Source organism: Gallinula chloropus, assembly GCF_964237585.1.
Source record: "Gallinula chloropus genome assembly, chromosome: 1".
Classification (NCBI taxonomy): Eukaryota; Metazoa; Chordata; class Aves; order Gruiformes; family Rallidae; genus Gallinula; species Gallinula chloropus.
Window position 1 is genome coordinate 42,811,792 of NC_140085.1, and position 243,793 is coordinate 43,055,584.

The 243,793-nt window shown below is 39.7% G+C and overlaps 1 protein-coding gene across 1 annotated transcript; it reads left to right on the forward strand.

The window, feature by feature from the left end:
• Positions 1 to 106,154: 106,154 nt before the first annotated feature.
• PTPRZ1 (protein tyrosine phosphatase receptor type Z1) lies at positions 106,155 to 243,500 on the forward strand (the record flags this gene model as incomplete). Its single annotated transcript, XM_084279246.1, has 29 exons — positions 106,155 to 106,212; positions 147,542 to 147,607; positions 181,429 to 181,608; positions 183,291 to 183,442; positions 184,833 to 184,928; positions 185,182 to 185,248; positions 188,997 to 189,154; positions 189,680 to 189,830; positions 195,939 to 196,123; positions 196,843 to 196,969; positions 203,578 to 203,621; positions 205,832 to 209,414; positions 213,060 to 213,204; positions 220,423 to 220,514; positions 223,810 to 223,895; positions 226,299 to 226,395; positions 227,837 to 227,919; positions 228,685 to 228,819; positions 230,121 to 230,255; positions 231,285 to 231,448; positions 233,778 to 233,913; positions 235,061 to 235,207; positions 236,638 to 236,731; positions 237,043 to 237,116; positions 238,498 to 238,626; positions 239,593 to 239,739; positions 240,011 to 240,153; positions 241,043 to 241,178; positions 243,360 to 243,500. 29 exons carry the CDS (start codon positions 106,155 to 106,157, stop codon positions 243,498 to 243,500), a joined length of 6,951 nt encoding a protein of 2,316 aa, XP_084135372.1.
• Positions 243,501 to 243,793: the final 293 nt, after the last annotated feature.

Below are 243,793 nucleotides of genomic sequence, written 5' to 3' on the forward strand. Positions count from 1 at the left end.
TGCAGGAGTGCTGTGACCACTACAATATTTGCAAGGCATGGAGAGTATTGCAGTAGGCACAAAGGAGGCACCTAACTGTGTTGAGAGGGACAACAGAGACATCATGCCACAACTGCCGACTCTGACAGATATTGAAGAGGCAGAACTTCAAACAACCCTTTGGGTTTTCCTATGATATCCATCTACTTGGCATCAGATAAACCTTGATTTCTATGCCACTAGTTTTCCATTCATTGCATACTATGTTCAGTCAGGACTATTAAACACTGCCCAAAGAACCAGATACCTAACTGTTAGCATGGCAAAATCAGAGTCCTTCTTTGAAGCTGGTCTGTAGCTCTGTGACTGGAGCAATTAGACAGTGCATTAGACAATGCATAGAGTGAGGTCTTTTCAAACTGAATATTTGCCAGCTACTAATAGCATATTACAATTCGTATTTAATTAAAAACTTTGAGGTGTTGGAAGAAAGCAGCCTGATTTTTTTTAATTCCATATCATACTCTTGAAGGGTAAGTTTAAGGAATGCTCAATGCAAAATTAGCTTTAATGCATAACATTTACAGCATTTTGAATAATGCTGCATTATTAAAAGTTAATCAGTCTGAAAAATAGAGTTTTGTACTCTTGCCGCTGGCAAACTTTTTGTATTTTATTATTCTGCTGTGATGAGCATAGACCCTCAGGTTATCATTTTGTTTCAACCTAGTCTTACATTTCACTTTGCAGACAGGATCAAGTTTTAGCAGGCACTGAAGGGAATGTGGTTAAAATCCCTTTCATTATTTTTTTTAATACAGTATAAATATGAATGAACTTCCAGTTTTGCCATTTTTTTCCAACGGTAGGCAACACAGCAAAGCTAGGAAAAGTAGTCATCCCCTCTGCAGATACGAGGGCTTTGGACCCAGAATTACATCTTGAAACTTTTCATTTAGGCTGATGTTCTAAGAGCACTTCAGGACAGCACAGGTCAAACAGGATACCAAATATAATCACTTGTTTTAGAGCACCCATCACCTCGTGTGGCTGTGGAGTGAGTGCACAGGATCAGGGAATTAATCTGATTAGAATTAAAGTAGACACAAACAATCCAAACAATAAAACAAAACCCCACTTTTCTATTTTGTGTGTGTGTGCATGTGTGTTCATGTCCACAAGAAAAGAGTCTGTGCAAAACCCTGGCTAGTTTTAATCCAGGTCATTTGCTTGACCACATAGCATGATAGGATGGGTTTCAGTTCAGATTTCTCAGTGTCAGTTCCAGTCTCAAGTTTCAAGGTGAATCCCTTACAAGGTGCCTGAACCTCCACTGCAGTCAAGACAAACCCAGGCAAGAATTCAGTGGGTGCCAGCTAATATGTCAGGTGCCCTAGGGTATCCATGCAGGCTGTGTGTCTGTTGCAAGGGAGACCTGTGTCCTTCCAGAATGGTAGCTGGAAGGCAAGTGGGTTAGTCTAGAAATGTGCATGATACTATATATTTACTGCTAGCTAACTGAATATGAATGTAGACATTTAAAAAATGTACCTGTCTTAATCTCAAACTGAATCTGAAGCCTAAACTGCCTTAAACTACAGCAGAAGCCCACTCACAAACACATCAGTAAGCACCGGGGAGAGGGGCAGTGCAAGCTGTAGTTATTGCTCAAAGGCAACAAGACTGAAAACCTTCTTTCTTACAGAAATACTTAGTTCAGAGAGCTGAAAGGGTTAAAGGAACTAGTGCAGAGAATTAGAAGAGGCCAAAAAAAAAAGTTATAGAGGAAGAAGCTCCTACTGATTGCTGATGGGCACTAAACCAGAGTGTTATTTAGACAACAGCACTCTTTTACCCTTTCAAATCCTTCAGACTCTCAAGTTAGCTTAGCTTTAGCAACAAACTCAAAAGACTTAGCTTTACACTAAATGCATAGACAGAGACCTCTGCAGCCAGGCTGACATTCAGTATCTTCAGGGAGACTTCACTGAATAGAAATCTCCCTGTGTACCAGAACATATCCTTTTTTAGAATCCTCATGTTGTTTGAAAAAGCAACAGCAATAGCCTTTTACTTTTAGAACAGAAGAGGCCATGAGTCCCTCTTCAGTCCCACAAAACCCTCTGGAGAAAAAGGTCCACCCTAAGATGCATCTTCTGCTCTTGACCTGTAATCTGTGTCTCAACGCACATTATGCAACTCTGGAACATTTTCTGCAATTGGTTTGAGTTGTTTTCTCCACAGGCTGGAGCCCCTGGCCCAAAGTGGTTCTGGACTCTGCCTATGATGTGAGCAGCCCTGGATGCTCAGGTCTCACAGGGACTATGCTGTCTGACAGTGGTAGTGAGGGCTGAGGGCTGGGATGGTGAGAAAGTTGGGATGAAGTCCCCCCTCCACCTCTAAAGAACTAAAATGACATGATTTCACATATTTGTGACTAAAACTGTATTTCAAGAATGCAATCTGCTGCTGGTTGTATGAGACTGCAACCATATATGTGCATAACCTGAACTGACCTAGGATGAGAAGTCTAATTTCCCTGCAAATTTATGAGTTTCACCTCAGTTCATTTTTCTTCTGATTTTATCTGAATTCCTCACCTACTCTTCCATAAAACTTGTGGGTGATAACTTTGATTTGCATACTTCACTTTAATGAAAACAAGCGTTCACACATTCCCCTGCTTAGGTGAGATTTCTATGAACATCTTCCTTCTGTGAAGAAATGGGGAAAGACTATTAATTCCCTATTGCCATCTGGATCTTAGAGGTTACTGTCTTTCCTTCATACCATTCCCCTGAATAGAGACTAAAAAAAACAAGCTGAAAAATTGAAAACGAAAATTCAGGAAGCACAAACTCTTCAATCAATATTAAGTTTGCTGATTATTTTTTTCCAAAAAACATCAATGAAGAAGTTTTACGTATATGAACACTGAAATCTCCAGATAGCAACATGTGGCAGACAAGAAACTGTGGAGCTTGTGCAGAGAGGCTGACTCAAGAACCAGGAGCAGCCAGCCAGTCTCAGAAGTCAAAAGCTTCCTTGGAAGAGCTGTTGCAACTCAGAAAGTCACTGACTCTGCTAAAACCAAACCTGTAAGCAAGGACTTGCCTGCATGGCTAGGAGGAGAATTGGATATAACTTCTAATTTTTTTCTCCTGCTCTTCTTGACCTATTCATTTTCTATTTTCTCTGTATAGTAAATTGGATCACCTTGTGTAATACTGCCTTTTGTAGTTAAAGTCCCTTTGGTCTTCTCTGGCACACTCACTGTACAAGAAAGGAATGAGCCAGGGAAGTCGAAAGCTCATTCTTTTAAAGACTCCATAAACTTTTCAGGTTAAAGTTCAAAATGGAAATTCTAACCTGGTGGAGGAAACTGTTGGTGAAATAACAGGAGCAAGGACTGCTAGGCAATGGTGCAATATCTTTGCTCATATAGCAGGCATCTCACCAGGCATAGCAACAAGACTGCAAATCAAGGAGCACATTTGAAATAATAAGATATTTTTAGAACCACAGAAGTATAAAACCCATGAAAATCAGAACCTGTACCACATAAAATACGAAATTATATCTTCTCTAGAAAACATCCATGATTCTGTCCAAGAAGATAGACCCTCTGCAGGTGCATTGGCTTTAACTTCTGAGAATTGCCTTCAGCTGTTTACAAGTGGGCAGGCATATGAAGGTGTAATGAGGAGGTATAATGAGACCTTCTGAGAGAGACCTCTCAAGGACTTAAAATAAAAAAATCCATAAAATAAGCTTCCTCTTTAGTTCTTAGTCAGGCTGAACCCGTTAGGGATGATAGATACTTTTTCTAAAAACTCTGTAACAGTTAAGTGACAGCCAATCTTTTTTAAGGAAGAAGACACTTTGTTATCTATAAATATATACCAAAGGTACAGTTTTTTTCATGTAACAGAAACATTTTAATGTTACAGGTACAGCTACAATATATTGTACAGAAGTGTTCCCAAGAAAATTCAGACAAGGATGCTCGAACCTGCTTAATCAAACTGAGCAAAGATGTTTAACATAAGTATTTTCATTGTAGTTGACCTTCAAGCATTGCATGCACAGAAAGTCTCCAAAGTTAGAATCACAGAATCCTAGAATATACTGAATTGGAAGGGATCCGTTATTAAAGGTGTTGAAAACTTCATTAGAAAGGTAAAATACAAAGGTAAGAGACATGCATATTGAAGAAATTCTTCAGGTACAGTTTTAATTTCAGTCATTGCTAAATTGTGACTCAGCCTCATTTGTGGTCAGCTGAATGTCACCTGTCAGAATGATCACAAAGATAAGCTTAGCATACCTGTTTGCTAAACTCACCTGAATAACAGCTGCCTTCAGAAACAGAGAAGCTAATTGAAATGAAAGGCTGCTAAGAGTAAGCATAGCCACAGTCTTGTGCCTCGCAGCGTAACTGGTCAAAGTTCTCTCATGTACCTACAGAGACTAAATAGGTGCCTTACAAGAGTTTCATAAATAAATGCAAAACAAAAATCTTGTTTGAACCATGTCTGAAATACTCAATATACCCTTGTTTTTATTTTTATGGGAAAAAAAATCCCCCAAAATCTTTACAAGCAATGTCAAGCATTATATGTCTTTGGTGGAAGAAAAATGTGTTCATAACTTCATTAGAAGTCGGACAGTATTTCTTCCAGATTCTTATTTTACTAGTGAAGGCTCCTAGATGCCTACACCCATGCTTTCATCCACATAATGTTACATTGTCCATAAAACTAAACCCCAGTGATCAGGTAGAGAAGGTGATCATCTGCAAACATTTTCCGATTGTGTTTTACAGTATCAACAGAACCTGGAAAGTCTGAACTTCCTATGATGAAAAAAAAAAAAGCTCCAGTTTATTTAAAGAGAAAAACTTGAAAGGATGAGCCTTAATCCCATGAAGAGTTTGCAAGCCAGGTCCTTGATACTTTGTCAAGAGATTACAGAATTAAAACATGTTTTTAAGTCAATGCTCAATTTATTACCTTGGAGCCCTTTATTTTCACGTCTGGCAGTGGGCTTAGTCCATTATTTCGAATGTCAGTTTGGCAGCGCTGGTTGCCCAGCAATTAAATTAAACTTGGCTTCAAAAGCACAATCTTCGTACTTAAAATAAATCACATACTTAATGCCTATGTGAACCAAGAATAAGATTTAAGGAAAACAGTAATGAACACTTGGGTACTGCTTATCAGCCAGATAATTGTTAAAGGCCCTGATTCTTCAGATATTTTCAACATGAAGTACTTTACCTAGTTTGATTAGTCATGTTGAATACAACAGGATGTGTTGTGTGCACTGGTGTTTGAAAGGCATGCTGTTAAACTGGCAGGAGCTACTCTATACCTATTCTTGGGTAAAGAGGCTGAAAATCACTAGTCCCTCTTTGAATCCTTGGCAGTTTTTAATTTTTTTCTCTTTACAGGTAGCATTTTGGAAGTCAGCTCAGTTCTCTGATAACTCAATTGTTTTGGTTAGTTGTCTCTGCTAAACTGAAAACAGCAATTTTCTTTAATCTGCAGCTTTAAAAATATATTTCCCATAATTAGGTGCTGTATGGTATTCCTCCCTGCACTATCTGCTCTGTAATTTGCAATGGATTTCTAGCTGCTTTAGAGTGATCTGCAGTTCCAGCCCATGAATATATTTTGGATGGACCTCCATGAATGTCTGATTTGCTAGAAAGGCCATAGGTTTTGACAAGAAAATATATCTGGCCTCAATCAGTTTCATAGCTTTTTATCTTATTATTTTAATTTTATTCCTTATAGATAACTAATACCTGCAGCAGCTGCACATCTTCCTTTAGGGACTCATTTTGCAAACCAGATATATATATGTACCTCAAAGAGACAGAGATTTTCTAATTTATAAAAACTGTAGTTTGCATGACATTAAAACAAGCTGGTTCAACTCCCAGTTAGGAATAAAAGGAAGACTCCTGAGAGTCTACTTTCCACCACCATTTTACTTACCTCTGAAGGAGCCTAACTTCATTGTAGGCCTCTTTTTAGCATGAGAGCTCCTAGACATTCTAATTCCTGTTCCCTGAAGGGAATGCTTACTTTCTCCTGCCTGGTAGTTCATTCAGATTAGCAGTGTTTAAATCCTGACAGCAGCCTGGAAATGTAGCTGCGCTCAAAACTAACAGCTAACCTCTCCTGACTTACTGATACCCTTTTCCTTAGTCTTTTCCTTACTGATAGTCTTTTCCCTGTATGTCTTTTAAAGGATGTTTGAGGGGATTATAGAAAAAAGGCTTCTGCAGGTGCAGGTCCCTCTTCATTTGAGAAATATAGCAACAACCACAAGACCGTGAGCAACAGAAAGCTATCTCCTCGACTAGAGGCAAGAGAAGACTGTCCTGCACTCCCCAGGAAGAGTCCAAACTTTGTAGGGGGGTGTTTCTGGGTGGAAACAAAACCAAGGTTGAAAGTAAGGCTGTTTTATGTAGGCAAATGCCATAATCATGAGGCCGGAGTCAGCATTTTGCTCAACTGCTATGCTCTGGCTTTTGCCCCAGCAGCATGGGGCTCGGTTTTGACAGAGGGACATAAGTCACACTAGTCTTCAAACAAATGAAGGTTCTTGATTCAAGTGTTCTGGAGACCTTAATCATTTCCAGACTGGGGGGAGCACAGACCCATCACCTAAGTCATCCTCCTTTCTGAGCAGTTCTGTTGATCATTAGGCTATAAAATTAAAGGTAAATATCAGTACTATCACACAGGTCCATTAAAGTTACCAGACTCAGAAGAGCCGGAGTAGACTGCAGCATGACTGACAGATAGCTAAAATCAGCAATCAAATCACAACTTGAAGCTGCCTAAATTCTCTACAGAGGGAATCACTTAAATTAAGCATAGAGGGCTCAACCAGCATGGATTTTACGTAACATTTTTAATGGCGTGGATTCAGAACCTGGGGGAAACAAGTTCCCATCTGGCCACAGAACAACAGAATTGGCTAAGAATGACCTGAAATGCCTGTTTTGCAATATGCATCATGATTAAACTATCCTGTGATTGCAAGAATCACCAGGTGAATTATCCCGGTGAAATGACAGTCACATTTTGGTAGGGAGACAGGTTTTTTCCATCATTTTATGTGTGAGACGTTCCTGAAAAAGCACAGTGAAGAATCCTTTCTAGATACTTACTGCTCTTCAGGCATCCCTTATATTTTCATTTTCCACATTCTCTCATCATCCTTTCTGTTAAGACGGAGAAGATGAAAGTCCCACAACCATTGTGGTTTCCCTAAGTTGTGTGGCTAGTTGCAGTTGAGGAACAGTCCACAGTTTGCCATGCAGATGGCCAGTATCGCTCCGTTGTTAATCTCACAGATATATAGCTGAATAGAATGTGAAAAGCTCAGGCAACTGTTCGGCCAACACGGACTATAAATGGATTTCATTAGTACTGCACTAATAACTCAATGCATTAGCAGAAAGAAAAGCATATAGTAAACACAGGATGGAAGATGTTATCGGGGCATTTGTTTTCACTCTGGGGTGATAGAGCACAGGAATTGATTCTTCAGTTACTGAAGCTGGTGTACAAGAGTAATACAGCAAATAACCAATAAATCCAGGCCATTTTTTCCCCCTAATTGATTATGAAATTATATTAATTTATTTTTAATTCTTCTGCACAGCTACGTAAGTTCCATTTACTCTGTTTAAATTCGGTAAACAAAATGGATCCTGATCCATGAGTTATTTGTCAAATTCCATTGTTATATTGAAGTTAGTGTCCTAAAATATTGGATTATTGATGAATGTCAAGATGAATAAAACAATTTCCTACCCTGTACATTTCTTTTAAAGGGCAAACAGCAGGAAGGAAAGAAGAAAATAAATTATTTTATAAGGATTTATCAAACAGCCACAGGGCTGGCTGTTGCATGCTCTCACTCTTGAGTAGCCACTTTATGTTAACAGAAAAATTATGGAAAAATGCACAGAGAAACCGACTCATTGGTAGATTCCTTTTGTGCCTTTTTTTTTTTCTGTTTAAAGCTTTTTGCTTGTGCACAGCTTACAAAGAAAAGCAATGCAGCTCCAGCTGGTTTGTCACTGGGATGATGCTAATTAGGTGAAAGGGAAAGATGTCCTTCACAGAGTGATGAGAGATGCAAGATGTTTATTTGGGCTCTAGGGCAGAGGCAAGAATTTGAAGAAAGGTCCATTACAGAAACTCCTGGACTGAAAATGGTCAGAGGTTAAGGGTGATGGGAGAAGTGTATTGCAAACTCCTGTTCTGTTCTTGCTGTTCAAAGCCACCACTGGAAACAGAATACTGGCTTAGAAGAGCGATTGGGCTTTTCCCAGTGGATTGAGGTTTTAAACAAAAGGTATTTCTGCCTCATAATTATACAGACTAGAAAAATATCTGGGTATCACTAAAAAGCATTTGAAGTCAGTTCATTAGATAAATAAGTCAGTTAAACAAATTTTACCTCTGAAAAACTTACTAGCTAATTCATCCTCATCTCTGACTTCACCATCTCTTTCTAATAGATGCCTACAGGTCTGTAAGTCAGACCCCTCCTGGCATATTTTCTCTTTGGAAAGTTTCATATATTCCTTTTACTTTCTTCACAGGGATTTTAGAAGCTCAGTTAACATCTTACAGTGTGAAACAGTTAATGCAGTGTACAGTTACGTGAGCATTAATGACTGAAACTGCAGCATTCATTTAATGTATAATATTTACTATGGTGTGTGAACAGTCTGAATTTTAATACTGTGCAAATGAATATGAATTGTCAGCAGTGAGATTGGGCTGTTACATCACACCCAGGGAACTCTTATTTAGCATGTATATAATATTTTCATCCTCAAAGAGCTTCATGAGCAACCACTCATTCATCTGTGAAAGATGCCTCAAAGCCAAGCAGGTAAATACTACTGTATCTGTTTCTAAACATGAAAGGCAGAAAGTCAGAAAGGGTAGGGAAGTTAAGTGACTCACCCAAAGGCAATCAATAAAAGAAAGAATCAGAGATATAATTATAAGTCAAGCACACCTAATTATATCTAGACTACATTTAGAGGAGGAGCCTGAGGCCATGTAAGTCTAAACACTTGTGTCAGCATCACAAACATGAGGTTGTGGTGACCTTTGGAAAAAGCTAGGGAAAGAAATTTTGGATCATATTATGCCTTAGTGTCAAATACCTGATCCAAACACCTCTGTAATTCCTTTCAGAAATGTTTCCATCATGCCTTGCAGTATGATCAACATACACAGAATTATTCTGAGCATCTCTGCCCTATGATTGAGTGGGATTTGTTGACAAAACAAAAACTCCTACTGTCTGTAGCGTGGATTAATGAGATCAGTTGAAGAGCAGCCTAGGCTGGACCGGATAGTTTACTATCCTGAAAGCATCAGGTAGGTGTGGATATCACCTCTAGCTCTGATAATTTGACCATAAGCTTCCATTTTCCCATCCCCACCCCTTTTATCCCTGTCACTTCCATCATGTGGAATCTCTCTCAAAAGTTCAGACTTTCTTTGAAGTTTACTCTTCCTTGTCTGCCCCACAGAAAAAAATTCCTTCGTTCATGGCCATATGAAATGTAGATTTGACTGTTGCCTATTGACTGTTCTCTCATGATGAGGGAATTAATCTCACTCTCTTAACACTGTTGTCATTTCTTATCATTGCCATATCTACTCATTATTAGCTTCATCACACAAAGACTTTGTACTTTATTAGCTACATCACACAAAGACATTCTACATAGCTCTTTGAGCATAGCAACACAGTTATACCCCGTCTCTCACAAACTTTATTTACCAGTTTTCCCAACCATTTTCTATTCCTTTTGCCTCCAGTCACATCTGTGCAGTTCATATTGCCCCTCTCTCCCTTCTACTTTGTTTCTTCTACAAAGCAGACAAAAATTACCTTGCTTTCTCCTCCCTGTCTCAACACTTTCACACAAGACCTCTGCAGTCCAGCAAAACTCCCATCTCAGCACTCTTTCCCTGCTTGCCAAAAGCCGAAGACACTAATGATATTAGCATAATTGAGCAACTCAGATAACTGCAATCAGATGAAGGTTTGGGGTTTTGAAAAAATTTTACCCTGTTCTCTTTTACCATTACCTCAGTCAGTCCTTTTTCACGCACACACAATCAATTCATTGGTGATTTATACCCTTGGGTTTTATATCTATCAAACAACATAAATTAGACTGTAGATGCTATAGGGCAGAGTGCTTGCCTTACCCCTATTCATTTTTCTAGGACAGTGATTGACTACACAAGTTAAGAGTTGCACAGTTCTTTATAACTCTGTTCCTTCCAATTTAGCATTCAAAGGTGGTAAAGCCTCAAGCATTCAGTGAACTGAGTGAAGTGAAGATCTTCCTGCCTTAGTGGACAAACATCCATCTAGCTTTCTTATTCACATAAACCCATAAGATTACAGAAGCTATTTATTCTGTTTTTCTGTCCTTGTGCTCAGCACATGGCCAGAATGTCTGGTGAGCACATGGCTAAGAGCACACAAATATACAGTCAAATTCTTTAATCACTAGGAAGCCCATTTTAATTTATTCATACCTGGGACTTTGTGGGGAAAAAAATGGTAAGGAAGAAGCTAGCTTAAAGGATTGAATTCCATAGCCTTCAGAAGCATTCCTGGGTTTTGTTTGGTCTTCCATTATTGTATTTCTTTTTCTTCCTTAGTTAATGAAGAATAGAGCAGCCTGGAAAGCTGAGCTTATCTCTGCTTTCAATGAAGAAACCTTGTCAGTAGAACTTGTCAATGAGTGAAAAAAGTGAGCCCACAGAGACCCACTGGTGGGATCCTTTTCTGAGATGCATCTTTTCTGTTTGCAGATATTTCCAACAGTTAAAGTAATTCACTACTGAGAGCCAGACTGAATGATTGTAAAACACTTTGCAGCCCTGCAGAAATACACAGGAGACAGTATCTCCAGTACTGTAAATGAACATATCGCTCTCAACTTCAAAGGAACTAAGATGTTTCACACCAGGTGAAGACCCAATCCCATAGGAATTTCCTGTTGTGTCAGTGTTCAGTTGCTGTCGCATGTCTGGCTTCGGCTGATCTGGATCAAAAAGGTTCCCGGTCCCAGCTGCTTCTCACTGTCTTCTCTGAAGGTTATCCCCCCATGCTCCCCACGCTCCCCCTCTGATATGTGTATATAATTGTTCCCTAACCCAGTTCAATCAAAATGAAACAGGTTAGGAAAAAAAACCCTACTATTTAAAGTGTGTGAGCTAACCTGGATCATTTTGACTTAACTGGGTCAGGGAGTGATTACATGTGCAGTTATACCAGCTGAGTGAAAGGGAAGGGGGACAATCTATTTGCTTGGCTTAGTAACAGTCAAAACAAGCCACAGGACTGCAGCTTTATATGAACATTATTCACAGACTGGCTTTAGATGGTAGAAATTAGCATGTTTAAAAGATGTCTTGCTGTGCACAGCCACCTTCTCTTTGATGGGGTTTTTGCATACTCGAAATGCCCCAGCAAATCCCCCTGAAATCATAATGGAGGGGTGAAGTGGGCATTTTAGATATCCCAACACACCAATGCCTTAGAAAGTTCTGCCACACACACTAAGTACCAGCAAAACCCTGCAAACAAAATGGTTTAAGCAGTGCTGGGTGAGATGCGGAGCAAAAGCTAACATGCATGTCTTTTGAAATCAACCCAATGGTTTTACTCTGGCAGATTGAGGCAGCCTCCTTTTACCTACTCTGAAGAGGAGAAAGGATTTGCTATCACCATCAGCATGCAAATGTTACTGCATCCTGTCTCACAGATTTAACCATTCTTCAAGTGAGGCCAGTTAATATAGACATTTGGGTTTAACAGAAAGCACAGTCTTTGTCAACAGCTCATTTTATATAACGAGCTTGTACTCCACCTGACCTTTTGCTAAGCAGAAAGGAAAGCTGTGGCAGGCCTCATGTGGCCTTGGATGTGTACCTTTTGGAAACCCAGAAAGCTAGGCCTTTCCAGAGCTGGGGCTGATATTATTACTCTGAAGCTTATTTCCTTCTTAAAAGAAAATAACCAAAAAACCGAACAAAAACATTTAATGGTTGTGTTTGTTTGGTCTGTAAGGTAGAAACATTCTTCACTACAACTCCTCTTCCTCAGTTCTCTGTTATCCAGGTACCGACAAGAGTACAGGAAATATCCCAAATAAACGGGCATTCTGGGAACCATCTGGGTAACGACAAAATGGGAGCTCAGAGAAGAAATAGTCCTGCTTTTCCTAATTCATTCTGGTGTCTGCTTCCCATCAGACTCAGGGCAGGAAACCCTCTTGTCTTGCAGACAACACCACCTTGATTCAGCATTATCACGGACTTTGAAAATGTCCCTGTGTGCCCTGTTCGGTGGCTTCCTGGCCACACAATGTTAGTTTTCCTCCTTTGTAAAACATCCTAAAGAATCCCATGGTCTCAGGTGAATGAGGAGGTTGAACTAGAGGCAACTCTAAGCATTTAGTACAGATGCCCAGAAAATATGAATAAAAATTAAGGACAGCTGCCCGAGAGTGCTATTCAAAAATCCTGCTTGAGAGCTCTGGCTCAGGATCCTTCTTAAAATCAGCACCTCTTCAGAGGCTAGGGTTAAGCCCAGCTGATGGCAGCTTACACAGGTACGCTTGGCCGGGAGCTGTGGCGTGTGCGGAGCAGACACACTGTGTGCTGTACGGGCTCTGCAGTGGGTTGTTAATCTTTCCTGCAGGAAAAGGGTGGACAGCTGGAGGCAGTAACCTCTTTTGCCATTGTAGTTAAATCCATCAGAGGCTGTGAATCAGAGCCCTTATTATTTTCCACATGAGTGTTCCCCATTTATGCTCTGGTGAAACGACGCATTCAACAGAAAACGAAATGAAGTGCTGAAAGCATTAAACTCTTTAATAACAGGAGACACTGCAAGATTTTTGTCATTAATCTGCCATAATTAGGAGTCTCTGTTAATGTCTTTCAAAATACAGAATGCTGAGATGTTATTACAGGAAATCTTATCGCGGAATGATACGGTGGGATGCAGAATCTCATCTACACCCTTTCTTGCACTCCTGCTTTTGTCATGAATTAGTATAGGAAAAATAAAAACAGAAACCTAAACCAATATGATTTAAAATTGAAGTTTAACTCCCAGAATTGTGGTGTGACAAAAAAATCCAAATGTAAGTGTCATGAGTGGGGAAGATTGCCTTTTCAAGCAAACAAAAAGATTGCCTGGTTTTGACTCCAAATTGAAATGAAGTCATATTTTTAAGTTAATGACAAAAAAACCTTTAGAGTTTCAACTTGTACTTGAGAAAAATAGGAGAAAAATAATAAGAAATTGTGACATATTTACATGAAAAGAGGAAATGTTTTTCAAGTTGTCTAATTTTAGGCCACATAATCTGTGTAGACTTGGCTGTCTTCATCATTGTGTACATTTTTTGTTAAATGTATAGAGGCTGAAGCAACACCACATATACATGCGTGTGATTTATATATATATATGTTGTATATTTTATGTATATTTACATAAGCATATGTATTTATACAGGCAAGAACAGCAATATAATAAAGGAGCAGTAACTTTCACATATATATTTATATAATGCATACAAGAATGACAGCAAAAGAAAAAATCTCTCTTTGCAGAGCAGAGCCTGATATATTTAGCAGGCATTGTAAAGACAATCCTGATTTTCAGAGATTAAAAAAATAAACAAATATTTTTTAAAAATCCAGTCTGAAAGAGAATGCCAGCTTCTCTCCCTAATACTTCTCATGAATTCCAGAAAAGAAATCCACCACTGAGATTTTCAACTTCCACGTAAGCTAGGGAAGTGAAAAGCCCAGAAAGCTGATTTTCCTTTCTTTTCCCTAACTGCCCTATGTCATGCTGCTGGTTCCTTTTGGAGCCAGGACGTTCAGACTCCCTGCCATACCCATAACTTGGCTGAAACGGAAGGAATGGAGAGACAAGGGAGGGTAGGGAGGATACTGAAGCTTCCCTGCTTCTCACCAAGTCTGCCTGCCAGTTTCTAAGTGGAAGACTCCTTTCAGACTTCTTTTACCACTGAATAAAAGCAAAATTGATGAGAACCTGCCAGGCTGAGAACTGGGATTTTAGTTTCACACAATTGAAATATTGCTGACTACACAAAAGGATAAAAAGTCTGTGTCAAACCCATGTACAACCTGGTTTTTGGATGTGATAAGAAATGGGATTAGTATATAGTGTGAGGAGGGGAAACAAAGTGAACACAATCTCATGACTATTCTAAACTATGCACTTCTTGATGGTTCCCTTCAAGATGATTTTTTAATAACAAATTTGATTTTCTTCTTGCCAACAGAGTGGAAGTAGCATTAGGCATATGTTATCTTCTATTTTATTGCAAGATCTGTTTCATTCTGCAAGAAAACAAGACCACTCACAACTAATTATCATGTAAAATCGTATTCAAGCACAGAATGTGGCAGTCACAGTGAAACTCCGGGAGATTGTTATTTATAATTTTTATTTATGGAAGCCTTTGGTATTCTTGGCACTGTACAAAACAGAAAAAGCCAGAAACAGTCTCTTCCCTACAGAGACTACAATCTATGGCTTTATGTTGTGCAATTTAAGAGCAGCCTGAGTCTAGAGCCGTGGAGAACTGCATCGTTTCCTGGGAGTGGGAGCGTGCCAGCTGCTGCCCTCCTTGTACAGATAAAGCTTGCACATCTGGCGTGTTAAGCCAGCTTTGCTCTTTCCTTTAGGTCAGTGATCCCCAGGGATCCAGTAAAAATGCAGGATACAGCAGACCTTTGAGAGACAAGCAAAGCCACCTTGTGGCATGGGCTGTGCAGGCAGCTGGCTAGAGCAACAAAGTTGTAGGCTTGCAAAACGGCCAAGCTTTTGTCTACTGGGCAGTCTAAATTTGCTGCTGCTGGTATTGTTGCTGAAGAAAGGGTCAAAGTAGGTGAAGAAATAGTTGCTGCAATGTTGGAGAAACTCCAGTGTAGCAGGGGTGGCCTGTCCCTGGCCTCCCACCTGCTGAACTGTTATAAAAACAAAACTTTTTAAAAAGGAGACTAGTCTGTGTGTTTGTACAATTTATGCAGTTTTATGTAGACAGTCCCATGCTAGGGCTGGATAAATTAATATATTTAAATAGAGCAGTGCACTGTCTTGCAGAGATATTAGCTTGGCTCCCAGAAGCATAAATTAACAGTTTGGGGCAAGTTTGGATGATGCATCATTCTGACATGGCTATAACCCTTGCAGTTTTTGAGCCAGTTCATTTGCAAATGGTTTGGATATACTACATGCTGCTACACTCCCTGATGTGCATTTATCCTTTGTGATCTCCCTTCCCTCACGGCCTCAGTAGCTGAAGTAATGACCCACCCCAGGCAGGTCCTAAATTTGCTAGAGCAGTTCAGACACTGAATGTACTGAGTAAGCAGATGGTGTACCCAACTCAGAGTGGTTTAGATGCCATTTTATGATTAAAAATTGTGTAGTGAGGATAATGCTTGCAATAGGCTACTCATGGTAGGCATTTATAAAACTGTATCCCAGGGGAAGAGGTAATGCATGTGCGTGGTCATTAGGTGGGAGTTCAGCCATGGGTGTCCTTGGAAGGCAAGAATGTGGCACTTAGAAGTGGCATCAGACAGTGGAAGTGGGGGCAGTGAGAAAGGATTTGCACACAGATTGAGGAGTCTGCTGAGACTTTAAAACAGGTTTGAATGTGAATAGAAAAGGTCACCTAAATTAGCATAGGAATTAGGATCTTTCAAGGAGGGAGATAGGAGAAGGAGGAGGAGAGACCTGCCCCTAGCAGGGATGCTGCTATAACTTGTTCACTATATTCTGCAAGAGTCATTAAGTGAAAGACCATCCAGATTTGTTTGCTGGGGAAGGAAACAGCAGGAAATAAGCCAATTAATTTGGTAAATAATACTTAATTTGGTAAATAATAAAATTTTATATATTTTTAAATAAAATTCTAGTAATAATTTCAGGAAGGGATAAGAACTAACTTGTTCTGCATATTTATCAAATTGGAGATAGAGTGGAGCAATGACAAAAACCCAAGGTTCTTCTCACTCTTCCCACCCTTGTCATCACAGTCCATGTTCTCAGTCACACAACAGGGAAGCGCAGCAGCCCCATGCATGTGCTCACTGCTTCCTCTTCCTCTCAAGTGTCAGGAAGAACCAGACTTATTCATGACTCCTTCTCCTATGGTACAAGGGAAAATGTGAACAAAGAGGCACAAGTCACCAGTTAATCACTTTGAAAGGAAGATATCATCTGTTATTGTGCTTTAACTGTTGTGTATTGGCTGCATGTTCAGCCAGTTATTTCTTCCCTATAGCAACAGCGTGCATGGGAGAACACCTACTTTCGTCATACTCTTCAATTCTGCAGATGCAGCTATATAATCAAAGGTACAAAGATGTTCACCAGTTATCTAGTTCTTGTCTTCCACAGAAGCCTGAATTTATCCTTGTTAAAATAAAATGCCACTATTCTTTCAGGACCTGTCTAAGGGGGAAATTGGATAAGCAGTAAGGATTCACACTACAAGTATATATAAGCACGTATATATATTTTTTGTCGTTGTTTTTCTCTTGCAATATCTTCATGAATTTTTCCTTCCTTTATAGGAATTTTCAATGCAGACAGTTCCTAGATTCTCCAAATATGAACAACTCAGGGTATCTGAGATGAGGCCTCCAGGAGCTTGGCATTTTCTGAAAGTTGGAGCTCATGTGGTTGTCCTTAAAATTGACAGCCTGTCATAGACTCATAGAATGGTTTTAGTTGGAAATGCTCTTACTCTTTCTTTTCTTTGCTTTCAGAAGGTTTTGGCTGGATGAACCCTCATGCAAGTGTCCTCCAGGATCCTCTCCACACTGACCACACCTAAAACCCAGACAGTGTTCAAACACATGCATAGCTAGTATCACTGAAGAAGCCTGGGGCTACCCTATAAAGAATATGCCATTGGTCAAGCACTCATCTGTAGCTGTTCTACATTTCTCTTGCCTTGAGAGTGTTCAAACGTGCAAGAGCCTACCTCCCCCCAAAATAGGTATCAGACTATTATCACCTTCACTCCTATTTTAGTTGAAACTGGAGTCACAATAAGGAAAAAATTATAAATTTCAGGATGACAGAGGAAGGGGAGTCAGATTCTGTACCAGTTTACTTTGCATAATGAAATTCAATAAATCAAAGAAATAAACAAGATTTTAACAGAATTTTGATGTTGAAAATTCATTAATATATGTAAAAATCATGCCACCATTAATTATGCAACTGTCTCAGAGATGTTTTTTTAGAGCAGCAGAGATGTTGGTTACTTTTATGCATTTTTTTTTCCTCTTTTGTAGTATACGTACTACAGAAATTCACTACTGAATTTATCACTAAATCATGTGCTGATGAATGAGCACAAAACTATTAATGGCACATAATTTGCAGAGCACATGTCCACTAGAGTATCTAGCAAACCATGCAAATCTTACAGTATACCCTATGTGCTTTGATTTCCTCTGTTAGATGATTGAAAAAATGTTCATTAAGAGATTTCTTTAATGAGCTGTTTTCAAGCATAAAATAGGCCACTCCTTTTATAATTTAAGTGTGGGCTTTGGAATATAAATATCTTTCGATTCCCTATAGGAACTGACTTCAAATAGGGATTTTTGTCTTAACATAGATTTCAGGATCTTTGAAGGGTCTTTGAAGTTTGTAATTGGGTCCAAGCTGAAATGTGATGTCATTTACTCAAATACTGGAGTTTATTCTGCTTATGGCTCATGGAAAAGGTACACTTCATTTTTTGAGAAATATGCCAGAAATTCTTTGGATACATACCTAGTCAGAAAGTTGGGACAATATTCATATTGTGGAATCATTAGAGCACCTCCTGAGTCTCTGGTCAGTTAATCTTGGATCCTTTTGATACAATTACATCAGCCTTACTCCCTTTCCATTAACTTATTAAAAATAGGGCCTTTTTTGCTTTTATTTTGCTTTTTAAAAATGTTTTCATTTCAATACACTGAGAATGCTTAAGCAGAGCAATAGGCAGTTTTAAAGATTACACATGAAGAGCAGATATTATGAAAAACAAATGTTTTTTTCTCGTGTACGCAGGTGGAAACAGCCTTCTAAAATACCAAACTCTATTGCTGTTATGCTTTTCTGAAGCCTTTTCAAAGTAGGAGCCTTTGCAACATGCCCTGAGAGTGAAACAGATCTGAACTTGTGGCCTCCTTGGGGAGGTAAGCCTATCTGAGGACATCGTTTGTCAGAAGTGACATTTCCAAGCTGGATGAGCTCACTCTGATTTGCTGTCCCTTTCAGGGTTGAACAGAGTGACAGACTCGGAGCATTCTGCTTCATTGAAGTTAAATAGTTAGTTATGTGATGAAGTGATGTGACTGAAGCTCTTTACCTTTGCTATTTCCTCTTTAGTCGTGAAGGATTTATAGCTGATGTTAAATTGAAAACTCACTTTAGCTTCAAGCTCCACCACAACTGTCCAGCTAGATTCTGAGCTGAATTGCTGCACTCATCACCACTTTGGCTTTCTCAAGCAGGGACAAAGAGAGTTAACATGTTAGAAAATAAAAAGTAAAAAAACCAACCCACAGAGACAGGGAATATACCTTGGCACAGAGGTTTGGTAGATGTGATACTGGGTGATGGTGCATTAAAAGCAAAAATGTCCATCCTTGTTTTAACCCACTGTCTTCCAATGGCTCCAAGCATAAATGCAGAGTGAGAGTCCCATCAGAAAGAGACTGTAACTTTGGAATGAGTGGATGGTAGATCCATTGTCCACTGCTGCTACCTGAGCCATCTAACACAGCTAAAAAGAACCTGGGTTTAGAGGGACAAACTCTGGAGGGACAAGCATGTAAGGGATCTGCTCTTACAGGAATGCTCTAACTATTAGGTTATAATTACTTTTCATCATGCTTCATCTTCTTTTGTCTCTCTGATCACTGGCCTCCTGGTACACATTCACATCCTCCTGAGGTAGGGGACATAGGAGTTCAAACCTCTTTTCAACTCAAAGTCAGTGAGATTTCGTCCTTCCTAGCCAAGTACCCAGGATGACAGGCATACGGTAAAGGAGAAAACTGCTGCCACCAAATTCAAGTTAGTCAGGATCTTAGATAGATAGCCACCCAAATGGTGCATGAGAAAGAAAATAACACACATTTTTTAATATATGCAAGGTATCGAGATGATTGAAGTCTAATATCAAGTTTGGCAGTATTCTTTCTGCTTTTTCTCAGCCAAGAGACTCTGAGGATGCTCTGGAGACCGAGGATGAGAGTATTGTCACATCATAATTTAATCACTTCTTCCTTTTCCTTTCCTGGAAAGTCATCTCAGATAGTGTCTTCTGTGCTGAATGGTACACACTCAAAATCCCATTAGTTTTACTGTCAAAACCAAATTCATTAAACTTCCCAACCGAATTTAGGCAATTGTTCTTCAATGTCATCAGTGCAGTCAGAACACTTTTAGAAATAATTTTCAGTGATGAAAAATTCCAGGGTTGGAAGTGAGCAGCAATTTTTGCTCCTGTAAGTCACAGTTGTGTTTTCATTGTCTCAATTTTTTGTAAAGGTTCAAAGACAGAGTTTTGAATTCCTGTGAACTGGCAGTCTATTCTCTGAGATGCATGGACAAGTCAGGTAATTAGTCTAATCCTGACAGCCATAAATCATCCGTACCTTCAAACCTGAAACCACTAAGAAAGCTTGTTTCTCAGACCAGAATTAGAAGAGACAAAAAAGCCATTTTCAACATGATAACCAGCTCATTTCCTTCTGAAGACATTTTTGATGACTGCTCTTGTTCTCACATGGCTAAAAACAAGCATGAGTTCTCTGCCCATACCATCATAAAACTGACAGTTTTTCAACCTCACTAATCCACAACCATTTCCAAGATAACCAGCAATTTTTAAGGTGTAGTTTGCTACAATAAATACAAGACTGATTGAACTTCTGCTTGTTTTCTAATTCTTGGCACGCAGCTGGGGCTTTCTAGTTGCTGCTCGCGAATCCTGTGTGGGTTACCAGCATCCACCACTCACTGTGAGAAATTGACTGTGCATTCAACATGCCTTTAGCCACAGTTCATTCTGGCACAGCTTTATGTTTTGAGAATACTCCATGAATAAGCCACTCAGATCCAAACCTCCCTATGTAAGAGGCTGGAAAATGCTTGTGAAATGAGTAATCGAACAGACCTGAACATTTTGTGAGCTTTCCCAATGCTTCAAAACCCATGCTGCAAATAATTTTCTCCAAATACCTGTCTATAAAGAAACAAGGGCATTTGGTAGCGTTATCACTTATTTAAAGTGCTAGATGGAGTGAATAAATGCTGCAGTGTGACTGCCCAAACATGCCACAAAAGACACAGTAACCTCCCTTTTCTCCCTATGCTCCTCTCTGCAGAAAATCCGTGCGTGAGGGCCCTTCTTAGTTGCTATACCTATGATCAAGAGAGATGTGAACTCAAGTCACTATTAATCAGCCCATGTCAGTTCATATGCTCAATGGAAAGAAGCACATGCAATGACAAGGTTAGAAGGACTTCAGTCTCTAGTTGTGCAGATTTTATGCATACACCATCGAACCAACAGCTTGCGGCTAACACATGAAGAGCAGTGAAACAAAATTCTCCCAGTTCACTCTGCTTTTGATACCATACTGAATTACTAAGTCGGCTTGCCTCCACAGCATCTGAACATGGCTTACATCCTGTTTCTTCATGAAACACGAGCACCACGTGTGAGGCTTTTGGCTCTGTATAATCTCACTCTGGGCAATGCTTCAGTGTCTGTGGCACTACTACACATTTGATCATTCTCCTCACCACACATAGACAGTTTGCAAGACAAGCGGTATGAGGTTGCACCTCCTAATGAGTTGGCAGGGTTTATTGCTTACTACAGAAAATGTACTTACTTGTGTCTAAAAGCTCTCCAAGTTCTTCTGCTCAAGCCTACCACTTGTCTGACCAGACCTTCAATGTGTTTCTACATGTTCTCCTTCCAAAATGACAACTGAGGATTGCAGGCACATTCACAAATGTAAGCCATCCCTTACACATCTAAGTAAGGGGAAAGAAAAGGTTTCCGAACGTTGAAAGCCAGTAGTGAACTAGGATATGTAAACTTCTCCTTAGTCTGATGTAAGCACGAAGATTTGTTAAAGGTGGTCTGTTTGACAAAGACCTGCCTGTGACAAATTCATCAAGAATAGGGATTGGCAGAGAGTCTGAATGGGGCAGTGAGGAGTTTTGAGGTAAGAGATATTCTCACCCAGACATAGGATTAGCATGAGGGTTTGCATCAGCATCAGGCAGTCCTAGGAGGCAGCTTTGGAGCCCTTGGGAAAATACACAAAGTTTCATTTGGGCATCAGGCAGCTTCAACTTCTGCAGGCACTTTGTCTCTGATCACCTATGGGGCAGCTACCACAGTGATGGGCAACATGCAAAAGGGCTGTAGAGAGGCTCCAGCAGCAGTCAGCCCCACACTCAACACACGGAAACTGGGTAGGATTCATTACATTCACCCTGCTGTTAGATAATAAAGCCTTCTGTTGGCCTCATAGTGTAAAGGTAGCGTACATACTGCAGCTATGTGTTGTGTGGATGCTCTGTAAACTGAAATGACCTGGAAAATGCATTTTGCTTCTCAGATATGTTCTGGCATGCTCCAAAGCACACACAGTCTCTTGCAAACTGAGAGGCTTTCTGGCATACCACATCAAACAAGCTTATCAAAGAAATACCTGTGGTTGATATGGCTCTGGGAAAAATAACCACAGCACAGACAATTACAGTAATGACCATCCTCTGCATTCCCATGTATTTTACCATGTTGGAACTCACAGTGTTTTAAGAACTCTAAGTCATAACCCTCCAGAACACTATAGAGATGTATTATTCTCCATTTTGATAGATGAAGAAGACGAAGCTCACACTGCCCAGATGACTCACCAGTGTAGCTAGGAGTATAAAACACCCCTGGAGTAGCTGAGAGTTATAAAGCAAGCCTAACAAAGAGCTTCATATGAGATATATAACACATATCTCTTGCCAGTCATTTTCACCTGAAGAGCTTTTCTCCTTTTGCCGTTTTTATTGTTAACATTCATCCTGTCTAAATCCACACAAATTGTACTAATTGTTCAGTCCAGTCATTTGCCATTTTTGTCAGGCATGATACTTTCTACCTGAAGAATCTCAAGCTCACAACTAAATCTCATTGTAGGTGGTCTTGCAAAGGGCATCCACAAACTTTCTTAAGTGATAGCTCAAAAATTCTTCCTATCCTCTATTGCACAGAAATCAAGAACACCGATGAAACCATTCTTAGGTAGCTTTCTGGTTCTTCCAGAACCTTTATAGGATTCTCCCTGAGTAGTCTACCAGTCCAACTGTTTTCAAAAAAATGTTATGCAATAAATCTATTTCGTTTGCAGCTTCTTGAACACCTTTGTGGCAAAGGAGAATATAAAAAATTTAGTTTGATTCATTAAATTGATTAAATTTTCCCATGGCAGTTCAGCTCTGAAAAACTGTTCTTTAAAGGCTAGCACAATATGTTAAACGTCCAAAGGGTTCAATGCTGTTGCCTTTGGATACCACATAACATGGTAGCAAAATACGAGCAAGATATAGAACCAGAAATGCTGCACAGAAATTCACTAATTAGATCATTGCTTATTCAAGGAAAGAGATCTTTCATCTCCAGGAACTCAGGCAATTAGGTGAGGTCCCTCACAGTACACCACAGGGGCAGTCGGCTGATACTAATGAGTTTTGTGCTGTAGTTGAGTAAACAACCAGTCATCACACACTCATTAAGCCTCTTCCATTTCCATGTTTTCTTCCCAGATGCTGGGCTCCATGGTCTGCTAATGTCATTACTTTGTGCCTTCACATATCACTTCTGCTTGTTCCTTCTTCTCTGTGCCCACACTATTTTGTCTGCAGTGTGGGACTGGTGCCGACCCTGTCCATTCAGCCCTCATCTCATCAACATCATTCTCTCCATGTCCTGGCACAGCTTCCACTGAATGCACAAAACTACTTATAGATGTGCCTCTTGAGTTCATTTTTACCAGTGATGAAACTTCTCATCATAGACAATAACTCTTTCATTTCTGGTCAGTTATCATGCAAGTCAGGATAGAAATTGTTACAGCTGGATGAGTTTTAGGCTATTTTATAGTGATCATTTACTACAAAGTAGCAAGTTTTTAAATTAAACTGACAGCACTTAGACTTCAAGCTGTCCAAATACTTCAACATAGCTAATTTTCATTATACCTCTTGAGCCTGTTGATTACTTTCCAGTGTGGATTAAGACTTTGTTGGGTTTTTTCAAAAATGAAAGTATCTGTACATAAGAAATAACTTGTATGAATGTAAATCAGCTTAGCCATTTGAATTCATAGAGACGGTAAAGACTGGCTCTAAAAGCAGCTGTACAAAGTCATTTGTGGACTCTGAGTCAGACTTTGCTCTCCAGTGTATAACCACTGCAACTTTTATAGTAGAGCACATGATAACAGACACATGCTGTGAGAAGCTATGAGAGGCCAGAACCCGAACAGCAGAGCTGGTCAGAGAAATGCCATTCTGCTGAAATCTAAGACCTCATCAAATTGGATCTGTATCACTCGTCTTTTATTTCTAAAGAAAACTAGATTAAATAATACACTGGTTTATGTACTTTAATTTCTTATTTGGAATATTTCAACATACCTTCTTTTACATAAACAGAAATAAAAATACCTGCAGTGAAACCAAACATGGCATTCAGTTGCTTCCACAGAGGCACCTTTTGCCATTTGAGATATACTGGCTAACAGCTGCTGCTCCAGAAAGGAGAAGGTCTCCCATAGATCTTGTGCAAATTTAATATAACACAGGCAGATAGATATAGGTACAGAAATACACATTAGGTATTTCCCTGGATGCACTTCAGCATTCAAAATTGACATCTTTAGATTCTTTTTACAATTAAATATCAGTTTTCTCCTTTTATGGTCTTTGAACTTATCCCGTAACATCTTCCATAAAATGTATTTGCTCCACATTTTGTATATACTGTTCACTGTGACACTTCTTGAGCTACAGTGCATAATAGTCTATTCTTTCTAATCAGGAACAAATTGTTTTGATAAACATATCAAGAATGTCTACCCATGTAGACTTTATTTGGGACTGCTTATCCTAAAAAAAAAAAAAAAATCCAAGTTAAGAAACTTAGTCCAGGAGGAGACTGTTTTGGAAGTAGGCAATGACAGGAAAATTCAGATCTCATTCTGAATAAGATCTGTGCTTAGAATTACACTAAATTCAGTAGTCCTGAATATATATACTTTTATATATATATATGTATATATATTTATATGTATATCCCATCTTAATCTGTGATAATTTTCAGATGCATGCAAAGTGTTGGTTATTTGCACTTAGTTATTTGAAACAAGCTTTTTCTTGTTGTATGCCTTTCTTTCACAACCTTTTCTTTCTTGAAGTAACCTAACCCTTTTCAAACAAAAGCCTGCCAGACCACAGACTTTTTTGTCACTGAGAGAAGCCTGGGGTATCACTGAACAGGCACAAAGAACAGAACAATGCCCAAGAAGTAAAGTATGCTTTATATAAGCATATTTAAGCAGCAGAACCTGTCTCATCTCTCAGCTTGAAAATATTTCACAGTAAGTGCAGAAAAACTTGAAAGGGTGGGGAAAGAAAATGCTGCCTGTTTTAATGCCCTCTGAAATGGTAATTCACTACAAAATTAGCATTAAGGTGAAGAGAAACACTAACAAAGTAAACCTAAAACATTGTGATTTACTAAAGTTTTTTAAAAGAGGAGATTTTGGTTTGTATGTGGTTTTTTATGAAACACAAGGCTCATGAGAGAGAGCAAAATGCAGAAATTTGAGGGCAAATTCAACTCTTGGATTAATTTTCTGTTTCACCAGAAGCTTTTTAAATAACAGGAGAAATCACTCAGGGACTACACCTATAAAGGGAGCTTTTAAAATGACCCTCAGACTTCTATAACCTGTACATGTGTGCTGGATGTAGGCATAGGTCTCTTCCTGGCTGCAGATGCATAGAGGAGATTCCTGTCCTTTCGCTCTCAAGAGACAGATTCATGAGGATCAGTTAATATGTGTCTGCACCTGACTGACAAGTGAAACCCAATATAAAGAGCTGAACCAGCTGAACTCCTAGCAGGCAGATAGCTGAATGTAGGGTCTTTCTCCATCAAAAAAACTACACTTAGGATGTGTTACTGTGTGTAGACAAAAGGGACACATGACAGAAGAATCTGACTAGTTCACCTCCCTCATCTCATTTATACAAGAAGCCTGTCTCTATAGCAGAAAGAATTAGACTTAGTGTTACACTTGTGAAGTATGAGTTGTCTAGGCAGCTTTTAATGCAAGGGTTCACATTGCAGTGCCAGAGAGAGAGTCAAGCCCAGTCTTGATTGTGTGGCTAGCATTTTTCCCAGAGACTGAGACCGCCAATTAATTTTGCCCAGATAACCAAAAAGCTGCTGTGGCAAGGAATTTCCCCCCACCCCTGCTGAGCTGGACTGCCACAAAAAGCATTGATCTGGAAGTGAAATAGCCACATAGCTTTATCCACCCTTGGATAAATGATCTCTTTTTAACACATCTTTTCCTAAAGAGTGACCAGGAGTCGGTATACAAGTTTTGAAAATTATTGAAAGATTGTACTCCATTCTCATTTACACCAGTGTGAATAACACCCTTGAGAATCTGATCCAAAAACGGATGGTGAATATCTTCTCTGACATGAACACAACTTGTTCTTCTGTTACGTAACTTGAACAGATTTTTAGTTTTTCCTTTGTAGTTATTTCTTTTTTTTTTTCCCCTGTAACTTTTACATTAAAACAGATGGGAGTTCTGGTCAGTATAGATACCCAAGAGAGAAAGATGAATTTAATGTAGTGGATTTAATTTAGCTAGTACATAAATGAATGGCTGTCCTTCTGTCTTCGTCTTTCAGTTATTTTTCTTCTTGTCTGTGGTTTAGAAGTCAAACCCTTCTTTCATTAGTAGACAAGGTCACTGTGTTCTGTAATTTTCATGTTACATTTATGAGGCACATCCTTTTTATTCTATCCAGTCACCCTTAACCCAAGCACCAAAAATTAAAAATACAGCACTGCTTCATACATATGTGGAATATAATGGGGAGCAATCCTATTAGACATTGAGAATACTAGATAGTGTTACAAAGGCAATAAACTTAGCCATCAATTACAATAAATGTATTCTAGAAGGACATTTAGATTCTTTAGCTGATATAAAGGAAAATACAGATATTTATCCAATTACAGCTGAGACACCTTTGCAATCACATATAGACATTCTAACAGTGTATTGAATGGCAGGCTCTAACGCACTATAGAATAAAATAAAACCCCACTCTGCTTATCATAGAAAAAGACTTACAAACAAAAAAGATGTAGATTTTACAGTGACTATTCCATCTATGAACATTGTTTAAAATGATGTTATTTCTCTAGTTTTAGTTACATTTCCAAAGTGATTTCCAGGCTAACCTTGCTCCTGATTGTTTATAATGTTCTGAAAGGTTCCACTTTTGGACTGAACCTCTCTGTGTTTTGTTTCAAATAGAAAATAATAAGTTTACCTTCCTTATGATCTGTCTTCTTTATAATACTTATAATCTCTTTTCTGACCTCAGCTGAAGTGAGCGTAAGTATTGTGACCTAAAATTACATTCAACAGCAAATCTTTGTGCAGCAAAACCATAAATATGTGCACTGACCTTTAAAGATTATGCACAGTGAATTCTAAACACACCTGTGATGTTCTGGAAGCCACAAATGAAGAGCAGCTTTTATGAATAATTGTGTGCAGTGATGAATGTACTACTTCTGCAAAGGCAAAACCTCAACCTCCAAATACCGCTACAATTTTCAAGCTGAAAAATAATGTTTTTATATGTATACAGAAAGGAATACACTCTATATTTCAGTGTTGATACTTTACCTCCCTTTCTTGTGTCTGAGGATGCATCTTACTGGTAAATGAAAAGGAGCAGGTGACATTCTTCGGCCCTGAGGGCAAGTTGCACCACACAGATCATATCTGTAGAGCTAAATTACATTTCTGTCACCCACCCCTGAAAGAAAATGGCCTTCTGTATATTCCTTAATGGAAACAGCTCCTGGCTTGCCCTACCCCATACGCTGGGAGCGTTTGCTTCTTAAAACAAACCCATGCAATATAAGGGTGTGAGCAACATGGAGCGCTCAGTCCTGTGCCTTGGCCTTGTTTAGTACAGTATTATGGCCAGCTCACGTGATTTCTGGTACTTGATCAAATGGCATTTGCAATTGTAGTTTGACCTTTATCTTCTGATGTGTCTTTATCCAGATATATGTGCTTTCACAGTGATCTAGTGCTTTTGTAGAGAGTGGAGATCTCCAGGGGTAGGCATGATTCCTCTTCACTGGGGTCTTAAATACAAGATACAAACATGGTATAATAGTTCACTGCAGTTCCACCGTCATACTTGATTTAGCCTGTGTATTGTCTAAGGGCTAAGGGTCTGAATCTGCTTTTATCCCCCACTGTATGATATAACAAATTTATACCTCCCCCCAGAAGTATGGTATAACAAAAGTATGGTATTATAGGACATTGAAATAATTTTCCTTCCTTTTTTCGTCTCTTTGTGAACTGTCTGATCCAATTATGAATTATGTTAGAGTTAACTAATTATCAGTATGTGATAAGCAATGCAGTGGCATTTAAATATGATGCTGAAGTGCCATGAAGCAAATGTCTCTAGACTGTTAACATGATATAGTTATCTTCTCATGCAATGTGATTTTTATAACACATAATGAAAGTATAACAATTGCTGCCAGTAAAACTACTGGCCAGGCCTACACAGAGATAGGTAGGGTGAAGGGGAAAAACAAAACCTTTGTCTTCCCCATAGTCTCTAAATGTAAGCCTGATTCTGAATTTTTTACATCAACATCTGTGAAGTCACACAACAAATTTTCCCATTTGTATACTTAACTGATTAACATTCTGAATAAGTGATATTGACATGGTGTTCGTGTCATTAGACCGGAATTTAATTTAATTCTGCCTTGAATACTTGGGAGCCCTCAAGTATCAGAAGTCTATCAACATATTTTCACAGTCCTGTGTAGTATGCTGACATCACACAGAATTACAAACATGGGAATGATACCTCTGTTATAATGTATCACTGTTCAATGTAAGCCACGTGTCCTCTTAAGTTTTCTTGGTATGAAGAGAATTCAGCATTTTATGGTTCCTTATCCAAAACTCCCACTCAGGGTTTTTTCCAGAGCACATCATGACAACTGAAAGTAAGCAGATACAAGACTTTACAGGGTTTCCAAAACATAATTATATTCTGTTTATCATAAACACACACAGACCTAATGAAAAAATAATAACATGCCTGTCAGAATTTCCCCGCCTCCATTACCTTCACTTAAATATTCATTGGATATGCTTCAGCTTTCTTTGAGAAACCCAGGATCCCCCACGCTGAATGTGAAAGCTCTCATCACACTCAGGGTTTCTCTCTCTCACACAAGCAAGCAATTTTACTTCTCCTTTGGCTTGTCTCACCTGCTACGGCCAACTACGTGATACTGGAGCTTAGTGATGTGTTGTAAACTTTGGACATAGAAAATCTGTTAATGGAAAATCCACCTGAAATACATCTGGCTGCAATATCGGGGGTTTATAAAAGCATGTTATGAATGACTTCAGTGGGAGCTGCAAAACCTGTAATAGAGAAAGAAATGAGATTCAGGTGGTTCAGCCTGCTAGGGGCTGATTTTGAATAGAACTGTAGACATAAGCTCATGTTGTACAAACTCATGTCTCTTCTCTATTGCCCAGTGTTCTTCTGTCATTGTTCTCCTCTTGCTCCTCACTTTTCAGCCATTGTAGTTTTTAAGGGCAACCATTTTGCCCTTGGAGAAATCCAGCAACCTCAGATGTTGTTTTGCCTTAGAACTATAGGAGAAAGTTGTTTTTCCTTTTGAATTCATCCATTTCAGGCCAATGACTCTACTTTGACCTGTATCACTTGACCTTTTGGATTCTGTTCTAGGACACATGCAAAAAAGAACCCCATATTCAAACCAAGATTGCAATCTGCACATGGCACACAGGGAAGTCCCCAAATGCACATCAGAGTCTGAATTTAGACATATTCCACAGATTATTAGACGTAGATTAGCAATTAAGGCATATGTGTATAGTTTTTATATCCCTATTTCAGCACTTCTGAAGCCACTGAAAATCCAGAACAATGAGAGAGAGACTTCTAGAGATAGCCAAGCTTGAACATGTACAAAGTAGCTTAAGCTAGTTTATGTTCAAATGCCTCTATGAACATGACTGTAGTGGTGCAGGAAGGGACAAATCAGGGGGTTTGGGTTTTTTTTTCCTTTTATTATTGACCAAAATAATGCCTGAGAAAGAATACTGTAGTCTTATTCCTCTTCTTTTATAACAATGGAGAGACTGAAAGAGGACCTCTCATTCTGTTTTAGCTGACAGAAGGCTTAATGCTAGATGGAAGCTACCTGGAATCAACACAGCAAGTAATGGTCTAGGGTTCTTAACTGGCGGAGATACCTACTTGAAGTAACACTACTACTACTAAAAAAATCTACTACACAAAAAAAAAGATCAACTGGATCTTAGAAAATATCTACTGTCAAAGAGATTTGAAGCAGGTATGTAGACATGGCTGTGTGTTTCTGACTCTTTCAGATTCATTTTCCAAATCTCGAGATTTTTTTCTTCATTTCAGTTTACCACAGTTTAAAAATTAATTGCTACCAGAAGATGAATTCTGATGGTGACCTTTGTCACCATTTTGTATTAAACTGCTTGCTGAATCATAATTACTTCATATATTAGACAGCAAGTTCTTTGCAGGTGATATTGCATTACCTAGGTTGAATTACTTAGGGAGTAATCTGGGAGCAATATGAAAAAATCAGAAAAACAGGAAACTTTCATAGAAACATAAAATCATAGGGGTTGGAAGGGACTTCAGGAGATCATTGGGTCCAACCCCCATGTATTTCAGCTCATAGGTCAAAACCAGTGAGTTTCATTTTCAGAAAGATAGGTTCTAACTTCTTATTCTTGGCTTCTATTGATCTTTAAAAAACCCACAAAACCTCAGAAATCTAGTAATTGATTTTTAAATTCTTTTCATGTTCTTATTTAATCTTCCACATCATTATATTCTACTTCAAAACCATCCAAGAACAGAAGAAATGACCATACTAAGATAATACCAACTTTTTGGCATGAAGGACTTAGAGCACCATCTGTGGTCATTTTATGCTAGAAGGACAAGTTGAAAACTGTCATTTAACATTTTATTATTATTTTTTATTAGTAAACATGCCTACACTGTATGATGCGAGACAGTCCAGCTACCAGAAACACAACACAAAAATAGGTCAGTGGTGGATTACTGTGATGCTGTGGAGAGCACGAGTTTGCAAATGTTGGTCTTTAAGGGTCCTTTGACGAGCCAACATACGAGCGATTGTACTGAGCCAAACTGGACATACAGACTTCCTCAGTTCAACGTTTCATAGTAAACATACACAAGAAACATCAGCAATTGATCAGAGTGACTAAAGTCCATGTGAATGGGATGTGATAACAGCTATTGTCTTTCACTCATTTTGGCTAAAGTCAGCTACAAGAACCGAACAAAGATGCACAGACACTACCATGCAATATTCTATGATATTATTAATTAAAATTGGCGGCTTGAAACTGCTTCGTCTAACTGTTCTTGCATTTATTTCCTGTGGATACGTTTTCAAACAGGAATGATCAGTTAATATCTTTCTAATGAAGAATTAGAGAATAAAAGTACATTTTGCTCCTTGTGAAGAAAGCTGAGAAGAGGGCTGATTCTAACAGAGGCTTACCATCTAGACTTTTGTAGATAGCAGTGACATATTTTCCAGCAATAATACTGTGGAATGTGTGTACCAGCACACATTGTAAGCTTTCTGGCAGGACTGTCTTCAAGAACAAGAAAACTCAAGGCTACAAGGGGCCCCAAGACCAGTCATGCGGCTCTGGTAAACAAGAAGAGGAAGATAAGGGCTGTAGTTCACAGCAAAACACAAAGATGAGTGGAGGAAGTAAAAGACCACCAAGGTCCTTGAAGACCACCTGTAGTACACATGTGGGGAAGGATGGAAACCTATGACAATGAATTATTGGAAAAATAATTAATATGTTAATCATTTCTCAGAAAAAATCATGAGTATGTGTGCATAACCTGCATACAAGCTGTGCAACTAACTTGTTTGGTGAGCACATTAGGAGGAGTGATCCCCTGTGTGCCCAGTGCTGCAATAAAGAATACCTGCTTAATAGTCACCAAGGCTATTGAGTTGTGATTTAGGATTTTCATGGCAATGTTTCCAAGTTTTACTCATCCAAGTTGGTGAAGAAAGGAACAACATGTGATCAGCATGTTCTAGCACAGCTCATGTTTTGCATATTCCTGCCAGCAGATTCTGCATGTAAAAATTATTTATGATATATATCTGGTGAATATATTTGAATTGCAAAAATGGTTTATTTTCTAATTGAAAAAAAAAAAACCCTGTAAATAATTTTCAGGTGACTTGACTATGAGAAAAGGATAAAATAACCAAATTATTAACTGAGGTTAGCTATTTAGCTTTACTGGAGATATTTTTGTAATTGTAAATAGGGTTACAGTTCACTCTTCGTAAATATCACAGATTATCATTGGAAAAATTCAGTTGTTTCAGATAGATGATGGCATTGATTGCTTTCCTATTAAAGTCTGCATATGCAAACAAATACTAAAGTCTTGTTGAGTTTTTTTAGTTGCTTATCGATTTAATATGGGAATTATAATTTTTAAAGACGTTCCTGTTTGTATTAAAAGGTAAATAATTACTTATCAAATCCTTTTCTAAAAGACAATTGGCTTGTATCTCTAAGCCAGTCAGGCTGTGCTCTTAAACAGCACACCCATAATCTGCCCAAACAACTTCCTTATTTTGGTTTTAGAGAGGGATCAACAGGTTTGCCTGGGTTGGGCTGGTTTTGTTTCAGCGTGTCTTGTATAAAGAATTGGCTTCTACCTTATCTAATGTGCTTGACTGAATTTTTTTTTCTCCAACATGCAAATCTTGCAATACCACACAATAAACATATTATTTTCCAGCTGATCAAAATCAGTATTGCGTATCATAAATTTTATAGCATGACATGCTACAAATGTGGTATTTTATCAATTATTTGAAACTCATTACTGGCCACTATGGGAGAAAATATTTTTGTCTTTTAAAACCTCACCTCCCGTACTTCCAAGGAATGTATAGCTAATTATTCCAACCAGTGGCAATTTATCTCTTCCTTTGTAGAAATGCCCCTCAAATCTTTCCAGCATCTGATCATAGTGACTGTCTTGTGGATTAACCTCTTCTCACTCAGTAGCATACCCTTGCAGTAATATTCCAGCAGTCTCTGATACTAAATATAGATAATATTAAAAAAAACGTTTACGTAGAGCCAGTTGCCTTCCAGATTTTTCAGTGAAAGGAAAAACAGTCACTAACTCAGGTAAACCCACACACAGAAATGTAGATTCCTTTTCAGTATACAGAAAAATTTCCAGTAATATACTTAACTTTACAGCTGTACACTTAGGAACTTTTCCACAGTCAGGAAAGGAATGACACCGGTCTAACATCCCTGGCCCAAGGATTCAATATGCCTCTTACTCAATATGTCTCTTTTCAGGTGTAAATCCCTGAGGCTGTAAGGTAATGTCTATCACACAGAAGGCCTGCTAATTTTTCACAATGTCTTTAAGCATTCACGTAGGAGATAATTGGCCTGAACAGTTGGAAAACATCCAAGAAGAAATTAAGGGTGACATTCATCTCTCCTAACTTCAGGTACTTAAATTTTACAATATTTGTTTCTTTTTTCTAGCCTATGATGTTTACATGTGTGCTATACACACAGGTAATCTGAATTGCTCTATAGGGACCACTGAATGAGCCTAAACAGGACTCCAGCTGTTGAGTATTTGGGCAACTGAAGTCTTAGAACGGTTTGTAGTCAATACAGAAATATTTATCAGTCTTAATGGTGGATATTTCTCTGAAATCCTCTTTAAAAAAAGTGACAAATTGCTCCCGAAGATAAAGTTTTGTCTCCATTAACTAGAAACACAGTCTGCATTAACCTTTGTTAGCTCTAATTGTCCAGACCTCAGAGGTCAAATAATTTGATCAGAGTTCAGTGCTGGGGTACACAATGGTATATGCTTTTAGCTTTGTGGATGTGGCACGTGAGAAACTTTCTGGACTGGCAGCTAGGAGCTAGGCAGCAGATCTTTGGACAGCTCAGACCACATTGGATCCCCATGTGGAAACAATACAATCAAGATCCAGACCTTGACACATGTATGCCTATATGTGAGACGAATTTCATCCTATCTGTGATTGCTGTTTAAGTCCATCACTTAGTTCTGCATTATTTCATGCCACCAAACTCCTATGCTGTGTCAAGCTGTAAGCTGACTGACTGATCAGTTGTTGGGAATCTCTAGGGCCTTAGTGAATCTTGTAACTGCCTGGACACAGTATGTTTTAATAATGTAAGCTTTTTGCACCCTTCTCAGAAAACAAGGTCTTCGAAGATGGTGCTTTACTGGTCACCAACCACTGGTGAAAATGCCATTATAACCACTAAAGCCATTAAAACTTATATTACATATAGTTTGTATCACCTACATTTCAAGACTGCTACCACAAAGAAAAGGTTTAGACATTGACCTTCTTTTCCTCCTTCTTTTTTTTTTTTTTTTTTTTGGTTTTCATCTCAATTTTTATACACCTCAAATTGGATTACAAGGAGGAACTGAGAAATAAAAGTTGTTGTGTACTTTATGTGCCACAGCCAACTTTTGTTGCGGTCACAGATTTGTGTCATGCTAGAACAGGAAGACTGGAAGGTGTGTCTGCAAGTGTATTTGTTCTTGTTTGCTTCCAATTGTAATGCACAAGAAAAAGAGTTGCTGCATTGCCACAGAGAAAATGCTCAGCTGAAGAGTGCACTGGTCCTCCTGCTTTTTCAGGAATAAACCTGAAATGGTTCGCACCTCTTCTGCATAAAATCCTCACAATTGCCACTCTACTTCACTTGGTTCTTGTTATCTTGTCCCATCTTTTATTTGCACACTTCCTCAACTCGCAGCCCAAGTTTTGAACTGTGAAAGAGAACAAACAAATATATAAACACATTAGCAGAACCAGAAATTATTATCAAGTTAAATAAGGAAAAAACAGTATTTTCTCCATGTCAGTGTCTGTGCAATTACAGAACAAGAAGAGGTAATATTTAGATTGGAAAAGTGCTTTATTAGCTTTCAAGTAGATTCACTTCATGTGATTTGGTAGAATTACTTTTCCTTTTTCCTTTTCAACCTGGGTAAGAGCAACGATTTAAATACTATAAAGCAAGTATGCTACAGAAAGTTGGTTAGAGGAATTCTGTGATTACAGAAGTTCGCCCAATTTTTTTCCCCAATTAATTTTCAAAGCTTTTCAACAACCGTTCCTGGCTTGTAAATTCTTGTTCTCCCATTATTTACTCTATCCTGCATGTATAACCTGCAATATATGCAAACACTCCAACATACTCAGCCTACTTCCCATCTCGGCTGAATCCGTCTCATGCCAGTGATTTTAGTGGAGTCATCCTTGTTTCAGGACAGCGATGAATAGAAATCAAGCCTTTGTGTACAGAATATTTGAACAAAAATACATGATTGAGAAAAGAGGGCAATGTATTACCGGCTGATTGCTTTCTAGTACCTTTGCTTTCCTGCTGATTGCGAGGACAGTGAAGCTGATGTGCAGTTATACTTGCTACAGGGGTGGAAAGCTCTGAGGCGAGTAGACGTGGAGCTCTGATAGAAGACCTGGCCCAGCTATCTCCTCCTGCAAACCTCATTCAGGGTCCTCAAGCACAAATATTAAAACCAAAATGTTTCTGTTTTGGTGCTTTATCATAGGTTTGAAAACATTAGCCTAATTCTCTTACACATATCGACAGAAGATTTTCCTGATTACTATGTCCTTTTCAAATTACAAATCCTCCCCTCCCCCCATCCCCCCACTCTGTTTTTATTTCTGGTTTTGTTCTTAATATAAAGTAACATTAAAATATTTATTCTGTGAAAAAGCATATTCAGGGTGTATACTATTTTTTATAGTCACAGTTCTTTACTAGGAATAAAATTTGTCAAAAATAATAAAAATATTGAACTTTTTGGTATCTTCACGCACTAAGCACTTTGGAGAGGCAAGGACCTCAATTTTCAAACAAAAGACAGATTTTTCAGAATGTTGTTTATTTGCATTTCTGTTTACTGGCATCTCACAGGAATCCTATGTTCAATTTCAAGCCATGAAACACACATCCTTGCAAATTGCTTTAGAAAATCATAGTCCCTTTAAAGTAGTTTAATCTGTATGGAACACCTGAAGTAGGAAATCCAAATGACTTTCTAAATGGTCTGTTTCCAAACATCAATTTTGTACCAGTAACTAAAACCCCATATATTTTTAACACCAAAACAATAAGGGTGGGGTTTTTTTTCCAATTTATTACTTATGATAGTCTGGCCTCCATGAGAACTCACATTGTTCACATGGTTCCCTTCACTTTGCACTTGAAAAAGTGCAGCAAATTCTGATTGTTTTCCAAATGATGTTGATGCTGTTGGCACTTTGGAAACACAAGGAAATGCAATTGTGGTCTTAAGGCTAGGTTTAGCCACAGAATATAGTTCAAACATGTCTAAAAGTATGAAAGTAAGATGATATTCGTAGGTTTAATATAATTATGACTGAGGGAATGGCTTGGCTACATATTGGCAGCAATGAAGAAGGTGATGTTTCTACTTCTCTAAGAAAGGATGGAAAAAGTTACCTAGTACGAGGTGGAAAAAAAATAACACCTAGTGGTTTCAAACAAATGAGTTTAAGATGCCAAATTTGGTGAAGGAAGTTTTTTCACAACAGGACAGTTTCTCAAACCAGCCAAATCAAATTCTAATCTGGTGGGTGGGTGAGGTAGAAGTTTTACCTGGTCACCAACCAAGTTGATCAGTGAGCCATCAGGCTCATTTAATTCAATTGTGGTGCATATCCACGACAGAACTTAATAATTCTTCTAGCACAGTGAGGGAAATACCACCAGCAGTTGCAGAGAGCCAGAGGCTACGTGGCTCTTGGAGTAGCAGGGAGAAGTTAAATAGACTGGGAGCTGGCTGCAGAGAGGGTAGCTTGAATTTTGGGATGAAAGGCTCAGAGCTGGCAGGAGAAACAATGTTTCTGGCAAAGGGGGCTATAATTGCCATGAAAGAGCCTTGTGGGTGGCCCATTAAAAGGGGGGGTTACAGCTGGGTCTGAAGGAGGCTGGCACAAGAGGGTTCCTGGCTGTTGAATTTGCCAGCCTGAGTATGCTTGTAGCAAGGCAATGACCTACAGGGAGTTGGCCGGACACTCCATCTCTACACCCAGCAGGCATTGGGATATCCTTAGGGCTGAATGAAGTATGGTGATTTTACATTGTTTGGTAACCATTTATATACACAAACATGAAAAGAAAATTCCTCAGAAACAAAGGCTGAGAAAGGGTACCTTCTTTAGAATAGGATCAAGTAAGCATGGAGCAGTCCTGAGAATGGCTTATTAAACACATCTGTAATTTTCTAGGTTCTCAGATTGCACAACCTCCTTAGAATATCTTTTATAATTCTTTACTCACTTTAAAATGATAAAGTATTTCCAAATAAAACCAAAATTTTTAGCAAATTAAGCCATTTACCTGTTGCTCTACCCTCCATGGAATTGGAGTACAAAAAAGAATTGCTAACAAAAAAACCCAAACCAAACCTGTAAAGTAAAAAGAACTGTTACAGGATTGGAAGGCTTTCCACGCCTGTTTTCACTTTTTTAGTTAGTTTATATGGACACTAAATTTAACCATATATTTCCAGGTTTTTTTTCTGGGGTTCTATTTTCATAGAATCATAGAATGGTCTGGGTTGGAAGGGACCACAAGGATCACAGAGCTCCAACCTCCCTGCCACAGGCAGGGCCACCAACCTCCAGCCTGGATCTATACAAGTTTGCCCAGGGCCCCATCCAACGTGGCCTTGAACACCTCCAGGGACAGGGCATCCACCGCCTCTCTGGGCAGCCTGTTCCAGCACCTCACCACTCTCTCTGGAAAGAACTTCCTCCTAATATCTAATCTAAACCTCCCCTCCTTTAACTTTAGTCTATTCTCCCTTGTCCTGCCATTATCTATCCTTTTAAAAAGTTGATTCCCCTCCTGTTTCTCTGCTCCCTTCAAGTACTGGAAGCTGCAATGAGGTCCCCCTGCAGCCTTCTCTTCTCCAGGCTGAACAAGCCCAGTTCCCTCAGCCTCTCTTTGTAGGCAAAGGTCCTCCAGCCCTCTAATCATCTTCGTGGACCTACTCTGAACCCTCTTCAGCATTTCCAGATCTTTCTTGTATTAGAGGCCCCAGATCTGGACACAGGACTCCAGATGGGGCCTCATGAGGACAGAGTAGAGAGGGACAATCACCTCCCTGTCCCTGCTGGCCACCCCTCTTCTGATGGGGCCCAGGATACCATTGGCGTTCCGAGCTGCAAGAGCACACTGCAGGATCATGTTAAGTTTCTCATCCACCAGAACTCCCTGGTCCTTCTCAGCAGGGCTACTCTCATGTCTGTATCTATGTCTGGGATTTCTCCAGCCCAAGTGCAAGACCTTACACTTTGCTGTGTTGAACCTCATTAGATTCACCTGAGCCCACCTTTCAAGCCCGTCAAGATCCCTCTGGATGGCTTCCTTTCCTTCTATTGTGTCAACCATGTCACTCAGCTTGGTGTTTTGGCTGGCTTTCTCTAGATTTTCTTTGACTGCATCTCACTTAAAATATGATGGCTCAACTAAATACAGTACTCCAGCCAAGTTCTCACTAGGGCGAAACACAACAGAACAGTGACCTTCCAGACAACACAGAATGACATATGCCTTTTTGCAATGGCATGACACAGTTCATCCAGTCTGCAAAGCTTTCTAACTTCTATGTCCTTTCTGTGTTATTGCTGCCAATCAGTTAATGCTCTCTTCTGTGTTAAATCCCCACATGCAGTATATTGAATTTCAGCTTTATTGAAATTCACTTTTTTTTATATCAAATGATCCTTCAGACTGTCAAGATCATCTTCAGTGAACCCTGCCTGCCACCTCCACTCACTCAGTTTTTAATGAAAGTTCTCTCATCCAAACTACTAAAAATGTTGAAGATTTTTGAGCACAGGACAGAGCCTGAGAGAACCTGACGTAATAAGAAATGTCTGAGAAAAACCTCTGAAGCAGATGTGTGCTTTTGGCTTTGAACCTGCCCAAACCACCACCAATTCATTGAGACACTGCCATGTGGAAAGATCTCAATGGCCAAAAGTCAAGATACATCCTCCTGCTGCCTCTCTCCATACATGACACAATTTTCACTGGAGAAGTAAAGAATTGCATGTTCAATTCTTGGCAAATCAATAATCTTTCTCCTCATTACACAATTATCCTTTAGATAACTATACCCTGCTTTTAATAATTTGCTTTGATTCTTTCTGGCCATCAAAATGGCATACTTTTATAATTCCATTCTACCATTTTTGAAAGTGGAAATATCTCTTGACTTCCATGATTTTTTGAAGAAAATTACTACAGGGTTGAGGGTTGCTATAATACAATCCATCAGAAAACTCCCAAATTTGAGAATAACTAAAATACTCACCATTTTGAGCCTGGGTTCATTCTTGCTTTTTTCATTCTTATTATTTTAAGCATATGGGAGAACTCCATTTTTTGTGATACTTGAAATAAAAAACACTTTGAATGTTTAGTTTCTTTTGACCCATTACTTTCTCCTCTTTCTTGGTAAGTACTGGGCTTATTCTCGCCCTTTCCCCTTCCCTTCCCTTCCCTTCCCTTCCCTTCCCTTCCCTTCCCTTCCCTTCCCTTCCCTTCCCTTCCCTTCCCTTCCCTTCCCTTCCCTTCCCTTCCCTTCCCTTCCCTTCCCTTCCCTTCCCTTCCCTTCCCTTCCCTTCCCTTCCCTTCCCTTCCCTTCCCTTCCCTTCCCTTCCCTTTTTCTCATTAGTCACCATTCTAAAACATCGGATTGTATGCTCTCAATGAGTTGATGTTTTTGATAATAATTTTAACAGTAATAATGTGTCTCCAGTAGCTCTGCTACCTGGCTCAACTGTATCATTACAGCTTGCTCCTACTTTTATCCTTCTACAGAGCCTTGCAATAGATAAGCTTCTAGTTTCTTGGAAGCCATCACATCAAGCATATTCACTTTTTATATATTATTTAGCTATATATGTTGAGTTTTCAGACTTTACTATTTAATCTATTGCTTAGGTACTTATATAGAGGGAGTCTAAGGAACAGGAGATTCTTGTGTCATAAGGTGGTCTCATAGACTGTGGTGATTAATTTTCATAACACCATAAGCACACTAAAAAAGTAAATAGAAAAATGTGTACTGCTTTGCAGCTTGCTTCTTAAATGAGAACTGCAACTACATTGAATGTCTCAGCTCACACTTGAGAATTACTTTCACTGTAAGCTAAAGGAACTTCCTGCACAGTGAAGCAGTCCTCTTTCTCTTCTGTTGAGATTCCCATTCCCATGAGGAAGGAGAGCTGAGTGTCTTTTGTATTTCCCTGTGCCCTGTGCTGAACAGAAAGCCTAAGGTCTTGCCTGGCATAAAGGAACTGAAATAAGTAGACACTGTATGCAACGGTGGCTTCTGGGAATGGTTTCAGGACTTTGTATTTCCTAGTTATTTTGTGCTTTTTTTGTCAAAGGGTAAACATTTCAAGCTAAATTATTCAGAAGGGATTTAGGAGGTGTTTTCTTTAAGTTCTGCTGAATACAAATGTGTGGAAAGAAAGAAAAATCAAGCATTCTGTTTCGGTTTTGTGGTTTTGTTCACTGGTTACACTGAGATCTTTGAGGAGGAGGATTGTATAGATGTGTGGGGCAATCCAGTTCCCCCTCTTCCTGAGTAGGGTTCTCATAGGAAGCCACTCCAAACCGCCACTTGAAGAGGGATATCTCAAGCCTACTAAGAGAGAGAGAAGAAAAATCCTGACACAATGAAGAGCCATGAAAAAATCTGAGGTGACTCTGCTACCACAACCAGTATGCTAGCAACATTTATTCAGCAAATAGAAGACACCAAGTACTTTCCAGAAGATGGTGTTATGGAAAGGGGTGTATTATTTTAGGAGTGCAACCCCAGCACAAAGCCTTAGAGTGCAAAGTACATTCATCTTCCTGAAAAAATATCATCTTTACAAGTGGGTGGAAGGACGTAGCTCCTGAAGGTATAAGGGAGGATCCATATGCTTCTGGATTATTACACTGATAATACAATGTATGAATGCATATAATTTTAAAAATACCCCACGCACCATATCAGTAATTATTAGAACAGTGACATGCCTCATCACACATTCTGCATGAAGCCAGAAAAAAACATTTGACCCCAATACCATCAAGCCTCCCCCAAGGGCTGTTGAACATGCCGTCTTCCAGATTAGTGCTTCCTGCAGCACACAGGAGCAGATGGCCAGCCAGTGCCCTGGGATATGACCGACTGTAAAGCTGGGCCTTGACTATGTTTCATCATTGTAAAGACTCGACATTCTAAACATACGTGTTTTGACAGACTTGTGAGGCTGTTTGTGTGGGGGGCAAGAGGGGAGCAGAAGTTGCTTCCCAACATGTCAGAAAGGAGACAAAATTAAAAGATACCGTGGTCTCTAGAGGTACTGATGACTTAAGGCTTAGTTATGTCAAGGAATCTGTTGAGCCTGCATGTCTTGGTAAGGTTGCATGACACCAAATGCTTCTTAGAGTTGTCTTTCTTCAGTGTGCCCACAGTGTAATTTGGGCAGTGGAAGAAATAGTAACTCCCAGAAAGCTGTTCTTCCCGTGGCATGCTCTCCCCAAAACGGTGGACTACCACCTTTTGAGATTGTATCTTTTGGTAATCTGGCATTTCTCTATGCTGAGCATTATTTCTCTCATCTGTTATTACATGCTTAGCCTAATTCCATGTGATACAGAAACCTGTGTTTACTTTTAAACATGTGAACCACTAGGCTGACTACAGTACGATTACTCTTTAGTAACTGACACCAGGACAGCAATTCTATTCCAAAGCAACACATTGTTCCAGATATTTTTATAATAACACTCTTTCATAATTCACAAAGTCATAAGTAGCAAGGTACAGGCATGCACAAGAACTTGTGTACATACTGGCTTTCAGTACAAGAGGTCAGAGTTCACATCCCTGTCCTCTACCTCAGCATGACTTGTGATGTTTTAGGGTAGAGTTTTCAAGGTAGGACAGTTATTATAAAGGTGTCCCTGCTTATTGTGGGGGGTTGGACTAGATGACCTTTAAAGGTCCCTTCCAACCTAATGCATTCTATGTTTCTGTGATTATTTCTGGGCAGGTTTCAGGTATGCAACTGGGACAGACTTGTTTGGAACCTTCTTGACATCAGCTCTATTCAAATCAATTTCAGTACTGCAAGGGAACACTGCTCTTCCAGTGCTTAAAATTAAGTATGTGCTTAAGAACCTCACTTGTCTGGAGTTTGTGAACAAGAGTTCCCAAAATTAAAAATAAATGTGAATGAACTACTTATGACAGGGCTCAGATACAAAATGTAGCATTGAAAGATAAGGTTGAGCTGGCTGTATAAGAACGCAAATACAATTCATACTCTTTATGATGTATTCCTTGTGGATTTTTATCATACACTTGAAATGGAAGAATTTCAGGGATGTCCCCAAGGAAGCAATGAATTCTGAATTTGCATAGAAAGGGATGGAAGTAAGGAGAGAGGAAGGCCCTGCTGCTAGCCTGCCTTTTGATTCTTGAAATTCCTCTCCAGAAGTCAATGGGGAGAGACATGAGACATGAAAGCTTTGTTGGAGGAGAGTTAGAATTTCATTTTGCTGTTTTGTTTTTCTCTTTACCACTTAGTTACCAACCCGGATATTAAGAATTTAAGATTTCCCTTTGTTCAGATAAGCATGTGCTGATTTTCCCCATCATCATTTCAGTGCTAAAGTTGCGACCAAGGGAAGCTGACAAATTCAGCTCACGTTCTGTTTCTGGAGGTAAAGTAGGCAAGTGTCAGTCTAACGCTCCCCCCATGAGGTGCACCCTGACATGGGGATGAATGCTCTCAGCCAGGCTGGAAGGGTCAGCCGGGGCCTGGGAGTGCCAAGTGCTGTATTGAGAAAGTTGTTCCTGGCAGGCACAGAGAACACCGCTTCTTCCAGGAGCAGGTAACAAAGAGAGACCCCTCACAGCAGACCCCCGGGGAACCTTTGAAACCCGTCTATGGCTTCAAGGGAAAATGCAGAGTAGGCTGAGACCAAATTAACAAATAGGAAATGTTGTACCATACTGATTTGCAAGATTACACTGGGAAAAAAAATATTTGCAAACCCTTTCTGCAAAGTTGTTACTACTGCAAAATATTCAGAAGAAGGTGTTTTCATCAGAATTAAGTCTTTAGTCTAATAATTTCCAGGGAATTAGTTCTCTAGTCAACCCTTTGACCTGAGATCCCTGTAAAATACTTTCTACCTACGTATGCTGTAAAATACGTTCTACCTATTCTGAAAGGTATCTAGTGGCTCACTCACTCCAGCAGGCATTGCAACCATGCTGCTGTTTTTATCACTTCAGTCTGTAAGGCTTCTCTCTGTGCTGTCAGACTCATGCCTTGGGAAAGTCACTGGGGAAACTACTTGAAAGTCTGCTTATAACCCAGACCCAGGCTTTGGAGTAGGTCATCAATGCTGAGGAACACGCTACCAGGGTGTAATGTTTTGATGGATATTCTCCATAAAAAAAGCAGAATGCAGATCATAAAAATACATCATACAAATGCTACAGTAAGGTGCCGGTCACCTGGCACTCGTGCCTAGACTGAGCTTACTTCCTCCAGACACATCCAAGCTAGACGGTAGACCCACCTGTACTCAGTTCATCAAATTATGGTTGGATTTCTCATGAGACTGTTCTATCTCTGTCCCCTTTCCCGCACAACCCTCTCCCAGTTATGAATAATTCAGCAGGGCTTTGTGTATTTTTCTAAGATACAAAGTGTCCCATATAATTTTCTTGTCTAAAGAAGCGCGGGATGGTGTGTTTGTGAAATGCCATGTCTTCTCTCTTCCACATGGAGAAAAATTAAAAGCTCAAAGCCAACCTACAAGGCTGTTTGTGTAATAATACATAGTAGGTAACAGTCATAGCTGAGAAATAAAAGCAAAAATACAAGTAATGCTAAATGCAGAGAGCCACTTGTCTGAAACATTTAGAACAATGAATTAGTGCTGATGTTTCTCTACGATCTGGAAGCAACTCTTGGAATAAATTATGAACAGGAAAACCTGGGAAGAAGTATTTACTGCCACCTAAAATCTGATCTTCTTCCCAGATATAAAATGTAAACAAGATGGGGGGGACAGTTGTTATTCTTTTTGCTGCAAAATAGGTGACAATTACACTGGCATTATTTTATAGCTATTGTTGGATTCTTTTTTAGGCTGATAAAAAAAAGAACAGATGCAGAACAGAAGGATATATTGGAAGAAACTAATATAAGAGGGCAGAGCTCCTCATGTTCCCAGGTCATTTAAAATGTTTATAATCCACTCCAATGGGAAACAAAATGTACAGGAGAAGAGCGTGTGAACTCAAGGGGACTGTCTGAGTATTCAGCCCCTTGTTAAGGCAGTATTAGAATAGAAACAGGAACACTATGTTTTCTAAATACAGTGATGTGAAATATTTCTGCTTGGGATGATCTCGGACTGGGTATCACCAGTGCTATCAAAAGAAGAATCCTCTGAAGAGCTTATCTGATATTTTGTGTTTGTACTTGTGTGCTCTTCGCTTTTCAACCCTTTTGCCTGGTTTAGGGGAAGCATCTAAAACAGAAAGTGGCATGTAAAAAAGCACACACCATGCAGCAAAATAAACACTCACCATTCTAAATCATGGGGACAAAGGTGGAAACCAGGCTGCAGAAAACTGCAGAGTGCATTGAAATTACTTTTAAGTAAAGCTTTTCAGAGATAATAAGGACTGTCAAAACAGGCAAACCAACTTTATTTGGAAGAGACGGAGAGCAATTACGCAGAAAGAGACCCATGCTCTTCTGGAGAAGAGATTCAAATGCAGAACATTAGACTGAAGAAATAGTAATTCCAAGTTGAAATGGGGAGCATAACAAATGAAAAGGTTTAGTTTAAAATAAAAGTGCCCAAGGTACAGGTCTTCTAAAAAAGTCCTAATTAAAAAAAAAAAAATCTGCCCAAGAATATTAGTACTGGGTAACAGCTCCAGTACCCTGAGTGTCCCAATAATGTAATTCATAAGATATTAAACTGGCTTTTTTAGTCCAAGAGTGGTCCTGGTTAAATCACGAATTTCTGAGTTGAGCATGTGTTACTGAAACATCAGCACCTAATTTTTACTCACAAAGTATACACTCACAGAGAGGTTATCGTACACAGAGCAAGCACACACCTACTGAAAGTAGGCAGCCGTGCATGCAAAATTACCTCCTGTCTCTGCAGTGCAAAGCAGCTACTTAGATCCCTTCTGTGTTTAATAAAGGGGCTCAAAGGAGAGACAGCTTGGATACTGTGTATTGCTAATAATTGGAAAAGGTGCACTGGAGCCTGCATAACTAACTATAACAGAAAGGGGTATAGCAATGCCTGTGAGCAACTACAGGGAAAAAGAAAAAAAAAAAAAAAAGAACACTGGGCTGTGAAAAATAGTTCATACTCCTCTTCTTTAAAGCTTTTTCTTACAATCCTAATTAGACCTGTGCAAATAATTGATTTTTCAGTTTGGTGGCTGAACCTAAAAAATACTTTCTAATCCATTTCAGGTCAACCCTGAATCGATTTATTTTCTTTTTGGCAACACAAAAAGCAGCAGCAACAATATTTGGTTTTGAAGCACTTTATACATTTGTGAAAATTATTTGTAGCTGGCTTGTTGGGGTTGTCTGGTTTGGTTCTGTTTTTCCTTCTAAATGAAATAGTAATTGACTTCTGCAAGGAATAATCATTAAAATAAATAAAATAATTGGAATTGGGTCCCAAAGTCCATAAATTATTTTGGTAGATCAAGAACCTTTCCTCTCATGCGAGGTTTTTCCTCATTCTCTTTTGAATGCATGCACAATCACCATTGTGAAAAGCCTTTACTTCTTTTCCCCTAATTTCATGTTATTAGACTTAATTCTGCCCTCATGTCAATGGATCTATGTAGCTTTCATAACAACAGGTTTGTGAACCAGCAAAGCACTTGTGTATGTCCTTAATGATAAGGAACCTGAGAAGACATTTGTGTTTCTTTCTTGAAAACTAGGTTAATTAAAAAAATAATAAAATTCTTGAATTTTTGAGCATTATTTCAGCACCTTACTCCTGCATTTCTGTTTTCCTCCTCATCAGTGTCTGCAATAAATATTGTAATTCTTCCAGATTTTCCACATTCTTGTCTGTCCTTTTGGGGGTCCCCACAACACATGCTGAGGGATAGCTGATGGAGCTCCCAATCCTTTGAGTCCTTCTGATCTTCAAGGTCTATATCAACACTGCTTTTCTCTTGGGTTGATCCTTGGCTGTGTACAGCTCTCCCCAGACTGATGATTTTGTGGATGAAATCCACACATGTGGGTTAGACAAGACCTGAGGAAGGCCTAGGTCTAGGTCTCAGCCCTTGAAACTGGGTGAACCAGGGTCCTTGAGTTTCCCCACAGGGCAAACGTGTAACAGTTGAAGAGTTGTGGGCCATTCCCATACCACCATCAGCCCTTTGCAAAAAAACCCACAAACAAGCAAACAAACAGGAGATGCACATTAAGACAGTAATTGCTTATATCAGCAAAAGAGGAAATTTGACTTTGTCACTTGGGCAAAATCAATAAACTGAAGAACGGGGGAAAAAAGTAAAGAAAAAGATCTTCAAATTTCTTTAGCAATCTTGGCTGTCAATTGTATCAACAGTTCCCAGGACTTTTTAAGAGGCATAGTAATTGCCATACTACTTCAAAAAGTTGCCCAAACAACTTTATATTCTTTCGGTTTCTTTACACTTTTCTTTCCCTAAAGACAAGAGTAAAAACATTTCCGCCTATTTAGGGTGTGCTAGAGGAAGCTCAATTCAGGACATTAAAATCACAGCCAGATACAGAGCCCTTTGTTAAAACCTGCTTTTGGAGAATCCTGACCCCTGCTGCTGCCTCTTTTCTGAGAGCTGTGCCACTGCTCTTGGCAAACTGGGCCTCCTCTCCTCTTCAGAAGATCCTCATCGGATTCAGACTAGGAAGTTCTTGTTCCCTGGTATGGAATGAGGCAGTCTTTGCCATCTTCTCTGCCAGCTCTGTGGGTAGCTCCTATTTTTTCCTTCTGTCTGTTCAGGTCCAGCTCAGGTTCCTGGTCCCAGCACCAGTTGATATTCAAATGACAATATATGCCTTCCCATTCTCAACCCCAGCTGAAATACAGCTTTTGCCAATTTCTTCCAACTATTCACTAATTTCCCCTGCAGAAATTTGAAATTGGGGGGTCTCACGGATGCACAAATATTGAAATCCCAGGAGAAGTGTCACTTAGTCAAGAGAAGGCTTTGTCATGTGTGTACACATCTGTCGAGGGAGCTGAACAAACAATGCTGCAGTGTCCCTGCATATCCAAATGTTCCTGAGTTTTAAGGTGATGTGATATCTCAGGAACTAACTTGGTCACAGAAAAGAGACTAATTCAGCTGAGTAACACTGGCATATCACAAAGCTACAGATTTCCTTCAGTCCTGTCACATCACTGGACTTAAACTGGAAGAAGTCTGGGTTTCTGCTCCATGACAAAAATCTCTGTAGCATCGCAACTTTGCTTCCCACAGTAGGAGAGACTGCATCTCTTTGCAGATGACATCTATTACATATCTGGTGTTGGCCTCCAAGCCTTCTACCAAAATAGATTTTTCAAAGAACCCTTTTACAGCACGTTTAAGCAGCCTGATACAGCTAACCCGGACTGACCGCTGTCTATACAAGCTGTTGCAGTGCACCGATATGTGGGAAACTCAGAAGCAAATAAATAGCAAACAGCAGGTAGAGAGAGCCTGACTGGTGAAATCAGAGCAGTACTTAGGAGGTAGACAATCCTGAAAATTAGTCACTATTCCCAACATCGCTGGCACATTTTGTCCAATAAATGTTAAGTGCGTGCAGTACAGGCAGTAGTAGCATGAGGCACAGAATCAAGAGCACAGGACCTGTCCTTCCTCTCCTTACAGAGACTCCATGTCCTAGGACCACACAGTCACATCACCTCTCAACTGGTTTCTTTTTCACCCGGACTCCTCTAAGTGGTGTCTACACATACATGTCTACCTGTGAGCTAATGTCTGAGCTCCCACTGTAGTCAACTCCATTTGTTAGCCTGCAGAGAGGCACCTACTGCCATTTGAGACATCCTTGGGTCTCTGAGATGCCTGCACAGGGCTAGCAGATATGAATCAGGACTCATGGTAGTTCAGGCCGAGCACTCCACGATATCCAAAATAAACACCCAACTATGTTTAGACAACTGAATCCTATCCTAGAGATCTAGATGATACAGATAATGGAGAATAGAAAGCACCTCAACTGCCTAAATACAGGTAATCTTAAAATCACTCTAGTCTCTATGAGTTGTTGAATGAATCTACACAGACTCTTGAGAGCTTCAACACCTAGTTAAGGTTTGTGAGCGGACATCTACCTTTAAGTGTCTTAATCCGAGAGCTGTGACTTGACCCTGTGATTCTATGGCCTTTTCCACAACAGATTTACTCTGGCAGGTAGGACAGGCCAAGCACTTAACCTCTATGATTGAAACTACACTAGCAATTGAATTTAGACCCATACAGGCTTAGACCTGAACTACTAGCTAATCTAGGCAAGTCAGAATCTAACCATTATTTCCGGATGCTTTAAAATCTAAAATTGTTTATTAGATTTATAGTAAGTATGATCAGATGATTTTAGAAAAAGAAAGAGCTGTCTGTGAGACTTCTGACTGAGCAAAAGGCTGGATGCCAAAATTTAACTGAAGTTTCCTACAGAGGTAAAAAGATGGGTATTTGTATGAAAGCCGCTTATTCAAAACTATCACATTATAACCTTCTGCCGTTACCGTCTCGTGGCTATTTGGTAGTGCCCATGTATAATGATCCCAGTCTAGTTGCTGCACAAGGAGGTTCTATCATTGCAAAGGGTCCATTCATCTCCCCTGCACATCGTCTTTGAACTGTCACTGATGTTCTAGCTCGCCCTTGTAAGTAAGGCCTGAGCCACATTCACTGGACGTTGCATAAGGGCAAGAAATTGTATTCTTCTCAAGGTGCTTAATATATTCCTTCAACTGTTCGATTGTCAGTCTTATAGCCTTTGTTGGGAAATCAATGCACATAAAATGAATACATAAATGGATGGCAGCAGCATTAAAAGAGGCAGTGTCAAGAGACCCTGGGAGAAATAGTAGATTATTGCTGTCAAAAATACCTGTGAGTTCTAAAAAGACAGTTGAAATAGGCACCAGAGGGGCAGGGGAAATCAGATCTTTTCTACCAGTTCTGACTACAACTGTGGTGAGAAAATTTTCTCCGACACATAGCAATTCTGGTGCAAATTCAGTTATACATACCTAAGCAGTTGTATCTTGAACTCTTAATATGATGGAAAGCATTTTTTTCCCAGTAGAAATGCAAGACAGAAACAAAGATTTTGAGCATTAAAATCTGCAGCTTGTTGCACACGGACTGATACTGTTGTAGTAGAAAATTATATTTAACTTCCAGGATTCTTTCCTAAAATAGAAAGGCTGTATTCTACAAGTGAAATCTTCATAAGCTAAGTGGTTCATCTTGCTATCTGTACACTCGGTTATCTGTAAATTCAACTCCCAGTGGCTCCTCAAAGGGCTTAGATCTGTGGAAATAAAAGTGGAACTGAAACCAACACACAAAATCTGTGGTAGGGAAAAGAGGGATGAGATTAAAAGAGCAGATGAAGCCATACAAATCATCAATGAAACACAGTATCTTATGCACAGATTACCCGGACAGCCATATGGGATTTGGGGAGTTCACTGCAAGGCAGGCTCAGCCTTGGGATGTCCCCCAGAGAGGGGAAGTAATTGAAGATGATGGAGGCCTGCTGAAATCAGAGGCAGCACCTACATTTAAGCTTCCAGTCCAGGTTTACAGAATTTCACAGAATTGTAGGGGTTGGAAGGGACCTCCAGAGATCATCGAGTCCAACCCCCCTGCCAAAGCAGGTTCCCTAGGACAGGTCAGTTTAGAGACTGACAGGCACTGGTGATGGCACAGGCTAATTGCTTTCAGGTCCGTGTTTCCTGCAAAAGCCCCCCTGGGAAAGGAAAAGGCCGTCTTCACTAGAACAGACAGAAGGTGTGAGCTCCAGGGAAACAAGGTAAAGGTGACAATGGAAATTAAAAACTTTAATGAAGAAATATCTATGAGCCAGGCAAACTGGAAAGGAAAAAGGACTTGGGAGAAGAACTGGACAATGAGTTATAAATAACAGACAACTGCATAAGACTCAAAGACAAGCATCAGTCTCAGAGGCTAAAGATGTTTTGAGAGCAGGAGCACTCCTGTAAATCATGGGTCGGTGCTGGATGTGACAGGAAAGAAGAGCGATTCTTGTTCTGAAACCTTGTTCTCGCCTCTTTGCCTAAATCCCCTTCACAACCTAACAGTGGGAGAGAGTTGTTAAGTGTACAAAACAGCTGCTGCTGTGCTTTCTACGGTCTCACAGAGTCCTTTGATCACCCAAAAATGTAAGTAGGGGCCCAGGTTCATTGCTAAGCAACAGACTGCTTCAACACACACCTAAATTCAAGTGTGTGACAGAGTTCTCTGTTCTTGTCAGTAGGACATAGGCTTGTAACTCAGTTTAAATCCATGTGAGTATTTTTCTGAAGAGTGATGGTGTATGGAGGTGGCAGTGTGAACCCTCTGCCCAGCACCACCAGCGTCAGAGGAGAGGTCACATGATGCTGCAGAGACATCAGACTTTAGCTGCTCTCTCAGCCTCAGCCATTGCCGGTTTCCTCCTGTTCATTCATTTTCCACAGCAGCTCTTCAGTTTTCCCTCAGGAATTGGGGAGAGATGGAGCGTGACTGAAATGTGAGAACATAACACCTGAAGGGATCACTGGATCATCTAATTCCATTACCACCATCATGGGACAGCACACACTAGTCTTTCAGCATCAGGAGGGCTCCACGGAACACCCTCTCCCACACCAGGCTCCTGGTTTATAGGACAGAATGTAACATCTCCCTCTTGCCTGATATGGGACAGATTAACTTCTTTGCTGCAATTGAGCTCAAGTCGGCAGTTGGTGGGCTGGTTTAGGATGATGAAGTTTCCTCAAGAAACACTTGGGAACTTCTGGGGGCATTTTGTTCTTCAATTACAGCCCATAAAAAACAAGGGTGGGGGGAGGAAGGACTTGACTGAGAATGCTGTTCCCTGGCTGATCAACCCAAGGAGAGGCTGTCAGAGAGAACAGTGTTAAAATGTTTCTTCTGAGAATAAAAAGAGCAGATCAGATAAAACATACCTGGAGCCTTCTTGCAGTCTTATCACAGAAGACTAAAAGCAGTGTGAAAACCACAGTCTGACAGGTTGAGGTTTCGTTTAAGGGCAAGTATGTGATACTTTCGTTTTCATCCTCCTCTAAACGTTGCCTCGGCTAGCAGTTTTGTTCCAGTATCTCTCTTGTTCACTAAAACAATTCTTTTCTGCATTTAGATTCCTTCTTCAGGTCCTCTTCTTCTACAAGAAGGGTGAGTGACCCAATATTGATACATAAGTACATATTTATATACATGTGCACACACACATATATATAAACAATATATACAATATATACACAATTATATGCGTTTATACAGCTACTGGCTTTTGAACCAGACACCCGAGCAAAGCAAACATAGGATCTTTGTCCTGTAGGACTTATTCCTTTCCCAATATTGTCCCTGATATTTGTTATATTCAATTCTCACAGCACTGTGAAAATGAGTTTATAAGCATTTGGGACCTGAAAAGTGCATTTCTGTTCCATTTCTCATATCGATAGCTTTAGTTGCTGCTTAAAATCTGCAAAGGAAGCAGTTGCTGTAACAGCCACTGAAATTGCATTAGAAACTTTGGGAAAAACTGACCCGTGATATAAAGGGATCACACACGTTCACAGTTCTTCTATTTATTTTTACTAAAATCTAAATAAATGTATGAAGACTCTTAAGAGGCAACAAGATTACAGCGCTGACACCCAGCTTGGTTCTGAGCAAACATCTTCATGGCTGGGAATGGCGCCTGGGTTTTGCCAGCTTTTCTTTAAGAGACAGGAAGAACAGCAAGACATGCAATCTCTTCCACAGGTGGGATTCCTTGCACCTCACTTCAAATGCCTACAATGTAAATGCCTGTATTGGAGGTAGCTGCCCCCAACTAATTTTACCTGGGGGTAAAACACCTTTCCATTGCCAGATCCAGGGGCCAGCCTGACTCATCAGATGCAAGCAGTGTATAATTACATAGGCTAATTGTGGTTGCTATTTTCTCCAGTTGTAACTTTGTTGTTTTAAAGTTTGGAGATCTGCTGGGTTTGCTTGAACCACACCTGCTCAGAGAGCAATTCTAAAATTTTGCCTCATGCTTTTTTTTCCCTTGACATAATGATTATAATTATCACCCCACTTCAGTTAGCAGTGTTTTTGATGTGGCTTCTTAGGGCTCAAAGTTGAATCTACAGAGAATGATATTCCTTAAAAAAATGCTGAATTTGACTTATGTAAAATATTTCATGCAAATTTGAATGTCATTCTGGAACCACTCTCTTCTTGCAATTAGAAGAAATATCCAAGCAATCTGCCTCAAAAAATTAATAACAACAACAACAACAAAAAGACAAAAAAGACAGTAGCTGTAATTTAAGATACCACAATGTAACAGAAACAGTTAATTCTGCCCTCTACTTTCAACACAATTCCTATATGATTTAATAATCTCTTCAGGAGCTCTGAAATATATTTTGTCTTGATTAAAGGCAAAAGTTTAATCTTATCTGAACCAAACATTCTGTATATATGAAGTTGAAGCATCTCAAGAAGATTGATCCAAATTTTTCATTTTTCTAGAATTTTGAAATATTTGTCTTCTTATCCCATTTAATTTCTCAGAGTTCCTTGAGAAATGGAAATTCAAATGAAATGTGGTGAAGTTTAATGGGGGAAAGTAATATTCAAGGACTCTGAAGGTTACGAAAACTCAGCTACAACCAATTCATTTGGATTAATTTTGAAGGATTATTCTTTCTAAAAAATGGATCATTTTAAAAATTTGTGTCATTATGGTGGCCCATTAAAAAAATCCATATGTTACAAACCAAATAGACTCCTTGAATAATTATTACTGGGAATATGTAAAAAGTTCTGTGCTTTTTTGCAGAGAAATGAATGAACAGATAGTGCTGCATTTAGGTCATCTCTCTGAGTCTCTCAATATGACTTAGAAAGCTAATAAATTTCAGCCCCAGAAAGATCAACCCACTATTGGTATTTTCAGTAATTTTAGAAAATGGTAATGAAAAATCAATTAAATGGAAGTACTCAAAACAAAGTACTTAGATGTTATCTCAGTCTCCAATTATAAAGACCAAAGAGCAAATCCTTCCAGCAATCATTAGCATCACAGGAGATCCTTTTGCTAAACTCATTTAAAACCTTGATGTGCACCTAAATCCCTTCTCATGAAAAACATCTTCTTTCTCTCTAAAATTTCCCAGAAGTATAAATGTTGAGGCATTGGTGTGCAAATGGAGCAATTAAAATGAAGATTAAAAGAAATTTAAAGAATATATTTCCTCCATAACTGCTCTTATAGCTGCTCTGAAGTTCCTCTGAGTCTCATTGGACTTCCCCAGTGGATTTTTAGTCTCATTCTAGTATCAATATCAGTCAGCACCTCTCCCTGCAGAGTAACACATCTATTCTCAGGGTAAAGAAGGGCAGCCACATACAAAACCTCTTCTGAATCAAGCCAGAAATCCTGTGGACTACTTATGCATTTCATCTTCCTTCTTGTAGTCTCACAGCCAGAGGGGAGATGTAGCAGGTAAGGAGGCACTCACTGTGCAGAGAACTATATCACAAAGAGTATAAACTACAGTTAAGCCACGCAGTTCTCAATGACAGTCATGTGTACATAAGCAGAACTCACATTTACTGTTAAAAAAATTATGGTTTTGGGTTGGGTTTTTTTTTTTTCCAAAAGTCAATTTAGGAGTTTTCTTTTTTTATCAGAGAATAACATAATAAACAATTGCTAATTGTTTTTAAGATTGATCACAAGCAGTTTATAACTACAGACAATTTTACCAAAACAAAATCTCCATGAGGAAAGCCAGCTATATTTGAGTGAGAGAGTGGACTTATTTATTTGAAAATGAAATGGCTTAAATCTTTGAGGGGTTACCTGAGCTCTCACATTCCTAGATTCCATGTTACATGCAAAGAATCCAGATTTGACCCATCTTGATTTTAAAACCTCTTTACAGCTCTTGAAATTTGGACAACTCTGCTGCTGAAACAGTTTAATCAATATGATCTCAACGGTTTTCTTGTATACAAGTTGCAGCTAATGGAAATAGAAAAGAGCCGGCGCAGTTAGCATTTTATTGCCAAAACAGTTTCCCAGCTTGATTAGCCAATAGTTAAAGCTGGCAAAATACCTTCTACTACCTTTGAAGGCCAAAACCCTGCATTCCACCCTCTAGGAAAGAATCTAATCACAGCAATACATTTGATTTCTTCTATTTGGGTCTGGATGCTGAGGCAGAGCAAAACCTTTACCTGACATAAGGTGCAGTAGCTCATCTCTAATGGGCATAAATTTTGAGAAGACCTGAGGTTCAGTACCTCCAGTTGTCTCCCTTTCACTTCAAAGTCACACTGACACTAGGGGTTCTAAATGTTTGGCTTATATTCAGCAGACTTATTTCATTACTTTCAGCTGCTTCTACATTAACAAGTGCATAGTCACTGTTCTTTTAGGCAATTAAACTGATGGTGCCTAGGGAGTGCAGCAGAAAACGAGAATTCTCCAGCTGTGAACCAGTATAAGAGAAATACGGGGAGGAATACAGCACAAAGCCAGGCCATTCTCAGAAGGGAGTTAAGAACCAAGGAAAAGAATAGGTAGAACACACTACAAAATAATCTACATAAACCTGCCAAAGAAGCAAAGATGAGATCCTGCCCGCTATTGACAACACTGTGCAATCCATGGCTAGAATACTGAAAGCCTTCCTGCCTAGAAAGAAAGTCAATATGGAGTGAAGTCGCCTTATCCCTTTGTCACCTCTAGACAACTTACATAAAGCCCATAGCTGTTTTATACTGATTGACAGCAAATCGTAGGCCATCCCAAAGTTAGATGTGAAAAGACTTACAAAGTTATAGAATCCATTTGCTTATTTTTACAGGATTGTTTCCCAATCTATCACTGTTCATCAAAAGGATTACTTATGTCACTTTGGACTCAAAAGCAGTCTGTGGTTTTTGAACATTTAGAGAACATGTTTTCTGTACAAAAGCAGCAAAATAAGGTTGATTACCTTACTTTCTAAATGTATGGTACTTTACAGGCCTTTAAAGCCATTTATTCCAAATCACTGGGTGGAAAATTGACCTATACACTATTTTAGTTCCAAAACTGGACTGAATGACATTTCACGTTCTTAGGTAAATTTTGAATTCAGGTTACACAATCAATGAATGAAGTGACACATAGCTTTGTGATCACCACTACTTGCAGGGTTCTACAGAGCAGCATCTTACTTGGCAAACAAATGAGCTTATGTTTGCTTTGAACTTTTTGCTTCCAACAACTCTGACTCAGTTATGACTCTGTGGTGCCAGGTATACCGATCACATAGTTTGATTTGGGGAAAAAACCCAGATCAGTCATCAGCAGTCTGCTAAGCAGTGAATGCACTCGTATCAATGGTGTCACTATTACAACTGCTCTTCACGTGCTGGTCTCTGATATGCTTTACAGAACTACTGAATAAATTGATCTGCTAAAAACAACTTATTTATTCTAACCTTCATATCTTAATTTCCATACTCTTCACCTGACAGTAAAATAGCCATTAGAACAACAAATAGTCTGTGGTGTAGCATAATAGAAACTACCATGCATCTTTATATGCTGAGGCTAATTACATCTACAATGAGCAACCAACCACCGCAAGGTCCGGTCACATCATAACCCACAAGGTATAGAGCCACTGGAATCCCTCTGCAGAATTACATTTGCAATAATTTAAACCAGGTTTATTTTTAATATTTTATACTAACACAGGCATGAGCCAGGATCCCAGGATCCATGGGCTGCCTTCAAATCACCGAAGAGTTGTTTAAAAGGGTTCTCTTCAATGGAACACATCTTTCATCCTTTCCTAAGCAATTCTTAGGACTTCTCCATTGTCTCCAGAGATTATTACCTCCTCCCTGTACTCCACTGCTGCACCTCCTCTTAAAGCTCCTGGCATTCCCACTGTACTTTTCCAAGACACACCAACACCTCCAGATGCACTGCTTTCTGTCCAGCATTTTACATTCCCACTGGCATGTCAAGTCCTCTGCTCTAAAGGATTTAATAATCCTTTGGCTTAAGGAATTTCATTGTTTCTAACCAAACTGAGAAGTTCTATTGCCACAAGGTTTACAGCCAGCTGAGTGCTGAATTCTATGAATTATTAAAGACTTTGTCAGTATTTTATTCAAGACTGCCTTGAGTCTTACCCTGCTGCTAGAACCATACTGATGTGCCCATGCAACTGTGCTTCTGCTGATGTTATAAAGCGTGTTGAATTTATGACTCATTTCCATTTTAAAGTTATACATATACACAAAGATCAGGAGGCTTGTCAGCGCTTAACCTTTTCCAATCCAGTTTATTTGGTATTTGATGTCAAACACGAAAGTCTTATCTGATCACAAATGCTGAATGCTACTGACCATGACTCATTTTTGAAGTCCAATCACAGTAGGAAGCTTGAGTCAGAAAACGCTTGCTCTTGTATTGAAGTTCTTAATGTGTAACAGGCATTGATTTTTAAGTGATACAAGGTATGAGATAATAAACAACATATTCTACTCATGTGTATATCAGATTCTGTGTAGCATCCTAACATAACAACCAGATTGCAGAGGTGTATGTCAAATTGAAATAAAGAAAATCTGATACTTCATTATCGATTTTTGCTGTCAATTACAATTGAAGAATTCCAAATGTCAGGACTTCCCAATGAGCACATTTGCTTCTGGAAAGTTCAACACATTGTGTTTTTCATTTGTGGGTGTTTGCTTGTTTGTTTGTTTACATGTTTATTCTAGCATAGGTTTTACAGAAAGACTTGCATCCTAAAAATACCTGCTCCGCTTTATTGACGTAAGTGGAGCCTTGGACAGTTAGCTAAGACATAGACACAGCAGCTTAGGTGTTTACAGTTAGATGGGATGAATCCAAAATTTTCTAATTCAGAAGGCATGACACCTAAGGAGAGATGTAAGACAGCATGCCTTGTTGCCCAACACAAAGCATTATCAAGTGATCCTTTCCCCAAATCAAGAACTTCTCCTAGCATATAACTGATATTCCACCTGTTGAATGAGGCAAGGGAGAAAAAAAATGTACATCTAAAGCAATATATCTATTAAAAATATGATGTATAATAGCATGGATCATATAGAATCCATTATTTTAGAGCCAAGAGAGACAGTAGGTGATTGACACCACTATAGCCAATATACTACTACTACCTATTAGTTTTGTTCCAACTAATCCAAATTTTAAAAATATATACCTTCTACCTAATTATCTATTTTAACTTCCAGGCACTGCCTTTGCCTGGTAGATTAAAGACCATGATTGCATCTACTCATCTCTCCTTGTTGTGTCCATGAATCTTTATGTGTATATTTATATAAATATCTAGGATTTAACTTGTGCCTTGATGTTCTTTTTGGCCAGCTAAATAAATTAGGGATAAGTCCCTCACTATAACATACGAACAATTCACAAATTGTGTTACCTTTTGAGAAGTGGTAGCAATTGCAATCTGCTTTAGAGTAGTGTCTTCACTGTGAGAAAATAAAAATAGAAGTATCATATCCTATTCATTCCAATAAAAGTTTTGGTATCTGCGTCTGGAGTCATTGATAGTAATTAAAACTTTAGAAAACAGTTCTTAATAGGATCAAAAAGGTCTTTTTTGTTTTAATCCTCCAAATGCACTTCAAAGCCTCCCACTCCCTCCATAGTGCTGTCAAGCTGCTGTATAAATACATGCTCTGTTGTCTGACAGTGAGGAAAAAGGGATTTTTGGCAAAACAACAGTTCAGCAGCAATATGACCAGTGCAAAACACAGTACTGTGGTTAGGGAAAAGATAAAGTTTTACTGTGAAGACATCATCAAACTCAATTGAGCCAAAAGCAGCTGAAAAATAACCAAGCTAGTTTTAAAAAATCAGGTGCCCGAAGGTACCATTTGGTTCATGGTCTGTAAACATGAAATCTTACTCCATAACCAAGGCAGCCCAGAAAAGCCTTCCACAGCACCACTCAGAAGCAGAATTGGATCCCACAGCACCACTCAAAGGCAGAATTGGATCATGTTTCTGCTTAAAATAGTTGGAGAAAGTAAGTTCTGTCTAATGACAATGAACTTGCTGCTTTTCTGGTCTACTGAGATCCTTTAATAGCCTCTTTCTGAACCTAGCTACCTCCCCTGGAAGGCTGGACTTTCAGCCAAGTGCAGATCCAAGAGGAAGAATTTTTGTTGGTTCTTCTACTTGGGAAGGAAGTGTTGGCTCTATGCTGTTTGATCTTTAGATGTGGTCTGTTCATGACTTCAAACATACTTAAATTACTTAAATCCATAAGATTTATGCATATCCCAAGCAAGAAGAAAGATAGATGCTATTATTTTCTAAAAGAACTCCAAATAGGAGCAAGCCTGAGCTCAGGCAAACTGAGCACCTGCTCAGGCAAACTGAACTGCATGGTGCTTGAAGGGCAATAAATAATTCTGTGCTCTATGTACTTCTCCAAAGAGCACAGAATATTTGGTGTAAAATAAACAATGCTGTACTGTGTCACACACCAAATACAAATGGATTATTTCGTCAACAGGAATTGTTTGTGTAAATTAAGATTTCGTTTGAAGACATTACCTTCATTCCTTTTGCTCTTCAAGCATCACCATGATAAATCAATCCCTATTGCTTTAGGAATAACAGATTGTTAAAGACTAAAATGCCAGATTAGAATACTAATCCCACTTTCATCTTGGAGGCGCCTCTCCCTTTAGTGGTAAACCAGACCTTGGTTTTCTATGTTCTTACAGTAGATTGATGGAAGTTTTCATATAGCCAACAATTTCAAAGTTTGCAGTTTCAGCTGGACTGAAACCTGAATTCCAGATTTCAAATGTCCTAAATTTCTTGCCTGTTTTTTCTGCCTATCTATTCCCATGGAATTGAACATAACCGGCAAGAAGTTCCAAGACATGAAACCTTCCTCCTTTCTGAAGAATTCTGGCTCTATTCCCAGATGCTGTATTGCAAAGAAGGACAGGGATTATTATCAGGAGGTCTTCACAACGTGTAGCTCCCATAGCAAAATGCATCCTTCAGCAATGCAGAAATCAGTGCAATATAAAAACCTGGGACAGATTAATTCCTGTAAAGCTGGAAGGCACTATTATAGTTGCTTAAGGTATAGTCTTCAAAAGTGACTAAATTACTTAAGCTGTTGAAGTGCCATTTAAAAAAATGATACAAGCACTTAGAAACATAAATCCTGTTCAAGCCACAGCCTCATGATTACTGTGGCATAATAAGTTACTTGATGCCAGCTGAGCAGCAATAACTGCTGCGCTTATCCTGCTAAGCTCTGCGAATGAGGCTGAGGTGGCTCTTCCCTTGGAAGTACAGTCAAGTTCTTGCTTCCTGCATAGCATGCAGCCTGTTATGAAAGCCTAGCTGACATGTGGCAGGTGATTAAGTTGTAGTGGCTCCACCATCAGCAAATTATATCAGTGGTATCTTGGAACTTACAAATATGTAAATTCAGACCATGAGAGGATTTTGACTCACATGCTAGACAGAATTTCACCCAGACGTTCCTCCAACAAGCCCACAGTGGCTTGCTGAACAGATAGCTGAATGCATTTGCTAGCTGAATACACACAGAAGGCAATTCCTTATTCTGAGAAACAGCTACAGACTGTCAGTACTCTGAATTATTCTGAATTCTCTTACGTACATTCTCCAAAAAGAATGTTTTACTGTGACCCTGTTTATACTTTCTGTTCCTTTATCTCTTCTACCTATGTCAGGTCACCCAAGTTTTTTTAGTAGGTGTGTGCCTCCTGTGTACGTGTGCATGTCTGTGCATGCACACACATGTGCATTTGTTAGAGCTACCAGTCATGAACAGCGCTCTAAGAAAAGGCACACTAACAGGTTAATCATCCATATAAAACCACGTGTAGGCGGTTAAATAATTCATTTGAAATATAGCTCACTTCTCACCCACTCACAAAGGTGTTACTGAAGGCATGAATTTTCTTTCAAATTTGGGAACAAAATAAGGCTTATTTTTTGGCTTTTACAAGAAATGCTAAAAGCAATGTGAGAAATCATCTTCCCAAATACACACAGAGTTCTCACAAGCATTTATGCAACATCTGCTACTGTGGGCTGAGGCTAGTAAACAGTAGTGTTAATACAAGCTAATAATACATTATTACTAATAACACAAATTAATAATAATTTTGTAATGCTTAGGCCATCTACAAGTGCGTAGCCTAAGGCAAAGCCTGGATTTCATCTGGAGCAGCAGAAAGAAGACAATCACCTGTTTACAGCAGTGAATGTCATCCTCTGTAGTATTTCAGTTTCTCTCCTGCAATATGATGTATTCGCTTGTTCTAAAGTATTGCTCTCTACCTAAAAATGGATGCTGGGATCAAAAAGGTGTGTACAGAATAATCGCCAGTTTGACTGCAGGATCACACTAGTTAGGTCAGAATACGAAGGATCTAAGGGATGTTTTTCATGAACGTGGGGAGTTTTCCTGTGGCACTACCTGCAACTGGATACCCTGCTTTAATGAAAAATACACAGCATTCTCCATTTACAGAATTTAATTGTTTCCAAACTGCTGGTGTTGGATAACAAAAGCTTATGAATCTTTTATATTCCTATGTATTAAAGTTCTCAGTCAAATAGGCTTGTGTTGGTTTTACTCATCAGGTAAATATACCTCACATACCCTCCGAAACATGACTAACATCCTGTTTTCTTCTACTGTGTTTTGTCCTTTTCAGGTAATTTCAGTTTAAACAACCTGCTACATGACATTCAGAAATTACAGGGAATTACGTTTTCATGTAAAAGAAATCCTATATGGTATATTCTGGGAAATTATACTTTTGCAAAGAAAATTTCTAAATGCAGTGTTTTGAGATTTTAGAGTCACGTTGATAAATTCAGGATAATGCTTCTGACACGGGCAAGATATGCTTGCCCTTCAAATTTAGGGAAGTGATAATTTAAATATATAGTGCAGCAACTCTGAGATTTTGTCCTTCAGTGAGGTGTTGGCTTCCTGACAGACACTGCACACCAGAAACAAGCTCAAGGTGGGTTTTGTGCAGGAGTGGACATAGTGTAGTTTCCCACTATATCTTTCTAGGTGGTATCATGCTCACGTGATCATAAAGTGTACACTGTGCACAGTGGGAATACTGTCCTGTGGGTAAGCAGTTTCTAGCTGACTTTTGCTTCACTGAGACAGTTGCTTCTCCCCTAATGTATGCCAGGGCACAAGGAACCCCTCTGAACTGAGCTCTTCAAGCAAATGCAGGACAGTCCCTTCACTGGTATAAGTCCATCTGCACTAGTGATCCACTTGAAACCCAAGTGGGTTGAAAGGGGATCTTTCCACTGTGTTTTAGATCAGGTTGTGCATCCTGCCTTGGACAGCCCAACAGACAAATAGGTAAGAGCAGGGTGCGCCCTAGATTATACCATAGTACTCTACTGAATTATATGAATAATGTGCCAGTTATTTTCTTGGTACATAAAAGCCCTTCTAAGCCCATTCAAGTTCCCTTCTCAAAACATCTCCCTCTTCTATCAGGAGAAATTCTGAGATATTCTCATTTTCCTCATGCTGTGAAATTACAGTACATGGTCTTTATGGGCAGCGTATGATGCAACTGGCAAATGTTAAATAGCTGGCCACCCACTGTGGAATAATAGTGGATGGTTGCAAAAGCACAGTAAAAGTCCATCAAATAAAGGGCCAGAATTCCTTACACAACAGTTAAAACCCCAGGGATAAAGCAGTCGAGCATCACTTCCTGCTTAATATAGATGACATTAGTATCCAATGAAAACAGACCTCCGCTCATAGGGGAACGCAGACCAGATCCTGAGGTCTAGATGTGAAGGCACCCCCATTAGCTGCACTTGTTATCTGTCCACAAAACAATGCATAAATCTGTAGTGCCGCCTGTTTAGAAAAATAAAAGCACTATATAAACCAGTTTATAATTTTTTACAGTTCCTCATTGCAGCTGGCGATTGCTAAAATAGATGATCTCATAGTCTGCTGTGTGCCTGCCAGATAGCTTGCATGCAGATAGATGCCTTTGTGCCACAGACCATAGAAACCTGCATAAAATTGGCCTTCTTTCCTTAATAGAGCTGCATGAACAAAGATGAGTTTGTTGCTGACCAAGAACTGAAAGCTTTGTTTTCAGACTCTCTGAATGTATTGCACTTTGCCAAAGGAGAAGGTTCTTCATAAAAAGAGAAAGAAAGAATGAGAGAGGGAAGGAAAGAGATAGAGAGAAAGTGTGTGTGTGAGAGAGAAAGTAAGGAGAAAGAAAGAGAAAAAAGCGGAAACCAGACAAAGTGTGTACACTTCTGTTGCTGGGTATTTGTGACTAAAGTGGGCTGAAACCTTTCTTTTTTCTTTTTGCTTTTTCTTTTTCTTTTTTTTTTTTTTTGAATACTAGTCACATTTCTTGAGCTGAATAAAAATGAAAGAAAAAGGAACTTTAATTAATGGGATGCCTTTTGATTTGTAGAGCAAAACTGCCAGAGCAGATGTACCAGCAAAGAGGATTAGATTGTCCCTTCTCTGACGCACTGAAAATTTCTTTTTCCCCTTGTAGTAACCCCCATTGAGGAGAGGCTGTCTTTAGTGTCTAAGATTCAGCACTGCTAAAGAAACTGTTGTATTTGGGTACAATGGGCAGCTCTCACAAGACTAGACAGAATATGTGAGGAGAGAGCTAATATTCCTTTAAATCCAAGGTTGATTCCACTTTAGTATTTAGAAAAGTCTAAATAAAAGAGAATTTCTAAGTCTGGGTTCTTTCAAATCTCATCAAATATGTATTAAAGTGAATCCTGAAACAGCCGTGACTAACGTTCTTCCTTTGTAAAAGCTGAAATAAGTTAGATAAAGAGTCTTGATTGCAATTTTTGGTTTATTTATGTTAGTCCATCAGTTCACCTATTTCTGGGATCTTTGTCTGTGGCTGCAGTTCTCCTTTCAGTAGAGTAGAATGATGAAGAGCATGCTTAACTGATTAATTTTATACACACAGATTAAGCTCCATTAACAAATTCCTTAAGTATTCCATTTTAAATATTAAAAATTATGTTTTCAAAATTCTATTTTAAAGAAAAACTGATCTCTCTTCACTTCTACCTAATTGACTTCCCTCACACTAGCTGAGAGATATGTATAAAAAAGTATTTTTTTCCTAGTGCCTTGCTGAAGTTCACTGTGAGTTTGTTCTGTACTGAGAAGCAAAAAAAAACCAAACCCCAGATTGTATTGCAAACATGTAAGTGGCTGCCCAGTGCACTTGATAAAGTGGTGAGTACACAGCAGCCTAATTTATCCAAAGAAAAACTGAATGGTTGAAGGAATTAAAAAACAAAACAAAACAAAACAATTAAAAAACAAAAATCCAAAATGAAACAAAGCAAAAAAAACCCAAACAACCCCCCCCAAAACAATGTAACAAAAATATCAAACAAAAAACCAACCCCACCCCCCAAAAAACCCTACCAAACATCCTCCCCACAAAAAAACTCCACACACCCACCAAAAATTTATATGTTGTTTGGTATATTCTGTTTCACCTATAAACAACACACAGTTTCAAAAGTAAATCCCTGCACACAGAAGGGGGGCAATGAAGCATTTAGGTGCTTTCTTTAGTCATTTGTCTTGAAGGAATGGGAAAAAAGTAAAATGTTCAGGCCATGGTGCTTATTTCTCATCCTTTTGGATGACTCCTGAAATGGAGAAGGCACACAGGGCTTCAGTTTACATTTTATTTCCTTTTCAAGGGATAGTAACTGTGGACTACATTTATTCCCACCTCAGCCAAAGGCTAACCTTGATGTCAGCTTTCATGAGGACGTGTGCAAAATCATGAGCTTATTTCTTACAGGTTGATTAAGTGACAATGTCATTCTCTGCCTGATATTTTCCTGTTGCTGGACTGCAAATCTCTCTTTTCTTTTTTTGTTTTTTTTTTTTATGGACAAATTTTTCCCCCTTTTTTACCCAGAAAAACAGCTCTTATATTGTAAACTCATTTAAAACAGTTAAACCTCAGCAAAGTTCAGAAGTTCTGATATAACCAAGTCACAATAAAGATAAGAAAGCACATTTTCACTCCAACGCTGGAAGAGAAATTTAACATGGGTAGTAGAAAAGAAACATTTTTAGTAATGCAATTTCAAAAGTCTTGTGAATGACATCTTCTTAAAGATGATCAGGAAACATCCTACTGCAGGGAAAACCTTACCTTATTGTACCTATGTAAAATTCCGTTTGTTGTGTGGGTTTTTTTTCTGGCAGTGCTCACAAGGAATGTCTCTCCCAGCCTTCTTTTTTAACTCTCAGCAACAGCAGATATTTTTGTATTTAGACTCCTAAGCACCTACTTCAAATAAAAATACCAAATATTCACCATGCTTTTTATATCCTATTAAAGCAGTGTGAAGTATAATGAAGATAGAAAAAAAATGTAATTGGCATCACAAGAATATTCTTTTAGCTCTAACATTTTTGTAAATCAACTAACTGGCTTGCTTGCTTTATCAGTCCCTTCACTCTGGAGCAAAGCTCTCTGGGAGAGCAACAGTGAGAAACTCCTTGTATTTCGGTTTTAAGGAAAGTAGCAGGAATAGCTTTCATCATCAGGATAACTAGATCAGTCATCATTAGAAGGCATAGCTTGGGTAAGTCTTGGGACAATGCATCTGTCAAGACAGAGATGAGGAAGAAGGAGGATTGTAAACTAAAAAGGATCTAGGTCAGAGAGATACAAAGCAGCAGTTAGAGCCAGAAGTGTGTAACAGTGCTATTCCTCATTTCACAGGTTATGTGATGGCCTCTACACTTTCCTTTTGAAATAATTACAAATGTAATAAATTGTAATGTGACCATTGTGCATTGCTAGCCCCTTATTTTCTTTTAGAGTCAGCATTGATGAAGGGCAGGGTTCCCCAAGGTGTTGTTCTTAGAAGGCCTCATAGACCACTCAGACTGGAGACTACATAGCAAGTGACAGAAATCCTACATCACCACCCCCAACAACTTTACATCCATTAACAAACCACTAGAGAAAATCAAATATGAGTACAAGTGTAATCCTTGTGTTCATCTGAAAGCCAGCTAGTGGGTGGTTTGGTGAGGTGAAGCTGCTGTGACCTCTGAGGACCCTAGACCCTATGTGTTTAGCCACAACCTTCGGTTTCCAAACAGCTAGAAGAGACCCCAGCCTCAGTGATCACTTAGTCCCCTGGGGAATGAGCAGAGTCTTCTCTGGTTAGGATTTGATATCGAGATGTTCAACTCCTAACGAAAAATTTAGAATTTGTTTCTTCTTCTTGCAAACCAGATTATACATTATAGTTGGCATAGCATTCCTGTTGTTACTATAGTGTCAGAAGTTTTATATTGGCATCAAAAGTATGTACATCTTTTCCTTACAGGGACCTACCCACAAACAGCAGGCATGTCATTTCGAAGGTACCGGAGCTTTTATTTAGCCAACTGTAAATCCTGTGGAGCACAAATCAACATTCAATAGAGGGAAATGGCAAGTCAAGTCATCAACAGCAACTTTATGATGGTATTAAGGTGTTTCTACAATCTCTCCAACGTCAAGTTTATGGATGTTTTTCCAGGATGGATGCAGTGGTGGGACCAGCACAAAATTAGGTAAGTTACCTCAGGGAAAGGGTTTACCAATATCAGCTGCTTCCCATGTGTACCCAACCAGTCTGCAGTCCTTTCTTACACACTTACCTCACATAGCAACAATGGGTAAAAATGATCATGTGGCTCATTTATCAGGCATCAGTGATGCACTGCTCTCCCCTTCCCAACAGCAGTTGGCCTGGTTATCTACTTTCAGCTGCTGACCCTACCCTCAGCTTTGAAACTTAGCCAAAAAAAAATAGAAGTGAAATGAGCTTAAAATCATTACCTTTTGACAAAACATGAGTACTCTTAAGAAATTTTATGTTGTCTGGACAACAGATCCCTAAACTGCCCATTCTAAAACTGATTAGATCATTACACCATGGACATTTTCCAGATCTTTTACTACCTTGCAGCAAAACTTCAAGGTTAGCAGAGGCAGGGATTGCAGCTCACACAGTGCACAGAACTGAAGAGTAAGTATGTAAATGCATTTTAAGAAGTTATTAACATTTTAATTAGTAACACAACTGTGGCTGTGAAGCACGGGTGTAGTAATACTCCTGTGATAATGATGAGAAGCAGAAGAGTCGGGCAGGGAGTGAATTCTCTTTATCCATAGATTTCCTAGATGTCACTAGGATTTTCTTCAAGTTTATTTCTCTTTTATTTTCAGTGTGAGTTTTCATGTAAAATTTTACTGTGGATGCTTCCTTTTTTCTTTTAATGTGGTATTTATCATTCGTGGGCATAATGATTATCTATAAAATTGTGATTTTGTTTGTCTAATTGTAAGTATAACATTTATTAGGAAGGAAAACATAGCTTTTTGATATCCCACTATTGAAAGTGCTACAAAACATGTCTTCCTTTATACTGGTTTTGTTATATCTTCAGTGACAGAACTAAACCTAGTATTTTGGGCTTGTGCATGGAAATTGAATTAGCAACAGAATGTAATGTGAATAAGTTTATCACAGTCGCATTTCCATAACACTATTACAACCACTTTACTTGCACTTGCTGTGTAATTAAATTCATGATTCAGCTTGTTTTGTTAAATTACACTCATGTCTACATATGCAAAGACCTGATTCTTTTTCTTTTTTCTGGAGCAGAGTTAAGATGGAGCCAATTAAATCAATGCCTGCTTATGAAGCACTACACTAATTCTTTGTTCACTGTACTTACTTTTTTTTTTCTTCTTTCTTCTTTTCAATCTAACATGCTTGGTTTTAAGTAAATACACTGCTCTTTGTGATACCTTAGCTTCACTGCAGTGTTTTTTTCCCCCTCATATTTAAGGCACTACATTATTTCCTATGCTTAAATATTCAGATAAGATAATGCATTATCTACTGATAGAGTAATTCAGACTCTTTATATTCCAATGCATGTTTCCCCAATTAATGCTGCTCACATGTTGCAGTCTATCTACCTAGATACTACAAGATTTACTCCCCTCCAAAACCCCCCCAACAACTTATCTTACTTGTTTTTTCTGTATTCAACCTCATCATAGTCTTTATTGCAAATATGCGCCTTTCTCAAAATATAGAATCTTCTAATTGATTCAGAATTTACCCACCCTGCAATTCATATCATAGCTGCTAAAACAGGCTTTTCCCATCATTTATCCTACTGTGTTTCTTTTGCTCCTCCTAACAAACCAACTTGAGAACTAAGAATAGGATACTTTGTGCATTGGTATTTGATTTAGACACTGCCCATGATAACTCATATATCGTGCCAGAAATCAGAAAATAGTTGATCACTAGACCAGTGTCAGGGGTGGTTTTGCCTCCTTACTCTGTGTGACATGAGAATGATTAGCAAAGTAAGACTTACCAATGACTACCCCACTCCAGCTGCACAGCCTCCACATGACTATTGGTTAATGAAGACACATGAAACAGACATGGGAGTGTGCATCCATCGGAGAAACTTCACAGTGGCTCCAGCTATTATTGCCAAATAAACTTGTAAAGCACAGAGGTGGGTTATTAGGCAAGTGTTACCCCAAGAGCAGCAGGGTATCCAAGGCAGGACTATAAAGACAGCTTTTGAGGGCTGTAGTCCTTGATTGCTCCAGCACAGTGGGACAAACAAGAACTGCTATATAAAGAAGGAGAGAAGGTATGTGCAGAAACTCCCACATGAAGGCAGAAGTAACAAGTGAGAGAATGAAGGGAAAGAAAAACAAAGCAGGTGAGAGAAAGGTCAGAGATCCACCTGTGTTGCTGTGTGATGGCAGCTCACACAGAGAAACACCATGAAGCTCTTTTCCATTCAAAATTCCTTTCAAATACTGCAACATGAGGAATGGTACAACATTTGAATACAGAATATGTTCCCAACCGCTTTTTAATACTGACTATGAATCCACCCCTAGGTATGCAATTTAGATGTAGACATGCCATTCCACTTTGGGTGCCTGACACCAGTGGGTCAGATCCAAAGAGGAATGCCTGAAAGTGAAAGGATGCTGTCCCTTTACACAGAGGAGAGCGCTGGCTTTCCTTGCCTTCTTGCTTCGGGGGTTTGGACCCGATGATCTCTCGAGGTCCCTTTCAACCCCTATGATTCTATGATTCTGCAAACTGAACTGCCCTTTGGAGGAGCTGGGTGTCCAGGACACCACAGGGGGCTGTCCACCCTTCAATACGGCCTGGAAGAAATCAAATCCCCATCAGGTGAAGAAGGTCTGGATTCAGGGTTTCCTACTCCTCAGGCTGAGCACCAGCTGGCAGTGTATGACGTAAAGAGGACACAAATACATTGCATTTCAGGGTGGGAAATAATTACCTGTCTCCTCCGCATAAGTATACACGAGTGTTGAGAAGTCGTCTTCAAGCCTTCCTTCAGTGACATGCCTTGGAAGATCAGTGCCTAAGGGGTTAGGTGGGTAGCTAGTTTGGAAAGATGTTGTCCTATTTCATCATCTGTCTTTCACATAAAAAAAAAAAAGCTTTATTTATATTTTTCACAAGATCCAATTCTGCCAGCTTAACTGTTATGGAATAAGCTCCTTGATCTGTGAGCAATTCCATCAAAATCAACCAGCTCTCCTCATATGCTGAGGTTCAATTCAATATAACTCTGAGGAACAGTCATGGCTTTCAAGAAAATATGATTCACTGTGTTACCCCACACCCCCCCTCCAATAAACCCACTTACCATAGACTTTCTGTCATTGAATCTTCCTCTTTCCAAGGTTCACTTATTCTTTAAAATGTGCCTTGAAAGAACTCTGTCATTTTCAAAATTTGTAGCAACCATCAGGGCACTTTATATCCCTGAATGAAAGGTCAGGACAGATTCTAAATTAGTATCACTTGGCACAAATCCATGAGCTTCCATGGAACTGAGTCTATTGACATCAAATGCCTTCCTGGCCTTTTGAGAACAAGATTTTATTGTTGTTATTATTATTATCATTTTAAAGGCTACCAAGGCAGCAACATTTATGCAATTCTTTTCCCGAAACTTGAGTTTGTGAAAAGAAAGCAAAACAAAAAAAAAATCCCAATTTTCTCTTTATTCATTTTCTAATTAAATCCACAAGGAGAAAATTGCCACTCTAAAAATAATTGGGTATATATTCTTGTTCTTGCAAGCATGAAAAATTTTTCAGCAAACATGATTGCATGAAATGTCCCTTATAATAGGCTCAGTGGCTTTCACAACTAATTGTGACATTATATCATAGGAAAAAGTCCATCATCCTCCTCCACTACTGAACCAAAGAAATAGTCATATTAATATTTGCACAAAATTTATCCTCAAGCTAACCCCCTGCCTCTTGCTCAGAGCCTGAATCTGCCGCTTTCAGAGCAGATTCCCGACAGCAATGTTATTTCTAGAACTATTTTACAGGATCAGGAGTACATACGCTGTCCCTTGGCTCTCATGTAGAGACTTCAGGGATTACCCCCACCCCACAGCACCACGGTGTGCAGTAAAATGTGGTTTACCCTGGCCAGGTGACCCCGGATGAGGTGCAAAGAAGCCCACACAGCTATGGCAGGGTTCCTCCTGCCATCAAGCGTCTCACTCTTGGGATGAGTTCCCATTGCTGCTCCTGCACACAAGAAGCACATTTTAGCACAGGTCTGCAATAGCAGGTGCTCAGTTTTAGACAGCCTAACAGTTTCCAGGCAACGCAGTGACCATTGTTTTTCAGAGGTATCGGTTTGTTAACTGTAATTTTATATACTATCTCTGCTTTACTGAGACACACCTAGTAAATTATACAGGGGAGCATTTCACTGAAGGAGACACAAGAACCCTGAGAAACTCCAGCTGTTACTCAGCAATATTTATTATTCATATGCCAACCTGGTTTCCTGTGTGAGGCACTTCACATTGCAACAAAGCAGCAAGCAAAGACGCTATCAGCTGACATCTCACAACTCCAGCAATAAAAGTTTAACTGTTAACTATGGTCTTCAAGCAGGTTGCTCTTGGCTTAATAGGGGGTTTTCTGCCTAGCAAGGAGCTTACAGTAGGTGACCAATCGTGCCAAAGAAATATAGTAATTAGTGTAATAATGGCCATCATTTTTCTGATGAGTAGCATTAAAGCTACACAGTATTTTCTTTCTTCTAGAAAAGAACATAAGGATATGACAGATCAAGAACAGTGTTGCTTGCCACAGACTTTGGTAAACCAGACATTTCAGGTTGGCAGGAAAACACACGTCCACATGCCTGACTCAGATGTGCTGTTAATTGAAGGTCTTTGTAAAAGAAATGGGAGGTCATTACAGTTCATAGCTATTCATGCACATGCAACAAACCTGGAGAGGGATATAAAATAAAAAGTAGGAGATTGATGGGAAAAAGCTAGTTAAATTGCCCTTCCTTTCATTCTCTGACTGACTTCTGCTCTGGATGCTGTGGTACTAGAGAAAAGCTCCATAGCCCAGACAGAGACAGATAAACCAACCTGTCTACACACAGCACTCTGACATCCATTGGCTTTGCACAGGAGCAAGTGCACTGACAGACTGTGAAAGATGAGCCTCAATGACCTGCAGCACAGGTGTTTGATTCCATAGGACAGCATGTCAAATGAACATTACCAGCCCAGCTGAACAAATAATCTCTGATGTTTTTCTAGGATAAGATTTGTTGAAAATTGTACTTTCTGGAGATGGCACATTTGGGGACATTCAGTTGTCCACCAATCAGAGTTTTGCAGATGAGGTAGGGATGGCTATAAGGAGGAAAATTTCTCATGTACTGCAAAGAATGAGTGATCATAAAAACAAAAGTATTGACATCACTTTAATTAAGCCTTCAGGTCTGTGGAACAAAACACTGGATTCATGATTAACAGCCAAAACATAGCGTTCTCTTCAAAGAACAAAGTGATATACTATTTAATAACACCATGGATACTAGGAGAGTGGGTAGAGCTGTGGTGAGTAAGGGAGAATTCTGGTGCCATATGGCGTAAGAGCCCACACAGAAAGAGCAGCTGCAAATCCAAAGCAGCATCGGCTGCTGGAAGGGACTGAGGGACAGGGAACCCCTTAAAATTGTCCCGGAATAGAAAAATGTGATGGCATGAGGAGTCCCCATGCAGATATAATTCTTCCTAGAGTTCTGAACATGGCTTAATCACTACTGCTAGGCACTGCAATGGAGCTGTGCAGGATCATAGGGGTATTTTCCCCATTATGACTCTTTTAACCCTCAAGAACATCCCAATTCATTGTGCAATCACAGAATCACAGAACATTAGGAGCTGGAAGGGATCTCAAAATATCACCTAATCCAAAACCCCTGCCAGAGCAGGATCACCTAGACTAAATGCATCCAGGAGAGTTTTGAATGTCTCCAGAGAAGGAGACTCCACAACCTCTCTGGGCAGTCTTTTCCAGTGTTCTGTCACCCTCACAGTGAAAAAGTTTCTCCTTATATTCACATGGAACTTCCTATGATTCAGCTTCCCCCCTTTGCCCCTTGTCCTATCACTGGCCATCACTGAGTCTCTGTCCTGATCAACTCCATCCTTCCCAAGATGACTCCTGTACTCTTATGATGGGAAAATAACCTTGAAGAACCCATTCTCTACCTAATCTGGAACTCCCCCATGTAAAACTCTGCAATAAGGTGTTTTAGATGTGGCACACAACCAACAGCAGAATGAAGGAGCCATGAGTCATTTTTCAGCCTCCACTCTTCAGGCTCTCCTGGCTGCACCTACCTGTGGTTAGGGTGAAGGAGATACATGCAGAACAGTGTGAAAGAATAATCTTTTACCAGAGGATTGCTCCACCCTAATAAATGTTGCAATAGCTTCTGTTATGAGGATACAAGAACCTAGAACATTTCTAACACCATAAAAGGAAAAACCAGAAGGAAACTCTGTGCAATTAAAATACTACCCCTTACAAAAGATGTCTAGGAATATTCTAACTGTGATTTCCTGTTTGGATGTGGATGTACCTTTAGAAAAGCAGCCAACCTTAAAGAAAATTCCCAGCAATGGTGAATCCATCAAAACCCTGAATAAGTTGTTCCTCTGCTTAATTAGCCTCACCATAATATGCTAATCAATGGTAAATAATTGCTTTTTAATGGCAACCACTCTGTGCGGCCTTTAATTATCCACAAGTTTCCTGTAAATCATCACCATCTCCAACCAAGCAGTAACATACCCACTAATAGCTCAGAAGCTTCATAAATATCTTTGATGATCTGACTGTCTCATCCAAGAAGCCCAGTCAGGTACTCGGAGCAGATTAGCATATTTGGAGAAGATCAGACTATAAATGGGGGAAAAGGTACTTTTCACCCATATGTACCAGGCAGAGTTTGGCTTTTACATAGCTGTTTTTCTCTTTTGCTTAACACATGCATTTCAATTGTGATGAAAAAAAACCCAAAAAAGGGTATGTCCTCATTTCATTTTGTGTGGAGTACATATGGGAAAAGGCTTCCATGTGGCAGCAGTGATCTTAACAGATGCTCCCCTTTGGGCAAACATGGGTTTATAATGGAAAAAGTGCTGAGTGAGATGCCAGGTATCTTATCTTGATGTAGCAAATTAATTTTTGCAATGAAAGTTTCATTTATCTCTAGTGTTCCTTATTTATGATGTTAGCTGTTAACCATTACCCTGCATCACAAGCAATGTTTAGCTTAAGATATTCACATCAGATATAAAAACAAGAATTGGAACTTAAATCAGTTAATGAGTGCAGTTTGTTAAATTGCCAACCTAAGCCACGAAAAGGGAGATTATAATTGCAGTTTATTCTTCATCTGTCACTCATTTCTCTTAAGGGAAATGATTGTTGCTTTTTACATGGAGTCATCAGTCAGACTCATGGGTGCCTGATGAACTGCAGTAAAATGAACATAGGAAACATAAAGAGTCAAGTCATTCATTACTTTCACTTGTATACCACTTGTAGACAAGGTGCCAGCTGCAGGAAAATCTCTCTCTGCCCCACACTTGAGTTGCAATAGGCCTATTATTCAGTGCCAGGCTATGGTTTCCTAACTTTTCCGGCATCAGCTTAATAGTAGCGTCAGCTGGGCATCATGCCATGTACATCAGCTATGCCTCATTTACCCTCCTGCTCCCAATTAGCTCGATCATGATGATAAAACCACGAGAAAGACCTTTGGATAGAAGGCACATATTTATTTGGCCAACAGTCTAGTAAAAGGAAGGAAGGATGGGGAGCTCATAAAGGGGAGGAAGGATGGATTGTGATCTTGGCTGTTCTGCAAATGCTCTGCGTGACTGCCACTTCTCTCAGCCTCCTCTTCTCCTTCCCCCCCCAACCGGGATAATTCTTTGCTTTGCTCATGGGAGTCTTGTGAGCCACTCAGATGCCACAGTGACAAGACATAGAAATGACTATAAATAAAGGAGTCCAAGAACTTTAAATAGCAGGATTAAATGCTGGTGTTCACAGATCTACAGTTGCTTGCTGATGTCTGTTCATCAAAATTATTTGTTGATTTTTATGTCATCATATTTTGTTTGCTGTAGCTGTCAGGTTGTGAAGCAGTCATCTCAGCTGTAGTGCAAAAAGCTGAATACGGTTATTTTGGGCAGAGAGAAACCTTCTGCTTTAAGACCTTTGTGCAAGAGTTACAAGATGTTGCAATACAGCTGTGAGAGAGAAAACTTATTTATCCAGCAAGTAGTGTTCGTGCTAGCACACAGGAGCATTACTCTTTACAGACACCCCTAGATTTGAGATACAAGCAGGGCCTACTATATGCCGGACAAGAAAGGACAATTTGCAACCCACTGCTATTGACTTTGTGACATTATCTGGCAGTGTAAGGACAGATCACTTAAATGCAAAGATCCCGTATCTCCCTGCAAACCATGCTAGAAGAAATGTTTCCAGTTCCAAGGCAGACAAATTATGGAAGAGATGCTAAATACCTCTCCAACAGCTAAAAAAGAAAATCTTCACTTGGAAAAACTCCAGAGTTTAAGATTCATTTTGGCCCATTTTCTGCAACCTGGGGCCCATGCTCTAAAAAATCATTTACACCTACATGATTCATGGTCTTCTGAAGAAAGATGTTCTTTCTGAAGATAATGAAATCAAATTAATATTGTCTGAATTCCTCCACAAAATCTATACCCAGCCTGGTGTTCAAGGGTGTTCAAGGCTGGAACAGCCAGTCTGGAAGTGCCAGCACCCAACACAGGGCATATGACAGCCTCAGAACATGGTGACACAGCAAGTGCCAAGGCAAAGGCAAGAGCCAAAGTAAAGGCCTCATCCAGACCAGTTTTGGATCCCAACTGATCAGATTTAGCTCCTGTCCCTTCCCACAATCATTAAAATGGTCAAGTTGGGTTCTGAAATGAGTCTTGTTTCCTCATCTGGGCCCAAGGAATTTGTCATAGTTTGTCATTTTGGCTGTGACTCTCCATTCATCAAAATGACTGACAGTGGAAGCAAAAGAGAAGCAAGAAATCAACATGTGATGCCATTTTTATGCCATCTGGTAGTAAGTATGGGGATGCATATGGGTAAAACACTGTTTAGAAGGCTTCCTAAAATGTTTACCTACAAAGATCTGTTAGTTCACTACTGTAATCTTTCCTAGCAAGGATAATTCTCAGAATGATTATATCCTTTAAACTCATGGTAGTATTTATACCTAAATTATTAAATGTAATGTCCATGTTCCACCTAAGCAGGCTTTCTGTGGGAGGCACTGACTGTAAATTGCTATCAATACCAGCATATTTGTATATAACTTTCATTCTCTGGATCCAAAGACTTTGAATTTGTTTTGCATAGCAAGAAGTTATCCTACAATATGACTTCACTAAAAAGTCATATTGTAGTCTTATTCTTTGAAGTCTTATTCTTTAGAGACCAAATGCAAATCAATATCAGGTCTGTAGAAATTAATTCCATCTGCATTGCAATAAACATTTCTGACTATTTACTTTCATGTTCCTTTGCAAATTGAAAGACAAACACAGTTGTTTCTTTATAACAATCATAATTCAAATCATGTTCAAAATTAACCTCAAGTTTCTGTAAGAGCCTTAGATTCTTATCCCTAAGACTGATTTATGTCTTTGGAGTGTGCTTAAAAACACCTACCCAACCTCATTCTAGAATTCATGTGATCCCATCCCTCTATAAAATAACTCCAGAAAGTATATAGAATGGTTTGGGTTGGAAGGGACCTCAAACATCATCTAATTCCAACCCCTCTGTCATGGGCAGTGACTCTACTACACCAGCTTGATCAAAGCCCCATCCAACCTGGCCTTGAACACTTCCAGGGAGAGGACATCCACAACATTGCTGGCCAACCTCTTCCAGTGCCTCATCACCCTCACAGAGAAGATTTGTTTTTCCTAATATCTAATCTAAATCTTCCTTCCTTCATCTTAAGGCCATTACCCCTTGTCCTATCACTACCTGCCATCTCCAGCTTTCCTGTAAGTCCCCTTCAGGTACTGGAAGACCATAGTAAGGTCTCCCCAGAGCCTTCTCTTCTCCAGGCTGAACAACCCCAAGTTTCTCAGCCTGTCTTCACAGGCCCTCTGATCATCTTTGTGGCCCTCCTCTAGTCTTGCCTAGTAGATCATCTTTCTTTTGGCCCTCAGAGCCAGACACAGTACTCCAGGAATTAGAGAGGCACAATCACCTCACTCAAACTGCTGGTCACGCTTCTTTTGATACAACCCAGCATATGGGTGGTTTTCTGGGCTGCAAGTACACATTGACAGGTCATGTTGAGCTTCTCATCCACCAAGACCCCCGAGTACTTCTCCTTGGGGCTGCTTTCAATCCATTCTCCAATCAAGCCTGTAGTTGTGCTTAGGGTTGTCCCAAACCACGTGCAGGACCTTGTACTTGGCCTTGTTGAACTTCATCGGGTTCATGTGGGTCTATCTCTCAAGCCTGTTAAGGTCTCTCTGGATGATATCCATTCCCTCCAGACCATTGACCACACCACACAGCTTGGTGTGGTGTGTCATCAGCAAACTTGCTGAGGGTGCACTCAATCTCACTGTCAATGTCACTGACAAAGATGTTAAACAGTGCCAGTCCCAATAACAAGCCCTGAGGAGCATCACTTGTCACTAGTCTCCACTTGGACACTGAGCCACTGACTGCAACTCTTTGAGTGCAACCATCCAGCCAATATCTTATCCACTGATTGGTACATCCGTTGAATCTATGTCTCTCCAATTGAGAGACAAGCATGTTGTGTATGACAGTGAGATATGCTTTGTACGTGTCCAAGTGGATGTCAGTTGCTCTTCCCATATCCACCAACACTGTAGCCCTATTTTAGAAGGCTATCTAATTTGTCTGGCATGATCTGATCTTAATTAAGCCATACTGGCTGTCACCAATCATTTCCTTATTTTCCATGTGCCTGAGCATAGTTTCCAGGAGGATCAGCTCCATGATCTTGCCAGGCACAGAAGTTAGACTGACCTGCCTGTAGTTGTCTGGGTCTTCCTTTTTTCCAGTTTTAAAAATGGGATTTATGTTTCCCTTTTTCCAGTCAGTGGGAAGTTCGCCAGACTACCATGACTTCTCAGATATAATGGAGATCAGCTTAGCCACTTCATCCACCAGTTCCCTTAGGACCTGGAGATGTATCTCATCAGGTCCATGGATTTGTATACCTTCATGTTCCATAGATGGTCTCAAACCTGGCCTTCTCTTACAGGGAGTGGTTCTTTGTTTCACCTCTCCCTGCCTTTGTCTTCTGTGATTTTGGTAGTATGGCTAGAGCACTTGATGATGTAGACAGAGGCAAAAAAATCATTGAGTACTTCAGTACTTTCTCCATATTCCAGGTAACCAGGTCTCCCATTTCCTGCTGGAGAGGGACCACGTTTTCCATAGTCTTTCTTTTATCACTGACATACCTATAGAAACTTTTCTTGCACTTGATGTGCTCAGCCAGATGTAATTCTATCAGGGCTTTAGCTTTCCTAACCTGATCCCTGGTTGCTCGAGCAATTTCTCTACATTCCTCCCAGACTACCTATCCTTGTTTCTGCCCTCTGTAGACTTCCTTTTTGCATTTGAGATTCCTCAGGAGCTCCCTGTTCATCCATGCAGGGCTCCTGGCATTTTTGCCTGACTTCCTCTTTGTTGGGGCGCATTGCTCCTGAGCTTGGAGGAGGTGATCCTTGAATGCTAGGCAGCTATCTTGGGCCCCTCTTCCCTCCTGGGCTTTGTCCCATGGTACTCTACCAAGCAGGCCCCTGAACAGGCCAAAGCCTGCTCTCCTAAAATCTAGGGTAGTGAGCTTGCTGTGCGCCCTCCTAGCTGCCTTGAGGATCTTAAATGTCACCATTTCATGGACACTGCAGCCAAGACTGTCCTGGAGCTTCACATTCCCCACCAGCCCCTTCCAGCATGGCACCTCTCTTCATTGGTTCCTCAGTATATACATCACACTATATACTGTAATGACTTGAACATGTTCCTAACTTTGACAAAATTAATAACATTCACTCTCACGTTCGTGAAATTGGGCACTGTGTTTCTACATGATCTGAGTATGTAATAGACGTAACTATATAACCTCCAGCAAACTATTAAAGTGGAATTTATCTTGTTAAAGAAATAAAAGACTGTTCTCCTTACTAGCATTGCAAGTCTTTGGGTACTGTGTGCAAGATTGCATGCCAGTAGAAAAGGCACATCTCAATTTCACCAGCATTTGGAATGCTCTCTATTTTTCCCTCTGTAGACTTTCTACCAGGGTATTGCAGCCCCAAGCACTCTGTCATAATTCCTCATATAATTAACAAGGAGATCATTTAAGTTGAGCAAGTCTCTGAATACAACCATTGCTCTCTAGTACGGGAACATCCACAAAATGGGATGGTTGTGCAATGGCATTTGTACGCAATATCAAATAATCTGGAACACCATATGAAGAATATACCAGAAGTCACAGACAGGATGTCTCCTTTGCAGCCAAAAGAAAATGCTGGTTTCCAACTGAAATACGAAGTGGAAGAAATGCTTGCTTTCTTAAAAAAAAGTACTTTGGTGCCAAACATTTTGGAGACATTGTTGAAGAACAGTCCTTCCTCACATAGAGGTTATCCCTGTGATGCTGCCAAGGTCAGTGCCTGAGTGGATGATTTGCCAAGTAAGTGCCAGTTGTGTAATATATGCTGTAGCAGGCATGGAAGCAGATTTTACTTTCACACCCGCCTTCTGAATTGTCATTCTTTGCCTCTTTTGTGCCAATGTTGCTTCTCTTTCCCATTCTGTGCCCTCTCTTTTCACTGGAATGCCCTCATCCCTCTCATATAAGCTGAATGTCCCATTGTTTGGTAGAAAGCAAGACTTGCTGAATATGGAGTTTATGGAAGTCACACAGGAAAGACAGACTGTATAACTTACTACATACCTTATTCACATGGTGATCCTACCAATAATTTTTTTTCAAAAAAACCCTCCTATTTTGACATATCTATTATCTACCTTACATAACGGACATGAAAACAGCTCTTCGTTCCTCAAGAACCTTTTCTCATCAACCTGTTCTGCATTTGTGATTGTCAAATTTTTCTTCAACTCTTTCTCTCCCAAATCTTGGTCATCTTCAGATGTCTCCCTTTTACAGTTGCAAATTTCCATTAATTAGATAAATACTTTGAAACTTTGCAATCCTTCCCTTAAATGTTTTGAGTCACTAGCAACTCCACACAGAACTTAAGCAGTTTTTGAATGCTGGTATGTGCATGTATCCTCTCACATAGGCAAACTAGGTTTATCAAAGGTTTTTTTAGATGCAAGAATTAGTAGGCAGGTACGTTTGTGCAATCAAATGGTAGAAATTTTTGCAGAATATTAGAAAGTTTCTGAAAGTTACATGCATCTTTCTCTGGCTGATTTGGACAGTGAGATTCTTGAGGTCTGTGTGTTTTACTGCAAGCCTGCTGTAAAAGCCTCCTTCTTTGCTATGGGAGCAGGGCAGGATAAAGAGGCTGAGCAGGACCATATTTGTAGAGTCTCACACCTACCCCTCAGTGGCCAGAGTAGATCAGACTTACACCCTTTGAGGTTACAAAGGATTCCTTCCAAGAGCCAAGAATGAGCTGAGGAACCGCAGTTACTCAGAGGGTTTGGATATACATACAGGTTACCTCAGCTGCACAGGTCTTCACTTGCCAGACAAGCAGCTGTGTTAGTCAGGATACATGCTCTGATCCTGGGGCAAACACTAGGACTTTCAATTTAGCTTGCACCTCTTTCACTGTGGCCTAATCTAACTCAATCTTCTTTTTCCTGTTATCCCAGGGTTAAATATAGTATCATGATGGGGTGTGGGAGCTCTGAGTCATAATACCTTTACTGAATATCTCTAAGATGGATCACTTAAACTGCTCCCTGGCTCAGGAAAGAGCCCAATTGTTAAATTGAGTTGTGTATTAAAGTATTTTGTGTGTCTTTCTTTTAGCCAGAAGAGACAGAAGGACCTCACCGTACAGGGCTCATCAAGGCTCCAGGGATCCGTGAGACCCAGTCAAAACATATTCAAGGGTGGCTGCTGCCACTGCAGAGTGATCATTCAACAGTCTTATACCTGATATGCGGGAGTCGCCAGAGTCTTTGGCATGCAATGATTTTGCTATGGGAAATTGTACTTAGGAGAATTTTTCTTTGGAGGCAAGTATTAGTTACCCATCTATTAATGCCTGTCATCACTATGAAACAAACAATAAAGACTCCCCACTGGAAAGAAGAGGTTTTTTCAGATATGTGAATAGTAAGAGGATGACCAGGGATAATGTAGGTCCCTTGCTGAACAAGGCGGGTGTCCTGGTAACAGGTGATGCTGAGAAGGTGGAAATACTGAATGCCTTCTTTGCCTCGTTCTTCACTCCAAAGGCCCCTCAGGACCCACAGATCCTGGATGAAAGTAGGAGTGTTTGGGGAATGAAGAGCTTCCCTCTAGTTGAGGTAGGGGTGGTCCAGGAGCAGCTCAAAGGGATTAATGCACATAAATCCATGGGCCCAGATGGGATGCATCCACGTGTGCCGAGGGAGCTGGCAGAAGTGATTGCAGAGCCGCTCTCTATCATCTTCGACAGGTCTTAGAGAACAGGAGAAGTGCCTGAGGACTGGAGGATAGCCAATGTCACTCCAGTCTTTAAAAAGGGCAAGAAGGAGGATCCTAGCAACTATAGGCCAGTCAGCCTCACTTCTATCCCTGGAAAGGTGATGGAGCAGCTTGTTCTAGATGCAGTCACCAAGCAATTGGAAGAGAAGAAGGTCATGAGGAGTAGTCAGCGTGGATTCACCAAGGGAAGATCATGCTCGACCAATCTCATAGCCTTCTATGATCTCATCACCAGCTGGGTGGATGGAGGGAGAGCAGTGGATGTCATCTACCTTGACTTCAGCAAGGCTTTCGATACTGTCTCCCATGACATCCTGATAACAAAGCTGAGGGAGCATGGGATAGATGAGTGGACAGTGAGGTGGGTTGGGAATTGGCTGTCGGACTGAGCTCAGAGGGTCGTGATCAGTGGAGCAGAATCTGAATGGAGGCCTGTGACTAGTGGTGTTCCTCAGGGCTCAGTGGTGGGTCCAGTCCTGTTTAATATCTTCATAGACAACCTTGGTGAGGGAATAGCATCCACCCTCAGCAAGTACGCTAATGATACAAAGCTGGGAGGAGTGGCTGACATGCAGGAACACTGCGCTGCCATTCAGAGAGACCTGGACAGGCTGGAGAGCTGGGCAGGGAGAAAACAGATGGGATTCAACAAAAGCAACTGTAAAGTCTTGCACCTGTGGAGGAATAACCATCTGTACCAGTACAGGCTGGGGGATGACCTGCTGGAGAAGAGCTCTGTGGAGAAGGACCTGGGGTCCTGGGTGATGACAGGCTGGCCATGAGCCAGCAGTGTGCCTTGGTGGCTAAGAGAGCCAATGGGATCCTGGGATGCATCAGGAAGAGTGTGGCCAGCAGGTCTAAGGAGATGATCCTCCCCCTCTACTCTGCCCTGGTCAGGCCCCACCTGGAGAATTGTGTCCACTTCTGGGCTTCCCGGTATAAGACAGGGATCTCCTGGTGAGAGTCCAGAGAAGGGCTACGAAGATGATTAAGGGCCTGGAGCATCTCCCCTATGAGGAAAGGCTGAGTGAGCTGGGACTGTTCAGTCCTGAGAAAAGAAGACTAAGGGGGGACCTAATTAGTGTTTATAAATATCTTAAGTATGGGATGCAGGGGGAAATGGCCAGCCCCTTTTCAGTGCTCTGTGGAGACAGGACAAGGGGCAATGGCTGCAAGTTGGAGCATAGGAAGTTCCGCACCAACATGTGGAAGAACTTTTTCACAGTGAGGGTGACAGAGCCCTGGGACAGGCTGCCCAGGGAGGTGGTGGAGTCTCCTTCTCAGGAGATATTCAAGACCAGTCTGGACGCCTATCTGTGCAATATGAGCTAGGGAGCTGCTTTGGCAGGGGGATTGGACCCGATGATCTCTCAAGGTCCCTTCCAGCCCCTATGATTCTGTGACTCTGTGATTCTGTGAATAAGGAAAAAAAAAAAATTACTCTTTGAGATGTCTGAACAATATTCTTTGCTATTTCTGCGGAGAGCTATGGCTTCATCTAAGCATATGTCAAAGTAAGCTATTAAGAAAGAGTAGTTAGCACTCAGTTTAGACTCCCTGTCAGGTTTCTCCATTTCTAGGCTCATGAACACACGGAAACAGAGGGACACTGAGTACAGCATTTGTACAGGGAGGAATGGGGAATGAATGGAAACTAATTGATTTCTTTGGAAATGTTATCATTAAATAGGTCACCTTCTTTAACAGGGAAGGAAAAGTCTGCGGATGCTAGTCTTCAATGCACTTTGAATCACACTTTCCTTGTAGCACACTGACATCTGCGCTTTTCTATAACTCAATTCAGAAGAATTGCAGGTGTAGCCGTCTACTATTCTTTTCAGGAATCTAAATATAGAGAAATCTTGCACAAGCTTCCCAATATTTCTCTGAATAATTTGATTACACAGCATGTCTTTCAGCAGTTTTACTAAATGTGGAGAAAAAAACCCCACCCAACTTACAGACTACATCCCATATTCTTACTATGGCAAAAGATTTTATTCTGATTTAAAATTATCTTTTGCTAAGCTGACTTTGTAAGTTACTTTCTCAGTAGGAGATTTTATTTCTTCAGCTCTTCCCACAGTAAAGCAGTTCCTCTTTTTTAATAACCACTGTTTATTAACTTCCTTCCTATCAGAGATTCTAACAGGATGCTCAAATTATCTTATCCTTCCAGAGGCTGTTTTAATCAGACTTCACTTTATCTCATTATTTCCAGAGTTATCTCAGTAAATTTAACAGCTATGTCTAACTTGTTAGAATGTACTATGACAGCATTGGTGGTTCTTTACGAATAAGCTTAAGAACCCAACAGGATAAGTTCCCTTTGTTGCATTTTCTTAAATTTAATGCAGTAATAAAACTTAAACATTTAAGTGTTTGTAAAAGAGGTTTTTCACTGCCAAAGAGTCCATCATCTTTCCTTCAACTGTTCTAAGCAAAACTTCATTGGAATCAGTGTTCAGTTCTTCCTCTTCTTTCTTTCTTTCTTTCTTTCTTTCTTTCTTTCTTTCTTTCTTTCTTTCTTTCTTTCTTTCTTTCTTTCTTTCTTTCTTTCTTTCTTTCTTTCTTTCTTTCTTTCTTTCTTTCTTTCTTTCTTTCTTCTCTTTCTTTCTTTCTTTCTTTCTTTCTTTCTTTCTTTCTTTCTTTCTTTCTTTCTTTCTTTCTTTCTTTCTTTCTTTCTTTCTTTCTTTCTTTCTTTCTTTCTTTCTTTCTTTCTTTCTTTCTTTCTCCTCTTCCTCTTCCTCTTCCTCTTCCTCTTCCTCTTCCTCTTCCTCTTCCTCTTCCTCTTCCTCTTGTCTTTTCTCTCCCTTTTCCTTTCCCATTCCCTTTGTGTCTTCCTCTTTCTCTTCAGCATCAACTTCAGTTTCTCTTTCTCAACTCAGGTTAGATTCAATTTATGTCTAGGACACATGAAGGTGGAAGTCCTACTCTCAGAGAGTAGGATCTCACAGATATTTAGGCAGCCAAAAAGAGACTGAACTTGATAGAAATTATGCAATGTGCTAAAATGACACAAAAGAAGCTAACTCTCCTCAATTTTCCATATGTTTACTGTTGGACCCCTACAAGCTACAGCCCATCTTATTACATGACAATGCTGAATGGAAACTGTTCTTGCAGCTGGATTATGAGACTCTAAAAGCAGAAGAGAATTAAGATAGGATAAATTTAGCTATTCTTTAGTTAATATGTGCGATTAAATTTTTAAGAGATTGAAGTTTAAATTAATTGGGACATAAGTGTATGGACAGTATTTTGCCTTAATTAGGAACTGCTTATAAAGAAAACCACTGATGTGTTTTCAGTTCACTGATAACTTGACTTTTTCTGGTTAACCATTAAAGCAATCTTTTTCTGTTAAGGGCTAACTTTTTAAAAAAGCTTCATATTTCCCTGTCAGTGCACATCATTAGATTCTCTATCCTCTTTTTTTGAGTTAAACATGATATCCTTTCAGTAAGTTACATTCCTCAGGAACTTGTGTTTAACCATATTAACAGTTACTTCACAAACTAAAGCTATGATTTTTCTTCTAGTAAAATTAATTTGTAAAACTGTGTCAGGCTGACAGCTCACTTTAGGGAGATATGGCAACATGTCCTGCTATGTGCTTCCTGCTCTGATATAAAGGTATAGCTAGAACATTGAAGGCATCAGTTCTTTTTCCTGGGCTAATCAGCAACTCCTATTTTAGGCACCCATCATTAGATATATCCTTTGGTGGGTTTGAAGCATACTATAATTTAGTTATGAAGACTATTTCATTATACAGTGTGTCAAAATATGGTCTATTGTGACTTACAGGGTATGCAGGGGAAAGAGCAGAGGTTGCAGAAGGAAGACTTTACAAAAAATATGAAGAAATCAATCTATCTGATAAAATGCTTGTTGTGGTTGCAGCCACATTGTAAGTATCTTTCTTCAGGAAGAAAAAAATAAAAAATAATTTATTTTTGTATGCCTGGAGTCTGCTCATGTTATTATCTGAAATGCAATACTTGAAACATAGGCGAGTGCAAATGTGAGGTGAGAAATTCCTAATACAATTCATTAGTGTATCTAAGCAACCAAGCAGAGGACTGGATGTGCTGTCTCATGGCCTTCTGAAACTTTACAGTACCTGCCACTCACCAGTGTGGACCAGTCTGACAACATATATAAAAATGGAAACTTCAATAAATCTGACCTCAGGACAAGCAATACGATTAAGCTGTGTTTTAGCATCATAGACCCATCACATAAAGTATTCAAAAGAGCTGCTACAGGCTGAGAAGAATAACCTTTCCATCCCTGCTTCATTCACCATGATGTGCCTCTCACTGCTTTCTTCTCTTCCTCAGCCCTACTTTCCCCTCCTCCTTTCCTTTTCAACTCCTAATTCTTTCACTGCTTCCCATTCAGGCCTTGCCCTCTGCATTCAGTTTCTGCTTCTCATTCCCCTTTGCCCGCTCCCCACCCTGCCTGCTCCTTTTTGGGTTCAGTTCTTCTTACTTCAGGCTTTTATTTCTCTGAGGGATTTGAATAATCACTCCTTCTTTTTTGATCTCATTGTCATCTCAATAGGTCTTGCTGCCTTCCACCCTCTTCTCAAAAGGTAGGTTTCCAAAGAACGTATTCCCTCCAGAAAGGAGGAAAGGGACCTCTGAAACTCACTGACCCTTTCTAAATTGGATGTCCCATTGTGTATCAAAGAATTAGGAATTTTTTTCCATTGTATGAGAATGTCAACTTTGTTAGTGAATAATTTTTTTTAATGAGAACATTAAATTCCTCCTTAGCCCTAAAAAAATGTAACTTTGACCGTTACTCCATCATGATTAATTTCTGTCTCTGCTTGGTTGATGGTCAGTTTTAACAAGGCTGATTTAATCATACACTAAATTTTCTGTCAAACATCAGGAGGGGGAGTAGCCCTTGTTAAAGGCCAAATAAATGCTTTTATAACATACCGATTGGGAATCTAAAACACAGCCGACACGTAGTTTATACTCTTGACCACATGTTTTTAAATGTCCCTCAAATCTTACAAAAGCAACTGAATGCTCCTGAATGCAGCCACACACAGCTGAGCATCCAACCACACTACTCGCACAGAGAAGTCTCTCGCATCTGTTCTTATTTCTTGCCATAGGTCAGATCAAAGAACCAGATGCAAACACAAGGTATCTCAGAAAGATATTTTATAGTGGTCTTTTGGAGCCGTAACTATGGAAAATAAATTAGGAAATTAGTAAAAAAATAAAATAAAAGTAGTTTTGCAACTATTATCTAGGGTGGGTCTTTATTTCCATTATATATGGACAGTGAAACAAAAGAAAATTCTTAGTGATATGCAGTCAAAGCCAGAAAACAAGATCTTGAGCCAAACTTCTTCAAAGGTCAAGGATACAGGCATAAAGATTATTCAGCTAGGCTTTTTGCTGCAGTGGCAGACCACTCTAAGTTTGATTAAAGCCCTGTAACTAGCCTAGCAAATGCTAAAACATTCCCTTTTCTCCCTGAAGTACTCGATAACCAGGGTACTAAATAAGCATTCCAAAATAAAATGAATGCAGAACCATATGGTTAGTTCTGACTACCATCTTGCAGGAAAAAAATTGCTCGTGCTTCTGTTCTGAACTACAGATGGTTCTGATGGACAGCATCATGCAAAATCACTTTTTTATTGCAGAGGAAAATATGAAGATAATTCTGAAAAATCTATTTATGGAACATTGTGCTTCTATTAGACACACGGATAGGTAACCTGAGAATACCTTTAAAGACCTGTCATTTCTATTCTATATTCTGCTCCACATGTATTATCTGATCATGGAAACATCTTAGCAAATGGAAAAATTGTCCTTTGACCAATGCGTTACTGGTTCTGGCCTCTAAGACACTTACTTCTTTTATCACTTTCATCTCAGTTCCCAGAATTCTCATTTCTATCTGCAGGACTGAGCCTGTTGTTACTTGACCTTTTTGTGCATCAGAAAGTATGATTGCTTTGTCTTTGAGATTTGGTAAGCCTGACTGCTTGGTCTTTTGAAGCAACAGTAGCCTTTAGTAGTTGCATAGTAGACATATCTGACTCATCACCTTAACTCTGTGGGCTGTTCACTATAGAAAAAACAGAAACAACACATCAACAAAAATTAGCCCAAGATTTCTTTCCCTTTACGTTGGTTAATTTGCATTCATCTCACAGTTTTCTTGTTAATGGATGATGTAAACCACAGAGTAACTTTAACATTTAAGTTTTCATTTATCATTTTCTTAATAGGATAGTAATGTCCAAAATGTTGATTCTAAAGATATCACAATATTGGCAAACAAATGCTTACTGCAAAACATACATATTTGGATTAAAATGTCTCAGAATGATCTCTTCACAAAACAGAGGAACATTCATTTTAACAACATAAAAAAATCATTTTCATGTCATCTGCTTGTGACCATAATATTATGAATTTCAGTCTGCTCCCCCCCCCGAACTCAAAGGAAGAGAAATCCAACCCATCCTCCCTCCTCCCCTCCTCCTTATCCACCTCCTCCTCCTGACCTTTGCAAGAATTTAAATAAGATTTCCATATCTACTTTTACCACTTACATTCTGTTTCACAAACAAGCTGTTTTGTGTAAATGCAGATAGCACACGTTCACAGGCATTCCTGTTCTACATTCAGTTTCTACTAGTTTGCATAATTTTCTCTTTAGGGATTCTTACAAAAAGTGACAGGGGGATGGAAGTCTTTTTTTTTTTACCCCTCAGCCATGAATTCCATCTGTTGTCATGGCACTGAACCCAGTGCTGAATAGCAGCCAGCATTGCTTTTGATGTTCTGTAGGATTACTAGAGATGTCTGATGTTATTGTGCAAGATTATTCATAGGAATAGCTCTACCTGAGCTTTATGCAAATTTTCAGTTGCTAAATTAATAAATAAATATATATGGTATGCCATCAAAGTTCACATTCTGGAGCCATTCCCTTGGACCTTTAATGTTGCCATAATGGGTCACAGAAAGTTTTTGCTATTAGTTTCATTTCTACAAAACCAAACCAAATGTATGCAGCATTTTGTCAGAGGCAGTTGAGAAATAATATGACCAATGAAATACAACTACCAATCTGTACCTAATGGTCTGAAGAGACAAACTTTATTTACGTCATCTTCTAATCAAAATATTTCACGATTTGGTCCTACCTTTGTCTCTGACTTTTTTAGTGAGCTATCAAGGAGACAGTGTTCCCATTGATCTTAACTCTGAGAGGAGTCAAATATCCAATAATTAAAGGTATTCTTCAAGGCTCATGTCATTCTGGTTGTCCTATTTAAGATCCTCAAATATCTTGACACACATTAGTCAAACTTACAAATGCTCTTGGAGTAGAAGGCGGGGGGGGGTTGGTTGGTTTTATTTTCTTGTAAAGTATCAGTGCTGCAAAGGAGTTTTTTCTGACATTTCTTTTTCATCAAAGGATATCAGTCAATCAATACCTTATCTTGTTTATAGATATGCTTTGGAAAGATTTCAAAGTTTCAGCCTGGAGTTTTTGGTCAAAACAGAGAACATCTCGCCTTGGCGAGAAGGAAGTGTAAACAGTTTTCTGCAACAGATAATTTCAAAGGGCAGCAAATGAACACAGCTCTGCTCCTTTCTCTTCCTGTCTCTAAGACACCAAGTTTGCTGCTCCTTCTCAGGGAGTATCCAGGTTGTACCCAGCCAGGGCAGTGCCCTTCACCTTGAGAAGAAGCAGCAGCAATAATTGACAACTCCCATACTCAATAGTCTTTCCCTGCAGGAGCAGCAAGCCCATTTACTGTGCCATTTCCTGTGGAGAAGCAGTCTAGCACTGCACCCTTGGAAGAAAATCCTTCAGCTTTGCCTCTACAGCTAAGAGATCTTGCCTCAGCTTCAGCCCAGAAGAGTAGCCTAGTGGATGGGTCTTTTCTAACAGAAGGGGAAGGCTTGGGTCGAAGATGCAGAGTGGACTCAAGAGAGGTATGGGTTTGGCATCCCACAGTGAAGACAAGTGCCTTGCTACTGCCCCTCTTCTATGGCTTCAATAAAATGTTTTAAAAGATTGTGTGCTGTCCTGAGAAGATGAATAAGACCTACCTATGTATTTTCCTAACTTCTGAAATACTACTATTTGCAGCCGCTTAGATTTATGTTGTATTTCTAGATTTTAAAAACCTGTTTTTTTTCCTAGATTCGTTATTTTCATATCAAATACTTGCACATCCTACAAGGTTCTCAGGAATGGCATCAAATTCTTATAAGTGCTTGAAATTTACTTTTGCTTTCCACATTTGAACCCGCTTTAAATAAAACTCTGCAGCCAGCTCAGCTGGTGTTCGTGTGGAGTAAATCCACTGATTTCGGTAGTAGTATCCTGAAGTTACTCCAGTGCAAATTGGCATGCTATTAAAGTAATTAATCAGCTTCTGATTAGAAATGCAGATACAGAATACAGATACATTGCCTTGCAGTTCAATGACAGTTTTCTGAGGCTTTCCAGGGGAAAGGACAAGGATGGTTGGACTTCTTGGGATAAAGAATGGAGCAGAAAATGGCAGTATGCTGTGATGGGCAGGTAGAGTTTCAGCTGTGGATGCCTTGCCCTAACTGGTAAGCCAGTAAGGCTAAACTTTGATAAATTCTGTGAAGTTAGGGAGATTTAAAACTGCAGTAACAAATACACAAAAAGCCCCTGTTACAGAATTGATAGAGGTAATTTCTTGTTTAATTTGGGGTAAAAAAAACAATCAGCATAATTTCATCTTTTGGGCGTGAACTGGCAAAAAGGTAGAAGCTTTTGTTTTAAAAGAAGAAAGTCATCATGGCCCACAGTCCTTTTCCTCCTTTCTATAAAGTTCTTTTCAGCCAGATCTTCAACTCAACCTATTTAAATGCATGTTTCTTTTGCAGCTGATGTATCAATGTCTGTACCTACACAGCACCACATATGGATGACTAGGATAGGGTTGTACAGTAAATTGTTTTGGAAGCAGCACAGCTTAGCTGCTGGTGAGACAGAGACCAGACACTCACTTTATACCAATCCATAAATCTTACTGCTGTATGACACCTCACTGCCCAGCAGCTACAGTCTGCAGCAGACGTGTAGCATGGGAACAGCATTAGCTTGGAAACTCTGCTGAGCATCAGCTGCAGCTTTGCTCACCTCTATTTTTGATCTGACCATCTCTGTCAGAGCAATGCAATATTCTCAGATATTTGCTGTACAAGCTCTGCATCCCCTGGACTTGACCATAAGTCCTTCAGTAGAGCTGAGAAAGAAATGACCACTACTGGAGATCTGGGTGATAACTACAGCCTTGCTTTTCAGTGAAGGGAGGGAACAGGAACAATTACTGAAGCAAATACGGAGTATCCCATCTGGAGCTCATCTGCTATGCAGTTGGGAGTCCCTTCTGCTGCTCCATAGTATCAAAAGGGTAGTAGAACATTGACAGTGACAGCACTACAATGACCCCAGTCTAAGGTCAACCACAGCTGTTTTTCTGGTTTTCACGCGCCACAAAGGACAGGCAGAAAGAAAGACACCAAGAATCTGGAGTTTGTTTGCAGGTAAGATTGAATCCCATGGCAGTGAAGAATCTCTCACTGATGCCATGAATACCATTTCATTCCTGCATTAAGCATTGGGTGCAGAGTATACAGTTCAGATGCATGTCATTTGTAGCCTGTAAAATTAAAGCCTGTCTTTTCCTTGATGATTTGAGATACTGAATGCATCCTCTGTAGGCTCCCAGTGCACAGGTGCCACGCTGCTATCTGAACACGAGCCTGTGAGCTGTGTGGTAAGGAGGGATGCACATGGATTCGCAGCCAGCCTGCCAGTGAAATTGCTTTCATTTTTCACTGTCTTAGCGCTATGGATTAGATTGAGCTGCTGCTCAGTAAGCAGAGTAGGGTTTGGTTCCCCGTGCCCAAAGGGAAGAGTCTCTTCTAACGAGTAAGTGCCATGGAACTAACTCCATGATCAGTTTCATTTTTCCAGCCTTTATTATCTCATGTTATCCATAGATAAGATAGCACTGCAGGAGGAACACAAAGGTCCAGGGACAGAATGGTCCTGTTTCCTCCTGAGAACCCTCCTTGGGAACTAAAACATTTATCCTCACTCTTAAGATGAAAGAATTAGTCTCTGTCTTAAAAATATACACAAAAACGTTGGAACACCATTTTTTCAGTGTTTCAGTAGATTATACTGAGTTATTTGTGTTTCAGTTGGTTTTGCATGGCAGAATATTTTTAGAGATAGGAGCTTCATTGCTAAAAAGCACAATTGTCTAATCTGTTTCAGTCATGTTGATGGATGCTGCAGATATCTTGATACTGCGGTGCTCAGTACTGTCGGATGGAGCTTGCCGATCAGCATAAAATTATATTTATAATGAAACTGGGAGCAAACGGTAATTAATATGTACTGATAACAGGTTTTCAAAAAGTGGCAGAAAGCTTACTGAGCTCTCTTCTCATAATATATCACCAGAAAAAGTTTTAGAGAGAACCTGTTTTCAAAAGACAGAGAGATAGCAAGACAGAGATCTATCAAAGCGAAAGCATTTAGGGGCAGATTATGAAGCCTTTACTGAAGCTGTTGAGCACTTACATGTCAAGTCCCATTGACTTCAACTACTCATTAGCATGAGAAAGAGTTGCACAGTTTGGCCTTTAGTGAGATAGTAGGCTTAAAAAAATACACATTTGTCGACTTTCAGCTGAAGCATCTCACTAACACTAATTCTATTCAGACTACCCAGCTAAAAGAAAATCGAATAAAGTACTTGTACGGGTTTTTTTTCTATGCACTTGTGTACACAGGGGTGAAATCCTGTTCAATTTAGAGACTATAACTTCTGGTATAAGGTTAAAAAAAAAAGAATCAGCGTCTGCTACATGTTTTTTTCCTCGAATGCTGAGCCAATGTTTCTGAAACTCATTATGATTTGGATTCAGTTTCTGAGAAGTACCCAGATTTCACAGGTATTCAAAAATACTTTCTTTTTATGTATAGAGAAGCAACACAAATCTTACCAACAGCTTAATATTCTTGGGCAAAAACTGCCTTCCATAAATTTGCACTAGGAGCAAAATTTGTTTCTTGCAGTAAAAATAAACTACAGAGTGCTCTCCTTCACTCAGTATTAGTAACAATTAGTTATTCCCTGAATTTTCAAGGATTTCGTAATTACATGATGCAGATACGGGGTTTTTTTAAGGCTGCTCGGGCAGTGAAAAGGAAGGTGCTGATTCAAGAGCTCTTTTCTGTATATTCTTGAAGCTATCACGTATGCCAGACAAATTACACACCAGAGGCTGAATGTGTACTGGGATAGTCAAACATTTCAGTGTAAACTTTCAGGGCCCTCATCTCTTTCAGTAATCCAGTGTTTTAATACATGAACACAATTCAAGACTATTTTGTACTTTGAGGATTTCCATAATTGTTCTGGAATGCCAAAGTACACTTCCAGTTGTTTTTAGATAGAATCCAATTGTATCGCAAAATACAGTAACACAGGCATGGTTCTAGATAAGAAAAAAAAAATGACAAAAGCTTGATAGAATTGTTTGTCTACAGTATTTAAGAAACACTGGAGAAAAGAACCATGTAAATTTCAGGGTGGAGATGGACTAGGTAACATATCTTAAATCCTATATGTTCGATGCTACATATTTAAATTATTACACCAGTGGTTTTCTCACTTGTTGCAGTTAAAGAACAACATGTCCCGTTATGTATATCAGTAGTTCTCTGTCTCTACAATCTGGCTTTCAAAAACATTTGTTTTGCACCTGGACTCTCTAAGGGCAGAAGGAAGTGGCAGCATTCAAAAGCATAAGGGCAGCACCTATTCTACTAACAATTTCAAAGCTGAGCAAGATCTTCTAAGTATGGAAGAAAATGAACCTGTAGTATGCAAATGTATTTTACAAAATGCAGGGGATTAGACTGAATCACAAACCCTTGTAAATAAGGGAGTTGTACCACTGGCTCCGTCAGGGACCAGGATTCCACCCTCACTGCATCTCATAAAAGATTTAAAATTCTCTACTCTGTATGATCTGAGTCTGAGTTGTCCTCATAAAGAGGGATGATGCACCCTGTTCTTTCTTTGAAGACTCGATAGTCTTATCTGAATGGAAATGAAGACAGATTTGGAGTGGGAAGACACAGTCCTACAGCACTGTCAATCCTATGCCTAAAACTGTACACGGTGCATTTTTACAGATATAGCCTGGGATTGCATGAGGGCTGTCTTATCTATCTAGATCCTGACATGTCATCGTCCTACCTGAACCTCATGAGAATATTCCTCATGAAGAGATGCTTCTATGGTGGTTATATAGGATAGCCATCCATATTTTCAGAGACTTTCGTATCCCAGGTTTAACCTCGAGGCAGCGCTATAAATCTACAGTCCATGCCAGAAGGAAAACGGGCTATGAAGATGATTAAGGGCCTGGAGCATCTCCCCTATGAGGAAAGGCTGTATGAGCTGGGACTGTTCAGTCCTGAGAAAAGAAGACTAAGGGGGGATCTAATCAATGCCTATAAGTATCTTAAGTATGGAATGCAGGGGGAATTGGCCAGCCCCTTTTCAGTGCTCTGTGGAGACAGGACAAAGGGCAATGGCTGCAAGTTGGAGCACAGGAAGTTCCACACCAACATGCAGAAGAACTTTTTCACAGTGAGGGTGACAGAGCCCTGGGACAGGCTGCCCAGGGAGGTGGTGGGATCTCCTTCTCTGGAGATATTCAAGACCCGTCTGGACGCCTATCTGTGCAATATGAGCTAGGGAGCTGCTCTGGCAGGGGGGTTGGACCCGATGATCTCTCAAGGTCCCTTCCAACCCCTATGATTCTGTGAATTCTGTATGAAGGACAGCAGCAATTGATCCTAGACTTTCTAATTTCACACAGCACACGTCAGAAAATCCATCCATCCTGAGAAATAGTAATCTGTATGCTTCCCAAGGTCATTTATAGTAAGGCCTGAGGTAGGACAGACACAGTTCAATGAAAGAAAATACATTTTAAATTTTGAACTGGCCCGTAGTACACCTATTATAAAGGATAGGTGTGGCTTTTAAAAGATCATGGTTCATATTACTGCAGTGTTTCACAGACAGTTGACACGTACAACAATCATGTATGCCCCAGAAATTTATGGAGGGCAAAACAGCTAGGAGAAGAAAACACTGTTGTTCAACATCCTGAGTACAAAGAAACTAAATGCAAAAGATTTCAAATTCAGTCCTTCACTTACCATGTATATCAAGAAATCGTGAAAATATTCTTCTAATTATGGAATTTGTCACACCTTTACACACAGCAAGGGTTTTAAGGCTGCTGCCAGCATCAGGATGGTTACTAGATGAAGGAGCCCTTAACATGAGTGACTGTCCAGCTCAGCACTGCTCAGGATGAAGTACAGAAGTAACTCACACCACTAGGTACAGTTGGTCATAGAGAAAGAAGCGGGCAATTCTGTTCTCCTATTTTAATTTTATTTTTCCGTATTCTTGACTGTTACTGAAGTCTGAAAGCTAATTTGAGATTACAAAATTTAGAAAAAATAATTAAAAAATAGTATGTGATCTTGCTGTACTCCACAGACAGATGCACAGACAACCCTCCTCCTCTCCTCCCTCCCCTATTAAAGTACCTGTATTGTACATCAAAGGTTGAAGGGTATTTTTGGTACATTCATGAATCACTCAGGAGATGAACAAGCTTATTTGTTCTGATTGATGAAAGTTCAAAGTATTTCATTTATGCTAACAGTTCATTAATGTAGCCATTCGTGTGTGCTAATCCCACTTATTAAGGCTCTCTGTCTCCTATTAATAATAATTGAGCTAAATATGAGATGTTTCAACAAGGTTATTCATACTTTTATATATAATGATGCTAGATACAGGTATAGGATCTTGATAACAATCTTCCTTTTCACAAAGTCTTTAATCTAAATAGAGTTTGGAGTGGCACAAACTGCACCAGGTCTCTCACAGGCTACATTTGTCTGAAAGACTACATTACTGAGCTGTCTGCAGAGTTCTTATCTCTCAAATCCCCGTGTGAGTAGAGAAGCAGTTATCTTCCTTGAGGTTATCTTCCCAGAGCAGATAGAAACCTGTAGAGTAGGAAAACAAAGGAAGAGAACCTACAAAAGCACTTACCCAACTGAATGAGTCCCAGGACCTTCAGGCAACTCCTGGGAGTGAAAAGCAACAGTAAATTTTCCAAATGAGATGGCAGAGGACCTGGGTGTCCTATTGTCTATGTGAGAGCTTCAACTAGTGTACAAAAGTGATCATTTCCTTCTTCAACTGTCCTTGGGAAGTGAGCCAAATGTCTGTATTTTGAGTGATGATTTAGACTAAGATTGTTAAGTCTTGGCAGCCATGGTTGCCAGATCTGGTTTTAGGACCTGCTACAGTTTTCTTCATCTCTGCTTTCTTCATCATCATCTTTCATTCCCCACATAAGCATTCAAATTTATGCATCTTCTCTCTAAATCCAAAACCAGCCATTTCTTCCTCCTCTTCGCCATACAAGTATCACATCTTCCCTTTCTCCCCAGCACAGTTCTGCCATATCATTGACCTATTTCCCCATACTTATACAGGGTAACCCACCTTCTCCATACATAGCACTTATACAATCAGTCCCCAAACTACTCTGTGCAGACTGCATTTCTCTCCATCCTCCTGATTTCTGGCAACATCAGCCTACCTGCATTCTCTCCCAGCTGTGCCACAAGCACCTAAAGGTGCTCCAGGAAAAGAGGAGGCCAAACAGAAACATCCGTGATCCTAGGTACACGAAAAGACTGCAATCCTGATCACACATGGGCACAGTCAGTCTTGCAAGGATACTGATCTGGAGAAATAGGGAATGTCTGTCCATCCCTAACCCCTGAAGGGTGCAACGCTTACCTCAGGACCATGAAACTTATCCCAATATCCAAGCTGTATGGAATGAAACTCAACACCCATGCACCAACCTCCTTTTGTGGATTTAGGTCCTAGCAGTTCCCTCAAGGTGGCAAACCAGGGAGAAGATTCATCTTGAAGATGATGACTAAGTGCATGTACACATGTATGCACATGTGATGACACTTGAGACGCCCTGTGAGTTTCAGGCAACTCCTTATGGCTGTCTCATCTAAATCTCAAGTCAGACCTAACAGCATGGTGTGTAGGTCATGGAGGTTCTCAGGTTCTCAAATAACACTAAATGCCTATATTTAGGAACCTGAATGGAGCCCTTAAATGTCTCCATGTATGTGAGGTTTTTAAGTTCCCAGAGTAGTAAGTAAATATCCAAACTGAGACACTCAAGGGCATTTAGAGAGTTATTCAACACACCTTGCAAAGCAGACACTGACATTTGGTCAGAAAACACTGACTAGGAGCTACAATAGGAGAATAGTCATCTTGGAGGCCCCTATACTTACATGTCTTTGTGGACTACAGTCTTCCTGTCAAGACAGGATTCTAAAACAGCTTTGGCTTTTCAAGGACAGCCACAAAACAAGGCAGCCTACTGGTTCTGGTGGGGTGAAATCCTGTAACCTGAAACTATGTCTTGACTATTAACCTGGTAATCATCCAAATTATATAATACAGTATTTTTAAATAGTCCAATATCTCAATAGAAATGACAATCCAGGCAATCAGGTCTTCACACATTGCTGCTGATTCATAAGTAAAAGTGGGAAGGTTCCAGCCAGCTTGATTTAGGAAAAAATACGCTAACCAGCTATGTGCTTATATATGATCAAAACCCTTTATGCATCACATCAACGTTTGCTCAAGCATGTTGTTCCATCCTCCTTGATCCTTCCCTTTCTCCACTCTGTTCTCCCTCCAGAAAATCAACCAACCCTTAATTATTTTTCCCAACTGGTCCCAGTTTTCCTGTATTCATATTGAAATTTGTATTTTTTGTACAGTTGCCTAGGCAATCTTGACCTTACATGGTTTTACTGATATGGCTACCTAGCTACTGCTGTCATTGCAAATTCTTCTCCCCAAAAGGCCCCACTATTGCCTTCCAATTACTATGAAGTTGGGCCACCTCTTGTGTAACTCACCCTTAACCAGCTGTAAAACACAGCCAGACTTCACAGTAGTGTTTGTAACTTTTGACACATTCTCACTCTGTTATTTGTTATGTCCCACAACATAATGTCGCATGTCATGTTCAATTAGCTGAACCTTGAACCAGGGCCCAGTCATCTCCTGGCACACCTTACACTTGGCTGCTTAGCTTTTGCCTAATTGGTCCCTAATCCTTACCTTAACCATAAAACTCACTTAGGGATTTTGCTTTCTCCTGAAATTTAGTTTCATGGAAATTTTTACCACTTTTTTTTTTTCCAGCTGTATTTTAAAATAAGCAAATGGCATTTGATAAAAGCAAAAACCTACTGGCATGCTCATTAATTGCTGACAGAATATTTTGACACTCTCATGGCAAATGGCATTGGTTTTGTTGTTTGGGTTTTTTCCCTGGCCTATTTAAATATGTTATAGTTTATGGCATCACTCAGGACAATATCTGTAATTAACAAGACCTCTAATGGTCTGAGAGGTCTGTGCTGAAGGAACTTAAAACAATGTAAGTGTCTTCTGGCTCAGAAAAAGCAACCATTCTCTCCCCACTTGTTAGTAACTGTCTAGGAAAGAGAAAAAGAGGACTTCCCCAAGCAACCTGCAACCTCTATTCCGAGTTCAGGATATTTACTGAGACTGATGGTACACGTCCACTTAATAACATTTAATGAATCATTCTTCCAAACTCTTGTTGGTCTGCCCTTGAACTCTCATAAATTCACTGAGTTCAAAACACCATTGCCAAGGATCTCCATCCCTCAGATCAGGCCTGACTCTCATCGCAGGAAGAACTTGGTGTTTGAAGTCTTTTTTGAACTTTGCTCATACTGCCATTTGCTGCCAGCATTTTCTTCTGTTGGACAACTGAGCAGTCATTCCCCATCTACCCTCTCCATAGTCTGCTCTGGTTCTCCAGACATCAACCTTTTCCATACTCAAGAATCTGAGTCCTTTTGCCCTCAAATATATTCCTCCTTGTTCCTTAAACACAGAAGCCATCATACCTCTGATCTTTGATCACCCTTGTTATTCTGAGATGAAGAAAATTTGGGGATATGCATGTGTGTAGTGGAATGGGGGGAGGGGAAGAGATCCGGAAGAGTAATTTTGTATTCAGTCGAAGAGGTGGTAAGAGAGAAGAAAATTTATAGAGTGGCATAAGTAATGCTCTCTGATTTGTTCTCTATTTGCTTTCTCATAATTATTAAGCATGTTTCTTCTGTGTTTCTTTTACATCTTCATAGTATTGAGCTAATATTTTCATACATAACCCCAAATCTCACTCCTGAGAGGTAATAGTAATCTGAGAGCCTGTAATTTTCCATTAGAACCTAGTATTCTTTTTCTACAAGCATCACCAGTTTCTCTGTATATATTAATTCTAAATATTTTAGTTGCCACTGTTAATAGGCAGGTCTGAAGATTTAACAGCAAAGAAAGATGCATCTGTGGCTTCTGATTAAATTTTGTTCATATTTAAGAAGTTATTCTTTCTATCAGTAGATGTTCTGAAATCTTAGAAGCCATGACAGCGGAACGGTTGCCTTAAATAATTTTGAAGTTAAAGAAGAATATTAATTTACTTCACTATTCCTTTCTCTACTTCAAAAATCTGTGCCTCTTGTTTATGTCTGCTAGAAGCCAATATATCTGCCTCTGTTTATTTTCCAATCAATATACCAGCATTATTGGTGGTATTGTCAAAAGAAGGATGAACTGTGAAGAGTTTATTTTGTGAATACATTGAATGCTGACAAATAGTGGCTATTACCGAGATGAGTTATGGTGTATCAGTGTACTCTTGTTGCTGTTTTGTTGCTGTTTACTTTTATTCCCAGGTGAATAGTAGATTTCAAAAATACTTCGTATATTTAAAAGCAATGAGAATAATGACAGTCAAATACTAGGTCAGTTCCATAAGCTAAGTTGCTTTTAGTTCCCATTAAAATTGAAACATACCCTCTAAAAGTAGTACAATTTGCTATAAGCAAAAAAAAAAAAAGATGCAGAAAAAAGGATAAACATGCATTCAAGAAAAAAAAAAAATCTGTGCTTCATTTGCCAGCAGTAACATGTTCATACTATTCAGTATGCATTATTTGAAAACTCTTCTGTGCAGCATCATCAACCCTGTTTATCCAAGCATGATGATTATGATAAATTGTTCCAGGGACTTCATATCCATTGTGTTTGTAGGTCGGAACTGGCTGTAGTACGAAGGCCACCAGATTCACAAATGGAAGAAAAAAGTAACTGGCGAATGTGATGTCAATGTAGGAAATACTGTTTGATTAGATCTGCACACGAGCCAAACCAACTTGCTTTTGGCTGGAATTGACATAGCAGATTTCAGATTAATGGCTGGTTGCGGGGGGGCGGGGATTTATTTATTTGTTAATCTATTTATTACTAAATGGGCTATTGTTAAAGCCTGTCGCATACATATGAACTGCCTGTTTACTCTGCATGACCAAATGTTTGAGTCTATGAATGCCTTTAATGCACACTTTTAGCATGGGTTGCAGTTTTCCATTTTAGCATGGGTTGCAGTTTTTCCATTGCTGGTTTTGTAAGTATACATTTTGGTTTCACTTGTCCGAATTTCCTGTCAGGATGTACGCTACCTTCAAAAAGAGGGCAGCAGGAAAAAAAGACCCTTTTAATCATCAACACCACTGAAAACAGTGACTTATTCTGCAGTCACTGGATTGAAAGAACCTTCTTCACTGGGATAGAAACCCTTTCTTTGCACTCTGCAATGAGAGCTTTACCGGCAGTCAGGAGCTGGAGGGGAAGGAGAACAGTGAAATTGTTGCTTATAGACAAAGTTCACTGCATGGGTGAAATAGATATTGGGCTTCTTATGTGTGTCAAAGTGAAGGGACAAATTCTGCACCCAGTCAGGATATAGAGGAGCCAGGGGAGGCTTTGTACCCGGATGACACCATCTCTGGCATTCAGACAGACCTATTTCTACCTGCTCCTCCACCGAAAGATGAGCAAAAATTAAATCTCCCAGGAGGTCACACTGCCCTATGTGTGGACACTGGGGGTGGGAACAGGATGTTAAATAATTCAGTCCTGCCCACTCTTCATTTATCATTTCAGGAGTTAGCCTTATCTGTCTCTGTGGGAAACTACTGTGTTGCTAACAGGTAACTATGCAGTGAGATGATATGCTAGTGTGGTCGTAGCTGTGCTTTGTGTTCCCAATTTTACATTTAATAATCCAAGCAGAAATGAATAGGAATGCTAAACAGGAGTATGAAATATTGTTTTCATTTTCTCTGTCGCTGCATAGCAGGAGGGGAAATAACCAAATGCCCCTAGAGGCATATCCGTTTGTCTAACACATAGGAAGGGATTTGCAACTGGAGTCAGAGCATTTTACAATACAGCCACCACGACTCTCATGGAGCTGACAGCATAGTCAGAAAGTCATCTGTTGGTGCATCTTTCTTCACAGATAAGTCTCCTGTGGAAAAATGGCACCAACCTTCATGGGAGGTGTTGGAAACACCTGCTTGCAACAGGTGTTGAGGAGTAGTAGTGGGTGTTGAGGAGTATAAATTGTGACTGAACAGCCACAAATGAATACGAAGGAAATACAGACAAATTTGACTCAGTGGTCATGTACATATATATAAAACCAATCTGTTCAAAGGTTGCATTTCAGCCCGTCATTGCTTATTTTTCATACTCCACAACCACTCTGCACAGTAAGCAGTAGGGTTAGAAGGTCATGCTTCAGAAGATTTAACAAAGGGTAGCTGCTTTGACACTGATATAATCAGCTAGGTACAGAATAGTTTTGCCAGAAGAGATGAAGTTTGTAGACAGATGTGGTTTCCATTTCAAGATCAGCTGACAAAGAAACAGATATTGAAAGTCTACTAGTCCTCAAACCTTTTATCAGATCTTCTGTTTTGCCAGAAGATGTGGTATTGAAGCCCTCTCCATGGCTCGGCCAGACAGACAGCTGTGTAAAACGACAGGTTTAAACTGTGCCATCTTTTAACAGCCCAACCTTTTTCAACTGTTTTTTATGGAGAACTAAAATAATAAAGCCAGACTATGCGAATGGACTATGTCTCTCGCCTAGCTCTTCACAGAGTCTGATGGTACCTGGCTGCTATCAAACTGTCAAGTTCTGATCCTTTTCTGAGAGAAAAATATGCACCATCTACTGTCCTTGGGCTTAGCTTTGAAAAGCAGATGAGTTACATCTTCTGTTCAGCAAAGGCCCAAGTAAGAGGTTCAGTGTCACTATTCGGCTTACCCGAGTTCTTGAAGGCAACCTGTGGTGCTTCAGCCCCAAACAGGGGCTGAGCACCACACACACTCACTCACTCACTCCTGGAGAAGAAACAGACAGAGCCTCCATGGGTTGGGATAAGGACAGTTTATTGACAAAATCCCCATGAAAGGGGAACAGCAACAGCCAATTACACTCACACCTGATGACTACAGAGTGCTGCAAGGAGCAACCCAGACCACCCCAGACTGCCCTGGAGGCACCCAGGAATGCCCCTTTCAAACCAGCCCTGTTTATGGGGCAGTATTGTCAGGGGGTGTGGAAAACATCCCAGGCTAACTCAGTTCACCTGGGCTAATTCAGCTCACCTGTGCTGGCTGCTTGGGGAGGTTAACTCTGGCCTGGCCAGAACCAGGACACTGCCGAATTGGGAAAATAATCCCTCAAACCAATCCCAAAAATGAGAATAACATTACACAGAGTGCAAACAATGGAACTCCCATGAAATATGGAAAAATAGTCTTTAATTATTTGTTAATAGTTTTTTTTAATGATCTGGAAACTCTAACATGTGAAACAAAATTGAGGTAAACAAAAATATTTTATTTACTTTCCTTTTGTATCTTAGTATTACAAAAAAAAATAATGTTTGAAATCCTATGCAAATACTCCTCCCTGTAAAGGGATGCTTAATATTAAATCCTCATGGGAATAGGTTCTCTGAAAACAACAGTGCTCTAACCAGACAGATCTGACACATTTGACTTCAGCATGACAGCTAATGAATTTCTGTTTTGGTTTTCTATTGTGTATCTGAATGATAGTCTTAATGATGCTAGTTACAACTATTGCCAGGACAGCACACACATACACCTTAGTAGTATTTTGAATTTACAAATGTGTTTTCTCCAGCAAATTAGAAACTAAAGATGGAAGTTTGCCAGATTTATTGTAAACATACTGTACCACACATGTAAAGACATAGTGGTGAAGAAGCCTTCACCTAAGAAAGAAAAAAAAAAAAGCTGCATGTGAGCCCCTAAAAAAGTATTTGAAAAATATCAAAGACAGCACTGAAAATGAAAACATTTACCACAAGAGAAGAAGAAGATAAATGCAGCAAGAAATTGACATTATTCTGGAAAAAAAACCCACACCCATAAGCACTGAAAACAAGATCAGAATGAAGCTGAACAAGACACGGAATGACTCACCCTGGAAAATAACAAGATTGTCACAATACAAAGGAAAATACAGTATCAACACTGAGGAGAGGTTCATTTAGACTGAGAAAAATGTAACAGTGGATAAAAAGAGCGGATTTGAAGAAAGTATTGAGTATCATATTAAAACAGTAAAAGAAAGCTGAAAATTAAAGATATAAAAAAATAACAAAAAGGCAAATGGTTATCCAAAGGGGAAAATCTTAACAGAGAAACCAAACAGCTTCTCATCAAGACTTGCTAACGTTCCATGAAAGGATAAGTGGAAATACTTAAATACATAAAGAGAAGCTTTATGTAAATCCACAAAGTATTTACTGAAGTTCAGTGATGAAAGAAGCCGTATTTTCATTGCTAAGTCATCAATAAGAATAGTCAGTCTTAAAGAAATGGAAATATGCTATGTTAACTAACGTCCTTTGCATGTCTGCTTGCTATTTTGTCATGTTGTAGGTTATTTATACTTCATATAGGGGAAAGAGGAAGCATTAATAGAAATCATGTCATTAGAGCTCGTGATTTGCTTGACAGATTTCCTTATTTCCGAATTAATTTTAGTGAATTTGGCTTGACACAGCACAAACTAAAACTTCATGACATGACAGCTAAAAGCAAAGATGAACAGTGCCACCCTACCACAGCCAAGCATTTCCTAGACTACAGAGAGAGCTTCTTCACCAGCAGTCTTCATTGCAAGAACCAGAGGGGAAGTTGTAGGAATTGCTGTCTTTGTGAAACCGCTGACACCTGTTCAAAGCGGCTGTAAAGTACGATCACATCAGGATATTATTCTTATTCTGACCAGGTATTCTGAGAGGCCAGAGACAAGCCCTCTCATCCATCCTTGTTATCTTTGTATTACAGGCTATATAACGGCAGATGAGTTACTTAGTGCAGACATTCGTGGTCATGTTTTAAGGAGACTTGATGTAAAGGTTTTGAATGATGGAGTGTCTAACACATTCGCTGGTGATCTGTCCTAAATGTTCCTCATTCACCTTGCAAAATATTACAGCATATTACCTACTGGAAGTGACAGTGAACTATTGGTGCAATGACTACATCAGGACCAGATTCTGTGCAGTAATTTACTGTGAAAAACTAGGAAATAGTTGTGCCACCTACAAATGCTGTCCTTGCCCTTTGGTCTGGGTGTGCTCACAAGTAACTTGTTTGTGGCACAAATAAAAGGAGGTGCTTAAAGAAATCCTGTAAGAAAGGGAGTACACTGATTTACCTCTTCCAGCACCTACCTGAGCAGGTAACCATGTTAGCAGCTGTAACAAGTCATCCTTCAGCCTTTTCAGTCACAAAAGTTTTGACCGTGGCTGTGAACCTGGAGATGAAAAAGCACCAAAGTGCTCAAAAGTTCATCCCTGCCAGGGTGGAGGGGGAACCTGGAAGATGCTGCAAACTCACATCTACTCACAAGCAACGTGAGAGTTACACGTACCCACCAGCCTGAGAGAAAAGTCATGCAGATCTATAGCCTGGGAGCCAGGCATTACTACAGTCTTGCAGGCATTGGATTTATATAGTATACTTTAATAATACCTATACATACCACTATGCTGTACTGTATAGTTCTTATTCCTACTGAGAAACGAAGCCAATTGCAAAATAGTGTGAGACCTGGAGTTTGTCTCAAATATATTATCCATCGGATATTAGGATTCTGTCTTGCGAATGTGTATCAGTGTGTTCGTGCATGTTTGCATGTATACAGGTTTGGAAGCAACTGCAGCTGTTTCCTGGCATCTAGGTTCTTTAAGTAACGTGAAAATGATCTGACTAAAACCTTTAACAGCATTTCCCCATAGGGCAATCCTAAAATCTATTTTTATTGGTGGAGCTCAGCACATGGAACTTGTTTCTTCCCGTGACACCGGAGGTCCGTTCAACAAGAACTGTCATTCAAAGTTAATTCTTCTCCTAATGAACCAATCTCTATTGTACGTAAACTCTGTAGTAGCCTGAAAGATGCTGACCTTGCGTGAGAAGACACATCTGCAGCCCGCTTCCCAAAGGCAACCAACAGCATCTCAGCAATTTCTCGTGCAACTTTTGTTCACTGGGAAATTTCCAGCTTGCTTCACGTCAAGATAGCTCGTCACATCCCACACGGCCAGGCAGAGCGAGAGGTGGACACTGACACGAGAAAGGCGACACGGGATTTTATTTGTTCGCCTGGAAGGACAAGCTGGGAGAAGCAGCTCTGGTGCCAGAGGACTGAGAGGCACAGCAGAGCGGGGTACCTAAAAAGCACCGAGTGTTTCTACACTTAAGTTGCCCGCCATTGAAAGTCGCATCACATCCGTGTTGAGTAGATAGATTCGCTCGGACGGGAACAGTACCGCAGACACAGAAGCATTCACACGGCTCCTGGGCCGCGCCGAAGCGGGGGACCGCGCGGGTCCTCTCACGCTCCCAAAGCCCCGAGCCTTTGCCTGGGGTGTTCCTAGCCCCCCACTACCTTTCCGCACCAGAGAGGGCTCAGCTCAGCGCGGGGAGGCAGCGGGGAGGGCAGGCCCGGCCGGGAGGCAGGGTGCCCGCTCCCTCCGGATCGGGGTACGCGCAGGGCCGGCCCTGGGGGCTCCCCGCTAGGACCACACGTGATGCTCCGCCGCGCCCCGCCGATGCCGGCACCGCCGCCCCCGCCCCGCCCCGCCCCTCCCCACCGCGCGGGACCCGGTGCTTGTTTTCCTTGGACACTCGCTTCTTGTTTGGGCGGTTTAGGATTTGGTGGGGCTTTTTCCTTCTTTTTTTTTTTTTTTTCCGGTCTTGTTTTGTCTTCCCGAAGAAACGGTGCCAGTGCCCGCGCCCTGACCCACTTCTAAGGCGGATAATGATATTCCGCGGCTCCAGCCCCCTTCCCCCGCTCCCCCCCTCAGCTCCCAGGGAACACGTACCCTCTGCTCCCCGGCTCGGGGAGCAGCCTGCACACGCCACCTCCTCCCGGGCCGGCAGCGCTTATACCAGCCCCGCCGAACTCCCGGCGATTGATTCTCGCGGTTACCCTCCGCAGTAAGCGCTTGCAAAATTGGGCCATTAAGTCATCGCTGGGCTGGGAGCTGGTCCCCAGAACATTGGGTTTGTAACGGGGGTCCTCCGCCTACGCGCTCTGGGGCACCCCTCGAAGGGCTGCCAGGCTCCGCGTCCCCGGGGCCGCACCGACCGGCCCGTCACCTCGCTGCCCTCGAAACCCCACACGCCCCCTCCTTCCCCGCCTCAATAAACTTTTCCTTCGCACGCCCGTGGGGTGAGGATGGGGATGGGGGGGTGACGCCGTCCCGGAGGGGGGGGTGGGGGGATGCGGTGTGCCCTGCGCGAAGCCACCCCCTCCCCACGCCGACGCTGCGGAGGGGTCCTAACCCCGGTCCCGGGGCCACGCTGTGACCGCGGCGACGTGAACCGGCCCCCGGCTTCCTCCCTCCTGCCGGGGGTTTGGGGTGTGTGTGGGGGGGGGGGGGGTGTGTGAGTCTGCCCCCTCCTGCCGGCGGGCGGGCGCGCGCCACCGCACTCGCTCGCGCACACAGCGCCTCCCACCCCCCCCCCCCGCACACACACATACACACACACACACACACACATACACACACACACGCACGCAGGCAGGCACACTCACACGCGCGCACACGTGCGCGCCCGCCCAGCAGCGCGCGGTCTCCGCCTCCCCCCGCGCGCACACCACACACACACACACATCAGGCGCACCCGCGAGCGCACCCGCACCCGCCCGGGCACACACGCACCCACCCGCGCGCTCCCCCGCAGGCACTCGCGCTTTCGGCTGCGCGGCTGCTCGGCGGAGTGCGCGGCGCGGAGCGGAGCGGTGGGCGGCCCCATCCTCCCCCCCCACCCCCCCCGCCGCCCCGCGATGCGCTGAGCCGAGCCGCGGCCCCGCCAGCACCCAGCGCCGCTGATCCCGCCCGCCCGCGGCGTGGGGGCGGCCGCCGGGCGCGGCCGCGGCGTGGAGCCGGCTCCCCACTGGGGAGAGGTGCAGCTGCCCGCGGAGGCAGGCAGGCAGGCAGGCAGGCGGTCAGGCAGGCGGGAGGCTGCGAGGCAGTCGGACGGGCAGGCACAGGCGGACGGGAGGAGGCAAAGGACGATTTGGACATGCTCATTCTAGGGCGCTTGGTTGCCTGCATCCAGCTCGTCTGTATCCTCAGAGTGGGTGAGTGATATTTGCGTGAATTCATCTTCGGGTTTCAGACCAACTTTTCTCCCCGGGCCCCGGTGGGGTTTTCTCCTTCTCATCCCTTTTTTGCTTAGAGCTGCAGGTGCAGTCACCGGCCGCTCCACACCGTGGAAACATGCTGTCAAGCCCATGGCTGGACACGTTTCTCCTAGCCCTTTTTACCTCGGGCTTCTGCTGCCGGGCTCCGCGGATGCGCGGTACCCCATGCCACCCCTGGCACAAGCGGGATGCTCCGGGAAGGGGGGTGGGGGGAGCCTAACACACTGCCTCAGCCCCCACAGCGGCGACTCGCGTGGGGCTCCGCACCCGGCGGAGCCGCTTCCCGCCGAGCCCTTCCTGGGGGTCTGGCCCCGCCGGGCAGCCCGCACCCGCGGGGTGTGGGTGTGCGCCTGTGACAGGAGGGAGAGAGGCAATCCCTGCCAGGCAGCACTGACACCGGGCTCTGTGGACGTGGGATACGAGATTTTACTTCAGTGTTTGGCGTGAATTGGTTCCAAGACAACCGGGGATGGGTGCAAAACTGCAGCCCAGGTGAAGACTCTGTTCCCCGAGAACGGGCCGCGGCGGGGATGGCCCGAAAGCCGGGTGTAACCGACCGCTGCCTCGAAAAGGCAACACGCCGAGTCGTTCGTTCGTTCATTCGTGTGGGACACTGCGTGCAGAGTATGGATTCAAATATAGATTTTTGTCGGGCTACTTACATAACCAAATTAATTTCCGACTCATTCGGATGTGTGCAACTGGAATGCATCCTAAAAACCACGCAACGCTCTCTAACTCGGTGTCGTTATTATTATAACCAGCCTGAGCCGGTTGATGCTGTTAGAACTGCTGTATCAAATACTTGGCCGGATAAATACTTGGAGCTTCGGTAGAGAGCTCTGTAGCATATGGAATGCCCAGTTAGAATTCATAAGCTTCTGTCAAATAGATCGCTAGAAAATACGAGCTGTTCGCTTGCAGTGAAGTATGAGGAACTCGGGAGCTCCAGCCCATTATGCACAAAACCAGTTTTACAATAGGTCTCTCGTGATAAAGTAGGCGCTAACCTACATTTTCCACCCAATAGGTGGTGCTGCCTCTGAAACCGTGAGGCTCTATCAACAAAGATCGGTGTTGGGTTACTCGGAGCGAAAGCAATTGTGTACCGAGTTCTCCTAGTTGGAGGAAGCAACTTTAAAAAAAGAAAATTGTCACTTGAAAAATGGCTTTACTTCCTCTCTGAAAGTGTAGTGGAGTAGCTTAGCTATAAATGTGATGATCTTTAATTAAAATCTGTGATCTTTGCAAGGGTGTTGATAGCATTTTAATGTCGCTTTTAAACTAACCTGTTTCTAAACATTTCTAAAAATCTTGTAGTATTCCACAAATACTTGTTTTAATGTAATTCTTTTACACCCTGTTTGACGAAGAATGGCCTGTCATAAAACTTTTGATAAGTTTTCATAACATTGTTCTCTTAGGCTGCCAACCTGTTTCCTAAACTCAGATGTACTCCCAAAACTGTTCAAAGGACAAAATTATCAGGTGCTTTGTATGTGTGTGGAGGTATTGTGAAAATGTGTGATTAAAACTCAAGTATAACATGATATAATCATAATATAATATGCCACAGTTCAATTTTGGAGACTAACTTCCATGTTCAGATGACCCTACTGCATTGCAAGCAATGCAGGACATAAATGTAACTTTTCTAATGAAACACGTGGGTTTTTTTGAATATTTCATTTCAGGTCTTTCTAGAAGTAAGGTGGTTTTGTATAACGTAATAGTCAAATACATTGTCTGCATGTGTAGAATATATTAATAAGTTTTTTAAAAATCTGGGAAAACAAGGGGTTTTGCTCACACAGGAGGTGTAAGTGTGGCTATGTGCCCCCTCAACGGTGTTTTCAAACCTGGCCTGAAGGGGACACTCTTTCTAGATGTGGTGGATGATTTGGTCTCAATGGTGGTTCATTGTGAAGACTCAGGAGCCAGGCTGCTCAGTGTGTTCAACAAAATGACTGTTCCCCAACGTGAATACCCTGTACAGGTTATTAGACTGATTTAATCAGATTTCATTTGAGTGTGTTCCTCTTTGAGATTCTCTCCATAACTAAATATGGAGATAGACTCTCATCTGATAGTGTTAGTCCATAGGATTAAATATTCTGTGAGATTTTTGACATTATTTCCTTTTGGTTTTGGTGGTTTGTTTTGTTTGGGGTTTGTTGTTTTGTTTTTTTTTTTCCCCATTAAAAAATTGAAGTGAATTATCACGTAATACAAGTCTGTGGTTCTTAGGGTTTAGTAGGAGACGAGGAAGACTGGGTCGGAAGACAGGTGGTTTTTTATAGAAATCTGTAGGAAGTCCTTGCTAATGGATCTGTTTGGGAGTTCTGCTGTTGCCTCTGGGAGATTCAGCGGGAAAATCTCAGTCTCGTATGTGTTCAGGAAAGACAAGGCGGTCAAATCTGCTTCACTTTAGAGAAACCTATTAGAGCAGACAGAGGCAAAAAGTTCTTTTGGGAATGACAAGACAGCGACAGTTTGTTCTCTGTCTTATTGAAGAAATGCTTACGGGCTTGATTCTAATATCCCTGCTGAGATATGAATAGCACCTTCCTCCACAGTGTTACTGAAGCCAAGTACTGATGTAATTATTTATGGACCAGGGCATTATCTGAGTATTCTCAGTGAGTGCCATTCAGTGAAGTTCAATGGAACTACTTGTGGAGTGAGATGCTATTCACTCACAAGTAAGGGCACATGCAAAGTCCTGTGCAATGATTTGTGGACACTACTGTGTAGTGAGAATAGATATTTCCTATGACATTCTTGCTAAAATTAAAGGGTAAAAAAAACCCCTGTGGACAATTCACTTGCTTTTTTACATTTTTATTTTAAATGAGAAAGAAATTAATCTGTAATCTTTAGCCTGCTTATAACTCAGGCTGAAGATGTTCTTTGAAATTCTCCCCTGGCTTACTGATGTGTTCCATATAACCCCCTGAAAGCTATTGGAGTGTGCCCTCTGTGTAGCTTTTGTCTGATTGTGCTTATGGAAAAAAAAATCTGGAGTCTTTTCAATAAGTTAGCTTTTTATGAATTTTTGTAGGCAAGAAAAATATTAATAGGAACGTTTTACCAAATTACATTTTAATTGTGGCTAGATTTGACCCAAAGAAGTTTAAATATTTAGGCAAGACTTAAAAATATTCCCATTCTCAATAGCAAAATGTATAGGTAACGTCCCCAAATAATGTAAAAGGTCTCTCCAAAACTAGCTCATCTACACCTTCCTACTATCGTCTACTTCAACCAGGTTTTTGCCATTCAAAGTGCAGCTAACTAAACTATGAGTTGTTTAATTAGTTGTTCCTCACTTTAACCTGTTGCAGTCTAGAAAAGATATCTTGACTCTCAGCTTCAGTTTGTTTCTGGCATCCCAGTTCCATGACTTTTTTCACAGAGAAGTAGTGATGTTTACCTGAATATTCTAACTCTTCTTATACAACTGGCACAGGACTGTGTTTCCAAGCTAGCAGACAACATGCATTTTACTACCAACAAGAAAAGCAACTTCTATGTGCTCTTTTCTGGATGTCCCCAACTAATAACAATGAGAATCTGAAGAACAGCATTGCCTCAGCTTTCTAAATCCAGCCACACTTTCTCTTCATTCTCATGTTCACATGTTTTGGTTCAACCATCTGTTTTAGCCATATATATTATCACCATCTATATGTTATGCGTGTTTGCACCACAAAGATTGATGTGTACCAAAACCTAAATATACAGTATGGATGTATACCAAAATGTAAATATATAGTATGGATTTATTTTAGGTTCAAATACTGGCTGGTATGAAAAGTTGTGCAGAAATGAATGACATTTTAAAAGTTAATGTCAGTGTAACCTAATATTTATTCAGCACACTAGTCTGTAGGACATATTTAAAATAGTTAAAGTTTCCAGTGTTGAATCAATACTATGTATAAGGAGAATTTTCTAAGTTATATTTAACATTCCTTCATCTCTAAATACAGTCTTCTATTTGAATTCCTGAGGGGAAACCAAATAATATATACAAAATTAAGGTGGTAATTTGCAACTATTATAATCCAGATTGTGAATCAGAATGTTAATTTATCAGTGTAGACCCCTGCCCATTTCTTAAGGAAGGCAATTTCCTTCATTTTCTGTGCTCATCATTTAAGTGGTCACTTCACACTTTGAGTTCTCTAATTAGGAATTTAAGGGTGAACAGATTCTGTTCTTTTGCTGACAATTTCAATTCCTCTTCAAACACGCCGTGCTTCTCAGTATTCCCTGTAGGGCCTGGAAGTCTGCAGCAGTTCCGGAGCCCCCTGCTCCCATTTAATAGCTCGATTCTCACAGCTTCGTGCACCATTTATGTGGCTTTCCTGTATGAGACATCCTCTGGCTATTCAATAAGCTTCTTTTCCCATAAAGACAAAAGTTACCTTTTTGAATACATGTCAAGGCTTCTGCATTAGAAAGATAAATCAACAGGAAGAAAGGGACTTACAGTATTAAATAAACAAAATCCACTAAGTGAAAGATAGCAATTTTTTTTTTCAAAGAGGCTGGGACTGCAAATGAAACTTGGCTCCAGCAGGTTGTTGAGGAACTGTTGGCAGCAGAGTACTTTTGTAGGAAGGTATGGTGCAGGTTGCTTGTTGAATACAAATTAATGACTTTGGTCAGCTCGGTCTTGAGGCTCAGGTGGAAATAACTGGAGGTTTTAGGAGCAAGGCAAAGGTTTGTTTTTCTTACTTTGTGTCACTGACTGATGTTGTGGCACTATTTGATTGAGGTGAAAAAATAGGCTTTTTATGAAAAACAGGCATGGTGTAAAAGCATCATGCTTTACACTAGATGAGGCACACCTCTCAAAAGCTGCTAATGCTGTCTACTTCTTGCCCATATTTAGGTTTTCTTTGATCCACCAGAAGTAGCTACATTCCACCCTATTAATCAGGTTTTTGGGTTTTTTTATTATTACTAATGAAAGGTTCCAGGAGCTGCTTTTTAAGTTAGCTAACTTAAGAAATCATTCCTTTGGTAAAAATCCCATCGTGGGTGACAAAAATGCTACTTTAAGGAAAGCCCAACACTAGAAGTAAGATGCCAGTGGAGCTTAGATGCCTGAACACAAAATCTTAGTCATCAAAATGGTCCCTGACTCAGCACCATTCAGGGCTTTCAGGGAAGCCTTCAGGCAGATGCAGTTCCTCTTCTGCATTTGACTTACCTGACCCTATTGTGTGCATCTCAGTGCCTCTTTCCCTCCTATGTTTAATTGGGATCCAAACCCAAATGTTCTTTCAGATGACTTCCCTGATCCCTAAGGTGGTAAGGCTTCCCTAAGGAGATAGGATCAAGGTGTCGTGATCTGACTGCTACTGCGACTTCTGTTTAAGACAGGGCAAGGCGATGGCTGCATCACCTTCTCATGCTGCTGCAGGGTGATTGAAGAAGCATTTTACCACGACTGTCTAAAGGGAAAACCTGTTGTGAGCTAAAGGGATTTAAACCTACATCTCCTGTCTCCAAACACTAGGTTTGGTCAAATAGGAGGACTCTCCATGCTTCTTGCTTATGAAGCAAAATGAAGCAATTTGGATTCCAGCCCCCCACCCCCCCACCCCCTTTTTCCTTTAAAGGTGAAAGGCTAGGAATGGCAGGGAAGGAATAGGGAGAACAAATAACATCAATATGCCATTGCATAAAATAGCATAAAATCACAGCTAATGTACTTCTTCCATATCGTGTATGCTTCTGTTCATCTCACCTCATAAAGGGCACAGCAGACTTGTATAAAAAAAACATTAAGAAAAGGAGAAAAGGGAATATCACAGGTACCCTGTTTTGAGGAATGACAAAATAAACTAGGACTTCCTGCCAAGAACAAAGACAACTTAAGAATTCGTTTTGTAGAGCATTACAAACTCATGAATGATGGGAACCTGTTCTTCACTAACTATTTAACTGCAAGAGCAAGCAGACAGCAAATAAAGGCAGTAAGGGCCAGCTTTAACAAGAAACAAAATAAAAGACTAGTTATTCCTGAAACAGGTGATAGTTTATGTAGCTCTGCTGTAGGTTGCTGTGAGGGCAAAATGTTGTGAGAGGACATTGTACAAGACCTTGTAAGAGAAACCTACTGAGGGTTGCTAAGCAGATGGAAACTGCACCCATTTCAGGAATTTTTGGAGCTGGAAATGGAGCCTGGGAGAGTTTGCAAGGAAATTTTCAAGCATAACACATAAATTTGCCTTTTTCTTACTCTTCCTGAAGCGTCTGCTTCAGGCTTTTGGAGGCAGGACTGAATCGGTAGAACAGTAAAGCAAGAGAGGAAATACAAGTGCTTGATCCTACTCAGTGGACTTGCTGGATACAACACATCTGTCGCTAGCACTGTCTTTTCTCTCATTGTGCTCTAAAAAGAGCAGGTTTTGCTCATTTCTTTGAAAGTTCCTTTGAAAGTAACGCTCAGAAGGGAATTCTAGGCTGCACTTTTGAAGGACCAACCTCCCAAACATGGGCAGAGCTCAGATGCATTGCTACCAACTCAGCATTTTACATTAGCTGTCCTGGGCAGCTGAGTACCATTTGGGCAAGACGTTACTTGTTATTACACTGAGCTGCTTAACTCCCCTAAAGACAATGTAGGAGCCTGAACTTCAAGGCTCTGGAGTCTACTGCTAAATGCCATCTTGCATCTGGGCTTATGTCTAAGTCACAGCTCTGGAATACATCATTTACACCACATCTTCAGATTCAGCAGCTAAAACCCAGGCTAGAAGTGGCTTGACTGCTTGCCATGTAAAAAACAGTCTTTCCTTCTCAAGATTTTTATAGTGTGCAGTTAGACACACAAGATAATTTTTTTTAAATGTTTCTATTTTTTTTTTCATAAAACCCTTTATGTTTAACTAAATTTAGAGACTCTGGTTACCTGGAAAAATTTCTACATGAATCTGAAATATGAAAGACCCCACTGTGCAGGTGGCAGCCAGCAATTCACATTTCTACATGAAGGTATTAGGACTGCTCACCTGGCTAATGAGAGATGTCACTAAGAGTTTTCAGGAGCAGTATATCTGTTAGTACTTTGGCTCTGGATTTTCCATCCTCGCTGCCAATTTCTGCTACACACTGGGTTACCTGAAGGCTGAAATACAAAGCGGGCAGCACCTGAAGAGGTATCCATCTTCCCTGCCTTATTTATCCGTTCGCTGAGATAGGATAACAGTAAAATCAGTGAAGAGTTGATTAAACAGCAACATGAGAAAGGATGAAATAAGAGACATCATGCTTTTACTGTATTGAAATCATGTTACAAAATTGGTGTTTGAAATTATATGTAAATAAAGGATGTTGCATAAAAAGAAATGAAATCAGATGCATCTTAGAGAGTGAAGACATACGTTTTTGTAAATGCAAAGCCAAAGAATTCCTCTCTCATTTAAAATTTCCTTGGAAATTATGACATCTTCTTTAACTGGGACCGGTTTTTTGATTTTTATATAAGCTATCCAGGCCAAATAATTTTTTTTCCTAAAGTAAGTGGAAGGATTCAGTGACTTCATTGAGATTTAGACCAGTTTGTATCATACTTCTTTGAAATACACTTTTCCAAATATAAAGTTATTTTTCCAAGCTTTCATTGCCTTGGGAAAGAAAAACTTTAATGTTTTGTAGGAGCAACGTATATTGAAGAAACCAAAAGCTTTTTGAAAGCTAAAGCAAGTATTTTAAGGAAAAAATAAGCTTTTAAAATCACTGTTTAAAAAAAGACTTGAGTCTTCAATTGATTCATATTCTGAACTCCATGACTTCAGCAGAAGTTCCCAAAAAGAAAAACATCTGCTTGCTTAGACTAAATAGCTTATGATCAGAGTAACAGCTGGCTTTCTAAAAGTGACCTAATGTTACTCCAGGCAATTTGTCATATAGCTCCATCCCCAAACTGACCAACTGTATTTCATTAATTTCTAGACATTTAGAAAAATAATTTTGTTCCAGTTGTTTCTATCATTTCCTTTTGTAACTCTCATTCTGATATGTGTCTTTAAGTATGTTAATTAACAAATTTGGTGAGCTAGGATTTCCTAGGAGGCCAAAATCTTCTGCCAGGCCCCTGGAGCGTTCCTCTTTCTTACTTGTGTGGGACCTTCCATTATTACATTTTCTATTCATTCACCACACAACCCATCTACCCATCATTATCAATGATAACTTCCTAATGCAAATGGTGAATGAAGCTGCTAGGAAAGGAGCACTGCTGGATCTTGTACTCACTAACATGGAGGGTCTGGTTGAAGTGGTGAAGGTTGAAGGTAGACTTGGCTGCAGTGACCGTGAGATATGGGAGTTCAGGATCTTATGTGTTAGGAAGAGAATAGTAAGTAAGACTGCAACCCTGTACTTCAGCAGGGTCAACTTTGGCCTCTTCAAGCAATTACTGGGGGAAATCCCTTGGGACAGGGTACTGGAAATAAAAGAGACCCAAGATAGTTGGTTCATATTCAAGGACCACTTCTTCCAAGCTCAAGAACAGAGCATCCCAATGGGAAAGAAGTCAAGAAAGGGAGGCAGAAGACCTGTGTGGATAAACAGGACTGATGGGAAAACTCAAGTGGAAAAAGAGATTCTACAGGTCATGGGAGGAAGGGATGGCCACTTGGGAGGGATATAATACTGTTGTCAGGGCATGTAGGGTAGAAGCTAGTAAAGCTAAGGCCTCTTTGGAATTAATCCTTGCAATGGAGGTCAAGGACAACAGAAAGGGCTTCTTCAAATACATTGCAGACAAAACTAACGCTAGGGGCACTGTAGGCCCTCTGTTGAATGAGGTGGGTGCCCTGATGACAGGATAGTAAGAAGGCAGAATTACTGAATGCCTTCTTTGCCTCTGTCTGTACTGCTGAAGACTGTTTGCAGGAGCCCCAGATGGCTGAAGCCCTGGAGGAAGTCAGGATAAACAATGAGACTGCCTCAGTTGATAAGGACTGAGTCAGGGATGAATTAAGCCATCTAGACATCCATAAATCCATGGGTCCTGACAGGATGCACCAGAGGGTGCTGAAGGAGCTGATGAAAGTCATTGCTAGGCCACTATCTATCATCTTTGCTATGTCCTGGGAAATGGGAGAGATGCCAGAGGATTGGAGGAAAGCAAATGTTACTCCAGTCTTCAAAAAGGGCAAGAAGGAGGACCCTGGTAACTGCAGACCGGTCAGCCTCACTTCCATCCCTGGAAAGGTGATGGAACAACTTGCTGTCTCTAGGCGTATCAAGGATAAGAGGGTTGTTAGGAGCAGTCAATGTGATTTTACCAAGGGGAAGTCAAGTCATCCTCCTTTCATGAGGATATAACCAGGTGGATAGATGCTGGTAGGGCAGTGGATGTGGTCTACCTTGACCTCAATAAAGCATTTGACACCATCTCCCACAGCATCCTCATGGCTAAACTGAGGAAGTGTGATCTGGAGGGTAGAGTAGTGAGGTGGATTGAGAGCGGGTTGAAGGGAAGAAACCAGCAAGTTTTGATCAATGGGACAAAGTCTAGCTGGAGGCCTGTATCTAGTGGAGTTCCTTGGGGGCTGGTACTGGGACTTGCACTTTTCAATATATTCATCAACAACCTGGGTGAGGAAATAGAGTGTACAGTCAGCAAGTTTTCTGATGACACAAAACTGGGAGGGGTGGCTGACACACCAGAGGGCTGTGATGCCATTCAGCAAGGCTTAGACAGGCTGAACAGCTGTGTGGGAAGAAGTTTAATAAGATTTAACAAGGGCAGGTGTAGGGTCTTGCATCTGGGTAAGAACAACCCTAGGTACCAGTAGGGGACAGATCTGTTGGAGAGCAGCACAGGGGAAAGGGATCTGGAGGTCCCAGTGGACAGCAGGATGACCATGAGTCAGCAATGTGCCCTCCTGGCTAAGAAGGCCAATGGCATCCTGGGGTGTATTAGAAGGGATGTGGTTAGTAGGTCAACTTCTCTTCTACCTGGTGAGACCACATCTGAAATACTGTGTCCAGTTCTGGGCCTCAGTTCAAGGACAGGGAAGTCCTTGAAAGAGTCCAGTACAGGACCACCAAGGGGATTAAGGGAGTGGAACACCTTCCTTATGAGGAAAAGCTGAGGGAGCTGGACCTCTTTAGCTTGGAGGAGACTGAGGGGCAACCTTATTAATGTTTATAAATATATAAAAGGCAAGAGTCAGGAAGATGGAACCAGTGATGGCCAGCAATAGGACAAGGGGCAATGGGTGCAAGCTGGAGCATAGGAGGTTCCATGTGAACATAAGGAGAAATGTCTTCATCGTGAAGGTGACAGAGCACTGGGACAGGCTGCCCAGAGAGGTGCGGAGTCTCTTCCTCTGGAGCCATTTAGAACCTGCCTGGATGTGATCCTGTGTAATTTAGTCTAGGTGATCCTGCTCTGGCAGGGGGTTGGAACTAGATGATCTCTCGAGGTCACTTGCAACTCATAATGTTCTGGGATTCTGTAATTCTGTGATCATCTGCACAGAGTTTGGGGAGAGTCCTGTGTTGTCTGTGCTTCTTGATTTGTAACCTTTGATTTCTGGACAGCAGTTTTGCATTTTGTGTATCTTGCAATGTTGCAGAAAAAAATCCCAAGGAGACAGGTTGCCTTTGGGTTTTTGTTTTGTGTTGTTTTGATGGGCTTTTTTATTAACATGCCTTCAGTTTTTGTTAACATCCCCCCACCTCCCATGCATCGCTATAGATACACAGATCACAGTAGAGTTAGCTCTGCCTCATATTAGTGCAACTGTGCATGAATAAATCCTGGATGAATATCAGGGAGAAAAGATCCAGAAGAGCTATTTAAGTTTTAGAATAGCGCTGATACAAAACCAAATGGATATAAACTGGCAGTGTGCAAATTTAAGCTGAAAATTAGAAGAAGGTTCCTAACCATTACAGCAGTGGGATTTCGGAAGGTCTTTCCAAGGGTCATGGTAGTATCAAAAAGCCAACTTTTTCTTGGTTTTTTTTTTTTAAATAAAGAATAGAGTACCATGTTTTTTGCAAGATCCTGTGACTCTTGCAATAGGAGAGAACCCCATCCATGATCTACAGTTTCAATTGCGCTAAATAAGAAAACTGAGCAGTGCATACCTGGCCGTGCCAGCCAGCTGCCCACCACAGCTGCATTTGTACTGAGAACTGAGTGGTTACTTAACTTCTCCAGTATCACTCATCATTTCATAGAATCATAGAATCATAGAAAGGCATGTGTTGGAAGGGACCCCAAGGATCATAGAGCTCCAGCCCCCCTGCCACAGGCAGGGACACCAACCTCCAGCCTGGATGTACACAAGGTTGCCCAGGGCCCCAGCCAACCTGGCCTTGAACACCTCCAAGGGACCAGGCATCCACCACCTCTCTGGGGAGCCTGTTCCAGCCCCTCATCCCTTTCTCTGTAAAAAACTTCCCCCTAATATCTAATCTAAACCTTTAGTTTTAATCCACTCCCCCTTGTCCTGCCCTTATCTACCCTTTTAAAAAGTTGATTCCCCTCCTGTTTGTATGTTCCCTTCAGGTACTGGAAGGCTGCACTGGGTTGTAAAACTTCATAAATCTATCCAGGTAAAGAAAGTCAGTCTAATATAAAGTCAGAAGATGTAAAAATGTAAATTTTTTTGGTTTAATTATTGTACTTTGAGGCTGTTGACAGTTCATGATTTTAAATGAGAGTATTTGTAGAAGCAGACGTAAGAAACCTCCTTTAAAGAAAAGTATTTGAAATCTCACATAGTTGTATGACTTTAGGAGCTAGTGGCTTAATTAAAATACTGGCCATTACAAAATCTGTAACTGGCAGTGTTCTGTCACATGTTATGACTGCAAGAAATTTCAATTCATTTTATTTCAGTGTCAAATTTTACATTGGCTGAATTTGGAGAGTATTTTCAGGTTTGTACAACCATTTCTCTTTAATCCCCTCCAAGTTCTCTTCTCACGTTCTCCTATAAATGATTTGGCCTCCCTGACAGCCCTGTGAACTCTCTTGTCACCATGTGCACATTTTTCTGAAGACAGATGCAGTTACTTGCTAGTCTACTACTGTAAAATTATTCCTGCAACTTTGTAAGGGTTCTCTTTGATGGGTTTCTGCCCACCCCTGCCTTTAGTGTGTATTTCTTACAAATCTGATACAACTTCTCTTCACTATTTCTTCCCGTTTTGTGTTCTCACTAAATCTCTCACCTTCTTTATTTAAGATGTAGAAAAAAGGGATTCATGTTTTGTTTACTTCTTTTTTTGTATGGTAAAAAAAAAGTGCAGATAATATGTATTAGAACTAACCAAACAATATAAAAAACCATTTAAAATCCTTATTTTTTTTTTGTCTGTGAGTTTTATTTCCCATACAGTTGTCTCATCACTTAGTCAAAGATTTAGTTTCTGTTATTTCTTGGTACAGATTTGTGTATTTAGTGTGTGTATATATATATATATATATTTGAGCAGGGAGGGGCCAAGTCAGTATTACATTCAACAGAGTTCATTCAGGAATGCTTAGAACAAAGAGAAATTATTCTTTTAATTCATTAGTGAAAAAGGCACCAATACAATAAGATTATGGGAAACTGTCCTTTAATCTGAGTATTTTTGTGTCTTTTCTGTTTTGTTCTATCCACTTTGGGATTTGTAACACATGAGTCAGCAGAGAAAATATGTTTCCATGTGGCCGTGGTCTTCACTGCCTGCATGGGAAATTCCAACCTTTTTGTGTGAGGTGATAAGACTGTGGAACAAAATCTGCTGAAGTTTTGTCTGAGCAGTGGCTGATGACAAGAATAATGGATATACACTCTTCATTAGGCATATGTGCACATCTTAAGTGATCTGGTTAGCTTTTGCAACTATTATTTTAAATGTTTACAGTAGGAAAATAGATTTACCATATTAAAACAAATTGCAAGTGCAATTTAGAGATTAAAATACCCTTATTTCCCTGCTGAATGGAAGAAGACAGGTTCAGCTAAATCAGGTGAAGCTAATAAGGCAGTGGTGCATAATGGATAGTTCCCAGTTACATCAGTCGTGTGAAATAATATGGAGCAACCAGAAAATACAGTCTGGTTTTTGGGTGAATAAAGTAATACGAATTAATCAGCTTTTCCTAATGTGATCTACACACTCTATCACAATTGTAAACAGTGTGTCAGAATAAAACTGTAATCCAGGTTTTCAGGGAGAAAATTGTCATTATTGAGGGGGTTTTGTTTATTAGTTAAAGAATCCCATGGATGTGACAGAGTTTTTCTGAACATGTGAAATTCTGGTCCCCTGAAATCTGCTGTTCACTTGAAAGCAAGAGGAAATTTGACCCACTCAAAGTAGCTTTATGGTTAAATTATAAAGGAGGTTTAGTCACCTTGCAGCAGAACTCAAAATGTCAGGTTAGCCATCCTTGTTGTGTACAGAGCAAGAGACTGGGACTCGTAGCAGCCAGCATGTCCAGTGCTGGGACACTCAAGCCTGGCTGGTAAAATAAAGATCGGTCTAAGTAAGTATAGAAAAAGTAACAAACTGGGAAGTGCCACAGGTTGGGAATAGCTGAGCTGAAACATTTTGTGATACTTAAAAAGTATCTTGGAATTCAGAATTGTTGCTGCTCCTAAAACAGAAATTAGATGTTGATACCAGAGACTTCTCATAATCACCTAATAGTATAACATCTGCCTAAGAAATGGGAGATGGCAATCCTAAACCTTTCCCATGTAAGGGGGGTTGAACCGCAGCTGTGGAGAGCAGTGTTACCACAGAATGACAGAACACACAGCAAGCACTTGGGGATGCGCAACAGTGCCCAGGCTGAAGATGGGAACAATAGGAAAATTTGGAGGAGAAAACCTAGCCATCCAGTGTTAGTGGGTGAGAGAAGGTGATCCAGCACAGCATTTCCATGTGCCAGATTAAATTTTTGCCCTCCTTTCTTCACTGTCTCCCCCCTCTACCTTATCCCAGAAGCAGCAGCTGTTGCCGTGTGCAAGCAACAAATCCCTGGTCTCCTAGTTCTGCTGTGGCTCTCTCTCCTCGCTGTGTTGCCCCACATCACCCTCTCTCTGTGACTGCAGTGCTGCATCCCTCTGCTAGGATGGATGGAAATGTGGACAAAGGCATTTGGCTGCAGAGGCAGCTGTACTGCTGGAAGGGCCACTTTGACTGCAACGGGGGATAGGAAGCAGGCCAGAAAATGTGTTCCACAGGCTGGATTCCAGCCTTGGGTCAGCAGTTGGAGCATGCTGGATTATGTCTTTCAGCGAAAGGAGTGAGACATGGGGTTCCAGTCCCTGTCAGTTTGATTATTTCTGTCTTTTATCTTAGCTGCTATCCAGTGTAAAAACCATCATGATTTCTCTTGTCTCCTGTAGTTCTGAAACCTGCTGAAGAATGCTACAGTATCTCCTGGGTGGGTCGGTCTGATGCTTATCTAGGTCTTCTGGGCATCTCTGAGTAGCCACCTGCTTACCCTGGATCCACAAAATCTGTGCATCTTTCAGTCCTGGACCGTTTCCTATTTCTTACATTGCAGGACCTGAACCAGTTTGACACAGAATTGTATTGTACCTCTCCCAGAAAAGGCAACTGTGTGACAGTATTGCCATCCTGTGTAGGGAACCCGTGCATTTGCACCACCCCTGTTTGAAAAGCAGGAGGTATTTCTGCCACAGGCAGGTATGGCAACCGGGTGAGCAACAGCTGCAGTGTCCTGGAAGAAAATACAGCCAGTGCCCCTTCCTGTAGCACATCAGCTGCTTTCAATGGCACAAAGACAACAGATTCATTTCCCCGGTGAGTCACTAAGCCTCCCTAAAGCCCTTGTATCTCCGAGGCTTTCAGCCGAGGTGGAGCATATTGCACTGCTCCCGATACAGCCAAAACCTTAAAGGCTTAGTCAAACCTATAATTAATTAACACTTGTGTAACACTTAGAAGATATAACTCACTAGATGAGCTCTAAGGCTGTTGCTAATGATTTTAAATCTATGGAACAACTTCCTAAAAACCTTTGAAATTGGCAATTACAGTGTTCTGCCTTAGATGGAAAAGCTTTGATCACTTCAGAGCAGGAAATAAATGCATGACTTAAACTGGAGGGATACAGTGACAGAACAGAGGCAAACTGCTAAACACGCTGGCATGGCAGAGGTCCAGAGGAGGATTCACTGTTGCTCCTTCCAAAACTCAATTTGAAGCCATTTCAGTATTTTTGTATGGCGTAAATGACTGTGCAAGTCCTAGGGAGTCTGCAGTTGCATGCACTTACGGTCTGAAGATAAGGCTTGATTGAAGAATTTTACTTTCACACCCTCTTAACTTTTTTTTTTTATAAATTTCTATGCAATGACAAGGCTACATTCTGATACAGTGCTAAAAATGAGCCTAATGAAAATATCCTGGCCTACCCCATCTCAGGGTCTGACACAGACGCTTTAGTAAGATTAAAAGAAATATGTAAGATTTTTACAAATTATAAAAATGTATCCAAAAACCTTTGGTGTTTATTTTTTTTTGTTCAAGGGTTAGAATATTTTCTGAAGGAACTAACTGCAGTCTAAAAGTTTGATTTCTCCATGGTGTTTTCTGACAGCAAAATACGTGACGCTGTCTTGTTTGCTTCACTGGTGCTGGTTGTGGGTTCAGCAATGACATCCACCAAACCATTTCCCTAATTTATTCAATTTTTCATGAGGTGATTAAAATTTAAGAGCTTCTTTGGTGTAAATGCAGTGCAGTCTTTGTTTGCAAACTTTTTGCTCTTCCTCAAATAACTTCCAGTTATTCATGGGCAAAAGAAAGAAAATAAAAACATTTTGAGAAAATAAAAAAGGCTCTGCTTTTAAGGATGTGTGGATATTTTTAAGCTAGTGTTCTGTCACATGTGTGCCTTTTGAAGGCATCTTAAGAAACATTTTATTTACTTTGATTAATTCCTGAATAAATTCTCTAATAGATATTTGAATATGTGAAAAATACTCTTCAAGGTGCTTCTTGAAGCAGCAAATACTATTGTAAAGGTTGAATATCATAATAACTTATTAGAAAAAAACCCAGCACTCTTTTAGACATTCCTACTGTCTCAAGTGGCAGTGTATGAGGACTAAACTGGGTTTTGAAATTTCTCTTACAAAATAAAGTTACATCTAAGTAAAATGCGAGAAAAAAAGTCTACCTCACTACTTGCCTCTAAGCTTTCCACTGAGGAACGAAATGTAAATGTACCGTGCATATTGATGCAATACCAATATATTTCAGAAATTTTACAAACATTTGAAAAATACAGCTAGTTATGGGAAATGGAGCCATTTAAATTGCATATTATACATATTTTACTCCACGGACAAATTAAGCCTGTAGCTGGGTTTTACTTGTGTTGGAAGTGTAACCAAAAATGGGGTCTGAGGTTAAACCAGCATGTGAGATGCTGTATAATCAGGAAATTGCTGTCATTTATTATTTATGTATCAGCAGTGGGTATTTGTCAGTGGCCAGGGTTTCATTGCATAAGGTACACAGAGCAGGAATATGACACCTGCCCTAGAGAATATAGAAATAAAATCCAAAAAGAGAAGCTGATAGGACAGAGAAGATGGGGGCAATGCTAAGAAAATAATTATAGATTAGTCGCTATAAAAAGCAGGTGAGCTGGTGACGCAACAACCTGTTGCATCTTTTCTAGCTCTTCCTGTGAGTAAGACTTTCAAAGAGGGACTGAATGGGTCTGTCTCAGTTCCTCTGTAAAGTAGAGGTAGTGGTACTTTACTCAGAGGTGTTCTGTGTGAACTTGAGCGTGTTTGCATTTCTAAAGCTCTTTCAAGGGAAGGAACGATAGCTCCCAGCCTTGTGTTACAGGGGAGCATCCTGCTGCGAGGAAGTTGGGCGGGTAGCCTTTGCGGTCTCCATGGGACCTAAACTGTGTGTGCAGACAGGTTGGTTTGCAGTTACCTGGAGCCCCTTGCCTGCCCTGTAAGCCCCAAGGCAACACTGACAGGTGAGGGGAAGTGTTCACCTGGAGACCTAATGCATTCTCATGATTCAGTGGGGAACCGAAAATCATGGGACCTGGGAACTACATTTGACAGACAGTGTCAAGTCAAGCATGTCATTTTACCTCCTTTGCCTCAATTTGCTGTCTGCAAAGCTGAGACGATATCCCCGTATTTTCTGAAGTCAGGAAAAAATAGTGTGAGTACTGGTATGTGAGGTGTGATGCTTCCGATGTCAAGGCAGCCCTTTCAACATGCCCATGGCCTTTCTAATGGTGTTGAGACAGTGTGTACCTGACAACTTATGTCAGAACAGCTGGTCTGAGCGTTTTTGCTGTGGTGGATCCTCTCTAATTGTGTCCCTAAGTGGAAATTTTTACTATTTGTGACCCAATGGTACCAGAACCATGGACTGCAGCAAAACCTGTTACCTCATGGTCCCAGCCTGGAAGTCAGCATGAAGAAATGTGGCAAAATTAAATAGGTGCTTGCTGTATAAAACACAGCTCTAACAGCACAGAAAAATTAATTTATACTGAGTGGGGATAACACTGATACTGTTTTATCTAATTGCTGTAATTTAATGCTTCTATAGCTAGAAGTGTAGTTGGACAGTCATATCCTAAAATGTTAGGTTTTCCTCATGTCTAGCAGTCAGTACAACTTGGGACAACAGCAACATCAACAACAATAATAATAATAATAATAATAATAATATTCTGTGTCATTCTTCTTCAGGTATCATCCTTCTTCATGCTGTGAAGGTGGGTATGTGAGCATGGCCCTAGAGCTGGTGGCTGTCAGCAGATGCTTTCCATTAGTTGCTGGCTTAGTTCCAGGGCATCCTGGTTCTGGCCAGAGTCAACTTCCCCAAGCATCCAGCACAGAAGAAAGTTTACAGATGAGGCACATTTGGGACTTGTACGCCATCTGTTTATCCTGTGTTTTTTAAGTTTGGTGTTGCTGCAGTCTGCAACTACTCACCATTTGTAAACACTAGAAAAAGAGGCTGTGGAAGGGACTGAAATTACTCCTGCTATGATTTTTACAGGCATCATCTCACCAAACCCAGAGAGAAATGAAGTGACTGATGACAAAGCTTTCCATTTCAGTTGGTTTTAACGACTCGTTTCCACATAGTGGAGGGAATAGAGAGGGTAATGCTAGCAATTTCTTTTCCTTTTTTTTTTCTTTTTGTGTTTTAAATGCAGTCACATGGAGGTTATTATAGAGCAGTTTGAGATGTTCGTTCATCAGAACAGAGAGAAAATATCCAGAGCAAGATTCCAGGCATGGTGATTCCACAATTCTATTATTCTATGAGGAGTCTTTATATATTTGCTTAACAGGAATTTTTAATGTAACTTTCTTGGCATCACCAAAAAGTGATCTCTAAAGGTACACAGGTATGCGATACTTCTAGCAAATACGTAATGAATGAATGAATTATAGAAAGGCAAATGTTGACACTTGCAAGGAGAAGTTAAGTGACACAGGAAGAAGAGCAGTGATGGGTTTGGGGAAGTAAGACACCACCCCTTGCCCTCTTACCTGCACTTCCACAGTGCCTTGGCCTCTTGTCGTGGATGACCCATAACCCTTTCTCTCTTCTTCTGCTCATAGGGGACCTTATGCACTCCCCTTTCCCTCCTTCTCTTCCTGAGCCACACATGTGAAGTGACCCAGATTTCCCTCCAGAAAATCCTGTTCTTCTGGAGGCAAGGAGAGCTCTTGTCTGACAGGAGAGGAGGGAGTCCTGCAAAGCAGATTCTGGGTAATTGTCACTCACCGCCTGTGGCAAGCCTCCATATCTGAGATTATCATGTAAATTCTGTTTATACAACATGTAGTCCCAATGCAGCTAGAGTTCTGTGGATGTTCTGGCAATATTACAAACAAATCATAATAATAGTTGTTAATAAGTGAGTGCTGACAGTGATATTCAGGCCATAATGACCATTGTAACCTAAAAAATCCCAAGGAGCTTTATTGTTTTCTAAACAGAAATGTGTGTTCTTAGGCTGAAAGGTAATTTGGTTGGAATAGTACATCTCATTTTAGGGAATGTACCCAGAATTAACGCTGCCTCCTTGTAGAATATGCAAAACCAAGATTTGACAATAAAACTCACTTCTCCCTAACATGGCACACTGGTACCTCTCTGGACAGAATATACTTGTGCATTACAGATCAAAGAGGGACATTGCAGGTTTGCATCAAAATGTGTATAGACCTTTGGTAATAACTGGTTGTTACCAAATAGCTGTGCGAGGGGGAACAGACAGGCTGGCATGGCGTTTATGTTCTGTAAGCTTAACATATCTTCCAGGGAGGCAATATTTGGAAATAGTTTCAGCTAAATTTCACAATTATTTTAATTGGAGAAAACAACTCCCATTCTTTTTGATGCAATATCTATAATGAGTGCTATTTTAAGAATCCACCCAAGGCTCTGGTCATGAAGAAACATGTGCCTGGGTTGCATTCACTCTAGAAAATAAAATGGATGTGCTGCTTGCAGTTCTAAAAGGAAGATCTTTCTTCTTTTTCCTCCAAGCCAGAATTCTGTAGTGGCTGTGATGAATATCCTAGTTTTACTGGGGGAACAAAATAAAAAGCTGTAATTGCACATAGAAATAGATAGATAGATAGACAGATAGATAGACAGATAGATAGATCTATCAGGATATTGGCAGGAAAAATAAAGATGTATTAGTGCAAATCCTGATCAAAATGAAATCTTCTAGTCAGTTCTAAATGGTGTCCATAAAATTTTTGTTGCGCATCCATTAGGCATTACAGTTTTCTTACATATATTTTAGAAGAAATAAATTTATGAGAGATTGGATACTGGTTCTTGTCCTAGTATTAGCTTACTCTTACAAATCTACTCTTAGGTTTAAGTGACTCAGATGCTCAGAAAGAAATTAGAAAAAGCTAACTGCTAATGCAAACGACTGTATAGCAAATTCAATTTGCGGAAGAGCATTAGTTCCGAGTATACATGAGCATCTGATTTGTTTAATGTACAGAAGTATCCAAAAAATGACCAAAAATGTGGAGCATTCAGTGCTTGAACAAGAACCACCTATTACTCACTGCACACCAAGGTAGCATCGCGAGCGCCATAATGATAAAAGTAGAAATTAAGATATCAATAAAACCAACAGATCGTTTTTCCTGTAGTTATATTCTTCCATCTCCTTTCCTTCCAGTGCCAATATGGAGTTCTTAAGAGACCAGATTCATTTTAGAAAATGAATAAAACTTAATCCTAACACAAATAAACTAGTACACTGCCAGTATAAGAGCAATGAGCCCATTCATTTGGCAATAAGCCAGGCATTGCTGGATAAATTAAAATGCAACCCTTTCATCACTGCTTGATTTAGCAATTAGTTGACACCAAACTAGCAAAAATATACTAGACAGAGAATATAGACTGCGATTTCTCCATATTAATACTCAAATCTCTCTTTCATTGCATGCCTTCATAGTAGGCAGAATTAATTCTGATAGTTTCCATTATTTACTCAAAAAACCCAAACCCAGTTATGTTAAAATTTGCACTTACCTGGCACTCAGCACAGATAAGATCTTCCTTCACCCTTAATCTAATTATGACAAAATTAATAATGACAAGCCTTGAGAAAATAAGTGTGTGACAATTAACAAAGAAGTGGTTTAGATATGAAGGAGTTTGCTTTGCCATGATGACAGGGCTTAGCCTATGAATCAGCGGTATAAGAGTAGCATGCTGAGAAAAGACAACCATAAAGATAAAGGTAAATTATGAAATCCAAATTAGACCCTAGAGACTAGGAAGATAATGATGGGTAAATCAAATCTGAGATGTGGGCTGAGGCACAAATGTATAGGTGAAAAGGGGAGCTTCAATTTGATAGAAGAAAAAGGGAATGTTCAAGGCATGATCTGCGTGTTATAGGCAGCCTCAGAGAACAATTCATCCATCATGCAGCCCATTGCTGGCAGCTTGCTTTCCCTGGGGACTTAATTTGATGGCAACAGCCTGCCCTTAGCTGTCATTTTTACCAGGACTGAGAAGCTTACTCCTATCGCGCTGAGCTTATTGTGCTTGCCTGACACCATGCATGCACACAGATAGGTGCCTGCCTACGCTGGAGTAGAGATAGCCACTAAGAGGAGGCCAGAGCAATTAACATGGCCATTAAAAAACTCTTGGTCTGCTCCCAAGGTGCCCCCAGTAAAAAGGATCTGACTGCTTTGATGACTGCAACCATCTTTCAGCCACTGCCTGTATTGATTCTTTAGTGACACATGAGCCTGCCCTGGCAGCAGGTGAAGTTATGGGCCAGGTTGGCCTTTGCATGATAAGGTGTATAAAAATGGATTAAAACATTAGAAATCTGGAAAGGAGAGCATATGGAATGATGTCTGGCAGAAAGGTTAGATGTATAGGTAACAAAGTTAGCAAAAACTTTCATGCCAAAAAATAAAGCAAAAAGAAAAGTCAGGAATGAAAAGGAAAGAAGGAAGAAAAGAAACTAGAAGACAGTACAGTGAAGCTTTGGATCCTGGTCTGGATTAACAAGAACGTCTTCCAGAAGCCTTTTTTCTTTTTTTTTTTTTTCGTTTTCCCAACAGCTCTGTTTTCATTTGTGCTTAAGCTCCACATACATTCTGTAGTTCTAATTCCCTCTCGTCTGGAAAGACAGATGAAACATTTGTATTCTGTTTTGGAAAGGTGTGATGACTTAATTTTGATCATCAACCTGGGTATAAGTTTTACTGATAAAGGTACAAAAATAGCCAGAAACTCAGTCTTTGGTCTTTTGTGCTTTGGTGTCAAAAGTGAATGGGTTCAGGCATCTATAAGAAGCCATGGTCAATTCCGGAAGCTCCACTCTCCTAATGAAAGCCAGGATGCATTTATGTGAAACTTGGAATTTGCAGTAGGAGGCTAGACCTTTATTATGTTTTTTTGTTCTACCCTTATCTGTAAGATGCCTCAGAGATGCGTGCTGAGGTAGGTCCTTTCAGCTGTTGTGCCTCAGAGTGCAGAAGAGGGAAGAGTTAATGCTGATCCATATATTCTAGCCATTCAAGGACCAAATAGCATGCCCCTTTGGGATGAAGATTAGAACTTTTCTCTTCTAATGCAGACTTTGAAGCAGTGATCTATTTCTTGTTGAATTGCATTACCTGTAATACATGCCTCATGAGAACTTTCAAAACGTACAATTTACATGGATCGTGCCAGCAGACCAACAAAAGATACACCTTGCTCCTTCAAACCTAGCATTTACTTACTTCCACGTGTCGCACTCTAAGAGTTGGAAAAAAAGCTTGATTACTCATTTTCTTCTCTTATTTTGCTCTGGTATATTTGTGCAAAAGCCTGTAGTTTATAAAGAAGCTGTACTCTTCATCGTAAGCCATATATAACTTCAAATAATTGATGCTTACAGCTTGGAAAATTTGCATTTCCTGTAAGTGAAAGAGTATATAATTTATGTATTGCTTGTTCACAGCAAAGCTTTTTACTTTTTATGGAGAAACTTATTTTGATGAAAGTCCCTTGAAGCTGATGGTAAAACTGAAGCAACAAGGTAATGATATGGACTAGCAGAGAATATTTTGTGAAGTATTGAATGCTGAATTGCAGAAAGTTGTGTGGATATGAATCTTGTGTGAAGTATTGAATGGTGAATTGTGGAAAGCTATGTGGATATATGAAATATATTTGTTGTTAGTTGTAGGTATTTATGGACTAAAGAAAGATTTTTCCAGTTTCTGCTCCCATCTATCATCTATTCCGTGCATGCCCTTGAACAAAGACCACTTAGAAACTCCGTTATTTGTGGCTTCTTCAGATAGGTGTCAGGATGCTTGATTTCTTCCCAGATTTATTTTAAGAGCAGAATTTAAAGTACAATCTCAAGATTAGCTCTGAAATCCCTGACAGAGGTCACTACATATACGCATGCATGATTGTTGATGTCAACTTGAAGGATTTTTACTTACTAGAACTCTTACAGAATAAATGATCAAAAATTACAAATGCCTCTTAGTAAATTCTCTGTTTTCTTTTACTAAGAAATATTTTTTATTGTTTGAAAATAATTGTTAAACCTTGTATTTGGCTGAGCAGATGATATAAAGGTTATGGGGCATTTTGCTTTGAAGGAAAATAGTGTAAGGGAGAAGTTTCTTCCAGTTCATTTGTGGAAATTGTGTTCCAAGCTATTAGAATTGAGTGGATTTCAGATAATGTTATGAGGTTTTTGTACTCTCAGATCACACCTGAGCTTAATGGTCTCAGCAAAATCAGTGGTAAGACTTCCTGTTCCTTTAATGAAGCTACGGTTTCTCACAGAGGAACTTGGGTGCGTAAGGGAGACAAGAACGAGCTTTGTAATTAGGATAGTTACATGGTAGTCTGACTTAAATATAATTCACATCTTGTCAGAGAAACTAGCAATTAACTCTGAAATCTGTAAAATTTCTGTCCTCAAATGTAAAAGAGAAATGTGTTCAATTTGTAATTATCTTTATAGGCTGTAAAATAGACTCCAGATAAAGAAAAAAAATATAATTGCTTTCATTAAAAACCATGACTTTTGTTAGATGGAAAGGGCTTTAACTATGAAAATGTTGCTTAACTTAAAACCTCCACATGATTGTTTGAAAAAGAAACCCAAATACATATTTAATTATTGGAAATCCCTTCTGCATTTACACAACAGAGTCACAGGAAGAGCTTTGCAGGTGCAAAGGTTTGGTTTTGCCAAGAAAGGTTTGGAAGCCAGCACAGTGGGGAGTTTTGTGGAGGGAATACCTTGTGTCAGTTAGCCCTAAATGAGCTGAAAGGGGTGGAAAACTAAAGATTAGATGTCAATAAAATCAGAAGTGTAAGCTGAAGCATTCAGGACAGACTGTGCATCCCTCGGTGCCTTTGGAGTAAGGGACTATTCAAGAAAGACACTGACCTTTCTTCATCCTCTAATGTACCATTCACCAAAAGGTTAGCCTAGCAGGACCAGTCCAGATTGCTCAGAAAGATCTCGTTTTCTACTCAAGAGGCATTTTCCAACAGCAGGTGTACCACTGCTTTTCAGGGAAACATTTTAAAAAGAATTCATATCATTTAGTCGCAGAATAAGCAGTAGTATATCAAACATTCCATTTGAATTTGGATGTCTGGGGTTTCCCAAGCTCTTTTTGAAAATTAATTTATAATACTGATACACAAACACAGTTGCAATAAATCAGATATCTGGGAGGCCCTGTCCTGGATTCTCCTCATTCAAAGTTCTTGAATGTAAAATTATAGTGTCATCTTATGGACCAAAACTGATTTCAGTGACAATTTTTTTAACTGAAGAGGAGTCCATTACTCTTATGTTTGGAAGAGTCTGGATATGGCAAAATGCCTTTAATTTTTAAAAAGGTGAGCAAAACAAAGCTCGATTGAAGACACCTTGTTGGTCAACTTAAGGTTGATATCTTCAGGGTTTTTTATGTGTGGCAGATGCACTCCTGTGACTTGCAGAGTAGTATTTTTTACATAAAAAAGCTCAATATTACAGTGAAGAAAAATGGCATTTTTATTGTACAGGGGATATTGCCAAACTTTTGATTTTACAGCAAATGAACTTAAGGTATTTGGTTAGTGATTCATTATTTTAAAAGACCATTATAAACAGTTACCTAAAATATTTTTTCCTGCTGTTTAACTAATTTACAGATTTTTTTACTGTAAACTGTATTTTAGGAGACAAAAGTATGTATTGTTTGAAAGTTTCATCACAATATTCATGCCAGTGAAAGCCTGGCTGCCTGTTTTCTCTGCAGACTTATGTAAATTTCTAGGGACCTCGTGTGAATGGAAAGAGTCTGAATTTGTGTCCATGGTAATCTGTTCAACGTGTAGAGGAAGTTACAATGGCATTAACCCATGAAAAGGATCACTTGTTTTCATGGAAAGCAGTCAAGACATGCCTTGAATTCAGATAGTCAACTTAATCAAAGCTGGACATATTTTTTTTAAGGGTTTCTCTTTGAAAGAGCATAATGCTGGTCACCTGCTACAGTCAAAATACATCATTTATCTGTAAAGGGGTATAAAAATTCAACTGTTAGCTGAAGAATGGATACATCCCTGAAATTTTTAAAAATCCTGCAGTTATTTACAGCCTCTACTTGGGCAACTAGAAGCATGAAAATGCCATAGTTGTCCCGGCTCATTACCTGCCTTCTGCCACTGGGAGCTGAGTGAATTCATGCTGTGCTTCTTCAGGGCTGGAAATTCAGCAGCACCCATCCTCTCTGCCTTCCTGGGTGCAGTGGGAGCCCTGCCAGAGCAGGGGTGGCCAACACACCTGAGAGGCAAGGCATAGGCTTGAGCAGATGTGATTCAGAGTCTTATATTAACCTAACAAGAGTTCAGGTCCAGTTGCCCACCTCGTGTTGCTTTTTCTCAGCATTACGACATGGTACAGCTGCCCTGGTAAGAAGAAAGTGGTTGAGACTATATTCCCCTTTCCCTGTACCAGAAGAAATCATAGGTAGCAGCCTCATTTGGGTTTTTCTCCTGCATTTAAATTAAATTACAGTACAACGAAGGGAAGCATTAGGCAACCTGTGTTTATATGGCTTTTCAGCAGAGATTTAATTTGCAAGATTAAATAATACCTGTCTCAGCTTCATCTGTTTCAGATAGCGAAAGTAAAAGATCCATATCTTATTTAATTTGCTGCAGGATATTTCCACAGTTTAATGGTAGATTAGTATTAGGGATGGGATTCTTTTGATGATGAGGAGGATGAAAAGATTAAAATCATATATAAAATTAATATAATAAAATAAAAACTTCAGTGTTTATAATTCCTACAAGTTTGCTTAGAGTATCTGTCTAGTGCTACCTGAACATTTTATACCAACTTTAGCTAAACAAATTTTCTGTATTGCTGCTTGAAGCTGCATTTAGAGAGAACTGTAACTACATTTCCTGGCCTTCCTTGAAAATGGCATTAGCGAACAGCTTTCCACTGGGAAGAGGCAGGTCTTTCAATGAAAAGCCCTGAATTAACGCAGCAAGAACAGCTGGTACTTGCCCCTAATCCAATATAAGAGCCATAAATTCCGGGAATTATTTTCGTAAGAGCTACTGTACCCTGTGCATGTTCACCAGTGGAAAAGTTTGGACATCAAAACTATAATGGGAAATGTGGTAACTTCTCAAGACATAAGGGAAAAGACCATCGATGGATGATCACAATGTAAGCAACAACATCATCTCATTAAGACAGAGGAAGAACAGTTAGGTAAGTGCTGTAATGACTGGCATTTTTATTGGACATTTAAATTGTCTTTCTCCATGGGAACAGACAATAGCAGCAAGGATTTTCTTATAAGTTGCAACAAAAATAGGCAGACAGGAGAGAACGGACAGGAGTCTACTGTTTAGCGGTACCTCCTGCCTTTATAGGAGGCATATGGGCCAATGATGGCCAGATCAGTCTATTCTTCACATTCTCCAGATCAAACACAATTAGATACAGCAGAATGTCTAGAAAGTGTAAAGAGGAAAACCCATTAACAATAACAGTAGTCACCTAAACAAGCCTTTGCAGAGGAATAAGGTTTTGGCTTTGAACTCTGCACTGCAGAATCACAGAACTGTGCTGGTTGAAAATACATTCATTTTTAGGCATACTCTGTAGTATTGGTTAGGCCAAAATCTGCTCTGCGCTGTTCTCCTATAATGGGAGTGAAAGCCAATATTGTCTAAACCCAGCATTTCCTCTTTGAACATGGTGTATGTTACAACACAGAAATAATCCCCAGGTCTGTAAGGAAGCTGCAACTGACGGATCTCAGATTTTTTCATTTGTTAGGTATATCAGTTTGCAGTCATGTTTTGCTGTCCCTGAGGGAATTTCAGACTGCTAAAAGCATCTAGGGACACATTCCCTTGAATCTAAGGAAGGGAGGAGTCAGTTAGATCACTTGCTTTGGCCAGCTTCTCAAACTTAACTGACCTGCAAGCAAGTAGATTGTCTGTTACAGAACTATGTTATGTTTATTTTAAGTTTTAACAGTAGCTGCGTTTCATCTAGGACAAGTACTAACGCTGTTTCTAATGCTGTGGATCATCATATGTAGTACACATATAGTATGAAAAACCATATTAGGTCATACCTGAATTCACCACTGTCTGACAGAGACCATTGCAGATGTGTCAGAAGAGGCATGAAGTCCCACAGTAGGTAGAAGTGAGATACTTCCCCGGTCCTTTCTCACACATCTCGTCTATGCCAGCTGCCTCTCTAAATGTATTGTGATAACTCCAAATAGTCTTGATATCTTTATAGCTATTTTCAACCTCATTTAGCTGTTAGCCTCAACGGCTTCCTGCAGTGATAATTGCCTAGATGTAAAAAAGAAGTGTATCCTTTGACTGGATTTCTTACTTTCAGCCTTCTCATTAATGCCCCCGGGTGTTCTTGTTCTTCTAAAGAGAAGGCGAACAAAAGTTCCCAGTTTTCATCTCAGCAACATTCATTATTCTTTATATTTGTTTTCTTCCCAAATAAGCGTTCTTAACCTTTTCCATCTCCTTTTGCCTGGAACTTTCATCAGTGTACCCTCTCACCCACATTATTGAGCTTGACTATTTTTAAGAAGGTGAGGGCAGGGCAGAATGCATTTTTCCAGATGAAGCCACGCTGATGATTTGCATTAAGGGGCAGTAATGTTCTTTCTTCACCATTTCTGACATATTTCCAAATTTCTGTTTGGACTGCAGCTATATACTGATTTAAGAACTTGATACAACTGTCCAGGGATGCCCTGGTCTCTTCTTTCAGCTGATGCAATTAATTGGAAAATCCAACAAATTAAGAGTAGTTTAGTATTTCTCAATATTGTTTTTACAATTATTTCTGCTGCTACGTCTGTCAAAGCTGCCTATCATTTGGTAGTGTTACATATTTACCTTGCTGGTTATAACTCTCTGAATTTCCTTGAAACTGTCATCCTATCCAAGCTAAACAACTGAAATGTCAGTGCACTGCAACAGTTTGGTGTATCCGCTTGAATCTTTTGATTTAACCAGCTGTATCCATTTCTGGAAAATGTTTTAATAGATATTTTTAAGACTTCTAAAAAGTGGCATTGCTATCAAAACTTGAAATATTTTTATTTTGAGGATCTTTGAAAAGGCTTGTGCATTTTATTTGTTAGAAGTTTGTGCCAATGTATTCATTCGACACCATTGCTATGCTTTCAATGTCAATTCAAATTATATTGCTGTCGTCACTCTTCAGTGGCTCATCTGCTGCCACTATGTGACCTGTCGCCATGCCGTGCATGTTAGATGAATTTCTCAAGAAAGACCCCTGCCATTTTTTGTTCAAGAGCTACTTTCCAGGTTTGCACCCACATTGTCTCTAAGCTCTGTCCTGTAGGGCCATTTGGCCATTTTACGTGAGGCAGTTGAAATCTTACTGGTTTATTATGTTTTGCTAATTGTTTCCTCCTGCTACCCCATAGAAATTCAATTTGCTTTTCTTTGCTAGGCTCTGTGGTATAGCCATATATGTGTCTGTATATATATATGTATATGTGTGTGTATATATGTGTGTTTACATGTATATATATGTTACTAGGGCTCAGAATTTGTTTTGGCATAGGGTCATTTGTATGTTCCTCTGCTCTCAGCAGTTTTGTTTTCCTCAGGAAGTTCTCCAGGGCCTAGAAGTTTAAACTCTCCTTGCTTACTCACAGAAGTGAGTTTTACCACCATGTTCATTTTGTCTGTTTGGACCTGCATACTTAATTGGAAGCATTTATAAGAAAACAGCCAGTGAGAGAGCTTCTTCTCAGTCTATATGTAAACTTCCAGGCCATCCCCTATTCATAGGTCTGCATTGCTCAGCGTGATGTGTAAGGCAGGCTTCCTCCCTAGCACAATGGCAGAAGTGTCTAAATGGCTCTGCTACAAAGCGTCCTAATTACTTGCCCAAAGAATATTCACAGAAGACAATCTGAATCCAACCTATTGAAGTTTTTCCCCATACCATAAAACCTTTATATAAATATTCATAAGGCAGTGGCAGGGTGGGGGGTGGGGGTGGACCAGTGAGACACACTTCACAGCCTGCTAATTAATGCCTTTACCCAGGGTTTTAGTGCTCTGCACCTAGACCAAGGGCAGGTATCTGTTTGTCATGGGCTTTGAGGATCTTCAAGAGCCTACAATAGGAGTTCAGTGTTATAATCCCTCTCTAGAACTAATTCTTTGTCACTTAAGAGCCAAAACTCCTTAGTTCTACTGGAAGCTGAGATCCAAACCAGCAAAGAACTTATACAGGTGAATATCTAACGTGGGAATGACTTGATAGGTCCCACTGTATATTCATGAGTTGCTTTAGGTGCATTGAAACCTACTTACAAGGTTTAAGCATGCTCATACTATTAACTCACTATGCATTTTTAGATAATGTTTTCCTCAGATTCTGCTTGCCGTTAATTGACACAGCAATTCATTACAGTATTAATTGGCAATAAAAATCATTTAATCTTGGTAAATGAGTCATTGCAATTAACTGAAAACAGATTTAATAGTTATGTTGTATTTAATTTCTTCATGTTATAGTGTTTAGTTTGTAGTAAAAATTTGCCTGTGAATCATAATGACATTCTCAGGCTTCTTGATTTTTGTTTCAAAGATTTAATTTCTTATTGCTAGAAAGTCACAGTCAATTTGCAGTTGGTTATTGAGTGTTGACAGCTGATTGCCACAGTGTATGAACTTTCAGTTCTATTGAACTAATCTGAACGTCAGAGTATTGCTGCAATGAGATTCTTGATTCAGACCATGTTATACACTCGGTGTAGGATTGCAAGTAACAAGAGGTCAGAACCTCCATTTTGTGGTTCAGTGCACAAATTAAGGCTTTTCATGGAGTGCCACCACCACCTGAGACCTGGAAAAAGGCTTTTTACTGCCTTAGTGAAAGGTTGGATTATGTGGGGAAATGGTTATTGCAGTAAAGTGAAATTTCATGTTTACAATGATTGATTAAACCATGTATCTATTATCTTATGGGTCTATTATTTCCACATTTTGGGTCAAACCTTGTTCAACTACGTTTATGTCTGATGATAGAATTCAACAGGGATTAGAAGAGAAAGAATATGAACTAAGAAAACTGTAATTTTTTTTTATCATAAAGTTGTATTCTGTCTGCTATTACTGTTAGGTAAAATATGTGTAAATTAGATGTTAGAAGGGTGGGCGTAGAGACTTGTATGCCTATAAGCTGGTGCTGTGTTCTGCCTGCATTTACATGGGCCTTATATAGTTTCCTAGACAGATTTACCCCACACCCCCCTCCCAAGATGAAGACAATATTAATTAAATACAAATGAGCCAGATACTTGACTATATAGATCATTCCAAATATCTGTCACTCTCCTGAGTCCCCATTCCCAAATGTTATTGGTCTCAATTCCAAAATCATCTGAACATACAGTTTTGTGGGTGATGTGGGGCAGGACTAGGATGGGACTCCCATTTCTCTCGTGGTATTGTTTTCGACTTATGCAGAATCATAGAATCGTTTCAGTTGGAAAAGACCTATAAGATCATCAACTCCAACCATTAACCCAGCACTGCCAAGTCTACCACTAAACCATGTCCTTAAGTGGTACATCCATGTGTCTTATCAATACCTCCAGGGATGGTGGCTCAATCACTTCCCCAGGCAGCCTGTTCCAGTGAACAACCCATTCAGTGAAGAAGTTTTTTCTTACATAAAACATGAGACAGCATTTGACCTCAAAACTATATCAAATGGTAGATGCAATATAGATAACAAGGTACTGAAGAGAATAAAAAATTGAGTCAAGGAAGGAAATGTGAACAAAATAGTTTTTTCAAATCTAAAATAGATTTTCTAAATCCTCTAAATTCCCCTTCTTTGGACCTCATTTATATTTAGATTACATCTCTTCCCAAAGTAATAATAGGAAAATAAAATAATGTTGTTTGATCTGTTCGTACTGACTTATAAATTTTTGAAATCAGGTTCAGAATTGCTGGAACAAAATGTATGTTATCCCACCAAAAGGAGAGGCCTCACTAATTGGGACTATGAGTCCTTATAGCTGTAAGGTCTGGATGAGGGCTTTGAGAATCCCAGTGCCATCCAACAGCACGAGTCTCCCAACAAACACCCAGACCCTTCCCATTGTCATTGTCTCTGAGACAAGGTAAAATATCTGGGAAAAAAAAAACCAGTTGGGTGCACTAGATCCTAAAAATATCAAATAAGTTCCTATTTTTACAATCATTTCTTTCTTTAGGTAGTGCCATAAAGTTTAAAATCCAAATATGTCAGGGCAAAATCTCTGTTAGTATTAGACTGTACTTAGAGTCAACTGTTCCGGTTTGACCTATTCAACAGTGAGTTTTCCAAAGACTTTTGTAATGGCACAAACAACAACAACTGAAAAGTGAAACACAGGTATAGGACAGGCACCCAAGTTGAAGGTTAGCCAAATCCTTAAAATACTGGAAAGAGTTTCCTGACTTCATGGATACTCCAGTTCTTAACTTGAAAGTCTCCCAAATGGTTGAAGTTCTGCTTCAGAGTTTGCTGAGAATTTCTCAGTCTGGATGGTGTGGAGCAGCTTGGAGCTTATTTCGTATCTAAAATATGTTTCTAATTAAAGAATTAGTCATCTTTCAGGCACCCTTTCAAAATTAAAACTTGTTGTACCATATTAAAACACAATTGTAGCATTAAGCTCCACATAAGGTATTAATGACATTAATTCTCTTCACTACATCCTGCTGGCTTGAAAATTCTGTGGGCATGAGAAGATAGGTTCCCTTTTTTCCTCTGCCTGGGGAGATGTGAATCTACATGGCAGTTGCTCCTCAAAAGCACTCAAAATTCAGATACAAACAATCTGCAGGAATAGGTGGGTCCGTTGTGCTTCTGGTGAACACATGTTGGGTTGGCTCTGGTTGGATGCCAGGTACCCACCAACCCCACTTTATCACTCCAGACCTCAGCAGGACAGGGGAGAGAAGATAGTGGACCCGCTCCAGCACCTCAGTGTCTTTCTTGTAGTGGGGGCCCAACACTGAACACAGTACTTAAGTTGCAGCCTCACTGGTGCTGAGTACAGGTGACACAATCACTTCCGTAGTCCTGCTGGCCACATGATTCCTGATGCAAGCTTCCTCAGAGGAGTAGAATGGTTTTGGTATGTAGCATAATCCCTAGACTTATATGAATACTTATACAATAATCATCTAGGGTAACCACTCTTTTCACTGTTATTATTGAAAAAAGAATTTCACCAAGATGTTTTAAGTACCTCCCTGAAGCAAAAATTTCCCTGTCTAAAGAGTCACCTTTCAGGAAACTTACTGGAGCATGACTAGAGGGATAATAGTTGAGTAAAATCTGCAATTCCAGCATCAAATAAATGAGAAAGAAAAATATTTAATAATTAAAGACTTCCTCCTTTAGAGAATACATTTCTTTCAATCTACCCCCTACCAGCACGTTCACAGGATTTGGTCTAAGGCTGTTCGTTAGAGTCCACAAGATGATTTTACACTTTGAAATAGTTTTCAAAAGAGAAAGTTTCCAACAGCTTGATTTCACAGCCCCTACTATGCTTGAAAACATATATTTCAGTAAATGTGCCTTTGAGATGACTTGCGTAAGGTGCACTCACGAGAGTTTTAGATAGCTATTATCCAAAGCTGTAGAACTTAACTGATCTGTAGATGTAAACAGGTGGAGATGCATTGGGGAAACATAGTAAATACTTCTAAAAATGTTTCCAAAAACCAGTTAAGTACAAACTCCAAGATTTTGTGTATGGGATTTAAATTTGTTTTACTTTTCATTGAAGTTCTGAAATGTTTCTACTGCAATGTTTCTTGTTTGTTAGAAAGGGGATTGTAAGTGTTTTACACTTAGGTGCTGGATGTAAGAGGTAAGCCACATATTATTTCATAATTATAATTCATAGAATCATAGAAGCATAGAATGGCATGGGTTAAAAGGGACCACAAGGATCATAGAGCTCCAAGCCCCCTGCCACAGGCAGGGACACCAACCTCCAGGCCTGGATCTACACAAGGCTGCCCAGGGCCCCATCCAACCTGGCCTTGAACACCTCCAGGGACAGGGCATCCACCACCTCTCTGGGCAGCCTGTTCCAGTACCTCACCACTCTCTCTGTAAAAACCTTCCCCCTAATTCCTAATCTAAACCTTCCTTCCTTTAGTTTTAGTCCATTCCCCCTTGTCCTGCCAGTGTCTACTAGTGTGTATATTGCAAGTCTTGACACATAGTTTTGCTAGAAATCAAAATCATAAAATGGTGTCTGTGGAATACCCAAAACATTGAAGAGGATCATGCAATAAAGTTGCCCTTAGTATGTATGTTTAAACAAAATCCAGTTCTGTTCAACTCTCTTTCTTAATTTTCCAGTAGTCCAAAGAGAGACGTAGATTCATTTTGAGACCAAATGCCTGTAGTTTCACTGATTTGATTGAGTTTTTGTTTGTTTGGTCTGGACTTAATTTTTATTTATGTGACTCCATTAATTTGCATATGTTGCTTTAAAAGGCAATCTGGGTAGTAGCAAAGTTATATAAAGTGTGTCCTAGGAAACACTGCTTGATGAGTGCTTTTTTGAATAGCACATCCCATTTCTATCATAATTCCCAGTTTGCCTCAATTCATACTTGAGACAATAGTGTAACATCTTTGGGGAGACTGCAGTCCTCTTAAGTCCCTTCTGGCTTAACTTTGAACACTAAAATCCATTTAACATCTTCAGCAGCAAGCCAGTCATCCAGCTTTCCTGGGTTACCTAGTTCTGTAGGTCCTTAAATTACTGAGATATCTTTGTATTTAGCTCAAGAGTTTCACAGGCGCTTCATTTCACTCATCCATGCATGTTCAGAAATACCCGTTCTGGAAAGATAAGCACCGCTCTCCCACCTAAAATGTGTATTTTCAGCTTCATTTCAGTGAGCAGGCACTTGAATGCTACATTGGTTACCAGAGAAGCCTTAAAACTTCCTATAGCCAATGCTTTGGTTAACTGTCTGTGTAGGGAGCTGAAGTCTATCAGACCATTTTTTTCTGTCTTCAGATGGTGTCTACTTCCACGAGATCACAAACAGAAGGTGACTTCTAACATTTCTACATTGTGTGTAGTCATAGTGAAGGTGAAAGCAGGTTACAAGCAGATTGGATCACTGTCTGTGGTATCCTGAGATCCTTCCCACCTTCCACTGATGCTTAGAAATTCCAGAGGCTCCACAAGCCCCAGGCTTGTAAAATTCCAATGGGGTAGCATGAAAACCAATCAAACTGGAGTCCTTGTTCCTTGTGCGCCTACAAATGCCCTGGAAAATCATAATTACATGTGATTTATTAACCTTAGTGGATACTGTGAGGTTTATTCATGGCACTGTTCACTGTAAAGTTGTGACAAGTTAAGTAAACAGAGTGCCTATTAATGCTCTGGCTCTTAATGCTAACTTCTTTTATATGAAACCAATTGTTCTTGTTCTTAGTTTGTTTTTTTTAACACAACTGTGTTAGTAAATACACACAACCATTGTCAAATTGTAAGAGGAGTTTTGTTTTGGCTTTATATTTAGGGCAGGGAAAGTCTCACTTTCTCAATCTGTATTGAAATGAGCAGCCTACATTCCAGCATAAGGAAAGGAACCGAGTCTCTTTATAGGTACCCAAACATGTACTGATGCCTAAAATAAGCCTACACAGAAGGAACTGTGGGTAAAAAGAAAAATAAATTGAAATTTCCCTAAGGCTGGTAGAGTTCTCAGACTAATCATGACAAAAGATTTAGACACTTCAACTTCCAGGGAGAAAAAATATATGAAATTGTAGGGGTAGGCTATTAAAGTATTTTGGTGGTATTACAGATTTTACAGATGCCATTACTAAATGAGATGAATCCATAAGAGAGAGACCTTACTCAGGTAAATGTAGATCATTTTCTCAGAGGGATTTATAGATAGCTCCTGTCAGTTAGAACTTCAAGACTGTTAGCAGATTGTGCTTTGATTCTTTTCATTTCTTCCGTCAGTATAAATCAAGAATTATTTCATTTGAGGCAATGAAGCTACATCTTCATGAGACAAATGAAAGGTATTAGAAGTGGGTCCTGTGACCTTTCTGTCAATGAAAGGAGCTAAAATAAGGAAATGACAGCTGTTGAAGAACCCTTTCGTTTGTCATTACAGGTGATTTTGCATGGTATTAGCCATGTTTAAGGTTCTGTGTTTACTTTTGGAAGTAGAACCTACATAACAAAAGTCTTTCTGATGTACTTAATTTTATTATTTTTAAAAGTGAACAGTATTTAACATTTATTTGGCTAATCACATGTAGATTCTGTACTTTATCATTACACCAGTTTTGCAGTTTGTCTTCCTCTCTTTAACTTCATTGCAGCAACTTTAAGGTCCCACTTCTACCCACCAGACACGTACAATTTTTCTTTTAGCTACCCTGTATAAATATTATTCTTACCATACCATTTCAGTTTGTTCCACAAACTCTAATCCTTCTCCATTGAAGATACTAGCATCTTAACCTAAAAATATGACTTTCAAAATGGTTTACAGTGTATAAAAATACTGATGTAGAGATAGTAAATGAACTAGGGCATAAAGATTGATCTACCTCACTCAATTTGAATGAGCATCATTTGGGACATTCACATTTAGGCACAAATTGTTGCATCTCAGTAGTCTTTCTGTGGAGTCGAGTCAGTTTGTGTTCTGGAAAATCTGAAGCTGGCTAAATAATCCTTTGTCCTTCTAAACAGATTGTTAAATGTCTCGGCAAGTAAAATGTGTATTTGAATACAAATTTAAAAACTGCTTGGCCAATTGAAGACATTTGTCTGATAACATGGGCCTGACAAAACCCAGTAGCAAATGCCTAGCCAAATGCATTAAAATAGGGCAAATATGCAATGAGAAAGTCCTAGTATAATCCTCCCAGTTTCACCAGTGGACTTAAGTGAGCCAAAAGCCATGTCATTGTGTTTAAGGGGTGTGTACAGATTTATCCTTCACAGAATTTTTGAATCTTTTCAAAACTTGTGTAACCTTCTGGTGTTCGCAGCTTCCAGTAGAAACTGGAATAGTGTCAGTAATAGAAGTGTACGTAGCAGAGCTCTCATAAGACACGGTTTGTTTTAAACAGGAGCTTTTGAGTTTCTCAAAGAGAAAATTATCGCATACTGCCAGTGAATGTATATATCCTTGCTGGCATCCCAAGAGTTCCTGTGCTCTTCTACGGCCTAAGGATCCACAGACTGGGTCCTGCACATATAAATTGAAATTCCTGTCAGTTTTAATACCAACAGATCCTTTCTGTCCGTGGTTGTAATGCATTGCCATTGTCCATTTATACTAGATGAATGCTTATGACTTTAGAGTCTATCCTCTTTTCTCCCAAATTAGATTTTGGGCAGAAAGAAAATGTTGAGCGAGATGCAATGCTTCTGGTGCATGTATCAAATCCACATCTCTCCAATTGAGAGACAAGCATGTTGTGTGCGACCATGACAAATGCTTTGTATGTGTTCAGGTAGGTGACATAGATTACTCTTCCCTTACCCACCAATACTGTAATGGAGGCAAAAAAATCGTTGAGTACTTGAGTACTTTCTCCATATTCCAGGTAACCAGGTCTCCCATTTCCTGCTGTAGAGGGGCCACATTTTCCATAGTCTTCCTTTTATCACTGACATATCTATAGAAACATTTCTCATTGCACTTGATGTGCTCAGCCAGATGTAATTCTATCAGGGCTTTAGCTTTCCAAACCTGATCCCTGGTTGCTCAGGCTATTTTTCTGCATTCCTCCCAGGATACCTATGCTTGCTTCTGCCCTCTGTAGATTTCCTTTTTGCATTTGAGATTCCTCAGGAGCTCCCTGTTTATCCATGCAGGGCTCCTGGCATTTTTGCCTGATTTCCTCTTTTTTGGGGTGCATTGCTCCTGAGCTTGGAGGAGGTGATCCTTGAATGCTAGGCAGCTATCTTGGGCCCCTCTTCCCTCCTGGGCCTTGTCTCATGGTACTCTACTAAGCAGGCCCCTGAACAGGCCAAAGTCTGCTCTCCTGAAGTCTAGGGTATTGAGCTTGTTGTGTGCCCTCCTCACTACTCTGTGCATCTTAAACTCCACCATTTCATGGACACTGCAGCCAAGACTGTCCTGGAGCTTCACATTCCCCACATGCTCCTCCTTGCTGGTGAGTACAAGGTCCAGCATGACACTTCTTGTTGTCTCCTCTATCACTTGGAAAAGTAAGTTGTCATCAATGCGTTCTAGGAACATCCTGGATTGCTTGTGCCCTGCTGTGTTGTCCCTCCAACAGATACTGACTGGGGTGGTTGTAGACCCCCAGGACCAGGGGTTGTGAACATGAGGCTGGTCCTGTCTGTCTATAGAGGGCCTCATCTGCCTTTTCTTCCCAGGACTAAACCATGTTGGCATCTGAATGCATACTTAAGACTGGCAATGTCTACTGTGCACACAGACCATTAGTGCCCTGTTTGTAGAAAATCTTGCAGACAAGTACATTACCCAAGCGTGTCCCAATTCCTATAAATAAGTCATTCTGATGTCAGAATCTGATAAATGCCATCTTGGCTGCTGGTGAAGCTTGTAAGTTCATGTTGAGCGTAGGTGAAACCATAAGGAGGTTGCCCTTTTGTCCTCTTGAGTCTAGCAGCTGATATCTTTTGACACCGCTGTGTCAAAAGGGACAGTCATAATGGACTGGTAAAATTACAGCAGCCTGGTATAAATTACAGTGTAAGATTACACCTGATCTTGTATCCTGTGCAGCAAAGTACTATGTTGAGTGTAGCATCTCCAAACATATTTTGTGTCTTGGGCACTGTCCTCAGAATAACCTTTTTTACAGAGGCTTAGGAGAGGGGTCTCCTGTGGATACTTGGAGCTTTTTGCCTCAGCGTCTCTCAAAGGATTCTCCAGTCCAGAACTCAAAGGTTTAAGGTCCCATTCCTACTTTTCTGACTTACTATCCTGTGACACAGTGTCAAATCAAGAGGTCCTCCCTCAAAGACATTTCTTTCTGTTAATTTTGAAGCTATTATTTATTTTACCTTTATGCATGAATAAATTTACAGCAGTAAATCAAAAGCAACTCAACCAAGGACAGTAAATGCAAAAGAAATATCAGACTCATGTTAGGAGGAAGAAAAACTGGTTATTTATACTTTTTAAACAGGAAAAATATTCTACAAGATCTTATTACACCCAGCACTTGAGTCAGAAATGCATCTTCTCTGTTTGCTCACGATGACTGAACACGAGACAAGGTCAGCCACAAATCAGTCAGTCCCCGTGAGCGGAGAGGGGAGCATTTTGCCACCATTATTGCTGACTTCATGGGCCTTGGGCACTGGGGTGAGCACTATTTGGACAGAATATAAAGAGGAACAAGTCTCACAGGCTTAGACAGAAAACTTTGGTTTTGAAGGAGGACAGAAAAAGGGGAAAAAAAGCATCTAATGATATCTCACTTGTGTCCTTGATGGTCATAGAAAGATAACTATCAAACTGGTTAAGACATGATCCCGCAACTCAGTTGCCTTGTTCTACAAAATATCTTTAACAGTTTCCTGAAAGCAGAACAGATGATTAAGTATTTTTTAGCTTCATAAAGCAGCACCTCAACCAATAAAATTCAAACTCTTTTGAGCACTGGCTGAAGATGTCAGTCAGTGTCACAAGACAAATCAAGCTGATTGTCAGGCTGATCCAGCTCAAACATGAGGATCACAGATTTACCTACAAACCCACAAATTTTACATCAGTCTTGCCTTCTCTTTTGTGAAGATGTTGTCATTATTACTATATTCTTTTAAATTAAATGTAAGAAATTTAAATTTGCTATTTAAACAGAAGTACGTCATATAGACTAAGCAAAAGGGATGTCAATTTAGTAACATAAACCAAAATTAAATACTTTCCTTCCACCTTGTCTCTAAACTGTTAGCTGGTCAGCACTAACACACTGTGAACACATCAGCGCTCTATAGGATGCATTGTTGTGTTTTGCAAGGGCAGTTTAACCAAGTAGCTCAAGGGGAGAGTCGCTGCATTCACTTCTCCTCATACACTGGCACACAGCTTTTCTCTGATTCCTCAATCTCTCCCTTCCCCAGATGAAAGTTGCTTTCGTCTCCAATTTTGCCACGTATTTGTAGTGGGTAGAGTCAGGACCAAAACGCCTGACAATCCCTGCATATGTGAGAAGGCGAATGGCTGTGAGGGTACTGTGAAGGGGCTGTGGGAGCACAATACGTGAATAGCAGAGGAAAGAAGGTGTATGAACTCCTAATGTCTCCTGGCATTTATAAAGACTTTCCATAAGATTTACTGGGTCTATAAGTGTGTAATGCACCAAAAAAAGTGAACCTTGCCCCCTTTTTTTCTTGTTCATTGAAGCTATTGCTCCTTGTCCATCAGACCTCCATGTGGAATTTAAAAAGTGGTGGGACGCTCTCACGCCCAAACCCTGCTTCGTTAGCATATGAATGCACAACTAATTGTTTAAAGTAACAATTAGGAGAACAATAGATAAAGGAGGAAACTGGAGACAGCAACTAACACCTGTGAATCAGAACTGAAACAGCTTTCTTTTACATAATTAATTAAAGAAGCAGGCACAATGCACATTGACTTGAAAATGTGGTCCAAAGACAAGGCCGGTTCGTGTAAATCCCTTTTCAGTGCCATTACTTACATGTAAGGTTTGATCTTTTTGTAAAAATCTTAGTCATGGGTGGATGTTGCTAAGTGTTGTAAGGGTGGGTTTTGGTTGGTTTTTTTTTTTGCAAAGGGGGAGAGAAAAACATTTCAGGGCAATTGCAGTTTCATGGGAAGCAGAATTCCCGATGGAGCTATTAAAACCTATGGACTTCAGATAGGTAGAAGAAAGTCATTGTAAGACACAGAACATTTCTAACCTTGCAAACAGCAATTACGATTTAACATCCTGTAATCAGCACTGCATACTTTTCAGCATTAAAGAAAAAGAAATGGATGCTATGAAACTGTTTCATTAAATTATATTTATTACAGAATGTGAGCAGAATTCTGTGGCTCTTTCTCAAGGAGGCAATCCATATGTGTGCTCAACGCACTCATATGCAATTATTTCTTAAATAGGTTATATTGTGCTTCTCTAGAACAGTATTTAATGAAGCTAGTTAACATTATGACTCTTGAAATGACAGTCTCAAAAAAACCCCTATATCTGCAATTTACATATATTAAAAAGTATTAATGGGCCTAGTCATCTATTTGCACACATCAGTAGTGTTGCTACAGTTGTGCTGACATGAAAAGGATAACAGTGAAGGTTATTCAGTAGTCAGAATGAATCAATGAGTATTTATACAGTTAGATATTTCTCTCTGGAGAAATATAATGCCATTAAAAAGTGTGTAATATCTAGCCTTCTCTCTCCATAAAGTTTATGAAGGTAGAAGTAGCTTCACATACTTCAGCTGTAATATTGCTGATGAGAGTACACAGTGAAATGACATTTAAAATAATTTGTTCACTATTTTAAATATTATCAGTAGTACAAAGTTAGAGACAAGATGTACAGTTCTGAAATCACTGAAGGAAAAGTTTAACTTGCATTGACTTCCATGTTATCTAGATTAGTTCTTTGTAAAGGACCTCACAGAATAGGGTTTCTTCAAGGGGGAGTTGTGTGAATTGTAAAAGAGAAAGTGTGGTTGTGATGATAAATGCAGGAAATGGAAGGGGAAAGGAGAAGGGTACAGGGGAAGGGGTAAAAACTGTATGGAACATAAAGAAAATAGACATATTGTGATAATAAAGAAAAAAACTATGGAATGAAGCTTGGAAAGAATACATAATTCGAGTCTTGAGTGAATAGTTAAAAGTTGAATAACTAATACCAAAAAGCACTTTGTGTCCTTTTTATGCTACAGTGTTGATGGTATTTTTATTCTGTTTAACCACTACTTACCATTCAAGGTCCAAGATAAGGACAAAGTAAATAATTCATTTGTAATTAAAACAGTTATCATCTTGTTGGAGGGGAGTGTATCATCTGTACTTCATGATCCTGTTAGGCTTCTGGTTTTGATATTGTAAATTCATTGCTATTTTGCAGATTTGGTGTACGGATACTACAGGCAACAACGGAAGTTGATAGAAGAGATTGATTGGTCATATACAGGTGAGCAAAACTGTCTATTGAAAAAAACAATTTTGCTTTGATATTTTCATGTTCATTACTATAACTTCACAAGCCTGTTACGTCTGTATAACTTTTTCCATATGCCAAAACAATTGGTAAAGTAAAAATGTGGGAAATGGAGTCTGAAAAATTTCAGGAAAGTTGCACAAGGGAGACTATTTTCATTTCTTACATCTGTTACTTTTGGAAAGTGAATGGCATCCGTAAAAACATAACCTTACTTGATGAAGGCTGAGCCAATAATTTGTTAGGTCCTCTTTTATCATCTGAATATTACTGTTGCAGTAAGTTTGAAAAGCAAACAGAAAGGCTCAAACAAGACACAGCACATTGTGTGGGTAAGAACATATCCCTATACTGCATATGAACTCCTGCACTTTACTCCTGAGCACCTGAGCATCCTTTCCAGCTCCCACCCTGGGCTCTCTCATTTGCGTAAGTGAAGTTATACACCCAAATTCTGCACGACCTCTGCCTCATCACAAAAGGGGTATGGGGAATTCACAATCTGCCTCCTACAGTCTTCTGTAAAAGTTAAGCGACTTGGAGTAATATTGGAAAGATGATTTAATCCAAAATGATAAGTATATTTTACCCAGAATGTAAGAAGTGACTTCCTGAGAATGAGCATAGGCTCTTACATTTTTAATGATTTAAGTTACTGTTTCAAAACCTACCAATTTATGAAACGAAATAAGGACTGTCCGATTTCGGTATTTCATATATTTGGTTCAAAATATGTTCCTGTAGTTAAAGAAAGTTTCACTGCACTTTTTCTTTCTCTCACTCTCTTTCCCATTTTTCAAGACATTTTTTATCTTCCAGGGTAAAACGTATCTAACAAGTTTTGAGCCTAGAGAGAATTGAAACAGGCAAGTCATAAACCCTTCAAAATGAGATTTATAATGAAAACTCCCACTTACACACATTGTACTGCAAAATCCAAGAATAAGATCAATGAATACAGCATTTCATGTTCAAAATACATCAATTTTTTAATATTGCAGTTAGCGGAATGCAGGGATAAGCCTCCAGGATTACAGGTGACCAGAGGGCAATTTATGAGTTTACTTTAAAAAACAGCAATAGGATAAACATAGCGTAGGATATCAGAGGACAGAGCTCTTTCCTAGCCTGCATGGAGCACCCACACACTGTGCAGCTACTGCAACAGCTTCAGGTCATGTTTACTGGGTATTTTGGATGGAAAACCACCACAGACTCTGCAAGCCAGAGGATTCTGTTGGTTCTCTCCCTCAACATGTGAGATACCTTCGCGTAGTCATCTCACTTCATGTGCCTGTCCCTAGTGACCCTACTGCTGGTGAAACCCCTCTCCCTGTTCAGACCTATAGTAGGGTGCCTGAGGTGGCCGAATGTGAGAGGAGCCTTGTTCAGCAGCATGCATCCTCACTGACAGCCTCCTGCCTCTGCAACATTCTTCCCCTGCACCATCCTGCCCCTGCAGCCTTTGACCCTACAGCCTCTTGCCCCAGCAGCAATCTGCACCAGTAGCATCCTGACCTTGGTCCTGCTACCTCACCAAGTCCTCTGCCATGTGGGCTTAGCATGCTCCTGACAGTCATAAAGCCAGTTCCAGGCATGGTCAGACATGGATTTTCAAAGGCTTTTTGGAGAGGCTATATGTAAATCAGATACTCCATGTCTAGGGCTGCTAACTGTATTGCCAGCCATGTAGTATGTGGTGCTTTCCTGAAATACCAGGTGGTTTGTTCATGGCACGAGGTGACTCAGCTTTCCTTAAAAAAATCACGGTCTTCCTGAATGTGAAAAACAATTACAAAAATTAACACTGTGTGTTGGAGGCACAGAAGTCTGAGGCATACTGGGTTTGATCCCATGTACTTATTTATTTTAATCTCATAATTTTATTCCTGGGGCAAGTAATATTGAGTAACTACTATACCAAGCTCAGACATGCGGTTGTGAGGCACAGATCAACATGCACATTTATGAATAGATGAACTATGCCTTTTCAGTTCATCCTTTCCTCAAACACCAGTTCTGTTCCTCTGTCTTGTTACATCCTCACTGAAAGACCTGAGCAATTAGCCTCTGTGTGTGAATAAGGTGCTATGGGTGGGCTTTGGCATCCCACAAGTATAGAGTTTAATTCACCATAACTAAGAAAGATCAACCAACCTGGTCAAGTAATCAGAGTTTGAGCAGATGTAATTCTCAGTATCAAATGAGAAATTTCAGATACATTAGCTGCAGTAGGTCGATATACTCCTATATGGGGATGGTGCTGTGAGACGAAAGTGAGATGGAACTAGAGAAATAACTTGAATTTTACATTCTGAAATCATGTCGTTTCTGATGAAGTTTCATAATAAAGCAATTTCATATACTGTAATTTATGTGACTCATCATCTGATTTTGACTCTTGGGTAAATGTCTAATGAAGGCATAAATGTTACTGGAAACATTTTGTAGTACTTCTAAGAGCTCTGCTTCAAGCCATAGACAAATCCTGCATTTGCAAGCATGAATTTAGGGGTTTTTTTTCTGTCCTGACTTTGCATATATTTGCATAAACAAATGCAGTGTTAAAAAAGTGGAAAGTGGAAGTGTACATTTACAGATGCATACAGGTTTTTTTCAGGAATAAATTATTCTTGAAGCTAGTTCATTAGTAAAATGACTTTATTTTAACAAACTTTAATTGTATTTTTCATTAGAACCATGATAGAAATAAAAAATTTACAACGTGAATGTTTTCAAATTATGTCATGCACCAGAAGTGAATCCAACCATTTTTGTTGTAGAGAAAAACAAGTCTACTGTGAAAGTTCATTTCCTCAACTCAGTTACATCCTAATTGATGACCAAAGCTCATTTAGACATTATTTGGCTGCGCTACTAAGGTTATGCAACTTCATATTATTTCAAACCAATATAAGCTTCAACTATTTACCACCCAGATGAAGGATTAATCTTTATTAATGCATTGTTTATCCATGTTGCTTTTGCCAGAAGTAATGATATAATGTTGTTTTCTGCTTGTTTTTTATTAACATGGACAGTTGATAGTAATCCATGAAAACTCCAAGTCTGAATGTTCATGTGTAGAATTATCAAATGATACCACAATGAAGATAATTCCTTTTTTTTCCAGTGAAATTTCTTTCTGTTGGGCTTTTACTCTTGGGGTTTGGGTTCTTGTTTACAACAAACAAGTTATGTCGCTTAGGGGAAAACAGACCTGGATTCTGCTAAAAGCAAGAAATTCTAAACAGCCTTCCAGCAATCACAGAAGCTGAAGGTTTTTAAAAATTGGATTTGCTTTGTAAATGACTATCACAGCCACTTCAGCTTTCTTTGTCTCATCATTCAGGGATATTAAGTACAGTTTGTGCTGCCATTCATTATGTGAAACACTGATACACAATTGCCTTATAAATACTGGCAACTCTGATCTTGAGCAAAGAGTGATATTAGTATAAACTCGTGTCTCTGGGTATTCAAAGAACAATTTTCTTGTTTGCAGGCACAATGTGAATCATATTTTCCTTTTCTCTGGAGAGAAATTCATGAATCACAGAATATTTTAAGTTTGAAGGGGCCCTTGGAGATCATCTGGTCCAACCCTCTCTGCTCAAAGCAGAGCAAACTTCAAAGCTAAAGCAGGTTGTTCAGACCTTATCCAGCAGAGTTTGGAGAATCTCCAAGGAGGGATATGCTGCAGGCTGGGCAGTGTGCTCCACTGTCATTTTGAAGAATTTTTTTCATTTACCCAGCTGAAATTTCTCTTACTGCAACTTGTGATCACGGCCTCTTGTCCTTTGCCCTGTTACAGTTTGTCGTTACATAGCAGTAGACTTCAGCTAGGTTGTCCTCTTCCCCAGCCTCTTCAAACTTATATATCTTAGCCCCTCCTTGTACATGAAGACCTCCAACCTCCTTATCATCTATCTCAGTGACCCTTAGTGCGTTAATACTCATCTCATATTGGGCTGTGGAGGAAGCTGAAACTGGGCGCCGCATTCTTGATGTCACCTCACTTGTATGCAGTAGAGAGAAATAGTCATTTCCCCTGTCCTGCTGGCTGCACTCCTACTAATGTGGCCCTGTACTTTCTTGGTCTTCCTGGCTGCAACAGCACACTGCTGACTCACACACAAGTCATTATCTGTTAGGATAATTAATTATGATCTTTTCAGATAATTTTTAATATCTGGTATATCTCAGCAGTAAATCTTGGCAGTACGTTGATATTGCTCTTCTGGCCCTCGCACCAATACTTCCCACAATAACAATGGCTAAATGTACTGGCTGCTTGGTTTTGCTTGCACAGTGAACATGGAACTGCTCGTTTTAAGCTTAAAATTGTCATCATTCTATGTCTGATTCAACACACCCTAGAGATATTCCCCTGGTTTATCACTCCCTGTTACTATCACTGGACAGACAAAACCCTAGTTGTCAGCTGAAGGGCTGCTTTTGACACTCCCAGTCCTGTAAATTTGCGCTGATGGCTTCAAATATTGATGCCTGTAGTTTGGTTCAGAAACGAAAATGGCCTTATTTTCAGCGGTACTGGGAAAATGGAATTTTCTTTCTTGCCCAAACAAGATCTAATGTTTTAATTTCAAATCTTGTTCTATCATCTTTGGGTACTGAGAATACCCTACTGCAAAGTCACTGCTCATAAAGTTTGTGGGAAAGTAGGTCGTTGCTTATATCCGTAAAAATGCACAGGAGCATTTTACTTTTTGCCTAGCCTCAAAAGTAAGTGAGGATCTCATTGTCTCAGCTGCAACTCAAGGAAATTATTTTGACACTGGTAGCTAATTCTACTTATTTTGTGAAATGTTTTCTGCTTCTATTACCCCACAATTTGGTCCTGGTAAACAGGAAAGTTTCAGGCTCTCCCCTCATCCTCACTCCGTCTCCTTGTTCAGCAGACATCTGCTGGGCGAATGGAGAAGGCCATATATACAGTTGATGCTTTCTGCCCTGCAGCTGCAGTGGAGAAGAAGGTGTGGGCACCCATGCATGCTCCTTATGGAACAGCTCCAGGAGCAGGATGAAGGGAGGTAGAAAGTAAAGAAGCAGGGTCTGAGTCCTGTCCTTTTCAGATGAGGGTGAATTATCAGAGACGAGCTGTTTCATGAGCCAAATCCTGTGTGGGAGAGTGGGAGGCACAAGCAGGAGCCTGGTGGAAGTGGGATCCAGGGCCTGCTTGCTGAAAGACTGATTTAATAGGACAGTTCTACCAGACCAAGCTGAAATGTCTCCACTAGAGCCCTGGCCAAAAGCTGATGAAACTTCCTGCCTTCACTGGATGGATGAAACCAGATGGATGAAACCAAATTAAGTTCACTTTTTTCTTCCTAGCTAACTACCATGGCAGTATCAGCATCACTTTGTGAGAAGATCTGGTCTTTTTATCACCCCCTGTGAAATAAATCACTTTGTGTTTTATATTCACCAAATATAATCATGAGTGATGTGCTCTATCTGCTGTGAGTAATAAAGAAAAGCCAGTACTCTGGGGCCCTGTGGGTTTCTTCTGTACAGGATGCAGCATAAGAAAGGAAAATAACATGCATTCTTTTATTAACTCATATAAAAATTGCTCTGCAGAGGGTCTTTTCTTTTTTAGTAGACCTTATGGTTCAGAGACTGTCATACCTTTTCAAGCATGATAGCTCATTATATGTATTTACATCCCCCAGATCACAGAGTCACTTATGGTTCCAGTGTTTTGTCACTAAATTCACGGGCTTGTTAATTAAAAAGCCTATGACATTATGATGGTTTTGGGAAGGCTGATGATTCAGCAGCAGAAATTACAGTGTTATGCATCTGTTCACATCAAAGAGACAACATGTCCTCAAGCGGGAAGCTATGTGCTGGCATTGCTGGCCATAGAGAAATCCCTTTTATGAGATCTTGACAACTGAATCAATGACACAAATCATATTATTCAATGCAAATAAGATATCTATTCAGGTAATTGTGATCAGACCTTTGAATTCATGTGAAGTGATATGGTCCTGTCTGTTTCTAACATCCTTTCTGTTCAATCAGGAGAGCTGATCTTTGAGCAATAGAAGACTTTGCAGCAAAGTGCAATTTATTTAGCTTTGATTCAGTCAATATTTGTGGGATGACCTGAGTGGAAAACTGTTACAAGGGCATTTTTTTTGAAGGGGACGTAAGAACACCATATTCAAGGACCTTTCAAAGTTGGATGTTTGTTGGACAGGTATGAGGAACCACATACTGGTCTTCATATTACCTCACTGGCAAAATGGCAGCATTTTTCTGTCAAAAAAGATTTTATGTGATCTGTTTGACAGAGTCTCCTGATCAGGAAGGCTGATAAGACCAGTACCTTCCCCCATTTAATTCCTTAAATGTTGTAACCAAAGGGAACAACTGGATCATTTTCGGATACTGCACAGCATCTCATCCTGAGCATCAATGAGATTATTCAAATGCAGGCCATTTGATTTTGGAAGTGTAGAAATCAAAGTGTGATGGATTTGCATAGTGTGGCACTGCTGCTTTGAAAATGTCTGGCCAGGGGTCAGAAAGATCTAGAGGCTGGCCATTAAGTAAATGCATTAGGAAATGGAAAAGCTTTTTTAGGTGTGCTGTCTTCGGGAATACACAAAGTAAAATAAAAACACAGATTGTGGATATTTTACAGTAGACTATAGCCTCTGGTTAAACCTCTTCACCCTAAAAAAAGGACAATAAATGTATCCTCATCTATATACTACTGAAAGATTTCTCACTTACAAGCCCATTCAATCTGTGCTGCGGTGGAAAGGATATGTTCTCGTTAACTACTTGCTTACGAAATGCAGAGATGATTACTTGGAGCTCGTCATCACCTCCACATCATCATGATTTATGCATCTGTGAAGTTTGGAGCTCAGCAAATAATTCTCTTATTCCTTATATTTACAGAAAGCCTTCCTTTACTCACCTGCTACAGTCAATTTGCTTAGGAATTTGTTAAGAACTCTTTCACTCAAAGGCTATTCTGCTACATTTATAACAGGTTTTGGGTGGGATTTTTTCCCTAATGTATTCAAATCCCATTCGATTCAGTATGCACAGTTTGCTAATGTACTGGAATAAAAGCAGTAACTATTTCTGTGCAACATACTCACAAATTTGAAGCCATTCAGAACCTCTCTGTAATTCATTAATTCAGTAGAAAACAAACCCTTCTAGATAGTTTTTCCATGGGTCAATAAGGGTTAAAGCAGTCCTCCAAAGGGCATGGTTAGGCAAGTCTATGTGGCTAGGAGCACAGAGAGAGGTAACATGAAGAGTGAGAGAAAAGAGCCCAAGAAGAGGGCGGCATGGGGAGTGTGACATCTCTCTGAAGCAGAGGGGTCTTGTGTAGTCTCAGGTGCCCCTGAAGTCACAACCATCTTGAGGGATGTGTGCTGAGGGTGTTTTGTAAGCATACCTGACTTTGTTTGGCAGAGCATAGGAGGGGAACCACATACTATTTCAATTTGTAAACCTTGAATGCTAAGTTACTGCAAAATACTGTAAATGTACTTAAACCATGTTTTCATGCTGTACTTGGGAATTTCATTTTTGAATGTTATAATGTGGCTTTTCCCCCACAAAAAATGTACTTAAACCATGTTTTCATGCTGTACTTGGGAATTTCATTTTTGAATGTTATAATGTGGCTTTTCCCCCACAAAAATAATAACTTATGCAAAACTTTCAAATTGAGGGAAACTCATCAGCAGTTCTATTCTAGATAAAACAACATTTTCTGAAAAAAGAAAAACCCTGAACCACTGAAAAATCCAGACCTTTCTAAAATTAACTGGTAGCAATGGCACTTCCAGTTTCATACATCTACCCCCTGCCAAGAGAATGTCATCTTCTCATTTCAGAGGTAAATATGAGCTTCTACTTCAGCTGCATGTTAGAGCTGGCTGAAGCCAGTTTGTAGCTTGATGGCTGGACCTCTTGCTCTCTTGTGTATCAGCACAGCTGTTGCATTTCTTTCCACCTGCTCGCAGTAGGTAGGTCAGGAGACAGTGCAGGTGTCAGCAACATCTAGTCCGGTCTGCAGGCTTAATGTAAGCGGTAGTAATTAATGACAAAGAGGGTAAATCAGCAAGGAACAGAAATAATTTGTATTTGCAAGCAGATTACTGTCTGTCAAGAGATTCTGAGTGCTGATATATGGTGTTTACTTATAAGCAGTTGGCTTATATGCAGTATCATGATTGGTACATAAGCACAATTCTACGAAAGCTGGATCCTGTAGCAGAATTATGCAGCTTATTATTTGCATGGGGGTCAGTCATTCTAGGAAGCTTTCCCAGAGAATATATATGATTCCAAATTTAGGCTCTGCCCCTGTAATTGAACTGGACAGCATTTCTTCCCTTCACCTTTTTTCTACAACTATGGTGTTGTAGAATCACTCTTCCACAGTTAAAGTAATTCCTTCTTGTGGAGAAAGTCCTGCTGAAAGCTGGCAAGGCTTCTATTTGTTAATTTGCAGCAGACCACAGGAAAGTGGCTGTGGCACTGCGCATCCACTAAATTTATCAGCTGAATGGTTCCCTCTGTTGTTTGGTTGCTGGAATCCCAGAAATTTAGTCATGAGCATCTTGATAGGTGCACAAAGTCCTTTTTGTGAAAAGCCGGGCCAAGGCATCTATCCACATACATGTTTCTCTAGTTCTTGCCATGCTTCCACAATTATGCTTGCAATAAACTCCATATTCATCCTGTGGTGGCCTCTTTCTGGTCTCTTTCAAGACCTTTCTTTATGAGAAATTAAACTCTGGCTTGATCTGATATTGCCTGGCATTGATCCTATTTTAGGAGCCACAGAAACAATTGACTGTCTTCTTTCATCCTTTATCATAGATGCTGCATTTAAGAGCTAAACTGATTTCCCTCTGAATGTGGTATTTCTCTGTCAGTGCCTTCTCTGTCAGTGAGCTTTATCTGATGGAAACTGTGTAAACAGAGACATTTTAAAAAGGAAGTTAAGAAAATGAAGAAACTAAAAATGGAAAAGCAAAGAGAGGGACATGTTGAATGCTGGAAGAGAGAAAGAAAAATAATGTACATGTAAAGGCTTGGAAATTTGTTGTCAAACTTTTGGTATTTCCCTAGTTGTGTAAGGTGTCAGTGCAGGGCTTGTAGTTTTGTGTGGCTGGGTTCTAGTGGAGAAAGGGGCTGCAGGGGTGGTTTCTACAAGAAGCAGCTAGAAGCTGTCTTCAGACCCAACAGAGCAAACACCAGCCGGCTCAAGGCCAGAGTCATTGCTGACCAAGGCCAAGCCCATCAGAGATGGTCACAGTGCCTGTGGGAATCACATTTAGGAGAAAAAAAAACAAGCAGCTGCTTTTTGCCACCAGAGAAGGGAGTGAGAACATGCGACAAACTGTGCAGGCACCAAGGCCAGTGAAGAGGGGAGAAGGGGACGCCCCAGGTGCAGGAGAGAAAGATGCCCCTGCAGCCTGTGGAGAAACCCATGGCGGAGTGAGTGTCCCCCCGCAGCCCATGGAAAAAACAAGCACACAGCAACAAAAAGCCCACCTTATATTACCCTGCCTGAGTAACTGACAGGGAAAACCAAAAAAAAAAAATACTGTTGCCAGAGCATTTAGGAACACTGGGTCAATGGTTCATAAATTCTTTAGTCCCATTTCAGAATAGAGTGGATTGTTCTGAATGCCTGTACAAGATTATTTTTTTTTAAATTGTTATTCAAAGGCATTGCTGTGAAAGCTAGCTCTACAGTCGGGCTGTGGTATGTGTGAACAGAGCTCTCTAAGTAGAAGCACTGCCACATTACCTCTTTAATCTGCATTTTACCTGCTTTCAGAGTGTCCAGAACAGATCGAAGGTGACCAGCACAAGCAGGCAATGGACAATATATAACATGTTTTCTTGTGGAGGGGGCACATACTTTAAACAATGCAACTATTCATTTTCTTCAGCTGTAAATACCCACTTCATACAGCTTCATTATGTTACTGTAACTAATCTTTGCCAAGACATTTAACCTCCAAGAAGAGATATATGTACACCTGCCACTCCCTTTGTGACCATACCATGTGTATCTGATCAAAAGGAGAACAATTCACTTTCTCTGCATAAAAGGAACTGATGAGAATCTGTTACAAGTGGCTTGATCACACATCTGAAGTTCCCTTTGAAATTGTTTTGCCTAGAGAAGCTGTGGAGCATATGCTAAAAAGAGCTTTTCTGGATGACTTCTTGTGTCTTCTCACTCCATCCCTTTCTTTAGGGCAATCTTGCCACTCTTTCCATTTGACACTTTTTGTCATATTGGCTTATATCTTCTCTTATGGTGCAGCTGTTTACCTTTTATTATAAAATTCTTCTTTTTCCCACCACTGAATGATTGTACAGTGTTTTGTTCCTTTACTTGTCCCTGACATTCATTAACAGCTGCATGAAGGAACTGTCAGTTTGCCACTTTATCTCCCATGTTTCCAGGAGAAACTCTTTCTCCTCCCAAGTAACTAATGGCGAAAGAGCCGTCTGAGTGTTTCCTTGACTATCTTGCCGTCTCTCCCAGCTGCCTTTTCCTAAATGTCAGGGACCCTCTCCAGCGTGGTTACCATGGTGCGTCCAGCTGGCATGCCTGCAAGGGTTCACAAAAGCCAGCACAGCCACAGCACGATTGTATGGGAACGTACGATGGGGGAAGGCACTTACCTGCTCTGTCAGGGTTAAAAAAAAACCCAAACATAAAGAAAGGTGTGTTTTGATGCGTATTCTGTGTATGATTTGCTACGATATGGTAATATAAACCCCATCAATCAATCAATCAAGACTATTCTCTTTGTCCCTTCACTTGTGAGTCTCCTGGTGTATCTATAGATGTGTTACAAATTGCATGTATAAACCGGCTGGTGAGCTTGCCAACTCAACAGGTCAGTATATAAATATAAAAGCTGATAAAGAACAGTGAGATTTACACTCTGCTGTATTCATTAACTACCTTCTATAGAAAGACTTGAAGGTGTTTTCTATTTATTCATAATTTATTATTCAGTCTGAAACACTATTATTAACAAAAAAGCTTTTCTTTGATATGGCTTCCTGATGTGAAAGTCAATACAAATAAAGTATGTCCTCCATCTGGCTGGAAAACATTATTTATCAAACTTCAGGTTCATAGCTAGCATCCTGCAGATAGATATGTAGATGAAAAAGCAAAATCCTTTAAAAAAAAACAACAGATTTTAAAACTCACATTGAAATCCCATGCAATTGAGTCATATTGTTGTGTCTAAAATATGCCATTCACTCCACAAACCAATTTCAAGCATAAACATAAATAAATGCCTTTGCTCCAAATAATGAGACCAGTAAGTTCTGTTCCAGTCACTTGTTTCAAGTTAACTTGGTTGTATTATCTTCAACAAATGCTTAGGTGTCTATGAAATACATTGCATCAGTGATCATAGATAATAGAGCCCTGAACTACGGTGTACTTTGGTCTATCTCCTTAATAAATGTTTCATAAAACCAAAATATTCTCCTACTTGCTCAGCTTTACCCTTGTGAATGAAGTCAGTAGGATTTTCCAGTGTGATTAAGTTCCTTTCATTGAACTGTTGAGATTTTTCTTACTGGGACCAAATACAGACTTCACAACTCCAACACCCTGATCTTACAGGCAATCATGCCATCTAACTGTCTGGTTCTTCTGATAGAATTGGTTGGGTTGGTTTTTTTGAGAGTTCTTTTCTATTGCAAATATTGCACTGCACTGATATCTCTGTCCAGTTTGGTTTTTAAATTAAACCAAGGCAGTTTAGTCTCCTCTCTCACTAGCTTTTTCTACTCACACATGGTTGAACTATTTTTTTTTTGTCTTCAACATGGGTGACCAGCATCTAATGCACTGATCCCAGATGAACTGTCCCCAGGACTTTGTGCAGAGAAATTACTTTCCCATCTTCACTAGGAGTTGCTTGGTTAGAACTTCAGAACACGCTTGCCTTTCCATCATACTGACTGTTTACAGTCCTCTGAGACTGTCAGACATGGTCTGATTCTCCTCCTCCCCCGTGTTTTTCTATGATGAGACTCTCATTAGTAACAAAACCTCCCACTAGTAGTCTCCAAGCGTATGATCTTACAAATTGCGTTGTTGAATTTCATGCCACTTTTACTACTTCAGTTCTCAAGGTCAGCTGTTTTTCCCATATGCTCTACTGGACCTCTTTGTGATGGTATGTTTTCACACGTCATGTCATCAGTAGGTGTGATGAACAGAACAGAAAAAACGCCAGTTTACTGCACACACACAGCCTGAGACCTCCCATTTACTTCTGCTTCCTATTTCTTTCTTTCTCTGGTATTTACTAAACAAGTGAAAGTAACTGAGTTGTTACATATTGTGGTGAAAATTAGGGTATTTACTGATCTGTTCAGCACAATTACACAATTTCCAGTTTTACAAAGGCATTCTGACCCTTCCTTCTCACCCTCCCTCTTCCCACCCCCTTTCTTGCCCTCCCACCTTTCCTTCCCTTCCTTCCCTTTGCCTTTTCCCCTTTCTTCTCTCCATCTCCAAAGACGTCTGAACTTGGAAACCATCTACACAGCCAGCTATGTTCTCATTCATATTCTGCACACGAATTCAGCCTCGCTTTAACTCCATTGACTTTATAAGCATGAGTCAATATAGGGAAGTTGGCTCAAAAAGCGTTCTGTATCCTAGGCGAAATAGCGCTGATGTCAAAAGTTTATTTCCTGTTCAAGCGTCATTAAATTGCAATGATTTATAGGCTTAAAATAAATTCTTGTATGAATATTAAATGCCCAGTTAGCAGCTTTATTATGCTATCACCCACAGATAAATCCTATTTTGATAATTTTCTACATAAATAACATTTTAATTATTGCTGGGTAAGTACTAAATTTTACAACCGCAACTAATTACCTATATCCAGATTTAAAACTTCAGTCTAACAGCCTGAAATAAAGCCAACTTGAAATCAGTGAAAAGATATCCCTTAACTTAGAACTGAACTTTGAATCAGTCTTACCTTATACTTACAACCAACTTCTATCACATTAACAATGGAATATGCTTCTAATCAAAATTTAACTGCATGGATTTTAGCAGTGATGGAGTGGGTAGCAAAAATGCTCAGAAATACATTATAAATATTTGTTCTACTTTCAGTGTGTAAAAATTATTAAATTATTGGAAAAAATATCATCACGAAACTAGGAGTGTTTGGCAATTAGCTGAGGAATCACTATATAATACCCTATGGCAATTAGCTGTCCCTGTGCTGTCCCCTCATTATTTTACATTCTAAGAGAAATTACAAGCGTATTAGCTTGATTCTACAAAGTTGATCATCAGTGAAAATTAATGTTGACATTTAATTGTCCTGAAACTTCATATTCAATATCTCACTAAGATGAATGGCTCAGTGTACACTTTCCAGAGCTATTGTTGCAGTCTATGGTAGTACTGGATCCAAGTTAATGCATGCAAGTAGAGCTTTTTATTCACAACCAAGAATTAATTACAAAATTAATGATAGTGTGAAAATAAAAAGTTATTTCATGGAGTCTTCTAATATATATCCAACAAAGCTTCTTCCTGGATGTGATATCCTTCAGCAATTTCACTAATATATTGGATGACAGAAGTAAGGAAGAGCGTTTGCTAATTCAATGAGGACACCGTGCTGGAAGTTGCAGTAATTTTAAGTGGCATAATTACAATTCAAAATGAGTTTGATGAATTGGAGAAATATTCTGAAATGCATCAAACAGAATTTTTCAATACAATGGTAACTGTAAGCACAAAATACTCCAATCAGGAAAGAAAACCAAGCAAATAGATGCAAAATGGGAACTATTTGGGTTAGGTGACTATATGGCAGTCAGCTATAATAGCCTCTGAATTAAGAGTATGCTATCGTTGAAAAAAAAGCAATCCTGGTTTGAGGTGAACTAACAGGATTGATGTATAAGGCGTGGAAGGAAATTATTCTGCTCTACTTGTCATTAGGAAGTCAGTTGTACTTCCGTATTCATCCTTGGGCTTGTAGAAAAGACAGTGACAAATTGAGAGAAGGCCCAGAGAAGAAGCCAAAAAGAATGATGGGAGTCTTTAAAAAACCCAAACTCCTTGGAAAAATCTGAAGGAAATGAGTTAGTATAGAAAAGGTAGTTATGATAACAGTCTTCAAATATTTAAAAGTTCTTATAAAGTGACAAGGATGAATCAGTTTAATTTGCAGTAGACAATGCCTACATCCAATATTAGGGAAAAACTAACTGTGAGAATAGCTAAACTCAGGTTACTTAGGACGGCTGTGGAATCCCTTTTATTGAAGTTCTTCCAAGAAATGGGGAAGATGAGCATTAGTGAGGGATAGTCTAGTTATACTTGAGACTCTAATGAAGGAAAGGACCCAGATGACCTTTGAGTCTCGTGCATCTGTAATGCTTTGGGGCAACTTAAGACCCTATTTAGCCATCTTTTAAACAGCATCTAGTGTACATGATGTTGCTAACCATTGCTAAAGTCACCCAGATTTTCAGCCCTTTACTACTTTGTTAATCATCAACTATTTGTCTCGGAAACTGATTTTCTATGGTAGGTCATTCCTAGATTTTTTAACTGTTTAAGTCTGTGAGAGGAAGGACCACAGGGAGTATTCCAGACAGAAATCTGTTTCCATAAGGAGATCCTGAAAAATGTATAACTTTTCTCTTCTAAAAAAAAAATAGATTTAAAGGCATTTATTCCTCTGAAATCCCTAATATGTCCTCATTTTGGATCTGGAACCTGGAAGCATGAGGGAGCTTTTATTTTATCAACTCACTTTCTGTTTAGGGCAAATGTTTCTGGGGCAAGCTTTTACTGCTGCACCCTGGCCTAAAGTATGAGTTGAATTAATTTGATGTTATCTGGGTGATTGTGACTACTATAATTATTTTGAATGGAAATACCATGGGGCAGAAACTTCTGTGTGAGGGCAGTAGATTCTTAAGCTGCCCAGACTTGTTTCCAGACCTTGTTTGATTTGCACCTACAATTCAAATTTGACATGGGAGATTTCTTCTAACTCTAAATTCATAGCTTTTCTTGTGGGTTTTATCAATCACTTACTCCTCTGAAGCTTTTGGATCCTGTTTTCAAACCCATATGCATTTTCTTTGCATTGATATTAAAAAACATTTTGCTTTTCTTTGGACATTTGTTGCAGACAATTTGAGATTAAATCGATTTCATTTTCCATCTCTTGGACTACTGCAAGCCTTCAGTCATGCATGCTCATTGCTTCTGAGGGAGAAGCTCTTCATCGTAGAGCACTGTGGGCCGGCAGCATTTTCTTTCTCGTACTGATGAGCAGCTCTGACCAGCTGGACTGTCAACAGCTGGAACCTGCTGACTTTTCTGTCAGAGCAGCCCGAGGGGCAGATATTCTGCATTTGTACTGCTTTTAGCTGCCTCTGTGTTTGTGGGCACAGTGTGGACTAGCAGAGCCTGTCATTTCATCAAGCCTTTAGCAGCCCTGCCATAGCAATGCAGCCACGCATCATCACCTGTTCACCCAACTAATGGCTTCTAGTGGACACTCTGTATTTTTCCTAGCATTCACATTTTTTGCTAATGTGATAATATGAGAAATCAGCTTTCACCAGCATGTTGTCTCAGAACACCTCCACAGCTTCCTTCAAGCAGCACAGTGCATCATTTGTGCTCATGCATTTGTCCTTGGTGAATCAGTTGCCTTCGTGTCACACTTTTTTGCTTTCTGCCTAGCTGATGGGTTCCTTATAATATTCCCAGAGGTGACAGCACCGTGGTGTATGATGAACCCCTGTCCCTGGGAGGATAATGTTAGGTTTCTTTTATGTGTCATAATGATACTGCAAAATGGAGCCAGAATTTATGCCTGGAGATGGAATGGTTACAAATAAGACCAACCCAGCATCAGCAGATCTAGAAAAAAAAACAGTTGTAATCACTTTTTTAAATGTCAGATTTGCACCTGCATATCCTCATCACCCCTTTGTATGAGTTCTTTAAAACACAAACCACCTTATGTTTGCTGAGCAGCCCAGAGCAATTGCATATGTATGCTTTTACAAAAAACTTGAACATTTTAGGAGCACATTTAACTACGTGCTCTTTTAACCTAAGATATAATCATACACACGTTTAGGGCCTGATTCTAGCTAAGCCGTCCCTTGAGGTTACTGGGAACTGAAGACAGCAATTTACAGGCTTATGTACTTGGCTGATTTAAAGACAGAGATACAGTCAGGAAAAAAAATGTCTCTGTTACTTCCTAAACATCTTTCTTCTTCCCTCTGACATATTTCTATAACCCATGAAGTGGCTATTCTAGTTGCCAGAAATCATTGCCTTTTTTTCTGGAAGCAGAGCACAGAAGTGCTGGTGTGTATGAGGAGCAGGGCTGTCTGTCTCTATAGAAGTGCATCGCATCATGTTCATCAGGCTCAAGTATCATTTGTTGTTTGTTTTCAAATGAAACATCCACCACTGTTAATTAAAGTCAAATGAAATGCACTATCAAAACAATATTTTTCCATTATAGTGCCTTTTAGAAATACGTTCATATTTTCTTTTACCCCTTTACACTCTCCATCTTACACGCTCCAGGGTTTACAGCTTACAGTCTCCAAAGTTGCAGGCTCCTACGTGAACCGTAACTACTCTGTCTAACCTCCTATGGCTCCATTCTTCTTCCTGCAGTATGGTGTAATTTGCCTGTAAATTAGCACCTCTTAATGGAATTGAGGTTCCAGATGAATTGAGCTTCCCCATCTCTCATATCTGAATAAAAGGCAAAAACAGACCTAGAAGGAGAGACCAGACTTCAGGCTGTTCCGTTGCCATCCTTTCCCTCCACTAAATGCTATAACCCCAAGGTAGAAGTCAGGCTTCTTGTCACCTTGGGAGCTGAGGCCTCCTGCTGCCCAGAGGCCACAGCAGCCCAGACTTTTTGGAAGAGACTGCCACTTCCCTCTTTTACTGGTTAAGTCTTTTCCTAATGTCTTGGCACAACTCCTTGAGGAAGTAAGGAGTAAGTAAACCCAAGAATTCCAGTTACTGCTTCCTCAACCAGTGCTCTAACTACTAGTGAAGTCAGTGGTGTATCATCAGTGGTGATTTCACTGAATTGGGCCATCATCCCGATTACCATTCAGACAGAACTAAGTGAACTGGACAGATCGGACTGCCTTTTGAAAGGTGCCTGTCTTCAGTGTAGCCAGAAAAGAGTCACTTTATTTATGAACACTGGATCTCCCCCTGCAAGTCCTTTTGCCTTCAGCTGCATAGTGTATTTCACCAAATGTATTAGATGCATTGCAATAAGCCTGTGCACTGCCACAGAGAGACGGCCAAAAGCTTCAGTGCATTTTTCCTCTCAGTTTCCTCTTTCTGTTGGAGAGAAACTATAGCTTATGGATGCTCAGGAGAAAAAACCCATCCTTTAAAAATAGGCAATGTGACTGTCAAACCTCAAAGGCTGACAAATGTGATCCCTCAAACCAAGTAATCTGATTGTCAGGAAAATGACTGACCAGGTTTCAAGTTGGCAGCAAGCATCCCTTAAACTCTATGCAGGGCAGAAAACCTGCAATTGAAAAGCCAAAATCTTGAGCAGAAATGCAGTATATGAAATGTCCAAATGGCTAAATGTTTCTAAAAGGTTATTTATATACCTGATTCTTATTTTTCATCCACTTCTTCAATGAATGTTGTTTTTACACTCCACAGTTCATGTAGGAGGCTGTGCAAGGAGTTATTAATAAAATATTAATGCTGTCATCCCACAGGACATATTGTTTATACCATCACAGATGCAAATTACATCTCAGATCAATGGGGCAATTTTTTAAAAACCTCTTTCTAACACAGCAGTTGGAGTATGATTACAGTTGTCTACAGTAGTTATATCATAGAGCAAATTAGGAAATATATGTCAAGACCCATTATTCTAATGGGGGTCTTGTAAGATTTTTAAACAATGTAAGTAGATGCCAGACTCACAAACCAATGACCCTCTTTGAAACAATACCCCCAGTAGAAAGGAGAGAACAAAAATACTGTTGACTTGTGCATGGCTGTCAAGTTAATGCTTCACAGGAACCCACAACACTAATCGCTCCTCTTGAATTCAAGTTCTTCCTTTCTTTAGCTCCCTCATAAGGTATCCCTTAAGCACTCATTAGAGCAATGCAGCTGAAAATTGGTAAATTTGTTTTCAATGTCAGCTACCACCATTTCAGTCCTGGCCAGATACAAAGGAGACAGCACTATACTTCTGATGTCACTTCATTTCCTGCAATGTTTGTAAAGAAACATTTTGTTTTCAAAACCGATTAAAATAGAGTAAGATCTTAGATATCTGTGCTCCATCAAATGCCCAGTACTACAAGGATGAGAAATATAAAACTGTATAAGGCAAGGGAGAGAAATACTCTGTCCTAAATGGCCATTTAAAGTAGCACATCTGGAGAAATGAAGCTGCCAAATTTTTTTGCAATCGGTGGCACCAGCATTAACAAGGGAACCATTGTGGCATGTGGAATGGCAATATTTATTTTATGCAACTATGAGTTTGTCCTAATACCAAATTAAATTATGTACCAAATTAAAGGCAAGATCATGCTTTACAGTCTTTCAATGGGTTCCACTTATTAGGGAACAGGGATTTGTCATACCTAATCTGAAAGGGTGAGTTTATGCAGATACACAGCTGCAGTCAAGTCAAATGGCATGGGAATGCAGAGTGCTCAAGGGCAGGGAGTAAAGCTCCCTTAGTACTCTGTGCCTGCAAGCTGAGGATCATTTGAACAGTGATCAAATCTTCTCAGGAAATGTGTTTTAATTAAATTCTGCTCAGCTAAGAAGTGAGACAAGGATACAATTGTCAACACAATCCATCCTTGATGTGAGACTGAAACATTAGTATCATGAGTCCCTCACAGTGTCCATCAGTATTTTGCTTTGTTGGGATGGCAGTGATATTACAGGTTAACGCCACATTGGCTGGCAAGGACAGTGGTCTTCAGGCTCTGCTTACTGACACTGACAATGTGAGCATAGAATATAATTCTCCAACCTTTGGAGTAGTATATGCAACTCACTACCAGGTTTTGTGGACCCCATAAATGAGATGGAGTGCCCAGGATGGCCACGCAGAACACTTGTAGTGACCCAGGATCTCTAAGCTCTGGTATAACTTAAGCAGATCTTGTGAAGGAGTTTTCTTTCTGACTTGGCTTTACAAGTTCATAGTACTTTCCAGTTACAAGGTCTATTGTAACAGGTAAAGAGTATTTAATGTGTATCTTCATCTGTTATCTAGACGATGTGTCAGACCGCAAGTTTGATGATGATAGAAAACTAGGAGAAGGGCTGAGGGACCTCAGCAGGCTGAAGGAAAGGGTGGACAGGAACCTCATGAAGTCCCACAAAGGAAAGTGCAAAGTCCTGCACCAGGGAGGAACAACCCCAGGCTCGAGAACATGCTGGGAACCAACCAGCTGGAAAGCAGCTTTACGAAAAAGAACCTGGGAGTCCTGGTGGACACCAAGTTGAACATGAGCCAACTATATGCCTTTGTAGCAAAAAAAAAGGGTTAGTGGTGACGTGGGCTGCATTAGGAGGAGGAGTGTTGCCAACAGATTAAGGGAGGTGATCCTTTCTAGTCATTCCTCGTGAGGTCACACATGGACTATTATTTTGGGCAGTGGGTACAAACTGAAACACAAGAAGTTCCCTCTGAACATCAGGAAATACTTTGTACCTGTGAGAGTTGCACTGGCAGAGGTTGCCCAAGGAATTGGTGGAGGTACTCAAAAGCCATCTAAACATAGTCTCGGGCAACTGGCTGTAGATGACCTTATTTGAGCAGGAGGGTTGAGCAATGACCTTCAGAGGTCCCTTCTAACCTCAACCATTCATGGTTCTGTGATTCTGAGTCTCACACAAAAACTAAACTGGAAAAAGAACGAGTACAAGAACATAGCACACTAAGAGATAACAAGGGTGAGTGAGTCTCAATACAAGTTCATATGGTAAGTCTCCACAAAATAAGTGTTTTGAAGATAACCACCAGTCAAGGAATTATTTATCAGAACTGCAGTGTGACAGGATATTAGTAAAAGTAAAGAGGCAATATAGAAAAAAACCCCTCATTTTCAACAGATCTCCTGTGACTCATAGTCACAGACTGGCAGTATTTTTCTGTGAAGTCAAAAACATCTTTTCTTTGCAGAAACAATTCCATGGAAACTCCACTCACGGAGTCTTCTAGATTTGATGTTTCCCCACAGGGAGGTCGGCTGTGCTGGAAACAAGAAATTCTGGGTATTATTCCAAGATAAAGCTGATTCTCATGAAGGGAAAGGTTGTTGCTGCCCACAGCAGAGAGACATTATTAAAAAAGGAGTTCATAATTACATATGCAAGAAGCTGTCTCTGCATTTTCTCAGAAACTTTCATTTACATAGTACTTTTCCCTTTCTTTCCCACCCCCGAGCTCCCACCTTTTTCTAGTCTAATATGTTATTCCCCATCTTAGAGTTGATGCAGACGAATCATATAATTCACTTACAGGGGGTTTTGATCAGCCCCTTCAGACTGAAATCTCTGTGTAAATGTCATGCGAGTTGTTCACAGGTGAGACTAATCTTTTCATATCTTCAAAACAATACCAAGAGATATAGATTCAGATCTTGGACTTTAGTATGCCTTGCCCATGCAATATGCCTTAACTAGGAACTTGGGCCTTGTACGTCCTCTTCAGCCGTCATAATCTTTTGCTACATTTTCCACCCCAACTGCAATCAATGCCGACAGTAATGGTGCACAACTGCCCTGGTTATGGAGAAGTCATACACAGGTCCTCAAGGAGAGCCCTGGGAGACTGTGATACATACAGGGTGCTGTGGAGTACACATGGTAAGCATAAGGGAAGTTCTTCCAGAAAATAAAAGCAAATAAAATATTTTAAAGCAGGAAGCAGTTGATTTATACTTTGCATAACCTAGGTGAGGTTTTCTTCCCTGATTTTCCCAATTATAATTTTTTATATGCAATCTGAATTTCTTCTCTGAGAATATAGCAATAAGATATCATCATCTGGACTTTAGTCAGTAGTCATGAAACTGTGTCAGAAATGTCATCATGCAAGTGGTGCTACTTGTTTGCCATACTGCAAACACTAGCCATTGTTCTGGAATAGAGAGTATAAGACGACTAGAAATTTATTATGTTTATTTGTAACAATTACTTGCTCTAATTGCTTTAATAACAGCGGGGCTCTATTTGCCACAGAAATATGCAATTTTCATGAAGAGAGTAATGCCATATAAGGTGTTTGATGGCCATCAGTACATTCTGTGACCAGAATAGCTGGCTGCCCATGTGGATCTGATTGTGGGACTGAGGCCTAACTCAAATGAGAACCAAAGCAATAGACTAATAGTATAGAAGAATTAGACCATGATTTAGGGTTTATATGTGCCAGCAGGAGCTACATGTGGAATAACCTAAGGTGAGAATTTGAAATGTGCTAGTTATTTTGCAGTATTTTTCTGTGTAGACTCCTCAAATGCACAAAGGTTTAGTGTGCCCTTTTCTACAAGCACTGATGACTGAGAGATTGTAGGGAACATGTATCTTCTCAGTTCAAGGTTAGTCACCTACATTAGATGCCTAAACAACACAAGGAGGACTTACTTGCCTCGGAATCCACTGATGAGCAGAAAGGTGTTGGGATTCTTGAATACTTAGAATTACTTAGTACTGAAATTGCTTGTGTGCCTCCAATTTCCTCATAGAACTGACGAATTTCCTTGATGTGAATGATAGCGTAACTATGGCAGAAGATACTTAAGATACCATGTGTTTGTCTTGCTCCTGCCATAGTAACTTCCTGTTTAAAAGAGTTAAATGAACCAAGAAATATGCCTTTAATTTATCCAACTGTGATAATGTATGCAACATCTCTCCTTTCTTGAATGGTTTACTTAGTAAAAAGAAATAAAGACTATATTATAGGTGGTAAAAAATACCCTATGCGTTTGATCCATGGTGACAGTGTGAAGGAAGAAAGAAATAAACATCCTCTTCTGATCCTCTTCTACTTTCCTCTCTGTAGAAATGAAACATTTTTTTTTTCTCCACAGAAAAAAAAAAAGAAAAATGATGACACAGATTTTCATGGAAGCTTATTATTCTGTGTATTAGCCATAGATAAGGAAAAAGAAAAAAGGATAAAGAAGTGCTAGGCTGTTAAAGAGTTTAGTGAATTTAAAGCAATAGTGATATGTGTGTTGATATGAAAACTAGAATCCCATAGATGTGTTTTACCAAATCCTGCTAAAAGATGATAAAAAGAAATCCCACTTTCACAGAATCACAGTGTTATAGAATGGCAAGGATTGGAAGGGACCTCTAGAGATCATCTAGTAAACTCCCCTGCCAGAGCACTATCACCCAGAGCAGGCTGCACAACACAGTGTCCAGGCTGTTTTTGAATGTCTCCAGAGAAGGAGACTCCACTACCTCTCTGGGGCAGCCTCTTCCAGCGCTTTCTCACCCTCAATGAAGAAGTTTTTCTAGATGTTCTGATGGAACTTGCTGTGTTCCAGTTTGTGCACATTGCCCCTTGTCCTGTCACTGGGCACCACTGAAATGAATCTCACCCCATCCTCTTGACACCCACCTTTTAGATATTTATAAGCATCAATCAGTTTCCCTCTCAGTCTTTTCCAGGCTAAACAGAACAAGAGTTCTCAACCTCTCCTCATACAAGAGATGCTCCAGTCCTCCCATCATCCTTGTAGCCCTCCATTAGACTGTCTCCCATAATTCCCTGTCTTTCTTGAACTGGGGAGCCCATAACTGGACACAATACTCCAGATGTGGCCTTGCTAGGGCAGAGAAGAGGAGGGGACAACCTCCCTCAACCTGCTGGTCACATTTTTCTTAATGCACCCTGGGGCACCATTTGTTTTTTTGGCCACAAGGGCATGTTGCTGGCTCATGGATAACTTGTCCCCCAGGATTCCCAGGCCCTTCTCTGCAGAGCTGCTTCCCAGCAGGTCAAGTGATAACTGTACTGGCACTTGGGGTTAATCCTCCCTGCTTTTGTTGAACTTCATTAGGTTCCTCTCCACTCAGTTCTCTATTCTGTACAGGTGTCACTGAATGGCAGTGCAGCCTTCTGGTGTATCATCCACTCCTCCCAGTTTTGTATCATCTGCCAACTTGATGAGGATACACTGTTTCCTCATACAGGTCATTGATAAATATGTTGAAGAAGACTAGACCCAGTACTGACCCCTGTGGCACACCATTAGCTGCAGGCCTCCAACTAGACTCTGTGCCACTTATCACAGCCTTTGGAGCCCTGCCATTCTGCGCGTTCTTCATCCATTTCACTGTCCACTCACCTAGGCCACACTTCCTAAGCTTGCCTGTGAGGAGGTTATTTGAGACAGTCTCAAAATTCTTGCTGAAGCTGAGATAGACAATATCCACTGCTCTCCTCTCATCCATTCATGCCATCAAAGAAGCCAGTCATGCTATCATAGAAGGCTATCAGATTGGTCAGGCATGATTTATCCTTTGTGAACTCATATTGACCACCCCAATAACCTTCTTTTCCTCCATGTGCTTAGAGATGACATCCAGAATAAGCTTTTCCATTACCTTTCCAGGGATGGAGGTGAGGCTGACTGGCCTGTAGTTTTATGGGTCCTCTTTCTTGTCCTTTCTGAAGACTGAAGTGACATTGGCTTTCCTCCAGTCCTCAGATACCTCTCCTGTTCTCCATGACTTTTCAAAGATGATCAGGAGTGGCTTAGTAATAACATCTGCCACCTGCCTCAGCACTCATGGGTGCATCCCATCAGGGCCCATGGATTTATGGGTGTCAAGTTTGCCCAAATGTTCTCTTAACCAATCCTCTCAACCCAGGGAAAATCTTCCTTTATGTAGAATTCCTCTCTGTTTTCCTATGGTATTAAGTTCTTCTGGAGATACATAAGAGTGATGTTTAATAAAAGCTCTATAAAAATGACAACACAAGGAGCAAAAACCCCAGAATTATTTCTATGTCCTTTTGGATATTAGGGTAATTTTCCTGCTGGCAGCTGCTGAGACTGACTGGGCAGTGCTGTAATCTGGTGGGTTTTTTATCCTTCTATTTGTCTTGCTTTTCAGGATCTTTATGCTATTCTTTACAGTTGAAGTAAATGCCTTTATGCTATTCGGTGGTAAATGCCAACTTTTTTCATGGCTATTTGTGGAATTTTTGCATCCAGGGCTCCACCAGAGCTGTTTAGTAGTGATTTTTTTATGTATGCACAGCTGATCTGATCCAAAGCCCAGAGAACCCACTTGTGATTTATTTATATACTTCAGCCAGCTTTGGATCTGAACTTGTGACTGTGGCCTTTATGAGACATATTATTCTTGTAGATAGGCTGGTACTGACAGAAGTTATTTTCCTAGGTGATAGCAGCATAATAATACATGGGTTTGGTAACAGGAAAAAGTGCCCCCATGGTATCACCACAGGACTTTTCAAGGAACTGAGGAGGTTGCTCATTAACATTTAATGGTCCAGGAAGAAGGGAGGAAAGAGTGAAGAAAGGGATGGAAAGGGGCGAAGTGGAATGAGGAAGGGAGGGAGGTCATACCACAACAGAAGAGAAAAGGAAAGCATATTGATTTTCTCAATGAAAGCAATTATTGTTAGATCTGTTGAACTGTTGAGAAGCCGAGGAGGAAATTTCACGCTCTCTCTTAAAATTCATCATTGCATTTTGTTTCTGTACTGAGTGCCTCGTTCTGCCACTCAAGATAATTTCTAAAGTACAGCAAACTCTACCTTGTTGTAATGAGGAGTGCAGAGCAAAGACTGTTATTGTGCAATTCGTTAGACTTACACTGTGATCTGTTCTCTGGTAAAAATGAGGCTTCTTGCTGTTGAAGATGGGTTTCATTGTGCTCATCTCCTGGGACTACATCAAATATCATTTATCAGACAGATGTTGAATGCTGCACTTGAAGTAGATTATTGCTTGCTCTTTCGTTACTCCAGCTAATGGTCCTTTGAAGTGCGTTTTTGTTGGTTTTTGTTTAAAATTGCCACCATTGAGCCCACACAACTTTTGTGGTATTGCAGCCATTACATTTCTAATAGAATGGTACTTGCACAATATGGGGCAGAGGGAGATACTTCCAAAAGCTTAGTTTATGCCCATGTTAACCAACAGAAACACAAAATACATCCAATTGTTCTCTGTTAGTAGCTGTTAAATGTAGGAGTGAGCTTTACTTACAGAAAGTATGGCTGAACTGTGATGGGGCTGTACTATGTTGGAAAGCTGTTGCTTCTGTTTTGCAAATCAGGGTGGCTATAGAGAACAAAGCCTGCAATCATTGCATTTTATTTGTCCTTCCTTGCTAACAGTATGCCAAAGAGCTCAAAAAAAGGTGGGGAGTCCTCCTCTTGTGGAAGACCAAACAGGCCTTTGATATTGCCATGACACAAAATAGACAGCTAATTCTATGATACACAACTGCCTGTTTCTTTGCCTAAAGGTGAGTCATTTCTATGCATTCCAGTTCTGTTTTCAGCTCTGGTTAACTGTAATCTTGGAATGATCTCTGTCACTCAGTAGTGTTGAATTCAGTTTCTTGAACTTAAAGGTAAAGGAAATCATTGCTAAAACCTGAATTCCTCAAAGCAAGGTGTAGAAGTATTCAGGGATTCCAATTAGGGCTTCACATACTGTCAAGAATGAAATAAAAGCAGGAGGAAGAACGTGTTTCTTTCTAATTGGATATTTTCCCATTTGGCACTGTACCAGATTTCCTTCCTTGATATTTATTTGGAAAATATAGCTTATATCTTAACACTACATTAATTATAAAAAAATACTTGGCAAGTTTTCATTATATATTGCTACACGATTCTCTATCAGCACTTATGTGCAAGTTCAGAACCATTGGGATAACAGTAAAGAGGTATCTTATAAGGTTGACTGAGATTCTCTCATAATCCTCCTGGTCTAAACAGCTGTCCCATTGACTGCACTGCAAATGGAGCCTCAGTGATAATCTGTATTTCTCTGGCATAGAAGCGTTTGATTATATATTTTCTAACTAGCCTGCAGTGGCCAAATTTATCAAGGAATGAAAGGAGAAAAGGAACAGCAAATAGTTACTATACTGAAAGCAAGCTGTCCATTGGCATTTATACCTCTGTGTATTTTGCTCCATAATTCACTTAGTCTGACTAAGAATCATTATCAGACTGACTCCCGGGAAGAAAATCACCAGAAGCCACTGTATTAATGATACTGATTACAGTTTTCCATTGTATCTCAACAACTGTAGTTTATTCTCTCTATCAGATGTGGGTACTTTTTTATGTGAGGATAAAAGGAAGAAACAACATATTTTTCTTGTTCAGTTGCATTTTGGTTATTTTCTTGAGCATCACTGTAGATGGGGAAAAAGAATAAAGTATATGGTCAAATATATATACAAAGCTGAAGACGGATTAGTGTTGTGCCATCTTTTAGGGCATTTTCTTCAGGAAAATTCCTATTTGTCTGTGTTTATATAGCACACATTGTCTTTGCATGTGTGTGTGTACAGATCCACACAATACTCAGAATACAATGGAGGAGCGCTAATACTTAGATACAAAAATGACAAGGCACTAAACAAAAAAATACTTTTAGATGTTTTGGCCTGCATGATTGAATCTAGTTGCAAGCAAGAGATTTTGTTCATTCTGCTTGCTTATTTGAATTATTACACCCTACATTAAGAAATGTATTGTGTTCATTTCTCTGTCACTGTGCATGCCAGAAAAAAATCCATAGGATAAATATATTTGTCTCCTGCAAAAAAAAAAAAAAAGAAAAAAACCAAAGCCCAAGATACTTTTTTAATGTTGAATTTTGGGGGTTTAAATGCTATTAAAGTTTTCTGATGTGGCCATCCAGTTACTCTGTGAGCTGACTCTTTTTAACATTACAAAATGTTCATTTTTAAACATTTGACCAAGCCATTGGAAAGTAATCCTGTCTTGGAAAACATAAAAGCGATTCAATCACTAAGATGGGCATAATAGTTGGCTAAACCCAAACCTGGAAGACAAAACTCCATCTCTGTAGTTGTGACTCTGTCCAGACAAGTGAAGCCCAAGTATGGACTTTTTCAATCTGAAGAATTTTTATAAACTTTATGAGTTTGATCATGAACAGTCATGTGGGGTTAATTGGGGCTTTTGGAAGGGAAAAATACAACAACCAAAAATCTTTACAGTGGAGATCAAGAAGAAGCAGAAATGTCATCTTCTACTCATGTAGAACATAAATCTTCTATTTTTTTGATGACCAAAATGTTTCCCGAGAATGCAATGTGTTATATCATGGCCTTTGTAATGCAAGCTTTGGTAACATTCACAAGATGAGTATTGACAGTACTTCTCTACTTGGGCCAGTAGTGCACTCATCCAAAAGGTGAATTGAAGTAATTCTTGTGTCTTGGAGGGCTAGAGACTGCATTGTGCAACTTTTGGTAATAAGGTCAGTGCTGTAGCTAGTAATGGTATGCAGCTTCCTGATGTTTGTTGATCTCCATTTCCTCTGTTCATGCAGTTTGGATGCACTATCTATAGAGTGAAGCAGAAAAGAGAAAAAAACCCAACCCAATAGCTCTACAGATTGGTGTTCAGAGCAGTACTGATTTGACATCTAAATTAAAACTTTGTCCCAGTATGAGTACCCACATCTTTTCATGGCCTGATTTCTCATATCTTAGATAAAATGTGTTTGCACTAAAATATTCCCCTTGAAATCACTTAACACTTCAAAGGGGTAAGTCAATAACATTTTTGATAAGGGAAATCCATTATTAACACTCCACACAGAGGGGATATCCTTCATCTCCTGTACGTGTCCAATCTATATTTATAAAAGTAATGGTATCACTGGGAAAGCAAAAACTGATGAAAAATGGAGAGGAAGAAATTAAGTAGATGTCAAGAATCCATCTTTCTTTTCTGCTGTCTTTCATCTATGACATAAACCCTAGGGTTCACATCGGTTTAAATCACAAAATAATAAATGAGGTAGGAGCAATGGAAAACCTGAATCTGACCTGTGATTATTTCTGTACTTCTCCTTATTACCAGTTTGAGAAGCAGTGCTTACGCTCCATAACTAGTTAGAGTCTAAAACTTACGTGGTCTTCTATTGTGTCTTTATTTATATCTAGCAGTAGATACCTAACAGTGATGGTTTTATCCTCTCTGTGTCAAAGCTTATGCTTGTGAAGGAAGTATAGCTTCTTCACCAATATTAAAAGCATTTATTTTTCTGTAACTGTCATTAAAAGAAGAGCTTCTTATAGTTCCTGAGGGAGCGCACGCTAGGAGTATGCCCGTTCACAAGAAACATGATCCTAATAAGAGCTCAGAATGCAAACTCTGTGATGTCAAAACAACAGTTACTAAAGTGAAGTGCTGGGAAATAGAATTTTCCAAGTAAAACATATCTCCTCATTAATGCAATTTTCTGACACCATTATTAATCCTATAAAGCCCAAAGCGTTATTTTTAAGGTCATGTTTTTTCAGAAACTACATCCATATTCAGTACATCCATATTCAGTACAAAGAAATGCAGATTGTCTCATGTATTTAGAGTCCCATTCATTGGATCTGAGGTTTACATTTTAAGTGAATTATGTATATTTTCCACTGATTTAAAAGGATATCTTCCATTTTTCATAAATTGTGTTGCACATTCAGCCCGTACTGATACATGGTAGTAAACAGCAGTACTCATAATGAAGGTTTACAGCACAGCAGATGCACACATAGTAGTGCGTGAGCATGCTGAGGAAGCCCTCTCCTGTAAGCTGCTGGGAGGACCAGAGCCCACTCAGTTTCACAGCTTGCCTGCAGCCCTGCTCATTCTGCCCACTTATGTAGGATACCGACACACAGAGCTGTTTGGCAGGTGCTTTTATTTCACGTATTCTTACAGAAGACCAGAGTGCAGTAACACCCTGTGGGCCAGATCTTCTAAAGGCAGCGGTGGATAGAGGCAAAGGTTGAAATGAGAATTGGATGCTTTTTGAAGGGACAAGATCACTGGGGCTAAGAATGAAGAGCAGAGTTAGGTACGAACATTTCCTGGAAAGAAAGGCTAGGAAACACTTTTTGGGCATTCTGCACTGGGCAAGAATAGTAAAGGTTATGGTATAGGCAGTCTTCCATTATCTTGTAATCTGCTGTGTTCAGGCTCATTTCCATTCACTGTGAAATGTGAGGTATTTCTTCAGAACTGACAGCTTTGACAAACATTGCTTCCTCTGCGCACTCTTTGAGATATATCGTGCGCATTTTTATTCTCCTCAGATTTCCAGAGCAGTTTGGGGGAATTCATTTTCGAAGCTCAGTTTCAACAATATTTTTCAAAATGGCTGGCACTGCTTTGATTTATGATTTCCATCATAACACCTACAGTAAAACAATCTGCTCTTGTTTAAAAACACTTGGTTCTTTCATTTTTACTTTGGCTTTCCGCAAGTCATGTAAACTGCAGCCGTTTCACCACCTGGTGCCTACACTGGCTGCATTTAGGTGAATGCTTCAGTTCAGGTGGGAAGTGGACTTATGAGGCAAACCTCCTGGCTGCTCCCCACTTGCCAGGCTTCGGTTTGCAAGGCTGAGTTGTATCACAGTGTGTGATGTGGATATTAAACAAGAGATGTGCTGCATAATGTACTTAATGCACTTCAGCATCCAATGGACATTCACATCCGATGGGACCTGACAGAGTTAGGCTCAGGTAAAAACCTTCAGCAAGACATATATATGGTCCTCAACCCCACTATATCCACTCACATTGCTCTGCACTCTTCGCTAACACAGACACGGCCATTACCTGCTCCAACATTGCAGGATTTATGCATAAACATGTATTTTGCTGCTCAGATATAATTTGGATCATCATAACATCATTCCAGTTCCTTTTGGAATTCCCCATATTCCTGCCTGGGACAGGAGCCTGCCATTGTGTTATGCAAGTGTGATTTTCCTCTCTATGTGCAAAATATACACAGCCCTTCTTCCTGGTTACTGAGCTCAATGTAATTTTTACCTTAGAAAGAGAGCTTCCTCACTGCCTGTTTCTCAGTGCTGAGATCACTTGTACTCCTGCAGTGGTAAGCAACAATGGTATCTCTTGCTTATGTAGCTTTTCTCAGCTACACCAACTGCTTGACCACAAAGAAGAAAAGTGATTAAATGTTGTCAAATACCTATTCAGATTTGCCAGCAGGAACATTGATTTGGAGCATTCAGTTAATTTGTCATAGCTGGAAGTCTTATCTCTTGTCCTCTGCAGCCATGAGATACTTTTTGTTTATCCTTGGTTGATTTCAAGCTATCATTCATACAGATAGGGTAGTTATTTCTCTCTCTGTCGACCAGAGAGCAGTTCAAACAGTATTTGCATCTTTTTCATACATAATATACATAGATCAGCTTCTTACCATGACTGTGGGTGAGTGCATGGCAGTATGTAATTACATGAAAATCACTGTTCTAAAATTTTCTTTGGGTTGTAAAGTTTCATAGATACTGTAAGTTTTTGGTAAGGTGTAAACAACAAAATTCTGTATGAGAAGAGAGTATTTTTATCATAATTGCATGATTGAATTGCCTTTGTTTCTGCACAGAAGAAAGGCAGGACATCATCAAACCTTTTTTAGCAAACTCATCTCATACATAATGTTCTTCATTTCACCAAGCCTTCTAACTTCCTTCATTTCTTTCTGGCAATACTTAAGAAAAGCTTCACATCCAGAGTGAACAAACAAACTTCCTCGATCAGGCCATAGCATTACTGTACTGCCTACAGCCAGCATCCTACATAACTCCACCCTGGTTCTGCGATGGATTACAGTGTTGGCACGACACTGTCTTCTGGGATCAGTTAAGATTGCTTTTGTTGTCATTAGCTTCATGCTAATGAATTCGTTGTATTACACATTGAAACACAAACAATGACTACCAAGTCAAAGAATTTACATCCTACATAACAAAAACACACAAAAAATATGAAACCATGGAAGTTGGAAAGACATTATAGTTTATCTGATTTGAATGTAATTTGTATTGAATGTGATAATGGATAGTAGGGAATTTAAGGGGAAGATGCAAAAATGGGATAATGCCCTTCATCAAATGAAGCATGGAAGAAAGTACCCAAAAGTACACTGGTGGGAGAGAGAAAAGAGTAGCATTTTCAGTCAGTTCTGATGTCAGTGGTTCAGACAGCAGTATAAGAGAATAGTTTTATGATAATGTTGGTGCTGGAAAAAGTTTCGTGATGATGTTCAGTGGGAGAGACTACAGATGAGCCATGCAAGTGGGTATGTCAGTGGAAAGAGAAAGGAACAACAGGGGCATCAGCAGGAGCCTGAGGAAGTCTTGGGCTATGGCAAAAGAAACAGCACAGAGCGGGGAGCACAGTGTAACACCAAGGGATGGCCATGGGCAACCAGCCCAGCCCTAACTGGCAGAGACTTTCCAAGCCCCAGGGAGGGCTCTGAAGAGTTTGCTGCAGCTTGGAAAATCACCAAGCTGGCTGAAAGCAGACCTGGAGACAAGGGTCTGTCTGCAAGGATGCACAGGGCAAGCTGAAAATTGTTATTTCTAACCTGTCTGTCCCTGTTTGGATGCTTTTATATTTAAAAGTTAATTATTCTAATTTATGCTTAAATAAAATTGGCTTTCTTGGTTTTAAAAGCCTTCAATATCTGTTAGAAAATTCACTATAGAAGATTTAAGAAATTTTGGTTGACTTGGGATCAGAATTTCTTAAGGGAAGCTTTTCAGAGAGAAGGTGAAAGATTAGACACTCTTTTCTTACGAAAAACGCATTAGAAATGGGGATATTGCATTATTTGCCCAAGTGACAAACTGTAACTGACAGATAATGTCTAGGACAAGTGTGACTTGAGGAGGAGCTGGAAGCTTACCCTATGTGCCATCCCCAAGGGGACCACTGCTTGATCAACACGGGGTTCTAATCCCCACCTGCAGGATATTCAGATTCATACCCTGGGACTTAAAACTCATTTCAGTTTGCTTGGCTGTTCTGCCTGACAGTTATTCTGGGGCTGTTTAAAGAAGTAAATAGGTTTGTATACCATCTGACCTGCAGAAATTCTGATGCAGCAAGGTGATAGTGCTAACTCGCTTGACTTGATACTTGTTGAATAATTTAGCTCAGGTTTGTTTCTAGGTAGCTAGCTATCCAGATGAGCATCTTGTATTACTGCCTATTGTCATGGTTACAGGACTGGCTGAATCTCTTCCATCTGAGTTTTCTGAGTAAAGTATGAGGGCTGTCCTTGCCTGGGGTATGTTACAGAAAATCTACCACTGACAGACTTGGATGTAGCACAGCAGCCTGTAAATGAGCACTGGCTCATTTCAACATGTCTAATAGAATTCAAATGTGTGCATTGGATGCACTAATATTAGCTCTTAACTACTAGTAAGTGGGAAGCTAACTGAAGCAATTATATTTTCTGAGGTCTGTGCAGTCAACTCTTGGTTTTAATTAGCCCTTTGAAGTGTTACCAGAATTCCCTGTCAGGAAAAAAAAATATTTATAAGTATGCAAATGGATAAACATACACAAAATATTGTATTATTTATATTACTGCATTATATAAACAAGAGATTCTCAGAGTGGCTGCTAACCCCTCACACTGATCTGTAGGGTGCACGAGCAATTCTCGTGGAGTATAATCAAATCTTTGGTGAAGAGCATGCTGCCTGTCTCCATGTTGTCTGTGTCTGAACTGACCACGGCGAAATTCCGTGCAAGCCCTGTGGTCTGGAGAAGGAGCCGTGCTGCAGCGCGGGGCCTCCTGGCTGCTCTTGCCCTGCAGCTGTGACGGGAGATGGTTGGCATGTGGGTGCATGGCCCTCCAGAGGAAAAGCCAGGCCCCATGCAGTTGGGCTCTCTGGCCAGAGCATCACTAACCTCTTTCCTTTTTCAGGGTGGAATCACTTTACATTTTTTTCCTCTGTGAATCACAGAATCACAGATTCACAGAATTGTAGGGGTTGGAAGGGACCTCAAGAGATCATCGGGTCCAACCCCTCTGCCAGAGCAGGCTCCCTAGCACATATTGCACAGATAGGCGTCCAGACAGGTCTTGAAAAGGGATTTTTTAAAAGATCTTAACTGTTTTTATTCATTTAAAAATCATATCATGTGGCCAACTTTCATTGGGCAGAAGGAACGTTGATGACATTCGTACAATTGAAAGAGTTGTTTAGAAAGGAGGGGTTTGCAGTAATTCCCACGTTTTTTTGAATGCCAATTTCTTTCACCTGAAAGCTTTTTCTCTCCCTCCCTGTTTTATTTGTTATTTCTGTATGTTGTGTGTGAGGGAGAGGTTTATCATTTTCTGCTTTCTCTGGAGATTCATAAATGTGTAAGTATGATGTCTAAAATGGTAAAAAAGTGTCTTAACTGTTGAAGGTAGGATGCAGTGGTGGGTGTGCTAAGTATTGCTACAGAAGAGGCCTAAAAGCAGGTCAGGTACTTGGATCACAGACTGCAAACTGTGTTTTAACTTCCCCACATTAAAAATATGTGGATGACAATTCAGGCTTTAAATGTATTTACTTTGAATGTTTTGATTTCTAGGAACTTTGAACCAAAAGAACTGGGGAAAGAAATATTCAGCCTGCAATGGTGCCAAACAATCTCCTATTAATATAGATGAAGATCTTACCCAAGTAAATGTGAATCTGAAGAAACTTAAATTCCATGGATGGGAAAAGGAAACTTTGGAAGATACTTTCATTCGCAACACTGGCAAAACAGGTAAAAAGTCAGACTTCATGTTGGAGTTAGATGGGGTCAGAAAAGTGATATAGGATGGACAATCAACCAAGAAATTTCAATGGAATATTTTCATTTCACTTTTCCTTAACTGGTGTGTTCTGAATATATCCATTAAGTGAAAAAAACCCGGGTGATGGCAACACTCAAGCGTAGATGAGAAGTCATAGAAATGACAATTATGCAAACAGACAGATAGAGCCAAAGCAATCACATCCTTACTATCATCCCATCATGAGCACTTCAATGAAGCTAAACAGTAATTTAGCACTTGCTATGAAAAAATGATAAATATTATTACATACCTAGATCTGTAACAAGTATACAAGAATATGTTTTAAAAGTACGAATAAATGATCTAATCATCTGGAAGAACTTCATGGACGAGTTGTGATTTCAGAATTCCTCTTAGATGGCTTCTTACAGTCAAAGAAGAGCAATAGGTGCTTTTATGGGCTGATTTGTCTTACCTATCTTAGAAATGTATTTTAGAAAGTGATTTGTGCCTACAAGTGCCTATTTCTCACAGCTATAAAAGAAGCTCATGGTGGCATTTACATTGTCAGACAAATCTTTTTGCAGCCACTTATAAATCCAGAATAGCAGTAACTAAAAGCTGCTTGTTGAAAGTACTGGCTCTTGCTTCAGGCACAGGTATAAAGGAAGGACTCTCTTAACAACTGTCTTTCACCTTGTACCAGTTCCAGTAGGATCCCTAGACCAGCCTTATCTTTTTTATTTTTGTTTTGTTTTGTTTTACTCTTTTTTTCATTGTTCCTAATTTCTGTTCATGGCCTCATTATGTACTTCCTACACACTACTCCACAAACCACTTACTTCCTTCTTGCCCTACTAGCTGTGACAAATAGTGCATTTGTATTTTCCAGGGATCCCTGAGGAAACATTCTTTAATGTCCATAAAAGTCTTCCTCATCTACAGCAATTCAAAGATTATAAAAGGAACTGCTAACCTCTGAAGTTAGAATTGTCTTTGAGGTTTTGAGGAAAGGAATGTAATGAAACTGAGCTCCATTAGTGCTGTTCTAGTAAGAGGTCAAACAATTCACAGTGACTGGAGGTGGGACTGCCAAATGTGAGGCTTAAGTGTATTCCACCCTGCTCATTCCCTCCAGAAAACAAATAAATGCTCAGTCCCATCTACAGTTCGTGTACAGCAATATCCACCTGAAGACTTGTCATCACTTTTCCCATGGGAGACTCCTCCCCAGCTAAGGAGTCTCACAGACAGGACAGTCTTCCTAGAAACTAGCTAAAATTCCATTTTCTGGTGTCGAGTGCTTTCAGGAAGCTATGTATTTCAGGAATTTCTTTTCTTAGGTGGCTGATACAATTTTCTGAGCTTTTAAGCGTTGTTCTGTGGCTAGCTTCTGACAACAGGAGACCAATATAATAACACACTTCATTAGATGACTATTTTATCAATTGCCACATGAAAGGAAACATACATAACAATGAATTATCCCACTTCTTCCTTAGTTTAAATAACCAATATCTTGTCAACCTGCTTATGAAATACAGGGATACAATGGTATCATATTTACCTTTTAGCACCTAATACTGAAATATGAGAGTCAGAGATGCCTTGGTGGGCTTTTGTATTGACACTCCTTTTTTTTTTTCTACTCCTCTCTCTCTTTGTTCAGTGGAAATTAACCTGACTAATGATTATTATGTAAGTGGAGGTGGGTTAGACACTGTATTCAAAGCAAGCAAGATCACTTTTCACTGGGGAAAATGCAACGTGTCATCAGATGGATCAGAACATAGTTTAGAAGGACGAAAATTTCCTCTTGAGGTAAAGTACAGAATATATTGTGACGATTTTGATGATTTGATGCTCTGCAAAAAGTAATACTGTTTACAAATACCTTTGTTTATCACTTGATTACAGTCTGTTTGCAAATATAATCACTCAAATACAAAACACTAATATTTAAATGATGCATCTTAGAAGGGAAGCATAAAGCACTCTTCTGTGCATGCTGTGAATGTTTAAACTGCTATTTTACACGTATCTTCTAAGATGACATTAGAAGTCAGTTATGCTAATCTGAAAAAGTTCAGGCTCCTTCTGTCAGTTAAGCTCCTATGAGTTTGGCCCATCATATTCCACAATCAGTTGTTTAAAGTGTAATTGACTTTTCAAAGCTGGGACTTTGCTGAGAGCCCATGGGAGCTGCTGTGTCTTACTGAGACATAGCACGGCCCATGTTGCTGGGCTGGCAGCGGCGTGCCAGGATCCACCCTGTGAGAGCAGGTCCTGGGTGCAGCCGCATTCGCAAGTTTGGCAGAATAGTGGGGTGGAGAAAAGGAGCAGGTCTCAATGAGATCCATGAGGGCAGACCATGCAGACCAAACTTTGAACCCTCCACATGGCATCGCAATCATTTTCCAGTTGAGAAGATGTAGTTGTGCAGGAAACCATGCTGCTCTCTCACTCTGAGCACTTTGGAATTCTGTGTAGAGCAAAACAATAGAGCCAAGGTTGTCCTATGCTCCATGGAGAGCTGTGAGCCAGGATTTTTCCCTGGGCAGTGTAATTTCCTTTTATTTCATTGGCTATTTAAAAATTCCTACTCACACTCCAACTGTCCTGCCAAGGCATTGTCATCTTCACACAAAAAGCTAGTAGGATCAATTCATGTTGGTGATCCACCGCCAGAGAAGATTTCCCAACTGCATCTGGAGGAGAAAAAGAAGGGATGCAATAAAGCCCACGCCCATGACAGCAATCACATATGGACACAAAACACCTGCTAATCTTTTATTAACAATACTTTTTTTACAGCTACAGCAAGGCAGTAGGACAGTAGGGATATTTTACCTTATGATTCATGTTTCACCACTGATTTCAAGATTCACCTCACCCGAGTACTCTAGGTTACATTGTTCAGAATCAGCAAGTTATATTAGCGTACAGTATCATCCATGGAGAGCATTGTGCTCCTTGGAAGGATAACTCCTGCATACTTAGAGGTTTTCCAGGAGCTTTTAATTTTTAGATAGCTAACAGATGATGAATTCCATTCTATATCTTCAGATAATGCATGTGAGATGGTAGATAAAAAGCCATATACTTGTAATTAAACTTATTGCTTGGACATTTCTTCTCAAAATGGGAATGTAAATGACTACATTGATTATTTTTTTATATATATAACATTTGAATATATTTTTATTTACAGATGCAAATCTACTGCTATGATGCAGATCAGTTTACAAATTTTGAAGAGGCAATTAAAGGAAATGGAAAGTTAAGAGCTTTATCAATTTTGTTTGAGGTAAAGAATATCTTTGTGTCATTAAGCAAGCTTTGAAACATGGCAGATGTTCAAACTGAATTTAAGTGGTTTTGATGCAGGATCACTGAGTTAAAAGTTTGCATATATCTTTCTAATGTATGCTTACAGAAAAGCAAGTGGGCAAAATATGTTTGCTCTGCTTTAAGTCATCTATAATTTTGGTGGTAAATGTCAACTTCCAGTTTCTTTCATGAAGCCTGTACTGTTAACAAATGTAATTTTTCTTTGACAGATTGGACTAGAAGATAACCCTGATTATCATCCAATCATTAACGGAGTAGATAGCGTTAGTCGTTTTGGTAAGTCTGCCTCCATGCTTTATTGATTTCTGATTAGACTGAATTCCATTTTGGTGTAATTATGAAACCTTAAAGACATTGGGAAGCACAGTTCTGTAGAGCTCAGCCACGTCTATTTTGTCAGAAGCCACAGAAGTCATCTGGATAGACTAAAGAGCAGGGCAATCACCAGCTGTGTGAAATTTAACATGAGCAAGTGCCAGATTCTGCACCTGGAACAGAGTAATCCTGATTATTCATACAAACTGCAGAAAAGAGAGGCTGGAGAGAAACCTTGCAGAAAGACATATGGAGGGTTGGGTGGACAATGAGTGGAATATGTGTCAGCAGTGTGTCGTGGCAGCCAAAAGGACCAACCATGTTTTGGGGGTGCATTGAGCACAGCTAGCTGGTCAAGGGAGGGGATCGTCCCACTTGATGCTGTCCTGGTGTGGTCCCACCTCAGGTAATGTCTGCAGTTTTGGGTACCTCAGTATAAGGACATCAAACTATTAGAGTGTGTCCAGAGGAATGTGGCCAAGATGGTGAAGCATCTTGTGGATAATACTAGCAAGAAGTGGCTGAGGTCACTTGGTTTGTTTAGCTTGGAGAAGAAAAAGCTGAGGGGTAACCTCGTGGCAGTCTACAACTTCCCCAGGGGGCTAGTGGAAGAGGAGGAGATGCTGGTCTCTCGCTGGTGAGCAGCACTAGGACATGAGGAAATGGAATGAAGCTGAGTGAGGGGAGGTTCAGATTGGATGCTAGGAAAAAGATTTTCACTGAGAGGGTGGTTGATCACCCCAACAGTCTCCTCAGGGAAGTGGTCATGACACCAAGCCTGTCAAGATGCATCTGAATGTTGCTCTTAGTCAAATGGTTTAATTTTAGGTAATCCTGCATGGAGCAAGGAGTTGGATTTGGTGATCTTTATGGGTCCGTTCCAACTTGAGATAGTCTATGACTCTACGATTTATTTACCCCAAGACTGATTATTTATAACAACAGCAGTAAATGTAAATGATTAAATATAATTATCACTAGGAATTTGCATCTCTTTAAATGCTAAATCAAGAGGAATGTCTGATGTATTCTGTGAGGGTTTTTAATCATATATTTCTGGATTTTTATATGTGGTTGGAAGCCAAATAACCCTGTTGCCGCCATCCAAGATGTGTCTTACAAGCGTGAGAATATATGAACATCAGTATTCAGTAGACTCAGCAGAGTTGAATTATTTTTTCAGTAGGTCCTGAGTAAATCTGAAATAATCCAATTACATTTGCATTAGCATTATTCAAAGCAAATGTTGACACTTTGGTGTTTAAGAATTCCTTGCAGTTTCACATCAGAGTACCTAGACCGCATGAGAAGATCTGGGCTCTGTTTCTAACTCAGTTCCATGATGGCTTCACAGAAGAATAAACATGAATGAACACCATCTTGAACAGGGATATTTTCTTACATTGTGGCCATGACCTTAAGTAAACGGCTAACTTTGTCTCAGTTTTTCTATATGTAATGATGTTTGAGCTTTGTAAAGCCCCTTCAGCTATTGCCCCACTGTTTTCAAAGCTTTAAAAAGTATGGCACTGAAATCAAAATTGTTTTTCTCCAGAAAACAAACACCATTCAACAAATATAGAAGGGAGCAACCTTCATAAATTACAAAGGCAGAGGAGGGGGAAATATAAAGCAGTTAAGATTCATTATCTTTGTGTGCCATCTTCTGTGAAACACGAAGGCGTATGAGTAATACATCAAGGCAGATGCTGTCCTACAGCCTTGGAAGGAGCTGTAAAACTATCAGCAGCAAGATTCAAGATACAGCCACTACATTGCACTTCAACAATGAGTAGAATACTGTTTCCTTGAATAAAATTCAAATGAGCTCTGAAAATTCAGGTCACGACTACATCAAGTTGTTCCTCCTGAAGAAAAGTGAACAGCACACGATCTGTTCTTGTCTGCAATGTACATGATCTGTCCTTGTCAGTCATATCTATATTGTGTTTATTTGAATCCCAGTTGCTGAGTTCTTAAGCTCTGCAGAGGAGCAATCCTGTTCCTTCCAGACAAACTTTCTGTTTCTCATAATTCTTTGTAGGTGTTTGATTTTAGAATCTAGGCTGTCAATCACATTAAAAGGCATTTTAAAATGCAAAATTGCAAAATGTACGTACGGCAGGATCCCCACTATAAATGAGAAGTTTCCCATCCCCAGGCACCTATATAAAATGAACTAGCCATTCATTTTTACTGAAGGAAGAAAGCATTAACTAGACATACCAGACAGCACTGATAGCTTCTGTCTAAAGGCTGGTTAGCATGTTAACAGGAGAAATAGAAAGACGGGCTTTGTTTGACACTGCTAAATGTTCCCCTCTCATCACACATGTATAAGGGAGAGTAGAGGAGTCACTCTTAAACCTTAACTCAATGGAACAGTCACTATACAGAAGAAAAGCATCAACGATTTGTAGCAAAGTACAAATGTAATTTGCTTCACTCACCAAATTTGTAAGGAATTATAAAGACAATGACTGGACAGAAATCTGTACAGGGCGCAAGAAGTGAGATACTGGTAAAACCACAAGTTAATGCACAGTCTGAAAATTCATTAGATATTCATAAGATAGATAGATATTCCCTACTTATCAAGTAGGGAAAAATTTAAAATCAGTAACTTTAGATTGAAATAAGGTATATAGGGATCTACATGATTCCAAGGTGTAAAAAGCAAATATTGTTTTGCATGCACCAGATAATAAGACAGATAATTGCCAAAAGATCAGTAATTGTCACAGACTAAAAAAAAATCTGCCTTGAGGAAGATGGTACCATTTATGCAAATTTCTGTTGCTGGACCCTTCTGTCATGTACCATCATGAACTTGGCTTTCTGTGGGTGGACTCCCAGCAATTCTTTATGCTTGCACCCAGCTGACATGGAACCAGGTGAACTGCTGACCTGAAAAACATATTATTTTCACAGGGCAATAAAAAGAGTGGTCATGCTCCCCCAGAGGAGGTCTTTGCATCCTTCTCTGCTTTGTGTAAAGCTGATACAGTTTTTCACTGTATTATCACCATCTTTAAAACTCCTGATCCACAGAAATTGACTGAGTTCAAGAAGCATCTGGACGATGCACTCAGTCACATGACTTGGCTGGCCCTGTGTGGAGCCAGGAGTTGGACTCGATGATCCTTATGGGTCCCTTCCAATTCAGGATATTCTATGATTCTACGAAATTCTGCTTCTGTGGTCACGTGCAATGTAACTCTCAGGTCTAACATGATGACAGTTTCCCAGGCAGTGATTTTCTGCAGAGGTGAAGACCCTGAGAGAAACTCACATACCTGACCAAATTCAGGGAGAGTTTGAAGTCATGTTATGAGACCAAGAACAGAGATCTGATATGTTTTTCTGTGAAGTTCACGTGTGAGACAAAGATCTTGGACATCTACAAGTAAACTTACAGGTGAACAAATTCTTGTGAACCAAGGTACTGATTATTACTGGAGTAACTCATTACACCTTCCAAAGTAAAAAAACCAAAAAAATTGGTTTGAACAATACTTAGCCAAATTACAAAGAAAAGCCTCAGAGATTTATTTGTATGCTAGTCTCTTCGGAGATCAAATTTTAAATGGTCCCCAAATTAGCATGTTCCTATAATGGTAACTCTTTTGGAGAGTGTGATTTCTATTTATTCATTGCTTCTGCAGTATTTGAACTGTCTGACTCTATTTTTTTTATTTTTTATTTTCAGGGAAACAGGCTGCCTTAGAACCATTTATTTTGTTGAACCTTTTGCCGAATACAACAGACAAGTATTACACTTACAATGGGTCCTTATCAACTCCTCCCTGCACTGAAACAGTTGAATGGATTGTTTTTAAAGATACCATTAGTATTTCTGAAGACCAGGTAATTTTTTAAATGTATTAAACCCGAACAATTGCACATAATACCAAAGAAAAGCAGTTGCCATGAATATGGTAAAAGCGCATGGCATTCATTGACAGCCCAGCAACCTAGGATTTATCCAGTTAAAAATTTTTCATGTAGCCATTAAATCAGAAAGGATATGTATTGCTTGATTGTGTTTTCACCTTTTTTAATTCAGAACTAGATTCTGAAGGATTTCTTGCCTTCAAAGGGAGAGCACACCTCCTAACTCTGCAGACCCTCTGGACTTTAGCCCAGATAAAAGAGGAGTACAAACCTGGATAGACCATGGCTCCAACAGCAGAGTGGTTGATAAATACAAGTGGAGTAATCCATTAGGTATACTGCTGGTACAGGGGAATAAAAATTCAGTACTACCCAGGAGACCTCAATGGGGAGATTTTAACCAACATCTTTTCCCCAGAGTTTCTGCCTGTTAAAATAACCTGGCTAATTTGTTATGACTTCTAACTTAAGGGTTTTTTTTTTCCTTGTCTCTTCCAGTTAGCTGTATTCTGTGAAGTCCTTACAATGCAGCAGTCTGGCTACGTTATGCTGATGGACTACCTGCAAAACAACTTTCGAGAGCAGCAATATAAGTTCTTTGGGCAAGTGTTTTCCTCTTACACCGGACAAGAAGAAATTCATGAAGCAGGTATTTACTGAATAGTAATCCCTCTCTTCATAGGTTGAAAGACAATTTTCAGTAAAATATTCATCCTGGTATGAAGATACTCATGTTAAATTGTGTAGAAAGTAGCATGCTGTATTATTACTCATAAATACATCCCTTCAGAGAAAAAAATTAGCAATCATAAAACATGTCATATTAAATGGAGTGGAAAATTAAATGCTTGTCTTGACCAAACATTCAGTGAAGATCACGTCAGTTCAAGCTTTCTTGCACTGCCCTTTTAAATGTGTTTCAGACTTAAACAAAGCTGCCTATTCAGGGACTGTAAAAGGATTTTGTTTTACAAACTATTTGGTTTTTTGTTGTGTAATATGGATGCTTTTCCAACAGAGGCTAAAGTGAGGTCACCAAATTCATTTCACGTAGTCTGCTGAGAAAGTGATAGATGGAGAGAATCCAAAAGCCAGACTCTGTTCTGTTTTACTTAAAACCTCAGGGAAGTTTGTATAGGTTATATGACCAAAACCATGCATGATGTAACGGGAAGCAAAATCTAGCACTAAATATGGAAGTCAATGATCTCTATGCTCACAAGCACAGAGGAATAAATAGTAAACATCTAATTTAGGGTCATTATGTTGCTACTTGGGTGGAGATAATTGTAGATCCTTAATCTCAGTTGCACTGAACTCTGTTTAATTAGACATAGACTGATGACTGAAGCATGTGCTGTAGGTGTTCTCCAGATTAGAAAGAGGTGTGGTTTCATTTTAATTCGCTTGCTTGGGTGATTATGTTTTTTTCCCTTCTGTAAGGATCCTGTGTCTGAAACTTGCATACAAGCTAGGGGTTGTCCATCGTTCAGCACTGCTGGAGAACTGGGTCCCCTGCATGAGTACATCACACTATTTTGCCACAGTTCTGAGCAGAATAGTTGTACTGCTTTATTTCTATAACCAGTCAGTGACACTTCTGTTTTGACCTCAGCTTGTAATGAACTCCTCAGATGTGTGCCCAGGATATGACTTTTTTTTTTTTTTTTTCATTGGTCTAAGCCAAGAAATAGCTGGTCTGGCAGAGTTGTTTGTGTAGGTACTAAGAAGCATTTGAAAATTTGGAAGCTTGGAGAAGGAGTATGGAATTGAGCTGCAGCAATAAAGCATTTTACTGCAGTTAAATCTATTTCTGCTTCCAAATAGACTTAAAATGGATATTGTTGATTTGGCCTAACTGAGGGAAGGATCATCCTTCCTCAAGTCCCTCTGTTTAATGAAGGTCTCTGGAATACAGGTCGCTGCAATAGAGACCACATTTTTATGTCAGTGTTGTCAGAAGGAAGGCAATCTTCTCAGCCCTTTCTAAATAGAAGTCAAGTGTAGAAATGTCATAGGCAAAGGACCTTTGAAGGCAGAGACTGTGACTTCTGCCACCTGCAACCCATTTTCCTCCCAGGTGGTAGCACTACAGCCGTGACCTTGGTCTTGACCCTTCAGCTCAGTCACAGCTACTTTCAGTTGCACCATCCTAATCTAGATTTCCATAGAGACTGACAAGAAGAAAAACTGGGTAGTACCACTTAAGATAGAGCCCTGCTTTCTTCTGGCCACTCCATATGCTGACACCTAAAGGAGCTTTCCATGTGTTGCCCCAAAGAGTCTGTGCATGAAAACTGCGCAGGAGGTTGCTTTTTCTGCACGATATCAATGAGATTTTCTGGAATTTTCTATTTTATTTGTGAGCATGGTGTCCATACAGACTAAGAAAGCATGTCTATCCTGAAGATATTAGGCACTTTTTTCTGCATTGAGTTATACCATTTAAAATTAGAAGGCCCATCTATTTCATGTAATGAATAATGAATAATGAATAATCCAAGATTTCTCTGTGTGTAGACTTGTATAATACTGAACAAATGGGTTTCAATCTACCAAGTTTAAGACAGAAGTGTCCTGCATTCACATTACCATAGCAGCAAACACATGTATTATTTCTCCCAAGTGAGGTATTTAAAGTAAAAAAAAAAAGTTTAGGTTAAAAATTCTGGTTTGGCCATAAACTAAGATGGACAGAAAGGAAAATCTTCCTGTATATTCATTTCACATTTGTGTTAGCACACTGTGTAAATGCAACACTATCACATACACATACATTTACATATTTATGTGTACACACATGTATACACACACACACACAAATGCAATTATAGGATTTGTTTGATGTTGAACATAGGAGAAGCATCTGTGTTTCTACCTCCATTTCAAGAGAAGGTAAATAAAAAGCCCCAGGAATCATTAAACTTAAATGTTGAGATGAAAAAATTGTAACATGAATGCCTAAGTTCCCAAGAGTAAATAGGCTTATGTATTTCATATTTAATATTGCAAAGTCCTTGCAGTCAGCAGAGAAAAAATTCTATTTGAAATCCCTTTAGATGACAAAGAGAAATGACAACAGTGGGTCTTACTCACGTAGGTAGCTGAAAAATTATTTTGTGTTGTGAAACCTAGAATCCCAGTTTTCTCCTGTTGGATTCGGTGTAGGCTTTCATTAGGCAGTAGGATTAAGTGCTTGGTTTATTGCTGTTATTAATACATTGCATTTCTTAATTAGAGCTAAGTTGTCTTAAAGGGACTAAAAGAATCTTTCTATTCAATTATAAACTAATTTCAGCAATATATTGTCAGAAATTTTCACACAGTGACAACCTCAACATTCTCAGTGTAAAAACATTGCCCTGATGAGGACATGGGAGATACTTCATTCCCTAAGCCAGCCTAGTGATACACGTAATTTTCCTCTGTGATATAGATGTACGTATTTATTTAAGAAGATTAAATTAACTAATCCTTCCAGCCATACTGGAGGATTCAACTCGAAAAACTTTTTGAAATTGCAATGCTTTATCTCCACTAACCTCAGCTGGATATCAATTTATAGCAGAAATAGAAGTCTGTTCCTAAAAACCTAAGAGCCATCCTGGTAGCTGCTGGGCCCAATACATAACTTCCCATCCACTGCACTCTTCTAATAATGTCCTGTGTGTAAGCACAGAAACACGATCCTTGTTAATCTTCCTCAGTTTAGTAAAAATATAAAGAACAGTGGGTTCTTAAAACTCAAGAGTGACAACATATATTGGTAAAAAATATTTGCCAACCTGTTTTCTCATGAAAACTTACAGAGTCCAGCAGTTATTTTAATTAAATTCTCTTGCAAGACCACAATAAGGACTCAAGCCTTTGCCACTTCAATACCACAGACAACATAAATTAGCCAGAAACCTTCTCAGATTCTCTCAAGACATTTCCTCCTGTGCAGGATACTTTACACAGACATAGAGTGCTGGGTATTGGTGACCAGGCTGCGGGGCGGCCTCTGTGAGGAGAGGCCAGGGCTGCCCTGTGTCGCACACAGCTGGTTCCAGACAGCTCCAGCCCACCCATCGCAGGGCTCGGCTCAGCCCCTCAACCACCATAGCATGCTTTTGGGAAATCAGGTTTAGAAAAAGGCAAAACACTGCACAGTGGTGAGGTGTGAGGGGGAAAAGTGCGAGAAACAGCCCTGGTACACTAAGGTGGGAGAAGAAGGAGGGAGAAGAGGTACTCCAGGCACCAGAGTAGATTCTCCTGCAGCCAGTGGAGATCATGCATGAGCAAGTTTTCTGGTGGCATCTGTGACCCTGTCCTGAACGACTGCACCTCAAGGAGAAATTCGTGAAGAACTGTATGCTGTGGGAGGGACCCCACACTAGTGGCAGGAAACAGCATAAGGAGGAAGGACCAGCAGAGACAGTGTTATGAACTGACCACAACCCCCATTCCCAGCCCCCCGTGCCACTTGAGGTGGGGAGATGGAAGAGTGAAGTTGAACTTGAGAAGAAGGGAAGGGTAGAGAGAAGTTGCTTGTAGTTTTGGTTTTGTTTCTTGCTATCCTACTGTATTTTTTTTTATGACAAATTAATTTTCCCAAGTAGAGTATGGTCTGCCCATGACAGTAATTGGTGAGCAATCTCTCTGTCTTTATCTTGAGACATCAGCCTTTTCTTCCCCTGTCCTGTGGAGGAGGAAGAGTGAGAGTCACTGTGTGGGCTTTTGATGGCCAGTCAAGGTCAATCCAGCTCACACATCTACAGTGTTGCTCCACACTCATCATATAGATAGACTGGGAATAACTACTTTTTGCTACACATTGTGACAGGGGCCTGAGAAGCCCTTGGCTGTCTTCATCTAAATGAATTGATTTCATAGCTTCCACAACTGAAAATCTGGATTTAAAAGATAAAAATCTCAAACCCAGAATCAACTAAAAGTAGAAGGAAGCAAAAAATCATGAAGAAATTCCTTGAGTTATCCAGTGCTGCCTTAGAACTACAGTGTCAAGCTCAGGGAAGCTTAAGTTCAGGCAGAAATACACACAGAGACACACACATATATATAAATAGGACAAATTTGGGTAGCTTATAAAGGTCTTTTTGTCAAAAACACAGCCCAAATAGTTTCTAACAATGATTTGACTAATGTACCTTGGTGTCCCCATGATACAATTCAATTTAGATTAGAAACTTCTTGTTATATAAGTAGCATTATATGCCACAGAAGAATAAGCAAATATAGCTGCATTATCATCATGTGACATGCAAAACCAGCATCTGAACACCCACTTAGAGAAAGCAGAGACCTGAAGCAGGGGGTGGCTTGAATACTCTCTGACTTCCTGTTAATAGTGTTTTGTTGCTTGAGACTTGTAGTCCAGTTGAGTACCTGTGACTTCACAATAGTAAGATACTCAAGAACTTCTATTCTTGAAATCTCTTTGCCCAAATTAAAGCAGAAGTTGAATTAGGTAAATTGGTATGCAGTCTCCTCACTTTTCCCAGTCTCTGGCGAGGGAAAATAGAAAAATGCAGAAGCAAAGTACCTCTGAGCACCTCTGTGATACTGACTGGCAGGAAAGGGAAGGATACAGTACAGACAGGTTGACTTATGAAGAAGGGCAAGAGACAACAGCTTGGAAAGGAATCAGTGTGAAATAATATGCAGATGACTGTCATGTAGGAATATTGTTGGTCACTGCTGAGATGAAGAGGACCAAGCATCAGAAGGGGGAGAACAAAAGGAAATAAATGTGACTTTTTTTCTTGAAAAAAAAGACAGTTGGAAGACCCATCTAGAAAGGAATATGAGGTGAAACTGAAGGAAATACTACAGAACACACCGATCTTCCACCTTTAAAAGTTTATAATATTGCTCAGTTAGTGTGAATATAGTCAGAGATTTCAGAACCAAATTCACTCATAGACAAAAAAGAGGAGAGGAGGAAAAACGACAGTAGAGAAGAGTTTGGACAGGAAGAAGCTTGGTACTTAAACTATGAAAAAAAATATTGGAGAGGTATTTTAAATTCCTTCAAAAAAAGAAATAGTTGAAGAGTGTTTAATTTCTTAAAAAAAATAAAATCAGTTTAAGTCATGCCTCAGAATTGAGAAGGGAAATCGTCTTTGCTGGTCTAGTGATTTCCTTTTGCCATCTGGTGGAAATGGAGTGGAATGACAACTTTTAGGAATTGAATGTGCACAGTCTGAGATTATTTTCTTTTTATATTCAGTCTTCCTTTACACCAAGTCAAAGAGGTGTGTCAGATACATAGCACAGTAGATTAAAAGCCTGGCAAGATACATAATTCAACTAAATTACACAGACTAATGCTGTCTCTGTTACTAGCTCATGAACAGGGAAGAAACAAAAAAGTCTCCTTTTATTTTCTGTTGACTGGCTCAACCCAGAGCTGCTCAAAACTTCTTATGTGTTATCACAGAGGTGCTACCACTGTCACTGATTGGTTCAGCCTTGACTAGAGGTGGGTCTGTCTTGAAGCCACCTGGCACTGGTTCTGTCAGATATAGGGGAATTTTCTAGCAGAAGCTCCTCCTGTAGCCCCCCTGCTACTCAAACCCTTGCCACACAAACCCAGAACTGTAGTGCATGACACCTTAGATATTTTAATGGAAAGCTAAAAATGAGGCACAGGAAAGACTCGCATTATTTTTCCCTGGAGGTGGCTCAAGATCTTAGTAGAGTCATTTGTAGCATTTAATAAATATCATATTAAGTCTTCTTTTCTTTGTTCCAGTTTGCAGCTCAGAACCTGAAAATGTTCAATCTGATCCAAAGAATTATACCAGTCTTCTTGTTACATGGGAAAGACCTCGAGTTGTATATGACACCACAATTGAGAGATTTGCAGTCTTTTATCAACAGTTGGATGGAGACGACCAGACTAAGCATGAATTTCTGACAGATGGGTATCAGGACTTGGTAACTGTAAACTCTTCAAGTTTCATACAAAGGGGTGATGGCAAAGCACTCACTGTTAATTGTCTTAAGGGCTTAAACGGTAGCTAGGAGTTGATTCAATAAAAAATTACTTCTTTGGCTGCAGTTCACAGAAGCTGTATTTCTTTTTTTTGTCTGTAAAGTCACAAAGACAGTTTTAAAAAACCTAAACTTAAAAATCCTGTCTTGTAGAGCAGAGAGAAAGATTTTTCAGTTTGCTATTCAGATTTGCCTGTACTATCCCCAAAAGTTTATGACTATGTCAATCTCAGAGCTCCTTAGCCATAAAACCCTTAGTCAATTAATAGTGATCTGTACTTAATTGCTCACTGACATGCAAAGAATTCCCTACACAAGCAACTAATAAGATTATGTACAATCATACTGTTATCAATGACTAATGTAATCTATTCCATTTACCCTCTTTAAAGACTCATAATTTATCCAAGATAATGTTACATAAACTCTAGTGTTTAGCATTAATAAATTACATCGTTTGGTAGCCTCCATGTAAAAAACCACCAGATTTCTTTTAAAGATGACTGGAAAACATTTGATTTGTATGCTCTAAAGCATACACTAGAGTTCTGGAAGAAAGGAGCTTTATGGTTCATATGAAAAATGTATTATAAAACAAATAGCATATACAAATACTGGATACTTATTTGCAAGTAAATTATTAAATATTATTTTTCTTTTAGGGGGCTATTCTAAATAATCTGCTGCCCAATACGAGTTATGTTCTTCAGATAGTTGCTGTTTGCTCTAATGGTCTATATGGAAAATACAGTGACCAAGTCATTGTTGATATGCCTTTAGAAGACCCAGGTAAGTGGTCTTTCGAGCTTAGCGATCACTTTTAGCTGAAAATCTGTGTTTGAAGAAGTAGTTTGTTTGCAAACCAGTTAAAATGCACAACTATCAAAATATGCTAAAATGAAATTTCAAAATCGCTGCAGTTAACCTTCAGCATGTACTTTGCTACTGATATTTTACACGATGTAATTCTCCATTCCTTGTAAACATTGCCTATGAAAGAATGCATGTTATTTTTTTTTTAACTGTAAGAATATTCTGAAAAACACCTACCTGATTTCAAATCTCACAAGTGTATCCTTTAGCAATATAATGTAGGGAAATAAAACCACGTTTGGTATTATTTCTCTATGGTTCAAGCATCGTCCCAAAATTAATCCCACATAGCCAAAGTCTTAAGGAAACAAGTAATACAAACCCAATATATGACTTGTAAATCTGTATCAATTGATTTTGAAATTTGATTTCTTATGATTACTTGGAGTTTGATTTCAAAGGATTTGTGGTGATGGAATTCTCTTGCTTCTTAATGCTGCCTCGCAAAAAATCAAAAGGCCTAACAAGCAAATCTTACTGATTTCACAGCCAGATTTACTTCTTCCGCCTGCTGGTAAATATGAAATAATTTGAAACTGTAGCATGAAGCTTGATCTTGTCCTTAATAATTCCTTGAATTCTGTGGAAGTTTTAGCATCAGACCCAGTTCTTATCACAGTGAGTGTAAGCTGTGCTTTTAATTAAGAACCTTGTAATTAATCATAGGAAAAAATCAAAGACTGTCGATCATACAAGCAACCAGTATTTTTTTTTATCTAAGTGCCTGGGTTCTTGTTGTTTATTTATGGATTCTGACAGTTAAGTTTTGCACTTCTTTAAGTCTGTTTAGATATAGCGAAGTCCTTAGTAATATTGTGATAAACATGGGAAAGCAGGTCAGCTTTTCATTTCAAGGGAACCCCATTCCTATACAGCAAGAAAAAATATGATTCTTGATAATCTCTGCTACATAAATTATGAACTAGTAATGGTAACAGGCTTATAACAGTGCATTTTTGTCTGAAGGAGGGGGGCATGGGTTCAGGTGTAGTACATCATAGAAATTTTCAATAAACAACAAACATCTTTCATATACAAAATATTAGGGGTCTTACTTTAATATGTACCAAAATTTTCCTATTTCTCTTCAGTTTTCTAAGAAATCCACAATGAGGTTCTGACATTCTGCCTGACATTTCACTTCTCTATTTGTCCTTTATCTATCTCTTAGATACTATATTCCTCCACTTCCTTTCCAGAATTTGCTGATTTTCTGTTTGAAAATTTTCTCAGATGAGATTCCATCTAAATACCCCCACCTCCATTTCTACATGGAACACCAAATAATCAGTCTACTGTTGTCATTATTAAACAAAAGTCAGTTTAACAAAGCAAATGAGTGCAGTGCTGCCATCACAGCTTTAAAAGCTCAGAAAACAGGCATTGCAACACAAAATCCAATGTAGGGAATATCTGTAAAATAACCCACATTACTACTACTGTTGTATCCCTTCCATAAGGATCAGTGAGACTTTGTTTGTGTCCCGCTCTGCTTTGTGCTGTGGCTCCTTATTGAAGGACATGTTTATGCAGAGGTGGGAAGAGAGACAGGAGAACTCTGGGGCTGGGTAACCCCGGAGCCTGCACTAGATTGTGCACATACTACTGGGGAACCAACTCAGAAAAGGACATTGGGCATTTGGCAGCAGGACAGATACAGCCACTGACCACAGCATCCCTGTTGTGCTGCTGCCAAAGTCAGCAGTAGCTTGGCATTCAGTTCAGTGGAAGGAACAGTGAGGGCCTTGCTTTGGAAATACATGCTGGAAAACTGTACCCTCCAGTCTATCAAGAGAAATTTTGGAGATTTGTATTGTCAGAGAAGATAATTTGGTGCAATGCAAGTTACCCATAGTAGTTCTGAGTGAGGTCTGACATTGCCATGCCTTTTTACACAGACACTGATTTCTTTTCATTAAGGAAATGAGAAAACACAATGCAAGGATACCTAGGAGGCATACCAATGTAAAGATGTGTCTGTATAAAATATAAACAGGCTAGAGTAACTATGAGAATGGCATTCTTGTGTTTAGGTCATTTGAACATTTAAATATGTCTCCTTAATGTTTTATTAAAGGAGTTTAATGTATATAAGTCTATTCTTATCCTGAGTCTTCTTGGTTTTAAATAAAGTATTGTGAAGAGGAGAGTTAAACAATCTGCATATCAGAACTGTATAAACACCTGTTTTAGGGTAGTTCAGTAGTTCTGAAAATTTGTAATAGCTTCAGGTCTACGTAAGGTTTTTCCTTTAGTTTTCTGAAAGCTTCAAAATTGAGGAAGACTTTTTTCAGGTCAAATGATGTTTCAATGATATTTAAAATTAAAAACAAAACAAAACAAAAAGATAAATCTATGCGTAAAAATTAAATACAAACACTAATATTTTGTGTGTTTCACAAAAACTGTTTCTTTGGGCAGTTTTCTATCTGAAACAGACACAAAGTTATTATATGTACTCTAGCGTTCTATTATTTTGACAGTTCCACAGTGGTAGATCTGAAAGCATTGGATGGGTAAATTCCCATGTAATTAGTATGATTACCATGGGTGCACATTTCACTATAAATAAATTCTATAGATGCTGTCTCAACCCTGGATATAATTTTAAAATATATAAAAAACTTCCATTCATTTCTAATATTAATTTTTTGCATACTTACTTTTACTAATTATTTACATCTGAATTAACTGTTGCAAATATTGCAAATATTTTCATATTTAATATTTTAACATTGCAAATATTAAACAGCAGATATATGAGAATGTAGCTATCTAATGAGAAAGATTTGTTCAGAGCAACTTGCTGGTTAAAAAACTATAACATCATTGGTTTTGTGATCTGCTTTATAGATCTTGAGGCAAAAGGGGAATTCATGGAGCTCCTGCTTGTGAATTTATGAAAGAAAAGTTATCTTCACCATGAAGACATGAAATAAAATTGACTCACATAAACCATAAGCTAAAACTTTCATTTTCAAGAATTACTCTGAGTAAGCCAGTTTAATTAAGATGAAATTCACTGCAGTTACCTCCAGATCAATTAATCTTCATGTTAAGAGCTAAAGTGAGGCTTGAGTCATGTGGAAGCATTAGCTGGGCCCTTTTCCAGGAAGAATTCTGCCCTTGGAGTGGCGACTTTTAATGAGGGAAGTTTCAGTACACTGTGCAACACAAGTGTGGTGTTCAAAAAACTCATGACCATTGTTTTAGCCTATTCTTTTTGAGATGCTCGAGAGATCCCATCTCATGCCTGCTCCCCACCCTGTCTGGGTGCCTGCTGTCTGTGATCAGTGAGGGCTCTGCAGGCTCTGGGTGATACGCAGACCTTTAAACCTTCTTGTTCTCAGAAGTGCTTTGTAAGAGGAAAGACTTTTTTGGACCATGCTCTCTCCCTCAGTTTGTGGAAGCCTCAGGAGCTCTGGTCTGACATTGGGCAAATGATCAATGCTGAGACTTGTGCTCTTTGGGTTTTGTCTAAACCGTACGAGTGGCAGTACGAGAGGCACTGTGTCTTGTGATACAGTGTATGTGCAGATTAAAACCAGTTCCAGTTAGTCCCCGTTTAGTTACCAGATGCCCTACATGATATGGTGACACAGCCACCATTGAACACGAAGAGAATCACATACATAATGTTTTAGTCAGCTTTGGTGACAGTCAAACCTTTATTTACAGTTTTTTGTTTGCTATTAGAATTGGATTTGAATAACTATCTCAACGTGTGCTTTGACTCTCCAGATAACACCTATATAGCTGTGAAAGTTCTGCGGCAGTTTGTTGTGTAGTTAATACCAGTGTTACTTACATGCTTTTGCTGACACAGGAAATGAAAAGTAAGAACATGTCTCTCATCTTCCTTCGTGTAGACTTCAGTTGGTGTTTATAAAAAAAGAAAAACCCAATGTGCTGGGATACAGCTCTCAAATGCTGTCTCCTGGATGGTAACTCTTGCTGTCAGCGATGCTGTGTGAGATTCTAACTATGCAATTTCTTTGTGAGCGATTTTTGTCCTAAAAACAGTAAGCATATCTTAAATGTTTCATTAGGGGATGCATTTTTTCTAACTTTGTACTGATAAATGTAGGACAAATTTAATCAGAAGAAACATGCTTTACTTTTGTTCTTACCATACCATTTATTACAGAAATGCAGACGGTTTCTGGTGTGCATGTTATTCTACAATTACAAATCAGATTGTTTTAAGATAATTTTTTTAAGATTTGCATTGCACATAAACATAGGGAAATAGTTGCCTTTTTTGTCTTTGTTCTATCATTTCTTCATCTGTCATCGAAATGCACTATGAAAAGACATCTACAAAACTTTCTAACTAATGACTTAACTATTTTATTTTAAAATGTAAGCTATAGAATACTCAAAATGTGGCTCCAGAAAAAATAAACAAGCTTGTTCCTCAACCTACATCAATGGGTTGTGTTTTTGCAGGGTGCAGTTCTTCTCCTTGGCTGGGGGATGTTCACAGATTTCTCTAATCTCCCATCAAATCAAAAACTCAACAACATATTAACAGAGCTTCTATAAGTGTGTCTCTCTAACGCTTTTGACACATATATTTCTGTGACCAACTAAATTTAAACAGGTTTTGTAAAATGCCTGAAGATTTAGTGTGGGTAGTATATACATATATATCATATATATATATGTATTTATGCATGTACTTTACTGCCTCTCCTTGGAGACAATAGGAAGAAGCTGTAGTTTTCTGCTAGTGCAATTTGAGAGCACATACCCTAGTGTGTACTTCAGCACATCTGGCACAATTTTATTCTTCTCATTCAGTCTGATTAAAGCTCAACTCGAAACTAGTGACCACAGAAAGAATGGATAGCATTTCTCTGTATTAAAAACATTTTTCAGACAAGTCTATCGAGTACATGATACGTGGTATGGGTCTACTGTGGGAAGATTTTCAAACTAATGACTACAATATTTGATCTATATCATTGAGAAGCCAGGGAATATCATTATCTCCTCCACTCCCTTCCTCCCCTACGCTCCCCTCCCCACCCTTCCCCGGAGCCTCCTAGGCTTCCAGGAGTCAGAGGTAAGATAATTTTTCTCTATTTTGTTATTAAAGGTTTAATTAGTAAATAATTTATAAATGTTTGTCGCAAAAGAACAGTTTATGAAGACATTGTGCAGCATTGTTTAGTCAGAATTTGTTTACATGCTATAGTCTACAAATCAAACTGTATGAGCTCATGAGTTTGATAAACTTTATCTAGTGTATGTTGCATATAATACATGTCTCAATTTGTTTTGAAAGGTAGATACAGGCAGACCAAAGAGATACAAATTAAGTTATAGATCCCCCTCTGACTTTGCAGAGATGAGAAGCATAAAAATGCTATCTTTATACTAGTGCATTGAGGAAACTTCATTTGGGAATTGTGGTGGAAATGCAGTCAAGGAGCTCTGTGTGATGCATCTGTTAGAACTGATCCCCAGGCTGAGACTAGCATTTTCACTTGTGCAAATCAGCCCACACAATACAAGCTCATACTGATGCACAGACAGAGCGCCAGCATAATGCTTAGGAGAAAGCCCAGAAAGATTCAGAAAGGGAATGGACCTTTCTGTGGACCAAAGGAGCTGTGAGATGACATAATGCTGTGAAAGGGGCATTAGATTTCATCACTGGTGACCCATGGCAGTTCCTAACAGAGGTTTGTAGGTCTCTTGCCACCTGCTTTGAAGGCTTTCTTGCTGACCCCTATCAAAGTACAGTACTGTACTTGGCCAAAATGACAGAGAGAAAGAAGGTGAGAGACCACCACTAAACTCAGCAGGATTTTCACCTGGGCTGTAGGAGATTCATGTCCATATTTATTTATGAAAAGTGAGGAAACCTCAAATCCTTCAGAGTAGTTCTTTGCACAGCACCCAGTATGTGTTCATTAGGGACATTTGTGGAATGTGATACAAGTGGGTACACGCCCTTACATTAAATCAAGAGGAGTGGGAGTTTGAAAAAGGCACTGGACTTGGGGAAGGGTGGGTCTCTGTGGCCTGCCCTGATGGAAACAGGCTGAATACAATGGAACGGCTGTTGCTCTAGTACCTACCTCCAAGCCTGGGTGCACAAATGAGGAATTTGCTTTATAAAGATTACAAAACAGGTAATTTTACAAGAACATCTTCAGAGCTTTCAGATTAGATGTAGAGAAATAGTTGGTTCCTAGTCTTACCTTTTTTTCTCTCTTCTGCATTAAACCATGCTTTCTCATAGAAAAAAATGCTGTGAACTTGGATCTCCCTAGCCAGGATGTGGTTCCTCAGTGCAGATTCAACATGTGCTGTAGTATCAAACTGGAACCAGGCAAAACTGTTGTGGCTGAGTAGTCCTCAACCCAAGTGGTTAGCCACCTCTACAAACACAGACCTATAAAACATCTTTGACTGGGTCTCAATAAATGTATTAATTAGTTGGGTCCTTGCAGAATTAATAATTCTGTGAATTTAAAATGTTGGATGATATGGTGTATATTTTTGTTTTATAGAGGCTGACCTCATTCCTGAACTGAATGAAACTGAAGAATATGAGGTATAGCATTCATTTATTTTTAAGAGATTTTCAAATACATATGTTTCAACTAAACTGAATTGATAGTTCTGTGAAAAATTAAAAAACTATTTCACCAACTAAATGTATTATCTGCATTCATATATACATATAGATATGTGCATATACAGCCATCACTTTCAGCTCTATTTCTCCCTAAATAACTCTACAGATACAACACTTTTTACTTCTCTGTGACTGGAGATACATGGAGAAGTAAGAGATATCACAAGATATGCCTAAATATTTTTGAAAATGGGACAATCGGTTATTCTCACCTTAGAGTGAAGTCTGACAAAATTGTTCATTTAGCTGAACCAAAGCTAAAAGCACTGTTAGGCTTTTTAATTTGTTTAGAGAAATCTGGCTTAGGCTTGCTTACAATCTTCTTAGCAGTAATAAACTACAGCAAGAGAGGAAGGCAACTGTGCTGAAGAGTGAGATTCATGTGTGTCTGCTATCAGTGTGCTATTGGTTGAATTTAACAGTTACTCCATAGTCCTTACTGGAGCATTTACTTCTTGAACTCAAGTTATACTTTACAGTATAACTTTATTTTGTACAACTTTGCGTGTTTTTATGATACCCTCTGCAGGTTTCATGTTTAGAAACTAGGTTTCTGGTGTCCCAGCAAGGAGAGAGGTGAATATGACTGGTTTTAACAGTCTCTAATACAGATTCTTTCAGTAAGACATATATTTCTATCAAGTAATCCCTCAGAATTTTGATTTTATAGTTACAGTCTATGACCACAATATTCTCACTGCCTGGCAAGTTCTTGTTAACTAAATAGACAGCCCCTGCTTACCTGTCTATTTACTTTCCCTTGCATTTGTCGATCCTGACTAACCAATAGTACCATTACTTCTCTCTTGACGTAAACTACATATCTAGATTATTATATTTCATCTGTCAGGGCAAGAACTGTGTACCAATGAGTGTCAATTTTTACTTGAACCAGTAAAGTTTGAAAGTGCAGGCGTTGCCCTTCAGAAAGTAGATTTTCCAGCAACAGGACCTGTGCAATTCAGGTTTGAAAACATACAGTGGAGGTACTGCTGTCCCTATATGTTAGGTATTTAGCCCTTGGAATGAAATCCAAACCTCACAATCATACCTGATGTTCCTTGTATTGTGTGAGTGCTCTAGATGTTCCTGGCACAACAGCTTTAGTCTAGTGGTTAACGCCCTCACTGGTAAGACTCAATGAAAGCTATTAACTCCTATTAGCTGAGGCTCTGTCCTGGTGATGTCTCTCAGGGCTATGTGGGCCTATCGAATCAAGTCCCTACAGAAACTGAAGGTGCCCCTCAATCTAGTTTGCAGAATTGTGCTCAGACAGGTTTGGTTCTGGTGCAGTTCTAGATGGGGACTGTGGCAGAAAGCTGTGGGCACTGCTGTGTCTAGGGAAAAATGAAGACATCTGCTGAACAAGTTGGATGATTCCACATTCCTTCTTTTCATCTGGGGCAAGGAGACTTGGGGAGGGGATGAAAGTTGGAGAGGGGATGAAACTTAGATCCTCAAAGACTGCCTAAATCCTGACTGTGTTTATGCAACTTTTTCATTTTTTTTTTTTTGATCTGTCCTTAAAAATCAAAACTCTAACAGATTTTTGATTAAATGTCATCATTCATGTTTAGCAAACAAAGGAACACAACAGGGACTAGATGGTATCACAATACTTGTGAAACTGTTACAATCATGCTGACCATCCTGAAATCTTAAGGACAGATCATAAATACATACTACAAATGTTGCTAGTGTTACAATTTAATCAACACCAGGATATTAGTGCAAATCTTTAAGACATTCTGATAGCAAAACCATTTTTTCTTTGATGTGTACTGCATACACATCACATTTTATTAAGAAAGAGGTGGAGCTTTTTAAATAAAGTGAATAAATACTATGAGTGGGTTTTGTCTCTCAGAGAAAAAGCAACACAATTTTAAGAAATTGTGACACAGGATTTTTTGTTTGTATTGCAAATAAGTAATATTTTCAAGAGAGAAGAGGATACCTGGCAGCTAAATATTGTGCTTTAAGACCAACAGTCTTCTCGAGCATTGTCTTGTTTTGCCTCTCTTGTTTTTGTGGAGCCAGGAAAATATCTTATTGCAGTTTTGGTTTTTGTTTGTGTACAGTGTCTACATTTTTAATTGTCTTCGGCTATGATATTTTTTTCAAAGGATGAAGTTGATGAAAAGGAAACAGAGGTGGATGAAGAAACTGCAGTGATTCCTAGCATTGACAGTACAATAAACCAAATGAAGAAAGATTTCCAGGTGACTACATCCAGCTACAGTCAAGAAAAAATGGGGACAAAACCCAGTGAAGCTAAAACAGTTAGATACTTAACAAGAGAAGAAGAATTGCGTGGTAAGGAGGATGTTTTCAAAGCAGTTTATTACCCTACTTCTCCACCTGTTAGTGAAATTTCTGAGGAAGAGGAAGATCCTTTTTCAGAATCCCAGACAATTACTGGAACTCCTCCTCAACGCATTGACTCAACCAAAGGCATAGAAGAAGAATACATATACCTTTCTTCAGGCACTGAACCAACAAGAATAACCACTACTGGCCAGAGTGACGAAGATTTCTTACTGTCTCCTTTTAAACCTCATCGGGAGTCTGATGACTTTTGGAGTTCAGTTCTTACCACTTCTTCAGCACAGCTGGTTACAGAGGAGACCTCCCAAGAAGACACCCTTCCTTCAGGAAGCCCAGATATAAGCATGCATGATGTTCTTTCCCAAGGCTCCGTTAAGTATGTTTCAGAAGGTGCAGCACCCTCGAGCTCTGATGAGCCTCCAAAGCATACTTCTTCCACAGATGGAAACGTTTGGTTTCATAACACTACAGATCTGACAACTCCATCTGTTGATACATCGGAGGGCAGGCAATTGTCTCAGACCAGTTACACTGATGCTTATGTAGAGGGATTAAAGCCAGCAACAGTGCCCTATTCCAGCAGCCCAGTGGTTTCACAAGACACTTCAGATGCGGATTTAGAATTGCCACATTATTCTACCCTTGCTTTCTCCTCTGCTGAATTATCATCTCACTCTATCTCTTCAAGCTCTGGAGAATATGGTTCTGCTTCTGCTGCCAGTGAGGTACTCTCTCAGACAACTCAACCAGTCTATAATGGTGAGATACCTCTTCAACCTTCCTACAGTAGTGAAGTGTTTCCTCTAGTCACCCCTTTATTGTTTGACTCTCAGATGCTCGACACTACCCCTGCTACATCAGATAGTGATGTGACCTTGCATGCTACACCTGTATTTCCCAGTGTTGATGTGTCATTTGAACCCACCCTGTCTTCCTATGATGATGTACCTTTGCTTACATATTCCTCTGCTTCCTCCAGTAGTAAAATGTTTCACCGTCTGTATACAGTTTCTCAAATGTTTCCGCAAAGTGCTACTCCAGCTGTTGCAAGTGATAAGGTGTCCCTGCATGCTTCTTTGACATTGGCAGAGGGTGACACATTAATACAGCCAAGCCTTGCTCAATATGCTGATGTGGTGTCACATCAGACTACTCATGCTGCTTCAGAGACACTGATATTTGGTCATAATAGAACTCACATATTTTCTCAAGTTGAACCATCCAGCAGTGATTTAAAAATGCATGTACTATCTACAATGTCTGAACTTCCTTATGCTTTGTCTAGTAATGTGGGCTCCCTCCAAAGCTTTACTGTTTCCTATGACTCCGCAGAATTTGTGCATGGTTCTGTTGACGTATTTCATCAAGATCCTTTATTTAGCAGCTATAACAATGTACTGGTGCATAAACCTTCCTCTGTAATATCACAAGCTGATACTTTGCTGCAGCCTACGCGCTCTCTGTCTAGTGATATGGATTGGTCTGAAGCATACTCTGGTAGTGAGTCCCTTTTGCCTGATACAGATACCTTGACAGTACTTAACATTTCTTCTCCTGGTTCTGTAGATGAAATTACCTATGAATCATCTGGGTTTAGTGATGTTAATAAGATGCTTCAAAAAGGTGATGTTATATATGGAGATGAGCGAGAACTGCAAATTTCCTCTTCTTTAAGTGAAATGGCTTCCAGTGCTGAAAGTAAAACGGTACCTGAACTTTCTACATCTGTTTCTAATAATGATGTAATTAAGCAGAATACGTCTCTGCAAGAAAGCTCACTTCCTGTTTCTAGCACAAAGGGAATCCTTCCAGTCTCTCTTGCTTTTCCCACTGCTAAGAAATTTGATCGTGATGTTAGTAAACTTGCAGAAAATCACCTTTCCGTTCAGCCTTTGCATGTTACAACTCCAGCCTTTGATGACACTTTGCTTAAACCTGTGCTTAGTGCAAGCTCAGATCAAGCTCTCTCTGCCCCTGCTTATAGCAAAATGTTATCCTCGACTCAGCCCTACTTTTATGAGACCTCAGCTGCATTAAGTAATGAAGCATTACTGCAATCCTTCTTCCAGTCTTCTGGTGATGGCGCTCTGCTTAACACGGCTGTCGCTGTGCCTAGTGATCCGATATTGGCTGAAAGCTCCAGGGTTCATAAAGATAGTTCTACACTTGACCAAATATTGCATCAAATGGCACCAGGTTCTGCTACAACTGAAATCATGCTGCATTCTACACCTGCACCTTCCGTTGCTGATACGTTGTCAAACACTTTTAGTAAGCCCACAGCGTCACTTCAAGGTTTATCTGTTTCTTATGCAAGTGAGGAATACGTTTCATCCAGTTTGGTTAACAGTGAAGATGTTCAGCAGGTTATGCCTTCATTGTACAGTAGCGATGTTTCATTCCAGCTGGCAAGTTTAGAGAATACAAAAGCCTTTCCCCCCCCAACAGTGAATGCTGTAACAACTCCCAGTCTAACAGGTGATACATTACCACATGTAGCTACTCCTGCAGACAGTCGTATCTCTTCAAGTATTTTTGAAAGAAGTGAGGCTGCCAGTGTCTCTTCGAGTTCTACACTTGGTTTTGATCCTGTTCATGTGCCTGCAGTTGTTTCTGATTCTGACATGTCCATTCACCACACTCTTCCTTTACCAAATGTACGTGTTTCTGTTACGGCTGTTTCTCCCAAAACTGAGACCCCCATAACCTTGAGTAGGTTGCTGGTTCCTTCCAGAGAATCCTCTGGGTTATCTCCCAGTGTCATGTCCAGTACTGATTTGTGGCCTTCTGTAGTTGAGGATGACTATGATGAATATGACGATGGCTTCCCTGTAAGTAACTGTATCTCATGCACTTCCCATAGAGAAACTCAGGATATGGTAGTAGAGGAACAGAATACCAAGGTAAACAATAACAAAGATCAGAGTAACCTAATTATAAGCTCACATTTTGAGAAACCTGAAGAAGAAGAAGAGAAAATTTCATCTGCTGCATCAGACAGTCAGATAAACCATGCCACGGACAGAAGTAATTACACATCAGTACCTCCTTTGACAGCAAGCGTGATACCCAAGAAGCACAACGACCTGACAGTTTTGGAGAACCACATTCAGACTGGTAGTGTTCCATTGCAAAACACATCAGAGTCCAAATCTTGGGCTGTTTTCACAAGTGATGAAGAAAGTGGTTCTGGCCAAGGTACCTCAGATAGCCTTAATGATAATGAAACTTCAACAGATTTCAGTTTTCCTGACCTTAATGAGAGAGACACTGAAGGGGCAGTTGAAGCAGGTAACTCAGAATTAACTCCTGGATCATCACAGTCATCAGCCTCATCTGTTACTAGCGATCACCCATCAGTATTCAACATCTCTGAGGCAGGTTAGTTATGGATAAGTCTAATGAATACCACGGAAAGGTGTGAGGGGATACATCTGTGCCATAGAAATTGAGAAGGTTTATCTACGTATAATAAAAGGAGAATGTAACAGTGCTAGTGGGTGTGATTAAGGAAGCACTGGGTAACAGGGGGTGCATGCTGAGCTGGCTATTTTGTGAATCCTACTTCTGGCTACTTAAAACTGCACCTGAAATATTCTTCAGTAAGAAGATTCATGTTCTGCTTTTGGATAGATGTGTACTGTCAGCAGAAGTTGGGCAGTGCACAATCTAAAATCAGAATTTGTTTCAATGTTAATTGTTTAATTTTAGTTTTAAAGGTTTAAGAGGGACATAGGTTGTCTGTACAAAGACAAGTGTTGCCCTTGTGGAAATACACCAGAGGAAACCATGCCACTTCCAGAGGAAACATACCTCTCAGATTCTGGTTTTTAACTTAGAGAAGCAAATTTCCTCGTGTTTTGGTGTGTGTGTGTGTTTCCAAGATGTATTGAGCAAGGAAGAAGATGCTTCAGTTTGATTCTGATTCATCTTAATTCATAAAAACATTCATTTTCATTCCTCCTATGTATGCCACCCTCAGATTTCAGTGAGATGCACTTTTTGTGCCAGATTTGCATATTTCCCAAACATTAGAGCCAGATTCTCTTGTACCTGCTTATATTTAGTGCTATTTTCCTGTGTAGTCCTCATAAAGTTAGTGAGAGTATTTGTGATCTGTGATTCCAAGGATAAGGTCCGAAGGCAAAACCGAACCTCACATAGACAAAAACCCGGTAGAGCATTTCCTTTGTAATTTAAAAATGCACTGTGGAAAACCTGAAGTATTCAGACATATAATTTGCATTGTCTCTTGTTAGAGTATTGAAAATCCAAGAGTAAAGTCAGAAACCATCTATGATGTTTGAAAAAAAACCACTAAGAAACAAGGTTAAATTGGCATTTTAGGAATTAAACTGAATTTTCATGAAGTAATCACAGCATCTGTAGAGGGCAGTATCATTCAACTAATCCTTGGACTGGAATCCACAGAGCACAGGAAATTTTACTTCCAATCCTACAAATACACAGCTAGATCACATGAGGTTGTGTTACTCACAAGCAACAGAATACTAATACAAAAAGGTGGGAAACCGACACTCTGTAGCTGGGGCTAATAGAGCAGGAAATACAGAAAATAAAAATTTTAAAAAAGAAATAAAAGAAGACATACTGAAATTAGCAGGTGTCCTAACAAGGTAGGTGCTATAAAAGTGAAGCAGTAAGTGAATTAGTTCGGTAGGTAAGTAGTTACTACATTGTGCAAAATAACATTTCTTTAAAAATATGAAAAAAGAACATCAGTATCTCAAATTTTATGTCTGAAGAGAATGAGCATTACCATAAAGATTTACAGTTTACATAATGGGTGTAATTTGAATTGTTACTAATCAAAATGGATTACACGTGACTGGAGTAGGAGTAGGAGTAGTACAACAGGCAAAGTTTGTCTTCTAGGTATTATTGAAAGACACTACACAATATCATTTCATGTACAGTATTTTTTTTCCAATAAATGGTGCCAAATATTGTCTTTTAATAAAATGAAAATTCAATGTGAGCATGTCTAACATGGTCTCCTGTAAATCAAAGACATCTTTGCTTAATTCAATTATAAAGAAATGAAACAAAAAAACCCACCCAAAAATCTCAGATAAGGACTCATTTATACACTGCAGTGAATTCTTCAGAAAGCGATGAAATGTCTTCTTGTGACCTTTACAGAAGAAAATAATTGTCATTTAAACTTTTCTTTGTAGTTGATGATGCATATTTATGCTTGTTCTGAACTAGGGCTTTCTCCATAAGCCTTTCAACTTAAAAACCTGTAAGAGAAATTAACATAAGGAAAAATGCAGAGTCCAAACACATCAATCATTAGGGAGCAAAGAAATCTCCCATAGATGAGACTTCCTTTTCAGCTGCCATCACCGGACTGATGGCGAAGTAGGCAAGAAAACCCCTGTTACAGGAGAAGCCTGGTCTTCATTCCCCATACAAGGAGACCTGGTTTGGTCATGCAGTTTGAAGGAACCCTGTCACCACACAGATAGCCCTGGGGTTTACACTATGAGTTAGAACAGAGTTATCGGATAAGCATGTGTGAATGCTTCAAAGGGATTGTATTCTGATCCTTCATGCATATACACAGTTTCTTCTGAAATCAATAGGAAATACAGTTTTTAGCCAACTCGCTGGAAACACGGGCACAGAATTTTTTTCAGAAGCCACTTGTGCCTGCAATCACTTTGCCCACTGAGCTACAGGATTTAAAAAGTAGTGATTGATTTGGGTGTTAAGAGTACTTTGAACTAAAACCAAGAAGATGCCTGCAAGATCAGAACTTAGACCTTTTTGCATATAATCCCCTGAAAGCCCCTAAACTCAATAAGATGGAAGCAAGCAGAGAGCTGCCCAGAAATCTATACTGTGTGAAGCTACTTGGGTTTTGACACCCTATTTAGAACATGCGATTTTTTGTTTGTTTTGTTGGGGTATTTTTTTCAGATCCAACTCCATTCCCTCCTCCCTTTTATCAGAATGCTTTGTATTCATGAAATCCCAGTCAAGTACTGCTGATTTCTGGGCAGCAAAATTCTGCTCCCATACAGAATGTTAATTGAATTAGAACTATTCACAAAGGCAGAAAACATTCTTAGAAAATCTAGGTGTTTAATTCTAACAAGTGCAAAAGTGCTTATTTCTGTGTTTTAACTCACGTAATTGTCACAGATTTACTACACAGATTTAAAAGAATGAATCATTTTGTGCCAGAATCACAGTTTCAAAATGATTACTTCTTGAGGTGTGACCAAAGTTTAAAATGCAGGATTGGTCTCATCCACTATTGTGTTGTTCCCTCATTTAATAAGTTTATAAAATATGCTGGTTTAATCTTTGTACAGACTCTATGCCCAAATATTTCTGTCATCCAGAGTTACAAGGTCAACAGAAATGTGAATCTAGACAATATCTAAACAATTCAATCACCTGTAAAGATGAAGGAAGGATATTTAACTCTGATTCCAGTATAACTGGGAGAGGAAGTACTGCTTCAAATGAAGCAGGATGTATCTATAAGAAGAGTTACAGAATGGACAACCTATTAAAATACAGAAGGCTTAACTGCAACATGGCAAGCACATAGGGAATACTGTAAAGGAAAAAAATCCCGTTAAACTATTAGCCAGAGAATTGATTTGAATTATATGAGTGACAGTTTAATATCAAAATGTTCTTACACATTCCAATATTATATATTCAGATTCTTTAACTCAGATGGCTTTCAGCTAATAAACAGATGAAAATAAAAAACTTTCTTCTCCTATATTTTAACAACAATCTGCTATTCTTACAAAGAGAAGTCTCCACTGCTGGAAGGCCGAGTCACATAAGCTTGAACACTTTGCTTTACCCTCTATCTGCTTATTTTCTGTAAGCTGGTTTGCAAATGTATACACTATCTGCAGTACCTAGTAAAAAACAGAGGTAAGTGGTATTAAGTAGGTTCATTTTAAGACACATTCACTCGTGCTGTGCATTTCTCAGAATTTAAACATGGACTGTTTCAATTTTCTCTGACTGCAGAGGCAAGTAATAGTAGCCATGAGTCTCGTATCGGTCTAGCTGAGAGTCTGGAATCAGAGAAGAAGACAGTTATACCACTTGTGGTCGTATCAGCCCTGACTTTTATCTGTCTAGTGATTCTTGTGGGTATTCTCATATACTGGAGGTAAGTTGTTTTTCAGTTTGGGTTTTTTTGGTGGTGGATTTTGTTTGGTTTGGGGGTTTTTGTTGTGGGTTTTTTTCAGTTCTGTTGAGCTCTGATTTGAAAAATGTGATGTTGCTGAGCTGGTTTACAGGAGAGAGACTGGATCTTGTCTCTCACCATGTCTTTATATTGTTCCCAATGCCACAGTGACATTAAACTGACAAAATAAGGGGCTTTCTGTTCAAAATGCTCAACTATAATTCTTTCTGGTTGCAGAGGGTTAAACCACTGAGTAGTTTATTTCCATGTTGATAGATTTTAGCAAACAATTACTTGTGGCTGTTAATGCCTAGGAGCCAAGTGACTTAGTGGAGCACCAGGAAGAACAGGAAAAATAAATAGCATAGCATGCATTTATTTCCCATCTTTCCAATCTTTTTAACAGTTATAAAAGGCAGTTGTCAGTTTAGGATGAGAATCTGTGGTCCTCAACAGGGCTATGTGAATCAACAATTCATATAGGAGTGTAGCAGTGTGCTGTAGCTGACATCATATGCATGACAAAATAGGGATAATTCAGTAATATTATAATGGTATAAATGTTTTAAGGTCACTTTCTGAGTAACTTTTACAATGTTGTGCAATTTAAAAGTTGTTCTGCTTTGAGATTCTGCCAAACCAAGACTTCTTACCCCACGCCAGCCTTTCAAACCATTCAGCAGGTAACTAAGAATACATTTCATGTGCACACACATGTGCTTCTACAGCCCCAGCAGGCATGGCATGGATCTCTTATGGACAGCTGAAGTCTCTCCCTTCACAGGGCAAAACCCCAAGGTGGCTCCATTCACATTACCCACAGAGAATGGTCTCTGTCCTGTCCCAACCCAAACTGTGACAAGGTCTGTGTGAAGTAATGCAAGTTGGCCTGAGCTAAAAGCATACCAGGAATCTAGTTATCTGTGTGTGACAGTAAGTGGCAGTGCTCAAGCCCTTGTCTGCCTCTTTCTCCTTGGTCCTAGATAAAGCCACAGAGTCTTCCTAGGGACTGATCTGATTAAGCTTTCATAGTGCTTTCAGAATCCATGCACAATGCTAACATTTTCTTGTGTGCATGTTGCCAGGGAGGAAACACAGTGGTTGAGAAGGGGGAAATAAGTTGCAAAAACTTCTTGCCACTGAGATTCTTGCTCTTTGGTGATTGCCAGGAACATGATTCTATTACTGCTTCTGTAGTACTAATACATAAACTAGGAGCAAACAACTGGACCTCACTCTTCCAGGACCTGTACTAACAAGGGTTAAGGTAGTTCAGAACACCTCACAGGTGCTTCCAGAGCTACTTTCTTCTCTTTTTTTTTTCTTTCCCCCCCCCCCCCCCCCCCCCCCACTCAATCCTGCTTCATCTAAAATGTGTAAAAGGGACGTAGAACAAGCAACTGCCCCAGACTTCCCTTTCCAAGATACTGACTACTGTAATCACTAGGTTATGATGTCAGGGTTCTATTTAATGATTTTTCTTCTAGTCTGCTGACACTCATTTGTTATTGGTCCAATGGGGTATGTACCACATGGGGACAGAATGCATCCTGTCCCTGAACAGACTAGGCTTAAGAAATTGAGCCCAAGCTTCCTTTGTTCCAGGCAACTGTACTAGCGAGGCTGACAGCCTTCAGCACGATTGAAGACACTTTAGAGCAATGACTTTTCAGGAAGATTTCTTCTTTCCAAAGAAGTAGTTAATGGCCATAAGTATTGCACAACTCACTTCTTTGTTAATGTCTAATTGGATAATTGTACTGTCCATCACTGGATTTCCAGCTAACCACTTTCATATTGAGAACCTTCTTCTGCCTTTCATGTTACACAACATGAACATTCATCTTCCAAAGGGTTTCATCCCTGAAGATAAATAGTATTTGAAATCTTGTCTGTTTGCCAAAGAACACCATGTGTTTTAAGACCCAGATTGTACAGGGCAGCTCTAGTAATCCTACAAGTTACAAGCTTGTTTTGTCGAATAACATTGTGTTCATTTCGTATTCCTTCTCTGGGAATGAACAATTCTGTAGCATAGGTCTTTCAAAATAAAACAAAAATCCCGTTAGCAGTAATATCTTCCTGAACTTGAATTTAATCTTTTCTGTATTCCTTGTGTATTACAAAATAAAATATGGAGCTCTTTTTTTGTTAATCCTCAAGGAAATTTGCTGGGCATTCTGATAACATGAGTAACATTTCTTACTTCGGAGGAATAAAACATGAGCAGTGGGTATTGCAGGCAGAACGTTTTGGCCCTTTCAAAGGTGCCAAGTCCTTCGCCTCTTTTTAAACCTGGGAAAACTCAGAACATTGACTTTATTGCTATGCAGTTTTCTTTTTAACTGGAAAATATTAGTTTAAAGTCTATAAATATTTTTATAGTTAGATTAAGTTGATTTTGAAGTAATTGTTATAGGCTGTCAATGTTCATTTTTATAATTACTTTTTTTAATGTGGGCCAATTATTTTGACTCATTAAAGTTTGTTAAAAGTTTAGATTTGCAAGAAGTTATTCTATATTCCTTTGGCAACAGTACTCAATTCATTGCAGTGGTATATTCTGGCTGGGTATTTGAGTCCATAGAGCTTTGAGTTGTTTCAGTGATTACCTCCTAATTTGAATATGCAAGAGGTGTGTTTAATATGCAAAAGGTGTGATATTTGATCTAAAAAGCAAATAACTACCAAAAGCGACAAGTCCCAGTTTCTCAAGGTTAAAAAAAAAGGCAAAATTATTTTGTTCTTCACATGAATGACTTGTATCAGAAAAAAATAATTCTCTACCATCTGTTGTTTGGGTTTTGAGGAGGTTTTTTTACATGAAATTGTTAATCAGCACTTGAGGAAATTCCCCAATCTCTTCACTATCTCATTAGGCACAATTTCAATCTTTCTGTGACAAAATATTCATTTCTCTGACAGGGATGAAAACTTTTAATGGCAGTGTTGTCTAAAGATTTTCTAATTGCCAGTAGGAAAATACACAATTCGGAACTACTCTAGTTCTGCGTATCAAATCTTTTGTAATTTAAGTTATTTTCAAGCAATGTCATTTTCTTTTCATTTCTTCAGCATGATTAAGATTACAGTGGCATAAACAAGGAGATTCTTTTGCCTGTTTAATGGTCTTGTCATCCAGATAGATTTTTTTTTTTTTTTACAGCTTTAGAGAGAATTTTCTATCCAAATCTAGAGTCTGTCCAGCTCTCTCAGAACCAATTTGACTGAGCCCTTGCACGAGAGATGCAGCAGGGATATTTGAATCTCCTTGCTCTGTTCTTTTTCATTGCTGGATGGCTTCATCATTCCCCTTTTGCTCAATTAACCTAATCCATTAAGGTGACTGAAATAGAAAGTTTCTCTGTGCTGATATAATAATACACTTGAAATTGCTTATGCATGTGTGTGTGTGTACTTTTTTGGAACAGTCCATAGAAGTGATCAATGAAAATAAAGCTGATGAACTGAGGTACAGGAAGAAACACCAGGCTATTTGTACAAATTAATTTTAGAATAGTTATCATAAGAATAGCTTGGAAAATAGTAAAATGGTAACAGCTATCAGTGGGACTTGTGCCATTCAAGATTCATTTTTGATAAATGTATATAAATCCCAGTAAGAGACCAGCTCTGATAATGCAAACAGCAAACTGGTAATGCAGTTTCAGTTACATTTCTATCTGTAGACATACTGAATATTAGCTGGCTGCCATGAAGCCTCCTATAAGCTGAACAACAGCAGTGCTTCAGAAATGACCAACCCAATGACAGACAACACCCTGAGTAGTCATTTAAATTTTATCTTCCTCTGCCACCCTGTATCTTTAAAACACAGCTGACAGAGAATGTTCATTTTTTTTAATCCATGATTTGAACTGATGCCTGGAATCCTGTGTTAGGTTTATGGAAACAGAGTTGAGAACCCCCTGTAAGGATAGTCAAACTCACACTCTAAAACCAGATTTAAACTTACAAAGCACACATCCATCCATGAAGGAAAAACTTCTTAACTGTGTAATATCAAATTATAAATCAAGCAATATAATTTTAAAATTTCAGCTGGAAAGTACTTAAAAATCAAATCAGAACCATTTCAAAATGGGGTAATTTGAATCATTGGATACATCAGATCTTTAAATGATCCGAACCATTGAAGAAAATTCTTCATAAGTGTTTGAGAACGCCTATTGGAAGATATTCTGCCAGTGCAATAGTCCCTGAAATTCTCATCAAAAGAAGCAGTCATGCCTTTGGGACCACTCTGGGTGAGCTCTGGATGTGCAAACCAATCCCGTCACAGATGCCTCTGACTTACAAGGTTCAGCTCCCTTCCTCAGCCTATGTGAGCAGTGAACACCCTGCACAGGCACACACTGGCATGTGCATACAGAGCCATGCTGTGTTGCCTGCCTCGGTGACAATCCCAGTCAAACACTGAGCAGTTCCTGCCCCCAGGGGAGAAGGAGGTAGCATGTATACTCAGCCAAGGCCAAGTGCCAGCATGCCAGGAAAGCAATGTCCCCTACAGTCTGAGGTCTAGTCTTGTCTTCGCTCAGATCTAGTATCCCTTCTGTTAAACCAGAGAGCTGCTGCTGCCTGCCTTCCGGTACAGATACAATCACTCTAATTAATTCAGTGGCTTAGCACTATCTCCATATATAAAGTGTGTGTTCAAAGAAGTGTGGTGTCTAAATTACAAATTACAGTTTAAGTTGAAGATCTAAATGCTGTGATGAAAGGTGTAAATTAAATAATCAGGTTAACATTGAGTGATGGGACCTTTGTCTGGAAGTTTGAAATAGTCATCACTTTTTTCATTAACAACAAGTGATAATTAACGAGACATGGTTATTAACATTAGGTTTAGTCATGAAGGCTTTCACTGCTGATGCAGAAGCAGATGGAGTGCCTATTTATGAGTCTTATTACAGGTTAAGTCAACTGCTATGAATTTGTCTCCTAAATGTGCTAAGGGTGTAATTTATTTTCAGCCACAATTAACTTGTTAAAGATTAAAGATACAGTGGCTCAGTAAGGGATAGTGAATGTATGGCATATTATGAGGACATTTTAAGTACTGCTTTAGATGTGAAAGCCATTATGCTAATGAAATTCTTTTTATCTCAATCTTTTCTCAAGCGAGGAGGTGACAAAACTGTAACGTTAGTCCATAAACTTTATGTATGATCACTGTTCCCAAGCAGTAGGCATTAGGGGGAGGACATTTTTCATTTTAGAGCTTCAATCATAGAATTGTAGAATAGTTTGAAGTGGAAAGCACCTTTAAAGGTCACCTAGTCCAGTGATCAGGGACATCTTCAACTAGATCAGGTTGTCCAGAGCTCTGTCCAACTCGAGCTTGAGTGTTTTGAGGGATGGGGCATTTGTCACCTTTCTGAACAACTTGTTCCAGTCAGGCAGGTTGGCGTGTTTGGTTGATTGGTGCCGTTTTTAATAAAGATAGTAAGTACAGCAGCATTCTCGGTGCCCAGGAGGCAGAGTTAGACTTTCCAAAAGCTTTCAGTGATTTGAAGTACTTTGATACTTGCCTGTCCCTTACAGACATTTTGCATGCAGTCCTGAGACTAACTCTTGAGTATTATGATAGCATTGAGGACAGCCTCTCTCATCTGCAGCAGTCACGCACTCTGTGGGGTGATAATGTTACAGCTCCTTTAAAGTTAAAAGATGTTCCCAAGAACGTTCTGAATGTGTTCTTGGTCTGCACTGTTTCTAAGTAAAACACTCCAAACACATCATGAAGAAGCCAAAGCTCCTTTATGACCGCCACAAATATGCGTTTAGAGGACACTAGCTGGACTCCAAGTTTATGATGTGAATAATCAGAACTATTTTGCATGCCACAATTTTCTCTTTGATGTAGCTGTCCACTTTTTCTTGTGTTTTAAGGGGATCTGCGCTGTACACAGACAGAAAATTCCCAACACATTCCAAGAGTATGGGCATGTTTCCCAGAGGCTTAATTCAAATAAGCTTACCAACGTCTTTATGATCTACATTAATGGTTTTGGAAAGAATGACAGTATCCACATATTCCCTGCCTATTTCCCAAAGTAGCCTCAAATTTTCTTTTTGATTGTAACAATTATATGAGGGGTTTTATCCATGCAGTGGAACAGTACAGAAAAATTTAAAACACTAGTGATTACACAAAGTAGCGAAAGATCATATAACAGCTTCAGCCAATAGCTTTGAAAATAAGAGTCTTGTAAATATAAAATGAGATTAATATTTTCCTGGTGTATATATTTCTTTTTAAATTTATTGATTGGTAAATAATATTTCAAATAGATTAAGTGACCCAGAGTAAAGATTGTTATTAGCATGTCTAATCATATGGAGATTTTTTAATTAAGGAGGCTTTGCAGTGCTTACAGCAGCAGTTGGTTGTTTAGTCCCTTGAATAGCTTGGACTCTTAACAGATGCTGTTCTTATTATCTTCACATCTGGATTATACCACAGATACAAATAACATTGTGGGTCACTGCTAAGGTTGATTCCATTTGTATTCATCCCTCAATGTTTTTGCAACACAGCTAGCATCTCTTGGAGTTATAAATTCCCCTGTCAACTTTCGGGAAGTCCTCCTTGGTTAGGATGTCCCTTGGTGTTGCAATTACATTGCGAATGTAATACTCACAGTAGTTCCAGAGCCAGCGTTTTGTCTGTTACAGGGCATGTTGCCTTTCGCTTCATTTCCATGTCTGCAGTAGGATCTGTCGATGAATTACCAGAAGTGATCTCGTACACTGCTCCATCTTCAGGCTAGCACAATTGCGTGAAAGGGAACAGTAATTATGTGTGCGAATTTGGATAAGCAGAGAAGACAATGGCATTTTTCTTTATACTTGGGAGTTGCTGTGCAGCATCTACGGTAGCTCCTGATGCAGAGTTCCTCTTTCAGCTTTCACTATGTCTGATGTGTGCTCTGTCTTCTGCCTCTGGTATAGGTAAAGCTGCATGAACTGTGTGTTATGCTAAGTAAATGTAGTATCTTGAATAATTGGTGGTGTGTTGGGAGAATATTTGTTTTATAGCAGTAGAATGTGACACTCCAGGAAAACTGGTTTTTGAAACCGTGATCTCATTCTTACTTAACAATGGCAGAATTCCAAAAGGTCTCAGATAGCATTTTATATCTTTTGCAATATTTATTTATGTCTCTTCCCCTCTAGGAAATGTTTCCAGACTGCTCACTTTTATTTAGAAGATAATACATCACCTCGAGTGATTTCAGCTCCCCCAGCTCCAATCTTCCCAGTCTCAGGTATTTTTTGTCAGCTGTTGTGTGACTTGGCATTAGCTGCTGTAAGACGGTGCTTTGCATGTGTCCGTATGATTACTTCACGTGTAACATCTGTAAAACCAAGATTTGTTCCCTCTTGTACTAATAATTCCAGCTGCACTTGATGGTGGCAGAGACTAGTGTTACTAATACTCTGTCCTGTAAATAACACAGAAGAGAAATATCCTCACCTTACAGGGCTCTCTCAAAGATACGTGGTGCCTTCTACCTGTTTGAGGTGTAGCTTCACTAGAAACGGCTTCTAGTGTAAGTGTAGCCTTCTGAGCTACACTTAAAAAAATCTAGTTCACAGGATTACAGCATCAACTCCTGCTGTAGTTCTGCCTTTGATTGAATTTATCACCTATGTATAGAACATGACCTATTCTTTTTTTACCAGCAAGGCCAATATCTGCCTCATCTGTCAGCATTTCATTTGCAATTACAAGGTTTCAACTTATAAATCTGACTAGCATAGTTACTACTGGTAAAGTTCTCTGTGAGCCTCTCATAAAAAAGATGCATAAGTACAGAATATTATTAGCATCTCCCGGTGTCACATCCACCACAGTTACTTGGAGAAAATGGTTCTTTTCTTTCCTCCTGGAAGAGTATTGGAGGAGCAAGTCCAGCCTTCCCAGCTTTTTCAATCTGAGCAGAGTGAAAAGTACCTTAACTGGATTAATTCTGCAGCAGATCCCGACCCACGCTTTCACCTTTGAGAATTGGATAAATTGTCCCACGAGTAATGCTTTTGCAAACTGCTGTTACACATGGGGATGGGTTCTCTTGGAATGACTAAGGGAAGCAAGATCAGCCTTGTGTAGGTAACTAGTAAACACATTTAATTAAATAAATCCCAAACATTAGACTTCTTTGGTAACTGAATTGCAGGCGTCTTTAAATGCCTCTTGTATTGATTGCTGTTGTTAGGAGATGCATAACCTTTTCCTAACTGGTTAATAGGCAGGGATGTAGTTTGATTTCAGAAAACATGTGATTATATATGAATGTCAAGTGGCAATCATTATAGGAAATCTCTGCTCTTACTCCCTGTCATTAACTATATTGCAGCACAACTGTGTCATTTTCTTGCCATTTTATCCTGACCAGATCACCTCAGGGAGATAATGTTTTCCATTGTCATAAGACAGAATTGCACTTACAGTTATTCTGAGTGCTTAAAACATGTGTTTTTATGCTGGAGGTTCTCCTTCTGAAATACTGATGAATATTAGCTTAAAGAGAAAAATGATTTCTAAATGACTGAAAGACACATTAGATTTTTTATGGAAAAAGCTGCGAGCACTGAGGAAATATTTTTGGTTTGTGTGCAACAGACTTCAGTGAGCAGTTTTTTGTGTTTTCTATTGCACAAGTGTTTCACCAGTGTAATTTTACAATTGAGACTAACTGCGATACGATACTGGCAAAGAGCGAAGAGCAGGAAGAGCATTTTGTAACTGCTAAGTTTAATTTTCTCTTATGACTATGACTAAAAGCACACTCCACAGATCTCATTGTATATTAAATTCTCCTTTTGTGAGGTTTCATTGGCAGAGATAGGACACTTGAAGTTATTCATAGAAAATGCCTTGGTGCTTCCTAGCCTAATACAAAGATGCATTCAGAACAAATAATGAATCGTAGGGTAATATTAGGACTGACTATTTACCTTTAAGTATTTTCAAATAAAATATATTCCTGGAGCCAGAAGTGATTGAATTGGGAGATTAGCACTAGCAAGGAAATAAAACAAGTAATTACATCAAACCTGAGATCTCTTTCTCCCTTAACTGTCCTCGCTTTTAGGGTCATTTACCTTCCCTTCTGGTTTTATGTTTGCATATCATTAGAATAAACACTTTATGCCAGGTTTCATCTCTGAAGTGTGAAGATAGTGTTACACATTTGTTCAGCTTTCCTTAGGCTCGACTGGATAAATTCATTTCTTGTATTCAGATCCATTCATGTAAGTGGAAGACCAGATGGATCTCAATACAAATCAACAAATTCTTGGTAACTGAAAGCTAAAATTATTAGGTGGCCTAAACACCGAACATCTGTTGATGTAAATTACAGGTCCTTGTTCAATGTTTTTGATGTTTCTTTCTCATATGAAACAGTGATGAAATTACAAATTGTGAAATAAACATATTTTTAATCCATGGAAGGCTTTAAAAAACAACAAAAACAAAATTACTCTTCAAAACCAAAACTAGCTGATATAATGTCATCCTTTAACAGATAATTAACAGAACAGATGACTTTGTTTACATAGCATATTTGCAGGAAAGAGAAGATTAAAAGTCCCAAAGGTTTTTGACATGATCCCTAATGAATCTTCTACACAAGAGTGTTTTTCTGTATTTGTATAAAGTAAAAAGGAGATGTCCTGAAATATAAACATCAGCTGTAAAATTCAGGCTCAGTATCAGGACCCACAACTTGCATGAATCACATTTATGGGTTGAGAATGTGGATATTGTCCTTGTGGATATCCAGAAATTCTTAATTCTTTCACTTAAAACTTGAAGTATAAAGCCTGATATTAAATATTCCCGGGATCTGATACAAGATTATTATCAGAAGGGAATCATAGGAGAAAAAAATCCTATTGGAAGTATTCACTCATGCAGTAAAATATTAACATTACTTGTTATTTCCTTCAGATGCCAATGCAAACACACCACCCATGAGTTAAAATTATACTACTGGCATAATGATGCATCAGTCTGGTCAGCTTGGGACTATGTCACTAGTCCATGTACTGTATGAGAGACCTAGCGCAACACTACTCAGGCTAAAGCACCCACACCCCTCTGTCTGATCATCCTTTCAGTATTATTCAGAGCTCTGCTCCTACCCTCTCCCACTGAACATCAGGTAGCAAACTGCTAATCCTCCCACTGCCCCTCAAATTCACAGGGAGTTCTGAATGCTCTTCAACTTACAGACAAGCTCATCATCTTGCAGAGTCAGCACCTTGATCTGGGAGGTGGGGCTTAAACACAGAGCAAGACCTGGCAAGGCATTTGCTCTATCTTCTTTCTGTATAGTCATTTAGAAATGTGTAAGTGTTGGAGAATGGTTTCAGAAATGTTAATGATGTTGAAGAGTGTTGCCTGGGTGTTCTTGTGGGAGTTGTATATCCAAAGTTCATGCCAATTTTTTTTTTCAGGGTGTTGTGTGGATTGCCTACATATAAACTTTCTTTTTAATGTTAATGGCTTTTTAGTCTTCATAAATATATCTTTTGTCTTTTCCCACCCCTAAGATGATGTTGGAGCAATTCCAATAAAGCATTTCCCAAAACATGTTGCAGATTTACATGCAAGTAATGGTTTTTCTGAAGAATTTGAGGTATGGCTCTATGATGTCATCTTTTTTCTTAGCACATACAAATAATATTAAGTATTACATTCCAGCTTGGCAACCAATTTCATAAATGCATGTAAATATGTGTACTGTGAGCCCAGTAAGGACAGTTTCTGCATAAAGACAAGGGAATTTATAAAAGCTAACAAGTTTATCACTGCAATAAAATACTAAATGATTGTGTGAATAAACTATGCAAAGATAATGCAATCTATATGGTTTATCAGATACAACTGTAGATCTAAAGCTTTCCCAACACTAATGCCAATTGAATTTTGCAGAAGCTACCCACATTTGTTTGTTCCATTTACAGAGAAAAAATTTTAGAAGTAGGAATGAGTACATGTGGCAAGACTTCTAATTAACAGGGGAGCTAATGTAGTCTTCATATGTGGTAGCGAAAGCTTTACAGTTCCTTTCCTTAAATATGTGGCTCAGACAAGGTATTTCAAAACTCTGAAACTCATCATACAGTGTTACTGTCACCGTATGTACCTAATGAACTTCACTGGTCTTTACATTCATATGCATTACAAACAATTTAAAGATAGGTATGTTCTCACTTAGGTGACATAAAATAAACATCACAAACCCAAACTCCATAATTAAAGCTGTGCTATTCAAATTCTTGGGAAGCAATTTCTAACCAAAATCAGTCAGTTAGCATGGAAACAAGGGGATTTTTAATTGATTTCTACTAATTTAAAGTATGATTGTAATGTTCCTGCTGCAAAAACAATACTGAAAGTAAACAAATTCGTAGCTTTGCATCTTTTGGTTTTGCTTTTGTTTCCCCAGCCAATGTGTTGTGATCTAATGGACCAAAAATTCCATGTCATTCATCTTCTCCATCAAGCATTTCTTCTCCAATTCACTTAATGTTCAGAATATCCATCTGATTTTGGGACCAAACCTGTGAACACCTGCAAATGTCCAGCACGTGTTCAGGTGTTAACGCATGTGCATACACACTGACAGGGCTGGGCTCCATCTAGGCGCTCTCTAAATGCCGTGGTAACGAAGTTCTTTCACCATTAGCAAGGACAGCAATATAGAAATCAAATTGTTCATCCTAATTCTTGTCCTAAAATTGTTCTTTTCCTAAATGACAGCAGTGATCCAAAGATCAAAATACGCTGCACCTCACTGAGCTACACGTACACCACCTGAAATATTTCATGCTTGGTTAAACTATTACATAAACCTCAGTGTCCATATCATTCCTTGGAGATCTATTTGGGCTTACAGACTATCCCAGAATTAGTTTTCTGGTCTTTTACCTACTGATAAAGAATGTAGAAGACATAGAAAAAGTAAAATACAGTAAGTTTCTTTGCAGAGTCAGTATACAATATTTGGAGAGGGGTTGTTGTACAGGGGTGGTTCAGGTTTTTTCTATTTATAATACTATAAGACAACTTATGTTTAAAATCAACTTTTCATATTGGTAACCACTTTTCATATATATATACTTAAATAGCTGAAGGTGAAGGTGATTAATATTAAAATAAACCCTAAAAAGTGTTGGGAAACATTATTATAGCACTTTCAGTCATGGCAACGTATTTCCAACTTGACCTTATAAATGCTTAAGTTTCCTGTCAGTTAATTGATAAAATAAACCAAATCATTTTAGTGAGTTCTACAGGCTCTGTGTCTGTGGTCTCAGGCCTTTCTCTCTCTTTCTAAAAGCTTTGGGTTCATTGAGGAGCTGGTGGCAGCCTGAGGGCCATAAAGCTGTTCTTCACCAGAATGCCACGAGGCTGCCCAAGCCACCCACAGCTCGATACAGAGAGAGCAAAGGCGTTCCACAGAGAAACTAATGCAGTTATAAGGACCAATAACAAATCCTACAAAAGGTTAAATATATAGTTAATCTGGCTAAAGCCAGTGATGTTGCTCATACATGTAAGCTCTCACTGGCCTAAGGTCTAACGTTAAAGCTAAAGATAAAACAGATGCCAGTGTTTTAACAGGAAAATTACCTCTTGTTTCCTTTAGGAGTTATGTCAAAATATTCTGCTTTGTTGTTGTTACATAGATATATATATATATTGCATGACCATAACTGTTTTCCATATAGTAATTGTAATTTATATAAACACTTTGATCCATTTGTTCTGTGTTGTGGAATTTGATTTTTTTTTACTTTTTTTGCATTCATTCCCTCATTAGACACTGAAAGAGTTTTATCAGGTAAGGAATTATTTCACTGCATTTTTAATTTTTTTTTTTAGCAATGAAGTAGTTGTAAAATCTCATAGATAATTGGGTGTAAGGTTGTGGTTCTTTTCATGCTGACTTACTGTCTTTTAAGACATTTTATGTATTTTAGTACTTATTAAAGCCTGATATCTTCTTTTATATTTTTTCCCCTCTCTCTCTCAGGAAATCCAGAGCTGTACTGTAGATCTAGGTATTACATCAGACAGCTCTAATCACCCCGACAACAAGAACAAGAATCGGTACATAAACATTGTTGCTTGTAAGTAAATGCTTCAGTTGGTGTTCTGTTTAAAAAAATAATTATAGACAAGTATAGATTTATGTGCTATTGGAGGGGTTGGGCAGAAATACCTCTACACTGAACTCTGTGGCTACTGTTTGGCAAAACACTTGGAGAGGAGTAGCGTGAGATTTCATAGCTCTTCAAGTTAGTCTGGTGGCATTCTGCTCCTTTTATGAGCATGTGTTAGCAAGATGTATTTGTGTCTTCTGGGATGACCCAAAGGGAGTTGGCAGATTTCATTATAATGCCGTTATAAGGCCAAAGAAGCTGTGTTTTGATTGCCAAAATTAATCCATCTTTGATCTGGAATAACAATGATTTATCCTCTCTAGGAGCTTCACAATCCCTGGGTGTATTTACTGTCATATATAAATGTAAATGTACTGGGTTTATGTTGTATTGTTCCCTGCCACAATGTAATAGATCAGCTTCATTAGCCAGGACACGTGTTTTCCCATTGCAATGCCCTTCCTCACTATCCCATATTTTTCTCTTCAGAAACACATCTATTTGGTTTTGTTAATCTCCCTTTGAAGCTGTTGCCTCCAGGCTCTTAATCATTTTGGTGGTTTAATATATTTTTCTTAATTCTCTGTAGTATTTCAACTTTGTTCTGATAACAAGAAGCTCTAAATTAAATATGTGTTGCGCATTCAGCATCACTAGAGCTTAATAGAAAAAGAGACAGAATCAGCCCATCCAACAGAAGACAATGTAAACCGGCACCAAGAGATCCCACTCCTGGGTGATGATACCTCTTGAGGGAAGGAAAGCCTGGGATTTTCCTCTGCCACTCTGTGTTTGCACCTGATCTTACAAAAGGTGCCAATTCAGGGGGTTGTTACCAAAAGGCAGTGCACACATAGCTTAGGGCAGCTGAAGTAGCAAGAATTTCTCTGAGCAGCTGAATCAAGTCTCTGGTCCATATAATCAGTGCAGGCTACAGAAAGCTTCAGCTCACTCCATGGTACTCACTGCTGAAGCTCTTCAGCTGACCACCTGCTCCAAGGTCCCACCACTTTCCAGGCTTGGGATGACTCTGCCTAAACACTGGTTTCCACTGTAGTTTTAGACATCCCAGGGCAGCCAGGACTCTGCAGGCTTGACAATCCCAGCACAGGGCTCCCAGGAGCTGCATCACAAGCAGGAGACTGCAGGGAAGAATGTCACAGAGCCTGAGTGGCCCCAGGTGCTGCTGCTCAAGCAACTGATTTCTGAACCCTTGAATTCCTTAGTTTATTTTTCTCCAAAGTGGAATGTTTAATGAGATTCATGCCTAAGCACAGGATGTTCATGGATGTGATTGCCAATGCATTGGTCTTACGTATTGTAAAACCCCATTCTTTAGAAAGATTTATTATAGAAAACATAATGTTTGCAGGAAACAATGCTTATTTTCTCCCTTCTTTTACCACAGATGATCACACTAGGGTTAAATTAGCACAGCTTGCAGAAAAGGATGGAAAACTGACTGATTACATAAATGCCAACTATGTTGATGTAAGTATCTTTTCCTGTCTGCAAAGCCCATTCATCTGTCAGCCTTTTCCATAAATACTGATGCATGGTGAATAGATTTAATAACATAATTTAAAAAAACCCCAAACATAACCAGCCCATCTTACAGATATTGTTTTAAAAAACCCAACTTTAGTGACATAAATTAAGCCTACAAAGTTAAAGCAAGGGTAAAATTCCAATTCCTTCTGGAATCCATCCTGATACCGTGGCAGCTGCAGCTTAGCAAAGAGCTTTATGAAGCAAAAAATGTTCTGTCACATCTGAGTCGTTTCAGAAGCATCCTGCATCTGAATGTTTGGGTTTTTATGCAGTTTTGGTAAGTGGTTAATTCTTCTGTCTGAGATAATCTCATGAGAGAAAGATGCAATTTGACTGATAGCCTCATTGAGGTACCACTTAATGAGTTTTCGTTACCTGGTAATTTACATACAAATGATTAATTTTTTAAACCACTATCACAACAGACATCCCACAATCATTATCACATCAGCATTCTGCCAGACATACAGGCACTTGAACCTATATCCCATTTGTTGGAATGATAAACATTGACGTAGCAGTTGCATTCGTAAGTCATCTGATAGCACTGGGTTTCTGCCGTTTGTATGGTTATAAATTCAAAAGTACTTAAAAGCTTTTGAGATTCTTTAAAAATAGATACATAAAATGTCATGTACTCCTCCCAACCTCCTTTTGCTCATGGACTGTGATTTGACAAGTGTCATCTGTTGTATTTCAATTTAGGGCTACAACAAGCCAAAAGCCTACATTGCAGCTCAAGGACCACTAAAATCAACAGCGGAAGATTTCTGGAGAATGATATGGGAACATAACGTAGAAGTTATTGTGATGATAACTAACCTTGTTGAGAAAGGAAGGGTATGAGTACCTTTGTCTGTTATTTATTTCTCTAATGTTGATAGATCTACCTCTAGCAGACTCCTTTCCCTCTTTTAAAAATCTGGTTTAGGCATTTATTGAGCAAAAAGCAGCAGTTTGTAGTAGTTTTTGTACTAGGATTGGCTGTAGAAGTAGAAAGATGAGGATCTGTAGTATGAAACTAAAGAAAACATTTAAACTCAATTGTCAACATCTGAAGTCTTGAAAATACTATGGTCTAACTACAAAAGACTGTCATACACTGAAGCAAAGTCTTACTGTTTATATTTAGGGGTGGACAGACCATGGACCTTGTGCTACATTCTGCTAGCAGTCAAGTCTTTGTCATTCTCTTTCTTGGGGGTGCCTTAGACCCTAGAAAAGAGAAGGCCATAGTTTGGGTGAATTTTTCTGGGTATTCACTGTCTGCTCCCTGTTAACATGATGTGGGACCTACAGTTCCTTTCATACTGCATGCCTAGAGTTACATGATTGTCCAGTGAGACAAAATGAGGTCAAACCCTATCTCAGGATATGTGTTTCTCTGGTTATGTGATGGAAGTACACATGCACCCTGGCATCACATAAGGAAATATTGCATTGCACCTGCCACATATTGGCAGCAATGTCTCAAATGCATGTATATCTTATCATATGAGCAGTTAAGCATCTATTACATGATACAGACAGAGCAAACGCAGAGACAGGGGCTGCACTGGGAGTACCACTTAATTTATAACACCATGCTGTAGGCATGTTCTCTGCTGGTACTCCTAGAGAAGGCGATATGGCTGCCCAACCAAAAGGCTGGACATCACATCTCCCTACTGTATATTCTGGCCACACACAAGCTCACTTTTACCCTCACTGATCAGATATAAATACACTCTACCCACACCATCAACCAACCAAAAGCCACATACAACACTAATGACCTGAATCTTATTCCTCTTATTCCTATGGCTTTATTTAGCATTATTTTCTTTAAATTCCAGAATGCCTACAGAATGGCAGGTTCCACAGCATCAGAGTGCTGTGGCTCTGGTAGCATGATTTAAACCTCTCTTTTTAGGAGTTTTCCAAATAAAGAGTATCTTTGCACAACCATCTCTTTCTACAGCACAAAGTAAATACACAATATTATTTCTCTTGTGCTGAAGATCATGTGTTTTATAGACTGGTTATATTGATAGTCCCTGCATGTTCTTGTGGTTGTCTGTGCTCTTAAATTTCAATGTTTCCGTTTGCTAGGTTTAAATTTTGGGGTTTTTTTTCTCTGTTTTTCATTTGATTTCTAACAGAGAAAATGTGACCAGTACTGGCCTGCCGAAGGTAGTGAAGAATATGGGAACTTCTTGGTTACTCAGAAGAGTGTTCACGTGCTTGCCTACTACACTGTGAGGAATTTTACACTCAGAAACACCAAGGTCAAAAAGGTTTGTGGCACCCTGAAAGCATAGTTTGGGCAGAAGGGAATGCTGAAAGTTGCTCAGAATACTTGTTAAGGCAGTTGGCCACTCTTCTGTTGTATACCTAAAAGCTGAATCATCCAGCCAGGATGCTTGTCAACTTCAGTTAATTTGTCCAAATCAGCAAACTGAGAAGACACTGACCTGTAGTACTGGTGTGACATAGGACCATCAGGAAAGAAGCAGTGAGCATTGGAGAGCTGATGTGGACTTTACCTGCCTGGTGAGCAGGAGGATACCTTTTCCTACCTGAAAGGGAGCAGCCAGCAGAAAATTAATTCGATTATCCACCTCAGCTATCCATTTTCCTTTTTAAGGACAGGTGAACCTACACCATGTTTTACTGTAATCAGAACCAGCATGCCCTCAGCTCGGCAGTGTGACATTGGCTACTGTGAGGGGGCATTCTGAGAGCTCAATTTATTTCAGAAACCTAAATGGTAAACACCTAGTCTCTCAGCCTCCCTGCACAATTAATGCATAATGTACAGCACTACTGTCAAGTAATTTATTCTGCCTGTTTTAGGAACCAATCTTTGAATGAGATGACCTGCTCTCTGACCGTATCCCTGCCACTGAGTTGCCATTGAGGGAAGGAGCTTAGAAAAGCAGCCTACACAAGGCTACTTCCCTTGCAAATCACTAAAGCTGGGTGAAATGAATCCTGCATTTTCTGTCAACTCAACAGAGGAGCAGGGTGGCAGAAGTAGCTGGTGACTGTTAAGAGCAGCTGCAATTTGTTATCCTTCCCGTGCTCTTAACCAGGGCTTTCTAAGGGACAGGCACAGGTCATTTTTTCCCTTCAGTGGGCAAGATGCTGGGATAGGAGCAGTGACCCTTCCTGTTCTCTTTGAAAGCCAGAACATTCCGAGCCAGATGGCATGCTGCTAGTAGGGACAGTACTAATTCCAGAACTATCCAGCTTGTAAATAAAATGATGAAGAGCTGCCTTTCACACGTGGGCTGCTTACATACAGAATTGTTTTTCTGTTTCAGGGCTCCCAGAAAGGGAGGTCAAGTGGACGTATAGTAACTCAGTACCATTATACCCAGTGGCCTGACATGGGTGTTCCAGAATACACGCTGCCGGTGCTGACCTTCGTGCGGAAGGCATCGCATGCCAAGCGCCACGCTGTCGGGCCCGTTGTGGTTCATTGCAGGTGTGGTCTTTACTGCCGTAAGGTTCACTCCACTCTTGTTTTGCAGAAAGTAAACAATTTTTCAGTGGTGGGTTAAGCAAAATTTCACTCTCACACTTAACAATTCCTGATGGAATAAGATTTAATTACTTAGCTGGCATTTCTATCCTTGGTAAGGCCAACTAATCAGCTATCTGTGCCACTTCTATAAATCTCCATAATGGCTGTAAACAAGATGATGCTGCTCTGCACTATGCTCTCTCTTTTTTTGGAAAAAATGCTTTTCTTTTTACTTTTATTCACATTTCTATACTACTCTCTTGATTGCTATGAGCTTACCAGACACAGATATAGCAGCAAATGTTTCATTTCTGCAAAAATCATTAGGATGTTTTTGGCTCATGCTTTCTTTGGTGCAGGGATGCTCTGTAATCCTAAGAGGAGCTCTGTCCACAAGAGAAGACTCACTCTATTCCTGGCTGAACTACAACTCTGCTGTTTTTAACATTACTCTGCGCTCTAGCAGTCATTTGCAATGGAGGAGCATTCTGGGGAATGGTTTGAGGTCTGCATGTGCCGCAGCGTGCAGGCAGGTGTTCTGTCAGTGCTCACTAAAACTGGGCAGATCAGGGAAAATTGGTTAAAAAGGGCTTGTAGGGCCTGGAATGACTTCACAAAGCCCGTGAAGGACCAGGTTATTGTAAAATATATAAGCAGGTTCTGGTTTTCCACTGTAGTACCTCACCTTTGATGGAACATTTGGAAAGAGAACCTCCTCATGAATTCGGTCCTTCTGGAGCTGACTCTGAGGAAGCCAACAGGTAAAGTTGCCTCACAAATGCTGCAAATGAAGATATTTTATTTCTGGGATTATCTGATCTGACTGAAATCTGTTTTTAGCTTGGAAAATGAAAATTCCACATTTTGCTTGTTCTGCTGCTAGCTACATCCTGCCTGTTCAAAATACGAAATACCAAGTCTGAGATCTATGCCAGCAGGCTGAGAGATCAGAAATACATTATAAGTCAATTAAATTAAGTTTTGAAAAAGCAAACAGTGGTAAGTTGTGTGGCTTCAGTCAGACCTCTCCATTGGGTCATCAGTATAACTCACCTCTGTACACAGTTTTATTCGGCTTTTAGTTCACCTGTCCCCGTGCAGTCCGGAATTTCAAAGGAGTCATCTCATGTTAGAAATGTAACTTTTATTTATCTTTACAGGCTGTATGGAGGACACATGAGAGGAACTTCATGAAACTTTTTTTAGCTATTTTCATGTTTCGGTGCTTTTGGTGTTTTGTCTTTCTTAACGAGCACAGATAGCGTCTGGTAACCTTTATACTTTTTTGTTTTGATGACCTGGACCTTTCAGGTTTATGTCACGCTTAATTAGAGAGCTTATTACAGCAATCTGAGCTCCCACTGCCCACGCTTTGTGCCACCTCTGGGGAAGAAATGAGAACTGGCCTGTACAGACTGAGCTTGGACCCGCCCATTAAGGGGACATGCAGAACCAGCCTAGTGTTGCCATCAAGTTACAGGGACCAGAGCACATAACATTTTCATGTGACGTAGAGGGAAATTACAACGGACCAGTTCCCATGTATGACTAGATTAAAATATGACCTCTTCTTAACTTTGTGCTCCCTACTTGGGTACTTTAGAAAGAAAAAGCTGGGTGTTTATCCTACAATACAACCATTTTTATGCTAAATGAGTCAGAGTTCGTAACAGGAGTGAGTTGATAAACCCTTTCTTCTGCATCTTCCCTTTTTAAGAAGGGTTTCAACCATTGCTTGCCGTCTTAACTGTATCTGGAGAGCACTGAGCTTTTTCTTTTACAGCTGTACCTTCAGCAGCTCTGCCACTTCCTGGGATTTTCCTCAGTCTGGTACCTTCGAAATTTCCTACATCTGTAATGGGTGTCATAATGCAACTTTCTCTTTAAAGTGAGGTGTGCTTCAACGTGGAAGAACTTGGCCACACTAACTGTGCCGGAATACTGGCATATGCCACCCTTTCTGGGTCTGCTTAACAAAGTATCCTAAGGAATATCAGAAGCCTGAAGATTGCAGGCTTGCGGGATGCCCGTTCTGTTTCCCTTGATACCTCAAAAATAGTTTGAGAAAATGAACTTTAGGCCTATTCTTGCACGAAGAAAAAGATAAGTTGAAAAGATTTTAATTCGTTACCACCAGCCTTGAAGTTTTAGCAAAGCATATCACGCAATAAAACAATTTGTAGAGGAAAATCTTCCCTACACGTCAGTCTGATGAAAAAGCTATGGATAGGAAACAGTTCTTTTCGTTGTTCTTTTACTTTAGGCTCAAGGCTATGTTTTTGTTTTGTAGTGCTGGTGTTGGAAGGACAGGCACATACATAGTGTTAGACAGCATGCTGCAGCAAATTCAGCATGAAGGGACTGTCAACATATTTGGATTCTTAAAACACATACGTACCCAAAGGAACTACTTGGTGCAGACTGAGGTAAGACTAAAATATATATAGTGACACTGTTACAGACTGTTTCTGTTTGCAGAAGAAGAGATGATGTGGTCTCCTTTTGATACCACCAAACAAGCTATCAGGCTGGTCTTTCCTTTCTGCTTCCCCTGTTTTCATACACACATCTGCACTGGAATAGGCTGCCCAGGGAGGTTGTGGAGTCTCCTTCTCTGGAGATATTCAAGACCCGTCTGGATGCCTCTCTGTGCCATAGGAGCTAGGGAGCCTGCTTTGGCAGGGGGTTGGACCCGATGATCTCTCGAGGTCCCTTCCAACCCCTATGATTCTATGATCCTTCTAGCACCACTTAGAGCACTGCACTAGAAGTTGCCTATCTCTGGGCTCTTGTCTGTTCATTAGGGAGGACTCAGAAGAGACCATGTATGTATAAATCATGCTTCCTGCAGTAGCACTTTACTGGCAGGGCATCCATTTTTGTCCTAGATTATTTTTAAGGAAGCACCATTGCTGAGTGTTCTGGTCTTCACTGATCCTGATCAAACAGTTGATGTCAGGCAATAAAAATTAGGGGGCAGGGGGAGAAAGCTGTTTCAGAAAGAAGGTTTTCTATAGCTGCTTTAAACTGAAGATTATATATAGAATAGTGAAAGAACAGAAAAAAAAATAAGAACAACAGGGCATTTGGAAGTCTATTTCAGGTTTCAAAAACATGAGGTTAGATTCCCCATTGCCTTTCAATAGAAAATCAACAACACCATGGGCACTTGTACCAAAGGGTGTAAGAGGAAATAGAGGATAGCAGTAGGAACTGAGTATGATCGCTTTATTGCAAGAAAGACAGGGAGAGTCCCATAAGAAGCCAACCTGAAAATATGACTGAAGGCTGTGCTTGAATTTTAAACTCTGTTCATGAGCATGAGATACCACAGGTGGTGAGGATTTGGTATTATATCAAATATACATCATATGTCACTCAGTCATGCTTGTAAATGTGTGCTGTCACTGTGGAGGGACAGCCTTCCCTGTAGAGGATTACTTCAGATAAAACTCCCCTACAGCAGAACGCTGTGAAGAAGTACTAACCCCATCAGAAGCAGCAACTTAGCCAGAGGTGTCCAGGGGAACCTGAAAATAATTAGAGCTTGGATGTTTGGTTTTATTTTCCTAGGAGCAATACATCTTCATTCATGATGCATTGGTTGAAGCAATACTTAGTAAAGAAACAGAAGTTCTTGAGACTCACATTCATGCCTATGTTAATGCTCTCTTGATACCTGGACCAACAGGGAAGACTAGACTGGAGAAACAATTCAAGGTGAGTTCTCTGAGACAGTAACATGAAAATCTTTAGGCCTGCAAGTTTGAAACTACTTAAAAGTAGGTATCTCATCATAACTTTTCAATGGTTTTCCCTATCCATAATTTAACTGATGAGCCAAAATTCAGAGCAATTTAAGAAATGTACGATTATATTTATGTATGTATGCAATATATTTATTTTCTGAAGTATTTTGGTCACACAGGCACAGTAACTAATATTTCTTCAAGTTCATGAAGAATACAGAACAACAAACCAAAGGATTTCAGTTTGCTGCTGTCCTGGCTTGAAGGATCCAAATGCGTTGTGCTGTTTTTCCCTACAGAAAAGTAGGGTTTCTTATCTCAGCTGTGATGTGCTTAGAGAAATAAACATCCTACCTTTCCCAAACAGATGAAAAAATAAACCACATAATATATACAAACAGGCCATGTAAATATACAACCACACAGTGCGCAGTGGAAATTGCAGGACCCATGTAGAGCTCTAATTTCAAGAGCTTAAGTATTATCAAAATGTGCAGGACGTGTCTCATTCAGTTTCATTTTCTTTTGCAAGCTACAATTATTAGAAGCTAGAAGAACAACAAAAATTTGCTTTCTTGAAGAACTATTCAGGTGAACAAAAATGGTCTAACTAATTTTGATGGAACTTCCCTTGGTTGCCATTCTTTTCTTCCAATGCAGGCAGCTTCAAAAAGGTACACGTGCTCAGCCCGAAACATCAGAGAAAAGTCTTTTGAATTCTTTGGAACATTCTGATTTATCTGGTTGATTTTACTAGCAATCAAAACCCCCTAAAAGCTAGGAAAAATCTGCTTCCCAAACTTGATGCCTAAGCAGTATATATGTATACACCATTGTGATGCACATATATATGTATATATATCTTGGTATATATATCAGTCCTTTCTTATACTCTTTTCTATTGGAATTGCATTAGTTGAAACACGTAAGTCAATGAGATCCCCCCTACTTCAGTCCCATTTTCCTATTTTTGGAGAGAAAACTGGGATAACTAGAGCTGCCTCACAGCAGGAGCTAGTCCACCCGAAAAACAAAGCAGATGTTTCTGCACAGGTGATTCCTGTTTTCCAAAACTAATTAAGGTTACCCAGACGGCAGGGCAAGCAAAGTGGAAGTGATACCGGGATGGCAACAACCTGGGTATGGAACAATGTGAAGTGTCGTTTCCTTTGAAGTCATGCTGATGGACCTAGGGCTCAAGTGTGATTTGAACTATTCTGATGACTTGCTATTTGAAATATTCTGATGATCTGCTAAGTAGTTTAGCCAGATAATCAGATACATAAAGTTGAGAGACAGCTAACCTGCCACACATGCACCCTTCTGTTTAATGCAGATAATGAAGGAATGGCTTTTGTACAATGACCTGATTATTTTTATTTGTTTTTTAAATTGTTTCAGTTACTGAGCCAGTCTAACACACAGCAGTGTGATTATTCAACTGCACTCAAACAGTGTAACAGAGAAAAGAACCGAACTTCATCCATCATTCCTGGTAAGCTTGTTCAAATCGCCCTCACTGGGTGGCCAATGTTTATGAACTGTGTGTGTCAAACCTTTAATCTTTCCTCAGCAAGGACTGGAGACATCTGCATTGATGTAGAGCAATGCTCTGCATTAAGTGAAAGAAAGAAAGTGCTTTTAGTGAATAAATTAGTTAAGGAAAATATAATAGATGGCTGGATAACACTTTTACTCCAATTGGTGTAGCTTACCATTACCATTACTATGAGACATGTGTGATAACTGCTACTAATATGAGTCATTGCAACATACGTACTAGTTCATGACTTTTTTTTTTTACAGTGGAAAGATCTAGAGTGGGTATCTCATCACTGTCTGGTGAAGGGACAGACTACATCAATGCTTCCTATATTATGGTAAGTCGGTTGTCTCTGTTGGTGGGAAATGGTGTCCTTGCTTTCAGAGCTGCCATGTGTTCACATTAGGGTGGCACAGTCACAGTTTTGAAAGCTCCTTTCTTCCCTTACTCACTCTGCCTGAAAGAGTTTCTTCCCCCAGGAAGTATTGTTACTGTTTGGTTGATCACATTGCATTCTGACAATCAGTGGAACCAGAAAGCTCATCATAATTTTACAAACCATTGCAGCTAAATGCCACCTATGGAAAAATATTTTGAGACAAACTAAAATTGTTAGTTACCAAGTTAGTTTTTAATGCCTGTGCTGTGGTTTGCCGTCCTACCTGTTCATCTTACAGACTTTTTCCAACTAGCATAGCTCAAGGCCAAACCGGCACAGCTTGTCAGCGTTCCATGATCTTTCTGTTCCTCAGGTTTTCTCCAGCTGTTTCCCTTTTCATTAGCTGAGAGGGAGCAGTAAGTGCTTCCTGGACATTCAGGAAAGAGATGAGAAAGATGTCTCCAGTGCTGTGTATGCATGTGTTCTTCAATATAATGGTAGAAGTTCTTCAATATGAGGGTGGTAGATCACTGGAATAGGTTGCCCAGAGAGGTAATGGAGGCCCCATCTCTGACTTGATGGGGCTCTGAGCAACCTGGTTGAGTAAAAATGTCCCTGTTTATTGCAGGGCAGTTGGACTAGATGACCTTTAAAGGTTCCTTCCAACCTTACACATTCTATGATGCTATGATCAAGAGAGTAGAAGCTGTTAACTTGTTGAGTTTGGAACTTCTGTGAAAGGCTTGGTGGAGATGGGGCAGTTGATGGAGGTGGTGGAGTCTCCATCCCTGGAGGTATTTAAAAGATGGGTAGATACAATGCTGAGAGACAAGGTTTAGTGGTGGTTGGCAGGTTAGGGTGATGGTTGGACTTGATCTAAAAGGTCCCTTCCAACCAAGACAACTATGATTCTGTGATCCTTCATCAGGTGCATTAGTGCAAAGGAACTCTTTTGTGGTAGGAAGTTGGTCTGGGATATCTGTACAAATTAAGAGACCACAAATTATGAGCTGACAGCTTCTGTGGGATTCTGCCTCATGTAGAACAGTAACATGTCTATAAGTTAATGTATTTTCATTCCAAGCTGGCTGTTCAAGCCTCTACTGATTTGCCTTTTTTTGATCACTTTTTTGAAGGTTTAAAAACTATATTATTATTCTTCTTATCTGGAAAATGCCACAATGGAGGCTTTATATTCTTCTTATATTTGTGGGAAGGCAGAGGAGGCATAACTCTGCAATTTATTTTCTAGGCTTCTGGCTCTGTCCACTAGAAGCTTCCTTTAAACGTTAACAGTGAGGCTGCAATTCTGAGTCTGGTGATTTTATTTTTTTTGCAGGGTTATTATCAAAGCAATGAGTTCATTATCACCCAGCACCCCTTACTGCACACTATCAAGGACTTCTGGAGAATGATATGGGACCATAATGCCCAGCTAATAGTCATGCTTCCTGATAGCCAGAATATGGTAAGTTTCATGGCTGGTTGCTGTGGGTTTATGCATGAATTACATTGATATTACTATTTTGAAATATGCAGGACATGAGACAATATCTTGGATTTTGAAAAAAACAAAAAAACCCTAATGATTCTGTACTGTGCGTAAAATCATCCAGTGGAAATGTGGAGATTTTGGGGCAGACTGCAACTGGCACAACAACCAGCATTGTATCACTCCTGTATAACTTATAAAAAGAAACAAACAGACGTAAGCATTACTCAAGGTTAGTTTTTACTCCAGGAGTGTTATTTTAGTTGTAGTATGGCTTCTTCAGCTATTTTAGGTAAGGGGAGGTTTTTCTCGCTGTTCTCCTGAAGTTACAAATAAAGTCTTAGCAGGGATTTATCTGACTCCAAACAGCAACAGAAAGTCATGTCTTCATCCTGTCTGTGTGATTTAATAACAAATTAATGTTTTCTAAGTTACTAGAAATGCAGGAATATCTGAGATTTTTTAGGTTTGTACTTAGAGAAATCTTGAGGTGTAAGAGGGCATCACGTTTGGTAATGAGTTTGGAGGAAAGGCATGCAAATACCTTAGAGAGCCTTGCATGGTTGGAAAAACATGTACAACCAAGAGAGTGTTTCGGTTTTTCTTCGTACCAAGTGTTTTATGAAAGTTACAGTTCCTATACAAGAGATGGATTTTAAAGTGTGAGGGTCAGGCTGGACTGTGGCACAGCACAGACCAAGGTATGTTCAGGTTACGTGGGTCGCTGAGGTACAGCGGTCTTCTGCTCAGGATCACTCCAGAGGTGTCTGAAAACCATTGCTTTTGACGTTTGCAACCCAGCTCACATTTTGTTTTATCAATTTAATTCTCGATGGCTGCATCAATCACATACATGTCCCATTATTTATGATGTTGGATTAAGTTCTATTTTAAGAGCTCGAGGTTACTTACTTTTATGGCTTTTTTATTTTTTTCCTGGAGGCTGAAGATGAGTTTGTATACTGGCCAAACAAAGATGAGCCTATAAACTGTGAGAGTTTCAAAGTTACTATGATTGCTGAAGAACACAAGTGTCTGTCTAACGAGGAGAAGCTCATAATCCAAGACTTCATTTTAGAAGCTACACAGGTAACACTGTCATAAGCATGTAACTCATGACTTGATTTGTGAAAGGTAATGCATACATTTTGTTACATTTTTTATGGTAAATGACTGACAAAATTATGTGCCTTTGAAACAGCAAGGGAGGGAGTAACCTCTATAGCTAATATTGTGACATTGGGAATAGGATAGTCCAGCCTCCACAGCACTGGGATTCTGTATCCAGAGGCTGGAGCTGGACCAGAAAGACAGTCAATCTTTACCAAATTTATTATCTTTTTTTTTTTTACTCTTTTAGGATGACTATGTACTTGAAGTGAGACATTTTCAGTGTCCAAAATGGCCAAACCCTGATAGTCCTATTAGTAAAACTTTTGAATTGATCAGCATCATCAAAGAGGAAACTTCCAACCGTGATGGACCCATGATTGTACATGACGAGTAAGAACTGCAGCTTTCCATTTGTTTTGATGTTTTTCTGCAGAACCACCCTTTCCTCTTATGAAGAGTAGAAGCCGCTGAAGCAAGGCACAAAGTCTGCACCCAACAGTAGTGCTGCTGCTTCTGTTGCAGCTGCATCAGCAAGAGAAACATTTTGATGTTATCTCACTTCAGTGTTCTCTTTATGATTCTATCATTTTGGTACTCTGGATAATTGTCGGGTAGGGCACCAGAGAGGAAATCAGTCAGGGCCTCATTGCCTGTTATCAAAAGAAGTAAGACTATTTAGGTGAGGCACCTTGCACTCCTCCAAGTGTTTAATAATGACCAAAATATTGAAATCTTGAAGTACTGGAGGACTTTAAAGCTAAAGGAGGGAAGGTTTAGATTAGATATTAGAGGGAAGTTTTTTACAGAGAGAGTGGTGAGGTGCTGGAACAGGCTGCCCAGAGAGGTGGTGGATGCCCCGTCCCTGGAGGTGTTCAAGGCCAGGTTGGGCGGGGCCCTGGGCAATCTTGTGTAGATCCAGGCCTGGTCCTGCCTGTGTCAGGAGCGTTGGAACTCTATGATCCTTGGGGTCCCTTCCAACCCAGACCATTCTATGATTCTATGACAAGGCCTTCAGCATTTGGTTACTGGAGGATTGTAGAGAAATATCTCTCAGACTTGCTCTGCAGAAGTTGTAGCCAGGTGCTGTGAAGGTCATGCTAAGGGCAGGCCTACTTCAGAAAGTGGGAAGGTCACATGACAAAGATTAATCTTATCAGTTTACCCTAGATTTGGTATTTTCTCCAGCTAAAGCAACTTGATCCAGATCTAGAGACTGGTTCTGTGTATTCAGTTGGCTTTTTGTTGTGGGTTTTTTTTTAATTTATTTTATTTTACAAAGGCATGGAGGGGTGACAGCAGGCACTTTCTGTGCATTAACAACACTGATGCATCAGCTGGAAAATGAGAACTCCGTGGATGTTTACCAGGTAGCGAAGATGATAAATTTGATGAGGCCTGGAGTCTTTACAGACATTGTAAGTAATAAACACAATGTGTGTGAGTATTGGTTTTACCTAGGTGTGGTATTAGTTTCTGCCCCAGTTAATCAAAACTGTCTTCCAAAGGTGCTGTAGTGGACCTGCTACTTCTTCTGAAACAAAATGCTTCTTGTGAAAAACCTATTATGTGATTATCAGTGGTCATATTAAAAATGTGCAGAGCTGCCACCATGATCATAAAATCTACACTGTGGCATGTAAATGAAGGTTTTGATCCAGAGGGAATAAAGTTGTAATTCAAGTAGACCCAGAAGTAGTTACCCTAGTTTTCCATTTCAGGATGGACTTGGGTCTTTCAAGATCTGTTGAATGGTCCCTGTGCTTACAGAAAGAAAAAAAACCCACAAAAAGTGTAATAAATAAGAACTACTTACTAAGTCAGTGTCAGAAATGAAAATTCATCACAGAAATTAAAAACTACTAACCCTGCCCCTTTGGCCATACCACTGTAAATCTGGGTGATGTAGAGCTACAATAGATTCAGTAAGGAGAACACTTTAAGAGTGAAACATTAGCACATTTTTGGCAGCACAACCAGGACACTGACTGCAGGCTGAATATGAGCCAGCAGTGTGCCCAGGTGGCCAAGAAGGCCAATGGCATCTTGGCTTGTATCAAAAACAGTGTGGCCAGTAGGTCTAGGGAGGTAATTGTGCCCCTGTACTCGGCATTGGTGAGTACTTTGTGCAGTTCTGGGCTCCCCACCATAAAAAGGACATTGAGGTCCTTGAGCAAGTGCAGAGAAAGGCAACCAGGCTGGTGAAGGGGCTGGAGGGCAAATCATATGAGGAGTGGCTGAGAGAGCTGGAGAAGAGAAGGCTGAGGGGAAACCTTATCACTGCCTACAACTACCTGAAGGGAGGTTGTAGAGAGGTGGGCGATGGTCTCTTCAGCCAGGTGACAGGAGATAGAACAAGGGGAAATGGCATGAAGCTGCCCCAGGGCAGGTTTAGATTGAGTATTAGAAAAAAAATTTTTACTGAAAGAGTTGTCAGGGCCTGGAACAGGCTGCCCAGGGAGGTGGCTGAGCCACCTTCCCTGGATGTGTTCAAAAAAAGGGTAGATGAGGTACTTAGGGATATGGATTAGCATAGGATGGGAATGGTTGAACTTGATGATCTTCAAAGGTCTCTCCCAACCTTGTGATTCTGTGATACAATGCAGGATTCACAGCAGTGTCTGCCCCGTGCCCTGCCCAGCAAGCCCCGACTGATGTGCCTGGCAGACAGTGCAGTGAAATGGGAACTCTTCCCACCTCAGCAACACCATTAGGACCTTCACTCCTCGTGTCCCTGGACCCTCCAGATAATGCCCTTTATCTCAGATTTCCAGTTTCCCATCCTCCTACTGCAGAGTTTCAAATTCATTGCTCTTTCTACCCTGTATCGCTCAGTGCAACCTTATAGTCCAGACCCCAAACTCCACTCTACTCTCTCTTACTGCACTTCACTCCTCCTGCCACAGAAATACTTCTTCATATATCCATTACAGAACCCCAGATATTCCTCTGCCCTTTCAAATCATCCAGTGTTACTCCATGCAGTACAGCCTTCACTGGGGCAATGCTGCCCTGCACAAAGCATCCAGCTGATTCCCCCTTCCCAGCCCACACTGCAGTCCAACTGGGTTCTGGCACTCCCCATCTCCCACTGCACCCAACTAAGACCCCCGGCTCCCTCAAGGCAGTGGTCTTGTTGGTGAATCTTCCCAGAGTGTCTCGTCTCTTATCCTACACTTGGCAGGGTCCTCAAAAAGTGACAAGGAGACAAAAAAAAATAAAAGGTCTGCCTCAATAGGGTTCAGAGGGCAGAAATAAGAACATATTCAAGGGCAAAAGAACTCAACAGGCCCAGCCCTTGTTCAGTCAATGGGAACTTGAACAAGGATCCAATTCAGCACATAACATTTCTTTTAAAATACAGTTTTCTCCCCTACCTGTACTATGTTTGTTAACATTGGGCTTTATAGGGTGTACAGGGGATCTGTTAGTCAGAAAATTAATAAAGCTGCTAAGTAACACAACAAATCGTGGAGCACAGTACGTCAACAGACTGACACATCAGCAGTTAATTAGTAATTTTGAGTAACAGTGTTACAAGATAATTTAGCATCGTTATTTCTGACGACATGCTGACTATATCCCCTTTTCTTCTGCAGGAACAGTACCAGTTTCTGTACAAAGCTATTCTCAGCCTTGTCAGCACACGGCAAGAAGAAAACCCGTCAGCATCTATGGACAGTAATGGCTCAGCTTTACCCGATGGAAACGTGGCTGAAAGTTTAGAATCTTTAGTTTAATTAACACATCAGATTAAGCACACACACAGCCCTACATCACACCAGTCACGCCTGGAGTTTACCATTGTTATTTTCAGTTTTATCTTTTGTGGGAGGGGAAATCTGTCCTGTTACTATATATATAATCCGATCCCAACTGTTGCTCAAGCAGTCACTTCTGTTACATATGACTTCACTGAGGAACTTCTATCATTAACAATGTGTGCCTTTTCTTGAAAGATTTCTTGTAATACGTTGTTACGTCTGGACTAACTTGATTGATTTTTACAGTGTTTCTAAGAATTGAATTGTGG